At 39.8% G+C, this 288,358-nt stretch overlaps 4 protein-coding genes across 4 annotated transcripts in view; 1 reads left to right on the plus strand and 3 right to left on the minus strand.

Moving 5' to 3' along the window:
* AGPS (alkylglycerone phosphate synthase) lies at positions 5,630-135,874 on the plus strand. Its single transcript, XM_018065051.1, has 20 exons — positions 5,630-6,026; positions 40,278-40,367; positions 48,438-48,528; positions 51,068-51,188; positions 51,285-51,359; positions 54,058-54,129; positions 55,536-55,615; positions 56,895-56,975; positions 66,881-67,006; positions 69,792-69,900; positions 80,106-80,233; positions 92,940-92,991; positions 98,342-98,418; positions 100,254-100,366; positions 107,349-107,418; positions 108,255-108,316; positions 111,667-111,756; positions 115,306-115,405; positions 118,338-118,395; positions 133,853-135,874. Exons 1-20 carry the CDS (start codon positions 5,689-5,691, stop codon positions 133,972-133,974), a joined length of 2,055 nt encoding a protein of 684 aa, XP_017920540.1. The 5' UTR covers positions 5,630-5,688; the 3' UTR covers positions 133,975-135,874.
* On the minus strand, positions 148,824-151,762 carry LOC102176173 (tetratricopeptide repeat protein 30B). The gene has a single exon (XM_005675919.3). The coding sequence runs from the start codon at positions 151,428-151,430 to the stop codon at positions 149,439-149,441; it is 1,992 nt and encodes a 663-aa protein (XP_005675976.2). The 5' UTR covers positions 151,431-151,762; the 3' UTR covers positions 148,824-149,438.
* On the minus strand, positions 213,016-216,146 carry LOC102184291 (tetratricopeptide repeat protein 30A). Its single transcript, XM_013968647.2, has one exon. The coding sequence runs from the start codon at positions 215,782-215,784 to the stop codon at positions 213,790-213,792; it is 1,995 nt and encodes a 664-aa protein (XP_013824101.2). The 5' UTR covers positions 215,785-216,146; the 3' UTR covers positions 213,016-213,789.
* Positions 224,283-288,358, minus strand: part of PDE11A (phosphodiesterase 11A) — a 449,211-nt gene continuing 385,135 nt past the window's right edge. The window contains exons 16-20 of the mRNA XM_005675916.3: positions 276,074-276,151; positions 269,269-269,332; positions 262,313-262,387; positions 256,690-256,773; positions 224,283-225,523 (exon numbers count right to left, since the gene is read on the minus strand). Of these exons, the coding sequence (XP_005675973.1) occupies positions 225,365-225,523; positions 256,690-256,773; positions 262,313-262,387; positions 269,269-269,332; positions 276,074-276,151 (460 nt within the window). The 3' untranslated portion in view covers positions 224,283-225,364. The remainder of the gene's footprint in view (positions 225,524-256,689; positions 256,774-262,312; positions 262,388-269,268; positions 269,333-276,073; positions 276,152-288,358) is intronic.

The raw sequence follows: 288,358 nt of genomic DNA on the forward strand, positions 1-288,358 counted from the left end.
TGGAACTGAATAATCATGAAAATAATGTTATCAAAACTTGAAGTTAATTGCTTATAGGGAAATTTATGGCTTTAAATGTAAATATCAGAAAAGAAATACAAGAAAAGGCTGAGAAACCAATCAGCTAAGCATTCATTTAAAAAAATTAGGAAAAAAACTGGAAGATAGGAAATAATATTAGCAGAAATTAATTTAAAAACCATACATATAATTGGATCAACAAAGTCAAAATTCGGTCTTTTTAAAAAGTAATAGAATTGCTAAATGTCTGGTAAATTGATTTAAAAATAGAGAGATAGCAAAATAACCAGTATTGGGAATAAAAAAGCAGGACATTAACAAAGATTCTATAGACATTAAGTGATAATAGAAGATACTATGAAAAACTTTATGTCATTAAATTTGAAAATGTAAATAAAGCAGACAATGTGCTAAAAAAACTGTTAAAAAGCGAAACGAGCAGATACAGAAAATCTGAGTAGCATTAAACTATTTAGTCTTTTAATAAAAAGACCTTCCCATAAAGAAAAATCTAGGTTCAGATTGTTTCTTTGGTGAATTGCAGCAAACATTTAAGGAAGAAATAATGATCAGTCTTACACAAACTCTTCTTGAGCCTAGAAAACAAAGAAGTACTCACTAGCTTGTTTCATGAGACCAGCAAAATCTGACATGTTTCTATTAAAAGAAGGAAAATAACAGACCAACCTTACTTGTAAACATAACACAAAATATTAAACAAAAATTTAATATATTCAATGATGTATAAAAAGGCCAGTATGTCATGATCAGGCTGGGTTCATGCCAGCATTGCAAGGTTGGCTGAAGAGTGGAAAACCAATCCATGTAATTTACCACACGAACAGAACAAAAGAGAAAAATCCTATGATCATCTCAACAGGTACAGAAAAAAATCTGATAAAACTCATTTCCAATCATGATAAAAACTCTCAGCAAGAGAGTTAGGAGTAGAAGGGGAATTCCTTAATCTGCTCAAAGGTTTGTTAAAAAACAAAATGAAACAAAAACTCAGCAACCCTGTTGAAACACTGGTGAAGTGTTGAAAGATTTCCCTTTGAAAGCAGGAACAAGATAAACGTGCGACTACCACAACTTCTCTTGAACATTGTACTGGAGGTTCTAGCCAGTTGACTAAAACAAGAAAAAGAAGGATAGAAAGGAAAAATCAACTGTTACTATTCACAAAGTATATGATTCTATGTAGAAGGTGGAAAAAAATAAAGAGTAGCTAAGCCAGTGTGATACTGGCATAAGGTAGATAAACAGAGCAAGGGAATATAATACAGAGCCTAGAAACAGACTAATGTTATGTCAACAGTTGATTTATGACAGAGGTGGTAATGTAGAACAAGGTATTTTCAACAAGTAGTGCTGAAACAACTGAATACTCATACTGGGAAAAAAAAAAGAAACCCGATCTCCATACCATAAGTAAAAATCAATTCCAGGTAACCTGTAATTATAAATGTGAATGGAAAAACTCTAAGGCTTCTAGAAAGTAATACAGGAGATCCATCTTTATTGTTGTTCTTTAGTCACTAAGTCATGTCTGACTCTTATGACCCCATGGACTGTAGTCCATCAGACTTCTCTGTCCATGGGATTTCCCAGGCAAAAATACTGGAGTGGGTTGCCATTTCCTTCTCCAGGGGATCTTCCTGACCCAGGGATTGAACCTGCATCTTCCATGCTTGCAGGCAGATTCTGTACCACTGAGTCACCGGGGAAGCCCAACAGTATATAATTGTATACCAGAGTTTATTCTACAATTAGTAGAGTTGTTTCCAGTTTGGGACTGTTTTGGGTAAAATTGCTATAAAATGTCTCTAGGTGGACATGTAGATGAATTTCTGTAACGTACTCATCTAAGAGTGGAATTTCTAAGTCCTCAAGTATACATATATTTAATAGATAATAAAATGCCAGGTTTTTCCAAAAGTATTATGAAAAGTGAAAGGGTTCGTTGCTCATTCGTGTCCTACTGTTTGTGACAACATGGACTGCAGCCCTGCCAGACTCCTCTGTCCATGGGATTTTCCAGGCAAGAATAATGGAGTAGGTAGCCATTCCCTTCTCCAGGGGATATTTCCAACCCAGGATCAAACCTGGGTCTTCTGCATTGCAGGCAGATTCTTCACTACTGTGCCACCAGGGAAGCCAAAGGAATTGTATAAAATCTATTCTAGCAGCTTAGGAGAGTTCCCATATGAGAGTTCTGACATGTTATTGTCAGTCTAGTTTTAAATAAATAAATATGGGAAGTATCCTAGGAAGCTGGAATAGATTTTGTACAATCCTTTTGGAAAAGTCTAGTATTTCATTATCTATTAAATGTATGCATATTTGATGACCTAGAAATTCCACTCTTAGATGGGTATGTTACAGAAATTCATCTATATGTCCACCTAGAGACACATGCAAGAATATTTATAGCAGCCATATCCACAACAAAAAACAAACTGGAAACAACCCCATTAACTGTAAAAAAAACCCTGGTATACACATTCAATGGAATACTATACAGCAAGGAAAATGAATGTATTGCAACTACATGCAACAATATGAATGAATCTCATAATGTTGAGTGAATGAAAGCAGACACAAAAGATACTATATCATACTATTCATATAAATGGAAAAAAACAGGAAACATATGCATGCTTTATTGATAAACATAAAAAACCAAGGAAATGTGTATCATAAAACTCAGGACAGTGGTTACCTTTGACAGGTAGAGAGTGTGAACTGATTGGGAGAGGGCATAAGAGGGACTTCTGGGGTGCTGGCAACCCTCTATTTTTCAATCTAGACGGAAGTTACATGGGTTTTTGATCTATGATAAATTATACTTTGGTTTACTTTTTCTCATTTCCTAATAAAAATGTATACAATTCAAGAATTCCTTCACTCGAGTATCACTAATCAACTCTGAAGATAAGCAATGAAAGTCAGTGCAATAAAGAAATTTGGTGCATGTTTCAGGAGTTAATTTCACCTTTTTGTGCTTCATATTAGAAGAGATGTTGTAAACGCAAATAAAGGACACACTCCATGGGGATCTAGGTTATTAATGGCCACATGTTCCAGGACTCAAAAGGAATAAGTTTGTGGAGATGGCCCTGCTGAATGTGATTATCACTGAGGTTTCGCCTTTGGAGGGAATCTCAATGGACCATTGTTGTTCAGTCACTCAGTCGTTTCTGACTCTTTGTGACCCCGTGGACTGCAACATGCCATGCTTCCCTGTCCACTATCTCTGAGTTTGCTCAAACTCAATGGACCATGCCTCATGTGAAATATCTGTTTCTCTTAGGAAGGATGAAATAAGTAACAATGCACTCTGCCTGAGCTTTGCTCTTGTAAGGAGAGGGGTTAGGAAATCCTTCACTGATGTAACCTACATCACACTTATTTCACTTAATAGTATCACAGTTTCTTCCCCACATACATCCCAATTCCTAACTAGCTAATTTTACCATGTAGATGAAGCATAGGCTTAAACACTTTCGTATCTCATAGCACATGAATTAGTTATGTTATAGGCTCTCACCAAGTGTTTTTACTGCCTACATGTGTTTCATTACTGTGCACATATTTGAAATATATATAATCAGTTCTTCTAATGCTATAATAGTTTACACCAAAACTATAATTTTGGTTTATATCAATTTTCCATCACCAGGAGGTAAGGTTTTTTTTATTGTTTATATTGGCAAAATTTATAAATTTTGTCTCCTGAGAGTTGGCAAGAAGCATGTTCAACTTCAACATGGAAAAGACTGTGGTAGTCAGTTAACTACATTTACATTTAAGGCATGACAATTAGTATTAGATTGAGCTCTCTGGGACTCAAGCAAAAATTAATAGACCTGTGCCATTCCAAAAAGATTCTGAGGGAGTTGTTGCTTATACAGCATTCTGGCAAGAAATCTAAGACTTTTGGAGAAGGATATAGCAACCCACTCCAGTACTCTTGCCTGGAAAATCCCATGGATGGAGGAGCCTGGCGAGCTACTGTCCATAGGGTCGCAAAGAGTCGGACACAACTGAGTGACTTCACTTTCACTAAGACTTCACGTGACCGCAAGCAAACACGCTACTTGGTGTTTCAATACTGTTCTAGAAACATCTAGAAGGGTGTGAGAAGCTCAACGACTAGAGTTGCTGAATTCTCAAATATAAGGAGTCTTTTTCCTTAGATCATTCACAGCAATTTACTCCTGCTGCTCCTAGTCTATCTCAAAGAGACAGTGGTTAGAAGCAGCAGCTAAACAGGAGTGGGACTCAGTGATTCTGTAGCTAGACTGGATGTTTAATGCTGAACTCTCTCTTTAAAATTTGGTGATCAGGCATACACATTAAGTCCTCTTTACTGTTTACCTGAATTTTCTCCAAATAATTAAATGGTTCTTTCGTATTGGTCAAATAACTTCTGGAATATTTTAACTCTTTTGCAGAAGACTGTGTTAGCAAGAAGGTGGGTATTCAGAAAGGAGGTGAACTCATTGGACTCAGAAAGCTTATGGTAACGCCTTCTCTTACCATTCCCAAGACTTACTTTTAAATTGCACCTTATGCGAAAAGGAACTCTTAATTTCTGATGGTTGAGGTCTGCAAGGTGGCTTATAAAAGTCTATCTGGTTAACTGGCTGAAAACGGTTGTGGAGCACAGTCCTACTGACACAACTCCAATTTCACTAAGTGCCACTCTCCAGAAATGAAGCCAATTTGTAGATGACTGAGACGTCTTAAGAACAGTTGTTGGGTAATTTCAGCTTTGGGTTTCCCAGGTGACTCAGTGGTAAAGAATCCGCCTGCAAATGCAGGAGATGCAGGGTTGATCCCTGTGTCAGGAAGATCCTCTGGAGAAGGAAATGGCAATTCACTACCCATTTTCGCCTGGGAAATCCCATGGACAGTGGAGCCTGGAGGGCTACAGTCCACGGAGCTGCAAAAGAGTTGGACAGGAGTTTAGCGACCAAACAATAACAGTTTTATCTCTAGCACCAGAAAACTTTGGCACTATTAGGAAAATGAAGAAAAAGAAGGGCGCAACACCCAGTAACCACAGAAAGAGAACCTAGGTTGCAACTCAGCATTAGTGTTTACTAGGTGCACGCCTTTGGGCAACTTAAGTGTCTCCGAGTCTGTTTTCTCATTTCAGATTTTTCAAAGCTTACTTACCTGAGATCTAGCATTGTGCACAGTGCCAGGCTCGAAGTAGGTGATGAGAAAATGATAGGAATTCGCTTTGATGGTTATAGGCAACCAATCAGTTCTGAGTTACTTTTAGTGACCCCCGCAGCGAAGGAGAGCAGAGGTGGGCCCAGGAAATGATGGCGTTGGTTCGCTCGTCAGGTCCCCAGATGGTCCGAGGCGTCTGGTCCTGAGAGCTACTCTGGAGGCTCAGGCCTCACCCGAGAAGACCACCCAGCGCACTAGGTCACCTCGGGGAGCGTTTGCGGTTTGGCTCCAGTTATCTAGCATGATTCAGGCCGGGCCAATCCCGGGATGGCTCGAACTCACCTGCTTGACAGGTGTCAGCGGCCTGGGGCGTGACCGCGGAGGCGGGCGGCCGCGGTGGGCGGGAGCTGAGAATAAGTAGCTCCAGGCGCATGGCACCAGCCGCCCAGTCGCCGCGGTGGCTGCCGGGATGCGCCGCAGCGAATGGTCGCGCTGGGCGCCGCTCTGAGTGACCTTTCACCCGAGCCCAGCGGCCCCGGGCGGCGGCACAAGGCGGAAGCCATGGCGGAGGCGGCGGCTGCGGCGGGCGGGACGGCCGCGGGCGCGGGCGCGGGCTCCGGGTCTGCAGCGGACCGGGACCGGGATCCGGAGCGGGACCGCGCCGGGCGGAGGCTGCGGGTTCTTTCAGGCCATCTGCTGGGCCGGCCTCAGGAAGCTCTGAGTACCAATGATTGCAAAGCGCGGAGAACCGCGGCGACCGCCACGGCGGCTCCCACTGCCACTCCCGCCGCGCAGGAGTCGGGCACCATCCCCAAGAAGCGGTGAGTGATGCCTCTGTTGAGCCAGCCTCTGGTGAGGGACCAGGCCGGGCCTGTGCTGCGGGAGGGCACGGGGGAGGTGGGAAGGGAGGTGACACGGGAGGGGGGAAAGCATTCCGGTCTCTGAAAGTGCGGACCATCTCTTTTAAGAGAGCGTAGATGACAAGCAGGATGAAATGGGTTTGGGTCACTATTTGAGAGTAATAAACCTGAAGAACTCTTACTGGGGAAGGCTTTCAGGGGACCTTTTTTCTTGGATTCATAATGCCAGAAATTCATTGTCTGTCTTGAATTAATACTTAGGAAGCCAGCGTCTTCGAATACATAGAAGGGGCTTAATTATGATCCTCCAAGGAAATTTAAGTTTGTACCAAATGATCTCTCTTCAAATTCGCTCTAGCTTGGGTGTGAGTTGGCGGTTCCTGGAAGAAGGTGCTGCTGCTGGTGTCTGGGGTGGATTTCTGCCTGCTTAGGGGCATGATCTTTGAGGGAGGAGGAAATCCAGGGATGGGAAGAAGCAATAAATAGAAGACACTGCTAGTGACTTAGGGTGTAGGTGGTAGCTACTGAGCTCTGGTGTAACCAAAAGCTGAAAGATCCTTGTTTATGGGTGAGGTTGTTTGTAAGATATCTTAAGACTTTTTGGAGGACTGTTAAGCTCTGATGCAAGCCACTAGGAAAAGCTGTTATTTGAGATATGGCTTTGTCAGCGCAGATAAACTTTGAAAGTGAAAAAAAAGTTGTTACTGTTTAATGTGTCCTTTCAATGTCAGAGATTGTGCTAGATCTAATTTCTTTTACTCCTCTCCAAACTGTGAGGTAGGTGCAGTTATCTTTCATTTTATAGATGAAGGAATAAACAAGATTTAGAAGCCTGCTCTAGGCTTGGCAGGTTCACTGTGTGGCAGGTTAGTTTTCGAAATCTGGCCAAGTTGACTTTAGGGCCAAATTCTTAAACTGTACTGTTTCTGATGAATTCACCCATTAATTCAGTAGTCATTAGTCCTACTACATAGTCACTGTACTAAGAATGTAGAGATTTTAAAATGCAGTATTTACTCCCTAGGAACTGATAACCTAAGAAGATAAAGTTATAATACAGTATGATAAGAAAGTTAGCTGATAACCATAGCAAATAGTCACTTAACCCAGTTTGGGGTATTTATTTATTAGGGCAAAGGCTTTCCAGGGTAGGGATTGCCTGAGTAAATCTCGAAGGTTGTTCTGGAAGTAACCTGCTAATGGAGAAAAGCATTCTTAGTGAAAAAGCTGTATTCACAAGTAAAGCAGTGAGAGGTTGAACTGCTAAGAGTTAAGTGTTGGCAGGAAGAGGTGAGAATAGCTTGGGATGAGGAGCGGATAGGCTGGTCTTGTTTACAAGATTTTATGTACAGTAAAATATGATTACGTTTACCTTTAGAAAGGTCACACTAGGGATTGAGTTGAAGGTTTAAGCAGTTGAGCATATGGTTTTGGGGAACATAGATTAGAGTTTGAATTTGCACTCCACAGTTCCAGCTGCATGACCTTGGGCAAGTTACTTAGCCTCTCTCAGAGTTTTAGACCCCTCATCTGTGAAAATGAGGACAGTAAGTCCTGCTTTGCATTGTTGCTGTGAGAATTGAATAATGTAAAGTGATCAAGTGCTTAGTGCAGTGCTGATTTCATAACCCTTCAACAAATGGGAGATGCAGTTTTGATTGAGTCCAAGAGATTTAAAAGAATAAACCATTTATTTAGAAGACTAATATCCCAATGAGAAATGCTGTGATTCTGAACTCGGGCATAATGCTGGGAGTGGGCAATCTATTTGAAAAAGTATTAGGAGGCAAATTTTCCATAACTTGATGAGTGGTGAGTGGTGAGGGAGGAAGGAATCAAGGATCACATTCTGGCCTCTGGCTTCATTTGAAGTTATATTAGCTGTGGTTGGATTTAAAACTTTAAAGTTCTCTAATGGTTTAATGTACATTTATGTCCATTCTTTTGTGTGCATGTGTGAGATTGTACATTTATATGCAGGTTCATACTCTTGAACTAAGTAGAGAGGGCAAGTATTCCTTAAAGTTGGACTTAGGGCCTTTATTTACAGCATTCAGAGAAAAATAGTAATGTTTGGAAGGCACAATGGGGTAATGGATGAGGCTTCCCGCAGCTGAGGGAGGCCCGCAACTGGTCTGGGAGGCCTTCTGTAGCTGCTCTGTGGACTGAAGGCCCAGCTGCGTGTAATCTATGCCATTAACGGCCCTGGTGTTTCCTTCAGGATTAGATGTGGTAAAATCCAATCCTGTACAGCTATGTTAAAGTTTGAATAATAGGATGAGGGAACACAAAACTTGTATTACATGAACTATCGTATCAAAAGCTCCTTCACAAGAGTGATCTGCTTAATGTGTTTTTCATGGGGACCCAGGTGTCCCTTCTGGGTCGGAGAAGGCAAGGCACCCCACTCTGGCACTCTTGCCTGGAAAATCCCATGAACGGAGGAGCCTGGTAGGCTGAGGTCCATGGGGTTGCTAAGAGTCGACTGAGCGACTTCACTTTCCCTCTTCACTTTCATGCATTGGAGAAGGAAATGGCAAACCACTCAAGTGTTCTTGCCTGGAGAATCCCAGGGACGGGGGAGCCGGTGGGCTGCCGTCTATGGGGTCGCACAGAGTTGGACACGACTGAAGCGACTTGGCAGTAGCAGCAGGTGTCCCTTCTACTTCCTACTGCTTAGTTGGATCTCAGTTTACCAGCACCAGAGCAGAGCCAAAAGGGAAGGCAAGTGATGGAGCAGGAAGGAGCCAGTGTGTATTTCTAGTGAAGTGTAAATGTGACTGTATATCATTATTTTGGAAGGATTTGGTCATGTATGTTATTTGTATAACTCCCTTTCTTTTATTACCTGGGATGATGTCATTGGTTGAAATTCTTTTATTTCATGGCTGGTTATCATCTTGGAATTGGATGATAACTTCAACTTCTTGAAACTTCATGGTTTCGTTCCTCTTACAGGGTAGTCATGTATATGTCAATTTACTTAACATTTATAGAGTAGTTGCTTTATGATAGATGTTGTCTTAGGTACTGAAAGTAAAGAGAGAATAGTCCTTGGCCTCAAGAAATTCAGTCTAGCAAGGGAGGCGCACACTCCAGCACATTTTGAGTAGAGCCAGGGTAGATACAGATGTGGCACAGAGGAAAGAGAGTGATGTCTTCTGTCTAGGGCCTCAGAAGAAGCTTTCTGAAGATGACTTTAAAATACGGACGACAGTGTGGCAGGTTGTTTTGGTGGTGAGGAGCGCTGGTATTCCAGACAGAAGTCATAGCATATGGCAAAGCAGGAGGGTGGGAAAGTACACCTTGTATTTAGGTAATTAGACAATTCAGTATTGGTAGAGGTGGGAGTAAGTTAAAAGAGGAGGGCTTGAGCCGGTCATGGAGGCCTTTGGCCTGTAGGTCATCAGTCCTTTCATTCTTTCACTCATACATGTGTGAATGTTTGAGTGCTTACTATGCAGCCTAGAACAGTGAACAAAAACTCTACCCTTGTAGACTTACATTCTATTTGGAATGGAGATAGTGTAACAGACAAGTAATACAGTACGTCAGATCATCATGTGACGTATAATGAAAAGAAACAAAGCAGCGCAGGCGGCGTGGTGATGGAGAGCCCTTAAAGGAATTAAGCTCTCTGAGAAGGGATGTGACCAGATTGGATTTGGGCTGGAGAGCAATCACTGCAGCTGCAAGGTTAAGAATGGATTGGAGAAGGATGAGGATGGATGTGGGAAGATCCATTCAGGGAGACTGTTAAAGCAAATTCAGTTCAGTTCAGTTCAGTTCAGTCGCTCAGTCATGTCCGACTCTTTGCGACCCCATGAATCGCAGCACACCAGGCCTCCCTGTCCATCACCATCTCCCGGAGTTCACTCAGACTCACATCCATCGAGTCCGTGATGCCATCCAGCCATCTCATCCTCAGTCGTCCCCTTCTCCTCCTGCCCCCAATCCGTCCCAGCATCAGAGTCTTTTCCAATGAGTCAACTCTTCACATGAGGTGGCCAAAGTACTGGAGTTTCAGCTTTAGCAACATTCCTTCCAAAGAACACCCAGGGCTGATCTCCTTCAGAATGGACTGGTTGGATCTCCTTGCAGTCCAGGGGACTCTCAAGAGTCATCTCCAACACCACAGTTCAAAAGCATCAATTCTTCGGCACTCAGCCTTCTTCACAGTCCAACTCTCACATCCATACATGACCACTGGAAAAACCATAGCCTTGACTAGATGGACCTTAGTCGGCAAAGTAATGTCTCTACTTTTGAATATGCTATCTAGGTTGGTCATAACTTTTCTTCCAAGGAGTAAGCGTCTTTTAATTTCCTGGCTGCAATCACCATCTGCAGTGATTTTGGAGCCCCCCCAAATAAAGTCTGACATTGTTTCCACTGTTTCCCCATCTATTTGCCATGAAGTGATGAGACCGGATGCCATGATCTTCGTTTTCTGAATGTTGAGCTTTAAGCCAACTTTTTTGCTCTCCTCTTTCATGTTCATCAAGAGGCTTTTTAGCTCCTCTTCACTTTCTGCCATAAGGGTGGTGTCATCTGCATATCTGAGGTTATTGATTTTTCTCCCGGCAGTCTTGATTCCATCTTGTGTTTCTTCTAGTCCAGCGTTTCTCATGATGTACTCTGCATAGAAATTAAATAAGCAGGGTGACAATATACAGCCTTGACGTACTCCTTTTCCTGTTTGGAACCAGTCTGTTGTTCCATGTCCAGTTCTAACTGTTGCTTCCTGACCTGCATACAGATTTCTCAAGAGGCAGGTTAGGTGGTCTGGAATTCCCATCTCGCCGGGGTCCAGCCCCCGCAGGATTCAGGGAAACCTGAAGGAGAAATGGCATCGGCGATTGCGATTGATATATATATATAGAGAGAGAGATAAGAATGTTGTAGATAAGAAAATAGAGGAGAGAAAGAGGCTGATATTCCTTGGTTTACATAGAGAACCAATAAAACTTCAAAACAAGAAGTTTGCCCTGTTCACGGAGGCCACAGGTGCCCTCCCGGTCTCTTGAGGGAGTGAAGATGCAGAACGTCTTCCCTTTCAGGTCTTAGAAACCCGAGCAGATAAGTGAACGCAGGGAGCCCCCATGCTCCTAGGGATCAGCCTGAAAAAGAGAGGGAGAAGGAGAGAGAGAGAGAGAGAGAGAGAGAGAAAGAAAGAAGAAGAAACACGGGGTGACCAAGCTTCTGCGAGGCCCAAAAGCTTTATTTTTCAACAGGTACTTTTATACCTTGCCTTATACATAGAGGGAAATGAAAGATGCAAGGTCATACAGAGTCAGCCCAAACATTCCAGCAGTTTTGCCCTTATTGAAACCAGGATTTTTCTGCATACCTTTTCCACAAAAGATGTTGTCTATAGTATCTTCTGGCCTTGGAGGCCTGTGAACATTTTATGACCCTCTTTTGATAAAGGCTGTTCAACCAGAAAACTTATTTTCCCTCAAAGTGTTTTTTCTTCATATTTCTAATCTATGTTAGCCTCAGAAAATGCCAAACAGAGTTATGTTTTTCACAGAGCAATGGTGCAGTGAGTTACAAGAAAGAACCAAGTAGCTCAAAAGTGTGATATGGTTAAATTCAAGGCTACACTTGTTTTTCTAGCATTCTCACTATGTTAACTAATGCACTCCCAGGTGCACAGTGGATAAGAGATATGGGAACTTAGCAACAAGCATTGGCCCAATAATGAAATCCTACATCAGCACTAGCACTACTCTAATAACTTTTAACTCTTTCAAAGGCTCTATGTTTTAGGCTTTCCATGCTTCTCACAGTTGGGAGGCTGTAAATAATTGTATACATAGCTGCAGGAGTCAGGATAACCTGCCAAGCAAGCTAGAATGCTAATAGAGGGGGTTTGGTGTGAAATATTCCTCTCATGTCCAGGAGACTTATTAGCTATAGCCCTACGTTGATTTTCTCCAGAGAAAGATGGTCAGGGTTAGCCCCCTGTTAATGTCAGAGGAGTTGGGGAAAGTCATGAAACAGTAAAACAGACAGATTCTGGTTTTGGGGTAGATGCTCAAGAAAGCCTAGGGAGCCCCTTGAGTTCTGAAGCCTTGCTTAACAGTTCTCTTCCACATGACCCTGTCATGGCTGGGATCTCCCATGGTGGCTCCCGGCACCATCTCTTTCAGAATTTTCCACAGTTGATTGTGATCCAACAGTCAAGGGCTTTGGCATAGTCAATAAAGCAGAAATAGATGTTTTTAAAGCAAATTACGGGAGAAATAATGAAGGGTTAATTCAAGATGATTGCAATGAGAACAGAGAAGGAGATGGATTTGCATTTTGAAAGCTGGTGCATTAGTTGGTATTTAAAACGTGTTGCACTTGTCACATGGTCTCTTATAAGTAGATTTTAATTACTTCTATCCAAGAACATATATCTTCTCTATTTGAAGTTGTGGAGTAGAGTTTTGAGGATGATGGTTTACTTTTGGACTTCTGTTTTCCTGTGAGTGCCTCATTACTCCATGAACAGTTTCTTTCTGCACTTGGTTCTGAATGCAGTTTTAGGTTCCTAAAAATCATAGTAAATGTCAGCCAAATATATGACGTTTTTATGCCTTGGCTTTGATTTTTTTTTCCAATTTTTTAAAAGTTATTATAGCGCTATGAAAAAGGAGGAAAAGAACCCTTGTTCACATCTGTCCCTCCATTACCAATAACCACTTCCTCAGTTGTCATTTTGACTCCAGCCTCTTTGCGGTTTGCATTAGTCAAAACTGTTCTGTGGCAATTTTTATAGCAGTTGTAAACTCTTATAGTTCAGATCAAAAGAATATCTGATTAAGAAAGCTGTTAATTATGTAATTTACTTGCTCATAGTGTCATTTATATACACCATTCTTTAAAAAATAGTGTATTATTTAACATCTATAAGAACCTTGGTAGATATTTTCCAGAAGGAAAGATGTGAGTTAACTTCTTGTACATATTTCCCAGAAGGGCATCTTGAAGCTTGTAAGGGCTGATGCATTTCTGTAACAAGGTTATTTGCACAAGTGACCTGACTTAAAATTTACTGTCATTTGACAAACTTAGAGCTTATTTTAGTAGTTATGCTGAATGAAATATTTAGCCTACTTTGAGTTCCTAACTAGGAATTCTAGTAGTAGTAGTAATAGAAGTTTTAATTTGCTTAAGTCCTAATGTACTGGGTATCCTGCTGAGGCGTGTACATTATCTCATTTAATTTTCACAATAGCTCTGAAAAGGAGGTGATACTATCTGTACGTTACAAATGAAGAAGGAGAGACTTAGAGTAGTTGACTTGTCTAAATTCACACAACTACAAAATAAAAGAGACAGCAATTCAACTCTGCTTTGTCTTACTCCACAGGCTGCGTTTCTCACCTATGCAGTATTACTGCACTGACGTTGTGCTTTAGGGGGAAGCTACCTACTTGGTAATCATCAAGTTATTTTCTTTGTCATCTAAGTTTCAAATCTTTTGTGATTGAATAGATCGTGATCATATACAGTGTCATAATTAAGAGAGCATTAGTTTATATTGTATTATATAAATTAGTTTATATTGTATTGTTTTATATATTATAAAATATAAATTTCATTTTTATCCTATCAAAGTGAAATTCATAATTTAAGAAAATGTGATACATTGTTTAAAAACATAGACCGACCTGTTTCCTTTTGCAAGTGAATTTTGTTGTTTGACTTGGGAAAGAAGATGATGTCGAGGATAAAAGAGAAAGGAGGACTGTGGATGACCCCAGATTGGAGGAGAAAGGAGAAGAGAAGTAATAGTGGATTTACTGCCTGGGTGTAAATTAACTATCTTTGGACTATAAGCGACTGTGTGTATGTGTGTTAGTCGCTCAGTCGTGTCTGACTCTTTGCGACCCTATGACTGTAGCCCTCCAGCCTCTTCTGTTCATGGGATTCTCCAAGCAGGGATATTGGAGTGGGTTGCCATTTCCTTCTCCTCTATAAGTGAATAAGAAACCCTGAATACTTAACCTCCATGGTTATTTGGTATGATACTTCTCTTAGATTGGAAGTATCATTTTGAGATAGACCCCATCTTCTGTAAATAGACTTCCTCTTATGTCAGGAAGTTTCTACTGTAGAGCTATCACTTCCGGCCACTTAATAAACATACCTAGTAGTAAATTTGGAGAAGGCAGTGGCACCCCCTCCAGTGCTCTTGCCTGGAGACTCCCATGGACGGAGGAGCGTGGTAGGCTGAGGTCCGTGGGGTCGCGAAGAGTCGGACATGGCTGAGCGAGTTCACTCTCACTTTTCACTTTCATGCATTGGAGAAGGAAATGGCAACCCACTCCAGGTTCTTGCCTGGAGAATCCCAGGAAAGGGGGAGCCTGGTGGGCTGCTGTCTATGCGGTCGCACAGAGTCAGACACGACTGAAGCGACTTAGCAGCAGCAGCAGCAGTAGTAAATTAAGTGATCTTCTTTTAGGCTGCAGAAAAATGGAGTTCTGTCGTAGTCAGATGAGATACTTCATGGAATGCTTTAAAAGCAACTCCTTGTGCTTTTATTTTCTTACTCTTGAAATAAGATATTAATAATAAACTAATCTTTATCGGATTGGTATGTTGGTTTCAAATCCAAACCAAACCAAAGGATTCTGAGTAGAGTTTACTCTCTCTATTTGTTGAGCTTTGGAGTAATATTTAGGTATACCTCTGTCCCTCATCTGAGTTCAGAATGAATTGAGAAGTAAGATTCAGAACATAGACAGATGGCTTGAAAATGTCCGCCTTATTACCAGTAAAGCTGGCGGGAGCATATGGCTTAGGTCAGGGCTGCCTAACATTTGCCCTTCGTTAGTTGTGCTCAGTCACAGGTCACGCTGGACCACAGAAGGGCAGAGCCAGCTCTGGTAAACCTCGTACAGGGCACTGAAAGACTCGAGCATAACCTCTCCCTAGCGGATGTACTGCAGAGGCAGAGAAAGGGCTGACCCTAGGTTCCTACTGCCTCTTTTCGGAAGCAACTGACCGCAAAATTCATTCTTCCCATGAGAAAGAGTGAATATATGAGGGCTAGGGAGAGGACAGGACTGTTACCTTTCTGAAGTTCCTCCACATTGGAAGCTGGAGGCTGGAGAATAGAGATTTTGCTAGAATGTTTTTGGAGAAATTGAGAGAAAGGGCTGAAAACTTTTTGGTAAATAAAAGTCTTCCACCTGCATCATTTGCTTGTTATCCCCATTGCCTCCTGAATATGTTATCATGTCCTTGGTAGGGCAGTTTGGGTTCTCCAGAAGAATCTGTCTAAATCAGCCTTTCCAGGCTATCTTTTATTTCCTGATACCTACTGTGTATTCTAGCTGCATACCAGAATTATTGCTGTTCCCAAAATGTGGTCTTCCCTTTCCCTTTTGTTTCTTTGATATGTTAGTGTGTCTCCAAGTATAGTATAAATAGCACTGATGGTTCTGAGATAATTTGGGGGTGGTATAAACTTATTTTATTACCTGTACCCCAGAAGCCTTCTTCATGTTCGTTTCCAGTGCTACCTACCCCCCAGGATAACCACTGCCTTGACTTTTAACACAGTGGCTTGGATTTGCTTGTTTTGGACTTAATGAAGTATTAATAATATAATGGAATCACATATGTACTGCTTTCTGTCTGGCTTTTTCCTTTAATATATTCATACACGTTGATGCTTCTGCTTGTATTTTGTTCATCTTCATTACTGAATAGTATTTCACTGAGTGGATATTTGCTCTGTTATTGATGGAGTGCTTGCTACTTTTAGGTTTGAGTGGTTATTTATTTATAATACTTTACAATATGAAGTACAAGTCAAACTAGTGTTTTTATTCCTGTTACTGTATAAAAGTAGGCTAAAGTAATTAAAATAGTATTTAATATATTCAATTTTCTTAAGTACATCAATTGTCTGTGGTAATAAACAAAATGAGCCTAGGTACTAAATCATGCTTAAGGTGAGGTAAGGTAAGGTGAAGTCGCTCAGTTGTGTCCGACTCTTTGCGACCCCGTGAACTGTAACCTACTAGGCTTCTCCGTCCATGGGATTCTCCAGGCAAGAATACTGGACTGGATTGCCATTTCCTTCTCCAGGGGATCTTCCTGACCCAGGGATTGAACCCGGGTCTCCCGCATTGGAGGCAGATGCTTTAACCTCTGAGCCACCAGGGAAACAAATTGAATTTGTAACCACAGTGACCTTAAAGTCTTTGCAGTGTTCAAATAAACTTAATTATGAACTTAAAAGATTTCCACTTAAAACTGTAAGTCTAAGTCTGTGACTCAGTTACAGATTTTAAATTTGTTACAAGTCAGTCATTCTTACAGGCTCAGTTCAGTTCAGTTCAGTCGCTCAGTCGTGTCCGACTCTTTGCGACCCATGAATCGCAGCACGCCAGGCCTCCCTGTCCATCACCAACTCCCGGAGTTCACTCAGACTCAACGTCCATCGAGTCCGTGATGCCATCCAGCCATCTCATCCTCTGTCGTCCCCTTCTCCTCCTGCCCCCAATCCCTCCAGCATCAGAGTCTTTTCCAATGAGTCAACTCTTTGCATGAGGTGGCCAAAGTACTGGAGTTTCAGCTTTAGCATCATTCCTTCCAAAGAAATCCCAAGGCTGATCTTCAGAATGGACCGGTTGGATCTCCTTGCAGGCTAGATGCTGTTAAATTTTGTAAGTATGTAAAAGATTGGTTTTTGTTCAGCTTTCTTACAATTATTAACATCTGACTTTGATTCTCTTAAGCATCCCTGTATTAATTCTAGGTCTCTCTGTAGTTGAAGTATGCTTACTGGTTTCAAGTAGGAAAAGGTGTACGTCAAGGCTGTATATTGTCACCCTGCTTATTTAACTTGGATGCAGAGTATATCATGAGAAACGCTGGACTAGAAGAAACACAAGCTGGAATCAAGATTGCCGGGAGAAATACCAATAACCTCAGATATGCAGATGACACCACCCTTATGGCAGAAAGTGAAGAGGAGCTAAAAAGCCTCTTGATGAACGTGAAAGAGGAGAGTGAAAAAGTTGGCTTAAAGCTCAACATTCAGAAAACGAAGATCATGGCATCTGGTCCCATCACTTCATGGGAAATAGATGGGGAAACAGTGGAAACAATGTCAGACTTTATTTTTGGGGCTCCAAAATCACTGCAGATGGTGACTGCAGCCATGAAATTAAAAGACGCTTACTCCTTGGAAGAAAAGTTATGACCAACCTAGGGATAACCAATCCTTTCTGAAGGAGATCAGCCCTGGGATTTCTCTGGAAGGACTGATGCTAAAGCTGAAACTCCAGTACTTTGGCCACCTCATGCGAAGAGTTGACTCATTGGAAAAGACTTTGATGCTGGGAGGGATTGGGGGCAGGAGGAGAAGGGGACGACTGAGGATGAGATGGCTGGATGGCATCATGGACTCGATGGACGTGAGTCTGAGTGAACTCCAGGAGTTGGTGATGGACAGGGAGGCCTGGCGTGCTGCAGTTCACGTGGTCACAAAGAGTCGGACATGACTGAGCAACTGAACTGAACTGAACTACTCATTAAGGAAAGCTGTTGCAGTTCTAAGTACCTGCAGTCACTTTTGAGAAGGGAGTGTTGCTTCTTGAGTGAGATCATCTTGATGCTGACTAAGAAACATACTGTATTGTATATAATATTTGGCCTTGCCAGCCTATCTCAAGTTACTAACCAGATATTTGGGCCAGGATGGTGACCAGGTTCTTGGTAATAACTGTACTGGGACTCTCCAAACTATTTATACTTGCCATGTCAGCCACCTCATGCCATCAAGTGGGGAGTATTCGTATATCTCAGGATCTTGTAACCAAGTAATAGAAATTATTTAATTTTTATATTCACAGTTTGCGACTCCCACTCAGATTGATTATGCGGTTGCATTTTGAATTTCTTCTGAAGATGTTTGAACTTTCTAGCATCAGGGATATTAAAATGACACCCACTTGAATTCTATTCTGTTGTCAACTGGAATTTTGTAAATTACTCTCCACCAGAGCTTTCTGTGACGGTGTGGATGCTCTGTGGTCTGCACCCTTCAGTGTGGTAGCCACTCAGCACACGTGGCCATTGAGCACTTGAGATGCAGCTAACGTGACTGAGGAGCCAAGTTTTAAATTTCTTATACTTTTAATTCATTTAAATTTAAATAGGCACATATAGCTAGTGATACATTAGCACAGCTATATTTTGAAACTTAGCTCATTACCTGTCCTTTCTTGTTCCCAGATGAAGTTACTGTTCTGAGTTCTCCTATTTCTCTAAGCATTAGCCTTAGTCTTGAACTTCTTCCCGTTTCCCCCCCCCCCCCCCACCCTCCGACTTTTAAAAATTGAAGGATGATTGATTGAACAATGTTACGTTAGCTTCAGGTGTACAACATAGTGATTTGGTCTTTTCATACGTTGCAAAACGTTCCACCTCGGTGCGCCTGCTTCCTTGTTGCCGTCGTTGTTGGCTGGCCACTAAGTCGTGTCCGACTCTTTGGGACCCCATGGACTGTAGCCCGCGAGGCTCCTCTGACCATGAGATTTCCCAGGCAAGAATACTGGTGTGGGTGGTCATTTCCTTCTCCAGGGGATCTTCCAGACCCAGGGATCGAACTACTGTCTCCTGCATAGGCAGGCGGATTCTTTACTACTGAGCCACCAGGGAAGCCCTCTGTTACCATGGAAAGTTATTACAATATCATTGACTTAGAATCGTTAACTATACCTGACATCTCTATAACTTATTTCTTTTTATAACTGGAAGTTTGCACTTCTTAATCTCCCTCACCTGCTTCGCTTATCTCCCCAACCCCCTTCCCCTTGGCAGCCATTACCAGTTGGTTCTCTGTATGAATGAGTCTCATTTTTTTCTGTTTTATGTTTGTTCATTTTTTTTATTTTTAGATCCCACAAATAAGTCAAATCATACAGTATTTGTCTTTCTCAGTCTGACTTATTTCACATAGCATAATTCCCTCTAGGGTCATCCATGTTGTCACAAATGGCAAGACTTCATTCCTTTTTTAATGGCCAAGTATGCCAGTAATAGTCCATTGCACGTATGCCATGCATTTTCCTTTCTTCTTCTTCTTATTTTATTTCCTTATTGGTTGTATCGTGTCTTGATTGGTTTCAGCACACTGGCTCTTTGTTGTGGCACCTGGACTCCCTGTTTGTGGTGCGCGGGCCCAGTGGTTGTGGCACTCGGACCCTGGAGCGCTCTGGAGCGCGCAGGCTCAGTAGTTGCAGGGCGTGGTCTTAGTTGCTCAGGGGCGTGTGGGATCTTAGTTCCCCAACCAGCGATTGAACCCACCCACATCCCCAGCATCACAAGGCGGCTTCTTAACCAGTGGACCACCAGGGAAGTCCTCGTATATTTTATCACCTCTTAACCTACTGATGGACACTTCCATACCTTGGGTTTTGTAGATAATGCTACAGGGAGACCCGCTGGAGAAGGACACGCAGTCTGCTCCAGTATTCTTGCCTGGAGAATCCCATGGACAGAGGAGTATGGTGGCTACAGTCTAGGGTGTCACAAAGGAGTCAAAGACAACTTAGTGACCAAACAACAGCAGCAATGTACTTATTACCATTTTGTCAATTGTTTTGGGGGTGTTTTTGGTAGTTTGTTTTCCCTTTCTTCTTTTTGCCCTCCTCCCTTGTGATTTGATGATTGTCTTTAGTGTTACTTCAGATTCCTTTCTCTTGTGTGTGTGTATCTATTACAGGTTTTTGGTGTGAGGTTCCTGTGAGATCCATTTATGTTTTTGGTTGTACTGGGTCTTTATTGCAGCGCGGGCTCCTCACTGTGGTGTGCAGGCTTCCCTAGTCGCTGCACACAGGCTTTTCTAGTCGGTGCACTCAGCCTCTCCACTTAGGGCACAGGGCCTCAGTAGTTGTGGCACGTGGGCTCTGAAGTGTGCATGGTCAGCAGTTACCGTGGGCTTCTCTGGGTGTGGTGCATGGGCCTAGGTACCCTGGGGCATGTGGAATCTTAGTTCCCCAACAGGTGATTGAACCTACGCCCTCTTCTTAGAAGGCAGATTCTTAATCACTGGACCACCAGGGAAATCCGGCATGAGACACATATATAGCAATCATTTATACTTGGTGATTTTTAAGTTGTTGGTCTCTGAATTTCAAATGTATTTTAACAGTTCTGCGATTTTACCGCTTCCCCCATTGTTAATTTTGACATCATATGTTAACATTCTTTTTGTGGATGCACACTTAATGTAGATACAGATGATTTTTGCTACTTTTGTCTTTTAACCTTCTGGTTAGCTTTATAAGTGGTTACTCTACTATCTTTTATATACATTTGTATAATTGCCTTTACCAATGAGGTTTTTCCTTTTACATTGAATACTTTTCTTTTTTTTTTCCTGGCCATGCCGCATGGCATGCAGGATCTTAGTTCCCCAGCCAGGAGTTGAGCCTACTACCTTGCAGTGGAAACACAGAATCTTAACTGCTGGACTGCCAGGCCCAGTGCTTTTCATATTTCTAGTTGTGGCCTTTAATTTTCTGCGTAGAGAAGTTCCTTTAACATTTCTTACAAAGATGGGTTCATGGTGCTAAACTTGTACCTTTTCGCTTGTTTGTAAAATTATTAGTCTCTCTTTCAAATCTGAATGAAAGGTTTTTCAGGGAGAGTATTCTTGGTCTAGATTTTCTCCTTTTATCACTTTAAATATGTGTCATACCACTGCCTTCTAGCCTGTAGAGTTTCTACTGAAAAGTCAGCTGATAGGTTTATGGGAGTTCCTGTGTCCGTAACTTATTGCTTTCCTCTTGCTGTTTTTTTTTTTTTAAATATTCTCTCTTCTTTAGTTTTAATTTTTGCCATTTTAATTACAGTGTGTCTTGGCATAGTCGTTTTTGGTTTGATCATGTTTGGGACTGTCTGCGTTTCCTAAACCTGAATGTTTGTTTCCTGTCCCAGGTTAGGGAAGTTTTGAATATATTCTGTGCCCCTTTCTGTCTTCAGAGACAGCTGTAATGAGATGTTAGTACCCTTTATATTGTTCTAGAGAGCTCTTAAATAAACTGCACCTTTTTTAAAAAAAAATTCTTTTCTCTTCTTTCTGTTCAGCTTGGGTGATTTCCACTGGTCTGTCTTCTAGTTTGTTGATCTCTTCCTCTGTATTGATTCTAGTGTGCTTTAAAATTTTAGTTATTGTGTGTTTTTATTTCTGGTTGTTTGTTTTCTCTTTGTTAAACTTCTCACTGTGCTCATTCTTCTAAGTTTGTTGAGCATTTATATGATCATTACCTTGAACCTTATTGAGTAGATTGCTTATCTCCACTTATTTTAGTTCTTCTGGGATTTCGACTTGTTACTTTGTTTGAACATAGTCTCCGTTTCCTTTTTCTGCCTCATTCCTGTGTGGCCGGCTGTGTATTGGCTTGGGAAGTCCTGGAGCTGGTGCCTGTCTACTGGTTGATAAGTAAGCCCCAATGCCAGTATGCTAGAGGGAGGAATCCAGAAGGGTGCTTTGAAGCGCTGTTGTTTTCATGGTAGAATGAGCTTGTCGAAGTACTTCACCAGTGTCTGTCCCCAGGGCGAGTCCCAGTTGGCTCCTGCCTCTCCCAGGAAGCTTGCCAAGATTAGCAAGCAGGTCTAACCCAAGTCTCCTTTCAAATTTCTGCCTGTGTGCTGGCACTAAGAGTGTGTGAGATTTTGCATGCACCCCTCGAGAGTGGAGTCTCTGTTCCTACAGCCCTCCAGCTGTCCTATGTGCAAGTCCCACTGGCTTTCAAACCCAGCCATCCTGGGGACTCATTTTCCCGGTGCTGGACCCCAGGCTGGGAAGTCCAATGTGGGCCTCAGACCCCTCAGTCCTTGAGGAGAACCTCTCCGTGGATTCCATTATCCTTCTGATTATGGATTGCCTGTCTGGGCTTGTGGCCCTTGAGTATAAAATGCCTCTGCCCCGCTTACCTATCTTATGGTTCCTTCTTTATATCCAAAGTTATAGGAAACCGGTTCTGCATCATAGATAGTTGCTCTGTAGATAGTTGTACTTTTGGTATTCCTGTGGGAGAAGATTAGCTCAGGGTCTTCCTACTCTGCCGTCTTGGCCATGCCCCTCTTTTCACTCTTTTAAGATTAAACTCTTTTGAATTAATTTATTCAAATTAATAATTCTATGGTTCCTCTGCTGCTTTTGTACACGTTTATCTCATCTGATCCTCACAATCACACATTTTATAGATTAGTAACTGAAGCTCATAGACACTTGCCAGAAAACAGTCACTTGTTAGCTAGTAAGAGCAGAGCTTAGATTTGAGTCCAGATCTTTTCTCTCGAATCGAGAGCTTTTTTCGTGATTCTGTACTGATATTACCAAGTTGTGCTCATTTTTTCTTCACCGTCTTCCTCACACTCATTTTGCACATTAAGCAAGTATTTATCAGTCACTTGTGTTCTAGGTCCTTGGGCTGCATCAGTCAACAAAATGGACAAAAATTTTTGCCCTCATGAAGTTTACACTTTAATGAGTGAAATGGGTAATCATTATGTTTAGTTAAACTATGAAGTCTTGTAGAAGATAAGTGCTGTGGAAAAAAGAAAAAAGTGGAGCAGAGTTAGGAGGTAGGGTTCAGATTTTAATAGGATGTTATTGGAGGACATGGCATTTGAACGGATATTTGAAGATGACAGAATTTAACTGTGTTCATATCTAGTCAGATGAGCATCCCAGGCTGAAGAGTAGTGTGTGCAGACACCCTAAGGGGAGGTGCGCACGTGCCATACTGGGAGAGTACGCTGAGACTAGTGTAGCTACAGTCATGTCACGAGCAACATCCTACCGCCAACCGCTGCTTAAAGTCTGTACCTTTAAAATCTCGACTTCTCGTTTTCCCGTCTCTTTTGTTTTAGGCAAGGTCTCTTCCTCCCAGTATATTTTCTGACTTCCACATCTCGTACCATTCTCTGGAAAACCTTTGTGTATTTGACACTAGGCTTCAGGATCATTGTTTTGGGGATCTTTTCTTTTTGTTTTTGAGAATTGAAGAAAAGGCACACTGGGTTTGTTACCTCTTTCCCATGATTTCTCATATGAACAGTAACTCTAAAAAAATACTGTTAAGTATCACGCAATGTAACATGTAGTCCTGGAATGCCAGGGTCCAGCCCCGGTGGATCCAGGGTAATTCGAAGCGGGGACCAGCGTGGCGAGGAGAAACCTATTTATTTAGAAATAGAAAAAGAAGTTAGGAAGAAATAGTGTAGTAGGAAAATTTAGTGGAGAAAAGATGCTGAATAACTTGGTTTACAGGGAAAGCCAATAAAACTTCAGGACAAGAAGTTTGCACCATCTACGTTGGGCCACCGGCGCCTGTTTGAATAGTGGAGGGTGCCCCGCCTTGGGCTCCCTCTCTCACGGATCTTAGAAGCCAGGGCAAGTAAGTAGACATGGCGAGCCTCCACGCCCCAGATGGGAATTCAGCCAGAAAATAGAGTAAGAAAAGAAGACATGGGGGAAACCAGTCTTTCCAGTGACTGGCCCCGCCTCTATTGTCCAGAAAGGCCTTTTATACCTTTTTTTGTACATAGAGATTAATGGATAATATAAAATTAAGCAGCATCAGCGGCCCTGACTCTTATTGAGACCAGGCTTTCTCTCTGCATACCTAGTTGTATACACAAGTCTTAGGTGATTTACATCATCTTCTGGCCAGAAGGCCAGTTAACATTTTACAGCCCTCTTCTGATAAGGGTTTGTCAACCAGAAGACTTATTTGCCTTAACAGTGTTGTTCTTCCCAAAGTCTGGTGCCACTCCCAGAAAGCACTAAGTAAAGTTACATTCTTACATAGCAAAGATGCAACAATTTATAACAATGAAAGAAGTACAGTGATTTATAACAAAGAGAAAGTTAATTAACTCAAAAGTCTAGTGTTGCTAACATCAAAACTACTATATTCCTATTTCTGCATCCCAATTACATTGATTAATATCCTCCAGGTGCCTAAAAGATAAAGAATATGGAGGCCTGGCAGCAGTCATTGACTCAGCAGTGAAACTCGTTGCCAATATGATTTTTAGCTTTTTAGAAAAGGCTACGTATCTTTAAGATGCTTTAAGCTTCGTGCCTCTTGCGGTTGGGGGCCTGTAAGCAATTCACAAGTTTGTAAAAGTCCCCAGCTGTTAGGCAAGTTAGAGAGCCATCAAAGGGGTTTGAGCTGAAACATTCTTTTCATATGCAGGAGACTAATTGAACCTCTAAGTTAACGTTTTCCAGAGAAAGGTGGTGGTGTGTGGAAAGCACAGTACAATAAGGCAGGCAGACTCTGGTTTTTGGGGGTAGATGTTCAGAAAAACCCAGGGGGAACCCCTGAAGCCTGACTCGCCTTGCCCGTCAGGCCTCTCCGCATGACCTTGTCATGGGTGGGATCTCCCATGCTGGCTCCCGGCACTGGAGCTTTTACTTTGACCAAAAATGAAGAATTGGACATTATTTGAATCCTAGGAGAATGACTGCTGTCATGTTTGAGCTGTTTCAGTCTTATAATTTAAGAAAGCAACTTTCTAGAAATTCAGATAAAAAGAAATTATATGTTTTGTCCTGGGTTGCTAAGGAGAAACCACAACATGACCCTAGCAAGCCTAGGAACCTTTTCTTAACTCTGGTTCTCTGAGGTCATGAGGAGGGAGAGAGATGTGAGGCAACTGGCTTAGATGTGCAAATTTAAACTGCCTGTTGTTATCAGTAGATACTGTATGAAAAAAAGTGAAAGTGTTAGTCGCTCAGTCCATACTTACTCAGTTGGCTCATACTTACTGTTTGGGCAAATCCCTCTATATGGGGAGATACACTTTAAGGATTATACTGTCAGCAGTTTCCTTTTTCTCCCAACATATTATTTTGAAAAAATTTAAACATACTGCAAAGTTGAAATCATAGCTTGATAGTTAAGGAGTGTTGGAGTCAGAAGACCAAGATTTAAGTCCTCATTGTGAAGTGTCCTGTTTATGTGTTCGTGGAAAACTTACTGACTCTCAGCCTGTTTTCTCATGACTTAAGTAGAGATAATAACACCTACATCATTGGGTTGAGGTGAGAGGGAAATGAAATAATCATTGGGAAAGTTTAGCTTTACAGCATTATGCAATACTGTTACTACTGAAGTGAACTGTACAGAAAGGAGTCATAGGACCTTGTGCTGAAGTAGTTTCTGAAGGTGGAAGCACAGCAAGCAGTAGGAAGGCCTCAGTGGAGATCATGGCATTTTAATAGCAAGAACAGAATTCTAATAAATGTCACTTTATGCATTAGAGGTGGAAACAGTGACACTTTATTTTCTGGGCTCCAAAATCACTGCAGATTGTGACTGCAGCCATGAAATTAAAAGACGCCTGCTCCTTGGAAGAAAAGCTATGACCAGCCTAGACAGCATATAAAAAGCAGAGACATTACTTTGCCGACAAAGGTCCATCTAGTCAAAGCTATGGTTTTTCCGGTGGTCATGTATGGATGAGAGAGTTGGAGTATAAAGAAAGCTGAGCATCAGAGAATTGATGCTTTTGAACTGTGGTGTTGGAGAAGACTCTTGAGAGTCCCCTGAACTGCAAGGAGATCCAGCCAGTCAATCCTAAAGGAAATTAGTTCTGAACATTCATTGGAAGGACTGATGCTGAAGCTGAAACTCCAATCCTTTGGCCACCTGATGTGAAGAGCTGACTCATTTGAAAAGACCCTGATGCTGGGAAAGTTTGAAGGCAGGAGGAGAAGGGGAGGAGAGAGAATGAGATGGTTGGATGGCATTACCAACACAAAAGGACGTGAGTTTGAGTGAACTCTGGGAATTGGTGATGGAAAGGGAAGCCTGGCGTGCTGCAAGTCCATGGGGTCACAAAGAGTAGGACACAACTGAGCGATGGAACTGACTGATGCATTAGAGAGGAAAGGAAGAAGCCGAAGAGTAGAGAGCATCAGCAGTTTCTCATGCTACACGGGAAGCTGCTGGTCAGTGGCCTGCTCATGTTGGTCACCCTTGTGCTCTTTCTCACTGTGCAGCTCTTTTCCATTGCTCTTAGGAGTCATGGCCCACTGCTGCTTCTACTTGGTATGTGGCCTTGGAATATATTGGAATGTAAACGAAGGTATTATTATCCTGAAGACAAATTATCTGATAAATCATTGTCTTAATTTTTATGCTTTGTAACCGTTTTAATATGTATTAACTAGGAAAATTTCCATAAGAGATCAACTTTGCAGAATTTGGATCAGTAAATATTGTCTCTGTATAGCTTTCATTCCCCCTTCCAGCATAACCCATTATAAAACTTGGATATAAATCTGTCCACCTCCTCTGTCCTGTAACCAAATCTCCGTTTCCTGTTCTCCCTTCTCCTGTCTTCCACAGAGGGAGTGCCCCCACTTTGTCCTCTTGCTGCCTTCAGTTCAGTTCAGTTCAGTCACTCGGTCGTGTCCGACTCTTTGTGACCCCATGAATCGCAGCACGCCAGGCCTCCCTGTCCATCACCAACTCCCGGAGTTCACTCAGACTCACGTCCATCGAGTCCGTGATGCCATCCAGCCATCTCATCCTCTGTCGTCCCCTTCTCCTGCCCCCAATCCCTCCCAGCATCAGAGTCTTTTCCAATGAGTCAACTCTTCACATGAGGTGGCCAAAGTACTGGAGTTTCAGCTTTAGCATCGTTCCTTCCAAAGAAATCCCAGGGCTGATCTCCTTCAGAATGGACTGGTTGGATCTCCTTGCAGTCCAAGGGACTCTCAAGAGTCTTCTCCAACACCACAGTTCAAAAGCATCAATTCTTTGGCGCTCTGCCTTCTTCACAGTCCAACTCTCACATCCATACATGACTACTGGAAAAACCATAGCCTTGACTAGACGGACCTTAGTTGGCAAAGTAATGTCTCTGCTTTTGAATATGCTGTCTAGGTTGGTCATAACTTTTCTTCCAAGGAGTAAGCGTCTTTTAATTTCATGGCTGCAGTCACCATCTGCAGTGATTTTGGAGCACCCCAAAATAAAGTCTGACACTGTTTCCACTATTTCCCCATCTATTTCTCATGAAGTGATGGGACCAGATGCCATGATCTTCGTTTTCTGAATGTTGAGCTTTAAGCCAACTTTTTCACTCTCCTCTTTCACTTTCATCAAGAGGCTTTTTAGCTCCTCTTCACTTTCTGCCATAAGGGTGGTGTCATCTGCATATCTGAGGTTATTGATATTTCTCCCAGCAGTCTTGATTCCAGCTTGTGTTTCTTCCAGTCCAGAGTTTCTCATGATGTACTCTGCATATAAGTTAAATAAGCAGAGTGACAATATACAACCCCTATTTTGTTACAAAACTCTTCTCAGGTCAGTCCTCTCCTATAATGCAGTGAGTTAAAGGTTTTTCTCTTTTGTTCCTTTCCTTCAATTCCAGTCTCTTCTGATTTTGATAGTTTGGGTGAGAGCAACTTGGTTTTTAAATCATTTGTATTATTACTGGCTATATTCCCCACACTGTACTTTTCACCTGTGACTCATTTATTTTGTAGCTAGAAGTCTGTACCTCTTAATCTCCCTCACTTGTTTCTCATCCCTCCATCCATCTCCCCTCTGACAACCACCTGTTTGTTCTCTGTATCCATGACTCTGTTGCTGTGACTTTGTTCATTTGTTTAGTCTTTTAGATTCCCACATATAAGTGAAATCATACAGTATTTGTCTTTCTCTGACTTATTTCACTTAAGATAATACCCTCTAGGTCTGTACATGTTGTTGCAGATAGCAAGATTACGTTCTATTTTGTGGCTGAATTATATTCCATTATGTGTATGTCAGACATGTCTCTTTAGGTGTTGGCTATAATTTTGGCTATTGTAAATAATAATGCAGTGAACATACATTATTGTAAACAATAATGCATTGAAACATATCTTTTTTCAAAATAGTGTTTTTATTTCTTTGGGTGAATACTTAGGAGTAGAATTCCAGGAGCATATGGTAGTTCTGTTTTTATTTTTTTGAGGAACTTCCACACTGTTTTCCATAATGGCCACACCATTTATATTCCTACCAACAGTGTATGCTGCTGCTGCTAAGTCACGTCAGTAGTGTCCGACTCTGTGTGACCCCATAGACGGCAGCCCACCAGGCTACCCCGTCCCTGGATTCTCCAGGCAAGAACACTGCATGAGGGTTCCCTTTTCTCCGCGTCAGGACTCTGATTTTAAAATGAACACCCAAGGTAATATTTATATTCCCAAGAAGTTTGAGAACCTCTGTGGTTGTGATTGGGTCCAGATTTTAGTATTTCTTTTTCTCTCCCATAAACTTTGTCGTGTTCATTTTTTTTTTTTTTCCCTGTGGGTTTGCCAGAAGCAAAGATAACAATCCCAACTACTTGTCATTTAAAGTAGAAGGGGCTGCCGCTTATTATTGTTACTATTTTAAGTTAAAAAATAAAACAACGTGTTACAGCTAGAATACCACGTATATCAAGCAGATGTGGACTCCGGTCTTGGCCTTTTTAGGGTCTTGTCAAGGTATTGAGTTGTCCCCTGGAGGACAGCTAAGAAAGGAAACTCAGAGGCTTGGTTTTCATGGTAAAATGACATACAGATTTTTAGAGACATTCATACTGTCTTGTTTGGTTCTATAGTTTTTGCAAAAATGAAAGGCTGTAGCGTAAATGGCCGTTGGGTCCCTTGCAGGTTGGTCAGTATAAAAAGCTTGTGATAAAGTTCCTCTTCTATTTTCTGCCAAACTGGAGAGAGCAATGAAAGTTAAGTGACATTTTCCTAGCTCAGTGTAGAGAAATTCCGGAATTGATTACCTAAATTGCCACATTGATTAGATCACAAGTGGACAGTGGATAAACCAAATTTGAAGTATAGTTCAGGGAGCACACATAGTCAAGGGAAGTATATCTTTGTTCTTTGTCTTTTGCTGAGACAATTTCCTGATACAGATTTGGGCTATTTTCCTCAGTTACATAGACCGATACATGGAGAGTGAACAGTGAAATGATTGTGCCTTTCCAGGTCTTCAGATAGCAAGTTTGAATGTGTGTGTGTGTACTGCTGCTGCTGCTAATAAGTCGCTTCAATCGTGTCCTGACTCTGTGGCCCTACGGACTGTAGCCCACCAGGCTCCTCTGTCAATGGGATTCTCTAGGCAAGAGTACTGGAGTGGGTTGCCAGGCCCTCCTCCACCCTAGCACAAAATACTTGGAATATATACTACCATAGGTATGAATGACTGATACTCTGTGTTTCCATTTTCAGTGTGGAAATTGAAACAATTCAAACAGCATTGAAACAATCCAATTCAAACAATATTGAATTTCCAGTTGGTAGAATATGGTAGGGTACAAGTGTGGGGGTAAGGAAACATACCCAAGGAGACTGCAATGAGTAATGAGTCCAGGTTGTCCTCTCAAGGGGTGACGCTGGCCTTACTTTATTTACCCCAGGCATCTTTGTGCCTCTAAAGATTTCCCCCACACCTGTATATTCCTTTTTCCTCCATTCATTAATTTATATCAAGTATAATAGGAATTGGACATTAGGGACATAACTTTTAGCCTTTGAATTCAGGTCTTAAAAAGTTTCTTTACAGTACCAGAGTCTTGCAAACTATTAAGAGTTGACTGTAGGAAATTAAATATGTATTTGATTTGCTGTGTATTTGATGCTGACTCATTGGTAATGGAATTCTTTCATTTAAAAAGAAACCAGCAATTTGCAGAGATTGCTAAGTAAACCAGCAGTGGGCTTTATAATGAACCATGATGGAATTTCTGTATGTATGTCAAAGAAAGGATTGTTTTCTTGGAACATAGAGAACTGCACTGAGACTCAAAGGGTTGAGCTGTGTATTTGCGTCAGGTTCAGAGTTGTGCTAATCACACTTTTTAGTTCATGGCATTTGCCTATGAACAAATGTGAGGACGCTTATTTTTATTTCCTCAGTCTCTGATTTCTAATCCCATCTCCCCTTTCCACATGTACCCTTGAATATTCTTAATTATGTGTATATGTGTTGTATAAAATATGTAGCATTATTTAGTGTGTGTATTTTTAATTTGCCTAAATGGTGTTATGCTATAGATCATATTGTTTCCCCTTTTGCATTCACTACTGTTAAAAAAAACCTTCATATTTCTGTATCTATTGAGTGTATCTGTCTACCTCCCTGCTTCTGATTGCTGCCTAGTATCGGGTTGGCCAAAAGGTTCGTTCAGGTTTTTCTGTTAGTGTCTTACAGGAAAAACAAACAGACTTGCTGGCCTACTCAGTATCTCGGGGCATTTCCTTCCTACTCACTCATTTTGCCAGTGGTTGCCTCCAGCTATTCTTACGAGTAATGCTCTGGAGACTATATCACACATGTTTCCTGATGGAACTGTGTGTGACTTCCTGCCCAAAGTATACCTGGGAGTTGTATAGCTGAGCCATGGAAATGACACTACGTACGAAAAGTTAGCTCCCCATTGCTCTGTGGAGCGGTTTGCCAGGAATGCTTACTGGTCCCTCTTGTCCATGTTCCTGCTGACAGCTTCCTGTGTCCAAAATCTTATGTGTAATCCCATTTACACAGTCACACAGGCTAAAGTTAGGAAACTGATTTATTACATGGAAGGGCCAGATTTTTATTAGGGCAGGTAGTTTTAATTTAGGGGATATTGTAGGAAGACTGAAATTCATATTGAAGTTCAAAGGGGGTTGCATGGTAATATCCAGGCTTTGCAAGGAGAAGGCACTGTAATCTTACTGACCTGTTCAGAAACCTGATCTTCTTAGGGTCCCAGAATTAACTGGACTTAGGTAGTTTGACTTGTGTTAACTTCCTTCACTAGTGACCAAAAGTTGAAGTGCCAGTAGATAACTCGCGATGAAAAAATTGTCAAGCCTCCTGGCCACTTCAGTAGGCCAGTTTTTCTCTGTAGGATATAAAAGTATAGTTAGAAGAGTTAATGAGTTTTATATGAGGGCAAGAGGAAATATTCTGTGATTCAGATATTTGACAGTGTTAGGCTTTCAAAGCCTGATGGCCTTTATCTTCTTTTTTTTTTTTAAGTTAAATTTTTTTAACAGTCTTAGAACTGGGAGATTTGTAGCAGTGTAAATTAAGTGGTGGTTATGTATGTCTTCTATTTGATTTTTTCTGTTCTTTTTTGTGGGGACTTTCCTGGTGGCTCAGCGGTAAAGAATCCTCCTGCCAATGCAGCAGCTCTGGGTTCGATCCCTGGGTGAGGTAGGTCCCCTGGAGAAAGAAATGGCAACCCACTCCAGTGTTCTTGCCTGGGAAATCCCATGGACAGAGGAGCTGGGGGTCTACAGTCCATGAGGTCACAAAGAATCGATATGACTTAGCGAATTAACAATCCTTTTTTGTAAAGGGGCTTTCTTTTTGTAGTACATAAATTGTTACACTTATAGCTAAGCTACTGCTGCTGCTAAGTCGCGTCAGTCGTGTCCGACTCTTGCGACCTCATAGATGGCAGCCCACCAGGCTCCTCTGTCCCTGGGATTCTCCAGGCTAGAATACTGGAGTGGGTTGCCATTTCCTTCTCCATATAGCTAAGCTACTTAGATTAATAACTATTTGAAAGGGCGGAGAAGGAAATGGCAACCCATCCAGTATTCTAGCCTGGAGAATCCCAGGGTCAGAGGAGCCTGGTGGGCTGCCATCTGCGGGGTTGCACAGAGTCGGACACAATTGATGCGACTTAGCAGCAGCAGCAGCATTTGAAAGGGGATTAGATGCACTCTTAGATCGAGACAGTAAGCATTGTAAATAGTTGTATGGGCGTTTTGCTATTGAGTTTTTAGAAATAATTTTGTAGGACTTGTAGACTAAATATTAACATGATTTTAAATGTGTTTTAAATCATAAACATTTTAAATTAAATTTACAAGTAAATGGTGTCCTGCAGATTTCTCCTCTCTTTAGGCCTTTATATTTTTAATGGGACCTCAGCTTCAAATTTTTTTAAATAAAAGCTACTAGGAATAAAAAATAAAGGTTACAGATAATCATTACCTACACCGAATATAGATCTGTGTAAAGTAGGAATATTCACCAACCAATTGTATCATGTACTGAACTTGCATGAATGAAATAACTTCAGATTTTTATTAAAAAAAGAGAAACTAGTAGGAATATGTTTCACTTATAGGTTTTTTGGGTAGCATATCTTTTCAGGGAAATATTTATTAAATCTTGGTATCTTTCTCAACACTTACTTTTTACTTCACTTTCATCATTTTCTTTAGATTATTTGGGTTTTAAAATAATAAAACACATTACCAGATAAGGATTTTAACTAGTACTAAAAAAACCCTTGAAAGATTAAAATTTTTTTTTAAACTTCTTAATATTATAATATATGTGGAATTAATTTGAATTTAACTGATCCTGAGCTTGGTTAGTTAGAAATTCAGCATTGGGGCTTAAGTTTCATACTTTAGTTTTTATTTTCCAAAAACTGAGATCATATGATCTTTTTCAATCACTAATAGGGAAATAGTAATTTGACTGTTACTATTAATCTAGGTTTATATAGAGACTTAAAAATGAAAACTTCCCATTTTGAGAATGAAGAAGGAATTGTATGGTTTTGACAAAGATAATGCTAACCCTAAATTTCAGTTTAAAATTTTGCAAAAACAGCACTAGGAAATGCAGGCCACTGAGTAAGTATAGCATGGGCGAATACTGCCACCTTGTGTATATGTGGTGGTATTTTAATGTCTCTTTTTCTTTTGTTATGCCAGCTAATACGAGCAGCTTTTTCACTGTTCGATACCGTGGTCAGATGTGTGTGTTTGTGCTCAGTCATCTTCGACTGTGTGCGACCCCGTGAACTGTAGCCCCCCAGCCTTATCTGTCCATGCAGTTTTCCAGGCAAGAATTTTGAAGTGGGTTGCCATTTCCTCCTCCAGGGGATCTTCTCAACCCAGGGATCAAACCCTCATTTCTGACATCTTTTGCATTGGCAGGCAGATTTTTACCACTGCGCCCCCTGGGAAGCACTATGGTCCAATATATCAACATGTAAAACATTGGCTTTGTGTGGGTGGGTGTGTGTGTGTAGTAAAATCGATCCGGCTTTTCTTTGCAGAAGAGGGAGGTCTTATATTTTGAAGACATTAAATTTGTAGTTAGCTCTAAAAATTGGCAAGTCTGAGAGATCAGTCTGATTAATTGATCTCTGTGGTTAGTTGAGAATTGAATTCTTTTATTTGAATCTTATGGAAAATTGAAGATTCTTTGATCATTCTCCATTTCAGTTTTTTAGTGCTTTGGAGTCATTATTCTGAATGGCAGAATTCATTATCCAGTAGATAAAGAGAGTATAAGTCATTGGGTGTACTAATACAACCAGATTCCTTGATTTTTTAAAAATGTTTTCCTTTAGATCAAATGCAGAAGAATGACTATAATAATAACATGTAATAGTATTTAGAAAAATGTTAATGTGACGAAGAAGAGGTTCCTTTAAACCATTTTGGTTACCTGAGAGCATGACTTAGTAGTTTTCAAATATTACATGCCTGAAGAGGAAGAATGGCAAGACTGAGAGTTCACTTTCTGGTGCTCACAGTTAACTTAGCTGTGTAATCATGAGCTATTCTCTGGGCATGCATTATTTTTAAATTTATTTTCTTATTGAAGGATAATTGCTTTACAGAATTTTGCTGTTTTCTGTCAAACCTCAACATGAATCATCCATAGGCATGCATTTATCCCCTCCCTTTTGAACCCCCCTCCCATCTCCCGCCCCATCCCACCCCTCATTAATACAGAGCCCCTGTTTGAGTTTCCCAAGCCATAAAGCAAATTCCCGTTGGCTATTTAACATATGGTAATGTAAGTTTCTAGGTTACTCTTTCCATGTATCTCACCCTCTCCCCATATCCATAAATCTGTTTCTCCATTGCTGCCCGGTAAATAAATTCTTCAGTACCATTTTTCTAGATTCCATAATTTGCATTAGAATATGATATTTATCTTTTCTTTCTGACTCTCTTCACTCTGTATAATAGGTTCTAGGTTCATCAACCTCATCATAACAGAATGAAACGCAGTCCTTTTTATGGCTGAGTAATATTCCATTGTGTTTCTATACCACAGCTTCTTTATCCATTCATCTGTCAGTGGACATCTAGGTTGCCTCCATGTTCTAGCTATTGGATATAGTGCTGCAATGAACAATGGGATACATGTGTCTTTTTCAGTTTTGGTTTCCTCAGGGTACATGCCTAGGAGTGGGATTGCTGGGTCATGTGGTGGTTTTATTCCTAATTTTTAAAGGAATCTCCATACTGTCTTCCATAGTGGCTTTACCAGTTTACATTCCCACCGACAGTGCAAGAGCGTTCCCTTTCCTCCACACCCTCTCCAGCATTTATTGTTTATAGATTTTTTAATGAGGGCCATTCTGACCATTGTGAGGTGATATCCCATTGTACTTTTGATTTGCATTTCTCTAATAATGAGCGATCTTGAGCATCTTTTCATGTGTTAGGCAGCCATCTGTATGTCTTTGAAAAAAGGTCTAAGTCTTTTTCCCACTTTTTGATTGGGTTGTTTGTTTTCCTGGCATTGAGTTGTATGAGCTGCTTGTATACTTTGGAAATTAATCCTTTGTCGGTTATTCATTTGCTTTTATTTTCTCCCATTCTGAGGGCTGTCTTTTCAGGTTGCTTATAGTTTCCTTTGCTGTGCAAAAGCTTTTCAGTTTAATCAGGTCCCATTTGTTTACTTTTGATTTTATTTCTGTTACTCTAGGAGGTGGGTCATTCAGGATCTTGCTTTGATTTATGTCATCAAGTATTCTGCCTGTGTTCTTCTGAAGAGTTTTATAGTTTCTGGTCTCACATTTAGATCTTTAATCCATTTTCAGTTTATCTTTGTGTTTGGTGTTAGAACATGTTCTAATTTCATTCCTTTACATGTAGCTGTCCAGTTTTCCCAGCATCATTTATTGAAGAGGCTGTCTTTGCCTCATTGTATATTCTTGCCTCCTTTGTCAAAGATAAGGTACCCAGAGGTGCATGGGTTCATTTCTGGGCTTTCTATCTTGTTCCATTGGTCTATATTTCTGTTTTTGTGCCAGTACCATACTGTCTTGATGACTGTAGCTTAGTAGTATAATCTGAAGTCAGGCAGCTTGATTCCTCTAGCTCCATTCTTCTTTCTCAAGACTGCTTTGGCTATTCGGGGTTTTTTGTGTTTCCATATGAATTGTGAAAATTTTTGTTCTAGTTCTGTGAAATATGCCATTGGTAATTTGATAGGGATCACCTTGATTCTGTAGATTGCTTTTGGTAGTATAGTCATTTTCACAACATTGATTCTTCCTACCCAAGAACATGGCATATCTCTCCATCTGTTTATGTCATCTTTTATTTCTTTCATTAGTGTCTTATAATTTTCTGTGTATGGTTCTTTTGTCTCCTTAGGTAAGTTTATTCCTAGATATTTCTTTTTGCTGCAGTGGTGAATGGGATTGATTCCTTAATTTCTTTTTCTGATTTTTCATTGTTACTATATAGAAATGCAAGTGATTTCTGTGTATTGATTTTGTATCCCACAACTTCGCTAAATTCACTGATTAGCTCTAGTAATTTTCTGATACTATCTTTAGGGTTTTCTATGTACAGTATCATGTCATCTACAAACAGTGAGAATTTTACTTCTTTTCCGATATGGATTCCTTTTATTTGTTTTTCTTCTCTGATTTCTGTAGCTAGGACTTCCAGAACTATGTTGAATAATGGTGGTAAAAGTGGACGCCGTTGTCTTGTTCCTGATCTTAGGGGGAATGCTTTCAGTTTTTCACCATTGAGAATAATGTTTGCTGTAGGCTTATCATATGGAGCCTTTACTAAGTTGAGGTAGGTTCCTTCTATGCCCATTTTTTTTAAGAATTTTAATGATAAATGGGTGCTAAATTTTGTCAAAGGCTTTTTCTAAATCTAGTGAGATGATCATATAGTTTTTATCTTTCAATTTGTTAATATAGTGTATCATATTGCTTGATTTGCATATATTGAGAATCCTTGCATTCCTGGAGTAAACCCAGCTTGATCATGGTGTATGAGCTTTCTGATGAGTTGCTGAATTCTGTTTGGTAAAATTTTGTTGAGGATTTTTCCATGTATGTTCATCAGTGATGTTGGCCTATAGCTTTCTTTTTTTGTGTTGTCTTTGTCTGATTTTGATATCAGGGTGATGGCGGCCTCGTAGAATGAGTTTGGAAGTGTTCCTTTCTCTGCAATTTTTTGAAAGAGTTTTAGAAGGATAGGCATTCAGTTCAGTTCGCTAGCTCAGTTGTGTCTGACTCTCTGTGACCCCATGAATCGCAGCATGCCAGGCCTCCTTGTCCATCACCAACTCCTGGAGTTTACCAGAACGCATGTCCATCGACTTGGTGATGCCATCCAGCCATCTCATCCTCTATTGTCCCCTTCTCCTCCTGCCCCCAGCCCCTCCCAGCATCAGGGTCTTTTCCATTGAGTCAGCTCTTTGCATGAGGTGGCCAACGTATTGGAGTTTCAGCCTCAGCATCAGTCCTTTGAATGAACACCCAGGACTGCTCTCCTTTAGGATGGACTGGTTGGATCTCCTTGCATTCCAAGGGACTCTCAAGAGTCTTCTCCAACACCACAGTTCAAAAGCATCAATGCTTTGGTGCTCAGCTTTCTTCACAGTAGAACTCTCACAACCATGCATGACCACTGGAAAAACCATAGCCTTGACTAGATGGATCTTTGTTGGCAAAGGAATGTCTCTGCTTTTAAATATGCTGTCTAGGTTGGTCATAACTATTCTTCCAAGGAGTAAGCATCTTTTAATTTCATGGCTGCAATCACCATCTGCAGTGATTTTGGAGCCCCCAGAAAAGAAGTCTGACACTGTTTCCACTGTTTCCCCATCTATTTCCCATGAAGTGATGTGACCAGATGCCATGATCTTAGTTTACTGAAAGTTGAGCATTAACCCAACTTTTTCACTCTCCTCTTTCACTTTCATCAAGAGGCTCTTTAGTTCCTCTTCACTTTCTGCCATAAGGGTGATGTCATCTGCATATCTGAGGTTATTGATATTTCTCCTGGAAATCTTGATTCCAGCTTGTGCTTCTTCCAGCCTAGCATTTCTCATGATGTACTCTGCATATAAGTTAAATAAGCAGGGTGACAATATACAGCCCTGACGTACTCCTTTTCCTATTTGGAACCAGTCTGTTGTTCCATGTCCAGTTCTAACTGTTGCTTCCTTCCTGACCTGCGTACAGGTTTCTCAAGAGGCAGGTCAGGTGGTCTGATATTCCCATCTCTTTCAGAATTTTACACAGTTTATTGTGATCCACAATAGGATCCAGTAGGCTTTGGCATAGTCAATAAAGCAGAAAAAGATGTTTTTTAGCTCTCTCTAAATGTTTGATTTGATTTAGGTTATACCTCAATGGTCTAGCGGTTTTCCCTACTTTCTTCAATTAAGTCTGAATTTGGTAATAAGTAGTTCATGATCTGAGCCACAGTCAGCTCCTGGTCTTGTTTTTGTTGACTGTATAGAGCTTCTCCATCTTTGGCTGCAAAGAATATAATCAGTCTGATTTTGATGTTGACCATCTGGTGATATCCATGTGTAGAGTCTTCTCTTGTGTTGTTGGAAGAGGGTGTTTGCTATGGCCAGTGCATTTTCTTGGCAAAACTCTATTAGTCTTTGACCTGCTTCATTCTGTATTCCAAGGCCAAATTTGCCTGATATTCCAGGTGTTTCTTGACTTCTTACTTTTGCCTTCCAGTCTCCTATATTTATTGACTATGCCAAAGCCTTTGACTGTGTGGATCACAATAAACTGTGGAAAATTCTGAAAGAGATGGGAATACCAGACCACCTGACCTGCCTCTTGAGAAACCTGTATGCAGTTCAGGAAGCAACAGTTAGAACTGAACATGGAACAACAGACTGGTTCCAAATAGGAAAAGGAGTACATCAGGGCTGTATATTGTCACCCTGCTTATTTAACTTATATGCAGAGTACATCATGAGAAATGCTGGACTTGAAGAAGCACAAGCTGGAATCAAGATTTCCGGGAGAAATATCAATAACCTCAGATATGCAGATGATACCACCCTTATGGCAGAAAGTGAAGAGGAACTAAAGAGCCTCTTGATGAAAGTGAAAGAGGAGAGTGAAAAAGTTGGCTTAAAGCTCAACATTCAGAAAATGAAGATCATGGCATCTGGTCCCATCACTTCATGGCAAATAGATGGGGAAACAGTGTCAGACTTTTTTACCTCAGCAGATATTTCCTGCTTACCTCAATTCGTTTTTCTTGTGAAATGTTAAGAGTGAACACATGTAATCACATTTAGCTTTCTACTTTGAGGCCATCTGGGGATAATTTTTTTAAAATCTAAGTATAATTTTTAAGGAAAATGATGTTCTTTGTTAAGCTGTGTAAACATGCCAAATCCATCATCTGTAGTGAAATAATTTCCCATGGCTAGTGATTGTAATATCAAGGCAAAATGATTATTTTGCTCTTTTTGCATTTATTTTGTGTAATAGCAAACTACTATTTTATAGCGTGCAGATTTCCTGGCAAATGTTTAAATTCACTAATAAAATAATCATTTCATATATAAAAATTTATGCACACATTATAAAATATTAAGTAAAGATATTAGCTAAAATCTCCATATTATTCTCTTATGGAAATATAAAAATACTGGCTAAGTTATATTCATAAAAGTGAAGAGAATGCAATCATTAGAAAAGGCAAAGTGGATGATTACCTAGTCTGTTTTTACGTTGTATAAATTTAAGGAAACGAGTGTGTGTTAGTCATATGACAGTAGTCATGAGATCTTTCTGTAGAGATTTTTTTCCAGAAGCTCTCTTGCAAAATCTCTCTCTACAGTGGGGTAGAGTTGTGAAATAAGAAGAAAATACTGAGTGGTAGTTTATAACAGGCATATCTGCAAATCTAATATCTGGATTTGATACTGTTTAAGATGTTTTTGAAAAACAAAACATACATTTTTGAACAGTTTGTTTTTGTATAGTGACTATAGTTTTTATTGATAGCAGTTATAATTTTAAAGATAGCATTCCTAGCTTTTCTTAATTTTGTGTTTAGATAGGAATTTCATTACACTATTAATGACTGTATTTGGTTCAGTTGTATTGTGTTATCATTCTACTTGTTTGAAAAGCCTTTGAATCAGGAAAAGAATTATGATTATAATAAAAGATTTGCTTGTCAGCTATCATTTTCTTCCTTGAGAATTATGGAAAATTAGGATACTCTTTCATAGTACATCTTTATTTTGAAATTTAAAAAAAATTGAAGTAAAACTGACATGTTAACATTATACTGGTTTTAGGTGTATACCTTAGTGTTTCAGTATTTGTGTATATTGTGAATTTATCGCCATAATAAATCTAGTTAACATTCATCACCACACAGATTTTTTTCCTGTGATATATTTTGAAATTTTAATGAAGCAAGTAACTTTTTTCATAGAGAAGAGTTTTCTTCAGCTATTTTTATCATAGACTGCATCACTGAATTTGCAATAAGAAGATTCACCATTAGTTTATTTCAGTGACCCAAGTATACTACAGTACCATGGTAAAATATATATTAAATGCTGATACAGTACTTCATTTTGGTTGCTTATTGTGTTCTACATGGGTCCAGGCCTGTCTAATTCTTTTGTAATGTGCAAAGTTGGATGGGTGAGTCATTGATTTTGATGAAAATGACTTTGTAAATTGGTATTTTTTATTGTAACATTAATAATTGTGATTTTTCTAATTTATGCAGAAATTTGTTTCCTGTTCAGTTGAAATTTGAATGGGAAATTACATATAGGCCATTATATAATGCAAACTCAATAACATGTACAAAATGAAGTGTATGTGTACTCTTAAAAATTTTTTTCCATTGTTCTTCTTTCTTCCTTTTTCCTTATTATGCATTAAATTTAGTGGCTGTAGCTCTTTAGGAAGCAGGTGCTGCCCATCAGTGATTCTATATTTAGAAATATTAATGCACTGACATTTTTAATATATTTGTTTTATTTAAGGCAACATAATATTAGTAGAATAAGGTCTTCTATTAAATGATTGTGAAAGTCAGTAGTCAATGATGCACTGTTCAGTTTTGAGATGTTTAGCATAGATCTCATATATTTTTCTGCTTATTAGGCAAGAAGTTATGAAATGGAATGGATGGGGATATAATGATTCCAAGTTCATCTTCAATAAGAAAGGACAAATTGAGTTGACTGGGAAAAGGTAACTTTGGTTTATTCTCTGTTTTGTTCCTTTTATTTATCTTTGTATGAAAAATTGTAAACATAAATAACAAATATAACATTAAATAATAGACATATATAAGAGTAGAGAAGATAATATAATGGTTTCTCCCTAGATTTAAAAGTGACTAATATTTTGTAATAAATGCTTTTCTTTTTCTTTTGTGTATCAAATTCTGACATTGTCATGTCCCTTCTAAATATTTGTATATATATCCCTTAAAAGGACCTGGTAAAACCAATTATCAACATAGCTCAGTCAGTAAAGAATCTGCCTGCAATGCAGGAGACCTGACTGAGTTCGATTCCTGGGTTGGGAAGATCCTCTGGAGAAGAAAATGGCAATCCACTCCAGTATTCTTGCCTGGAAAATCCCATGGACAGAGGCACCTGCTGGGCTAAAGTCCATGGGTTTGCAAAGAGTCAGATACGACTTAGCATTTAAACCACCACCATTATCATACTCCTCAGTGTAACAGAAATTTTATAATATCTGGTTATCCATTTCACATTCCTTTTCTCTAATTGTCTCAAAAGTGTCATTTTATAGGTATTTTGAATCAGGATCTAAAGATCGAGAGTTTATATTTTCAGTAGAATAATGTCTAATACAGTAGAAACTTGTCATGTAGGTAGAGATGGCTTTACAAAATCTTCAGCGGGTAAAAAGTGAATCTTGTCAACTTAGAAAAACCAACTTCCTCTCTTCTCAGATATTACCTTCATTTCTCTGTCTCTGAGTGTTGAAGGCATAGCATCTTTGCTCTGTGTGAGGGGCAGATAGGCACTTTGTGCCCAGCACCACTGAAAGCATAAACCTACTGTCTTCTGTGGAGTAGTGTGGCTTTGTAGTGGTTTATGTTAGCAGTGTATGTATGTTAAGTGAATGATTAATCACAGAAAGTGTCGCAACTATTTATACCTTACTGTATGAACCCTTATACCCATGGTTTAGAATCTGGCTTTTATTTTGGGTATTCTGACACTTGACTTGCTGGTTTTTCCAGAAAGGATCAGATTGTAGATGGCCAACATATGTGTAACACTCATCATTTATGATTAGATTATTTCTTTTTTGGGGTGTAGAACACTTGTTATTGCCCTTTCTGATATTAAGATATGTAGAAAGCAAAATTTATAATTTATATATTGTTTGGAGAGCATAAATTCAAAACAGAGGGAATTCAATCGTCATGAGAGAAATTTTTGGCCAGTTTGTAGTAGAATTAGAGAATTCTTCTGTTGACTTTGGATTTTGGTAGAGTGCTGCTGCCCTTCCAACCAGAATGCATTCCATAAAGGCTTCATTTCTTTTGCACTCTTGACTCCTGAGTCCAAGTCCAGTGAGGGAGAAGGGAGGAAAATAAGAGTACATCTGACTGACAGAGCCTGCACAGGTAACCTTTGCTTCTCACTGAGTTACCCACTATCCAAAGGGTAATTCTGTGAACATGAAGATGGGATTTAAATGCGGTAGGGTTAAATATGTGCTACATAAATTATTTAATACCTAAAACCAAATAACTGAATAATACTCAATTCCCATTTTAGTGCACCATTACTTTAGCACAGACAGGATTGAACTGAATCATAGCTTTCTCTAGTCTAGTCTCCTAGGGATAATGGTTAATTTTTTTTTAAATTAGAAAACACTTACAAATGTTCTTTAAGATAACAATAGCTATTTATTGAGTTCTTACTGAGTTATCCTAAAATAACCCTAAGTGGGTAGTGATGTATTCTTAGAAATAATTAGGAGATTGAGGATGAGGGAGGTTAAACACCTTACTTGAGGTCACCTGTGCAGTGGGAAATTGTGATTAAAACTCAAGTGCTTTTAAGGTTCATTCTTGTGCTATTTCTTGTGCTAATAAGATATCATACTATCCATTGTATTGATTTTATTCTCTTTCCAGTCTCTGGAATCACTTTACAGGAGCCTTCTACACTCTATACACTGCTACAGTCGAGTTAGTCATATTGTAAAAAGATATTCTATGACTAAAGTTCCTGTTGTTCCAGAGGAGGGTAAAGGGCAGAAGCATAAGAAGGTTTTGATATACTTAAAAGAGAAAATGAAATTTCTGACTGGAAAGGTTGAGTATCAACAGTATCAATTCACCATTTTGTATTAATAATATTACATTGTAAGGCCAGTTTTTAAAATTCTTTATGAAGACTTTTTTATTCTGGCATTGTAGTGGACTGACCCTTTGCCTTCTACAAGTAAGTGAAGTCGCTAAGTCGTATCCAACTCTTTGCGACCCCATGGACTGTAGCCTACCAGGCTCTCCGTCCATGGAATTTTCCAGGCAAGAGTACTGGAGTGGGTTGCCTTCTATAACCAGATAGAGAACATGGATAAAATACCACAAGAAAGAAAGAAAACAGAGCTGGAAAGGGAGAAAGGGAAATCCATAGGTGCCAGAAACTGAGTGACTCCCAGTGAAAATTTATAGGGATTCCCCTATTTCTGATCCAAAGAACATTAAAAAGGTAGAAAAATTTTATGAGTAAATGTGGTTGGTTGTCTGTATATATTTTGGGGAGGTTAACTTTGGTATTTCAAACCCAGCCATTAATTTAGAGGCAATTATAAGCTTTCATAGATGTCAGGGGAAAATAAGATTTTCCCTGAACACAATCTATTTTCTGAACAGATTTGTAATTTGGCATTTTATAATCCTGTAGATTTATAATCTTGCCATTCTTATTCTTTCCAGAAATAGATGAATTAAGTCCTCCTAAGTTTAAGCAGCAGAAGGCAATACTTGAGAGCTAATGCTATAGATTTCTATAAACTAAAAATTTTGAAAGATGTCATTATTCTTTGACTTTAAAGGTGGTTATACATTAATTGGAACTTTCAAAGCATAAGTTAATGATTAAATAGAGAGAATTTGTTTGGGTTTCCTGCACTTTGTATTTTCAGTAGCATAATTTTTAAAGTTTTATTTCATTATAAAAAGCTTTAAAATTGGTTAGCAGTTACGAAACTCTAGGTCTCAGGATAGATGGTTGCGTCTGCTAATATTCTGCTGCTTCTGTGCACTGCCCCAGAGTGAGAGTTACTTTGTCTTTAGTCACATTAAATCTTTTTTTTCCCTAAAGCATGAACATTTATATTTAATTTACATTTTGACAATTTGCACATAAATAGCAATTTAAACCAGTATGTAAACATAAGGATAGTTTGTTCTAGCAAAGTAAAAAGCCAATAACTTTGATCAGTTTTAACTTTGAGTAGAAGAAAAAAGAAAACAAAACACCGTTGATTGTGGGCTCAATATTCACATGTGAGAGGCCTCAGAGGGAAAGTCAAATGGTAGAGAGAATTATGAAGTCTCAAACCACTGTAGTCACATTAAATCTTGATGTGCACTTCCTTCTTGGATATTTATGTCCACAGAGTTTTCTTTCCATTATAGAATGATTTCATTGGTCTTGAAAGTTTGCTCTGGTTCTGTATCTTCTATAATATAGTCTACTTGGATCTTAAGAAAAGGTGGTAAATTGATCTCACCTTATGTTTTACAACAAAAACCATTTCTTAAAGTTTTCAAACCAATTTTCAGTCATGGTAAAGATCTATTCTGAATGCAGAGTTTCAAAGAATAGCAAAGAGAGATAAGAAAGCCTTCCCAAGTGATCAATGCAAAGAAATAGAGAAAATAATAGAATGGGGAAGACTAGAGATCTCTTCAAGAGAATTAGAGATACCACGGGAATATTTCGTGCAAAGATGGGTACAATAAAGGACAGGAATGGTATGGACCTAACAGAAGCAGAAGATATTAAGAAGAGGTGGCAAGAATACACAGAAGAACTATACCAAAAAGATAATGACCCAGATAACCATGTTGGTGTGATCGCTCACCTAGAGCCAGATATCCTAGAGTGCGAAATCAAGTGGACCTTAGGAAACATGACTACGAATAAAGCTAGTGGAGGTAATGGAGTTTCAGCTGAACTATTTCAGATCCTAAAAGATGATGCTTTTGAAGTGCTGCACTCAATATGCCAGCAAATTTGGAAAACTCAGCAGTGGCCACAGAACTGGAAAAGGTCAGTTTTCATTCCAATCCCAAAGAAAGGCAATACCAAAGAATGCTCAAACTACCACATAATTGCACTGATCTTACATGCTAGCAAAGTAATGCTCAAAATTCTCCAAGCTAGGCTTCAACAATATGTGAACTGAGAACTTCCAGATGTTCAAGCTGTATTTAGAAAAGGCAGAGGAACCAGAGATCAAGTTGCCAACATCTGTTGGATCATAGAAAAAGCAAGAGAGTTAGAAAAACATCTACTTCTGCTTCATTGACTACACTAAAGCCTTTGTGTGGATCATAACAAACTGTGGAAAATTCTTAAAGAGATGGGAATACCAGATCACCTTGCCCGCTTCCTGAGAAGCCTGTATGAAGGTCAAGAATCAACAGTTAGAACCAGACATGGAACAACGGACTGGTTCCAAATTGAGAAAGGAGTCTGTCAAGGCTGTATATTGTCACCTTGCGTATTTAACTTATATGCAGAGTGCATCATGTGAAATGCCAATCTGGATGAAGCACAAGCTGGAATCAAGATTGCCAGGAGAAATATTAATAACTTCAGATATGCAGATGACACCACCTTTATGGCAGAAAGTGAAGAGGTACTGAATAAAGAGCTTCTTGATGAAGGTGAGAGAGGAGAGTGAAAAAGCTGGCTTAAAACTAAACATCCAAAAGACGAAGATCATGGCATCCGGTCCCATTACTTCATGGTAGATAGATGGGGAAACAATGGAAACAGTGACAGGCTTTATTCTCTTGGGCTCTAAAATCACTGCAGATGGTGACTGCAGCCATGAAATTATAAGATGCCTGCTCCTTGGAAGAAAAGCTATAACCAACCTAGATAGCATATTAAAAAGCAGAGACATTACTTTGCTGAAAAAGATCTGTCTAGTTAAAGCTATGGATTTTCCAGTAGTCATGTATGGATGTGAGAGTTGGACTATAAAGAAAGCTGAACACTGAAGAATTGATGCTTTTGAACTGTGGTGTTGGAGAAGACTCTTGAGAGTCCCTTGGATTGCAAGGAGGTCCAACCAGTCCATCCTAAAGGGAATTAATCCTGAATATTCATTGGAAGGACTGACACTGAAGGTGAGACTCCAATACTTAAGCCACGTGATGCAAAGAACTGACTCATTTAAAGACCCTGATGCTGGGAAAGATTAAAGGCAGGAGGATAAGGAGAAAACAGAGGATGAGAAGGTTGGATGGCATCACCAACTGGATGGACATGAGTTTTAGCAAGATCCAGGAGTTGGTGATTGACAGGGGAGTCTGGCGTGCTGCAGTCCATGGGGTCACAAAAAGTTGGACATGACTGAGCGACTGAACTGAACTGAACCTCTTAAGTTATGTAATGTCTGTCTTTTTTTTACAAAATGGAATAATATCAACTTCATAACATTATCATAAGTTAATATACATAACAAACTTAGAACAATATCTGGCACATGATAATACTTGTTTACTAAAATGAAAATTTGACCATTTTAAAATAAACATTTTGAAATTTGGTTTGTTCTGAGGGTTATTTATTACCTCTTTATAACACATTGGAATATTTTTTGCATATCAACCTTCTTTACTACCCTAATCCTAACCGCAACCACTAACACCTAAACCTAAACCTAACCCTGAGATTGGATGGTGGATATTTATCTCTTTATTTCTAGCACTTAATATTTTGCCATCTCTGATGAATATTTCTAAAACTGAAAAGGTCCCCCTCTAAGCACTTGAGTTTTCTGCATCAGTCTCATGTATATACAGTTTAGGACTTCTTGTGTATATGAAATAATGTTCGTGATTCACATAAACTTATTTAAATAGAATTTGGGTTAGAAGATAAGAGGAAACAAAACTTGAGTAGCAGACCTACTTTTTTTCATATTGTTCCTGCTTTGTAGAGTTCTTTTGTGTGTTTTAAATGTTTTGTAGCACTTTTTATGAAATACAAGCACCTTGCAAATCCGGTTTATTTACTAATGCCTGTTCTTTTTATGCTTGTCACATCATGATATGATTTATAGTTCTATCACTTCATCATATAGTATTATAATTTTTTAAAGTGATACACATTTTAAAGAAACCAAGAATAGTTATATTTGCTCAGATGTTTACTCTTTGAGTCATTGCTTATTCCATTGTGAAGACCGTGCATTTAGTGTGAACTCCCCTTCAGCCTGTACAGGTTCCTCTGGCATTGCTTATAGTGTAGGTGTGCTGGCTCTTCCTTCTCTTAGTTTTCATCTGAAGAGCTCTTTGTTTTACTTTTGTTCTTGAAGGATACCTTTTACCAGATATGCAATTCTAAGTTGGCATTCTTTTCCTTTCAGCACTTGAAAAGTGTTGTTCAGTAGTTTTCTGGACTTTCTAATGAGAAGTCAGTCATAACTTTGTTATTACATTATGTGTAGTATGTCATTTTTCTCTAGATGGTTTTAAAATGTCTCTTTTTCGCTTCGTTTTTTAAGTTCCAATTTGACTGTGACATGCCTCTGCATTTATCTTCTAGAGTTCTCTGGCTTTCTTTAATTTCTAAACTTACATCTTTCATCAGATTTGGAATCTTTCTGTTATTATTTCTTCAAATACTTTTTTTTTAATTCCTTTTCCTCTTGTTCTTGGGTCTGCATTTATATGTATGTTAGTGTTTTTCTGTTGTTCCACAGGTCCTTGCAGCTCTGTTTATTTTTTTCTATTTTCTTTGTTGTTTAGATTATATATGTTTTATTGCTCTGACTGTAAGTTCACTGACATCTCTGGTCTGTTTTTGAGTTCCTCCAATGAATTTTTATTTCAATTTTAATTATAGAATTTCTGTTTTTAAAAATAATATCTATTTCTCTGCTGAGATTTATTTTCTCTTATTCGCTGGTAACATATTTTCCCTTTTGTCCTTTAGTGTGGTTATAGCTGTTTTCAAGGGAGAAGGGAATGGCATCCCACAAGAGTACTCTTGCCTGGAAAATCCCAGGGATGGAGGAGCCTGGTGGGCTGCAGTCCATGGGGTCGCTCAGAGTCGGCACGACTGAGCAGCTTCACTTTCACTTTTCACTTTCATGCATTGGAGAAGGAAATGGCAGCCCACTCCAGTGTTCTTGCCTGGAGAATCCCAGGGACAGGGGAGCCTGGTAGGCTGCCGTCTGGGGTCGCCCAGAGTTGGACACGACTGAGCGTCTTAGCAGCAGCAGCTGTTTTCAAATCCTTGTGTGCTATTTCCAATATTTTGGATCATCTTGGGGTTTCTTATTGATTGCCTTTTCTCTTAATTATGGATAACAATTTGTTGGTTGTTTATGTCTAATAATTTTGAAGTGTATCTTGGACATTGATACTGATGTGTTGAGGAAAGTCTGTATTCTGTTACATTTGTCTGAAAAGGCTATTTTGTTGTTTTTAAACCAAGCAATTAACTTGACTTACCTCAGGTTTACTTCTGTGATGGTGAGCAGCTGAATTTTATATTCAGTTCTTTTACGCTTAACTGGGCTGCTTCGAGTCTGCTCCATACACTTGTTATTCGAGGTCAGCCAGACATTTGGACAGAGTTTATATACAAGTCTCTCTCTAACTACTCCTGGATTTGCGTGATTTTTCTGTGCTCTTCCCAGATGCTGTGTTCACTGCAAACACCATCCAATGGCTCTTTAAGCCAGGGATACTATAGGGTTTTTGCATTCTCAAATTCTTTATTCTTTCTGTGGTACTCTGTGTGCTGGAGCTTTCCCTTTTAGCTGAAACCTGCTGAAACTGGAAACTTATGTGGTGCTGTTTTTCTTCTTACCCCCTATTTTTGCCTATCATTGGACTATCTATACTGTACTCAAATAATTAGTTTTTTTTTTTTTTTTTTTGTCCAGAGCTTATCATTATATGTGGGAGGGTTGGTTTGATAGCAACTACTTGACCTCTGCTAGAAACAGAATCTAAGGTTTGAATTTACATGAAGATACTTTGCTCTAATGTTTTACTTCTTTTTACCTTAGGTACCCTCTGAGTGGCATGTCATTGCCAACTTTTAGAGAGTGGATCCAGAATACCCTTGGAGTAAATGTGGAGCATAAAACTACCTCTAAAGTAAGCAAATAAAAACAATAATATTCTTAATTGAGTGTGTATGTATGTGTGGTTAATCCCACATTAATTAAACTTATCTTTATAATTTGTTACAGTTGCTTTAATATATTTGTCCTTTTTGTTAGTTTGATTGGCCTTGTTAGACTTTCTAGGGGTGTTTTTCGTTTGTTTGTTTTTTAGCATCACAGATGTAGAGCCTAATCTCAACATTTATCTTAAGATTTATCTCAAACTTTTAAACTCTGTGAACCTCAGTTACCTTAATAGGAGAAATGAGAGTCATAAGTGTCAGTTCTGTGTGTCACAAGTAGTAGTGAAGTTGAAATGAATTAATTTTGTGAGAGCACTTTATTCCCAAAATATAAGTTGCTGTTATTTTTACATTTTGTAATGAACTGACAGTAATCTAGGATTTATATAGAATAATTTAAAATAAAAATGTAATATTATATTATTATCAAAACATTTAAAATATTTAAAGATTAAAAATATAATTTTGATTTTAAGATATGAGTGATAGAAAATTTTAGTTTGCTCTTGTATCACTTTTCTGAAAGGGGGGTTAAAAACCTTTAAACTGTATTAAGCTAATGAAATAGCATTCCTTTATATAATTATAATGTTTATTATTTATTACTTACTATGGTATAGTATTCTGTATATCCCTTTGTGTATAACTTCCATAAGTGCAGAGACTATGATTTATACTATATTATCCACTATATTCAACATATTTTTAAGGACTGTAGATATTCAGTGAGTGCTTATTTTATTTATAAGTCCACAGTTACATTTTATTCTTGTACTTAATTAGACTAAACATCTAATTCCTACCTCTCCCAAACCAAATTCTTTTAACCTTTCTTAAGAAATCTCTTCTACTTCCTTAATTTTTTCTGTTTTTTTTTTTTTTTTTTTTTTTTTTGAGGCAAGGAATGCGACTTTATTAAGAGAGGTGGCTGGCTGAGAAGATGGCAGACTAATGTCTCAAAATAACCATCTTCTCTTTCTGTGTTTTGACTATTTGTTTTACTTTTTTTTTTGACACTGATACCATCTATGTATCATATTCAGAAATTTTACCAGTTTTACATGCACTTCTTTTTTTCTGTTTTAAGCCATTTCAGGTTTCAGGAACGTAACAAAATTAGTAATCTGTATGTTTTATCAAGATTCTTTTGGTCATTTCTTTCCACTATAGGTTAATTCCATGAGGTCAGTTTTTTGGGTTTAACTCATTGCTGTATCACCAGGGCCCTATAGCACATGTGCAAGAAATATTTATTATATAACTGAATATTAAATATAGAACATTAATAAGATATTTAAAGGCTATGTAAGTATTTTTCTTTACATATTCTTATATTTTAGTTTTTCCAAATACTATACCATAGCTTTTTTAACATAACAGATTTGATTTGGTTAGCCAACTTTTCCTATATGCTGCTGCTGCTGCTAAGTCGCTTCAGTCGTGTCTGACTCTGTGCAACCCCAGAGATGGCAGCCTACCAGGCTCCCTGTCCCTGGGATTCTCCAGGCAAGAACACTGGAGTGGGTTGCCATTTCCTTCTCCAATGCATGAAACTGAAAAGTGAAAGTGAAGTTGCCCAGTTGTGTCCGATTCTTAGCAATCCCATGGACTGCAGCCCACCAGGCTCCTCCATCCCTGGGATTTTCCAGGCAAGAGTACTGGAGTGGGGTGCCATTGCCTTCTCCGTCCTATATGGTAGGCATGATAATAGGTGCTTTTCACAAAAATTACCACATTTAACTCTCCTTCCTTATGGCAGTTGTATAAATTTGATGGTGATAATCTCATTTAATAGTTGAAGAAACCAAGGCTCAAAGAAGTTGGGTGAGCCAATGTCACATAGCTTTAAAGTTGAATACTTGTTAGTTGAAATTAAGTATCAAGTTTACGTTGTGAGTTTTAAAGCAGGCCTATAAAAATGGGTTTACTTCTTATTGGGAGGGTTTTTGCTGCTCATTCTGAAATGGTAAATTTTATCTACAGATGAGATGTAGATAATGCAGAAGTTAACTATCTAATATCCCAGTCTCTCTAGTTTAAAACTGAAGATTTCAGACTTCTCTATCTTCTTAATTGTAATCTGTATTTTTATTATATTTATTTGTTTTTGACCACACCATGTGGCATAGGGGATCTTACTTATTAGTCCTCTGATCAAGGATTGAACCTATGCCCCCTGCAGTGAAAGCATGGAGTCTTAACCACTGGACTGCCGGGGAAGTCTCCTTAATTGTAGACTTTAGAAATAATGAAAAGATGGGATATAGAAGCAAAAGAGAAAACATAAGACTCTTATAACTTATGTTACAGAATGTGGTTTTTAAGACCCGTTTGTAATTGGTTACTATCACAGAGTTGGTTTCCATATGTATTATTTATTATTTTTCTATGCTTCTGTCCTAGTTCAGATGTTTTAAAAAAATTCATGTTTTATAGTCACTTCTCTGTAACATTTAAAATTTTTATGTTTTAGAAATAAGTAAAAAAAAAAACAACTTTATTTTCTAGGCATCCTTAAATCCTAGTGATACACCTCCTTCTATTGTAAGTGAAGATTTTCTTCATGACCTTAAAGAAACTAATATTTCATATTCACAAGAAGCAGATGATCGAGTATTTAGAGCTCATGGTAAGCAACTTCATATAAATCCTATTTAGTTTTAAGTTTAAAATTTCCTTTAATTTTAACATATTTTTACATTTTCTTTTTTAAATCACAAAACAGGTCATTGTCTTCATGAGATATTTTTGCTCAGGGAAGGAATGTTTCAGAGAATTCCTGACATAGTTTTATGGCCAAGTAAGTGCCTGTTTTACTTTGTATTATTAATTTAGTATTGTTAAGTAAATTTAGTATTGGAAATAGGTACTTTTAAACATATGAGCTGTAAAAAATATAGATAGCTATATTTTTAGAGTTTCAGTTCAGTTCAGTTCAACTGACTCTTTGCCACCCCATGAATTGCAGCGTGCCAGGCCTCACTGTCCATCACCAACTCCCAGAGTTTACCCAAACTCATGTGCATGGAGTCGGTGATGCCATCCAGCCATCTCATCCTCTGTCATCCCGTTCTCCTCCTGCCCGCAGTCCCTCCCAGCATCAGGGTCTTTTCCAGTGAGTCAACTCTTCACATGAGGTGGCGAAAGTATTGGAGTTTCAGCCTCAGCATCAGTCCTTCCAATGAACACCTAGAACTGATCTCCTTTAGGATGGACTGGTTGGATCTCCTTGCAGTCCAACGGACTCTCAAGAGTCTTCTCCAACACCACAGTTCAAAGGCATCAATTCTTCAGCGCTCAGCTTTCTTCACAGTCCAACTCTCACATCCATACATGACCACTGGAAAAACCGTAGCCTTGACTAGATGGACCTTAGTCGGCGAAGTAATGTATCTGCTTTTGAATATGCTGTCTAGGTTGGTCATAACTTTTCTTCCAAGGAGTGAGAGTCTTTTAATTTCATGGCTGCAGTCACCATCTGCAGTGATTTGGGAGCCCCCCAAAATTAAGTCTGACACTGTTTCCACTATTTCCCATGAAGTGATGGGACCAGATGCCATGATCTTCATTTTCTGAATGTTGAGCTTTAAGCCAACTTTTTCACTCTCCTCTTTCACTTTCATCAAGAGGCTTTTTAGTTCTTCTTCACTTTCTGCCATAAGGGTGGTGTCATCTGCATATCTGAGGTTATTGATATTTCTCCCAGCAATCTTGATTCCAGCTTGTGCTTCATCCAGCCCAGCGTTTCTCATGATGTACTCTGCGTATAAGTTAAATAAGCAGGGTGACAATATACAGCCTTGACATATTCCTTTTCCTATTTGGAACCAGTCTGGTGTTCCATGTCCAGTTCTAACTGTTGCTTCCTGAACTGCATAAAGGTTTCTCAAGAGGCAGGTCAGGTGGTCTGGTATTCCCATCTCTTTCAGAATTTTCCACAGTTTATTGTGATCCACACAGTCAAAGGCTTTGGCATAGTCAATAGAGCAGAAATAGATGTTTTTCTGGAACTCTCTTGCTTTTTCCATGATCCAGCAGATGTTGGCAATTTGATCTCTGGTTCCTCTGCCTTTTCTAAATACAGCTTGAACATCAGGAAGTTCACGGTTCATGTATTGCTGAAGCCTGACTTGGAGAATTTTGAGCATTAGTTTACTAGCATGTGAGATGAGTACAATTGTGCGGTAGTTGAGCATTCTTTGGCATTGCCTTTCTTTGGGATTGGAATGAAAACTGACCTTTTCTAGTCCTGTGGCCACTGCTGAGTTTTAGAGTTCACTGCAGGTCATATAATTCTCAATATGATCGTCCTGAATGGTTTTAATGATTAATTTTGTTGTTGATGACTAAATCTTCATTTAATATGTATATATCCTTTTAAGAAGTCAGTAGAAAAATATATTTTTGGCTAATTTGAAAGCTTAATAAAATTATTATCAATCAATGATATATTCAGATGCATAGAAACTTTTAGTTAAGATAATTGATTACTGCAAACTAATGAGTATTTTATTGATATCAACTTGTGGGCTAAAAATTAATGGTGTTCAAATAATGAAGCAAGTTGTTTAATATAGGTATTGTCTTTGATATAAATAATTAAATTTTGAGAAAATAATTTTATTTAGGGATATGACTTGAGATGGAAGGTGGATGAGCTTTCTGCTGTTATTTAGCTCTTACTGATGACTAGGCCCTGTATTTATATGTATAATCTTTATATCCATCTCTTGTAGAAGAAATTTTAAAGCAGAGTAAGTATATTGCGTCTTACTGTCCATAATCACCTTGTAAGAAGTTCTGCTAATCTTCTCTTCCATTTTTCTCTTCAGATTCAATAAAAGGAATATATAGAGTATTTTATTTTTTGAAAAATTGCCTCATATATGAACTTTTAGTTCTTAGATGTAATCTTTTTTCTTTTCAGGGAGTATCTGAGGGAAAAGTCCTGCTTTAATTCTGTGATAGGAAGGAGGTTGACATACACAGGAAGAAAATGATCTGTTTGAGTAGTGTATTGGTGCCTAAATCAAAGTTTTGTTCTGTTGACTCTTTCAGTATAAGAACTTCTTGGGAAGTTTCCAAGAAGTTTGTTTCCCAACATGTTGTCATTTCACTGAGGTCTTTGTTAAACTTTAATGTAAATTTCCATTGGGTAATAAGGTTCAAATTTTTCTTTGCATGAAGGCAAGTTTTGAGACAGTAAGGCAATTTGAGACAATGTGGTATTCCCTACAGTGGAGGTGAGTTTCTCATCTTGCAGTTTGAATATCTATGTACTAGGTATATGTGTATGCTGTGTAGATATTTAAACTGCAAAATGTATAAAATTATTTAAAAATAAAAAGTTAAAGATAAAAAATAGTTGTAGAATAGTGATTTAATGTGTTCATGAGTGAATAAATGAAGAAGTTTATTGCACTTTAGACCCTTGTATTGCAATATTACCCAGAGTTTTTTCATGTTTGGGATTAATTTATTTTCCCTTTTTTCAACAGCATGTCATGATGATGTAGTTAAGATTGTGAATCTAGCGTGCAAATATAACCTTTGTATCATACCAATTGGTGGTAGGTATTGTGCCTTTTGAATTTTATTGTGATGTAAAGTTGTTCTATTGTAAATATTTGTGCATTCCCACTGAAAATAAGTATTCTTATAGTTACGATATGGTTATCCTGAAAAATTGGCTTATGCTGCTCATATCTGTTCTCAGTAGATCTACCTAAACCGTTTGAGATATGATTTACCCTAGTTTGTGGCTTCTTTCCCATATGGATTCTAACTGAAGCTCTGACTTACTGCCTAAGTAAGAAAATGTGCCTTCTTTAGTAATTACTTTCTAACCTTTATCTTAATGGAGAGAATATTATTTTTTCAAAGACTAGCTATACCCAACATAAATCTTTGAGGAGGGATATGCATATGTAAAAGATCAACCAGGACAGTGATGACCAAATGAATAGTATCTTTTAATACTGAAAATTAACATTATTTTACATTTTAAAGCAAATTTAATCTCTTTTGATCATCCATCAACCATATTGTTTTAACAACTTCCACAAGCCAAAGGAGGTTGCCTTCACTGACTGAATTGGCATTAATGGAATGGAAATGGGACCCCTACACATCATAAGTTCCAGACACCTTCTTCAGCTGGTACTTCCTGTTGAATTCCTGTACAAAAGCATTACAGTGCCACTTTTAATGAAATAGTTTTCTGGTTTCAAATGACTTTGACAAGAAATAGTGGTCACTGGTCATAGCCATATTCTTAATATTATCATACCTTGAAAAATTAAGTTGAACCTTGTAGGTAAACACCCCCTATAATTCTTACCTGTGTCAAGGTGACTTCCATGTGTATTCTGTCCAAAACATATGAAAGTACCTATTAAAAATTTATTCTGATATATGATTATACAGATTTGGTTAAGAATTGAGAATACTATATTGTTCTATACTGTTATCAAGAAAGCATTTTTCCTTTGACAACAAATGTTAAGGAATATATTCTAATTTGTTGAGGTCTTTTTGTATGGAAATATAAGACAGTATTTTAAATGATAATTGAATCTCATAAATATGATAGAAAGGAGATAATGGTGTCTCCAGTTGTATAGAATGGGTATTTTTTTCTTTTATGCTGTCTCTCCACAGTAATCATTAGCTTAGAACTTCTCTAATTATGTTTTTGGAGTTCCACAAATTGTTAGGGGCTTCACTTGAGTGTGCCCAAGGGATGGAGCCATGTCCCATTGCTTTCAGCTCCATAATATTTCTTCATTTTGGCACGCACCATAAAATAAAGGTGAGTTTACTTTTAGTGTGTTAGTATTTGCCAATTACATTTTGCAAAGTAGAAATAGGTATTTTTCCTAGTGGGCCTATTTGTATACTTTGTATTAGGGATTTGCCCTAGATATGTAGCTAAAAAATAATATTTAAGCATAGTTATTGTCTTCTATTTTGGCAGGAGGAACAAGTGTTTCATATGGCCTGATGTGTCCTGCAGATGAGACAAGAACAATTATTTCTTTAGACACTTCACAAATGGTATATGATAACATAAGATGTGTTTGAAGATAGTGTTTGGGTTTAAAAGTTTTCTTTATGGCTCAATCTTAGTTGTTTTTTTAAAAGTGTATTGTCCATTTTGTTTAAAATTCTTTTCATCATTTTATCTTTGTTTTCAGATCTCTAAAAGCTAAGTTCACTCTTAGTCGTATACCTTGATGAATTCTACCAAATTAACATATGAAATTGATAATTTGAAAAGCATGAATTGAAATTGTGATACAATAGATGACCTGATTTGTATTATTAAAAAACAAATAATATTAGTCAATGTTAATTCGAGTCATCAAAACTTAATTGTTTCCCAAATTTTTACTAATGCTATTGCACTTTGTTTTTGGAAGAACAGAGGGGCTAATTAAGATTAAAATTAGGAAAGTGAAGTGAAGTCACTCAGTCGTGTCCGACTCTTTGCGACCCCATGGACTGTAGCCTACCAGGCTCTTCCGTCCATGGGATTTTCCAGGCAAGAATACTGGAGTGGATTGCCATTTAAAGGAACTATTAATTTTTGGATTATTTTTTGAAATTTTGGTTCATTATGGTCTAAGAGTTGGCCCTTGTGCTACTTTAAAGTTTTAGTTTGGGTATGAACTTGATCTTCATATAGTCAACAGTATTCCTGCTTCTATAATCCTTTATTATAATAAAAACTTTAATATTTATGATTTTATTGAAATTTTTAAGCATCAAAGTTGAGAGAATAATATTTCTAGTCCCTAAATAATTATTTACATTTGCCATGTTGACTTTATCCTTTTTCCTCTACTATTTTTAAAGCAAATCGTGATGGCATACTACTTTACACCAAGTATTTCTGTGTATTTCTTTTAAAAAGGACATTTTCTTACTATGTTATCACTTCTGACAAAATTAAAAGTAAATCCTTATGTCATTTAGTATCCAGTCCATGTTCGTTTTCCAGTTATCTCAAAACTGTCTTTATTTTATAATTCATTGTATGAATAGGGATTCAGACAAGGCCCACGTTAGCTTTTGGTGGTTTCTTTTAGTCTCATTTAATCTGAGACCTTCTTCCTCCTTTTATGAGTGTCTATGTTTTAAACCAACTCCTGTGCAATATACTGCCTGTGTTACTGACTCGGTGATGTTGTATAGTCAGGGACAAGTGGCGCTTTCTGGTGTGGGTACTGCTACTTAATTTCTGTCTTGTCACTTGATGCTTAGAGTTAGGAAGTTGTATTTCCTGAGAAAGTGTCTGTTCATGGAGATGAGACTTTTTCTTCTTTTGCAACAGAATCGTATCCTCTGGGTTGATGAAAACAATCTGACAGCTCATGTAGAGGCTGGCATAACAGGACAAGAATTGGAAAGACAGGTATGTTACTTAAGATTTTCAAAACTGCTGTGTGTCTCCTCTATGAAAAAAGTACCTTTCGCTGTATTTCGCTGACTCAGATTTTTCAGTTTTTGTTGTGGATCAGGTATTGATCTGGATGCTGTGAACTCCATAGTGAATAAGACACCCGTCTCTTAACCTTGGAAAGCTTATGTTATGACAGAAAATTAGGTAAAAAGACAATATAACTCAATGAGAATTGCTAGAAGGCAGCTAAATATGGGATGTTCAGTTCAGTTCAGTTCAGTCACTCATTCATGTCTGACTCTTTGCAACCCCGTGAATCGCAGCACACCAGGCCTCCCTGTCCATCACCATCTCCTGGAGTTCACCCAAACTCACGTCCATCGAGTTGGTGATGCCATCTAGCCATCTCATCCTCTGTCGTCTCCTTTTCCTCCTGCCCTCAATCCCTCCCAGCATCAGGGTCTTTTCCAGTGAGTCAATTCTTCGCATGAGGTGGCCAGAGTACTGGAGTTTCAGCTTTAGCATCAATCCTTCCAATGAACACCAAGGATGATCTCCTTTAGGATGGACTGGTTGGATCTCCTTGCAGTCCAAGGGACTCTCAAGAGTCTTCTCCAACACCACAGTTCAAAAGCATCAATTCTTTGGTGCTCAGCTTTCTTCACAGTCCGGCGCTCAGCTTTCTTCACAGTACAACTCTCACATCCATACATGACCGCTGGAAAAACCATAGCCTTGACTAGACTGACCTTTGTTGGCAAAGTAATGTCTCTGCTTTTCAATATGCTATCTAGGTTGGTCATAACTTTCCTTCCAAGGAGTAAGCATCCTTTAATTTCATGGCTACAGTCACCATCTGCAGTGATTTTGGAGCCCCCCAGAATAAAGTCTGACACTGTTTCCACTGTTTCCCCATCTATTTGCCATGAAGTGATGGGACCAGATGCCATGATCTTCGTTGGCTTTAAGCCAACTTTTTCACTCCTCTTTCACTTTCATTAAGAGGCTTTTTAGTTCCTCTTCACTTTCTGCCATAAAGATGTTGTCATCTGCATATCTGAGGTTATTGATATTTCTCCCAGCAATCTTGATTCCAGCTTGTGCTTCTTCCAGCCCAGCGTTTCTCATGATGTACTCTGTGTATAAGTTAAATAAGCAGTGTGACAATATACAGCCTTGATGTACTCCTTTTCCTATTTGGAACCAGTCTGTTGTTCCATGTCCAGTTCTGACTGTTAAGGCTCATCAAATGAGGTTCAAAGGGGAGTTGAAGACAGTATCATAGAGAGCTTGGCATTTAAAATGAAACCTCAGGGTAAATCAGAGTGAGAAGGAAATATGGGGGTGGAGAGAACAATCCAGTCAGAGGAAGCATGTGTGGAAGCTTTATAAGCAGCTGTTTCTTGAGGGGATCTGCAGGTAGCTGAGTATGGCTGAGATCTAGGATGTGTGTAACGGAGAATACACATCCTTTGTGCTTGTATTCGGGATGAGTATACATATAGTTGGGCTTCCCTTGTGGTTCTGCTGGTAAAGAATCTCCCTACAATGCAGGAGACCTGGGTTTGATCCTTGGGTTGGGAAGATCCCCTGGAGAAGGGAAAGTCCAGAACCAGTATTCTGGACTGGAGAATTCCATAGACTATACAGTCCATGGGGTCGCAAAGAGTCGGACACGACTGAGTGACTTTCACTTTCTTTCATACATTTAGTAGTGATAGAGGATGAAGCCAGGTCAATACGAAGAGGTCAGATCATAAAGTTTGAACTTTGCCTTTGCACTTAGATAGTTCTTGTATGCTACTGTGTGGAGGGTGGATGGAGACATAAAGGCAGATAAAGTGGCTGCTGCAGTAATTTGGGCAAGGGCTGATAGTGACTTGAAATAAAGTAGTAAATATGGAGCAAAATAGAGTAAATTGGACATAGAATTTTCAGAAATTAATAAATTTGATCAGTTGGTTGGTATTTGCTATTCATTTAAATTTTCAGTGAATAATTTTACTGAAAACAGCTTATGCCATGAATAAGTGGAACTGTTAGAGTCCTTATATACTTTTGGGATCCTAATGAATTTTAGGAAACTTGAGGTTCTCTTCATGGAGTCTAGGCAGGTCATTATTAAAATGTATTGATTCCTTCAGCCCTTTAAAATATGGTCAAGATAATTGTAACTCAGCTTTTGCAAACAAAATTTAAAAAGTCCAATTTGCTGACTGTGAACTGAATGTTTTGTTCAGTTTGGATTACAGAGACCCCCTCCTTCCTGTCTTTTAACAGAACATAACGATGTGACATGCTTGTTGATCTCTTTATTGTCTTTTCCCTCATTTCATGGTAAAGAGTTGAAGGCAGTTGGTGGGTGTATGTGTGCGCGCGCTGTCTTTCAGTCATGTTTGACTCTTTGCGACCCTATCGACTGTAGCCTGCCAGGCTCCTCTCTCCATGGGATTATCCCAGTAAGAATACTGGAGTGGGTTGTCCAGTGATCAATTATGGATGAAAGGCTTTGAAAAAAAGTATTAAACTTTTATCTTTCTTTTTTTTAATTTAATGCACTAAGGTACAGAGAACTAGATAAAATTGAACGTATTCATTGAGGCATTAAAGATCTTCAGTAAGTCAAGGTTTTATAAATTCAAGGTAATTAGATTTGTTAATTATTATACTTTATAATTAACTTCATGGGTTGAATAATAGCATTTAATGAAAAATGTAAAAAGACCTGTTTAGTCTTCTGTTGCTCTGACAGGCATTGTCAACACAGCAGGTTTTTTTTTTTTTTATAACAAAGGATGGCCTTTCATGTCTATAATTTTATATCCTTTATTTCAGCATTTGATATAGTATTTTAACCTTTCCAAGATTTTTTGTAAAGGTTAGAATTAAAATTCAAGGAACATATTTCCTTGAAATTTAAATGACATTTTACTAGACTAGGAACTTTTAATATTTTACTTACTAGTTCATTTCCTTAAATGCCAACACAGAACATTTCTTTTTGCCTCTGGTAGACTTTAAAATAGTTTCTACAGCTGTATTGATCCTCGTTCCGGTTCTTCCTCACTTATGCTTCTGTATCCTTCAGTTTCTTCTTCAGCTGAGGTAACTGACTGAAAACTTGCTGCTTTTTCATTCTAAAAGTTTTTAAATGACACAAATATAGTAGTTGGGTAGCACAGATTTTCATCTTTTTAACTTGTAAATGACATTGATTTTAATATGTGTGAAATTTAAGGGAGGTCACTAAATGTCAGTTATGGATTTTGGGAATTTGTTTCTATGTTTATTAACTCTTTGGCTACTTGATTTTACTAGTTAGTAGTCTGGGGATATATGACTTATGATTTCCCCCACCTCTGGATGCATTTCTCTATGCCTCAATTTCTTTATAAAATGGAAATAATGATTCCTGTTTCATAAAGTTTTTGTTGAGATGAAATAAGTTAATAATGTAAAGTGCTTAGAACTTTTATTTATTTCACTAATTTTTACTGAGTACTGTTTGCTTCATTCAAGGATAGCTGATTTTAAATATTCCTTCTGTATGCCAGACTCCAATATTTATATCACCTCAGACTTCTTTCTTGAATTCTAGACTTGCATATCCACTTGCTTAGTTGATATCTCTACTTGTATATGTAATAGACATTTTAAACTCAAAATTTTAAAAATTGAATTTAAGTTTTCCCTCCTCAATTTGCTTATTCTATAGCCTTCTCAATCCCAGTTGGTGATAGTTCAATTCTTTGGGCAGCTTGAGCTAAAATCTGGAGTCGTTTTTTTTTTATTTTGTTTTATAACAGTTTCATTGAGATATACTTGTCACACAGTAAATTGCAGTGGTTTAAAATGTGCAACTTGATGAGATCTGGTATATGACTACAAGCATGAAACCATTACTGCAGTCAAGATATAGAACACATGCGCCAGCCAACCCCAAAAGTTTCCTTTTGGCCTCTTTATATTTCTCTCCATCTCATCTTTACTATATCCCTGTCAGTCTCTGATATGCTTTTTGTCACTGTAGGTTTGTTTAAATATCCTATAATTTTATTAAAATCAAAGCACATATCCTATTTTTTTTCCAGGGGTGGGGTGTAAAAATCTCAATAGAACTGTTTAAATTTTTTAAAGTAAGAAATAAAGGCATACAGATTGGAAAGGAAGAAGAAAAAGTGTCTTCATTCACAAAGGACATGATTATCTGTGTAGTAAATCTAATGGGAGCTAAAACTTTTAGAACTAGTTAGTAAATTTAGTAAGATTGCTAGATTTAAAAGCTATATACACAAGTCAATTTTATTTCTGTATACTAATAAAAAATCAGAAATTGGAAAATTTTAAAATACCACTTATATTATAAAATATATATATAATACTTAAGGAAAAATCTATTAAAAATATGAAATACTGGGACTTCTCTGGTGGTCCAGTGATTTAAACTCCATGCTCGCAATACAGGGAGCTGGGATTCGATCCCTGGTCGTGGAAGTAGATTCCACATGCTGCAGTGAAGATCTGAAGACCTGGCATGATGCAGCTAAGACCCAGAGTGGTCAAATAAATACATTAAACATTTTTAAAAAGATATGAAATACTTGAATACTAAAAACTGCAAGACCCAGCTGAGAGAAATAAACAGACCTAAAATAAACCTAAAGCTATACCATGTTCATGGGTCAGAAGATTCAGTATTATTATTGGTTCTCCCCAAATTGATGTATAGAATTGATGCAATCCCAATCAAAATCCCAAGAGACTTTTTTTTTTAAAGAAATTGATAAGGTGATTATAAATTCCATATGAAAATACAAAGAACCTAGAACAGAAAATAGAGTGTTTTATATTAGGAGTGGATTTTGGATTTTGTCAAATGCTTTTTTTATTTCTTGAAGTGGAAGATGAGGTGATTTCAGGCCTTTCTTTTAATATATAATTTAAAATTTTTATTTTATTTGTTTATTTTTGACTGTGTTGGGTCTTTGTTGCTTTGCATGAGCTTTCTCTGGTTAGTGGCAAGCAGGGGATACTGTTTGTTGGGGTGTGCCAGCTTCTCATCGTGGTGACTTTTCCTGTTGCGGAGCAAAGGCTCCAGGCGTGTGGGCTTCAGTAGTTTCAGCACACAGGCTCAGTAGTTGCAGCTCGCGGGCCCTAGAGCATAGCGAACTTAAGTAGTTGCAGCACGTGGGTTTTGTAGTTGTGACTCAGTTCCAAAGCATGGGCTCAGTAGTTGTGGCGCTTGGGCTTAATTGCCTCATGGCATATAGAATCTTCCCAGACCAGAGATGGAACCTGTGTCCCCTGCATTGGCAGGCAGCTGCTTATCTACTGTGCCACCAGAGAAGCCTGAGGCCTTTCTTCTTAATATAGGTTTTGAGTACTATAAATTTCTCCCAACTACTGCTTTAGTGGTGTTCCACAAATTTTGATATGTCTTCTCATTTTCATTCATTTCAAAATATTGTCTACTTCCCTTTTGATTTTTTTTCTTTGACCCATAGGTACTTACATGTTGTTGTTTAGTTTGCAATTTTGGGGGGATTTTTTTTCAAACATCTTTCTGTTACTGATTTCTCTGTTAATTCTCTTGTGTTCAGAAAACATTCTTTATATGACCTAAAGCATATCAAATTAATTGATATTTGTTTTATGGCCTACAACATGGTCTACCTTGTAAGTATACCATGGATGCTTGAAAAGAATTTGTCTTCTGCTGTTGTTGGTTGGAGTAGTCTATAAAGTCAAATTGATTTATAGTGTTGTTTAGGTCTTCTGTATTAAAACCTTTTTCTTTTGTTTACTTGTTATATCAATTATTGACAGAAGGAAATTATAACTTCCAGTTATTACTGTAGATCTATTTTTTCTTGCAGTTCTATCAGTTTCACTTCATATATTTTAAAGCTTTGTTATTGGGAGAATAAATGCTTGGGATTGTTATAGCTTCTTGACTAGTGAACAGTGTTGTTATTATGAAATTGCTTTCCTTCTTTCTGATGGTATTTTTTGCTCTAAAGTCTACTTTATCTGATGTTAAAACAGCCATTCCTGTTTTCACTGTTGTTGGCATGGTATATATTTTTCCTTTTTCCATTTTTAAACTTTTTACTAATTTATATTTTTATATTTACAGTGCTTTTCTTGTAAGTAGCTACCAGTTGGTTTTTCCTTTTTATCTAACCTGACAGTCTCTGTCTTTTAATTGCAGTGGTTAGACCATTTACTGTCATTGTGGTTTATTGATATGGTTCAATTGAAGTCTGTCATCTTGCCATTTGTTTTTTATCTTACCTGTTTTTTCTCCTTTTCCACTTTTTACTGCCTTTTTTTGGATTGAGTTTTGTATAATGATACCATTTTATCTTTTTTGTTATTTTAAGGATTGTTTCAGGTTTTATCGTATATATCTTTAACTTAAAACAGTCTACTTTAAGGTGGTAATATAATATTTAGCGTTTAGCATAAAACACATAAAATATTATGTTTCTTATCTCTATGCCATTGTCACGTGTTCTACTTTGATAATTTTATAATTTTTACCGAAATAGTAAGTCATCACCTAAAGATATTTAAACAATAAGAAATCATCTTTTATATTTACCCATCTAGTTGTTTTGTTTTTTGTCGCTTAGTCATGTCCAACTCTTGCAACCCCGTGGACTGTCAGGCTGCTCTGTCCATGGGTTTTCCCAGGCAACTCATTGGAGTTAGTTGCCATTTCCTTTTCCAGGGGATCTTCTCAATCCAGGGATCAAACCCACATCTCCTTCATTAGCAGGAGGGTTCTTTACCACTGAGCCACCAGGGAAGTCCCTAGTTACCCTTTATGATGCCTTTAATGTAATCTGGTGATATGTTCTTTCTGCTTGAAGAGCTTGTTTTAAATATTTATATCTTTAGTGTGGGTCTGCTGTTGATGAATTTTTCTACATTTGTCTGAAAATATCTTTGTTTCATTTTTTTTAAATACTCTATTTTTTTAGAGCAATTTTAGGTTTAAAACAAAATTGAGAGCTAGGTACAGAGATTTCCTATATGCCTGTGCATGCTGCCTAGTCTCCCCCAGTATCAACATCACTCACAAGAATGGTAGATTGCTTTTTCTTGAATTCTCAGAATTTATTCATGTTGTAACTGGAAGTTTGTACCTTTTGACCAGTATTGTCACATTTCCCCCACCCTTTCATCCCATGATAACCACCAGTCCATGCTCTGTTTCTTTGAGTTCAGCTTTTTTAGATTCCCCATACAAATGATACAGTGACATCCTACATTGGCACATCATCATTACGGAAAGTCCTTAGTTTATTTTAGGGTTCTCTCATGGTGCTGTCCATTTGTGGGTTTGGACAAATTTTAAATAATTGTTGCTGCTGCTGCTAAGTCGCTTGAGTCGTGTCCTACTCTATGCGACCCCATAGACGGCAGCCTACCAGGCTCCTCCGTCCTTGGGATTCTCCAGGCAAGAACGCTGGAGTGGGTTGCCATTTCCTTCTCAAGTGCATGAAAGTGAAAAGTGAAAGTGAAGTCGCTCAGTTGAGTACCCATCATTATAATATCACTCAGAGTATTTTCACTTCCCTACATTCTCTGTACTCTCCCTATTTATTTTCCACCCCCAACCCCTCGCCTCTGGCAACCATTGGTCTTTTTTTAAAAAAAAAAAATTTATTTACTTAATTCTTTGGCTGTGCCAGGGCTTAGTTGTAGCACGTGGGATGTTCAGTATTCATTTGTTACAGCCTTGTGGCTTCTTTAGTTGCGGCATGTGAACTCTTGGATGCAGCATGTGGAATTAGTTCCCTGACCAGGAATCGAACCCACCCGCCCTGCGTTGGGAGCCCAGAGTCTTAGCCACCTGGGAAGTCGTCCACTGATTTTCTTGTTTCTGTAGTTTTGCCTTTTCCAGAATGTCATACAGTTGGAATCATAGAATATGTGGCCTTTTCAGATTGGCTTCTTTCACTTAGTAATATACATTTCCTCCATGTCTTTTCATGGCTTGATAGCTTTTTTCTTCTCAGCACTAAATAATATTCAGTTATTTGAATGTTCCATAGTTTATCCATTCACCTACTGAAAGAGATCTCATTGCTTCCAAGTTTTGGCACTTATAAATAAAGCTGCTTTAAACATTGTGTGCAGGTTTTTATGAGGACATAAGTTTTCAACTCCTTGACTAAATAGATGGAGTATGATTGCTAGAGTATATTTAGTTTTGTAAGAAATTGTCAGTCTTCCAAAGTAGCTGTACCATTTTGCAGTCCCACCAGCACGGAGAGTTTCTGCTGCCACATATCCTCTCCAGCATCTGGTATTGTCAGTATTCTGGTTTTGGGCCATTCATTTGGAGGTGTAGTAGTATCTTGTTGTTTTAATTGTTATTTCTCTGATGACATATGATCTGGAACATCTTTTCATATGATTATTTGCTATTTTCAGTGAAATGTCTGTTAAGATCTTTGGTCTATTGTTTAATTGGATTTTTTCTTGTTTAGTTTCAAGAGTTCTATGTGTGTGTTTGTGTATTTTTTACCTTCAGAAAAGTTGAAAGACAGTAGTCTTTTGAGAGTAAATAATATGGAGTAGGAACTGGTATCCCACTCCAGTGTTCTTACATAAAATATTCCATGGGTAGAGGAGACTGGCAGGCTACAGTCTGTGGAGTCACATAGAGTCAAGACGTGACTGAGCACAGCACAGTATGAATATAGATTGTTGGGATATGAATAAAGATTGTTGGGGAGTTAGGGAAGTATATTGGTCTGATAATCTCGATTTTAACGTTCAGTTTTGTATTTAAGCTACTTATTTATGAGTGGTTATTTACCTCTTAAAATTAAATAAACATATTGAATGTTTAGTGAAAAATTCCATTATTTAGTAATGTCTTTTTAAATCTTGTTTTCCAGCAACAGAATTAGACATGATAAATAATTTGCATTGCTTATCTGCAGAAGCTAACAAATTATATTTAGTCTACTCGACTTTCAAATTTTGGATTATAACTTGCATATGATACTTAAATACACAGTTGTAAACACAACTGACATATTCTACATCTCTGCATGGCTTACTTGAAAAACAGAAACAGTTGCTTAATTGGATGACTATCAAAATGGTCAACACAGATTGATGGGCTTGAGTGCAGTAGACAGTGGGTATGCAGATGGTGGTGTCTGTACCGTTCGACATGAGATGGCTGAGCCTTTAAAATGATTTTAGTGGAATGGCTTTGGTGTTGTTGCAGTAAAGGGCATCCATTCAACCTCAGGTGCTGTGCAGATGGCAAAGCCAAGCTAATATAGAAAAATGAGAAACAAGTGACTATTTAATGTACAGGAATGCATGATCTGCATCACAAATAAATGATGGTATTACATGCAGGAAACCTAGCCAGATGGCTGTACATTAAAACACATGACTCCTTAAGAGATTTAAGTACAGGCAATTTGCTCAGATTTTCTGCAGGCCTGTTGCAGATTATATTACGATAGGGAAAATAAGAGATTAAGTGCTTTATTTATTGAAAGTGTTCAGGTGAAGCTGGCACTTATTTAAGTATAATCTGATGTCTATAAGTGTTTAAATTGTCTCTTTGTTGGAACAAGAAGTAAGAAGGGTAGTTGTCTTTTAAATGAAAGAATGTAAGGAGTGTGATTGCCTGGTGAGCCTGTGGAAAATACAACGGCCTCTTGGTTCATAGTTTTCAGTTTTGCAAAGTTTTCCACTAGGAAAAAGCTAAAAATATTTTTGGACAAGTATGATAAAAGTATTTCTTTATCTATTTAGGTTTTAATGAGTCCAGATAGCAAAGACACGTGGAAATTCTAATGTGGAAAGAGTAAATGTGTTGAGTGCTGTGGAAAATGGGGCCGTTTTCACTGGTAAAATATTACATTTTTGTTTTTCAGCTTAAAGAAAGTGGTTATTGTACAGGTCATGAACCAGATTCCCTGGAATTCAGCACTGTGGGAGGATGGGTATCTACTCGAGCATCAGGCATGAAGAAGAATATTTATGGCAATATTGAGGACTTGGTAAATTTTTTCTAGTTACTATATAATAATTGATTGGTCGATAGATTTTATTATAAAGTTGTTAAGCCATTAAAAATTGAGTTGAAGAGTCCCCTCAAAAGTATACCTCTTTTGATTATAATAACATTGACTATGCATTATAATCCAAACAGTTAAAAGACACAACTGTGGTCATTTAAGAGTGCTTCTTTTTGAGTGAATAATACCTAAGCTTTGTAGATGTTTTATCTGACTTATAAATACATATAAATTTTATTTTGCAAGACTTAGAGCCTTAGTCTTCAACTCTACCAAGATTTTAGTCTATTTAATTAGGTGGTCTGTCATTACTATTCTTTGGCCTTATGAGACATTATATTTATTTTTCTGAAAGAAAGTTTCTGTGTAGAATTAAAGAGCCCAGTGGAAAATGTTCTAGTTAGTGTAATGTTTTATGTACACATCACTTTGTTTTCACTGACCTGGTGTTATTGCTCTTGAAAGTTAGTGTGATAGGCATCCTGGCTAGGAATTCCGTATCATTTGTTCCATTTGTGGTTTTTACAGTGATTACTTTTGTGTCCTTGTGCAAATTGTTTCACCTTTCTAAACTTCAATTTCCTGCAGTATAAAATAGAATGATGTTATTTGTTGTGTAGAATTGCTATGAGAAATAAAGGACATAAGATGAAAACTCATAGTGGAATCCCTGGCATGTAATAGGTACTTCATTCATGTTAGTTCCCTTTATCATCAATATTTTGAAAACAATTTGAAAGATAATTTTTGAGACTATTAATGTGGTGTTCCTAACATTATTCTTAGAGCTGTTTAGCTTTGTTTTTCAACTCTAGCATTACAATTGGAGAAGGCAATGGCACCCCGCTCCAGTACTCTTGCCTGGAAAATCCCATGGACGGAGGAGCCTGGAAGGCTGAAGTCCATGGGGTCGCTAGGAGTCGGATATGACTGAGCGACTTCACTTTCACTTTCACGCATTGGAGAAGGAAATGGCAACCCACTCCAGTGTTCTTGCCTGGAGAATCCCAGGGACGGGGGAGCCTGGTGGGCTGCCACCTCTGGGGTCACACAGAGTCGGACGCTACTGAAGGGACTTAGCAGCAGCAGCAGCAGCAGCATTACAATATTTTTATCATGCCTGTGTTGATAGAAATATCAAATTATTGATAAAATATATTAGTTCTTTGTAGTTAACACCCAACAATTTAAGACTTTGTCTCTATAATGAACACTTTAAAAATATTTACATTATCTTTTTTTAATTGAAGATATTTTAGAAATCACATTTTTCATTTTGCAATTAAGATAACAAATTCAGTTTCAGAGGAGAGAATTTGATCCTTTTGCTATTAAATTATTAAAAGCTTTATCAAAGTTAAGCGTATTTGATAGACTGCTACCTTTAGTACTGCTAAAGCATGTAATTTATTTTAATCCTTTTTACAGTTACTTAAGGGCCACAGATTATAAGTACACATCTTAATATACTTATTTACATGTTTATATCTAGTTTTAATTATAAAAAAGCATCATACTGTGTTTAATCTGCTCTTTAAACTATATTATCAATACATTACCATGTATATGAGCATAGATTTGTATCACTAGTTTTAAAAAGTGCATATAATTCTTTCATTGATAATTTGTGATTTAGTAAAGTAATTCCCTATAAAAATATTTTAAGTTATTTTTTATTTAAAAATTATGGTAATAAATAAAGGGAAAAATATCCTTTGTAGTAATTTCTTTAGCATACATCTTTGATCATTTTCTTTGGGAAAGTTCCTAGAGTTTGAATTGTTGGATTAAGCATGTTTTTATGTCTTTGGACCCTTATAGCCAAGTTGCTCTTTAGAAATCTTGTGCCATTTGACATTCTTACTAGCGCTATGAGAATGTTTATTTTACTAGACCTTTTATTTATGTTTTGTCATATAATTTTATATTTCTTTGTTAGTAAATGTAAACTTTTAAAATTTAAAAGTTGTCCTATTGGCAGTTTTTCTTTTTATTTTGTAAATTGTTTATTTATATCCTTTGTTCATTTCCTTCAATAATACATACTCTATTTTTATTTATCCATCAAAAAACCATCCTAAGAATGTGTTGGGTTTTACCTAACCATTTCTGAGTCAGATCTGAGGAGCATTATTTGATTGACCCTCTCCCGACAATGATTTTCTCACATGTGTGAGAGACATGTCTCACACATCTCTCTCCTCCTCTTTTTAGCTTAGTCACAGCTCCCTCTTCATCCCAGTTTTGATATGATCAGAATGAATACTTCATTCTTTTCTACTGTGTGGGTAAAGTAGATAAGTTGAAGGTGGGAATAAGATAAGAATAAATCTTTTCTTAGAATTCTGAGCATGTAAATAATGCTTGACATGCATAATGGTGCTTCGTAAATGTTAAATGAGTGAAAGAATGAACCCATTAAAATATGATCATTGCATATTTTTCCTGTTCTTTAGTTCTTTACCACATGGATAACCCTAGAGTAACTTTGGTTTAAAGAAATTGTTTTTCAGTTTTTAAGACTGTTATTGGTTTAGGAATATTCACAATCTTAGAATATTTTTTCCCTCTTTTAAAGTTATGTAAAATTTATTTTTAGTCTGAAAATTACTAAAAGGTATTAGAATTCTGAAGGGAATCACCATTTGTCACTTAAACCAATATTTTAAAAATAGTGTTTTATATAAATATATAGGGTGTGTGTACCCACACAAACAACATTCACTGACAGACATCTAGAATTTACATCATGCATTGTATTAAACAGGTGGTTCATATAAAAATGGTAACACCTAGAGGTATAATAGAAAAAAGCTGTCAAGGACCTCGAATGTCAACAGGCCCTGATATCCATCACTTCATCATGGGATCTGAAGGTAAATATAACTGCAAATTTATTATGAAAAAATACAGGTTAGTGATTCAACTTTGTAAAAATTTGTGATATTGTGATATCAGATTTTTGAAAGAAAGACATGTTTTGCATGTTAAAAGAATGGTGTTTTTTTAAGTTTTATTACTTTAATTTAGTACTTCATAAATTTTTATTATGAGAACATCTTATTAAACTTTCTCCTGCATTTTGCTTTTTTATGGTTTTAGAGCCAGCTTAGTTCTTTTGGTGTTATTTTATTTTTCTTTTAGAAATACATTTTTCTTTTTGAATCAATTTTAGCAGGAGTAGTTGTTAGGGTTTAAAATGGTTTGCTTTAATATTTTACGGTGTGATATTTTCTAATCTCTGAATTATCAAGAAGCGTTTAATAGAGTATTATCTTATTGTCTTTTGTCTTTCTATAATTTTATCTTTTGTTATTTGCTACTTGGTGTTTTAAGAAGTGGAATTTAAAATTCGCATCTTTTCAAACTTCTTGGTCTTTTATTTTTTTTTTTTTTGCTTAAGTCATGTCCTTTGCTTGGTTACTTAATACTAGGTAGGTTAGAATATAGTTTTTCATTTTATGCAAAACAGTTAATTTCTGTATCTATCAGAAAAAGAACCAAAAACTAATCTTCCTTCTGGTTTGCAAACTGTTACGTAGGCACTATGAATTTTATGGGTAAGGTGAAGCTAGGCATATTCTTCAGTTTTAGGATGGTAGAAGGGGATAGTTATCCTTTAAGTTTAGAGAAATAAAGTGTTTCTACATTACCAGAGGAACTCATTAGTAATGTCAGAAGGTAGTACAAGTTGTCAAAAAGATTTTCAAAACATATAGCTATATATGGATAAAAGAGCACTTATAATAAGCAGTTTTAGGGCATAATTCTAACTTTTGATGGTAACATCAAGGAAAAAATTACAAATTATGTGTCTTAGTAATGTACTGAAATCACCTATTAAGTTATGATGACCAGTGGTAATAGCCTAGGTATTTTTCATGATAATTAGTGACAAACTTTTGTCAAGGTATTTCACCAATTTACTCTCTTACTCTTTTTCTAGCGAATAGGTCAGTGTACTGTTTGATGGAAAAACAGAACTGCAGTTTTGATGAGAAAAACAAAATGTTAAGTTCCTTTAAAATAACAGAGTTCTCTAAAAGTATAATCTTGGGACTTCTCATATTAAGGTATTATCTAAGAGTTAACTGAGAAAAATATAACTTTCTCCCATTGAATATCAAATTGGATAATAGGTATTAAAACTGATAATTATTAGTTTTACTGTTGGTATATAGATAGTTGGAGTCAACCCTATAAATTATCTTTTCAAGTAACCACATCAGACATTTTTTTCTCCCATCAATTAGCATTTAAAAAATTCTGATTGCTAGGTACTGTGCTGGAACACTCAAGGATACAAGTAATAATTGACCATTATTAATAGAATAAGATAAATTCTATGATAGACATAAACAGAAGAGAAATACAGACAAAGGTCATGTAGGTGCATGCTTAGGCAGATTTCCTTTGAGGGGTCATGCCTAAAATGGTCCTTCAAGGGTGATAAGGAGGAAATAATTTTAGACAGTTGCAGGAATGGTGGGGAGGGAATTGCCCTGCAGAGAGAACTGCATGTGAGTAGATTTACAAGTGAGAAAATGGAACATAAGATTTAATTGTAGGGTGAAGTGGACTGTAGATTGGGGTGGAGTGGTAGGGATTACAGGGTGGCTGAAGAGATAATCTAGTCTTTTATCCCTTTTAAAATAGTTTGAACTTTATCTAAAACACTGGGCTGCCTCATACCTCAATAGTAAATTATTGTATGAATTTAAGGAGAGCAAACTTATTATAATAAACTGTATATCTTTGCTTACTTTTTAAAAAGCATATGTTCTAGGGTACATTACTGTGTTTAAGTGAGATTTTATTATAAAGATCCATGCAGAATGCCATACTGATTTAAGAGCATGAACCGTGAAATCTTTCAGACTTGGATTTTAGTCCTGGTTTCACCACTTATATTTCTGTGACTGTGTAAATTAGGTGATTCTCTATGCCCAATGTCCTTAGCTCTATGGGATAATAAAAGTACTCATAAGCCTTTTGGGAGGGTCAGATGAGATTATGCCACACAGTTTATAAGCAGATAGTAAGTACTCAGAAAATGTTAAATTTATTACTGTTGTGGCTGTTCATTATTTTTGCATCAGTGATCTTTGTAAGTATATTTGTGGTTCCTGGTCACCATTTCTGTATATATGTGAATATAGAGTCATCTTACTCTAGGCCAGGAGACAGCTTGATTGAGAAGGTAAACTTCTGTGAAATCATATTCTTTAACAATACTGTTTTTTCTGCTATTTTGAACTATCTAATAACCTCCTGCCTTAAATTTTCCTTGAGCTTTAGAAAGCACTTTTCCTTGAGCTTTAGAAAGCATTTTCTTTTGCTGTAGTTAAATCCTTTGATGACAGCCTTGAAAGCATTATGTTTGTGTTAGTTGCTCAGTTGTATCCGACTCTTTGCGACCCCATGGACTGTGGCCTGCCAGGCTCCTCTGTCCATGGAACTCTCCAAGCAGGAATTCTGGTTTGGATTGTCATTCCCTTCTCCAGATCTTCCCAACCCAGGGATCAAAACCGGTCTCCTACATTGCAGGCAGATTCCTTGCAGTCTGAGCCGTGAGGGAAGTCATTTGATGACAACCTTGAATGCATTACTATTATAAACAACCTATTTCCCCCCATCCTACTAAGTTCCACATGGGACTAACCAAGTTAAGATTAATGTTTTTGTCTTGTTTTGTGTTATGAATTTTTCATAATGATTTTTTGGATAAGCAGCTTCCTCCCATTTTATATATTACATAATTGATCAATATAATTAAAAATATAATAAAGCATTTGAAATGTTTTTTATTCTTTTCCTATATATGGAATTTACTAGTAATTTATAATGACTTGCTCTTTTATTTGAAAAATGGCTTAAAAGCACATTTTTATTTTTTAACTCATTGCCCACCCTTATTTTAGTCTTTGCTCTAAAATGAAATGGATGAAATGCTTTCTGTTGGTCCTCTGTGTCACTTTACTTCATCTTTTGTTAAATAAAGCTCATCTTTCAGTAGATTTCCTCAGGAAAGGCACATTTGTATATCCCATGAGTTCTGGAATGTTCTGAACTATTTTGTATGGCCTTGATACTTGCATGACAGCTTGAGTGACTTTCATGGGTCACGCATTCTTTCCTTGTTTAAATACTATACCACAGTTGCTTTGGTTTTCTGCTCTGTTTTGAGGAATCTGATGCCAGTTCTCTTGCCTTTTTGCCTGGAGGCACTGAGAATGGTTTTCTTTTTTTCCCATTACAGTTTATTTTGCTTTTGCTCTGGTATCCAGGGGACCCTTTCTGTGTGCATATGCTGGTCTTCTTTTATTTCTGTAAGGGTTTTGGGGACTGTGGTGTTGAGTAGTAGGGTTTTGGAGCACATTTCCCCCTTCCCTGCACTGTTTTGATTTTTCCTTTTGCAGGGATACCAATTATATGTTTGTCTGACTTTATTTGCTTGTTTGCCATTTCAGCCATGATTTCTCAAACTTTTTCCCTCAACTTCTTTCTTAATATCATTTGCATTCACTTGATTATTTTCTTGCGTTTCTTCAATGCCCTCTGTTAAGTTTTCATTTGAATCTATTGTTTCTCCTCCTTGTAACCAAGTCTTCATTTTTGTTGTTGTTCTGTTTCTTCCCTGAGTTTGGTCATCTTTTATTTCATTTCTTCTTGTTTTCTGTCCATTCATGTTTTTAGTGTTTATATTTCTAATTCAAGTTTTTTTTTTTCATATCCTCAAATGCTTGTTTGACAATATTGAATTGAGTTTGAAAAGTTGTGTTATGGTTTTCTCCAGGATCATTGTTTGTTTTGTCGGGCGCGTTGGGGGGGTGCTTTTCATCAGTGGAAAAGCTTTTATTTGCATTTTCTGACCTTCTGTAGTAGTTTTATTTGGATTTGGTTTCCTTTTTTTCTGTTTCTGTTTACTGCTTGGAAAGGGTTCCTAGTTTGAGAGTGTTCTGTCCTGTCACTCATACTCTCTTTTGTGCTGTTTGCTTCATGAATGGTGGCGTTTTTGGTGGGGGAAGCCATGATATAGCTTGTGTTTTTTATTTCTTTCAGATCTTTAATTTTTCTCCTAATTTTAGTCTTTCCCTTCACTACCTTGTCTCCAAGGAGTACTACACTACTCTAGGTTGATGCTTCTGTGAAAATACTTCCCCTGCTTCTCCAAGGGTATCAGTTCTGGTTCCATCTTCAAACCCCTCCAGGGTTATGGAGAGCCAGGGTTATGGATTAGATTACCAAGATATATATAGTATTTTGGGTTTATTGTTGCACTTTTTCTTCCTGGGGTTGATTTTGTGTCTGCCACCTTTAAGTCCTCTGCTGCTTTTATTGTTTCTCAAGGAGTCTTAAAGACTCTTTCTTTTTTTTTTTCTCTTTTTTTTTTTTAATTTTAATTTTTTATTTTTTTTAAATTTTAAAATCTTTAATTCTTACATGCGTTCCCAAACATGAACCCCCCTCCCACCTCCCTCCCCACAACATCTCTCTGGGTCATCCCCATGCACCAGCCCCAAGCAAGCTGCACCCTATGTCAGACATGGACTGGCGATTCAATTCTTACATGACAGTATACATGTTATAATTCCCATTCTCCCAAATCATCCCACCCTCTCCCTCTCCCTCTGAGTCCAAAAGTCTGGTATACACATCTGTGTCTTTTTTCCTGTCTTGCATAGAGGGTCGTCATTGCCATCTTCCTAAATTCCATATATATGTGTTAGTATACTGTATTGGTGTTTTTCTTTCTGGCTTACTTCACTCTGTATAATTGGCTCCAGTTTCACCCATCTCATCAGAACTGATTCAAATGAATTCTTTTTAACGGCTGAGTAATACTCCATTGTGTATATGTACCACAGCTTTCTTATCCATTCATCTGCTGATGGACATCTAGGTTGTTTCCATGTCCTGGCTATTGTAAACAGTGCTGCGATGAACATTGGGGTACATGTGTCTCTTTCAATTCTGGTTTCCTCGGTGTGTATGCCCAGAAGTGGGATTGCTGGGTCATAAGGTAGTTCTATTTGCAATTTTTTAAGGAATCTCCACACTGTTCTCCATAGTGGCTGTACTAGTTTGCATTCCCACCAACAGTGTAGGAGGGTTCCCTTTTCTCCACACCCTCTCCAGCATTTATTGCTTGCAGATTTTTGGATCGCAGCCATTCTGACTGGTGTGAAGTGGTACCTCATTGTGGTTTTGATTTGCATTTCTCTAATAATGAGTGATGTTGAACATCTTTTCATGTGTTTGTTAGCCATCCGTATGTCTTCTTTGGAGAAATGTCTACTTAGTTCTTTGGCCCATTTTTTGATTGGGTCGTTTATTTTTCTGGAATTGAGCTGCAGAAGTTGCTTGTATATTTTTGAGATTAGTTGTTTGTCAGTTGTTTCAGTTGCTATTATTTTCTCCCATTCCAAAGGCTGTCTTTTCACCTTGCTTATATTTTCCTTTGTTGTACAGAAGCTTTTAATTTTAATTAGATCCCATTTGTTTATTTTTGCTTTTATTTCCAGAATTCTGGGAGGTGGATCATAGAGGATCCTGCTGTGATTTATGTCTAAGAGTGTTTTGCCTATGTTCTCCTCTAGGAGTTTTATAGTTTCTGATCTTACATTTAGATCTTTAATCCATTTTGAGTTTATTTTTGTGTACGGTGATAGAAAGTGATCTAGTTTCATTCTTTTACAAGTGGTTGACCAGTTTTCCCAGCACCACTTGTTAAAGAGATTGTCTTTACTCCATTGTATATTCTTGCCTCCTTTGTCAAAGATAAGGTGTCCATATGTGTGTGGATTTATCTCTGGGCTTTCTATTTTGTTCCATTGATCTATATGTCTGTCTTTGTGCCAGTACCATACTGTCTTGATGACTGTGGCTTTGTAGTAGAGCTTGAAGTCAGGCAAGTTGATTCCTCCAGTTCCATTCTTCTTTCTCAAGATTGCTTTGGCTATTCGAGGTTTTTTGTATTTCCATACAAATCTTGAAATTATTTGTTCTAGTTCTGTGAAAAATGTGGCTGGTAGCTTGATAGGGATTGCATTGAATTTGTAAATTGCTTTGGGTAGTATACTCATTTTCACTATATTGATTCTTCCGATCCATGAACATGGTATATTTCTCCATCTATTAGTGTCCTCTTTGATTTCTTTCATCAGTGTTTTATAGTTTTCTATATATAGGTCTTTAGTTTCTTTAGGTAGATATATTCCTAAGTATTTTATTCTTTTCGTTGCAATGGTGAATGGAATTGTTTCCTTAATTTCTTTTTCTACTTTCTCATTATTCGTGTATAGGAATGCAAGGGATTTCTGTGTGTTGATTTTATATCCTGCAACTTTGCTATATTCATTGATTAGGTCTAGTAATTTTCTGGTGGAGTCTTTAGGGTTTTCCATGTAGAGGATCATGTCATCTGCAAACAGTGAGAGTTTTACTTCTTCTTTTCCAATTTGGATTCCTTTGATTTCTTTTTCTGCTCTGATTGCTGTGGCCAAAACTTCCAGAACTATGTTGAATAGTAGCGGTGAAAGTGGACACCCTTGTCTTGTTCCTGACTTTAGGGGAAATGCTTTCAATTTTTCACCATTGAGGATAATGTTTGCTGTGGGTTTGTCATATATAGATTTTATTATGTTGAGGTATGTTCCTTCTATTCCTGCTTTCTGGAGAGTTTTTATCATAAATGGATGTTGAATTTTGTCAAAGGCCTTCTCTGCATCTATTGAGATAATCATATGGTTTTTATTTTTCAATTTGTTAATGTGGTGAATTACATTGATTGATTTGCGGATATTGAAGAATCCTTGCATCCCTGGGATAAAGCCCACTTGGTCATGGTGTATGATCTTTTTAATGTGTTGTTGGATTCTGATTGCTAGAATTTTGTTGAGGATTTTTGCATCTATGTTCATCAGTGATATTGGCCTGTAGTTTTCCTTTTTTGTGACATCTTTGTCAGGTTTTGGTATTAGGGTGATGGTGGCCTCATAGAATGAGTTTGGAAGTTTACCTTCCTCTGCAATTTTCTGGAAGAGTTTGAGGAGGATAGGTGTTAGCTCTTCTCGAAATTTTTGGTAGAATTCAGCTGTGAAGCCGTCTGGACCTGGGCTTTTGTTTGCTGGAAGATTTCTGATTACCATTTCAATTTCTGTGCTTGTAAAGACTCTTTCTTAAGGAGTCTTTCTTGAGTCTTCTAACCCTCCTCAACTACCACTCCTCACCCCTTACTTACTTTCTACTTGTAGCAGCTGGAAGATTGTAAAAGGTCTATTGGAATTTTTACTTTTTATCTATAGTTATGAATAATTTGAAGGTCATAGTATATTTTGTCTCCTTTTAATCCTAAAGTGTCTGTCCTCTGTGGTTTTCTTTGTTTTCCTTATTGATTTTCATGTTGAGGGTGGGGAGGAGTAGATTCAGAATCAAATGACGACCATTTTTCTCAGTCCTGAAGTCATCTGAAGGTATATTTTCAAATTATGAAAGATTTTATTTACTTCAAGCAAATACTTGCATTTTTATTAGATAGTAGTTGAAGCTTTCAGTTTTCTTAAGAACATTATATTTGAAACAGTAAAACAGGAAATTCTTAAAATTTACAATAGCATATTTTTATTGAAAAAGAAAAGTGAATGACGTCTATGATGTCACTTTGCTATGGAGTTGTTTACAATCATATAAAGTGGGTATAAAATATTAGTATAGTGTGCAAATAATCAAGTGATAGATAATCTTAAGTAGTTTTATATCACTCCACTGACATAAAATTCCCAGAGCAAAAGAATCAATAAATAATAAAGCTCAATAAAATAATCAATAAGCCTAACAGAAATGAGCCTTTTGATGAAGTGAATTTATATATAAACTTTTGTGATTGGATTAATTTGAATATAGATTTGTGTGGAAGAACTGCCCTGAGTCAGAGTGCATTTGGGACTTGGATGGAGTTTCCTTTTAAAGTGGGGACCCCCTCAACCCCCACCTCCTGCTGCAGAACTCATAGCTCAATAGTTGCACAGACGTGCCTTGGTCATTTCATTAATGTTGCAACAGTGCAAAGTCTCATTTTACTAATTTTTATTTTTTAACCTTACTTAGTGTTACAGTGGGTTTTACTGCTTTAGAGTACCTACTATACATACGAGGCAATACGGCTGTACAGAAATTTAGGGCATGGTCACTCCTTACCTAATACCTTAGAATTTTGATGTAAAATTAGAATTTTAAAGAAAGTTTGCTAATGTTTTATATGTGTGTGTGTAAACTTTTTGAGTAAGAAATTACATGTACATAGCTCCTTGATTAAAAGGGTAACTCTGAAGTTTCCTTTGTTTTATTGAGATAGAATTTACACACTTTACCCGTTTAAATTTTACAAAATTTACCCATTTAAAATGTATCCCTTAGAAGGGATAGTTCCTAGGGTTAGTGTTTGAGATTTTCTCTGAGCTTAGGAGAGGTTCTTCCCGCTGTTCCCCCTGGTTTCACTGAACAGTAATTGACATATATCACTGTATAAGTTTAAAGTGTGCAGCATGATGGTTTGATTTACATGTACTGTGAAATGATTACCATAGTAGGTTTAGTTAACATCCATCATCCCATATAGATACAATAAAAAGAAAAGGGGGAAAAAAACCTTGTCCTGGAGATAACTCTGAGGATCTACTTTCTTAACAACTTTACAGCAGTGTTAGCTGTGGTCCTTATGTTGTACATTACATCCCTGATACTTATTTATCTTATAACTGGAATTTTGTGCCTTTTGACCACTTCAATTCTTCCTTCCCCTGCCCTCAGTAACCATAAATCTGATGTCTTTTTCTATAAGTTTGCTGTATGTTTGTTGTTTATTTTTATTAGATTCCATGTAAAAGTGAGATCATATCTGTTTTTAATTCAGGTATTAAACAGGCCAATCTTGCAGAGCTGTTGTGATTTACAAATCAAAATAGGTTTGTATTTGCTGTCTGAGTAGGAAATCATTTGTATGTGTGACAAGCATAATATGGTATAATATAGTTTACTTTTTGTGGATTCATAGTAGTTTTTAATCTTGTATTATATATTGATATTTTAGGTATATTATAAATTTATTGGAATCATTGTTTTTGTGATATTTTTAACATTTCTAGTATTATAATTAAATTCTACAATTTCAGATTTCCCTTTTGTTTGTTTAATGATTCTCAGAGAATTTACTTAATATTAGTAGGAATAATTTATATCATTTGTACATTAGAAAGCACTGATTTGAAAAGCTTGGCTTTTTGAATACATTATTTTTAACTATGGTTCTTCAAATATTTTAGCATAGATGTTTAAGTCATATAGTTCCATTTAACTTGTTTTTTTCCTCTCTGATTTGACCTCCACTCCTCTGTGTGATAGAGAAAAGGACATCTGTTTCATTAATGGTCCTCTTGTGCTGTCTATTTATGATAACTGATAACTGTTTTGTCTCTGAACTATTTCGGTTTTTGTTTGTTTCTTCTTAGGACATCTGAATACTGTGTTTGTCTTTTTATGAATTCTTAGGAAAAAAAGGCAAAGTGTGATAGTCTAATTTCTTCTGTTATCTTAAATGACATAGAAAATGTCATCTTAAATTCTCATAGAAAATTAGGTTCTTTTTGCCCCAGTAAATTGTCATAATAAAAATAGGCTCAAATATCAAAATATACCTTCGTTTGAATGCATATGAGGTATGCAGACCTGTTGCTTTTAACATTTTTTTAAAAAATTTTAACAGGTTATTATACTTTAAAAACTATTTAAAATTAACCTTCTTGGAGAAAGGGTGCCTTAAAATGTTTTAAAATATTTATATATAACTAAGAAAAATGTATTCCAAGACCTCTTTTAAGAAATTATAAAGTTTGCTTAGTTGTTTTTCTAGGAAGACTTGAGTAGCCATTATTCCCCACATAGAATAGATTAATAATATAAGTAATAGAGTAATGAGTAATGAGTAATAGAATAAATTATTAGAATAAATAGATAAAATAATTTTAAATATGATTTAGAAAATTGGCATGTGATATATTGGATATTCCCCCTTCTTTTTCAGGAACTCTTGGTGTGATAACAGAAGCTACAATAAAAATCAGACCAATTCCTGAATACCAAAAGTATGGCTCAGTAGCTTTCCCTAATTTTGAACAAGGAGTAGCCTGTTTAAGAGAAATTGCAAAACAGGTAAAAACAAAAACAAAACCCCACTCATATACATTTATATTTTATAAATTCTATTGCATAATTGACTTTGATATGTCACATATAATCTTCATATTTAGTTGTGCTATATTTGTGGTTTTTTACCCAGTTCTGTATGGAAAGGTGATGTTGTAAAATCATTCCTTTCAGTTCAGTTGCTATTTCTTTCAGTAATTATACACCTATTTCTTTATGTAAAGAATGCTATTTGATTTTAAGCCAAGGTAAGGTATGTACCTGGGTTGACAGCTTCAAATGATTCTGCCTTTTATTGAATATTTTCTCAGGTTATTTTTGGGTAAGATATTTTGTGACTAATTGAAGTAATGTTACATTTTTCTTAAATTAAGATATTTATTGAAATTAAAATAAATGGCTGAATATCAATGGCCCCAAAATATAGTAATTAAATATAAGTAATTAAACTGCATCAGTTCTTAGAATGTACTGCTGCTAGGCCTTACTTCTTTATAATATTACCTAAGCTGTATCTTAAATTAAGTAACATAGTATAGTATATAGGAATATAACATATTTAGATATAAGCTAAGAATAATTCCCACTTTCTCCTTTTTTGAAAAAAGGAATATATTGTCAAGGAATATATTGTTTTAAAAAGAGTAAATGATGCCAAGTAATTTTATTTCTGTGTTTAGTTGTGTGTATTATTTTGGAAATTCTTGCATTTCTTTAGATATTTGGTTAATGGTTTGAGCTATAATGATTTGTGAAAAAAATTTATTTCAACATTTCCTAGCAGGGAGAAGGTCCAGCCTCTTCTTGCTTTCTCTGAACTCATAGAATTCTTTAATACTTCCCATCAGCTATACCCACTTGAATTTTGAGTACAAGGGAGCTCTCATGTGAGAGAGAGAGAGAGAGAGAGAGATATAGGTCAGCTTCCTGGTATCCAGCATAGGTTGGAGGGAGGATCTGATGAGGAAAAGGGGTGGTATCTGGCAAGTGCTCCATATTCATTGTGGACTTCATACGGTACTGGGCCTTACCTTCCTATCATCCCAAGAGAACCAAACCACTATTAATGTTTAAAAGAAGTAAAATAAGCTAAGAAATGTTATATTTCCCCACATATTTGCCATTGCCACTGTTCTTTTTCCATTCACTCAATCTTGCCTTCTAAGACAGTCATTCTTGGAATTTCCCACTTTAAAAAGTCCAACTGTGTGATCACCTAATCTAACAGTTGACATGGGTAATTTTTATAATCCCAGGTAGCTTCAGTTGCTTGTCGTTGGATTTCTTCTTCTCTCATCAAAATTTAGCCATAGGCCGCTTGATGTTGGTTGTCTTACCCTTAGGTGAAAGGAGAGTTTTAAAAGTGTGTAGTTTTGGGGTGAACATTCTTGAACTTGTAGTGGGTTACTTTGGTGATGTTAACGCAGAGGTGAATGTTGTTGAAATGCTTACATAAGAGCTCCTAATTCATTCAGACTTCAAGGATATTGTGTTGTGGTCAGAGAGTTAAAATATGTAACTATTATGCTATGTTTACTAAAATAATGAGACAGCAATAATATTTATTATAAGTGAAATTATCGAGTAGAGGAGTGGAAATAAGTTTAAGAATAAATATTTGAGCACTGAGCAGTAAAGTTCTATGTTGTGATAACTTGTCGCTAAAACCTTCCATCACTTAAAGGCCAAGGCCATCTTTAAATTTAAGATACCCCAGGTATTAAGATGGAGAAGGCAATGGCACCCCCCTCCAGTACTCTTGCCTGGAAAATCCCATGGACAGAGGAGCCTGGTAGGCTGCAGTCCATGGGGTCGCTAGGAGTCGGACATGACTGAGCGACTTCACTTTCACTTTTCACTTTCATGCATTGGAGAAGGAAATGGCAACCCACTCCAGTGTTCTTGCCTGGAGAATCCCAGGGACGGGGGAGCCTGGTGGGCTGCCGTCTGTGGGGTCGCACAGAGTCGGACACGACTGAAGAGACTCAGCAGCAGCAGGTATTAAGAAGCAAAAGAAGTACTTGAAGAGCCTTATGGTTTTTTTGCTTGTGAATTCATACCTAGAAGAATAGGAAACTAGGAGGTTTTTTTTTTTTTCTTTATTTTTAAGAAAAGAACCATAAATTCACCATTTAAAATCAAAATAAAATAAAATGTTTTCCATAAATAGATTATATTTTCTGATTAATTTCAAATCTTCCTTAGTGAGATTTTTTTGATTCTCATTTTTTACTTTGTACTGTAGTTTATTCTTTGTGTTAAGTACTTTTATTTATATTTACTTTTCATCTTAGTCAAGCTTGACTATATCCTCTCCAAGAAGAGCTTTATTATTAAAGATACAGTTTATATTGTCTCTCTCATTCAGATTTTCAGTGATACGTTTTTCACTGACCATTGTTGCCTGTTGCCTCCATTTTTTTTTAGTAAAGTAACTATAAATGCCAAATTAGGTTTTTTAAAATAATTATAGAATTTATGAAATTAGTCGAATTTGTTTGTGTTTTCAATAAAAGATTTTAATGAGGTTACACTCCATCTATGTTGGCCAGCTCCACCCCTCACAATGTCTCCACTCTGCAGAACACAGATTTAATAGACTTGAAGTGTTCTTGTATGATCTTTGGAATACAAGTAGATATATTTTATGCTTGAATGCTCTATTGCTTTTCCATATTACAAATACTCAAATGTAATTCTGTTTTAGGTTTCATTAATGAGAAATGGTGTACAAATTTGTCAAATTCCTGAACTTTTAATTTCACTAAAATTGGAAGTTAATTAAACATAAATAGTTGGTGCCACTTGATACAGTTTTTGTTACAATTTAATATGCTCCTGATAGAAAGTAACAGATAAGAGCCACTTGGGCTAATAAAAGGCAGGTGGTGAGGTTTTTCTTCATCAAAAGCAGAGACACTACTTTGCCGACTAAGGTCCATCTAGTCAAGGCTATGGTTTATCCTGTGGTCATGTATGGATGTGAGAGTTGGACTGTGAAGAAGGCTGAATGCCAAAGAATTGACGCTTTTGAACTGTGGTGTTGGAGAAGACTCTTGAGAGTCCCTTGGACTGCAAGGAGATCCAACCAGTCCATTCTGAAGGAGATCAGCCCTGGGATTTCTTTGGAAGAAATGATGCTAAAGCTGAAACTCCAATATTTCGGCCACCTCATGCAAAGAGTTGACTTATTGGAAAAGACTCTGATGCTGGGAGGGATTAGGGGCAGGAGGTGAAGGGGACGACAAAGGATGAGATGGCTGGATGACATCACTGACTCGATGGACGTGAGTCTGAGTGAACTCCGGGAGTTGATGATGGACAGGGAGGCCTGGCGTGCTGCGATTTTTGGGGTCGCAAAGAGTAGGACATGACTGAGCGACTGAACTGAACTGAGTAAGTCAATAAAAATTGCTCTTAAAAAAAAATTGCTTGGATATTCACAATATGACCATAATCTAAATTCACTACAGAAAACTATATTGGATATATGTATATATATCTATCTCGGGATAAATAAAGGTGATGGTTGATTGAAATGTTCTTTCTACTCTAAAGTTTTAATAATTTTGTTCTGTATAATTAGTAATAGCAATTTTTAGAGACAAAAATACTATGTACCTGGAAAGCTTGCCTTACTTGAAACTGATTGAAAAGCCTAGATAGATATTTCATTCTCAAATATTGCGCTTATGAATGAAACATTGGCTGAAAGTAGTCAATGGGATTTGGAGATATTCCACTATTTGGGGAACCTGCATTTTTACTCTTGTTATACTGCACATATAAAGGGACATTGATATCTATCTGCCTTTCCTGGAAATAAGTAAATATATTATGGTTTCCACACATTTTATATTAGTTTATAGAGTATGCGAACTGCATGTGTCAAGAATAGTACTGTATGCTGTCCTGCCTTGTAGCAGTATTTTCACACTGAAAAAGTGAGAAAATTATCAGCTTTTGGCACTAGTCGTTGTTCAGTTTGTGATTGGAAAGTTCAGTTGATAGCAAGAGAACTAAGATCCATTAAAATAGATGGTACATGGTTTACGATTGTGCCAAATTCTTGATTGAATAATGACTTGGCTGCTTGTAATTCCTCACTGTCATTTCATAGCATTTCCATTTCTGCAGTGTTTGCAGACGCAAGTTGCATTTGAAATGGGAAACTATTTTGGATGAGATTCTTTTGGGAAGGAGTGGACATGATTGTTCACAAATAGCAAAGTGGGCTCTGTGTATATTTTTTATCACATGAATTAAGCAACTTTATACAGGCAGCAGAAGGATTCTATTAAGGTCGGCTCATCTGGTCTTTGTCCATGGGAGGAATTGCCCTCTTGCCGTATTTGAGTGCCTTGTGAGGAGCTAGAAAGGAAGAGTTAGTGTAAGATTAATGTGATTCTGCGTCATAAGTGGCAGCCCAGTAGAATCTCCAGCTGTACTCAGTAGATGGGTAAGTGGCTTTTACGATTTTCTCAGAGAGTAGATTTCTACAGTAGCCTCTCAAGGGGGGAAAGTTGTGTTTTTTAATCAGAATATTATTGTCATGTAATATTGTTTTAAAATGACAGGTATCTTTTTTACAAGATGTGAAGGGAACACTGAGTATCGAAACAAGTTCAAAAGCAGTTTTTAAAGTTTGGGGTCTTCGCCCCCATCCCCTGCCAGTAAAATCTTAAGCATACCTCATGATATTGAGAGAGGACCAATTTGTTTCATTATGAGGAAACATTGTGTATGTGTGCATTGATTAGTACGAATTCGTCCGAAAACTGTATTTCTCAGTATCAGAACTAGGTTTGTAGAATTACAGATTAAAAGGCAGCTTTTTTTTTTTCCCCTTTTGAGGATGAGTGGCATTTTCTACCTACCATCACTTTTATTTTAAACAATTTTAAACTGATAGTATTTTTTATAATGAATTTATACTGTAATTTCATAAGATATGCATCATTCTTTTCTAACACTTCAGACTGTTAAATTCTGAATTGTTCTGTTTTCAACTTGATTTATCCTGTAGGAGTTCAAATAAATTGAAAGGTGTTAGGTTCAGCACTTAACACTGTAAAACATTTAAAGCTTATTTATATTCAGTGATAATTCTTGAAGATAGTTACATATAGAAAATGAGATTGTTATTCTAAATCGTTTTTTTGATGTCATGTTTTTGTCCTTCTGAAGCAGAGCGAATAACCTAGCAAAATGCTTGGTTAACTGGAGTCTTTGCTGTGTGATCCAGCAAAATGTATCAAACTTGAGGATAGTTATGAGACATGCTATAATCACTACACTGTTGCTAAACTGCAAATGTAAAGTTACCAAAATCTGTATGCAGGTCAGGAAGCAACAGTTAGAACTGGACATGGAACAACAGACTGGTTCCAAATAGGAAAAGGAGTGCGTCAGGGCTGTATATTGTCACCCTGCTTATTTAACTTAGATGCAGAGTACATCATGAGAAACGCTGGACTGGAAGAAACACAAGTTAGAATCAGGATTGCTGGGAGAAATATCAATAACCTCAGATATGCAGATGACACCACCCTTATGGCAGAAAGTAAAGAGGAACTGAAAAGCCTCTTGATGAAAGTGAAAGAGGAGAGTGAAAAAGTTGGCTTAAAGCTCAACATTCAGAAAACGAAGTCCAGTCCCATCACTTCATGGGAAATAGATGGGGAAACAGTGGAAACAGTGTCAGACTTTATTTTTTGGGGCTCCAAAATCACTGCAGATGGTGACTGCAGCCATGAAATTAAAAGACGCTTACTCCTTGGAAGAAAAGTTATGACCAACCTAGATAGCATATTCAAAAGCAGACATTACTTTGCCGACTAAGGTCCATCTAGTCAAGGCTATGGTTTTTCCAGTAGTCATGTATGGATGTGAGAGTTGGACTGTGAAGAAGGCTGAGCACCAAAGAATTGATGTTTTTGAACTGTGGTGTTGGAGAAGACTCTTGAGAGTCCCTTCGACTGCAAGGAGAACCAACCAGTCCAATGCTAAAGCTGAAACTCCAGTACTTTGGCCACCTCATGCAAAGAGTTGACTCATTGGAAAAGACTCTGATGCTGGGAGGGATTGGGGGCAGTAGGAGAAGGGGACGACAGAGGATGAGATGGCGGGATGGCATCACTGACTCGATGGACGTGAGTCTGAGTGAACTCCGGGAGTTGGTGATGGACAGGGAGGCCTGGCGTGCTGCGATTCATGGGGTCTCAAAGAGTCGGACATGACTGAGCGACTGAACTGAACTGAACTGAGGAGACTGTTTGGCATTAACTTTTGGCCTTGCCCTTAATTAAGTGGAAGGAAATATCTATCTTGCAGAAATATCTATCTATCTATTATGTATTTGTTTCATTCTTTAAAACCAGGAGATAATTCTCTTGTTAAAAGAGTTCTTGTTTACAATGTAGACTCCTATCTGTAAGCCTGTATATCATTTCTGACAGGACTAACCAGTTTACCAGTAGCCTTAAATATTGTTTGGTTTTATCTGTGGTGTCAATTCTGATATATTAGTCAGAGGAAGAAATAATTTTGTCTACATTTTAAGCTTTTATGCCTAGGAATTTGTATTTAAGAGCATTCTCTTCTTTATATATCCTTGTTTGAACTTACAAAAATTACTGTATTGATTATGTTGATGTGAAGTCAGTTCAGTCATATCTGACTTTGTGACCCATGGACTGTAGCCCGCCAGGTTCCTCTGTCCATGGGATTCTTCAGGCAAGAATACTGGAGTGGATTGCCATTTCCTTTTCCAGGGAATCTTCCCAATATATTATTTAAGTTAATATTAATTATTTTATTGTGAGTTTTTCTTTGAGAGAGTATGCTTTTATTTCTGACACAGTACAGTTGACATTATGTAAATTAAACACACATAGTTCCTGTCTTGTAATAGTCACCAAAGGTAAAATTTTCTGTATTTGATAAAATTTTCTGTGCTTTAATTTTTCTATAGCTGTGTTCAAGGGGTTTGGTATTGAAGCATTAACTTCTGATATAGTGTGGATTAGTAGACTATCTCCAGAATAGTTTTAAGGCTCAGGAACTTGGGCCATTCTAGAGTCTATACTGGGCTTCCCTGGTGTCTCAGAGGTTAAAGCGTCTGCCTGCAATGCAGGAGACCTGGGTTCAGTCCCTGGGTTGGGAAGATCCCCTGGAGAAAGAAACGGCAACCCACTCCCTTATTCTTGCCTGGAGAATCCCATGGACGGAGGAGCCTGGAGGGCTACAGTCCACGGGGTCACAAAGAGTCAGACGTGACTGAGCGACTTTACTTTCACTTTCAGAGCCTATACTGAACGTTTGATTTACTCCTTGGAGGAAAAAACCTTTTCAGTTCAAAGGATTCATTTTTTAACCTAGATACCAGTGCTTTATTTTATAGTTTATGAAGTTAGAAGAAATCATGTAGACAAATGAAACTTGTTAATACTGAATATCTTTAGCTGGTAACTAGTAAACTAAGATACCTCTTCTAACAGAAAGTCTCATCTGAACTGCAAGTTCTGTTTTTCCCTGTGACAAGGAAGAAATGTGACTTAGTTCCTTGAAAATAAAATCTGCAGAAAACTTTTGATGTATTTCTTATAGGGACTATTTTTCAGAAAAAATGGTTAGATTGAGAAGAAAGAAAGTGTAGTCGCTCAGTCGTGTCTGACTCTTCATGACCCCATGGGTTGTAGCCTACCAGGCTCCTCAGTCCACGAAATTTTCCAGGCAAAAGTACTGGAGTGCATTGCCATTTCCTTCTCCTAAGACTGAGAAAGAGTTTGCTTTTTAAGTTGTCGGGAATTCTGTTAAATAAGATGAGAGTGGTTGTTTTTTTTTTATTTTTCAAGTTATATATTTAAGTAAATTCCTGGTTGTAGCATCATTAAAGGGAAGAAGTTGCCAGCACCTGGACTTAGTCAGTCTTATACCCATGCTTTGAAGTCAGGTAATTTATTTCTTCTTTGCTTATATACAACAAAGATACTGATGTTTCTTTGTTAGTCCATACTGGGTTTCCTGTATCTTTTTAGACTATTTACTAAGTATAAAATACAGATCAGGTGTCACAGACGTGAGTTTGAGCAAACTCCAGGAGATAGTGAAGGACAGGGAAGCCTGGCATGCTGCATGCAGTCTGTGGGGTCACAAAGAGCTGGACGCAACTTAGCGACTGAACGAAACAACAGCAGGTGTCATGAGAGATTTTAGTCAGAGCGCATTTATCATAATGAAAACGAAATCAGCTATTTCATTAACTCCACTCAAAGTAATCAGTTTTTGTTTGAGTGTTCCTTAAATGCCCTGAATGTATCATTCAGTTCAGTTCAGTCGCTCAGTCGTGTCCGACTTTGCGACCCCATGAATCGCAGCATGCCAAGCCTCCCTGTCCATCACCAACTCCCGGCGTTCACTCAGACTCACGTCCATCAAGTCAGTGATGCCATCCAGCCATCTCACCCTCTGTCGTCCCCTTCTCCTCCTGCCCCCAGTCCCTCCCAGCATCAGAATCTTTTCCAATGAGTCAACTCTTTGCATGAGGTGGCCAAAGTACTGGAGTTTCAGCTTTAGCATCATTCCTTCCAAAGAAATCCCAGGGCTGCCCATCATTAAAGTTACTTGGTGAAAATATTCCCTCTCAGGTTAGTTCTGATCATCTACCACCAGGGGTCACTTTAACTCAAGGACCCCTTTTCTTCTTTCCTGTCCATGGAATATTCTAGCAGAGTGTAATTGAACAGCATGAGTATGAACTTAGAGCTCAAATTCTCAGAATTTATGATGTCTTTAACTTTTAAAGGAGATATTTTGAGTTTTTCTTAACTTACCAAAGTAGCTGTATAGCGATTGAAACAAACCAGTCTTAACTACAGATACAGTAACTCAACTTGCATGTTGTTCTTTAAGAATAGTAATACTGTTTTGCTCTTTTGATTACAGGGACTCCTATTTAATTAGGATGTCATGGTTTAAAATGTTTTAATTTAAAATTCTATGAAACTTTTCTTCCTTTGTAGTTTTAGAATAGTGATTTACAAATTATCAATTGCCAGAGAATCTAAAGTAGTCTTGCTGTTTTAATCTGAGTGTCTCTGCTTATGAGAATTTACTTGTGACAATAACTGAAAAACTCTATTTACTGACTTTTAAAAAATTTACCACTGTTAAAACATGAGATTTAATAAAGCTATTGGTTTGATTTTTGATAATTAAAAAAAAACTTGAATTTAGTATTTATTATCTATATTCAAAAAGCTTTCTTTAGCTTTTTATTCTTTTGGATAGTATTAGTCTGCATTGGAGAAGGAAATGGCAGCCCACTCCAGTGTTCTTGCCTGGAGAATCCCAGGGACGGGGGAGCCTGGTGGGCTGCCGTCTATGGGCTCGCACAGAGTCGGACACAACTGAAGCGATGCAGCAGCAGCAGCAGCAGTCTGTAACCATTCACTTTGCTTCAGTGTGAATAGAAACAGTGGATTACTGACTAGTTTATATGACTCAGCTGTCAAGTGAAAATCATGTTTAGTATAATTGAATACAGTTGCTGTATGTAGCGAGTACCCTGAAGCAAGTTTCGTACTATTTTTTCCAACTTTTTAATTTGAAAATTTTAAGCATACAGAAGCTTTGAAAGAGTAGTGCAGTGATCGCTTGTATATTCATCTAATATATGCAAAAATTACTAACTTTTTGCTCTGTTTTATATACTTGTGTATTTTTCCCTGACCATTTGAAATTAAGTTGCATTATGACATTTGGCTTCTAAATACTTCAGCATGTCTTCTGAAAATAAAGGTGTTCTTTTGTCATGTCTAAGAAAATCAGCAGTAATTTTTTCCTTGTATTTTTTATTAATTTTTAAATTTCTATATAATTTTTAAACTATAGCTATTACAAAGCATTGGCTATATTTCCCATGTTGTACAATGCAGCCTTGAACGTATCTTACCCAGTAGCTTGTGCCTCCCACTTCTCCACCTCTGTTTCACCTCCTCCCAGCTGATAACCACTAATTTGTTCTCTATTATGAATCCAGCAGTAATTTCTTAATCCCATCTAGTATTAATTCAATAGTCAATTATTCCAGTTGTCCCCAAAATGTATTTTGTGGTTAGTCTTTTCAAACTAAGATTTCATCAAGGCCTACATATCATAGTTTAGTTGTTTGAGATTGAATTCCACTAGAAGTTTACTATAAATGTAATATATCCTTTTTTCATTTTCTGATACATGTGTGCCTGTGTGGGGTGTTTTCATTAATAATACCTGCTATAGATACAGGTGGAATAGAATCTGGGTGGCAGTAAGAGGTAGAACTTAACAGGTCATTGGTAGGAATTCAAAAGTTTTTTTTTTTTTTTTTTCTAATAAAACTGAGTTCTTTTTTACATTTTACTGGTGTGCTTAAGCCCAAACATACAAATATGTATGTTAAATAATATTGTTTCTTTTATGAAGAAAAGAAATTTTGTCTCTCAGGCTTTGTATGTTTTATTCAAAGTTGATGTGCCTGTTTTAATAAAAACATTTCAGGAAAATTGATTTTCCTTCAGTAGTTAAACTGGTAATGTTTTTAGAAGTGTTAACTCAACTACAAAGATACCTTTATACCAAGATTTGAAAGTACTCAGATTGTAGATTTTTATTTTATAAATATTATACTTTTAACAACACTACAAAATAGCAAATAAATGGGTTTTCATGTAATTTTTGTTTCAAATATGACTTTAAAGCTCTGTGTGTGAAAGTGTGTGTACCCGTGATTTTTTATTTTTTGAGGCTGTGTGCTTTATTTGAAATATTATTCATCTAGCAGTCAGAATATCTTGGTCCTAGTTCTGCCTTACTCTTTTACAATCATCTAACCTCAGGCAAGTCTTTAATCCCTGTGGTTCTTGTGTTCTCATCTGTAAAATGGGGGTAATACAAGTTCTGCTACTTTGACAAGGTTATTTCTTGTTTCTTATGTCAAATAAAGACATGAAAGTGGCTTGTACACAATAGGATTCTGTAAAATGTAAGGCAATAGGTTATTGTTCTGCTAAGTATATAAAAGTACCTGGTATTGTTCATTAGATTTGGCAGTGACTTTTTAAAAATATAAATTGTATTATCCTTTTATTACCAAGGGTGAGTAAATAAATTATGTGTGTGTGCATTCTCAGTCGTGTCCAACTCTTTGCGACCCATGGACTGTAGATTACCAGGCTCCTCAGTCCATTGGATTTTCCAGGCAAGAATACTGGAGTTGGTTGCCATTTCCTCCTCCAGGAGATCTTCCCAACCCAGGGATCAAACCTGCATCTCCTGTTTCTCCTGCATTGCTGGCAAATTCTTTACTGCTTGAGCCATAGGGGAAGTCTCATGCGTTGGTAGGCGGATTCTTCACCTTCTGAGCCACGAGGGAAGTCCAAATAAATTATACAGTGTCCAGAATAAGAATCTAACCATTTTGTTGGGTAAAATAAAATATATATTATGAATGGTTTTATAACATTAAGTATTCGTTCAGGTAAAAGCACATAATAGCAAAAATGTTATAGCACAGTTAATGTATAAATATCTTGTTCTTTCGAGTGATTCTCATAAATTTTAACATTGTGTTAATACAAATTTAATGATAAATGTTATTCAGGAGATAAATGTTTAAAAACTCTGTCAGTCAAAATTCTGTGGTCTGAGAGCAGCTTCATTTAAATAATTTTTTAAAACATGTATCTATTTGTTTGTCTGCACTGGGTCTTAGATGTGGCATGCAGGACCTAGTTCCCTGACCAGGGATCGAACCCAGGCCCCAGGCATTGGGAGCATGGAGTCTTAGCCAGTGGGCTACCCGGGAAGTCCCTGAAAGCAGCTTCTTGGTGGAAGTTTAACCATATTAAAAAGCTGCATAGAATATAAAAATCAAGTTTAGAGTGAAGCTCACTTGAATTCTGTGGGAAAACTGTAGCTAATTTAAACCTTGTTAGTGTTTGTATGGTAACGTAGCATCACAGAATTTATATGAATATTTCCTTTTGTCATTTCTCTTTCCTGCAGCCTTCACTGTGTGTCTAGATTAAGATAACACTGGTGTAGATATTTTAGATACATAATATTATGCTTCAGATTTTGTTGCTGTTTTCATCCAGGTAACCTTGTAAGAATTCTGGACATTGATAGTTTTTCTATTTAAAATGAATAGGAACAAGTCCTAGAGTTATCTATGAAGACATCACAGTTAAATTTTTAAAGTAGTTTGCCTCACATAAACACCGCCATCTTCCTCATTTTAACAGAGTATACGAGTCTAATGACACATTATAGTTCATAAATGGCATAATACTCTAGGCTTGATTTTAGTCTTATAAATTTTCTACTTTGTTTTAAAATAATCTACTCTGAAGCCTAATTCTTCTGTTAGGTATAGCTGTTTCCGCAGGTCTTTGCTCAGCATTTAGCAGATGTTGTTGCAAATAAAGGTCTGGCAACGTATGTATGTATGTATGCACTATATACATAGATTTCTCCTCTCCACATGTTTTATAGAAGCATTTAATGTTTTATTTGTTGTCATAAAATTATAGAAAAAGTTGATTTTTTCCCCATATGTATCCTTAGGAATTAAGCTCTTGATCTCAAATACAAAAAGGTGACTTTCATTTTCTAACTGTTTAGGTTCTTTACCATATTAACTTCGTATCACATATTTTTCTTTTTAAAACAGAGATGTGCTCCTGCATCTATTCGCCTGATGGACAACCAGCAGTTTCAGTTTGGTGAGTAAGAAGTGGTGCTTTTAAAATCTGCTCACTAAGCCACAAAAATTTATGAAACACCAGTTATGTGCCAGAAGGAAGACTGAGTGCGGAGCTGGAAAAATAAATGTCATAGCTCCTAGTCTTCAGGAAGCTCTCAGTCTAATGAGGACAGATAATTATACAAATGAATTAGTGCAGGAGTATTAGATGATATGAAAGAAGGCTGCACTGAATACCTTGGGGTGCAGATGAAGTAGGTTGATGCTACTTGATTTTGCATAAGATTGGGGCAGAGAGTGGGGAAAATCTTCTTGAAGGAGTCATGCTTAAAGTAAATCTTAAAAGGTGAATAGAAGTTTGCCTGAGACCGTCTCTTCTTTCTTACCAAATATTTGTTCACTTGTCAGCTAAAAATATGTTATCATAAACCTCAGTGCTGTGTTTGAACTTCAGATCATTCTGTGTGACTCACAAAGAGGCTAATGTGAGCGTGGCTACAGGAGATAAAGCTGAATGGGTAGACCAGGGCTTTGCAGGATAGATTTGGGTTTTCTTTTGTCCACAGAGGGAAATCTTTGTAGAGGGAATAGAATAAATCAGCTTTACATCTTAGAAAGCTCATTCTGTTAGCATTATGCAGAATGGATTAGAATGGTGCAAGCGTGGAGGAGGAGTTTAAAGGTTTAAAGAGGCAAATATTGAGGGCTGAGCCTTGTTTAAGGCAGTAGCAATGGAGATGGAAAGTAAGGAACAGATTTTCCAAAGAACAGTTTGCCAACTGGATGTGGAACGTTAAATAAAGGGAAGCATTTAGGGCAACTCCTGATATCTGACTGATTGATTAATTGGATGCATTGAATAATAGTCTAGAAGAAGAAATGATGATTTTGGGGGAAAGACATTACAATGGGTTGTGTTTAAGGTGCCCATGGGATATTTGGGTGGAGAATTCAGTAACAGTTAACCATGTTTCTCTTTCTTCCTATTTTGCTTGAAGTCTTAAACTTTCTAACACAATTTATTATCTTACCAATTTTAGTTTTATTGCTTTTGAGTTTTTCTGTATGCTGAAATTTATTTTTTAATCTAATGTAGTTTATTTATACAATTTATTTATTTATGAAATTTAGTTTGGGATTTAAGTGTATAGAATTTAACTATCCTCAAAATAGTCCCAGAATGATTGCTCAATAATAATTACTAGAGGCTGTTAGGCAGGCTTTTGTTTGGTCTAAGAGTAGCTTAAAGTTTTATTTAGGGAAGAATGATTATTGTAATTATATAGAAATTGAACTAAGGAATTCAGATTGATAACATAAAATGTTTTAAAATCATAAGTCACAGCTTTCATTTTTTTCTTTTTTCTTTAAATTGGAGGATAATTGCTTTACAATATTGTATTGGTTCTGCCATGTAGCAGCATGAGTCAGCCATAGGTATACGTATATCCCCTTTCCTAAGTCACAACTTTCAATTCTTTAAGTAAATTTCTTTCAGACTAACTGTACTACTGATAAAAGTTTAAGATAAATGTGTCCTATAAATGATGAAATTTAATATAATAATTAAATGAAAACTAAGCCACCTGTGTGTCTGGCTTGCATTCAGAGACCTAGGTATTAAGAGAACCATGTGTCTGTCTGATTGATAAGACTATATTATCCATTTATATGCTAGTATTGTAGTAAACTGTTTTGAACATTGACCGTAGTAAAATTAATTATGTGGCCAGATTTTATTTATAACTGAGACCTATCAGTTCCGTTCAGTTCAGTCGCTCAGCCGTGTCCGACTCTTTGCAACCCCATGAATCGCAGCACGCCAGGCCTCCCTGTCCATCACCATCTCCCGGAGTTTACTCAAACTCGCGTCCATCGAGTCAGTGATGCCATCCAGCCATCTCATATTCTGTCGTCCCATTTTCCTCCTGTCCCCAATCCCTCCCAGCATCAGAGTCTTTTCCAATGAGTCAGCTCTTCGCATGAGGTAGCCAAAGTACTGGAGTTTCAGCTTTAGCATCATTCCTTCCAAAGAACACCCAAGGCTGATCTCCTTTAGAATAGACTGGTTGGATCTCCTTGCAGTCCAAGGGACTCTCAAGAGTCTTTTCCAACACCACAGTTCAAAAGCATCAATTCTTTGGCGCTCAGCTTTCTTCACAGTCCAACTCTCACAACCATACATGACCACTGGAAAAATCATAGCCTTGACTAGACGGCCCTTTGTTGACAAAGTAATGTCTCTGCTTTTAAATATGCTATCTAGGTTGGTCGTAGCTTTCCTTCCAAGGAGTAAGTGTCTTTTAATTTCATGGCTGCAGTCACCATCTGCAGTGATTTTGGAGCCCCAAAAAACAAAGTCTGACACTGTTTCCCCATCTATTTGCCATGAAGTGATGGGACCAGATGCCATGATCTTCGTTTTCTGAATGTTGAGCTTTAAGCCAACCTTTTCACTCTCCCTTTCATCAAGAGGCTCTTTAGTTCCTCTTCACTTTCTGCCATAAGGGTGGTGTCATCTGCATATCTGAGGTTGTTAACAGAGCACAAACCTTACTATTAATTGTTAATATTTTTATTATCACCCCTTCTCCTGACATGACTCTTAATATATTGAAATGACATGTTTTCAGTATATCGAAATGATACATATCGAGTACACTGAAATTATCTACAAATTTTCCCTGTGAACTAACATTTGTCACATTTAGGAGCTATTTCTTGTTCATTTATATGTGTCCTGTATCTATCACATAACAGGCACTTACACGTTGATTGACTTAATCATCAAATTAGCCAAAGAAGGTAAACAAATCTTGACTAGCATATAGTGTAGTGCTAAGCGCATTATTGGGGCTTCCCTGGTGGCTCGCTGGTAAAGAACCTGCCAGCCATTGTAGGAAACGTAAGAGACGCAGGTTCCATCCCTGGTTTAGGAAGATTCCCTGGAGGAGGAAATGGCAACCCCCTCCAGTATTCTTGCCTGGAGAATCTCATGGACAGGAGCCTGGCAGGCTGCAGTCTACAGGGTCACACAGAGTCAGACATGGTTGAAGTGTCTTCGCGCACACACACACACACACAGACACACACACGCGCAAGCACATTATCAAGGACTTCTCTGGTGGCTCAGATGGTAAAGAATCAGCCCTCAATGCAGGAGACCCCTGGTTCTATCCCTGGGTCAGTCTTGAGTCAGGAAGATCCCTAGAGAAGGGAATGGCAACCCACTCCAGTATTCTTGCCTGGAGAATTCCATGGACAGAGGAGCCTGGTGGGCTACAGTCCGTGGGGTCATAAAGAGTTAGACATGACTGGGTGACTTAACACTTTCACTTTCACTAATCACGTTATCCGTAGCACACAACCATCCCTCAAAGCTGTATTTCCAATTTATACATAATTCAAAAGCTAAATATTTTGAGTATAGTCCACAAGTTACATGTGGTAGAGCTAGGGTTGAACCCAAATCTGTCTGACTCCAAAGCTCGTGACTTTTTCTGATGCTTCAGAGCACTTCTTTGAAACAGGGATTTATTGAATCCTTTAAAACTATTTAACACTGTAACAATAACAAAATTCACTAATCAAAACTGTCCAGCTAGTAAATTTAGCAACTAGTTCATTTATTTACATAAAATAGCTGGAATATATTTAGGATATAATTAATTTGATAGGCAAAATTAATTTAAGTAAAAGATAATATCCTCTTAATTAATAGTAATACTTGGCCCACTTAAAAGTTAGTATCACTTTTATAATAATAATGCTTCAAAGCTATCATGTCAATTCATTGTTAGAGATATATGGGACTAATTCATATTAGTGTTAACGAATAGAAGTTACGCATTTAAGTTGCAGTGTGATAAGATGAGCATATACCCTTAAGGATTATTCTATACCAGAGTAGTAATGTTTGGAATCTTCATACATTATGTAAAGGTATGTGGACCAGAAGTCTTGTATTAGGAGGAGATACACATGCTCACACATTTATATATTCATTTCCAGTTGCTGTTAAAGTAGGATAAATTTCACTTGGGGCACATTTTGTTGATATCATTTAACTTTATACATGCTAGAAATGGTATCTTTTAAAAGTGCTGATTATACTAGAGAATATCTCTGGTAGGTTACAATAAAAGAAAAATCCCCAAACAAACCTCTTGTGATCCAGTATCTCAATAAGATTGCTAGGTTGATCTGTATCTAATCTGCCCTTTATTTTTTGTTTTTTGCTTTGTTCAATTACAGCATTAATATATAATTCTTAGCTTCTGGTTAAGACTTATGTTACTTGGTCTTTTATGTAATATAAATTCTTATTATAACATATAAGAATGTAAGAAGTATTACAGGTTCAGACTCTCACTTTAAAAAAATTAGATGAATGGGAAAACAAAGATAGCAAGTGATAGCTTTTCCTTCAGAAATCTCTCTCCACCTCTCCCTCTTTTTTCCTTCAGAAAAGATAGTTTGTTGTTTACACTTATTTTAAAAGAAGGTATCCACATTTTAAAAATAAACAAAATCCCAGAATCTTAAAGCCTTTTTTTAAAAGTAAACTTTTAAATTGGAAATAATTTTAGATTTACTAGAGGCTTTAAAATTCTTTATAAAAATTTTATGTGAATGGTATGCCAAATTTTTCTGAATTGAGCTCATAGTGCCAAGGCCAGATGCGTGACTCTTAAATGTAACTGTCACGGGAGTTAAGAAGTTGCTACTTTGAAAACAATGAGAAAACAGTAAAAGACTTTCACTCGATTAAGCTTATTCCGGAGGCAACGATGTTCATTTAACAGACTCTGAGACACCATTTATGTTTTTTGGGGAATTTTAGCTCTCTGGGTGTAATTAAGGAAACAATTACTAGTTATATGCAAGAGTTCTGGATGAATTAAGAATTAATTAGGAAACAACCTTAAACTTGGCACCGACTCCATATTTGGTTATAGTTCTGAATGGTTTCTGCATGATTGAAAAAAAACAAAAGTAGCACTAGCCACTAATGGGTGTTCCTAATGAAATAAAAATTAATGAAGTGATTTTACTATGTATAAACTATACCATTGAAAGATAAACTATGTGTAGTATTAAGTACATGTAGTTTTTGAGTTCTAAAAAACCCAAGAAGGAGTTTGGTAAACAAAAAGTTCTTTGTGACTTCTGAAGGAAATGACACAGATAAAAGATGTAGATCTCAATATCAATGTTGTATATATATCATAGGGAAATTTTAAAACCTCAAGTCATGAAAACGTTCACTTTCTTTTAGGATGCTAAGTTAAAGTAGCCTCTTGCTGTTATGAAAAACATAGATAAATTAATTTGCTATTAATTTAAAATATGAACTTTTTTCTTATTAGGTCATGCACTTAAACCTCAGGTTTCCTCTATTTTTACATCATTTTTGGATGGATTAAAAAAGTTTTATATTACAAAGGTAAGGGGTTTTTTTAATGCTTAGGATATTGATTAATTTTGTTTCCTGCATTCTCTTCCTTGCACACACCTGTTACGCTTTTCCATGTTGCTGTGTGCATTTCATAATTGTTATTTTTTATGTTGTAATAAATATTTAATCAAGCAACTCAATTACACGTTCAATTTCAGGAAATATAAAATCTTTCTCAGATTTGAACTTCCTGAAAATAACCTTGCATTGAATATTTTATGCATACAGTGCTTTTTACAGTTTGAATTTTTTTCCTTCACAGTCGATGTCTAGAAGTGAAATAAAAGGAGCAGTTCTTTTAAACTTCTGACCAGTGGCAGCGCACATGTGCCATTTTTTGGTTGCATCTGTGCACATGTGAAATTTTTTTCTTTTGTTTTAAATTTAGTAAATCCAGGGGGAAGATAGTACTTTATTTTAGTTGCTGTTTCTTGAAACTCCACTGAAACTGACCATATCCCTGTATTTCCTAGACATAATTTCTTTTGTGAATTAGTTGAATGTGGTTATTTTGCTAGGGGTAGCAGATTTGTGGAGTTTTTGTTTGTTTAAGGGGGAGATGGCTTAATGCTTTGCTGTGTGTTTGGAATAATGAAATTATTAGATGCCTTTTTCATAAATGTTATAATTAGTTTTTCCAGTCAGATGACTTCTTTTTAATAAGGTTTCTTTTTATTTTTTGGTGCAAAATTTTCTAATTTTTATCTTTCTTGTGATTGTTTAATGACTCTTAAGCTTAGAAAAAGCCTGCCTTCCTTCAGAATTATGATAAAGGCCATTTCCTTCTCTCTCTCACATTTTTATATTAGGAATTTTAAGAAATATTATCTTTATTAGTGTTCAATTTATTTCAATTTTATGGTGTGAGATAACTAAATTAACCGTCATCTCCTGCTCCCCTGATTGTTAACTAGTTGTTATAACACCATTAACTAACCTATCCCTGGTTTTCTTATGTTGGTTTGCCATGTCTAAGACATTTTATTACATACTTATCTAAGAAAATGACATTCTAATGTATTAGATTCTTTTTAATGAGTTTTTGTTCTTGAAAAATTAAGGGAATTTAATTTTGTAGATCTAATTTTCCCTCTTATTTTTCAGAATTTTCCTTGTTATCACCATTATCTACCTGTTCATAATCCTAGAAAAATTTTAGAAACTCTTCATAATTTTAGAAAGCTTATTGATATTTTTTATTAAAATTGCAGCAGCAGCAGTTTATATATTAATTTACACAAGAACTGACTGATTTATAATACTTAGTTTATGTGCTTGAGAATATATGTTTCTCTCACCTTTTTAGACGTGTTTTCCTAACAAAGTTATGTGTTTCCTGTTAAGATTATTCTTAGATATTTTGTATTTTTAATTGAAGATATAAGATCTCCTTCGAAAATATTACTTAGAAAGAAGTTATTGGTGGTATTTAAGGATGCTGTTGGTTTTTTACTTCCCTGCCACCAAATGTCCTCAATATAATAATACTTTATTATGTCCTATCATTTTGGTAGTTTTAGTTGATTCTTTGGGACAGTTATAATTCTTGCAAGTTATTTCTTGTATTTCCTTACCAAAATATCATTGTAATTGACACCTCGGCATACTTTGAAATGAAGCGGTTTTCCATAGTAGTATTCTATTGTGATAACCTAAATAGGTACATTAAGCATTCTTTTTGATTGACGTATAAACTTCCAAAGCTCAAATTTTGAAGAGCTGGTATGTTTGAGATGAGATCAGAAGAAAAAAAGAGCAAAGTGTATTTTGATTTATTGTTTTGTAGGCTGAAACTTATCAGTAATAATAACATTCTTTTGTAGTTTAAAGGATTTGATCCAAATCAGCTAAGTGTCGCTACATTACTGTTTGAGGGGGACCGTGAGAAGGTTCTTCAGCATGAAAAACAAGTGTATGACATCGCTGCAAAATTTGGGTATGGCTTTAAGTTCATAATGCCAAGAGAAAGTTAAACTGAAATTCTGGTATCTCCAAGCAGTTGTTAATGTACTCTTTTAAATATTAAATTTGGGTTCATAAATGACAGTCAACTGAAAATATTGTGTTGGTTTGTAGGAAGCTAAATTGGTATGTTGCTCTGACCATTCTAATCTTATACATGACATAGTGAATCTTTTATTGTATTTTCTCAGTAATGATAATTTTATAACTGTTTGTTGTGCTAAGTGAAGTAGAAAAAAGCTCAGTCATTTGCTATTTGGTGGTAATAGTATATGTATAAAACATGCTATGTTTTTAAAAGGAAATTGTGTTTAATCAAAACTGTTTGATAAATTATCTGTACTCCACCCCCTGTCACTTACTGTTTTGTGCTAGTATAAAGAAATAGAAAACATTTCACATTTATAACCAACTGAATAATGATTGGGTGGTTTCTGTCTGTCTGTTTGATGGATTATAAGATTGATGGATGAGAACTATAGTGAAAACGCCATTTATCAGGATTACATTTCCTTCCTTTCATTTTTAAGTACATAATAAACTGACAGTTTTCTGGAAACCAGTCTTTTTTTTTGTTCTTCCTAATTTCAGAGGTTGAAATATATCATATACATTGTCTTTAATCTGGGTTCTATGTAAATACTTTTATCCCCCCCCCCCTTTTTTTTGCTGTTCTTTATGAGAACAAATGAACACTTAATTTGGAGCCATGTATCTTAGAATGCTCCGCTTTAATGTGCTTTCCTTATATATAATATTCATTCCTTTGTCTTTAAGGTTTTCTGAACTTAGTATTAAAGTGTAGCGTTCTTAAGAGAAAAAGATCTCGGGCTTAATTTTTAGTGTACCTTTGAATTGTGCTTGATTATTGAAAAATTATCTTTTAGTTTTATTTTTGCCCTCTTCTAAAATTGGCTATTGGAATTATACTTTTTTTAGTAAAAGCTGAAATTCATTAATCTTTCACTTTTTCTTCTCCTTAGTACTCTTTGGGAACTATTGATGTTTTAACCAAATTAGTTAGGAGTACTATAAAGACTCATTTAATGATTGGGTGACTTGGATATCAGGCTAATTCTGAAATTTTTTTGAAATGTACATGTACATATTTTTTAGTTTTCAAGTTATGTTGAGTACGTATGCAATTTGATTTGAAAACTTTTTTTCTGAAAACTCATATTAGTGAGAAACAATTAAGAGTCAAATGAAAACCTTTTATATCTAAATCAAATATTATATATCTACTTAACCTTAAATATTAGACATTGAAACTTTAAAAAAATTATTTCTTTATATATTTATATATTTATTTGGGATTTCAAAAAATTTCCAGAGTCATTTGTAGGGAAATGGATGCTTTAATGTTTTACTCACTGTTTATAAGGTTAAATTTGCTTCCGTTCACCTTGCTACTTCCCACCCCCACCTCTGTGCACACACACACAAACTGCACTTTGTAGAATCTATAATTCTAGTCTCAGTTCAGAGTAGCCAGCAAATCCTTACTAGTCACATGGCACATTTCCTGTTAGACTAGGTATAGGATGGTGACAAAAGACCTTTTTGTCCTCATGCACACATAATTTTTATAGGGCATGACCTGCCTCTTGGGGCATCACCATTGATGTCTGGTATATACTAAATGCTTGATTAAATATTTGCTGGAAGGATTAATGAAACCAGAATACTTTATTTTCCCCTGCCATCTTTTATGCTGCTTTATTTATGCCTGATTACTATGTTGCCCTTAAAACAGTGTGTTTTAATCGTTAAGTATTTATCTAAACCGTTTTGTCAGTTTTATTTAATTTGAACTACCAGCTGTGGTGAACTGGCTTTCCATATAATGCCAGTTTTGTTTTTCTCATATAACATCAGCCATTTACAAGTTAAAAGTAAGAGTGACTCTTAAGATGATTCAGCTCTCTTTAGATACTGATAGTGAGACCCAGAACTACTGATTTAATTCCAGCAATTTGTTTATACTGAAAAAAAATTTGTATCAAATTCATCCATTAAGAATAGATTATAGTAAATGAGATATCTATTTAAAGCAATGGTAAAGGGAGTGTAGTTTTTTTGTTACTATCATTTGTGACTTCTTAATTATCTTTTATAATTAGTTTTGTAGTATCCTTTCATCTGGTGCCCTTTATGTAGATGAAGAAGTCTGTATTGAACAACTCTCTGCTATCTCTAGGCAGATGACTTAGGGCTCTTCTGATTTTTTGATACTTTTATCTTCATGTGGTTTTCTAGAAGAAGTCCTGGTTTTTCCCTAGTTTTCTCTAGGCACTAGTTCTTTGTTTCAGCCAGTGAAGATTCAAGGATATTTTTATTTAAGATGCTACCCTGCCAACTCCTGTTTCTCAATCATTTCTCCTACATGATTAGCTGAAGGAAAGCATCACTAAGTTTCTCTCTAATGAAGTTTTCATAAGTTAGTTTAGCTTATATATTTTATTTTGAATTCAGTTCAGTCGCTCAGTCGTGTCTGACTCTTAGCGACCCCATGAATCGCAGCACGCCAGGCCTCCCTGTCCATCACCAACTCCCGGAGTTCACTCAGACTCACGTCCATCAAGTCGGTGATGTCATCCAGCCGTCTCATCCTCTGTCGTCCCCTTCTCCTCCTGCCCCCAATCCCTCCCAGCATCAGAGTCTTTTCCAATGAGTCAGCTCTTCGCATGAGGTGGCCAAAATATTGGAGTTTCACCTTTAGCATCAGTCCTTCCAAAGAACACCCAGGACTGATCTCCTTTAGAATGGACTGGTTGGATCTCCTTGCAGTCCATGGGACTCTCAAGAGTCTTCTCCAATACCATAGTTCAAAAGCATCAATTCTTTGGCACTCAGCTTTCTTCACAGTCCAACTCTCACATCCATACATGACCACTGGAAAAACCATAGCCTTGACTAGACGGACCTTTGTTGGCAAAGTAATGTCTCTACTTTTGAATATGCTATCTAGGTTGGTCATAACTTTCCTTCCAAGGAGGAAGCGTCTTTTAATTTCATGGCTGCAGTCACCATCTGCAGTGATTTTGGAGACCAAAAAAACAAAGTCTGCCACTGTTTGAAATCGGGCATTGTTAATCTGTACTTTGTTTTCTGTTCTTTTGTTTTATCCTGTTTCCACCACAGTTGAGAACGTTTTGTATGTTATCTTAGTTTACCTTTTTGCCTTCCACTCCCATCCAAACACTGTTAAATACCTTTGAACACATATGATCCAACAGAATATAATAACAAATGTTGAATAATCTTACTCTTGGTTGTTTATCCATGTTTGCTGGTAACATATTTTAAATTCTCTAAGAACTAAGCAGAATAAACATTGCCTGTCACCAACTGTGGCAGATGTGTTGACATTTAGCATAGGTCTTAAGGTAATATATTACCATTTTTAAAGGGTTATACTTAAAGTGTTACTTTTAAAGTGCTTAAGTTGTTTGATGTAATTTAACGTGAGTGATTAGGTTCACCGGATGGCTCTTTTATGTAAAAAAATTGTCTCACTCCTATTTCAATAGTCTTCCTAGTCCTTCTTCATGAAACAGCTTTAAATTTAAGAACCTTGTTAATTGATATTTAAAATTTGTGGTAGAGGGGTAAGAAGTAGGGGATGGATAACATAAGGCAGTTGAAATGAAGTATAGTTTTTTGAAATGGCTGCAAAAGTGGCAAGTTACAAACATTTAATCTAAGCCCTCCTATGGTTTACATATTGTATCTTAAAGTAATTCTGGCTGGTAAGATACTCTATCTTATAGTAATTCTGAAAGCCTTTAAAAAAAAAATAGAGCTTCCAAAAAGCTAAATTTGTAGGGAAACCTGTGATTCAGAAAAGCAAAGCCAGAGGAGCTTTTCTTTGCAAGGGTTTATGAATTTAGAATGGACATCTAGTTTTATCCTGTTTTAGATTTTTTTTTTAAAGCATATTTCTGTAGTTTGTTGTACTAGATTCCAAGTGAAACAGATTCTTTTTTCCCTTTGTCAGATTTAGAAGAGGATCTAAAGAAAAATAGCTTTGACCTGGGGCTGCAAAGTTGAACTCTTTCTCATCTTGATATATATGGATGCTATATTTTATATCAGTAGGCCGGATATTAAAATGATAGACAGGCCTGCTAAATGTTTATACCTGTTACTTCTCACCAAGTACTCAGAATGCAGCTTCTCAAAGATTCCGAGCAGTAGTCTCTTGCACCCTTTCCTAGTCTTCACTCTCCTTTGCATGAACTGTGTCTGTTTCTTCTATCAATAGGGTTTTTCCTCTCTTGGAGTCAGTGTCTGACTCCAGTTCATATCTACCTGAGGTATGGGTTCGTCTGTTGTTGTTTTTTTTTTAATTTGTCATGATTTTATTAAATGTGTATACATTTTGAATATTGTTTATCCTGTTATTTTTCCCACAATTTTGATAACTTCATGATATTTTAAATATGCTTATTGTTTAAAAAATGAACAGAGAAAATTGCAGAGAAAAAGTAATAATCACTTAAAAATCTGCTCTTTAACGGTCACCATCATCATTTCAATGAGTGAATTTCCAAGGAGCATTTAATCTTTCTCTTTGCCAGTGATTTTTGTTGTTGAAACTTATCATGTAGTAAGTTTACAGATGTATTGGTATCTACTTCTGTATTTCTTTTGATCCTGGTTACATAGGCTGCACTGTTCAAGTGTTAGTTGCTCAGTCATGTCCAACTCTTTGCAACGCCATGGACTGTAGCCTGCCAGGCTCCCATCCGTGGGGTTTTCCAGCCAAGAGTACTGGAGTTGGTTGCCATTTCCTTCTTTGGGTTCATCTGTTTTTTTCCAAGCACTTGCCACAGCAATTTTCTGACTAGTTTCCTTTTTGTTTTGGAACTTTATTTGACTCCCTACCCCAACCTCGTATCCATACGCATCTAAACCAGAACTGTCTTCTGTTTCTCCTTACTTTTCAGTCTCAGCTGCTTGATGTAAATTGTTTTCCTTGCTCCTTAACATTCTATTAACAAACACCTCCCCTTCATTTCATTATACCCTGTTCCCATGTAGTTCTAGACTAGAGGTGTTCCTATTAAGTCTTTACTACTCTTTCTGGATGATACTAATTTACGTGTATTCAGCTATAATACTGGCATATCTGATCTAGCCAATATGTCCTAGCTTAAAATTGCCTTACAGTATTTCCTCAGGAGAAGTGGGTTTGATCCCTAGGTTGGGAAGATCTCCTGGAGGCATATGTGCTTAATTGCTCAGTCATATCAGACTCTTAATGAACCCATGGACTGTAGCCCTCCAGGTTCCTCTGTCCATGGGATTCTCCAGGCAAGAATGCTGGAGTGGGTTGCCATTTCCTTCTCGAGGGGATCTTCCTGACCCAGGGGTCGAACCCAGGTCTCCTACATTGCAGGCAGATTCTTTACCATCTGAGCTACTACATAGGCCCTCTTGCCTGGAGAATCCCATAGACAGATGAGCCAGGCAGGCTACAATCCATAGGGTCACAAACAGTCAGACTTGACTGAAGCGACTTAGCATGCATGCACGCATGCACATTTGTATAGAACAAAGGTACATATATGCACTGTATTATTTACTTACTGCCTACTGCCGACGTCAGGCAAAACATTGAAGGGGAGAAAGGATTTAACTGTAAGGCGTGAATTGAATTCATAAGAGAAATGAGAAGAGGCTCAACACCTGAGTCTTAAGCAATACTCGGTTAAGGGCTTAGCATCCTGAGACCAAGAAGGTGCAGTTAGTGTATTGAGAGTGGAAGTCGCTTCAGTCGCATCTGACTCTTGGCGACCCCATGGACTGTGTAGCCCGCCAGGCTCCTCTGTCCATGGAATTCTCCAGGCAAGAATACTGGAATGGGTAGCCATTCCTTCTCCAGGGGATCTTCCCGACCCAGGGATCGAACCCAGGTCTCCTGCATTGCAGGTGGATTCTTGATCATCTGAGTCATCAGGGAATCTCCTAGTGTACTGAGAAGAGAGACATGAAAGTTAACCCTCAGTCATGGCCCAAGAAGGCCACAAGAAAAGATATTTTTCCATTCATTTTTATTGAGGGATTTTTAGTGGGTGCTTTGAGAATTTGGGGTAAGTTTTATTTAATTGACTAAAACTACTTAAATTTTAATTTCTGCCTAGTGGTGGAAAAAAGCAAAATCAAAGACTCTGTATTGAAGGTAGTGGAAATCAGTCATTCCTAGTCTTTTAAAATTAGAATGACTTTTAAAAAATAGAATACTTGGACCGAAATATACATTATATGGGATTAATTCTAACTAGATCACCAAATACATCCTCTATGTATAAAATTACTTTCCAGTTGAAATGGATATGTTCATACATTTGCTCTTGTACCTATCTGTATGATGCTTCATAAATTTTAATATATCTGTATAAGTATGTTTTGTCTGTCTTTTAAATGATAAGTCCCATAAAGTAAATACCATGTCTAATATTCCAGATGGTATATGCTCAAGTATTCAAGAAACTTCTTGGTGTTAGAAGATAGTAGTCGTTCATCGCGAATCTTTATATATGAATAAGACTAGAATACATGAATATACAGATTAGAATATGAGTAAAATAGGAGTATTTTAAGTATCTTGTCCTTGTGAAGATTATTTAAGCTTATTTCTCATGGCTGAGTCTCTGTTCTTTTTACAGTCGGAATAGAATTGGTTGAGTTTGTATCACTCAGGTTTACTAGTTTGGTGGCTATAAAAGTTTAAAATTAATTACCAAACTAAATATTAAAAATTCTTTTGTCCAAGTCTGTTCTCTTGATAGCACATTTATACCTTTATGATAAATGAGATTGAAATTAAAATGAGATGTAATCTGTGTTAATCTTATAGGCAGTTATCTTGAGGTATTGATCACTTTGGTTAGTATTATTTATTTTTAATAGTTCATCTGAAATATATTCAGTTTGTTCTTTAATTACAGGGGATTGGCAGCTGGGGAAGATAATGGACAGAGAGGTTATTTGTTGACCTATGTCATTGCATACATTCGAGTAAGTTATCTCATATTTCCCTTGTCATTTTATGTTGCAAACAATACATTTTCTTATTTTAAGTGAATAAAATTTTCTTTATTGTCTTAAATTTTAACCTATTGTAATTTAACATGAGTCTATGATTTTTCTACTTAATAAAGTTTTCTTTCATACCTTTGCCCTTCTGCGGTAGCTTAGACTCTTTCCAGTTTTGATATTAGAACAGAATTGTATTCTGGGTAAAAAATTTAGTATTATAAGTTACTTATTATATAAGCAATATATTTTATATGCTATAAAACATATTTTCCTAGCTGAGATGGGTCCAGATGTTTTATCAGTTTAGTCACTACAAAGAGAAACAGTCTATTCTTGAGTTTATTTTTAAAGAAAAGTTGATTTGAAGAAGGTATCTTTTCCTTTCTCTAATCCCCTCTGCCTGTGACTTCCCTATCTCCCTGCTCCTTTGTTCCTAATGATCACTTTTTGGTATTGGTCAATTCGCTATTTATTTAGGCCACTAAAATCTATCCTGCTAGTGTTCTCTGCATGCACACAGGCAGTTCCTGGGTAGAGACTGCATTCATTAGAGAAATATTTGAGTGCCTACCATGTTGCAGGCACTCCACCTGGTGCCAAGGGCACAGAGGAAAACAAGACAAAGTTTCTGTCCTCCTGGAGGTTGTATCCCGGACTTGGGACCACTTTCCCATACTTTTTTGAGGTAGATTGTAAAGAGTCCAGAAGGTTAAATTAGAAACACGAAGTACTAACAGTGAACAAGAAATACTACTAATATTATGGACTTCTGCATCTGTTATAATTCCTTGATTTTTGTGTATATGTCTTAACAGGATTTGGGTTTGGAATACTATGTATTAGGAGAATCTTTTGAGACTTCTGCTCCTTGGGACAGGTAAAATGAAACAAAATGCCTGATATTATTAAAATATGCTATGTAAGTTGCTAAACTAATTTATCTTTGTGTGTGAATATGTAAACTTCTAAAATTTTGTAAAGAAGCATTGAAAGAAGGTAATCACTTTTATTTAAATTAGTGTCTTCATCAGAATGTCATATTTGCAAGCCATTTAAAAAATTTTAGATTTGCCCATGCCCCATAGAAGGATGGTATTACTGAAACTTACATTTTAAAGAATTTTCTTGAACACTAAATGTCATTGTGTGGTTTGACTTAGCTAGGATTTAAATTCTTAAATGGTTAATGTGCTTAAATGTTCTCTAGAAAGTCTCCCCAAAATACAACCTCCTATTGTACTATATCATTTAGCTTTTGATATTTGTATGTGTACTATTAAGCAAGATCTTAGCTTAAATTTAAGTGATTTCTGAAAGAAATCCAATTTTAAGAAACTGTATAATTTCTTTTTTAAAATTACATACATGTATACATACAAATATTGGTTAGGGAAATATAGTAAAAGCTGATTAGGAAATGTGAAATGGTTTTATTAAAAATAGACCTGTGAGTTAACTCATTCAGTAATAGGAAATTCTTGAAATTGTTAGTACATTTTTATTCTAGGTACATTTTACTTTTTCTTTATAAAATTTACTATTTTAAATCTGTAATAAAGCATATGAGATCCAACAGATCCCATTGAACACGCCGTTAGGTGTTACCTACCTTAACATCTTTGTTCGACCTTAACCTCATTTTTTTCCCTCCCCCAGAAAACTTTTTACTTTTCCACATTGTCTTCATCTACTATGAGTTTTGACTTCAGTGTATTGATGCTAATACTCCATGCACCATAAGATAGTAATCAAATTTAGAGTATCAGTCTGTTATATTCATAGCATTCAGTTTTGGATGCTAAATTTTAATGGGGGAATAAATCTTATAAATAAAAAGAATTATCACCTCATCCACATCTGACACTTTTGAACAGCAGATACAGTTTGGGAGCTGTTCATAGTTGTCTCAGAGACTACTTTAGTCTTTAATAGTTTTCCTTACTGGGGAAAATGGGTTAGTGTAGTATTACTTCTTCAGTATTATGAATTTCCCTGTCGTCAATTCCTGCTAACTGATGATTTCCGTTTTGTCTTTAAACTCTTCCAACTGTGGAAACTGATCATGCGCTCTCTCTTCATTTTTCTTTATCCTTTCCTTGTATATTCTGACATATTCTTTTCAACTCACTGACTATTACCTGTTTTATACAGGGCTACATACTTGATTAGTTTTCATTTAAAACAATATCTCCAGCTAAAGTATTAATAAATAAAACTAAGTGAAAGCAGCTATATTCCTGACTTAAAATTTACTTGTTACCATTTAGTAACTTGCTTTCTCTTAAACCTTTAACTAGGTAAAGACCATGTTTAGCAGCAAACCATGGGATCGGAGTCTGCAACCCTCACACATTATTAGATTGCTTGGCCTTTTCGTTCATAAATCTCTTAAGAGATTATTGGTCTTACTAGTTTTTATGTGTTCCTCGTGGCCTTAGCACAGTGACTGCACCTGTTAGGTGCTCAGTGTATATTCTGTATAAAGTCCTGTGAATGAACTCTGGAATAGTGTAAGAATGTAGTCTATAAAAATAGCTGCTTAAGAGATCCCAGTTGGAGATTAGAAGATTTTAGAGATACCAGCTTGAGATTTGCGATTAAAACCAAAGGAGCAGATAGACTTTCAGGTAAATGAATGAAGGAAGAAAGAAGGCCTGAGAAAGAACTCCAGGGAACCCCAACATTGAAGGGATACAAACAAAGGATTCATTTAGTCATCCAAATAAGAGTTAACAAAGGAAATTAAGGAATACAGTCTAGAAGATGTGGAGGAAAATCAGTGCTGTGAGAGGAGCCAAGGGAAATTTTTTTCAATGAAGAAATGGTCAGTAGTGTTAAATTAGCTAATAAGGTCGGTAAGAATTTAAAAGTATACACAGTTATGTTTACCTCATATATAGTGATTGGTCCAAATGGACTGTATTGACCTTTGCATGAGCTTTGTGAGAATTATACCAATGATTTCTAGAAAGTATTTTATTCAAGTAGTACATAAATTCCATTTTCTAGAGTCATAATAAAGAATTTATTACCTTTATAAATTTGTAATGCACATTGACTCCTATAGATACTAAGATTAAGCAGATTTTATTCATCTGCCTTAAGCAGAATAAAGCAGAATTTAACTTCAATGTTGTTTTGTAAAGTCAGAATTTATAGAATTTTTAGACACTATATTTATAAAACTGACATGCTAATAAAACACGACAACCTTTTTCATATTTATTTTATTTGTTCTTCATTCTTATTGGAAGTATAGGTAACGTTTGGTCATCTTTTCTATTCTAAGGACCAAGGTTTAAAACACAGAACCATCATCAATATGTAGCCACAGTATTTATTGGAGAGTAAATGCCTTATGTATGCTTTGAGTCTTATTTTCCAGACGAAACAAAATATATGGTTATAAAAATATGTTACAACTCACATTAAAAAATAGAGTAATATTGTTAAATATTGCCAGTCTTCCCTCCCAGCACATAGTTTGTATCCAGTAAGTCTTTGTTGAGCTGGATTTTAGCCTAGTGCTTGAAAATAATCTGTTGAACATTTGGTATAGTTGTGTGATTACTAATGAAATTCTTTTTAAACTAAGGAAGACTTCGTAGACATGGGTATAGATTGTGTGTGTGTGAGGGGGGTGTGTGCATGTGCGTGTGCATGCACATGGTCAGTCATGTTAGACCCCTTGTGACCTCACGTACTGTAGCCCATCAGGCTCCTATGTCCATGGAATTTTCCAGGCAAGAATACTGGAGTGGGTTGCCATTTCCTCCTCTAGGGGATTTTCCCAGCCCAGGGATCGAACCCGTGTCTCTTGCATTGGCAGGCGGATTCTTTACCACTAGCACCAATTGGGGTATTCCTATAACCCAGAATTGAATTATCATTAATATTTTCTTAGAACTTTTAAAAAAGTTTTTAAAATCTTACAGTTAAATTTATTTCAAAATTGGACTTTCCTTAGCGTAGGAAAGTTATCTTCAGGAGACGAGTATACTCCTCTGACTTCTGTCTTTCCTGTGACAAAAAGGGCAAGGGCTTTGCTCCCTTAAATTTTTGAATGGAAGGCTCAGTTTGAATAATCATGACTCTTGTTCATTCTTGAAGGAATAAACGTAAAAGTTTAAGAGAATTTCTGACTTGAAGTATGCTGATAAACCAGTAATTATTAGAATTTTTGAAACATGTGAAAACTTAATATTGAACTCCATTCTTGTTTTCTAGGGTTGTAGATCTCTGTAGAAATGTAAAAGAAAGAATAACAAGGGAATGCAAAGAGAAAGGTGTTCAGTTTGCTCCTCTTTCTACATGCAGGTGAGTTTTTTTGTTGTTCTTGTACTTCTTATTCTGAAAAAACTTATTAAAATTAATGGAAAAGTGTAATTTGTGAGCGAGGAAAAGCTTCGGTCTGTTCCACTTAGCAGGCTTTCCTAAACTTCACTTGTCATGTTAGTGACTTATTAGGACTTTGCAACTAAACTAGGATTTTTACAGTGGTTCTAAGCCAACAAAAAGAACACCCTTCCACAAGTGAGCTTTCTGCCCTGTCTGGACAGCACCATGATAGAGAGTCAAATGTCTGAACTCCTGGACCTCTTCATTCACTGAAACTATAAATTTCATAGGTAGTCAAGAAACTGTAAATTACAAACATATTCAGTATAGCTCTTTCTTTAGTAGAGAAAAAGCATTTTAACCACTTTGTCAGTTGTTGATTAAATCACTGGGTATGGAATATAGGAATGAGTGGAGCCAGAAGATCCAAATGAAGATTAACTCGTTGCTCTCTCTAATGGATCTTTCTGTGATAAGGGAAATGTTCTGTATCTGTCCTATCCAGTATGGTAGCCACAAGCCACATGTGGGCTGTTGAGCTGTTGCAGTGTGGCTGGTGTGACTGTGGACCTGAATTTTAAACTTCATTAATTCAAATAATTTAAATTTACAGTACCACATATGGCTAATGTCTTCCACATGGGACAGTTATGATCCATATTGGATCACAGTTAACTAATAATCTTGTCCTCTTAGTTAAATAGCAGCAGACCCAAAGGATGTTTTCTTGAGAAGGGGCACTTTGTGTCCAGTCTTTTGATACTAATTTTCTCTGTGAACTCACAGAATAAGAGGCCTGACTGTCTAGTCTGTCAAGCCACATATTTATAAAACTGAGAACAAATCGGACCCACTAATCCAAAAGTCATTTATTAATAGTAAAGCTTAAAGCATTTAAAATAATAGGGTGTATTCTTGTCAAGTTGAGGATTTTTTATTCTTTTGTTATGTCAAGCCTCAGCTCAACAGATATCCTTTCTTCCTTCTTCTGCCCTTCTTCCCTGTTCAGCATCTCTTGAGATCTCCCCTTCCATTAGGAGACTACCATTGTGATAAACTACTGCTTACACAAAGTGACTGGGAAGTAACATATTCTGCCTTTAGGACACCTTCTGTAACAACACTTAAATCTAGGTTCTTTAAATGGTATTCATAAGGCCTAAGGATCTTCATTATGTGTTGTACTGCAGATGGATAGAATTGTTATATATATTCTGAATTGATCATATGTCATTTATTATGTGGAGAAGGCAGTGGCTCCCCACTCCGGTACTCTTGCCTGGAAAATCCCATGGACAGAGGAGCCTGGTGGGCTGCAGTCCATAGGGTCGCTAAGAGTCGGACACGACTGAGCAACTTCACTTTCACTTTTCACTTTCATGCATTGGAGAAGGAAATGGCAACCCACTCCAGTGTTCTTGCCTAGAGAATCCCAGGGATGGTGGGAGCCTGGTGGGGTGCCGTCTGTGGGGTCACACAGAGTCAGACATGACTGAAGCGACTTAGCAGCAGCAGCAGCATTTATTATGTGGCTGTTTTTTTAAGGATTTTCAGATAAAAGCCTAATGCTTTAGCTTCTATGATTATCTTATAAAACCAAAGTTTAGAATGTGCGAAGTCTAAGTTAATTGAGTATTTTGCTAAATAGGAGTTTTAGATATAGTTTTAATAGCACATACTTGATTAAACTAACATTTAAGTAGAGTTTAATTTTACTTGAGTTTGATTTGGGCTGATTAACAGTGGCTAAGGAGATTATTCTGTGTTGAGTGTAAATGCTTAAATGTGTGAGATGAACTTTTTAAATAATTTTTTAAAAAGCTATTCTGAAATTAATTTAAAATAGTTGTAGATTTCATTGAAATCAAAGATTCTGAGGAAAAGAATTCAGCTGTAGCATGCATTTACTGATTTTACTTCATTTATGTCTTTTAAAAATTATTTTGTGTATTGGAATTCTAACCCTAAATTTTCTGAACAAATTTTGTGGGAAGAAATTACTAGCCAGTGAGTCTAACATAAGTATAGTACTTCGAAAAGTACATAGCGCACATTTTTTTTAGAAATTAAAGAATAATATAACAACTTTGGCAACAACACTATCTTTGTTCAGATGATTTTGGAAGACATTAGTATTTAAGTGTCTTAAGTGATAGAAATGAGCTGTTAATAGGTTTTAGTTCTAAGTCATTTTCCCAAATTAAGGTTTTTCAAAAAATGTTGTCATTTCTACTTTGTTTGAGATACTGATCAATCAAGCTTTACTATAATTTTAGAAGCCTACCTCTCTATTGAAAACTGAATTATGTAATATAGATGTTGGGTTTGTGGGAAGGTGGCAGTGTTCTACTAATATTAATTATATTTTCTGTTTATTGATGTTGATGATTCTCATGTGAGTGATACATATTTTCTAATTGCTGCAAACTCATTTCATTCTATATTCTTTAAAAATGGTCATCTGTAGTGATAGTGCCCTTGTAGTTAACATAGTTCTCCAGTTTGTCTTAAACTTTGTAAGTCTGGTACTTAAAATGTAAACATTCAAAAGATCTTTTTTATGGGTGTGAATTAACACTAGAAGAAAAACACAGCTGGCAAATTGACAGTAGCATTGTTAAACAGTACATTTCTTCTGTTCTCAGGCACCTAACATTTGGCCTAAAAGGCCATTAAAATTTTAGATTAGATTCTATTTGTATTGTGTAGTAAAAAAGAGTATTTCCTCTATATTTGCTCCTTCTGTTGAATTAAGTTCTTTGTGGGAACCTCTGTAAATTGCTTTCAGAGATCTGACTATGATTACCTTAGCTCCCTTTTAAATGCTTCACCTAATTGCATTTTCAAAGCCCAAATGTATATCATGTATATGATTTATTAATCTAACATTCTTGATATCTTTTGCAAACACACATACAGCATCCTTACATATGGGACCTAGAGTATAAACCCTTCAGAGACACTGTCTTAAGGCTTTGTGCCATTCAGTTTGTTTTCAAAGTCAATACTAATTTATTAATGTGAACTTGGTGAAGATGCTGTATTTTACCCAATCATTTTTGGTATTTGAACATTTTCCTTGTTTTCTAGTTTTATGTTCTCATATTTATTTCTCTTAACTTTGAGGAAATTCAGAAGGCTTTTAAGGGATCACCAAGTTCCATGATGTCTGTTTTGGAGCTGTCTTTAACTGCAATATACTTTGTAAAAAAAATAAAAATCCTTTCAAGGAAGTGGAATTTTTGTTTATTTCAGGCCAATTGGAGAAATATTTACATCATCTTAAAATTTTAAAACTTTTTGGGATAATAGTACAGACTTACCAAAAAGTTATGAAAATAGTACAGATAGTTCATCGGTATCCTTTATCGAGCAAATCTGTTTTCCTTCCATGGAGTAGGAGGGTAGGTTGAGAATGAGGTTGTGAATTAAGCAAATCATTCAGACGATACTGCCTTTAAGTTTCTAGATACTGAATCTGATTTCACTCAAAGCCTTGTGGGGGATTTCTGTCTGTTTGTTTTTTAGGGTGACACAGACTTATGATGCAGGTGCATGTATCTATTTCTACTTTGCCTTTAACTACAGGGGAATCAGTGACCCACTGACTGTGTTTGAACAAACCGAGGTAATTTTGTATACATGAATATAGCTCTTATATTCTTTGATTAATTTAAATAAACTTTACTGTCAGCTTATGGATTTTAGTTTGACTCTCTTTAATAACTTGTGGTTTACCTTGGTGATAGCCCATAGAAATGAAAAACATAATATTTGCACTGAATTGAATGCTGAATTAGAAATCTAAAATGTATATTCCCTACACATACTGTAATCAATATTCTAAAATTAACATCCTGTGGTCTGTGATTCTTTCATTATTACTTATATAATACCTGATTTAAATGATAAAGACTGTGAAAGTGAAGTCACTCAGTCGTGTCCGACTCTCTGCGACTCCATGGACTGCAGCTTACCAGGCTTCTCTGTCTGGGATTTTCCAGGCAAGAATACTGGAGTGGGTTGCCATTTCCTTCTCCAGGAGATCTTCCCAGTCCAGGGATTGAACCCAGATTTCCTGCATTGTACTGTCTGAGCTACCAGGGAAGTCCAATGAAGACTATAGGGATCATTGATATCACTCTGACAGCCCACCCAGCTCTAGATGGTGACTGCTCTAAAACTGAGCAGTTTTAGAGGTCAGCAGCTCTAAAACTCTTGGTCGATGTTGCTATAATTTCAGTTTATATTTTAATTGATTTTAATTTAAAAATTAAAGTTATATGTCGGGCTTTGAGGTTCATTTGCTAGCAGTTTCTATTACATTTCTTAAATGTAGAAACCTCAAGCTTCTAATTGTTGTCAAGCCTTCTGTTTGAAAATCAAGGTTTCTCATGACAAGAAGGCCTAGAGTGGAAGAAACAGACTAGAGTATGGAGGAAGTGGGAGGAGACTGGGCTTGTTAAACCTCAGGTGTCGTCACGTTAACTGTATCCTGCCTGCCAAAGACAGTACCACAAGATGATTTTCAGTGGCACACTTTTAGACCCAAACCACAGACAGGGTTTGGTTGGCTCCCTCTGAGGCCTCATTTTTAAAAAATGAAACAAAAAACAGCTTTTCTGAGGTATAATTGAAATATAGTAAACAGCCTGTGAAGTGTACAATTTCACGGGTTTTGACATATGTATGCACCTATGAAATCACCCCAATCAAAATAATGAGCATATCCAGCATCCTCAAAAGTTCGAATCCTCTCCTGTCCCTTTAGCCTTTTCGTGTCTTCGTGTTGCCCTCTGGCTACTCAGAGTCCACTTCCCCATAGTATTAATACTATAGAAGTGAAAGTATTCCTTCTTTCCCAAGCCAAACAGTCATTCTCTAAGTGCTCCTGGTTTCAAGTAATTATTGCTTTACTTAAAATAATTTGTTAGAAGATACAGTCTCTTAGAGTAGGGCGAGCGTAGGTATGATTCATTTGAAAACCCCTAAATCCTAAGTGATGAGGGTTCTTATATGTTGCTTCGCAATGAGATGTCCATCCTGAAGGGAGGGCCGCCTCTACTGTGGCCTGACTCTGATGGCTTATACACATTCAGGTGATTCTGAGAGGTACAAGGCACTCACTGTAGGGATTTTAACCTCATATCTGCTACACATTCATGAGTAATTGAGTGTAATTCCAGTTACTGTAACCCTTTTTTCACCCTGTACTTCAGCCATTCTGTATTTTGCTTTAAGTCTTTATCTTTCTAACCTTCTTGCTTTATAAGGAGACTAGTTAAGAGCCTAACATGTTAGGAGGATAAAACAAGGGCCCGTGCGCTGCTGCCCCCCACCCTCCCACCTCCCCACACACACATTTAGATACCCAGAAGCCTGACAAGTTATTTGTCCCAAAGCAAGGACTTCCCAGGTGGTGCTAGTGGTAAAAAATCCACCTACCAGTGCAGGAGACACGGAGGTATGAGTTCCATCCCTGGGTCGGGAAGATCCCCTGGGAGGACATGGCAGCCCACTCCAGTGTTCTTGCGTAGAGAAGCCCATGGACAGAGGAGCCTGGTGGCTACAGTCCATGGGTCTCAAAGAGTCGGAGGCAGCTGAGCCAGAGCACACACTGACCTAACAGATGTTCTCCATCAGAGTTTATCATTAATCCCTGATAGTTTTGTAAGTAATCTTGAGTCTGTGTACACTGTATGATATTAGGTGAGTAATTTAACCACCTAAGCTTTGTTTTCTTTATCTGTAAAATAGGAATAAAAGTAATTATTCCATATGACTTTAGTGAAAATAAATGAATTATTGCAGGTAAATTGCTTTTTACTTTTCTGGACATACCATAAGCAGTCAATAAATGTTTGTTGGTATCATGAGATGTTTACTTCAGAGTAGGACCCGACTCCTTACAAAACTTCTTAAAATTGTTTTTAATCATTTAGTGCTGCTGAATTCATCATTTTGCCCCTTTTTCTTTTCTAGAATCTTAAAGTAACAATTGTAGAATTTGTGACTGTTCACTAGAAAAAAACTTATAAAGCTAGGCTGCATATTTTAGTTGCTTTTTAAAATACAGTTAGCCTAATAGAAAAGACTCTTGAGAGCCCCTTGGACTGCAAGGAGATCCAACCAGTCCATTCTAAAGGAGATCAGTCCTGGGTGTTCATTGGAAGGACTGATGCTAAAGCTGAAACTCCAATACTTTGGCCACCTGTTGTGAAGAGCTGACTCATTGGAAAAGACCCTGATGCTGGGAGGGATTGGGGGCAGGAGGAAAAGGGGACGACAGAGGATGAGATGGCTGGATGGCATCACCGACTCGATCCACATGAGTTTGGGTGAACTCAGGAAGTTGGTGACGGACAGGGAGGCCTGGCGTGCTGCAATTCATGGGGTCACAAACAGTCAGACACGACTGAGCGACTGAACTGAACTGAATAGAAAAGAAAATTAGACTTCCCATTTATTACCATTCCCAGAACGTTTGTGCTTCCTTTGAGAGTTGAGTCTTACTCTTTCACTTCAAAACGATCTATTTGTTGTTTTGTTTCAAAATACAGGCAGCTGCTAGAGAAGAAATCCTCGCTAATGGAGGGAGCCTGTCACATCACCATGGAGGTATTCTTTTTTGGGGGTAGAATTTCTAATATTCCTACTGCTTAAAATATTTGGTTTGATAAAATGCTGGGACTATGAGGAATTTGCTAGCACTAGGGATCTCATCTTGGAAGTTTTTGTGTCTGTCACTGAGGTCACCTGTGTTATGGTAGTAACCAGCTGAAGCTTGATTTGACAAGCCTGTCTGTGTAACAGGACCTGGTCATTCTTCTGAGTTCTTAGGAACTTCATGTTGCCCAAGATAGCCCAGCCAGCCTGGAATGTATTTGACCATTATAGCCAAAGTTCTTAAAGGGGGAAGAAACCTACATAACTGTTTCTCAGCCACTATTGGAATGTAGCTGAAAGTCAGTTGTACCATATATTGAAGAGCTGTTCTGCCACTCAAAATTCAGCAGATTAATCAAGACAGGATATGAAAAAAATCTTTTTTTGATATTTTAATGCTGTTATAGTATTCCTCTTTGATCATTATAATATGAAGTTACTGGAGAGTTGATCATATCACCAATAAAAATTATGATATGTCTATGTTACTAGCAGTGTTTTTAATATATAAATTGGTACCTAGAAAAATAGATATGTGTAGTTTTTTTAGGGAAGTGCATGAAGGTAAATGACCACTGATTTGAAAAATTCAACTCCTACTCTGGGTTCTCCGTATCCCTCTCTTCCTGTTTGATTTTTCCATCATGCATTTAGCATTATCTAACATTATAGTTAGCTATCTCCTTCTGCTGGAAAGTAGGATCCTCAGTAGGGGCTTCTGTTTCATTCCTCCCAGCACCAGAATAGTATTGGCCCCAGCCAGCTCTCCATACATGTGTGTTAAGAAGATTGAAAGAATTTTGGTAGAAAACATAGTGAGCCGTGGAAAATCTGTATTCAGCCAGGCCTGCAGAAGATTGCTACTGTGGATGAATGAAGTAGAAAAATAGTTCCCAGCATCACTGTATCGATTTACTCTATTATATTCCCCCTACTTTTTCTTACTCTTCACAAATAAATTTCTAACTTAGCTGACTGATAAGCATTAAAGTGAATGAATTGTTCTTTCCCTTCTCTTCCTATTTATTACCTTTTGATGGAGATTCTAATGAATGTTAGAATGATGAAAATGAAGAAGGGAAGAAACTGGATATTAGAAACCTCTTAAATGGAATTAAAAGCTTTTGACTAATCTAAAGGTCTAAACCTAATTTTGGAAATGTAAACATGAGGTATTTCATAAAGGTGCTTATATTTTTTTTGTACCTTTTTTCAAAATGTTCAGAAAGTATATACAGTGCCTAAATTTTTAAAATATTTTATTTTAGGATGCCACTATATTACTACTATGTAAGGAAATTACATAGTAATTTTACATAGTATCATGAAGTAATATGTTCTTAATTCTAAATTGATTGGATAGAGAGAGGAAGTAAAATAATTTAACTATAATTACTTATTTAAAGAAAAACATTTTTTTCCTTTCCAGAGCCAATTTTGCCTTTTGGTAGATGTCAGCAGTCAACAAGTGTGCTTTTTCCTTTGAGATAAGAAACTGTAGGATCCTTGTTTGTGATAGTAAATATGAGAGAGGTGTAATTCTACAAGAGGGTAAAAATAGCCAAATCTTATACTGAATAGAAAGAAATAGAGGCTTAATTGTTAGATAATCAAGTTAGATGAACTAATTTCCTTCATTGTGAGAGGATGGTCTCTGTCTACTCAAGTTTTACAGTGTGATAAATTCTACAGAAGTTAGAAGTGACCAAATGAGCTGCAACATTGTAGAGGAAAACCAAACCAATGGTTTTTCTCTCTCGCAGTGACACTTTATGCCTTTAGGATCTGTGAGGATATTCAGGTCCAGCCAGTGGTGTCTCTGTCTGAAATGCTGAAAGCCTAATATGGTGGAATGGCTGTCAGTACTTACCCAGATACCCCCTAGACGCTGAGAGTTTCTTAGTAGGCTTTAACAGAACCTATGTAAACATACTTGAAATAATGTATGTGCAAAGGTGTCATTACAGAAAAAGAAAATACACACAAATTTAAAATAGTAAAGAGTTAAATAATTCTAGTACAAATTTATTTGAGACAGACTTTATTATTTGTCTAAAGCTATGGTTAATAATTGTTTTATTATTTATTATATTTATTGTTAATTTATTATTGATAATCTATTATTTAGTCAATGAACACAAATAGAAATTAATTTAAAAATAGTTGGAAAGATGTAAATGTTAACTAACCAAAAGATCATGATCATTCAATTCTTGATTCCAGAGCAAAAAATATAAATAGCTCCTGGGATATTTTTGATACCAGATATGCCTAATGCTTTTTAACATTGTTGTATAATATGTTTTCCACATTATAAATATTACTTGTCCACGAGACAGTAGGATTTCAAAGAATGGTAGTCCTTCTCTTGAAGGATCTTACAGTTCCATAAAGTAAAATATGATAGCATTTCAAAAGGCCACTGATCAAAACTAGTAGGATTATGATATCATCATATTTTAACCAAGATAAGAGTCCCCCTCTTCTTTGAAAAGCACTTAGAAGGTGACTTTAACAAACATGTGAATGCTGTAGATGTTAAAACGTCAAAGAGGAGGGAGACAAAATAGGGAAAGGAATTAACGTTTATAAAGCATTTGCTAGGCGCTCTGCTTGACAGTCTCCTTTAATCCTGATCAGAATGCTGTGGAATAGATACTGTTCTAGTCTTTCAGATGAAGAAATATTAAGGCTATGAATGTACAGTAGCTTACACCAAAGTATGAGCAATAGTTGTTAGAATGTGGATTTGAACTCAGGGCCTCCTATGTCAGTGTCCTTGTCCTCTGACTTAAGAACCCAAAATAGTGAAAATAGATCAAAAGCTAAAAAAATTTAAATTGAACGCCTTTGAAAAGAGGCACATGATTTTAAAAGTATGTGAGAAGAAATACGAAACATCACTGTTTCTCTTTTAAAATAAAATAATAGCTCTGTTTAATTTTGACCCTAAGTTTAGTTGCTTGTCCTGCATTAGATGTTAAAACAGAAATGAATTAATATTTTAATTTCCTTATCATAAATATTTCATTGTTTTCTAAGTTCTTGCACATAAGTCAGTTTGACTTTCTGGTTGTTTTTGTAATTCCTGACTATAGGTTTCTAGCGTTGTCAGTAGCAGGTAATAAAACAAATGCAGGTCAGATCATGTTACAATAAAGCTCCCGTATAATTTATGTGCATTTTCAGGTTCTAGGTTTATAAGCCTTTATTTGTTGAAGACTCCAAGGTCAATGAAATAGTTTAATTATAGAAAGTATCTTGAACTTGAATGTAGCAAGGTTTGATTGCATATTAATTTATCGAGAGGTTCTGCTTCATTTAAATAAGGAATCTCTTATTTCTATCTCATTTCTCATTTTTTTTTTCCATACTGTCAGAAATATGACTGTGTGGAAACAAATGCTAAACCACTTTGATTCCTCTATGGCTTAGAAAAAGAAGCTAAGTAAGCCTGAACACAGAATATCTTTCACGTGTCCAGGTGAAAAGATGCTTTTCCTTTGCTAGCTTGCCTTTTTCTATACTAAACACAGGCGTGCTCCAGAGTTCAGCCCAGAGCCAGTTTCTTCCTCCGTGTGCCCCTCACTCCCTCAGTGATTACTTTAGTCCCAGGACTGAAAACACTGTCCTTATGCTGATGACTCCCAATACCGGAAAGGCGTCACCAAAACCACCCTCATTAAATCACTATTTTTTTCCTTCTGGGACAACTGCAGTAGGCTCTTTACTGGTCTGTCTACCTCTATGCCTATTGCTCTGCTGATATTTCTCTTGCTGTCCGGCTAATCTTTTTAAAACTCAGTGTTTCTTCTCATATTCAAAATAAAACCCAGTGTCTGTATTGGGTTCTTCAAGGGTATACATTATGTGTTTATCTCTGTCTCTTCATCTCTTCCTTTTCCCCTATAGCAGTAGTGGCTTTCTTGCTGTTTCTCAGACCTGTCAACCCCCTTCCTCTCCAAAGTCTTTTGCTATTTGTTCCGTCTCTTTCTGATGGTCTTTCTCTTGTGCCCCCTCCCCCAGATATTTGCATGGTTCACTTTCCCCATCATTTAGATCTCTGATAAAAATGTCACTTTCTTAGAGGCATCTTCCTTATTCTCTTGTATAGTTTATGCATTTCCCATTTGAGTAAGTTCAATGGGGTTACTGACTGTATCTTGTGTGTCACTGTGTTCCCCAGCCCCTAGAAAAGTGACTGACTATTCTACGTAGGAGTAGGTAATCAATGAATATGTTATGTGACCAGTAAAGTGTCTAAGCACTCACAGAATTTTGGGCAGTTTTGCAGATTCTCAAACATCTGAATTTTTCATTAACATGAATGGCATTAATCTCCTTGCTAATTTAGCTTCAAATGCTTAATAAGCAGGCCTTATTTGAATATAGGGTCATGCTTAATCATGGAAAGGCTCAGTTTATTCTGTAACATTATTTCTGAGAATGTATATTAGCAGAGTCAGTTATTTAGTGGAAAAGTAGGGTAAAATAATATGCATTGCTGTATAACTGCCCAACCAGCCATTTTAGTTTCCTTTCTTAGATGCATTATGTATGTAAGATTCCATTTAAACTTTGTCTTAAAGCAAATATAAGTTTGAAAGGCTTACAGACAGAGGAGAAAGAACATAGACTTCAGAATCAAATCTGTATTTGACTTTTGGCTCTGTACTTAGCTAGCTGTATCACCTTAGAGAAATAAATTTTCTGAACTGCAGTTTTCTCATCTGCAAAATCGGATAGTACCTACGTCAGATTATTATAAGACTTAAGTGTGATAATGTATGTAAACATCAAAGTGTCTTGCATATATAGTAGGTGCTTAAAAAACAATAAGCCTTTTAAAAACATAAAAGAAGTAGACAGCACCAAGTGAAACTCTGGTTTGTATACTTAAACCTCTACTGTAACCATTGAAAAAAGGATCACAGTTTGAAAAAGACCCTTATCAAGGAATAAGATTGAACAGTTATTTTAACATTTTCATCTATAACCTGTGATTAGTCTTACTCTATAGGAGGTTCTGTTACCATCTGTATGAAAGCAATAAATTTTCTTCACACTGTTGACTGCAAAATTTGCTATAAAAATGTCTATTTTCATAAATGCTTCTGTGCTTAAAGTTAATCATCTAATTTGTACATTTCAAATATCCCATGCTATTCAGTGTAGTTTCCTAGTTTCATTTCAAGCAGAAATCTTTCCATATAAATTTTAGAGTGGGTTTAATTATCCTTCTAAAGTTAATCAGTAATAGGGTTCTTAAAAGATCGCCTTTTATATGTGTGGAAAAGGTTTTCCTTAATATGTATCTTGAACTTAAAACTCAAGGCAGCCTCATAGTAGCATCTTTAGTTACTGACCTTCAGGCAGTGTCATGACATTCTTAGTAGCATTTTTGAGTTCAAGAGTAGAAGGGCCGGGGGTTGGGAGAATATTGATGCAATTTCTCTTAGAGAGTTTGGCCTGTAATTGTGATTAATAACAGTCGCTTTCACTATCTGGAAACAGACAGGCTGGTTTGTCTGCCTACAATCATGCTGTGATAAATGGAGCTATTTTAACTCTGGTTTTGTGTATCAAAGAAAACAGATGTAGTCTGGAACTGGAGGCTATAGGAAATACAAAGCCTGCTTAACTTAATCTTCATAGTGCTTGTTTTTGTAACTGACGAGCTGGTCAGTTTAAACAACAGCGTTTATGTCAGCCATATATTTAATTTCAATTTATGACTTAAGTTTTTAAGTTGTTCATTTGCTAAAATTATACCTAAGTCCTTATCAGGAAACAAAAAAAAATCTTGATTAAATATAACCAGTCTTAGTTTAAATATTGATGTCTTTACCTAACCAAACTTATTTCCTATTATTCAGAGAGTAATTATGGGGTAGCTGCTCATAGCAGTTTTTGTGGTCTTGACATAATCCAGTAGTGTCAGAAACTTTAAAAGTAAGGAGACTACTCAAAGTAATGAGCAAAAGATCAGCTTTGTTAAAAACCTATACTGTGAAATAAAAGACATGCAGATTAACAAGGTGATTATCACTATTTATAGATGACATGATTGTCTTTGTAGAAAATGCAAAAAAATATATACAGAAACAAGATCAGCAAGATTGCAGAATATAAGAGCCCACACCAAGATCAGTTCCATTTTTGTATATTAACGACAGGCATATAGAAACTGTGATTTAGAACGTAGCATCATTTACATTTGCTCCAAAGAAGGCATTTAAGTCTAATAAAATATGTACATGTTTATGCATAAATCTAACAATATATATACTGGATCTATGTTCTGAAAATTACAGAATGCTGATGAAAAAATTAAAGGCCTAAACAAATGGAGAGAGATGTTCATGGACTGGTACAACACTGGACATGGCATAAGCATGTCAGTTCTCCCTAGAGTGATCTACCTACTCAATACAGTTCCTGGCAGAAGTTTGGAAATATCTTTAGTAAATATGGAAGAGATTATTCTAAAATTTATATGTTAAGATAAAGGAAATAAGTAGCTGAAAAAAGAACAGCAAGGTCATGGAAATCAATTTATCAGATTTCAAGACTTATAATAATATAGTCATCAAGACTGTGGTATTGGAGGAGTATTGATCCGTAGAACAAAATAGAGAACTGAGAAATAGACCCACATGAATGTGTCCAACCAGTTTTGACAAAGATATAAAGCAACCAGTGAAGGAACTATATAGCTTTTTCAACAAATAGTGCTGGAACAATTGGATGGAAATTCATAGGTTAAAAGAAAAAACCTTGACCTGAACCTCACACTTTATACTAAAATTGACTCGACATAGATAATAGACTTAAATGTAAAACATAAAATAACAAAACTTCTAGAAAAAACAAAAAGCAAGAGAAAATATTCAAGATCTAAAGTTCGGCAGAGAGTTCTTAGACTGTTCACGAAAAGTACAGTCCATTAAAGGAAAATTTGATAAATTGGATATTGTCAAAATTAAAAATGATTTCTCTGTGAAGGACTCTGTTAAGTGGATGAAAAGTTAGGCTTTTCATATGTGCAAACCATATAGCCAACAAAAGATCTATGTCTAAAATATAAAGAACTCTCAAAACTCAATAGTAAAATGCAAACAGTTCAGTTAGAAAATGGGCAGAAGACATGAAGAATCATTTCCCTGAAGAGGATGCACAGATGACAGATAATTACATGAATCGATGTTCAACATCAGTAACCATTGTTGTTGTTTAGTTGCTAAATCATGTCCAACTCTTTGCAACCCCATGGAATAGAGCCTGACAGGCTCCTCCTGTCTGTGGAATTTTCCAGGCAAGAATATTAGAATGGGTTGCCATTTCCTTCTTCAGGGAATCTTCTGACCCAAGGACCAAACCCATCTCCTGCATTGGCAGACGAATTCTTTACCACTGAGCCACCAGGGAAACAATAACTATTATGGAAATGCAAATTAAAACCACAAGAGAAACCACTATACACTGATCAGAAAGCTAAAATTAGAAAATAGTGGCAATGTCAAATGCTGGCAAGGATGTAAAGAAACTAGGTAAATCATGCATTACTGTTTGGAATATAGGGTAGTAACATCATTACATAAAAACAGTTTGCAGTTTCTTATAAAAATCAAACTTGTAACTACCATTCAACCCAACAGTTATGCTCTTGGATGCTTATACCACAGAATTGAAAACTTACGTTCATGCATAAACCTGTACATGTACATTTACAGCAGATTTACTCATGGTAGTCCCAAACTCGAATCAGCTCAGATGTCCTTCACGATTAAATGGCTAATCAAACTATGGTACGTGTGTACCATGGAATACTACTCAGCAGTAAGAGAAAATGAACCATAAACACATGCAGCAACTTGGATGACTCTCCAGGAACTTACCCTAACTGAAAAAAAGCCAGTCCCCCCAAATTGGATACTGTGTGATAGTATTTCTAAAACATTTTTGAAATAGTGAAATGAGAGAAATACAGAACACATCAGTGGTTTCCATGAGTTGCTGTAGGACAGGGGTGACTATAAGTAGGCAACACAGGGCTCCTTGTGGGGATGGAAATGTTCTGGATCTCGACTATATCAGTGTCAATATGCTGGTTGTGATTTTGGTCTTTTGATAGCTATCGGATGAGTATAGCCTTTCAGCTATACTCAGATTTCAGTATCAAATCTTTATCAGATTACCATAAGATAGCATAAGTTTGTTTTGCTCTTTCTTTCTTGTGATTTTCTTTTTCTCACAAAACTTGAAAGTTGAATATAATATTTTTCCACTGAAGCAGTGTTGTAAATAGTGAGATTCTAAGACCAGACTTAGATTAAAAGCCAATTTAATTCATGATGTAGTTGAACATTTAACTACTTAACTATTTCAACTATGTCACAGTACAGACAGATTTGAGAGCTGACAAAGTCTATTGTAAGAATGTATTGATCCTTACATCTTCCTCCCCATGCAAGTTACAGAGGCTCAGTCGCAGATAGAGGGCAGGGACAACATCATGTTTGCCACCTCTTACCTTGTGCTATATATATACCTGTAGTAGCTTCCAGCTTCAGCCACTAGGAAGGAATAGGTAGCTTGGATAATAACCAATTCTCTTTGGACCTCTAAAGAGAACACTCTGTCCCTCGCAATTTTATGACCAAGATTCTCTTAAGTGGGCTTCCCTGGTGGTTCAGAAGGTAAAGAATCTGCCTGCAATGCAGGAGACCTGGGTTCAATCCCTGGGTTGGGAAGATCCCCTGGAGGAGGCCGTGGCAACCCAGTCCAGTATTCTTGCCTGGAGAATTCCCATGGACAGAGGAACCTGGCGGGCTACAGTCCGTGGGATCGCTAAGAGTTGGACACGACTGAGCGACTAAATACAGCACACAGCATAGTACTCTTTTAAGTACTAGATGTTTGCTAATCTCAGAATACCTCTACTATATTATTATATTGTTATAGACTCATTAGCTTTTCGTAGCTATTTTTTCAGGTGATTAGCAATGAATCCTAATAGGTATTTTCAAATGTAAGATCTGTTAAAAGTGACTTTGCTGCTGCTGCTAAGTCGCTTCAGTTGTGTCCGACTCTGTGCGACCCCAAAGATGGCAGCCCACTAGGCTCCCCCATCCCTGGGATTCTCTAGGCAAGAACACTGGAGAGGGTTGCCATTTCCCTCTCCAATGCATGAAAGTGCAAAGTGAAAGAGAAGTCGCTCAGTCGTGTCCGACTCTTAGTGACCCCATGGACTGCAGCCCACTAGGCTCCTCCGTCCATGGGATTTTCCAGGCAAAAGTGCTGGAGTGGGGTGCCATTGCCTTCTCCGAAAAATGTCTATAGACATTGCTAAATGTCCCTTGGGTTGCAAAATTGTTTCTGTTGAGAACTGTTGATATAGTCCAAAGGCTGCTAGAGATTTGAAGGAAGAGAGTGAGGTTCTGTGACATTCCTTCTCCTGTCTTAGCTAATACAGAAGAACTCCTGAGTATATCTAAGAAATAATGTCAGAATGTAGAGAATGCAAGGCAGATAAAACCAAAGGAAAGCAAAGAAATCCAGATTGGATATTTGCATCCCTACTCTTTATCTAAAATGGCTTATAGGTAACTGTGGTTCAATATAGTTTAACTGACATTTTTTTTTTAATTCTTACTGTGTGGATACATTGTATTATGGAAAGTGAAAGTGTTAGTCCTTCAGTTGTGTCTGACTCTTTGCCACCCCATGGACTGTAGCCCACCAGGCTCCTCTATCCATGGAATTCTCCAGGTAAAAGTACTGGAGTCCCTTCTCCAGGGGATCTTTCTGACCCAGGGATCGAAGCTGGGCCTTCCACATTGCAAGAAGATTCTTCACTGTCTCAGCCACCAGAGAAGCCCTGTATTATGGAACAGGACTACAAAAATGAATAAAACATGACCCTTCAAGGAACATGTGATGTTTTCTGTCCTTTTCTGCCCTTATCATGTTATTTGGTCTGCTTACTTGCTTTCAGCTCGGTTGTATAGGCATTAATTGCCACTTGGTTTAAATTTTGAGCTTGTCAATCCATCTTCTGGGGACGCAGCAGAATTAACACTTGATTGTGTTCTGAAGACAGATTGAATCCAGCTCTTGTGTTCTGCTATCATCTTGGTCATTCAGATTTTCTTCCTGTTTCATAATCTCTAAAGACCTATTCAAGGATCTGTAAGATCTTAGAGCTGCTCTATAAACTGCACAGGTAAAACCTTAGCATAGAGAAAAATGACATTTAAAAATATTTAATAAGAAAAGAATCTTATACCAGATTTTTTAATTGCTTTGTTAAAAGTCCATGGTATCTATGAATTTTTCATCTTGATATTAGAAGTGTCATTAGTAGTAGAAAATAAATCAGATGACTTTAATAAAGAAACCAAACATGACTTTTAAGTATCCACTAAACATTAAATCAGAGACATTAGTTTGCCAACAAAGGTCCGTCTAGTCAAGGCTGTGGTTTTTCCAGTGGTCATGTATGGATGTGAGAGCTGGACTGTGACGAAAGCTGAGAGCCAAAGAATCAATGCTTTTGAACTGTGGTGTTGGAGAAGACTCTTGAGAGTCCTGCAAGGACTGCAAGGAGTTCCAACCAGTCCATTCTGAAGAAGATCAGCCCTGGGATTTCTTTGGAAGGAATGATGCTAAAGCTGAAACTCCAGTACTCTGGCCACCTCATGTGAAGAGTTGACTCATTGGAAAAGACTCATGCTGGGAGGGATTGGGGGTAGGAGGAGAAGGGGATGACAGAGGATGAGATGGCTGGATGGCATCACTGACTCAATGGACGTGAGTTTGGGTAAACTCCGGGAGTTGGTGATAGACAGGGAGGCCTGGCGTGCTGCGATTCATGGGGTCGCAAAGAGTCGGACACGACTGAGCAACTGAACTGAAACATTAAATGAGGCTTCCCAGGTGCCTCAGTGGTAGAGAATCCGCCTGCCATTGCAGGAGATGCAGGTTCTGTCTTTGGGTTGGGAAGCTCTCTGGAGGAGGAAATGGTAACCCATTTCTAACCGAAGAGCCCATTTCGTCATTTTTCTTGCCTGAAAAATCCCATGGACAGGGGATCCTGGTGGGCTACAGTCCAGAGGAACTTGGTAAGGCTACAGTCCATGGGGTTACAAAGAGTCAGACATGACTGAGCATAGCATTAAATTAGAATTGTGGATAGTCATAGTCTTATCTCATGTGTCTTTAAAAGCTGGATGTTAGTATCCCTCAGTTGGAGATCTGTTACTTACTTTCAACATGTACCAAAATCCAACACACACACACACACACACACACACACACGAATGCCTTATAGTACAAGCAAATGGACAGCTAAGTCCTCTTTTCTACCCCACATCACTGCCTCCCAAAGAAATATCCTCATCATCAAATCACCAGATTCTCCAAAGAGCCGGAAGTTTCTTGGAGCCAGAACCTCATCTGACAAGGGGTCGGTGTCCCTTTAGCACTAATTTCTTACATAATCCACTAGTAGATTGGTTGAATTAATGAAATCTTATACAAAGTCAGTGGTTAGATCACTCATACAAGCAGCTAAATCTAGAGTTTCTTTTTTAAATGACCTATAGAATAGTGTTAAAAAGATGCTTAAACTAGAGCTTTCAAAATACAGTTGTTAAAATAATGGTTAGGTACTTTTAACTTTGGCTAAATTCTGATTCTAGGCTTTGGCTTCAGTAATCTTCTAAAAGTCCAGCCCATTTCATAATTTAAAACATAAGTGTATAATAGATCTTTTCAACCTTATAATCAACTCCATAATTCAAAAGTTTTTAATTTGGCTGAAAAGAATTCTGGCTAGCAGACACTAGATGTGTCCCTTTTAAGATGAGATTATTTGGTAGTTTCTGCTAATTCTTTTGTCCCTTCCAAATAATTTTTGGTGGCTAGACTGGCCACCGTGTCCACATATTCCACACAGGACTCCCATTACCTGTCCCCCTTGTATACAGGTCAGTTCATTCTTTTCTGTTGATTTCCACATAAAGTGTATTCCTTCTTGAAGCTATTAACATCCAGAGGGGACTGTTGAGCCTATGATTTCAAAGATTATCCCCCAAAGCTTCTATTTTCTCTGTTCCAAAAGTATAATTTTTAATATGTACTGTATATTGTGGAAAAAACACAAAATATTTATTTTATTCTGTCTGTATGAGAAATTCTAAAAAAGTGAACCCCACTCTTAAGCAAATTTCCTCCCATTATTTTTCTGTAATGTTTATTATTTGGCTGGCTTATGATTTTTGTATCTTTAAAAATATATTTAAGACTCTTCAATACCTGACTTGAGCATTCTGAACGTTGAAAAAATGTGAATTGTGGCATGCAGGGTCTTTTTCTTATGTTGAGAAATGGTGGGCTTGGCTTTTTCTAGCTCTGCTGTTGGCTCTCAAGCTAGGTTTATACTTCTAGAGGATCAGAAGTCAAAGGGATGTATTTGAGTCAGTAGTCATGAATACCCCCACACATCAGATAATCTCGGTCTAGAAAGAGGAATAAACTTCACAAGCCTTTTCATGGATAGCTATTCATACAGGAAATGTTGAAATAGTCTTGACCATTTGTTATTTGCTGTTTTCATTCATCCATTCTCCCCTTTAGATATGGCATGTTGCATAAAGGACAGAGTGTTGTTTCTACCTTTTCTGAAAATGAGTCTGTAAATGTTTAAGCAGCTACTGTATAGTTATGCACACACATGTGTTACATATGTCCAGATCAGTCTAACTAGCTTATTTCTAAAATTCCTAGCAATGAAAATAAAATGGCATTATTATTGCTGTTGTTTAGCTCTAAAAAAATAAAAGTCTTCTACTTTCAAGTGTGATCTCCCCTTCGGGATTAGGGCCTTTGATGTTTCATTGTTGTGTTTTAATTTATTAATTCATCTGAGGCAGCCAGAGAAGAAGGTTCTCTAGAATTTTATGAAGACTGTTTCCAATAATCTCTTTACTATAAATGCTCATTAAGCATTTCTGCTTAAGCTCTATTTTCCATTTGTACATTTATCCTGTAGTGTAGTTGACTTAAATTGTTAAGCAAAACCAAAAAGATTTCTCATCCCTTTAATTGCATAAATTGTGATTTCTGACTTCAGTATAAATTTTCTTATCACCAGCAGAAGAAGCTCACAGACCTCTGCCATCAGATCATCAGGGGGTTAAATTCTTTTATCAGATATGTTTATGAGGGGCCACAGCCATGCCGCCTGTACTGCCTTTCTTTCTTTTTTTTTTACTTTCTAGTTCACTAATCAAATGTATGTTAGATTGATTATTGTAAAAGTATAAACCATAGAAAATTTGACAAGATAGATGTGTAAATTATCCTTCTGACAGAACTAATGATGCACTCCAAGCACCTTCTGTTTTCCAGCGCTTGGTGAGTGACTTCATTAAATATGCAATGGCTGTTGGGTGGCTTCTCAGACGATGGTTCAGTTCCTTGTGGAATTGCATTATTACTAGAGGTGTAAAGCCAGGCAGACAAGCTAGCTGTTGGGCATCCTGCTGAGGTTCTAATGTGCTCCATCTTGTTGGAGCAGTTGTTTGCAGTCTTTTCAGGACAATTACATCCATAACCACAGGACATATTCAGTGAAACTATATTACAGATAACAGTGGAGACTGGCATTGACTGCTTTTCACCCCACTCTCCTGAGTTGCTTCAGTGTCGGTGGCTTAAAATAATGACACTTTTACCACTCACAGAGTAGGTTTATTTTCTTTTTAATACCCTGGAGCAAATCTAGAAATAACTGATTTGTAACTTTAAGTGTTAAAATCATCGGATATTTGAGGTGAAAAGATCTTGTAGATTCTAATCCCTTTGCAGATGAGCAAACTCAGGCTGAGGCATTATGATGAGTTCTCAGGGAGACAGTAGGGGGACCTGGTAGGACATCTTTCAGGTGGCAGAGACTGCATGAGTAGAAATTTGTATGTTCAGCCTATGGTTTTAAAACTCTTTTAAACAGAATTTTTCTTTTGAATTTAAGATTTTTTTTCTCCTGCTGTAGAGCATTTTCCCTCGTCTTAATACCAGCAGTACTTTTTTATTTCCAGAAGCCAAGCAGAATATTTTGCTTTCTGAGAATGTCATGGTATTTATTATTTTAATGACAATTGATTGTTTCCTGGGAAACTAGACAGAAAAGATGGTTTGATTTGAGCTTAAAATGGTATTTAAGATTTCCAAAAGGCAGATACTATGTTGTATCACTGCAGCCTGATAAATGGGAGTGCATTTTAGAATGACAGGCTGAATGTTTTAATGAAAGAAGCTTTCCCATTTTAGTTTGCCAATTAAATCATTGTTGATGACTTAGATCATTAATGAACATTTGTGGAAAATGACCATTTGAATTCAATTATTGCAGTAATACATTTGACAAGTACTGACCACAAATAATTCTAGCCATAAATAAGGTTTATCCATTTTTCCACGGATAAGTCAACATCTTGCTTTGCGTTTTAATGCCACAGCAAGTTGATGTTTCAGAATTCTTTTATAGATTAAGTACATATCCTTTCTTACGAAAGTTCTACTTAGAAAAGATTATGTTTTTCATTGAATGCCTTCTAAAGTATAATTTATGCTGCTGTTATATTCGTTAGTCTCAGAATAAATTAGCAGGACTTAGAAAACAAGAAGGGAAACATATAGTATGTAAAATCTGATAATTATATTTAAGATGGTTTTTTATTTATTCAGTGTATTTGATTTATTCAGTGACTAAAAAAACTCTAATTCTGGAAAAACAACAGGAAGAAAAATAACCATTATTTGAACATGCAAATTTATTATAAAGTCACATGGAAAGAAAATGCAAATGGAAAGCTTCATAACCAGATTTTTTTTCTTAAGCCCAAAGTTCAGATTTTTTCAATTTTTTAAATGATTTTGTTCTTCTCAGAATATTTTATGGATATATATATCTTGTCATTTTTGCTCTAGTATACCGCCCCCCCCCCCCCAAAAATCATCTGGATGTGTTTTCTTTAGTTAATTTTATTTTTTCTGAAACTTTGGCATGTTTTGGTAAAGACCAGAGGTGGGTTCTTTTGAAACGCATGTTTTTCTCATTTTGTTATTTGTAAAATGGGCCATAATCTCAGTCCAAGCTTCCTCCATCTCCATTTTATAGTCTGCAGAGAAAGGAGATACTGTGGAGCACAGGCTTCCCCTGGGAATACATTGGGCTTAATGAGCTTGATAGTCTGGTGGGCTCAATAAATCAAATAAAGCAAAACATTTCTCATTTTTGAATAAAAGCATTTATCACACAGTGTTTGTTCATTCATGGTCGCAAGATTGATTGGTTTCCAGCATCATAGTGTATATTGAAGCATTTTTGATTTTGTTTTTTCAGTGGGCAAGTTACGGAAGCAGTGGCTAAAGGAAAGTATCTCTGATGTCGGCTTTGGGATGCTGAAGTCTGTCAAGGAATATGTGGACCCCAATAACATCTTTGGAAACAGAAACCTTTTATAAATCCATTACTATTGCTAAGAAAAATGTCACTTTTATTTTAAGTCTTTAACTATGGTTATACCAGTAATCAAATATATCATGGACTTTATTTCAGCTGCATTTGTTTGTTGGTTTAAAATAAGTTTGTTTCATTCTGTGGTTTGTTTTGTTTCTGCATCTATGGATTGACAGATGGTATTCCTAAATCTCTCTCATTGTAGGTGCATTAGTTTACAGCCAACTGGTTGTCATTTCAAATTTCAGTCAGGCAGCACAAGGCTGGCTCCCAGTTGTTATTTCAGAGGAGGATGCTGCCAGCTGTTTTGTATTGATGTTTCTTCTTGGGGAACAAAGGCAGATTTTGGTGTCATCTATTGTTTCTCTAGCCCCCTTTTTAAAAGAATTTTTCTGGGAAGCAGCTATGTAGGGAAGGATTCCACTGAGCAGATATATACATGTATGTTTTTTTAAGAGAGCGTTACTAGTGTGAGTAGGCCATTAAGGGAGAATACCCATGGAAGGGTATAGGCACCCTCTTACTTAGGATGCCTCTAGTTCTGTAACATGCTTGGCCTACATTTTTATTTGAAATTAGTATCCAGTTATGAAACCTTAAATCATTAGGATAATTTATTCTGTCAGGGGACATCTTTTGTTCTCCATATTTCTGTTTCTGCTGAGGTATGAGTTGAATTTGTATCACTGAGAAAACGCATGGTTATATCCTAATCCATTCTTTATATGTTTTATAAGGAAGGCTGATGTCTCATTCGTTGTATGTGAAGAAAAGGTTTGCCATGAAAGAAATGCCTCTATTCAATTTAGAGTACTGATGTTTCTCATTTCACATTCTTGTTGCTGAGACGCAGAAGAAGCTGCAACAGGAGCAGAAGAGGAGGACTCCTTACACTGAATGTCTCCAGTTCAAAGACTTGTTTGGCTAAAGAAACGCAGTCATCATTCAGCTACTGAAATACGAAAACCTCAATAGTTTCAATGAGAAAAAACTTTTTGTAAAAAAATTAGCCCAAACAACATGAAAAATTTCCATATAAAAGTAAAGTTTCAATTTAGTTTTTAATAATGGTTTAATGCCTTTTTTGAATTACTGGTTTAACCTAAATTTTTAAAACAGTAGTTATTAATACACATGCCATAATAAAATGTTTGAAATATCATATTTCTTAAATAATAGAACATTAACCACATATAGCAAACATTTTTACATTCAAACCTACATATTAAAATAAATAGTTACTTTGAATCACTGTTAAGGTTCATGATTCACATTTTGGGATGGATTCTTTTATTAATGCGATACCTAACTTTTGATAATTTTTTTAAAATTAATATTTGATCAGCTAATGTAAGTCAAAATGCAGACAATCCTTTAAAAGGACACACTGTCTGTTTATGTAGCAACAGCTCCAAAGTATTTTTGGGCAGTTTGATACCTTTTATATCTGAAGTAGCCTTAACCAGAAAAGTGAAAATCTAAAATTGACAAAGTGATATTTTTGAGACTTCAAAATGATAAATAATTTTTAACAAAATTGGCCTCAAACTAATAAACTTAAAATATGTAAGCAAATAAAATTGAACTATTAGTTTAACAAAAACAAAATATTTATTTATTAAATGCTGCCTCTCTTCATTGGTGATTTATTTTTAATTATAAAATTTCCAGCAGATCTTTACTTCAAGCCCTTGATGTTTGAAATAGTTGGATACCTGATGAGGAAATTAACACTTGCTTCTAGGGTTATAAGAATCTCAGCTTTATAAAATGCATCTATTCATGAAACTAATTTCTCTAATTGATGATCAAAATGTAAAATTTAATACAGTACTAATATCTCACTGACGTGTATACATGTTTCTGAGTAATATTTTTACAATAAAACATAGATTCATAAGCAGATCCATTCCTTTGCACGTGGTTGTTATAACATTCTTTCCCAGGGAGTTCAGGTTTCAGCAACCTCAGAATTAGGAAATGTAACACCTGAAATTGTTGGTTCACTATTCTCCATGAACCTTATAGAAATTAGTGATTTATGCTTTTGTTTTTCTTCTCCCATGCATGCTTGACTCCCCAACCTTGATTTTGTAGTGATGACTGCATTTACAAAATTTTGAATCATTTCTACAGGGATGAGTTTGAAACACATGAACACTTATCAGTACTGTTTCATTCTGATTTAGTAAATCAGAAAGCCTTTCCCTGCTTCCACACTCCTGCTGCTGAGAGGTGCCTGAGCATATACTTAGTGTCTGCAGAGAGTTGAGTTCTTGTATACACACAGAAGCACTTAAAACCTTGCCTCCTGTTTCTGGAATATCTGAAAATGGCTTCATAAAAGTTAAAGCCAGGGGATGTTGCTTATGTGAGGCTTGAATAAGTTTATTTATGTAGCCTGTTCGGTTTTCAGGACTGTATAACATTGATTTGTCTTTCTAAAATTAGTCTTATTTCTAATATTTTATTTGATGATGTCACATTTGAGTTGGCGTTTTAGTGGGAATAGGAATTGCTGCTAGTGAGAAATGGCATTGAATACTAAGGACTCAGTATGAACAAGCTTTATTGACCCTTAGAGAAATGGTTGCCTTAATGTTTGGTGCACTTTACCATGTATAAGTGAGTTTATTATACTAAGTAACATGAGCTTTTTTAGTTTTAGTTAGAATTGCAAAAGCCACATGTTTATTGTGCCCAGCATTTTACCACAAAGAAAGAGGATTAACTTCTTTCTTGTGTTGAGGAATTGGGAGTTTTCTTCTTAAATAGTACTCTTACCTAAAAGCGAATTATGAAGCTGGAAGCCTTCTGGTATACATAGCTATGTTGATGTATTTTGGAAAACAAAAATACAGTGAAGGATGAGCTTCTGTCAGTGTGTGTATTAAACCAGATACAGATGGTTACAAGAAAACCTCTTTCAGGATATCCCTTTAGTAACTGCTAAGTAAGTCCTAGCTTGCATTTTTTAAAATGACTTTTGCATGTTGGCTCCAGTGATTTTCTGCTGTCATATTCTTTTATATTTTCTACTTCCTAACTATAGTTGATCAGAAAAGCCCTGTGGTCCCAGGCTGAAGCCTGTAACCTCAGCTGCTCCAATGGGCTGAGTTTGGTTGAGCATTTATTCTATGTAAACATAGGACACAAATATTTATTATGCATCGATGCATAAACTACATATGTGGGTGCTTGAAGCAACCAAGGTGGAATTCTGTGGAAAGCATATCTACATTTTCAGAAGCACTAAGACAGGAGTTAAAGACAGCTTTAATAACTTTTTGTTACCACTTAATCTTTAGCAACTTTAGTTTTAATTATGGTTTAGCTCATGGTGTGTGAAAAGCCACAAATAAGAAGTGCCAGGTGAGCTCTGAAGAATCCAGAACCACCTTTGGCTTAACGAGTTCTGGAAGCTTAAAGTCTTCACATTCCCAAATGAGCCACCTGTCAATATATGTGTTTAATCCTGACTAATTTCATATACATTGATGCTGAAATCCAGGAAGTATAAAAGATTGTTTTAAACTATTGAAATACAGTGTGTGACATAAAGTATGTAAGTTACTCAGCTTTCTTCTCCCTAAGCCAACTGTTTGTCTTTAGTATGAAATATAACTGTAAAAGCTACCTGTAATGTCACCAGATTATAGAAACTTATATTATTAATAAAATGGACCTGGGTCTAAGAGATTTTTTTCTTCAAGGGGAGTATGAAGGTGTTTGTTCTGTTTGCAACTGGGTTTGTCTTTCAATTTTAGTTCTTCATCTTCATATTTCCACTAATTTGGAAAGAAAATTTTTATAATTTTATTAATGAAGCATAATCAAGTACAACCTAAATATAACTAAATCCTTTTGGATTTATAGCTGAGTATATTGTTAGCTAGGTTTTATTACTCTCTAATTATTTAAAATCAATGTTATATTCCTAGGAGGTGTTTAGTTTCCTGTGAATCTGAAGCATTCCCATTTGAACTTTGGAAGATCCTCAAAGAATGAGCACTTTTGTGCTCTTCTAACCACAACAATTCCTTAAGAAACGTGAGTAAGGACCACTGAAGCCAAAGAACCATCATAGAATTAAGTAACTTTAATTCTGTGAGCATGAAAAGATTTCTTTTTGCTTCCCTAAGGAGTTTACTTTATACTCTTTTTTCCCCACAAGGAACAAGATAATACATTAGGTATCATTAAAAACATTTTTCAAATACTCTGAACTTCCAAATGAGAGAGAGAGAGAGAAAGGAAACAAATGTTTTAGTGTGGGTTTCTAAGTAGCATATGTACATGTTTTTAAGGCATCTTATTGTTGATAGTGTTTTTTGTGAGCACCCTATGGTGAAAGCTGTTGTTTAACCACTAAAGCAGTCTTGTTCACGTATCCAAAAAAGACATGAAGCACGTGTGCTGGTATACAGTTTCTATAAATAATTATTTTTTGAGCTATTTAAAGAATATTCCCCCAAAGCGTACAGTGCCTTGTTGGGATTTTTTTTTCCCCTCTCATGAAATAGCCATTATTTAAAATGAGGATTAGTCTTTAAAGACAGAGCTTGTGTAGCAGTTCAAAGCTATTCCTCTTCGAAAACACATCAGGAATTAAGTAGTTGTGTGTAGAGACATGGAAGACCCCTTCCACAGTGTTGGTTTCAATCACCTATTCTTGCATATTTAGCTAATTGTGTGGTAGACCTGTACTCTTAAGTACACCTAGTCAGTCAGTGGGATTTACATGTACTTTCTTGCATTTTCATTCCTACTGTCCCAACTTAGTCGCCCTAAGATGTGGCTCAGTGGACGTGGCATACTCACTGTGTCGTGGAGACGCCCGCTACACATTTTAGCTGTTTGCTCGCACAGCTCCCTGAGGAGCAGAGCCTGGAGTGGGGGAGGGGGGTTGGGGTTCCCATTCCTTCCGTTGTGTGTCAGTCCTTTTTTGTGTGATGGTGCCTTCAGAGTAATGAATATTTCTGTTTCTGAACAATGATAAATCTTATGAGAAATATGTGTAGGTTATGTTTCCTAATTTTTGTCCTTTTCTTGCTAAGCCTGTGAAATACTTTGGCTCTGATACAACTTGACTTGAATAATGTCTTATCCCGAGTCTTCCTCCAAGGCAGTGCATCTTTCCTGCCAGTACTGTAGTCACCTTTTGGGAACTACACGTGGGTAAGCACTTGTATGTAAGCCATTATACTGCTGTAACTAACGCGTACAAACATTTCTTCTCTTTGCACTAATAGTCTGCAAAGTGGATATGTAGTGGGAAGGAAAATTGCTAAGGGACTCCAGCGTAGCTTTGTCAGTTCATACTGAGCCATACTGTTTTCCAAAGGGCTCAACACAGTCTGTTTACTGTGCTTTCAGTGTATGTTTGGGTTCTCCTTTTACTGCTTTTCCTAGACTGTACTGTTCTATAAGTAAATGCCCATGTGTGATTTTTAAGATGTGCTGGGGAAAAAATAATAAAACAATACCCAAACTACTCATTGTTGCAGAAATTGTTGCTTTGTTCTTGTTGATTTCATTTAATCTTTGTTGACAGCTTCATGCTATCCTCTGAGAATAACGACACAGTCTGTTCCTGTAAGTAGTCTCTCCAATAGTGAATGACCAGTGAACAGATGCTGATTTGTCCCTGCCTGTGGTTCCCACACTGGAGGGAAGGTTGGAGCTGTGTAGACTCTGAAATAACTAGGGATTGAACCTGTTAAACCCGGTCTTGATACATTTCAAGATTATAGCCCTTATAAGTTAGTTATAGTTAGTTAAAGCAGTTTTCTACTTGGCTCATATAAGGCTCAGTCTGAATGAACCTTAGAAATCATCTCGTCTTACTTTTGGTCAAACATAATTGCTACCAAACCTTTCCATCCCCCCAGGCCACAAACAGATAACCTTGTCCTCCTGAACATTTGCTGTGACCACATGGGAATTTATTGCCTTTCTAGCAAGCCTTTTCCCCATTTCTGAAATCTTCCAGAATTCATAGGTTTTTGCCTATTAGACCAAAATCTGTGTCCTTCGGTCCATTAATGTGACTTCTGTCTTATCTACTCCTGAAGATTGTGCTGTTGCTCTGTTGCAGGGCAGCTCTTCAGATATTTAAAGACTGCTCATGTTCCCCTAGATTTTTCCAGTCAGCTGTTGCTCCTGTCACTTCTAGACCCCTATCTGTCTCCATATATGCCTACTTGATGTTCTTAAAATGAGGTGTCAAGGCCTACATGTTCCAGAATAGTTCCAGTGATTTCCTTACTCCTTGTTCCGATATTTTTTAGTCACTCATGCATCTGTGCTGGACCTTGCCCTGGCACCTCACACTGACCTTGAATTTAACAGTTTGTCTTTTCTGCATGTTCCATTTTGGCCACATCTCCATGGAGGCTGATTATTTTAATATATATATAAAGCCTCATTACTTATATCTATTCTTACTAAAATTTGTGTCTTGCTCTATTTAGTTGCAGATTTTCAAAATTTTAGATTCTTGGCTCTTACAAGGAATATTGTTTGCCCCATCCAGCTTTGGGACAGCAGTAGAATTGAGACATGTGCTGTCCTGGATTCCCATCCAAGTAATGGCAGGTCTGTGGAACTCATAGCCAGGGCCTGCCCAATAACACATCCAGGAAAAAGCATTCAAGAGTCAGGGCGCTAGCATTTCCACTTAGCATGCTGTTGTGCACCTCTTTTTTGCATTTTGTCAACAAATAGGCTTTCTTTCAATGAATCAACGTTTATGCCAGACAGACACTAAACATGCAGTTACATCTACTTGATTTAAATCTCCAGGTGCCCGACTGAAATCCTTTGATAAACCTTACTGTTTCAGTTTTCCTGTGCTACCCTACCAGAAAAACAAATGGGGTCTTACTGCTATCACATTTACTTTTGCCTGTGTTTGCCCTCAGGGGCCTCTTTCTTTTTCAGTATACTTGTAAACTCAACTTGTGCTGCATTTTCTGATGTCTGTTGATTGGGTGTAGTATTGGCTGATGGAAACCTCTAAATCCATTCTAAAGTTCTGCTACACCCTTTGTACCTTATTGTGCCCACAGTAGAGCTGGAAAGGTAATTTTTTTTAAATGACTGAATTGTGTCGCGCTATAAACTATAAAATAATTTAGGAGAAATTAGAGTTCTAAGTCTAAGAACACACCAGAAAGTATTCTAGTCTGGAAATTGTGTAGATGCTCAATTTTTATCTGCCAACTACAAGTCACTTTTCCTAATTGGGCCTAATATCTTTTGTAAAATAAAAATCTCTGATGTCCCTTCTGACTGAGTCTGAGTAATTCTAATTGCTGCTGTTGCTGCTGCTAAGTCGCTTCAGTCGTGTCCGATTCTGTGCGACTCCATAGATGGCAGCCCACCAGGCTCCCCCATCCCTGGGAGTCTCCAGGCAAGAACACTGGAGTGGGTTGCCATTTCCTTCTCCAATGCATGAAAGTGAAAGTGAAAGTGAAGTCGCTCGGTCATGTCCCACTCTTTGTGACCCCATGGATTGCAGCCTACCAGGCTTCTCCATCCATGGGATTTACCAGGCAAGAGTACTGGAGTGGGGTGCCATTGCCTTCTCCAGATTCTAATTGAGTCTCTCTATTTTTGCTTAACACTAGATGTCTTTAGTGGTGAGGAACCCACCTATCAGTGCAGGGGACATAAAAGACATGAGTTCAATCCCTGGGTCAGGAAGATCCCCTGACGGAGGGCATGGCAACCCACTCCAATATTCTTGCCTGGAGAATCTCATGGACAGAAGAGCCTGATGGGCTATGGTCCATAGAGTCACAGAGTCAGACATGACTAAAGCGACTTAGGATGTACTACCCTAGAATTGATTATTGCATTAATAACTTTTTAAGTTACCCCTTATTAGCCAGACACTGCTGGGCACTTAACCCTAGACAAGAAGTTCTGATTGTAGTCACGACAGCCCTGTAAAGTGGCTGGTATTGTCCTTCTTTTGCCAGTGAAATAATTGAGGTTTGCTCAGTCACGCAGTCATGTCTGACTCTTTGCGACCCCATGGACTGTGGCCCGCCAGGCTCCTCTGTCCATGGAATTTTTCAGGCAAGAATAATGTAGTGTTTTGCCATCTGCTTCTCCAAGGGATCAAACCTGCATTTCCTACATTGGCAGGAAGATACTTCACCACTGCGCCACCTGGGAAGCCCAACTGAGGTTTAGTGAGGATGAATGACACCCACTGTTAGTAGCCGGGAAGTGGCGTTCCCAGAAGATGGAGCCAGGTCGGACAAAATCAAGTGCCTCGGAGCTGCCTTCTTCACTGCTCTAGGCGGTTTGTGCTGTGTAGTCGGTCAGAAGTTAGATGTATACAGAATTTCTGCCTTTTTAAGTAGATTATTAGTCATTGCCTTCCGCTGAAGACCACAAGTAAGGAAACAGAGTCTCCTAAGTACAGAGGAAAGACTGCTATCTTCGTGACTACATGCTATAGAAATACCAGGAAGCCTTTTGTCCCAGATGCTGTCAAGCTCTGTAAATGTTTAATCCACAGGGTCCTGTGATGATGCCTTTATAGGTTTAATATGAAACTCATAAAAGGAAGTGCTGTGTTTGATTAATTTAATAAATTTGCATTTTTATAATTTTTATACTGTATTCCTTTGAGCTGTACTTAAAAATGTAAGAATAACCTGTTACCATAAGTTATACATCTTCCTATAGGGAGACTAGAAATTGAAAACTGTTTAAAGAAATGTTTTTTTATGATCTAAAACCAATCTAAGTTCTTAGGAAATTCACAGTTCCTTAAAACTACTAATTTAAGAATTAAGGTTGCTGCTGAAGGATTTGAGTGACATTAAGGTACTCAAAAAGTTGCATATATTTTACAGTTAGAAGGAAGGTATACATTTAGAATCTGGTGGCTATAGTCATGGTGATTATGTGATTGGACAACCAAGAACCCAGAGTTACAGGCTCATCGCAAAATGTGTGGTTTGACTAATACTAAGGGTATAGCCCAGTAAATGAAAACAAAAGCTCCAAATGTCACATTAGTCCTGGCTGTAGATCAACATGGAATAAGAGGCAGTTAGTGAATGGTGGGTAGTGAGCTCCAAGTTACACCATTGCTAGGAAGCTGCTCAATGTGGCAGAAGGCACCTTCAGGAAAGCACAATCTCCCAGATGTTTCCCCGAACGCTGGTAGTCATTAAAAAAAAAAAAAAAGACTGAGGAACATAAGACAAAGGTTGTATTTAAAAATGCTGCTATTCACTAGAAATGAAAGATTTGTCTTTGGTGATATTATCTTTTTAAAATCAGGTAGTGCAGACAGCCACACGCCGCCGTCTACCTGGGTTAGACTTCCAGCACTGTTAACCCTCCAAGTGCCAGTGTGGAAATGAGTGCGAGCAATGGTTATATATGGCAGAGGGCTCAAAAAGTTACTCCTATAAAGCTTCTCCTCCAAGCCATTTGCCCTCTCTTTAATTTTTTTTTTTCTTTTGCCCTTTCTTATCTCACTTTTCCTTGTAAGTATTTGGGCATCTACCCCATAGCCTTCTACACACAAATTGTTCTAATAACCTCAGGCCAAACCTATCACCGTTCAGTTAGGATTCCACCTGAGGTGCTCTTCTGAGGTCTGAGAGGCCATGCCCGTGCGTTCCTGTCTCACCCCTCTGGGATGAGGTGTCATCTGTGATTACAGCCGTCTCATTGCTCGATGCTCTCTGCCAGACATCCCGGCCGTTTCCCCAGTTCCCAGTCGTCTGCTTCTCACAGATGGGTCAGAGTTAGCCAATGTTCAGTACCTAACCTTCACAAATAACATTGCTGTGAATATCTTGGCCACAGTTAAGGCCAAATTCAAAGAGGGGCTGTCGTGAGGAATATGAATACTTTTGTAGGTGTGTCATGTCACTGATGAAATGAATCTACTTGGTCATTCTGCACAGAGCAAGTTTTTGTTCATGTCTGAGAAAATGGAAATGACTACTTGTGTACAGCATGCTTATATTCTGAACGTGTGTGGAGGTGGGTTGACTAAGACTGAAATAATGGATGTAGTCCTTTAAAATATACTGTGCAGGTATTATGGAGAAATCTTAAAGGAGTAAAAGCTGAAGAAATAGAGGGATTTTTGTTTTTTTGTTTTTTTGTTTGTTTTTTGGTCGAGAAAAGTGCTTTTAGCACTGAGTCCATGAGTTCTAGGAGCATAGAAAAAAGCTTTAGGGATGAAAGCCTTTGTTCACATGGCAATATGGAGTCATCATAGAGTTATTTGTCTACTGAAATCAATAAGCAGAGGTGAGTACTTTGAAGGCGAGTTTAAAAGAAATACATCCTAAAACCAGAGGACAGTAAGTGCCTGGGGAGCTGGATCCTCCCAGTCTCGTCCAGGGCTCTGACGGCTGGCCCGTTTTGGAGGCTTGGCTGTTGCCAGGCAGCAACAGGATCTATCAATCCTAGTGGGTACCTCTCTGGAGAGCTCGTGTAAGGAAGGGGACAAATGCCATAATTGACCTTTATTCCTTCACTCAGTGGTAGGAGCAGTCAGCATTTCCTGATGCATTGCTAACCAGGAAATCCCAACTGCCTAGCGGCAAGGGGTTAAAAACTGTTCTGAAAAGCTTTTTATGTTCTGAAAGGCTAAATTACATATACATGCAAACCACAAACACACAGCACCTGGGTAAATAAAGTGTGGCTGAATAAAGACTGCTATTTGCAAAAGGGAATCTGGAAAACATTTACTTTTGGGTGGTTAACATTACTTACACTTTCTGCTTTTTTTCTTTTAAAGAAAAAAAGTTGAGAAAATATGCAAAAATATGTATTTTTAAAACATGGCTGTTAAAAATAAGATTTCAACTGATTTACTTTCCAAATCTGAAGGGGCTTTGGAGATTGAGAGGGCACAGAGCTACTGCACAATGAGGCAACACCACTTTTGTTAAAGTTGTTAAAGAAGATTTCCCAGTGATGGAATTGCACTAAGGGATGCACTAAAGGGTCATTAAACACTGATTGTCCTCCCAGTGTGGGTTCAAATATCATTGGTAAATGGTATCAGTTTATGTAATTAAGAATAAAATTGCTCTAAATTCAAAATGGTTGGACTTCATAATAAGCCAGTTTCTCATAGACCTAGTAGAATTTGAGCACCCAGAAGGCCATGCTACAGAGGATATATGCTGAGGACTTATGTGGGTCCCTGTGCGGGTACCTATCTGGGTAAGTGATTACTCCTTGAAGGAAAACAAAAATAGTCAACTTAGCATTCAAAAAACTTGAGATCGTGGCATCCAGTCCCATCAGATCAGTTCAGTCGCTCAGTCATGTCCGACTTTGTGACCCCATAAACCAAAGCCTGCCAGGCCTCCCTATCCATCACCAATTCCCGGAGTTCACTCAAACTCACGTCCATTGAGTCAGTGATGCCATTCAGCCATCTCATCCTGTTTCCCCTTCTCCTCCTGCCCCCAATCCCTCCCAGCATCAGACTCTTTTCCAATGAGTCAACTCTTCTCATGAGGTGGCCAAAGTACTGGAGTGTCAGCTTTAGCGTCATTCCTTCCAAAAAAATCCCAGGGCTGATCTCCTTCAGAATGGACTGGTTGGATCTTGCAGTCCAAGGGACTCTCAAGAGTCTTCTCCAACACCACAGTTCAAAAGCATCAATTCTTCGGCGCTCAGCTTTCTTCACAGTCCAACTCTCACATCCATGCATGACTACTGGAAAAACCAGAGCTTTGACTAGACAGACCTTTGTTGGCAAAGTAATGTCTGCTTTTTAATACGCTATCTAGGTTGGTCATAATTCTCCTTCCAAGGAGTAAGCGTCTTTTCATTTCATGGCTGCAGTCACCATCTGCAGTGATTTTGGAGCCCAAAAAAATAAAGTCCAATACTATTTCCATTGTATTTCCCATGAAGTGATGGGACCAGATGCCATGATCTTCCTTTTCTGAATGTTGAGCTTTAAGCCAACTTTTTCACTCTCCTCTTTCACTTTCATCAAGAGGCTTTTTAGTTCCTCTTCACTTTCTGCCATAAGGGTGGTGTCATCTGCATATCTGAGGTTATTGATATTTCTCCTGACAATCTTGATTCCAGCTTGTGCTTCTTCCAGTCCAGCATTTCTCATGATGCACTCTGCATAGAAGTTAAATAAGCAGGGTGACAATATACAGCCTTGACATATTCCTTTTCCTATTTGGAACCAGTCTGTTGTTCCATGTCCAGTTCTAACTGTTGCTTCCTGACCTGCATACAGGTTTCTCAAGAGGCAGGTTAGGTGTTCTGGTATTCCCATCTCTTTCAGAATTTTCCAGTTTATTGTGATCCACACAGTCAAAGGCTTTGGCATAGTCAATAAAGCAGAAATAGATGTTTTTTCTGGAACTCTTGCTTTTTCAATGATCCAGCAGATGTTGACAATTTGATCTCTGGTTCCTCTGCCTTTTCTAAAACCAGCTTGAACATTTGGAAGTTTGCAGTTCACGTATTGCTGAAGCCTGGCTTGGAGAATTTTGAGCATTACTTTACTAGCGTGTGAGATGAGTGTAATTGTGCAGTCGTTTGAGCTTTCTTTGGGATTGGAATGAACAGTGACCTTTTCCAGTTTCCACTGGCCACAACAAATTTGCTGGCATATTGAGTGCAGCACTTTCACAGCATCATCTTTCAGGATTTGAATTAGCTCAAGTGGAATTCCATCACCTCCACTAGCTTTACTCATAGTGATGCTTCCTAAGGCCCAATTGACTTCACATTCCAAGATGTCTGGCTCTAGGTGAGTGATCACACCATCGTGATTATCTTGGTCGTGAAGATCTTTTTTGTACATTTCTTTTGTGTATTCTTGCCACCTCTTCTTAATATCTTCTGCTTCTGTTAGGTCCATACCATTTCTGTCCTTAATCGAGCCCATCTTTGCATCGAGCCCATCTTTGCATGAAATATTCCCTTGGTATCTCTAATTTTCTTCAACAGATCTCTAGTCTTGCCCATTCTGTTGTTTTCTTCTATTTCTTTGCATTGATTGCTAAGGAAGGCTTTCTTATTTCTTCTTGCTATTCTTTGGAACTCTGCATTCAGATGCTTATATCTTTCCTTTTCTCCTTTGCTTTTCACTTCTCTTCACAGCCATTTGTAAGGCCTCCCCAGACAGCCATTTTTGCTTTTTTGCATTTCTTTTCCATGGGGATGGTCTTGATCCCTGTCTCCTGTACAGTGTCACGAACCTCCGTCCATAGTTCATCAGGCACTCTGTCTATCAGATCTAGTCCCTTAAATCTATTTCTCACTTCCACTGTATAATCATAAGGGATTTGATTTAGGTCATACTTGAATGGTCGAGTGGTTTTCCCTACTTTCTTCAATTTAAGTCTGAATTTGGCAATAAGGAGTTCATGATCTGAGCCACAGTCAGCTCCCGGTCTTGTTTTGGCTGACTATATAGAGCTTCTCCATCTTTAGCTATAAAGAATATAATCAATCTGATTTCGGTGTTGACCATCTGGTGATGTTCATGTGTAGAGTCTTCTCTTGTGTTGTTGGGAGAGGGTGTTTGCTATGACCAGTGTGTTCTCTTGGCAGAACTCTTTTAGCCTTTGCCCTGCTTCATTCCGTATTCCAAGGCCAAATTTGCCTGTTACTCCAGGTGTTAATCCAGTCCCATCACTTCATGGCAAATAGATGTTGAAACAATGGAAACAGTGAGAGACTTTATTTTGGGGGGCTCCAAAATCACTGCAGATGGTGACTGCAGCCATGAAATTAAAAGACACTTGCTCCTTGAAAGAAAAGCTATGACCAATCTAGACAGCATATTAAAAAGCAGAGACTACTTTGCTGACAGAAGTCTGTCTCACTATGGTTTTTCCAGTATGGATGTGAGCATAAAGAAAGCTGAGCCCCAAAGAACTGATGCTTTTGAACTGTGTTGGAGAAGACTCTCGAGAGTCTTTTGGACTGCAAGGAGATCAAACCAGTCAATCCTAAAGGAAGTGAGTCCTGAATATTCATTGGAAGGACTGATGCTGAAGCTGAAACTCCAATACTTTGGCCACCAGATGGGAAGAAATGACTCATTGGGAAAGATCCTGATGCTGGGAAAGATTGAAGGCAGGAGGAAAAGGGGACGACAGAGGATGAGATGGTTGGATGGCATCACCGACTCAATGGACATGAGTTTGAGCAAGCTCTGGGAGATAGTGAAGGACAGAGAAGCCTAGTATGCTGCAGTCCATGGGGTCACAAACAGTCAGACATGACTGAGCAACTGAACTGAACACCACGACAGGGTTCACTGTCTTTCAGTAGAACACTATTAGGTTGGACCATAAAAAATTGCTAGTTTTATAGTTTAAAAACTTCCAAAATCAGCAATTTCATGTAATTCAAGGTACTTTGTTTTTCTCTAAGCCAGGTCAAGAGTTGGGGTTGACAGATTTATGGAAAGAAAAGGGGTGGGGAAACAAAGCTCTTGTATGGTTCAGAAAATAAAAATGCCTAAGCAGAATGAGTGGGGTTTTCATTGGAAGGGTTGTGGCCATAACAGCCTTATCAATCTATCAGACGAGTTTTCAGAACTGACCTTTTCATCTGTGATAGAAGTGGAAGAGAAGTTTGGTGGGGTCATGGAAATAGCTTAGATTTTTCTTTTCCTGAGAGGTTGCCACCCAGAAACAACGCCAGCATTAACATATCCTAAGTTACAAATACAAACATAGGAAGTAAGCAGAGTTCTCACGGTACCGCTGCTATTCCTCACTGTTAAATGAGAACAGAGTTATAAAAAACACTATATGTTGCTTATATATTCAAATTACTAACCAGTGGAACAAAAGAAAACTATGTAAAATTCTTTGACAATGTTTATTGTCTCTAAACCACAGCACCATAATTTTGTTAAGGGCACAAGGTCTCCGACTGACTTGCACATTAAAAAACCAGCAGCAACAAAGAATATTTATAGTGTAAGGTAGTTTGTTTATATAAAGCATTGTATCTTATATTGAAAACTCTGAAAAAATCCTAATGCTATATAATATGTACTCATTACAAACTATGAATTAGAACACACAATCCCTGAGATTATTAAAAGCCTAGAAATCCTAGACATTAACTACAGAGTTCTGGGCCTGATAGGACTAGTACCAAGTCCCTGGATAATATAACCATTATGCAGGTCACTCTCAAAATACAAAGCACAAATGGTAACAGGGAACATGGGTGCTAACAAGTTCTAATAGAAATAGTGTCCCCATGCAGTTCTGAATTTTCATATATCTTTCTAGACGTTCTTATATTTCACTTTGTGAAGATTTTTAAAAAATACTAATTATTTTTATTATAATTTTAAACTGTACAAAGTCCAACGTGTAACAAATGTAAAGATGCTACTAGCTAACTGGAGATAAAAAACCAGTGAAAAACAGATATAAAACCATTATGATAAGGCCACTACCAGACATTACTACATATTCCATCCTATAATCTCATAAATCAAAGCTTTTAGCTCTCTGGATTCATATGTGACTGTATTCTTTCCAGTATGCACTCTTTCTTCTTCCAAGGTTTCTTCAATAACAGCAGGTATGTCCCTTCCATAAAATTCACAGTGTTCTAAAAACTGAACACATTCTTGAATGACACTGTCACTAAGCATGATGGTGTGTTTTGACATGTTTTCTAATAATGACAGGAAGCATCTTTTGGCATAATACCACGTATCAGTTCCTAGTTTTTTATTACAAGGTTCCAAGCTTTTGATAACCCGGGAAATACCAAAGTCATAATTTCCTTTGGCACAATAAAGTGTCCCTATCACCAAATTCACAATGCAGAGATGGTAGATTTTCTTATCTGGATCATCATAGGAGAGCTGCTCTTCCTCCTTTCCAATCTTCCTCATCAACTCCTCAGCTTCTTCATTCTGACTTAACATAATATATGAAACACACAGGTTGGCCAGCACAATAGCACTGACATTCAGGATGTTGTCATAATGCTTCTTGACTATCGGCTCATAAAAACCTATGGCTTCTTTGTATTTGTTTTCCTGCATGAACAGAACATGAGCCACATTCAGCTTCCACACATGGTGGTCGTTACAGAATTCCACAGATTTGCGGAAGAGTTTTTCCACCATTGGGTAATTTTCAAGGTTCCAGTAGATTTTGGCCTGGGCCATCAACACAGGAATGTACTTCTCAAGGGTGTCGTCATATTCATTCACTGCCTTTTTGACAGCTTCATCATCTTTATTGTGTCTTGCTTCCTGCACTTGTATGGTGAGTTTCCGGAGCTGTTCAGTCAGCATCCCTGCTAGACCATCAAGCTTAAGGAAAGCCTCTTCAGGAGCTGTCTGGCAAGTGACCATGGCATCCAAGAAGTCATAGAGATAAGGTGTGAGGAACTTGTAAGTCAAATGGGCATTCTCTGCCAGGACATCTGCTGCCAGGTCAAAATACTCATATTCACAATAGAGCAGCAACAGGTTGCCAAAGGTCTCTGGGGGAAAGGGGTTCTGCTGGAGCAAAAACTGTAGTTTTTCAAACCCTTCTGTGGGCCTGGCACCCATGTTCATTAGCGCCTGATTGTGCAGGGTCACGGGGTCTAACTCCTCCTCTGCCCTTGGTGGCATGTCAGTGAGGGCTTCCTGGGCCGCCTCATAGTTTCTCAGTTGGTATTCTATGGCGGCCCTAAGGTTGAAGGCTTCCACCAGAGCAGTCTGGTGAAGGACTAAGGTGTTGCCAACACTTCGAACATCAATGCCCCCAGTGGTGATGCCCATGCCCAGCTCTGGGTGCTGGCGGATGCCATGCTCAATAATGTCCGCGATATGTTTCAGAGCTGGGGCATAGTGCCGGCTGCTATAATAGGCCAAAGCCAGGTTATAGGAAAGATCGGGCCGGTAACCTGAAGCCTGCAGGGCCGCAGAGAACTTGGAACAAGCGGCTTCATAATGTCCCTCCTTGTAGAGCAAACAACCCAGATTGACCTGGCCATCCAGCTCGTTCTCGCCCCCGCTGTCTTCTCCTTCCCTAAGTAGCTGCTCCACCAGGCTCCTGGCCCCAGGCAGGTCTGCCTCGCTGTACTTGATCGCGGCTTGGAGACGGAGGACCCGGTTGTGGTAGGCGGGGTTGTCCAGGAGGAGCAAGGACACGCGGGTGGCCTCTGGGTAGAGGCAGGCCTTGTACAGGGCCTGGGCCTGGTACAGGCGGTACTGCTCCAGCTCCGGGTGCAGCTGGCCCAGCTGCTCATAGCACTCGGCAGCCAGCGCGAACTCCTGTAGGCGGTAGTAGCAGTAGCCCAGCAGCGACAGCCCGGCGCGGCTTCTCGGGCTCCGCTGGAGCTCTCCGCCCAGCAGCTGCACGGCCTCGGCGTACCGGGCATCCCGGATAAGTCGGTAGACAACCGCAGTGAACTCCCCGTCGGGGATCTGCGAACCTCCCAGGCCCGCCATAACAGCCTCCGAGGTTGCTTACGCTCGTTACCAGGGCAACAAGACAACCGAAAACAGAAGGCTGCGAAAAAGGTTGGTGTTTTTAATGGGCTTTTTTTGGGTGGGGAGGTGCTGCTAAAGTACCTTGCAGCGGAACGATCAACCTGAGATTGAAAAGAGTTACTAATATGTGTATCCCAATTATTGGCCTGGTCCCTGAAGACTCCAGAGTGTTAGCGGCGTTAGACGCGAGAGGAAAGACCTCCTGGCCGTTCGAAGACGGAAACTCTACTTCCCGGCATGCACCGTTTCGCGCCGCCAGCGGACGTAGCCGCGCTGCATGCTGGGAGACGTAGTCCTCGGGGCGGACCCTGGGCTGAGGGGAGATGAGGTCGCGGTCACCTTCCGTTCTAGGGTAAATGAGGATTGTTGACTGCCTGTTGTGTCTCTGGCGCGGAGGTGGAAAGTTTACGGTTCGAAGTCCCTTCCGTTTTTGAGCCTTTAGACACTGTGCAGTGCGTATACATAGTGTTGTTTCACATTGTTTTCGTGAATGAAACGGGAATGGAAAAAAAGGAAAGTCAGTTTGGTATTCTGCCCGAATTACAGTAGACTTTCTGTCTTTGGGCCGTCCCGTGGGCGCACTTTCTAAGAACAAAATAGTGCAGCGATCAGGCGTTCTCATTTTGTCGTTTAAAGTGCTTGGAGTTTATGTGATACTTAGGTTTGGCTTTAGTTTCAAGCGCCTCCGCTCCGGCTCCCACTACCCCTCCCGCTCCCCCCGTTTTTCCGTAACTACAAATATTACTGAGTTCATATTAGCGTTTAAACTTAGCCCTGTGGTCTGTCTTGACTCTCCAGATTTCACTACGAAGTGGCAAAACCTTGTAGAAATCTACGACCTCGTGTTTTCCAAGAAGGGTAGAGGAGAGGAGGAAGAACATTCCAAAGTTTTCCCTTTTCTGTGCACCGTTACTCTTTTAACTTTCCAGCCAACTTAATCTGTGGCTGGATTTTCTTTTGTTCCTTTGTTATGTGTTTGGAATAGATGCCCTAGATTCTGTGTTACTACCTTAAGATCTCTTTGTGTATAAATTATTTGGAATTTAATAGTGCTCAGTATGGGGCTTCCCAAGTGGAGCTAATGGTAAAGAACTCAGCTGCCAGTGCAGGCAGTATGAGAGATGCAGGTTCAATCCCTGGGTTGGGAAGATCTCTTGGAGAAGGAAGTGGTAACCCACTCCAGTATTCTTGCCTGGAGAATCCCGTGGACAGAGGAGCCTGGCGGGCTACAGTCCATAGGATCGCAATGAGTCGGACAGAACTGAAGCAACTGAGCACACACACATGTATCACATAAGGGCCCAGCTTTGAGGCAATATAGTGTCTTCCTTTCTTGGTTGTTACTTTTTTCTATTAAAACAAGCAAGCAACTTTAGCTGGTAGAATTTGAACTTCCTTCCCTGAGTTGCAGCTGTGAGCAGATGTTAAGGAGGTGATAAGTGGGAGGTGGTGAATTTCCTAATCATCCATTATAGCTAAAAAGAGCCTTCAGTAGGACATCTGAATGCTACGCTATCAAGAAACTGACTTCATATTCTCATCCATTCTCCCTTGCTGCGAAGTTTGCCCGAGTTGTGTTCTGCTGAAGCATGAAACTGGACAAGGAACTGTCCACTGCATGAATACCAAGTAAAAGTCAAACTGCACTCCTTCCAGTGGGTTTGAGTGGGCCACCCAGGATGCCCAGAGAAAGCAGCTGAGAAAGACTTTCTTTGGTCATAACTCAGTAACCTGACTCCGAGGCTTCTTCCAACCCAGTCTCTGCTGAAGTCCTTTCCGGTCTTCAGCCCAAAGAGGTACATGATTTGAGGGATGCTGTCTAGCGCTGCTCAGTAGTAAAGGAATAGGGTGCCTTCTCCTTCATGCCTGCTTGATTGATACTTAGCTCTCGGGGAAAAAAGTTATCCAAAAGGCTCAGTCTTTTAAAATACTTATGTATGACCTGATACTTTGGTTCAGTTCAGTTCAGTTCAGTCGCTCAGTCGTGTCCGACTCTTTGCGACCCCATGAATTGCAGCACGCCAGGCCTCCCTGTCCATCACCATCTCCCGGAGTTCACTCAAACTCATGTCCATTGAGTCGGTGATGCCATCCAGCCATCTCATCCTCGGTAGTCCCCTTCTCCTCCTGCCCCCAATCCTTGGTTAAGATGCTATGATAAATCAAGGTAACAAGACAGAACATGGAAATGGGAAATTGTGTTTTGTATCTTTAGTCTATCAGTCCGATTTTCAGGGTTGTATTTGCATCATGAAAGCATTCACCTTCAAATGCCTCTTGGGAATGGAAGCAAAATAGAAGGCCTCTACTCTCCTCTAAATTTCTCCCCTCCCTACGGGCATCAGTTGAGGACCCCTCTTTGTGCTGGTACCTGTCTGTGAGCATGGCTGCTGAAGTGGGCAGGAGGGAAGCTATTCTTCCTCCTTATTTCATGTGCTGCTGCTCCTGAGGCCTGGCTTGGAAAAAGCAGGACATTCGGCTTAGACAGATGGAGGGCAGGGTCATTTTCAAAATGAAATGAGTGCACAAATCACACTGTGAAATTGGCATGACCATGCCTGCTGCTGTGATAGACCGACTTTTATTTAGTCTATGACAGGCAGTTGGAGAATAGATTAGGGTTTTGTGGGGGGAGGGGCAGGGGATGGTGAAAGAAGGCCCTTTAATTAATGATAGAAATTCTGGAAAGCAATAAATGGGGTGGGATATTATAAAATGTCATAAAGGATCATTTTCTTTCCAACAGAATCTTGCAAAGCTGAAGCATGTATCAAAAAGTTAGTGTATTGTACCATTTCTAGCAATAAGATAGCATTTGGTGGTTGCAATAAAAAGATTTAGTGCCTTGTTGAAAGGATTAGACTTTAGGAAAATGGTGTTGGACTCAGGGTGGATTTTGCTGCATAAAGGGAGGCATATTTACCACACAGGAATTTCATTTGGGCAAAATGGATAGGAGCTAAAAGCATGATGTTTGGTTCCTAACATGCTTATCTTTCTGCTTGTCAAAATTGAGATGATCAAATCCCATGTATATTCTATTTGGCATTTCTTTTAAAAAAAATTGGAAATGATTGTTTCTTAATTACCTTGTAAAAATAACCACATCTTTTGGGCAAATATTGTTCATCTATGAGTATTTCAAGCATAGCTGTGGTCAGACATCTTGAGAAAGGAAGACATTCAGCAAAATCATTTTCCAAGTTGTTATTTCTGTCTTCCATTTATTTTAGACCATTTTTATGCTGGGTGGAAGATGAAGAGGCTCAATTTCCTTGCTTCCTCTAGAGACCAGCTTGATTTTTTTTGTCCTGTGTGTCCATTGATAATGATAGAACTGATCCTCCTTTCATCACCTCTTGCCTCAGACCCCTCCATCCTGAAAACAGGGAAGGAAAGAATGAATTAGTGTCAACTTTGTAATGAAGTTCACTGACCTTTAGGAGCATCTGTTCAATCTTTTAAGACTTTTGGAAAAGACTGTATGCTGAATCAGCACTTGAGAACATTTATGCTCAGATGGTGAGAAATTTAAGCTGACTGAGAGCTTAATCTTTTTTTTCCCCAATAGTTCTAGCTCTGTTAATATTTTAGATGGTAATGTATTTCCTTGGTATATTTTGCTTTTGATCAAATGATTTCTGTTTTGAGGTTTATGATGTTATTATCCAGACTAATTTATTAGGCAGAACACAATAACTTTATGGTTTATAAAAAGGAATTAGCAGAGAACACACAACTTTGTGTACTGCCATTGAAATATTCATTCCCTGCAGTTAAGAGTGTGCTATGGGATGCACTGCTGAGGCTGCTACCTATATCAGTTCATTTGAGCATTTTTTCACTGCTCTTAGTTCTAATAGGCAATGATTCATGGTATCATTTCTTTCTTCCAAGACTGGTACCCTTCATATTCACATATATCCTGTCTATGCTTGTTTTCATTTCTCCAGTACAGCCATGAAAATAATAAATTGGATGGGAAAGGTCTTTGAATATATGGTTAAAAGATGATATTGCTAAAAGAAAAATATCATCAGCCTCTGAACACGTTTTCTGACATGCGAAGCCTCCAAAATGTTTTTCCTTCAGAGAGCCATCCATGATGGTGTTGATAACCAGCTATCCTGTTGAAAAGTAGTATACTCCTTTTTAAGACTTTCTCTGTGGAGAGTTATGGAATACACATCCAGGGCCTGTGTTGGTGGACTAAGAGACCAATTCAGACGTCAAGCCTATCCTTCAAGCCTCCTCCCCCCACATTCCTCACGTCCAGAGACTCAAGTTCTGACAATTCTGCCTCTGAAATATGTCAACTCGATACTTCTCTCCAGTTTCTACTGCCATTGCTCTGGTTTCTGCCACCACCATCTCTCTTCTAGATTTGCAGCATACCTATATGGCTTTCCCTCATGTCTTACTGGAACTCTTACAAAGATTTTAAGGCATTTTATCTCCCTTCTTACTTAAGAGTTTTCCTGTGGGAACCTCATGAAACCTTTAACTTTTGTCCTTCTCTGGCCTTGGCAAATGGAACCCTGGAGACTTTCCCTTCTATATGTAAAAGACTTATAATAACCAAAAAGCAAAGAAATAAACCAAAAATTGATTAAGATGTGAAGATGTCCATAGGTGGCATAACATATTTGAAAGAGGCTAATTTGGTATAAAACCACCTGAAGTCCAGTCACTGTTCTGCCATACCAACAATGTAGACATGGAAAAGTTCTTAGCCTCACTGAATCATGGCTTCCTTATTGGTAAAAGAGACCAAAATCATTTCTTAGTTCAAGACAATACAAAGCATCTGGCCCATAGTGGGCTTCCCAGGAACTAGTGGTAAAGAACCCGCCTGCCAAAGCAGGAGACGTAAGAGACACAGGTTTGATCCCTGGTTCGGGAAGATCCCCTGGAGGAGGGCATGGCAACTCACTCCAGTATTCTTGTTTGGAGAATCCCATGGACAGGGGAGTCTGGCAGGCTACAGTCTATAGGGTCACAGAGTCGAACAAGACTGAAGCGAATTAGCACACACACACACACTGGCCTGTAGTAAATACATATATGGAGCTATTGAGATTTCTTTGGAATCAGAGTATTTTTGGCTTAAACAAATGGGACAAATTTACTGAGTTAAACATCTGCCATCCAGGAGTAGATGTTCTCCTGATACTTCAGATGTTGTATTCCTGAGTTCTGATAAACTCCAGACTGTGAAGGGCTGTTATCTGACATAAATTAAAGCACCAAATTAATTATATTTTATTTATTCAACAAGTTAATGAGTGCTTACTCTACCCAAGGCACTGCATATTGTAGAGAGTCCAGAATCTTCAAAGAGCATACATACAGTCCAGGGGAGATACTATGAATACATTTTTTAAAAAATCATAAGCCAGGCAGCATATGCAGTGCTTTAAGAATGATATGGGGCTACCCAGATGGTACTAGTGGTAAAGAACCCGCCTGCCAATGCAGAATCCGCCCAACAGATGCAGAATCTGCCAGACAGATGTGGGTTCAATCCCTGGGTTGGGAAGATCCCCTGGAGGAGGGCATGGCAACCCACTCCAGGATTCTTGCCTGGAGAACCACATGGACAGGGGAGCTTGGCAGGCTACAATCCATAGGGTCAGAAAGAGTTGGACATGGCTGAAGTGACTTAGCACGGATGCATGCAAGAATGATATAACGTGACAAGGAGGTTCAGAGTTTATAGTAACAATGAACCTCATTTGGCTGGAGCAGTGTTTTGCAACCCTATCAGATACCTTGCTCCTCCCTTTTATAACAAATATTGTCCAAGGCCCTCTTTACTGTTTTGAAGTGAAGTTTATATATAATAAGTAACATCCTACATGCATAATTTATTTTCTCTCTTGTCTCATTTTTCTTTCCTTATTTCTCTTAAGTTGTAGGTGTATGAAATAACTAATCATAATCCTTGGTCATTGACACACTCTCCATTATTGGTCTGTGTATGGTCCTCTTCTAGTCTTCTGTTTGTTTAGCTAGGTATTTTAAATAATGTGATAATCACCATTGAAACCACCACCCACCAGAAAAGACAGGACCTTTACTGTAACCTCCATCTGACCCTGGAGATACAGATCCCTCCCTGTCATCTTCTTGTCTCCTTGTTTTAGGTGACCGTTACCCTGAATTCCATATTGGTTGTGTCTTGCTTCCTTTTTTATATAACTTCACTGAATCTGTATGAGTTTCTTAAACATTCTCATTTTAATTGTTTCAGCCTTAAGAAGAAAAGCTTACATAGCACGTTCTATTTTCAGTTAATATTGTAATTCTAACATTCATCCATATTGTTGCATGTGGCAGTGTGGTTCAGTGGTTTCAGCTGCTCCACTGTATAACATCGTGTGAATATTCCATGATTTACTCACTCTTCTGTCAATGGGCATTCCAGTTTTTCTAAATACAATAGTTATTATTTGGAAAGTGCTGCTGTGGACATTTTTGTACACAGCTCTTGGCGTGTATGTCTAGGAGTTTTCCTGTATATAAACCTAGAAGTGGAATTATTGTGTCGTTAGAGTACTGATACGTTTTAACTTTAGTAGATAAAATCAACTGTTTTCCACAATAGCTGCTCTAATTTAATTTCCATTAGCAGTATATATTAGGTTGGTATAGAAGTAATTGCTGTTTTGGACCGGAAATTTTAAATCATTACAACTAGGCTCAAATACAGCTTTATTAATCCAAATAGGAGCCATTACAGTCAACACATTTTTGCCAACAAAATAAGCTTGTTTATTCTCACGGCATTGAAGTCCATACTTCGGGATTCAGCATTCTTGGAAAGCATTTTCTGCCTCCTGCTGGTTGTGGAAGTGTTTTCCCTGCAAAAGGTTGCCGGGATGTTTGAAGAAGTGATAGTAAGAGATCAGGCAAATATGGAGGATAAGACAACACTTCGTAGGCCAATTTGTTCAACTTTTGAAGTGTTGGTTGTGCAGAGTGGGGTTGGGTATTGTCATGGAGAAAAAGTGGGCTCTTTCTGTTGACCAGTGCCAGCTGCAGGCGTTGCAGATTTTGCTGCATCTTATCAATCTGCCGAGCATACTTCTCAGCTGTGATGGTTTCACCTGGGATTCAGAAAGTTGTAGTGGATCAGACCAGCAGCAGACCAACAAACAGTGACCGTAACCTCTTTTGGTGCAAGTTTGGCTTTGGAATGTGCTTTGGAACTTCTTCTTGGTCCAACTACTCAGCTGGTCATCTCTGGTTATTGTATAAAATCCACCTTTTTGTCACATATCAGAGTCCTATTGAGAAATGGTTTGTCATTGTTGTGTAGAATAAGAGAAGTCAACATTTCAGAATGATGATTTTTTTCATGTTCGGTCAGCTCGTGAGGCATGAGTTTTTTCACCTTTCCTCTTTGCTTCAAATACCAATCAACCACAGAATGACCGACGTTGAGTTCTTGGGCAACTTCTTGTGTAGTTGTAAGAGGATCAGCATAGATGACGCTCTCAGTTGATGGTTGTCAACTTCCAATTGCTGGCTACTATATACTTCATCTTCAAGGCTCTCATCTCCTTTGCAAAACTTCTTGAACCACTGCTGCACTGCATGGTCATTAGCAGTTCCTGGGCCAAATGCATTGTTGATGTTGCAAGTTGTGTCCACTGCTTTATGACCCATTTTGAACTCAAATAAGAAAATCGGTTGAATTTGCTTCTTGTCTAACATCATTTCTATAGTCTAAATAAATATAAAATAAACAACAAGTAATAAATCATTGGCAGAAAAACATAAAGGGAGAAATGCACATTAAAATGGTGTATAACATAATCACATTTATCTAAGAATGTATTCCAATATCAAATTGCAAAGTTCAACAGTTCAGTTCAGTCACTCGGTTGTGTCCAAATCTTTGGGACCCCATAGACTGCAGCTCGCCAGGCTTCCCTGTCTGTCACCAACTCCCGGAGCTTGCTCAAACTCATGTCCATTGAGTCGGTGATGCCGTCCAGCTGTCTCATCCTCTGTCGTCCCCTTCTTCTCTTGCCTTCAATCTTTCCCAGCATCAGGCTCTTTTCCAATGAGTCAGCTCTTCGCATCAGGTGGGCAAAGTATTGGAGTTTCAGCTTCAGCATCAGTCCTTCCAATGAATATTCAGGTCTGATTTCCTTTAGGGTTGACTGGTTTGATCTCCTTGCAGTCCAAGAGACTCTCAAGAGTCTTCTCCAACACCACAGTTCAAAAGCATCAATTCTTCAGCGACATATTTGTGTTTTCTTAGTTGATATTTAGGAGTTCTTTATGTACTTTGATACTAATCCTTTATCAGTTGTGTGAATTGCAAACATCTTGTGCTAGTTTGTAATGTTTTCACTCTCTTTAAGATAAAGTACTTGAGTTTAATGTAGTCAGATTTATCCCTTTTCCTTTTATAGTCAGTGCTTTTTATGTTTTGTTTAAGAATTTTTTCCCTACTCTATGGCTAAATTATATTCCCACATATATTTTTAAAGTTTTGTTCCTGCACTTAAATGTTTAATCCATCTGGAGTTGATTTTTTTTTAATTTTTTATTTTTTTAAAATTTTAAAATCTTTAATTCTTACATGCGTTCCCAAACATGAACCCCCCTCCCACCTCCCTCCCCACAACATCTCTCTGGGTCATCCCCATGCACCAGCCCCAAGCAAGCTGCACCCTACGTCAGACATGGACTGGCGATTCAATTCTTACATGACAGTATACATGTTAGAGAAATTCAGCTTGGTTCTTTTCCCAAATAGATAACCCTGTTTTCTCAGTTCCATTTATTGAAGTCTCTCAGTCCACGTCAATTTGGGATACTTCTTGTATAACAGACAAAGTTCTATAGGCCTGTTTCTGGGCTCTTTATTCTTTTCCACTGTCAGTTTATCAAGTTTTCAACCAACATAACATGGTCTTAATTTCTGTAGCTTCATTAGAAATCTATAGGTGGTTGGGGAAAAAACCTCTCTGTACTTTCCTTTTTCAGAAATGAAGTGTTATGATTCTTCTTAGTCTTTTACTTTTCCTTCCATACTTAATTTTTAAAAATCAAAATATTATCCCTGCTGTAATATAAAGAGGAAATAGATGAAAAATGGCTTACAGTAACATAGCATGTAGTGTAATATATATAAGTGCTTAATCACACTAACACCAGAAGAGCATCCCCACAAATATTTGAAGTGCCGCCTTGGAGTAGTGCAGCACCCACTGAGAACTGACAGGCTGGAGAAGTGGGCTGATCCTGTGGACAAGCCTTAAAGATTCAGTAGGAGTCAAGCTAGCAGATCTGAGAGAGAGGTAGAATTGCAGTGCAAAAATAAAAAGAAAAAACCCTCACCTGGCATATTTGTAGAAAGTTCATCCTGCTGAAACCTGGTGTAAGTGGAAAGATTTCTTTGAATGGGTTTTGTATGTTTAGGACATGTGGTACAGCCCTGATTACTTAGTACCTCCATCACAACCACTTGGCTGGGATAGGCCAACACACAGCTGACCCATCTATTTTCCTTTGAGCAAATCATCTAGAGTCTAAATTAAGTTCTGAGACTGCAAACCAATAAACCAAAGCAGTAAATCCAGCTTTAATAAAAATGAAAGAGGTTTCCTGCATTTCACTTGAAGCTGTAACTTTATTAAGTACATTTACTTTGTGTTTTATTAAGCACATTTGTGATAACCTTTTTCTTTAATTGAAAAGTATTTCCTATTGTTTCACATTGCACTGAGGATGGCTTGGATCTTTTGGAAATTTGAACATTTTAAGAGCACAATTGTTATTGCCTGATAAAATCAGGTAGTAGGAGAGTGGACAGGGCCCTGCTTGACTATATGGTAACTAAGCTGGCCTAGTTTTGTTAGGTAAGGGTCCCTGGGCTACATTTCATTCTGTTTACCCTATAGGGAAGGAGCTGAGGGGGGAACTATTCACTTGCCTCTCTAGTAATTATTTTCACTATAAGTTTAAGGGTTTAAATAGTAATTGCCTTTAGAGATAGAATAGCCAGTGGGGTTTTTTTGACAGTTAGTAAGAGAGTGGTGTTAGGACCTCCTTGACGTTTTCATGGTTAGTGTTGATGTTGAGAGTGAATATTAACATTATGTGTTTCATAGTCTGAAAAACCATGTAACATACAAATTTGTGAAGGACTTTGAGCTTGATTCTAAACACAGCACTTCTGAAAATGTACAATGTTATTTGACCGAGACGTTCACTGTATCCAAGCCATACTCTTCTATGACATTTAAAATGTTTTTTACTTCTGACAGAGTCCAGAATTCTCCTACTCTAGGTCTTCCAACTTCCTCAAATACAACTAAAGGCATCTAGTATAAGGAGAAGTATATTTGGGACATAAAAAGTAATTTATCTGAAATTCAGATTTAATTGGGCATTCCTTATTTTATCTGGAGACCCTACTCCACCCCAATGTTTTGTACTCAGATTTTTCACTTCCCCTGAATTCTTGGTTTCTCTTGTATATTACTCCTTGTTGCATATCCCCTCTTTAGGTTTATGTGGTTTAGTCACTAAGTGGTGTCCAACTCTTGCAACCCCATGGACCATAGCCTGCCAGGCTCCTCTGTCCATGGGATTCTCCAGGCAAGAATACTGGAGTGGGTTGCCATTTACTTCTCCAGGGTATCTTCCCAACCTTGGTCTCCTGCACTGAAGGCAGATTCTTTACCAGCTGAGCTACAAGGGAAGCCTTTAGGTTTATGGTCTTATGCAAATATGGAATACGCTCATTTTCCTTACTCTCTCCCAGATTCTATTCCCAGCAGGTACTGAGTAGGAGAAACACTGAAGAGGGGGCTATACGTGAGAATAACTGTGTTAAAGAGAAGCTGTAAAACTCTGTCTCTTATCCGAGATACAATGTATAGGTGTGTGTGGAAAAGAAATTGAGTTTGTTTGGGTGCCTGTATGTATGGCGTGGGCTTGTCTGATGGCTCAGTGGTAAAGGCCGCCTGCCAATACAGGAAACACGGGTTTGATTCCAGGGTCGGGGAGATCCCCTGGAGAAGGAAATGGCAACCCACTCTAGTGTTCTTGCCTGGGAAACTCCATGGACGGAAAGGCCTGGTGGGCTACACTCCAGGAGGGTGCAAAGAGTTGGACAAGACTTAGTGATTAAACAACAACAATATGTGCAACATATTTTGCTGTATGGAACTAATTTGGATGATCTTCATTTATTAATAATGATCATTATTTTTAAACCTGTAGCTTGTTTCACTGAACAGATTTAATCCTGCTTCTTTAATAGGAGACTGATGTCCAGAACAGAATAAACAACTTTATATTGAAAACATTAACCATTACTATTCTAAAAAACCCATCTGTCATATCCTTCACTGTGAGTTTCTCACTCACTTTCTCTTTTCCTTGAATCATCGATTCCCTTCTATTGCTGGGCCATCCCTTCTCATCTCTCCTAGCTTATCCTCTTTCCTGGGCACCCCATTCCTCCAACACTGCTCCTAGAAACTAAAAAATTCGCACTTTATAAACTTCTTGTCTCCATCCCACCTATGTCCTGAGGACCATCTTGCTTCAACCAAAATGGTGTATTGAAATGTTTTGATAAACAAAAGACAAATCACCTGGTGAGCTCTGCTACTAATTTCTAAAAGAATGTTTCCCTCCCCCTTGCTGTTATTAAAGGGGAGAGAGATGGGAATCATAAATCCCAGTTGAGCCAAGAGGATGAAAAATGGAAGAACCATCGATGGTCCTTTGGATTAATTTAAAGCCACTGTAGAATGAGGGCTGAAGATCAGAAGCTGATGAAGCTGCCCAAGTGAAACTTCATTGGTCCTCAATGGAGATGCCCAAGCCAAGTGACAAGGCGAGGCTCTGAGGGGACAGGAGGAGGCCTTCCTTGACCTCCAGCTTCCTTCTGGTGCCTGGAATATATATCTGGCTGGCACCCACGGACAGATAAAAGTGTTCTTCTGACGAGTAGTGTCCTCTTCAGGCTGGATCGTAGGCAGACAGAGGGAAACCAGTGCTGAAGAAAGACAGGAGACCACTGTTAACGGGCTGGTTCTCAGACCCTTATGAGGCTTCCTTTTAGGTCCCTAGGGAAATCTAGGGGACACTATGATGAGTGCCAAAAAAGAGGTCGAGACAGAAATCATACTCGATCATTGGATCTACGAAGAAGGCATTAATTAACTAGACCTTGAAGGAATTCTCAGCAGGCAGTCTTGCTTTGAGAAGTCACATCTGTTATGAAAAGAGAAGTACATCCATGTATGTAATTTTTTTTTAGTATTGTTGTTGCTAGCTAATGGATATAAAGACAATGATGTCCTGCTAAGGAAAAAAACTGCGTTGCTCCTAGTAAATCACGATAAATTCTCTCCCTGTGTTTTTTAACAGTTAGGTTAGTAATGTTGGTAGCTTACAAATGAGAACACTTGGGAGAGCATGAGATTTGAAATAGCCCACTGAGACAGTGGCTGTGGGCCAAGTTAATTCATTCTACCTTCATGGAATCTGGGAGTACAGATTTTTCGTGACCCACAGAGAAATGTTTTTAAAAACCCACTTCCCAAAAAAGAAAAGCAAGCAGACAAATAAAACTCCCACCAGTATCGAGGGGAAAAAAAAAAAAAAAGCCAACCAAGATGTGTCTCTGAGGGTCAGAGAGGCAGAAAGTCTGTCACCTCTACCTTGGGAGCCACATTCGTTACAGCTCATCAGAGTGACTCTGCCCTCCCACTTAGAACCTTCTCTAGGTGTGTGGAGGAAACGCTGCCAGCTCCGGGTGGCCGCATGAGAAGCAAATCCATTTGGCGGATGGACATTTTTAAAACCTGCCACATATGTTAGCCATTTTTATGGCATTTAAATTGTTGGGGGGTCTGTGAGGTGAATGCGCAATAAAACCGTTCACAACAAACCATGTGGAAAATCATCTAATCCAACCCCTGGAGGTCAAAAGTCACAGTAACATGTTGCTTTATACCATGAAAAAGAATTAAGAGTCCTTAATTCTTTAAGGGACAGCTTGCTTTTCCCTTTGTTCTTTATAGACTGGTGCTCCAGATTTGGGGTGGAAGGTAAATTGTGTGAAATGGTGGTGTTGGGCTGAGGTAGGGCAGGGAGGCCTCCCCTGGCTGGTGAACCTAGGGAGTGCTTTGCCAGTCATTTGCAAAGTAGCATCATTTCTCTGCCACCCTTTTGCCATCCTCAGGATGAAGACTTTCTTCCCAAGGGATACAGAGGGGAAAAAAAGAGAACTAGGACAAGGAAGTAAGACACATAAGTCAGAACAGGATGTCACAGTGAGGTATATAAGAGATACTCCCACAGTCTGGGGGGTATATAAGAGATACTTTTGTTTATTTGGTTATGTTTATTGAGACGTATGCATGGGAAAGAAAGTACAGCCTTCAGAACACTAGGGATTCCTTTTTTTTTCTCTTGAGGAAATATAATGATCTAATTGAAAATAAAAACTTCAGAGTTTTAGGACACATTCTTACTGATTTGTACTTTGACAACTAAGTGAAAAGTGAAAGTGTTAGTCGCTCAGTCATGCCCAACTGTTTGCAACACTACGGACTGTAGCCTGCCAGGCTTCTCTGTCCATGGGATTCTCTAGGCAAGAATACTGGAGTGCGTAGCCATTCCCTTCTCCAGGGAATCTTCCCAAGCTGGGGATCTTCCCAACCCAGGGATCGAACCCAGGTCTCCCACATTGCAGGTGGATTCTTTACTAGCTGAGATTTGCTATATGAGATTCTAAAAATAAAGTCTTAGGGCCAAAAAACACTTGCTGTTTCTCAGTAACTTCTGAAAAATGACTAGTAAGTTTTGTTCCCATTTGAAAACTTCTATCACAGAAGTTTTTTTTTTTTTATATATAATTTCCTAAAACAGGCTTCTAATGAAGTCAGCATGCTCTTCAGCCCTTTTTTATCTTTTCTACCCAGTTGTTTTAAAATTTGAGACTTCAAGTACATCTGAATAGCATGAAATGCTTGGTTAGAATTGTTTAAAGAGAAAGAACAGAGTTGGTATTAACAATCAGAAAACCATCAGCTGTCAAATTCTTATCTCCAATAACTGAGAAACAGTCATTCTCATTCTCACTGTGTGATGGTCTAAGATCTGCCCGAGGAATGACACAGGCGTTCAGGCCATGCTCATTGACCTCAGAGCAAACCCAGACTACTTTTGAATGAATAAAGATATATACACAGTGTTCTGTCTGCCTGATTCTAAACACTTTCACACGTAGTTCATTTCATTGAACGGCTTCCCTGGTGGCTCAGATGGTAAAGAATCTGTCTGCAATGTGGGAGATGTGGGTTCAAGCCCTGGGTTGGGAAGATTCCCTGGAGGAGGGCATGGCAACCCGCTCCAATATTCTTGCCTGGAGAATCCCCATGGACAGAGGAACCTGGTGGGCTACAATCATGGGGTCACAAAGAGTCAGACACAACTGAGTGACTAAGCACAGTACAGCACAGAGGATGTGCAGATAAAGCAGCTGGTCCATGGGTTGCATTTTCTCTTCTAAACTGGTTGTCAATGTGATTCCAGGGATTTGAACTGTACCATTTTCAGAATGGGCTTCCCTTGTGCCTCAGTTGGTAAAGAATCTGCCTGCAGTGCAGGAGACCTGGGTTCCGTCCCTGGGCTGGGAAGATTCCCTGGAGAAGGGAAAGGCTACCTGCTCCAGTATTCTGGTCTGGAGAATGCCATGGACTATAGTCCATGGGATCGCAAAGAATTGGACATGACTGAGTGACTTTCACTTTCTTTCATTTTCAGAATAAGCCTTTAAGTTCTTGGTTTTGTGGTCCCTTTACTGGGCTGAATCGTAGGAAACTTTGGCACAAAACTCTCATTTTACAGATGATGATACAGATTCATAGAGATGTGGAGAGGAGTGACTTTTCCATTCAACAAACTAGGATAAGAACCAAAGTCACGAGTTTAATCGCCATGCGTCGAATGTATTAGTGGCTCAGCTGTGTTCGACTCTTTGCGACCCTGTGGACTGTAGCCTGCCCTGCTCTTCCATCCATGGGACCATGCCTTTCACTAAATAGTTGTGTAACTGAGGGTCAGATAATTTAATTAGGATTTAAGTTATCTAGTTTGGACCTCTTGCTTTTATAAAATCAAAGTGTTTGGGGATTTAATATGCTTTCCCCCTTGGTCACCACATTCCTGCATTCTTACCACTATACCATATCTTTGATTTCATTCATTCATTCATTCATTCATCCCATAGTAAAGGGTGATTGTTTGGAAGCAGCTGCCCATGCGGTTCGTATTTCTCAGCCTGCTCTCCACCGCCCTTCACCCCTTTCATCTAGCTGGGGCCATTTCATACCAATGTGATATGCTTGAACAAGAAGCATGTCACTTCCAGGCAGAAATAATCATGAAGCAGGTATATCATTTTCATCTTTTCTTCCCATCTGCTGAATGAAATAGTACCCTAAAGGTCTAGGGGATGCCAGAGCCACCCGGTGGAAGGAATCTGAGTTTTCAACCATCCTGTGGAAGGCTGCCTGCTGAAAAACTGCACTGGATTGTTACATGCATGAGAAACAAATTTGTGTCTTTTTTTTTTTTTTTTTTTGCCTTGCCACTCGGCATGTGAGATCTTAGTTTCCTGACCAGTGATCAAACCCACGCCCCCTTCGATGGAAGCTTGGAGTCTTAAATAACCACAAGACTGCCAGGAAAGTCCAAACTTCTCTGCCTTAAATTTTGTTCAAACAACTAACATTACCCTGACTAATGCAGTTAGGCAATAGGCATTTAAATACTGACTATATGCATGGTTTTATGTTGGGTAGAAGGGACCCATCTTTGAATAACACACACTTTCTGCCATCAAAGAGTTCAGTCCAGTAGGAGAAGATGTAATAGGTGTACCAACAGTTGCAATACAGTGTGGTCAGTACCATGATAAACATGGGATAGTCTTGGGCATTTTAGGAAACTCTCCTGACAGAAGTATCAGGTGCTAAAGCAAAGCATATTCGATGGTTATGAACCAGATGTTTTCTATCGCCCCCCAAATTCATAAGTTGAAGCCTTAACCTTCAATGTGGTATTCGGAGATAGGGCTTTTGGAAGGTGGAGTTGGATGAGGTCGTGAGAGTGGGACCTTCATGGTGGGATTAGTGTCTTCATAAGAAGAGGAAGAGAGATTTCTCTCTTTTTCACCCTGTGAGGACAGAGCAGGAAGGCAGCCATCTGCAAGTCAAGAAGAGAGTCCTCAGTAGAATCCAACCATGCTGGCACCCTGACCTTGGACTTCCAGCCTCCAGAACTGTGGGGAATGAATTTCTGTTGTTTAAGCCACCCAGTCTGTGGTATTTTGTTATGAGAGCTCCTACTGATTGAGACAGATGGGTTTTTCTTTCCAAGGGACCCAGCCTTTATTTCTGACCTAGGAGTAAGATAGAGCATGACATATTCAAGAAGCTTGGTGGCTGCCGCAGAGGATGGAGAGGGAGGCTGGAACTTCAGGAAGAACCTCTCATTGCACTAACGCCCCCGAATAAGGCTCCTGGGACGTTGGGATGTCGGCTTCGGTTGGGCCTGCCTTGAAGAGGCACCAGAGGATAATGGGATGCACATAAAGGAACCTGTGGGCACGGTCTAAAGGTTAGGCAGGTAGGAGGTTGGCCAAAAATGGTACTAGTGGTATCCATAGCTTCCTTGACAAAGATATCCAAAAACTATCAGCTTGCAGACCAATTGGATTTGATAAAATTTAGAAATGATAAGCACCTCCAAAAAATAGAGTTCACTTACTAATAACGTTGTTAGGCAGACCTGGGGCTCAACTCAGATGCATGAAAACAGAATAGTATGTGGGCCTTAAGCTTGGCGGTGAAAGCTGTGCTTCAGGGCCACAGCAGGACTTTGGGTCAAATACTAATGAATTCCTCACTCTAGAGAGAGGAGTCATTATTTGCATCGTGATTTCTTACTTGGCAGTTAACCAGAGGAAATAAATCAGAAATCTCCCAACCCATTTTCCAAAGACCATCATCTGGTGGACTTTCTAAATTGTCTTTATACTAGGCTTTTCCTCACCCTCGAATCTTTACAAAAGGGAAGAAAAACAACAGAGGCTCCCTTCTCTCAAATCTTGTCTAATCCTTTCATAATTCAAGATCACAGAGCTGCTGTAAAAACCCAGCCTCACTGCTGTGCTTATTCCCCATGTGCTTGGCAGAGCAAGCAATTCCATTTACCAGCACTCCAGCAAGCGGGCAGTGATAAATAAAGCTGCCACCCACCGCTTGCCCACCGTGTTGAAAATGACACATTGGACAAGTGGGTCTTTATTGCCTCCACTTTTTTCATAAAAAGGCTAAAAATGGTCTGCAAATGTAGTAAATCTTAATTTCTAATATAAACTCCAAACACAGAAAAAAAAAAAATCATAGGCCAGTTTAGACTGGAGTGAATTTGACGATCAGTTAGTGAGAGTTTGAATACTAAAGAGATAGACAATCTGAAAACTAATTCCAGGAGCCACCTGGATGTGTGGGGCTTTTCCTTCTTGAAGCAAGTTTGTCTTCTCCCCATGTGACTTTATTGGAAACTAAAATCACAAAGCAAGCATAGTAAAGTCAACATGAAAAAGGTTAAGTTTCTCAGTTCCGAATCCCAGAATTTAAAAATTACCTCTTGTTTTGAGACTGAGTTAGCTTTTCTTAAACACTTACCTGTGTGACAAGTGCATGTCAAGTTCTTTCACGCATATCTCACTGAACTTTTGGGTCTGAATTTTCTTTTAAATCTTCCAGTCTGGAATCAAGGGCATTCTTTTTCCATTGTGATTATTAACAGGAGAATTGACTTTGAATTACCTATAAGATGGTGAACGTGACCTTGTTGGTCTAGAGTAATAAATCCCTTTGCAGGATGGTTCAAGTCCTCCTCACTTCTGTCCAAACATACTCGGGAATCCGATTTCCAGGCCCTCTGCTTCATTCACTGTGTGCTCCAATCTCATCGCACGATGTTCTCTGTCTCTGTGGGCACCTCATGCTTTCCTGCCTCCGTCTCCTTGCTCTCAGTTCAGTTGCTCAGTCATGTCCGACTCTTTGCAACCCCATGAACTGCAGCACGCCAGGCCTCCCTGTCCATCACCAGCTCCTGGAGTCCATCCAAAGCCCTTGCTCGAGATCAGCCGGTTGCTTGGATTGCCTGTTTCTCATCGTCACCTCACAGTCTCTGTACCTAACCAGCAGGTCCAGCTCACACTTCTTGTGTGCCACGAAGCCTGCCCCAGTGCTCCTCTTCAAGCTGAAAGTCACCTTTCCTCTTCTGATTATCCAGTCCTTTTTATTAAGTTTGAAAACTGTGTTTGAAGGGATGTTCACAGTAGCATGGCTATAATAGAGAACAAAAGAGGAAGCAATATAAGGGTGACACCTCAAAAGGGTGTCAGATAAATAAATTATTGTGTTCTTATATATTGTGAAGAACAATATAGATATTTACCATGGTGATGGAGGTGTATATTTTTACTGGTTAGGAAAGATGCCCATTATAGGTTGTTAAGTTCAGCTATGATCCTGTCTTTAAACACAAAAGTAATTTAAACATCACCTGCTTCAGTCTTCAGTGGCTCCAGTCTCCCTCCTGCCTCTCTACTTGCCCCAGCCCTGACCTCTGAGGTGGCCCAAGGTTGTTTCTGAAAGTCCTCAAAGGGTAAGGAGGGTAGATAGCATATGCCCGCAGCTTCAGCCACGGTGCTGCAGCTGCTGTAGAAAGTTTCATTGCTTTCCTCCTAATGGAGCCCCCGGTGGGAACGATGCTGATTCACCAAAACTCATTAGTTTGAGCTGGCACTGAGTCCCACTGGGTACCTCAGGTGTTCCTGACCCATTTTCCACCTTCACCCGCCATTCATGACGAGTCTTCCATATATCAGCCCCTGAAACGGAGGAAAACAGGGCAGGATCCCTGCCCTGAAAGAGACTCCCAGACCGTCCAGGCTCCCGTTGCAAGCCCTGTTCGCGAGTTCCTGCTTGGAAGTAACTTGAGACTCTTAGTGCTCTGACAGCTGCCCTAGGGCAGGCCGTGTGGACAGAATTCTGCGTGAGAAGGTCTGGGTTCATATCCCAGCTCTGTCACTTAACTAGCTCACCAACTTGAGGAAATCATTTTCCCCAAGGCTTAGTTTCTTCACATAAAATGGAAGTGACACTGTTACTTCCCATACAACTTCGTTGTGGAGGATACAGGATATGTGACTATCAACGTTCTTCATACATCATAAAAATCTAGAAGACCATTATTAAACACAGAGTTAACCCTACTTCTCCAACCCCTAATATCTTGTCAGTTCATGTGACTTCTGAGAACTCCTAAGCTCTAGTTATTTTTAAAAATGTGTTTGTTTATTTGGCTGCACTGGGTCTTAGTTGCGGCAGACAGGATCTTTAGCTGTGGCATGCGAACTCTCAGTTGCAGCAGTGTGGGATCTAGTTCCCTGACCCGGGATCGAACCTGGGCCCTTGCATTGGGAACACAGAGTCTTAGCCACTGGAGCGCCAGAGAAATCCCTCTAGTTTTTTTTTTTTTTTAAGTAGGCCCAAGATAGAATGATACCTGCTTGGCTTCACAGATCTGGCCTTCAACTGAGCGCTCCAACCTCAGCAGTGACTTTGACTCAGAATGTTTCTCACCATGTTAGGACTAGGGTTGGCAGCACCTCTTTGTGGACCTGGCAACTCTTGGTTGGAATTCACAGCCCATCCTCAACTTCTCATCCAGCCCCCTAGACAGAATCTGGAAACCCACTACCTCACACATCAAACATGAGCCCTTCACTAAAATACAAAAATGTGCGTTCCCAGGAAATAGGATTTGAAAGGACAAACCACACTCAGAAATATTGAGGGACATTTAAGAAATATCCCCTTTTTCTCTTACTTCTTCACTGCTGAGACTTTCTGAAAGAATTCTCTGTCCTGCTCCAGGGGCTGTGATCACTTTTGGGTGTGTGGATTATTATGTGTTTCCCTTGTGGGTGTCAGTTAAGTTACAAGGTGTTAACAGTCTCCTGGAAGAGACATCACATCAAGGAGAAGGTATTAGGTTTTGATCCCTGGCTGTGGTTCAGATTTATTTGATTTCTCTCCCCTCCCCTCACCTCCCTACTCTCAATCTATTAAGATTTAAATCCTCAGACCCATAATTGCAGCTGTCTAATCTGTATCTATTTGGGGGCTATAGACACCACCGTTCTCGCCCTTTGCTTTAGAGAGAGACTTTTCCTGCCACACACAAAGAGGCTGGGCATTGGTGGGGAAACCTGCCACGTTCAGATACTTTGTGCTCTTTTGATTCTCTTCTTCTGCATGTGGACAAGAGCTGGGCAGATCCTTACTGCTGTGGCCCAAGTAACTGGCTTAAAAACAATACATATGAGTTTATATTCTCATGTGTACCATTTTCCTTTTAACACAAGTGTATCCTAGCCCTCAGAACCTAGCTCTAAGCTGGATGTATGAGGGGTTTTTTGCTGGTCATTTTTCATCTTGATAAACCCAAACCCTCAGTGGACTCTGTTGATGGATGGCCTTTCTCGCTCATATTTTCTCTTTCTTGCCCTTGATTAAAAAATAACACGTCTGTTGTAAAAAATTTAGAATGTAGGGGTGCACAAAAGCAGAGCATAAAAGTCACATTAGGTTGTCATCCTGAGACAGCTAGTGATAACAATCGGTATGTCTTTTGTCTAAGATCCAATGGAATTGGGACCATCCCATTTAGGCTCTTTTGCAAAGTACTTGTTTTCGCTTAGTCTATCACAGCCCATGTTACTGTGCCTGGTCAAGGATTCTTACTCTTCAGTACAGTTCTTTCTGGCCACGGGACACTAAGAGCTCCTGTCTGCACCAGCTCCTTTGGGTAGACCTTATCTGCTTTCTGGGTTGGAAGCAATGACCTAATTCCTGGGGCTGGGTACAGACTCATTGGAGTCACTATCCCAGTTCCGAACATGGCTCTCAGAAGGAATCGTTTCCAGTGTAAAAATGTAAAGTATTTTCATGTCAAAAAGAACCCAAGAAATCTGCTGAGCGCCCCAGATGAGAAACTTACCTATCATATCCACTCTACAAGTGTTCACAGCTTGAAATGCCTTATTTATTTACTTATGACTATATTTAGAACAATTTTAGAAAGTGAAAGTGAAGTCACTCAGTCGTAGCTGACTCTTTGTGACCCCATGAACTGTGGCTTAACAGATTCCTCTGTCCATGTCATTTTCCAGGCAAGAGTACCGGAGTGGTTGCCATTTCCTTCTCCAGGGGATCTTCCCAACCCAGGGATCAAACCCAGGTCTTCTGCATTGCCGGCAGACGCTTCACTCTCTGAGCCACCAGGGAAGCCCAGAGCAGTGTTAGTTTCACAAAAATTGATCAGAAAGTATAGAGAGTTCTCATAAACCACCTACCCCTTCACCAACCTCCCAATGTGCCAAATGAATATACCAAATAAATGGTACATTTGTTACAGCTGATGACCTAGCACTGACATGTCACTCAAAGCCCATAGTTAAAAATTGAATTCAATATTGTATCTTCTATGAGTTTCAACAAATGTATGAGTATCCATCACTATAGTGCCATACAGAATAGTTTCACTGCTCTAAATATCTCGTGCTCCGCATGTTCATCCCTCCTTCCCCCTAAACCCATGGAAACCATCAATCTTTTTACTGTCTCCATAGTTTTGCCTTTTCTAAAATGTCATATAATTGGAACATATAATATGTACCTTTTAAAATTGGTTTCTTTCACTTAGCAATATGAATTTAAGGTTCTTCCATGTCTATTTAAGACTTGATAGCTCAATTCTTTTTAATGCTGAATAATATCATATTGTCTGGATATTCCACAGTTTATTTTATTTTTTTTAATTAATTTATTTTTTACTGAAGGATAATTGCTTTATGGAATTTTGCTGTTTTATGTCAAACCTTAACCATAGGTTGAATCAGCCATAGGTATACATATATCCCCTCCCTTTTGAAGCTTCCTTCCATCTCCCTCCCATCTCCCTCCCTCTAGGTTGATACAGAGCCCCTGTTTGAGTTTCCTGAACCATACAGCAAATTCCCATTGGCTATCTGTTTTATATTTAGTAATGTAAGTTTCCATGTTACTCTTTCCATACATCTCACCCTCTCCTCCCCTCTCCCCATGTCCATAAGTCTACTCTCTGTGTCTGTTTCTCCATTGCTGCCCTGTAAATTCTTCAGTACCATTTTCTAGATTCTGTATATATGTGTTAGAATACGGGATTTATCTTTCTCTTTCTGACTCACTTCACTCTGTATAATAGGTTCTAGGTTCATCCACCTTGTTAGCACGGACTCATATGTGTTCCTATCTATGGCTGAGTAGTATTCCATTGTGTATATATACCAAAACTGCTTTATCCATTCATCTGTCAGTGGACATCTAGGTTGCTTCCATGTTCTAGCTATTGTAAATAGTGTTGCAGTGAACAGTGGGATACATGTGTCTCTTTCAATTTTGGTTTCCTAGGGTATGTGCCTAGGAGTGGGATTGCTGGGTCATATGGTGGTTTTATTCCTAATTTTTAAAGGAATCTCCATACCGTCTTCCATAGTGGCTTTATCAATTTACATTCCCATCAACAGTGGAAGAGTGTTCCCTTTTCTCCAGATCCTTTCCAGCATTTATTGTTTGTAGACTTTTTGATGAGAGCCATTCTGACTGGTGTGAGGTGATATCTCATCATAGTTTTGATTTGCATTTCTCTAATAATGAGCGATGTTGAGCATCTTTTCAGGTGTTAGCCATCTGTATGTCTTCTTTGGAGAAATGTCTGTTTAGGTCTTTATCCCACTTTTTGATTGGGTTGTTTATTTTTCTGGTATTGAGTTGTATGAGCTGCTTGTATATTTTGGAAATTAATCCTTTGTCAGTTGTTTCAGTTGCTATTATTTTCTCCCATTCTGAGGGTTGTCTTTTCACCTTGCTTATAGTTTCCTTTGCTGTGCAAAAGCTTTTGAGTTTAATCAGGTCCCACTTGTTTACTTTTGTTTTTGTTTCTGTTACTCTAGGAGGTAGGTCATTCAGGATCTTGCTTTGATTTATGTCATCAAGTGTTCTGCCTGTGTTTTCCTCTAGAGTTTTATACTTTCTGGTCTTACATTTAGGTCGTTAGTCCATTTTAAGTTTATCTTTGTGTATGGTGTTAGGAAGTGTTCTGCTGCTGCTGCTGCTGCTAAGTCACTTCAGTCGTGTCCACCTCTGTGCGACCCCATAGACGGCAGCCCACCAGGCTCCCCTGTCCCTGGGATTCTCCAGGCAAGAACACTGGAGTGGGTTGCCATTTCCTCCTCCAATGCATGAAAGTGAAAAGTGAAAGTGAAGTCACTCAGTCGTGTCTGACTCTTAGCGACCCCATGGGCTGCAGCCTACCAGGCTCCTCCGTCCATGGAATTTTCCAGGCAAGCATACTAGAGTAGGGTGCCAGTGCCTTCTCCGAGTAAGTGTTTTAATTTCATTCCTTTAAATGTAGCTGTCCAGTTTTCTCAGCACCATTTAGTGAAGAGGCTGTCTTTGTCCAATTGTATATTCTTGCCTCCTTGTCAAAAATAAGGTACCCAGAGGTGCATGGTTTATTTCTGGGCTTTCTATGTTGTTCCATTGGTCTATATTTCTGGTTTTGTGGCACTACCATACTGTCTTGATGACTGTAGCTTTGTAGTATAACCTGAAGTCAGGCAGCTTGATTCCTCCAGCTCCATTCTTCTTTCTCAAGACTGCTTTGGCTATTTGGGGTGTTTTGTGTTTCCATATGAATTGTGAAATGTTTTGTTGTAGTTCTGTGAAATATGCCATTGGTAATTTGATAGGGATCACATTGAATCTGTAGATTGCATTTGGTAGTATAGTCATTTTCACAACATTGATTCTTCCTACCAAGGAACATGGCATATCTCTCCATCTGTTTATGTCACCTTTGATTTCTTTCATTAGTGTCTTATAATTTTCTGTGTACAGATCTTTTGCCTCCTTAAGTAAGTTTATTCCTAGATATTTAGTTCTTTTTTTTTGCAATGGTGAATGGGATTGATTCCTTAATTGCTCTTTCTGATTTTTCATTGTTAGTATATAGAAATGCAAGTGATTTCTGTGTATTGATTTTGTATCCTGCAACTTTGCTAAATTCACTGATTAGTTATAGTAATTTTCTGATACTCTCTTTAGGGTTTTCTACATACAATATCATATCATCTGCAAACAGTGAGAGCTTTACTTCTTTTCCAATCTGGATTCCTTTTATTTGTTTTTCTTCTCTGATTTCTGTAGCTAGGACTTCCAGAACTATGTTGAATAATGGTGGTGAAAGTGGACACACTTGTCTTGTTCCTGATCTTAGGGGGAAGGCTTTCAGTGTTTCACCATTGAGAATAATGTTTGCTATAGGCTTATCATATATAGCCTTGACTATGTTGACGTAGGTTCCTTCTATGCCCATTCTTTGAAGAGTTTTTATCATAAATACGTGCTGAATTTTGTCAAACAAAGGCTTTTTCTGCATCTGTTGAGATGATCATATGGTTTTTATCTTTCAATTTGTTAATATGGTGTATCACATTGATTGATTTCTGTATATTGAAGAACCTTTGTATCCCTGGAATAAACCCCACTTGATCATGGTGTATGAGCTTTTTGATGTGTTGCTGAATTCTGTTTGCTACAATTTTGTTGAGGGTCTTTGCATGTATGTTCATCAGTGATATTGGCCTGTAGTTTCCTGTTTTGTGTTGTCTTTGTCTGGTTTTGGTATCAGGGTGATGATGGCCTCATAGAAAGAGTTTGGAAATGTTCCTTCCTCTGCAATTTTTTGAAAGAGTTTTAAAAAGATAGGCATTAGCTCGTCTCTAAATGTTTGATAGAATCAGTTTATGTTTACTTTCGAGTTTTAGCAGTTACTCATAAAGCTGCCTTAAACATTGATGTGCAGGTTTTCTGGGGGTGGGGAATAAGCTTACAACTCCTTTGGGTAAATACCAAGGAGCATGATTGCCGAAACTTATGGTAAGAGTATGTTTAGTTTTGTAAGAAACTGCCAACCTGTCTTTCAAAGTGGCTGTTCCATTTTATTCCTACCAGCAATGTATGAGAGTTCCTGCTGCTCCATGTCTTGTCCGCACTTGGTGTTGTCATTGTTTTGAATTTTAGCCATTCTAGTTGGCAGAGATAACCATTTCCCCCCACCACCCTCCCTTTTCTCTTTTGGTAAAGATAAAAAGCCTTTCCTGGTTGGAACTGCCTGAAAATGAGTGTGTGAATCTGAATCTAATTATGTTATATTCTCTCTGTTCTTAAGCAGATGAATGCTAACTTCTGGGGGTCACACCGTTGCCCTTTGGCCTCTCTGTGGTGGCAGCATGCTTGGCACCTTGGAGGTATTTAGCAAGTATTTACTGGCTGCATGGCTGTCAATGATCTGGCTACCTCTGCTTTTGAAAACCATAAGGGATCTGTTCGGAGAGGTTTAGAGCAGCAAGTAGGCCTGTGCATACACATGTACGTGTATATGCACACACACAAAAAACAGCAGGCACCATTCTGCACAGTCGAGAGTCATACTGTCAGGACTTTGAACCCCAGACTCTCAGTACCTCCAAATGCTGGTCTCGCTCTATAAGTGATAATTAATGAGGAATATTTTCGGTGATGTTTTATTTTGGTCAATAATCAGGCCCAGTATTATCTTTGGGTCTCAGACAATGAAAAGTCACTCTTCCTATTGCCACCCACACAAAGAAGTCCCACACCTGTGAATGTGGACACTCACATCTTGAGGTGATAGAACCAAAGGCTGATGTGGCTGTGATTGCCACCCCTCTCCTTTGTTTTTATTTTCCTTACATCATTGTCCTTCCAGGAGTGTCCTTGGAAGCAATGAACCCTAACATCTACTGAGTCTCCTGGAGGTAAACTTATCCCCCATGGCTTGTGCTCCCATGGTGCCAATTCTGCACTATGTGCCTGGAGTGTGACAGGTGGTAATCAATGTTTACTGTTGAATAATGTGCCTTTGGTCTGATGTAGAAGTCTAGAGTTTGCTAGGAAAGAAGCATATATCATTCTAGGGTTCATTGTTTGGAACTACTATTGCAGTTGTCTTGCCATAGGAGAAATCACTACAATTTTGCCCTCAGAAGCCCAAGTCGATGACCAAATGTGGAGCCAATACTTCCCAACACCCACCTCCTGATTCTTGTCAAAAAACACACCACACATTGTAGCAATCATATTGCCAAAGCTTTACAGCAACTATAAATTGAAATCTGCTGCCTTTGACAGTTATGGGCCTGTGTCAACACCAGATCATGTTGACCCTTCTGGAATGTGTTTGCAAATACACCATGCCAGCCTTGGAAGTTGTTGACATCAGAGGCTGTAAGCTAATTAGATGTGGCCCCAGAGCATTGTGGGTCTTACTGTCTAGGAGGATTCTTTTTTTTTTCTTAAATCCTTCTCTCCTTTGGTTTTGTCCCAGGGCAAGAGCTGTCTTGGTTGCCACGTTTGGCAGACAAGAAAGTCAGTTTCGGGGAGTCCACATTGCTGCACGAGTGGTAATGGTATCTGTGAATCGCTTCCCTTTCTTCCCTGTTGGCAGATTGCAGTAGGGATGGGTGGAAGCACTGGGACGTGCTGGTGGTTGTGGACTGTGCTGGGGAGGAGAGTCTAAGCACACCCTGCGTGGTCTGAGCAGGGTCTGTCCCACTCTGCCAGAGCAACCATCTGGACATGGGTATGGACATGGGTATGGACATGGTGTCAACCACGGTGTCACCGAGACCTGCTCTGTTGTAGCAGCAGGGCCCACTGTGGGCTCCCTGGCCTATGTGTCTCTGTGCGTGTGTGTAATGGGCTTCCTGAGACGACTGTATATGCTTGTGCATGTGTATGTATGCATGCTCACAGTTCTAGAGGCTGGAAGTCCCAGATAAAGGTCTGATTTCTGGTGGGAGCTCCTGACTTGCAGATGGCTGCCCCCTCACTGCCCTCATATGACACACAGAGAGAGTTCTGGTCTCTCTTACTCACCTTATAAGGATACCAGTCTTACTGTGCAAGGGTCTTTCCCTTGTGACCTCACTTAAGCTTTACTATGGCCTTAAAGGTCCTTTCTCCAAATACAGTCCCATGGGAGATTAGGGCTTCCACATTGAATTTTCAGAGACATAATCCAGGACACAGCATCTTGTATTCAGACAGTGGGAGAAGACTGTTCTTTCACCGACTTCTTCAAAGCAGACAGATAACAGGCATTAATTTCATGTGAAATTTTGAGTGGTGAAAGAGGTGATGAAAGGAGACTAGTTAGGAGGCTCTGCCCCTGGGCAGGTGAAAAATTGGAGGTCTGAAGGGTTGTGTAGAGATGAGAAATGTTCAGGGGATAAAGTGAAAGAAATTGGTACCCAATTCGACTTGGGGGGAAAGAGGAAATAAAAGGGAGGCATCTAGGTGACTCAGATGAATACTATTCCTCTATTCAGGTTTTCAAGGAAGTGGAAGCAGCTCCAGGACTCCCCTTCAAGGCCTGTTGTCAGATAGTTGGCAACAGTGACCGAGTTCCCTCCTTTTCTTGATTGCCTTCACTTTTCCACCACTTATCTCATAGTAAAATCTGGTTGATAGCAAGTTGGAGCAAACGCACGAGTGAAGAGAAAGGGGTTCTGTGATTTGAGCTGGTGGACACCTATTCATTTTGGCCACCCAGCTGTTGTCCAACTGTCTCTTGGTAGAACCCGGATTTCCCTTTGGGAACAAGCCTTCCCCTGTGTTCTGTGAAGTCGTGGTTGGTCTGTCAATCAAATAAAGCCAATCTCATTTGCCAGGAATCTTGAACAGCTGGATAGTGGGACCAAAAAATGGTTCAAAGAGATTATTAGTGTGTTTTTGCTGTTACCTGGGTCTCAAGACCTTCCCTCCTTCCTGCCCTTTCTACGACTAAGCTATTCAGCCTTTCTTTTGATTTTGTGATCTAGCCGGTATCCTTTCAGCACCTTCTTTTCTTAATTTACTTGGTTTCTGTTGCTTGCAACAAGGGAACCCTAGCTAATGCTTAGAGGGTAGCAGGAAAGGCCCTGTATCCCACAGCTGGCTCTGTTTGGGCTGCCATGGGCTATAGAAGGAGACCCGAGCCCACTCACACTGCCTCGTGATGGCCACTGCTCTCTCTGCTCGAGCCCCTGTGCCCATCTGCAGTGAGGAGCTAGGTGTGTCTGCTGCATGTCTGAACCATTTTCACCCACCCCAGTCTTTGCTGACAATCCGTATGGGACTTGCTTCAGCTGTCTTGCCCAGCTATCAAACCGTGAGGAAGAGACAGTCATAAACCAGTAGACAGTGAAAGGCCATCCACAGGCCTCCCCCCAGCAAGGGCCTGGAAAGGACAACTTAGGCACTGGGAACTAAGAGGAGACATGGAGAGCCGCAAAGAAAGGGGGCGACAGATGAAGGTGGCCCCAGGTGAGCTTTGCCAACACGACGTGGCTTTCTCCACCTTTTTTTAAAGGTACTGTTTCTCAGGTTCTGCTGCCAGAATTTTCTGAAATGCTAGGTTTCAGTGCCAGGGCAAACTGCAAAACCAGCCAGCCTGGGCTGCAAGTGCCGGAAGACCACAGACACAGTCACTGATAGCAGCTTGCCCAGTATCTCAGTGCCTTTTCGCTTCTGCCAAATTGCTGAGGCCATCAAGGTAATCCTCCTGGCCTCAGGGCCCAGGTAGTGTGCCTGGAGAGGCAGACCCAGCCCAGAACCCTGAATCTGGCCTCTGGCAATGGTGTGGGGGCTTTAACAAATGGGCCTCTCTGTCACATTCTTGCAGGTCTGCAGCCACCTGGGAGCTGCAACTCTCTGTGTCTCTGAAGCCAGGAGTGACTGCAGGACGTCTGTCACTAGTTGGATCAGGACTTAGTCCTGTCTCTCTCTCTCTACCCCCTTGAGCTTCCTTTAAACAAAGAGGCTTCCTGCTTCCTTTCCCCTGCCCACCGTCCTCCAAAAGTCAGCTGTCAAAGAGCCTTCATACACAGATGTTTGTGTCCATATATGTCTACAAGGATATATCAGGAATGCAATAACAATAACCTTAGAATTTCCCTGAGTCAGCAGCTGCTATCTATCCCATGTGTGCTCTGGCTGAGTATCGAATAGCAGGCCACTGATAGCCTTGAGTGTGAATTTACTTTTTCATTTACTGAGCACCTACTATGTTCCAAGCACTATGCTAGGGGCCGTTGGGGAAGCCCTTGAGGAACTTGATTGCCCTTCTAGTGGAGGAGCAAGGCCGCATCATAAGTAACTGACCTCAAGGTCTAAAACTCGACTCAAATTCAGCTCAGAATTACAGTTGTCCTCAGTTAGAGTCCAGGCAATGCATTCCCCCTTCCTCAATAAATGTACATGATAAGAGTGATTATTATCACTCTTAATGGTGAGAGATTTGTTAACCTAGGGGCTGCTACTGCTAAGTCGCTTCAGTCGTGTCCGACTCTGTGTGACCCCATAGATGGCAGCCCACCAAGCTCCGCCATCCCTGGGATTCTCCAGGCAAGAACACTGGAGTGGGTTGCCATTTCCTTCTCCAATGCGTGAAAGTGAAAAGTGAAAGTGAAGTCACTCAGTCATGTCGGACTCTTCCCAATTTAAAGATGAAAGTCATAATATGGAAACTAATATCAGTATTGCCACCTGCCATGGGGAGCTACCATGCTGTTTAGTTTCATTGTCACAACAGTCCTGTAAAGGAGGTGTTGTTCTTCCCATTTTGTTGATTGTGAATGTAAGGTTCAGAGAAGTCCAGTAACCTCATCAGCTGTGAGTCTACTGCGTGAAGGAGTTGGGATATAAATTCCCGTGTGTCTGATTCCTTCCTGGAGGAAAGGTGAGCTGCTCTGTAATCACTGTTCCCATGGATCTCAGCTGAAGTGAGGTGAGCCTTCCAGGTACCAGGTCCCCTGTCCCCTCAGAGCCTTTGGATTGGTTCAGATCTTCTTCATTGTGCGGCATGGGATGGTGGAGGTGGGCATCTTAGGGGAGTCTCCGGAATGGGCAGTAGAGAGGCCCACTGCTGCTGGGAACAAATCTGCATGCCCGGCTGCCTGGCTAGCCAGATGTAATCATAGGGGCTGTGGAGGGAGCCAGCCAGGAGTCAGGAGCTCGCCTGTGGGAAGAGCGAGGGTGTGGGACCATGAAGTCAGCCATGCTTGGGCTTCTCACTCCAAGGTCCCAGAAGCATGTTTGAGAGTCTAGAATTTTCCTTGGCTGTCTGCACCCTGTAAGGGACCAGCTGCAGGTCAGCACCTCAGTAGTGCTGGTTAGGTTAGGGCAGCCTTCAGTGCCCCCTCCCACCCTAGCCCCAGGGAACCCGTGTGGAAGGATGGGAATGCAACAGCCACCTGTGGGTTCGAGCCTGGGAGCTCCTGAGCTCGGCCAGGAATGTGGTCAAATTTCACTCCTTCACACTGACTGATTTGGAACGAAGTTGTTCTTGGTTCCAGCAGCCCAGAAGGTGTTTGCTAAGGTAATTAATAGGAATCTGATGTAAGGGTTTTAGAATATCTGTAGTTGTTGAGCAAAGGACGAACAAATAGTATATGAATCTTGCTCTTTCTTGAATTAAGGCAGGCTTGGCCTGAATGTTATTTGAAAAAAAAAGTGTTTTTAGTGTTAGTGAGAATCTATGTACAGAATTATCCTATTACTCAGGCTCATTTCAAATTAGTGAGATTTTAGAGGTGGGTGTTTATGTTATCAAAGAAAAACCCAGCCTGCTTCTCCTGTCTTTCCCAAGTGCTTTTGTTTGTGAGAAAGTAAGCTGGAGGTCAGTGCTCACAAATATTCTTATTTGACTGAGGAGGGGAGGGTGCCTTTCAGAAACTAGAAAGTGGGACCTACTGGGAGGTAAGTACGGGGTCTGTGGATAGTTTACTGCTAAATGATCATTTGAGGGCCATTTCAAGGCACGTGTGTGTGTGTGTGTGTGTGTGTGTGTGTGTGTGTGTTAGTTGCTTAGCCTTGTCCAACTCCTTGCAGCCCATAGACTGTAGCCCCACCAGGCTCCTCTGTTCATGGGATTCTCCAGGCAAGAACACTGGAGTGGGTTGCCATTTCCTTCTCCAAAAGGAACTATAGAAAGAAAGTGATGTCACTCAATCGTGTCCGACTCTTTATGACCCCATGGACTGTAGCCTACCAGGCTCCCCCATCCATGGAATTTTCCAGGCAAGAGTACTGGAGTGGGTTGCCATTTCCTTCTCCAGGAAGGCAGATGGTATATCTCATTCATTTACTGATTCATAATTCATTTATGATTTCTTTCAAAACCATTTAATAATAAGTTCTTTTATTATTTATAGTATGTTGTTTATGGATATGCCAAAGTACAAAAGGGTATCTGTATTGCGAACTCCTTATTGTTTTTCTGCTAAAGGATATACATGTCTTATATATGTTTATATAGACATGGAGACATTTCTGGAAGGATACGTAAGCAACTGTCAACAGTGGTTCTCTCTGGGAAGGAGTAAGATGAGTGGTGGCTGAGGAAGAAGACACTTTTTATACATTTTGTACCATTTTGTACATTCATATTTTATACCTTTCCCTACTCTCCGAGTTTAGTTAAATACCATTAAATCTCTAGTGCCTGGTACCTTGTCTTTTAAGAAGGTTGTCACGTGTTTGCATAGTGAAGTTTAATGTAGCAGTTTCTAATGGTGTTCTACAAAGAGCGCAGTGAATTCTGGCTCCTCTTTTAGAGGGACATGTTTGAGCACCAGTGTGTTAGCTGGACCAGGCCGGTCGGATGTGCTCATGAGTGTGAAAAAACAGTAACACAATACAAGGACGTAGCAAGCATAGAATAGCAGTTTGGTTGTCCTCATCAATGACACACAGCCTTAAAAAACCCACACATTCTGGACTGCTAGGGGTGCTAGAAGCCCCCTTTCCTACCTGGACAATTGATGCTGGCTGCCTTCCTAGCTAGAAAGATGTAGAGTCCTTTTCTCCCCTTTTCATGCTGTCCTTGTCTTGAAATGATAAAAAATCCATAGGACAAGGAGGGATATGGCAGGTTTCCTCAAGTTCAGGGCAGTGGACAATTCCTTTAGTTTTGTTTAAAAGTCTTTTTCTTGCATTATCCCAGAGTACTGGCCCAGAAAAAGCTGGTCATTCTCAGAAGAGAGCGGTCTTGCATATTCAATCCTCCCTGTGGTCTTCACAGTATTGCTTTACTCCCAGAGGCTCTTTGACTTCTTCCTAAAGTGAAATGTGTGTCCAACCAGAACAAGCCCCAGATTGGATATGAGTTCAACAAATTTTTTACACGAGCCCTGGCATAGCCCTCCAGGGCTATTACTAGTAGCCGGGCCCTGAGGAAACGGGCACAGGCACTGTGGACTCCGGGACAGCCTGCTTGAATCCAGACTCTCCCAGCTTTAGGACCTTAGGTAACATTTTCTTAACCTCCTTGGGTCTTAGTTCTTCACCTTTAAAATGGGAATTAAAATACCTGCCTTTCAAGCTTATTGTGAAGATTTGCAGTAATAAATAAATCCATAGTGATATGACTAATTATTCATACATGCATCACACATTACTTGTTATTATGCATTAAGCGGTATACCAGGAGCGATTTCAGTATTAATAAAACATGGCCCTTGCCCTGCAGGGATTTGAGTCTAGAAGAGGAGATGAAAAATTTAACAAATACATTAAATTGAGATGATAAATGCAATAATAAAATACATGTCAAGTTCACTGCTGTTACAAAAATAGTCAAATTCAGAATTTCAGAAATTACTGTAACAGGTAATGTTTTGAAAAGATGATTTCTTTATAATGAATCGAGATATTTCATTCATTTATTTAAAAACTTAGATGCCTCATATGGGCCAGAAAATTGAGAGGGTCCCTGCCGCTTTCTTCCATTCCCGCTGCTTCTGCGCTTCTGCCTGGGTTCAAGTTAGCATTGCCTGTAGCTGGTGACTTGCAGCAGCATCTTAACTTACCTTTTTCCCTGAGGATTTTGCCACCACCGATCCATTTACTTGTTAATTGTGTGCTCATGCTAGTAAAATCTCTCACATCTGTACAGCATTTCACCCATTTGCAAATGCTTTTCACAAATATTGTCTAAATTATTCTTCACTATAACCAATGAGGTGTGGGGAGAATAGATGTAATTACCCTTCTTTCCGAGGAAAGCGAGCACCTTAGAGATCAAGTGACTTGTTCAAAGTCAAACTCAAACTCAACTTCACCCTTTTTGGAGTCCAAACCCAATGCTTTCCCTTCCATGTCTCTAACAAGGGTACCGGACTCAGGTCGTATTATGGTTTCTTGTTCCTTAACACAGTTGACAACTTTGTGAGTTGTGAGAGCTCATGAGAAGCATCTGTTTGCCTAGAGATTTTTGACACTCCTGGTCACTCTTGCCAAACCTGAGATTGATTAGGGAGTGCAGATAAAGTCCTCTTTCCAGATGCCTCTTGGGTCAAACTCCTGTTGTTGGCAGGGGGCAATTTGCAGGGCCAGAGGGGGGTTCTGGGTGAGACACCTGGCAGACAGGGTTTTTCCTGGCTCACCCTCTGAGAGGGCAGCCTGTGAAGGGGGTAAGTCTGGAGCTAGGGAACATAAGAGCATGCCAGAACAGCTCCAGTTCAGGAGGGGTGCTGTGCGGTGTCCCGATTCCTTCTCGTCCTGGTGTTAGAGTAATTGTCTTCTGAGCAGCGCTTGTTCTGCTTCATTAGTTTCATTTATTCTCTCATGTGTTCTTTCATTCATTCATTGAATGCATATGAAAGCACTGAATGGCCATTAGGGATGCTGGTAAGAATCAAATGGGGCCCTTACTTCTTTCTTTCTCTTTTCAGACCTGTACAGGGTGTATCAGTCCTGTGCCTGCTTCACTGACTCACCATGCCCCTTCCCCCGCCAGCCCATCCCCTAAGAAAATACCATGATCACTGTCCTCCTGCCAGGATAGCCCAACATGATATCACGTGACCTGCCTCTGCAGCCCGGGTGATTGGATCTGGGCTGGGCACCTCACCCAGAGCAGCCATTCAGTTAGCTGGTGGTTAATTATGGGTCATGTCAATCTGATCTGTGCTCCTGGAAATTTGATATGGAAACTTGGAGAGATGGAGGCAGTCCAGGAGCATAAAGCTGGTCTAAATTTGAATTGGAACCATGGTTGGCTGAAACCTGTGTACGCTAACATGGTTGGACATGAAAGCTGACACTGTGGGGAAGAAATGATTAAACAGCAAGGAATACAGTGGTGACAAATAGACAAAGTCTCTCTCCTCATAGAGTGAAACTCCTTTAATTAGCCTCCTCTAGTGGAGACCTAGATTAGTTCACTGATCTAAGGAGCAAGCTATTTAAAAATCTCGGAGAAAGATTCTGTTTAGTCACAGCTGGACTAGAAACAAGCGTATGAAGTACTATGATTAGACCAAACTGTGTTACATCTTCCCACTCCCGTGGCCTTTCAGAAGACTGTGTGTGTGTCGGAAGAAGGGTCCTGAGCAGAAAAGCATTTAAAAAATAACAGTAGTAGATCCCTATGATTTCCCACTGCATGAGCGTGGCTGGCATTGCTGCATATCTGTCACTGAACTTAGAGGCATTTTCACCTTAGAACCTGGTCTGGTGTGTGATCCAGTTATTCCCCACTCATCCATCTCAGTGCGCTTCATCTTTTCTTGGGGCAGTTCTAGACCTCCTCCTCAAAAACCAGTTATCTCAGTTACATGAAGGACCTGGGATACACAGAGGTGGGATTAATGCATGCAAAGGAATAGCCAGGCACTGCCCGATGGTGAGTTTCTAACAAGAATGTTTGCAATTAATCATCTTCACGTCTCAGATGGGGAGAGGGCAAAGAGCCAGTGAGGGCCTGTCAGCACAGGCCTGCTACACGACTTCTGGTTAACAGTAGGTGCTGTTCTGTGAGCAGCTGCAACCAGATCCCATCCCCTTCAACCAGATCCCATCCCCTTCAACCAGATTCCAGCCCCTTGTGAGCGAGCATGCAGCTAAGTGTTCCTGGGCATGAGAGTCCAAAGGGTCATAACTGAGAGCCACTGTGCCCTTTGCCACTCACTCAGGTTGCCTTCCAGGACCCAGGGGAAGCCTGCAGTTGGGTCTCAGTAGGGTTGTACCAGAGTGCAGAGTCACATCCAGGAAAGGACAAAACCTTAGAGGAAGACACAAATAATTCAGGCTGGTTCCTGGGCTGAACAGCTATAATCCAGGCAGAGATGGAAGCAGAGATGGAAACACCTGTCTTATGATCTGCCAGAGGGGCAGGGGTGGTGGACAGAGGAGATGCAGCCTGCTCAGAGCTGTTAGCTGGCCGAGTGAGGCTCAAGCAAATGGGAAGGGAGCTTTCAGCCCTTTCTGTGGAATCTCGGAAGGGGATTCCTATTCCAGGCCACCAGCTGAGTGGATGTGGAGGTCAATAATGCATGTTAGTAACCAACAGAAGGTGGGGGTCAAAGATATCCTAGCTCATAGAGCTTCCACCCCTTGGCCCCATTACAACTGTAATGTTTCTTCCTCATTCCAGGTGGCATGCTCCTTTCTGGGCCGTATTATCAGTTCAGTTCAGTCGCTCAGTTGTGTCCAACTCTTTGCAACCCCATGGACCACAGCATGCCAGGCCTCCCTGTCCATCACCAACTCCCAGAGCTCACTCAAACTCATGTCCACTGAGTTGGTGATGCCATCCAACCATCTCATCTTCTGTTGTCCCTTTCTCCTCCTGCCCTCAATCTTTACCAGCATCAGGGTCTTTTCCAATGAGTCAGCTCTCTACATCAGGTAGCCAAAGTATTGGAGTTTCAGCTTCAACATCAGTCCTTCCAAAACACTCAGAACTGATCTCCTTTAGGATGGACTGGTTGGATCTCCTTGCAGTCTAAGGGACTCTCAAGAGTCTTCTCCAACACCACACTTCAAAAGCATCAATTCTTGTGTGCTCAGCTTTCTTTATAGTCTGACTCTCACATCCATACATGACTACTGGAAAAACCATAACATTGACTAGATGGTTTTGTTTAGTTGGCCTGTGATAGATAGCAATATTTTAAAAAATATTTACTGCTCCATTCTGGGGCAGAATTATACTCTTCCCCTTATTGATGTCAGAATTGGTCATACGACTTTCTTTGACCAATGAAATGTAACCAGAAGTCACATGTGCTACTTCTGAGCAGAAGCTTTCGGAGGCATTGTGTGGCTTCCCAATGTTCACTCTCCTTTTCTCAGGGGCCTGTCAATATTCTGTACAAGGGCTGTCCCGTCAGTCTGGCTCCTAGAATAGAGACAAAGTATGGCATTGCCACAGCTGACCCAGCCTGAGCAAGAAATAAACTTCAGTTGTCATAAGCTACTGAAGTGCAGGGAATTTTTTTCCTGCTAAAAAACTTAACCTATCCTGGTTAATAATGGGCCCATCTATTTCCAGGTAGATTTTGGAAACATTTCATTTCTTTTTGAAGCAAAATCCTCAACACTCTATGTGCCTTGGCTGAGGGTTCAGTGATTCTAAGACTTGTATATGAAACTATGATAATTTCCTTGGTACTGTGGGCTATCATCCTAGTTCAGGTAGAATTTGCTGGGTCAATAATAACAAAAGCTATCATTTACTTGGGGAATGAATGCCACACATTGAGATCCGGGATTTACACAGTCCTCACAAATGAGCCCTGAAAAATGTATAACATCATCACCATTTTCTAGGTGAGATGATTGTTATCCAAAGAGATCAAATAACTTACTCAGGGTCATGGAGGTGGTAAATGGCAAACCAGATCCAGACTCAAATCTGCCTGGATCTTTTCACCGTGCCACCTTGGAGGAGGAAGAGGAAATGACTCTCCAAATGGCCAAGATCAGTGTGCTGATGCTTAGTCTCTCGGTTGTGTTCAATTCTTTGCAACCCATTGGACTGTAGCCTGCCAGGCTCCTCTGTCCAGGAAATTCTTCAGACAAGAATCCTGGAGTGGGTTGCCATTTCCTTCCCCAGGGGATCTTTCCAACCTAGGGATTGAACCTGTGTATCCTATGTCACCTGCACGGCAGGCAGATTCTTTACCTGCTGAGCCCCTGGGGAAGCCAAGATCCAAAGATATCAAGACACCAAGATTAGGTATTTTTGGATAAATCAGCAATGTAGTTCCTTATTTCAGGGAATCCAAGATTCTCAATTTTCTTTCTGAGCATTGTCAGTTGAAATGGGACCTTTAGAAAGAGAAATTGATAAAAAGAAGAGAAATGGCTCTAAAGTACCCTGTTGGACTCTGTGGTTTAATTATAATAATACAGATCAGTTATGTGAGCACTGTCTCTGATGTGATAGTCTTGGGTCCCAGGGCAAGGGGAAGTCTCCCTAAAACAATCACAATTCTGAAGCAAAACACCACCACCAAGGATTGGGGATGGAGTATTTATTTTGTGTAAATAGCTTCCTGGAAAGTATTTTATTAAAAAATGTTCAGAATTAATTTTTTAAATGTTTAAATTTGGTGAAAGCAGTCACTATATTTCATGTATAATTTTTTTAACTTACTGAAAAATATCAAGTAAAAATGTTAATTCATGCAAATATAAATGACAAGTATATGCTGCCATTCTAATTTAAATGCTGTCTGCTCCTGGCTTAGCTGTTTCCTTTCAGTACCCGTCCCCACTACACCCTGCATTCCCCATGGAGCTGCCACCTTTGGGGTCACTGGCTCAGCAGGACATCATCCTTCCACCATGTTTGCCTTTCTTGAGTTGGAGTTCTCAGGATCCCCATCTCTGCATTTGTTTCAATGTGGCCAGTAATTTCTGTTGTAGAAGTATGATTTTTCTCCTACTGACCAGGATGCATGAGCCCCCTTGGGATTTACCCTGTCCTGTCCCTAGTAGGGAAATCTGGCTCCTCCCACCAAGTCCAGTTAAGCCACTGGCAATTTGGATGGGAAGATGTGCACAGTAGAGTTAAAAAAGCTGCGTGGTCCCGGGGGGGCTAGGAGGGCATGTGGTGAGGGTATCGGTGATGGAGTGAGAGGGGTAGGGGGCAAGTGGTGTGGACTGGCGAGAGAGCCCAGTTAATTGATGACCAAAGTAACGTTATTACAACAAGAAAAATGTCAGTGTTTCTGAACATAAAATAGCATCTTACATGAAACATCAGAAAACTGAAAGCTGGTATTGCAGTGACTGGATAGATTCCTCATGATTATTATTTTAAAATGGCCTATACAGTATTTTACACAGAGCATTGTTCTTAAGACCTCTTCTAGTCATGGCTCCCATTTTCTCTGCTTTCAGTCCTGATCCAGACTCCAGCATATTCTGGGATGGGGAGGGAGACAGGCTAGGAGAGAGGTGAGCGGGGAGGTGTTGCTAAAGATGTGGCTCCAGAGAGCCAAGCCAGAAGTGAGAGCAGCTGAGCTGGCCGTTATAATATGCAGGTTTTTCTAAGTGCTATGTCTGGCAGCCGTCTTGTGCCAGCACAGAAGTAAAATCCTGTTGAAGAAGGGAGCAGGGAGCTTTTATGATGCCCAAGGATTTCCTCAAAGCAGATGTTTTTGTTTCATGGCAGCCTATTCCTGAAGGAGACAGCAGAGAGATAGACTTGCTATCATTTAGCATGACACTGTCCCCATGGTGAAATTGGCCAGCCAGAACTGGTAATGTGTTGAGGTGGTCCCCTAGTTTGGTTAACTTCCTGGAAATGGAAAGCAGGTTTCCCTTTAATTAGTGTGCTTTCCAGGGCCCCAGGCTTCAGCCTTACCCAGCACAAAATAATTTGGGTCCAGGCTCCAAAGAGGACTCCAACAGAGAGTGTAAAGACTCCAGTGCCTGAAATTGATACGTTTCTTTTCCCAGCACCTCTATTCCCACACATGCCCATGACATGAATTTGAAATGCCCTGTTCATATGAAGACTGCATGCTGTTTCAAGCCACCCCAACAAGGGGTGAGGCACATTTAAGTCATCCCTTTGAGTGCAAAAGACAGAGCGACGCTAAGCCATGCTGCAATTAGCTTTGTGTGTTTTTTGTCACAACCACAGTCTGCCACACGTGGAACCAAGATAAAATGCCATTCCAGCTGACTTTGACTCTGTGTGAGAATGTGAGTTTAGGCACTTATTTAAAACATAACCACAGGCCAGCGTGCCTTTATTGAAGCACATGGATATCATTACTGCTTTTGTGTTTGGGTTGGAAGGAAATATAGCAGTTAACCACCTGAAATCTCAGTAGACAAAAGGAGAACACCATAAAGTTTCACAACTGCGAGACAAAAGATTGCAAAATATAAGTTCCATTAAAAAAGTTAGGAAATTATGTTACATACTTGAGTAGTTTCTTTTTTTTTTTTTTTACAGAGATTAGTAGAGCTTGGTTATTACCTGTGATTAAAAGATTTCATTCCAGAAATGGAATAAGAACTGGGAAAAAAAAGTCCATTGTTTCATCTTTGATCCCAGTCCCATTGTATTCAGACAATGCAAACAGAATTTCTTATAAGCTTTCAGTATGCAAAAACAATGAATTCATGTTACTATGGTGAATTTGTGTTGCTAGTCTTTTGCTTCCAGGGATGATGACCACCATTAAGATCTCTGTCCAACAGTTTCCTTTTTGATGAGGTGCTCCACCAGACTCATTTTTATGGAGCAAATCCCAGTTCAAGTCCTGAAAGATGAAAACATCCTAACCTTTAGTTCTAAATGTAGTTTTTCTGGGAAGCGAGTTGAGATCCAGAAGTCTTGAATGAAAGGGAATGCTTTGGGAGGGACAGCTTGGGTTGGCTTAAATTAAAACTTGTCTCCTGAGGGCTGTAGACACCACAAATAAAGCTTTCTCTACTGTGTTCTGCTACTGTATTCAATGCACTGAGTAACTCTTAATGTTCCTAGGGTTTCCTAAATGGCCTGGAAATAAAGCTAACAGAAGAGAGCAATACATTTCACTTAACTAACTTTAGCAAAGTTATTTCTTTTCAAATAGCTCATGAAAGACCTCAGTCAGAATTTTGGTGGCAATAGAAATACTTGAATCTATCAACTGCCTTGTAAGTCTCCAGACTTTAAGTACATTAAGAATGAAACACCTCCCTAGATGCTATAACCTTTATAGGTCTTTATGTCTTATATTAAAAAAGAAAACCCAAACAAAAAACCATGAAGTCACCACTCTCACAGCAACTGGAGGAAAACTCAGTAGAAAGTCAACATTTTGTCAATGAGAAATACCTGATGTGTCATATATTTTGCTTAATAAAGACTGAGTTGTCCATACACTAAGCCAATTTAAGAATGTGATCTGTAACTCACAGTGTTAATTACATGGAGAAAAAGTGAATGGGTTCATTAATGCTGTGAAAAGGAACAATGACCTACCTGCCAAGTGGCAAGGTGGAAATAATTAATCTGGTCAATTAAAAAGAAACAGATAATTTAAAATGCAAAGGCTTCCAGGTGAGGCACTGCATTCTGCTATCTGGAATTGCAAATTCTTCCTGCATATTCTGATCTTCTCAATAAATGTTCTTCATCTTTTTCTTTTCTTTTCTTTCTTTTTGCTATGTCTCAAATCTAATAGAAAAGAAGATCTTTCTGAGCTATTAATCACCACCTGTTTCTTTATGCCTCGTGTTCTAAACTAGTTATTTATTCTAGCATGTAGTCTAGAATTCCTTTTCTTTCTTTGTTGGGAGTCTGTTATATTTTACTTTCCCTTCAATTTTTTTTGCCCGCCCCGCCCCCCTCCCTGGAGTTTTAATAATATTTTTTAAAGTTCTGGAGTCTGAGCCACGCTCTGGGTTATCTAATTCCATTTACGAGTCTATAATGTTGAAGCTTGCCACGGTCTGGCTGTCAGCAACAGGTTCTAAATATTGAATACATAGGGTAGTGTATTTGCTCCACGGGACCGGAAATTAGTCAAACAGTTGCTTTTCTACAAATGTTCATAATTCCTCTTGACATTTACAAGCAAGTAGTAGTTCTTCGTCAAACAGTGATCTCAAAACAACGCAGGTTGCAGCAGGGATGCAGGATGCTGAGGCCACTCAGCACCGTCGCGGAAAACCTGAGCTTTGTCATCGGCGCGCCCTGCCTATCTGTGAGCTGCTGAGACGCGGAAAAAGGAACCTGTTCGTAGCTTAATCCTTTCCAGCTGGTCCAGACTTAGTCCCAGGACAAATATTACTATCATGTTCATTTTAACTACGGCAAAGCTTTATAAAAGCAGCATTCCGAGTTGTTGTTGTTGTTGTTGTTTTTTAAATCTGCTCCAGGGAAGGCTGTTTTTATGGGGGTGTCTGGCTGTAAATTTCTGGTTGCTAAGGAGGAGGGGAAAAAAATCTCATCTGAAAAAACAAATGCTGCCATGGTGAAGTGCGACTTGAAAGTCTCTATGCCTAGGTGTTAGACTTGGCAAATTAGAAATAGCTGGGGAGGCGAAAGACGCTTTTTCTTGATGTGCTCCAACAAAGTAGTACATATTGTCAGCTCCGCGGGAGGCGCGTGGCGGCCATATGTGCGTCGCCCAGCGAAATGGAATAAACAGCTGCTGCCAGGAATCCAGTTCCTGGCAAAGAGGCAAACCCACGTCCTCCTGTTTGCAAAATAAAAATCACCAGAGGGATTCCCCTTCCTGCAGTTCCAGCCAGTAATTTTATAAAAGCATAAAACATCGCTGTATTGTGGTTTATAATAATCCCTTACATTTGTAGAGCATTTTACAGTTTACAAAGCGCTTTACATACATTATCTCATTTGAGCCTCATAACGGCCTTGGAGAGAACAAAGCACAGATTCTGTGATTCGCTGTTCACAGTTGAAGAAGGGAGAGTTCAAAGAATGCTGGTGAGTCGTGCCTCACCGCGAACTGGCTGCGCAGACTTCCTGGGGCTATGCAGGGGGACCCAGTGAAGGGATGCGTTTTTTGTGTAGTCCAAGTACCAGTTGTACTGTTTCCCTTTGTGCAAACATCAGCTCCTGCCAGAGGTCTTCTCCTGAACGTTTTGAAGCAGGAAGGGAGCCACGTAGGTTGGAAGGGAGCAAGAGGAGAGGAAAAAAGGTCCTCTGTGTTTGCGCTGGATGTGGACTCTGGTTTGCCCTTGAAGGCAGCCAGAGCTGCTGTTTCATTTTCAGCATGTGCTACAGAGATTAGCAAGAGTCACTCTGAGCTTCAGAACTGCAGGGAAGAAAGAACTTGGATACCGTTCAATGAATCTCAGACTCTGCCTCCTCTGTGCAACCCTTTGCAGGACAACAGGCCTTTCCCAGGAGTGGCCCTGCCTGTGCCTATTGCAAAAGCAGATTTACAGACAGGATCTACTAGAGCCTTTATCCAGGAATCCCCTCTGACCTTAGGAAATGGGGGGACACTGATGCAGAAGAGCCCTGCCCTGTGGGAGAGCAGACATCATGGGGATGTAGGGTGGCCCATCATAGGTTGCTTTAGTTCTGAAATAGGGACTCACTTTCTGGCAGACACTTGGACACTTCACGGAATGTGCCTAGTTTCTTGGTCAAGTCTCACTGGGCCTGGGATTTTGTGCTCTTTGGTTCTAGCTGTAGAATTTGCCAATAGAATTCAGTGGTTAAAACACAGGTGCTAGGACCAAAATGCCAGGGCTGTATGCTTCCCAACAACGTAAGCTTGAGCAAATTCACTTAAGCTTTCTCTGGTGTCAGAGGTATGCCTTACTGAACAGGTGAGGGTGTTCTGTTAATAAAACCTGCTTCATGGATTATTGTAAGAATTAAGTGATTATTCGTAAAGTGCTTAGGGCAGTGCCTGGTACAAAATGAGGGCTCTATCAGGCTTTGTCAAATCCAGTGAGGCTGTACATTGGGCAGCAGAAAGCCAACCCCAGCAAGCCCTTTCTTGTTCCCTGATGGTGTCCCAGTTTTGGAGAGAGGTGACATCCCTCCTTCCTTCTCAGCTTTGACCCACATGTAGCTTCTCAGGATCCCCGATGGAGATGCACAAACCAGGAGACACTTTGCTTCACAGTTTGGCCCCTGATCTTTTCAGTCTGTAAAACAATTGCAGTCTATGGGAAGATGATACATTTTGTTTGATTGTATTTACATTGTTGGCGTCAAAGCAAAAATTGCCCTGGATAAAGTTAAACATTCGAGGAAGACTATTCAAGGATATTGCGATGCCATGCCAGAACTCAGGCTGAAATTAGCTCCACTGAAACAAAAAACGTTGAGGGTGAAAGGGAGATCCTGGGCCATGATCATATCTTTACAATGAGAGGTAGTCTTGTGTCTTGAGGTGAGGTGCCCACAGACATTGGGCTCTTACTCTCCCATCGGAACTAAAAGATGGTGGTGCTGTGTGCTTTAATGATTAGATTTTAAGCTCCCAGGTCCTTGAGAAGTATATTCCTGGGTTATCAAACTGTCAGGGGACTTTTTAAAAAAGATTTACATATACCTTGAAGGGGTAGAAAAAGAACTTATAAGTTTTATAAAGAAAATGCACTAGGAAAAGGGAAGTCAGGGACCAGAATCAGGAAGAAACCTATCCAGAGTTTAATCAAGCTGAGGGAAATGTTAAGGCTGTCTTGGTCATCTGTGTTTTAGAAACTGGATGACAATTTGGTGCAAAATGTTGCTTCCACAGACTTTCTTTGGATGGTTAACAAAAACAGTGTGGTTTCTCTATTAGACCATGATAATGGCCCAGTATCTTTTGGTAGTGCTAGTGGTAAAGAATCTTCCTGCCAATGCAGGGACATGGGTTCGATCCCTGGATGGGGAAGATCCCCTGGAGTAGGCAGTGGCACCCCACTCTGAGATTCTTGCCTGAAAAATCCCATGGACAGAGGAGCCTGATGGGCTACAGTTCATGGGGCCACAAAGAGTTGGACACGACTGAGTGACTGAGCACATCTTTGGGTTACTGGAGTGTCCAATCTTAGCCCTTTCCTCTTTCAGAGGGCAGCTAACTCTAAGAAGGAGAAAGCCCCATTTTCCTTTCTGTGTTGAGCCCTCTGAGACCTGGTCCAATTGGTAAGGTAAAAATCTCTCCCCTGGACCAGAGATCGACAGTTTGTCCTTGAGTTCATCAAGGCTCCATGGTTTTGGAAAGAACAACTTAACAGAGGAAAAGTCAGGGCTAGCTAATTTGGAAGTTGCCATGAACCTCAAAGGAGGTCCACTTTAAAGTGGAAGGTGGGCCCCCTCAAAGGAACAAGACCTTTTATGGATTACTGCTCCCAACCTGAGCCCTGTTAGCTCATCAGCCCTCAAGTGCACAACCATTTCCTTTGGGAAATCTCCACTTCCATCCACTCCCAGTCATTCAGTCTGCAAAAACCATCTAGAACTTCAGCAAAATGGTTAGTGATGCCTCTTGGTCTTTAAACCCCACAAAGCAGCCAGGGAGGAGGGCTTCTTGTTGCATGGAGATGGGTAATAGGCCTGGAGTCTGCTGGTCAGATTCATTTTTCATGTTCTCAATCAAGGTGAGCTGCAAGCATGCTCATTCCTTTACCCCATATGTTGTGTCTGACAGTCCCACCCAATGGCCACATTCATTTTCAGGGATGACACAGTCTAAATTGATCTTGAGAAGTATTTCTCAAATTTGCAAGGTCCCTTTCTCTCCTCACCCACTTTTCCCTCTCTCTTCCTCTTCCCCTGAGACAGTGAGCCCCATTTTTGTGCAGAACAGTGTTTGTTTTTCTGCTCTACCCTGGGGTGAGCTCAGGGTGGAAAGGAGAAGTTGACTAGAATATTAAAGGAGCTGCATTGCCCAAGGGCCCTTCCCAGCCTCCTGGGGACCTTTGGTGAATGATTAAGGGGTGGGAAGGGCTCCTCTGATGGCTCAGACTGTAAAGAATCCACCTGCAATGCGGGAGACCTGGGTTCAATCCCTGGATTGGGAAGATCCCCTGGAGGAGGGCATGGCAACCCACTCCAGTATTCTTGCCTAGAGAATGCCCATGGACAGAGGAGCCTGGCGGGCTACAGTTCATGGGGTCTCAAAGAGTTGGACGCAACTAAGTGACTAAGCACAGCAAAGGGTGGGAAAGTTGCTGGTTCTTGCCTTAGCCCATGGGATTTGGCTGTAGAAATAAACAGTTATAGTTAAATTGTTATATTTTAGCCTTTCAGAAAGGAACCACTTTCAGCCTTAAAGCAGACCTTGATCAGTAGAAGACAAGGTTAAAGGTCAACAGAGTTTTAAGCAAGACACAGGAAGACACTGGATCCTCTGTTGTTCGCCACATGCAGGCCTGATGCAGGTCAAGGTGGAGCCCCCAGCAGCAGGAGTGCACACTAACCTTTGTTCCAGGCAGTGCTTTAAAAGGACCCACCTGCTTTTCATGTTGGTTCTAAGAGGGTAGAGCATCCTTAGTGTGGCCACAGTACAAAGAGAAGCCAGGGCAGAAACAAAAAGCATTCTGGATGGTATGTAAACAGACATGGGCTCTGATCTGGAGTTTAGAAGGTGAGAAATGACTCATCTTCACAGAAAAGGCCCATAGGCTGCTGTCTGGAGCTCTAGGAAGACAGCCTTTTGAACTCACCATAAGGCACAGCTGAGTGTGTTCAAAAGGCTAACTAAACACAGAACGACCAGGTAAGAAATACATGCCATAATATGAACAGCCTCAAAAATGCCCAGCCCAAAGCAGCTACCTCATTTTCGAAGCCCACTGCAACATGAAGACGTGAAGTCCCTTGTTGATAAATTATTAAGAATTTCAAAACAGTGACAGCAGAGGATTAAAGCAAGCACAGGGACTCTTCTCTGCATACAGCCTTATGTGATTGTACAGCCATCCATAGCATTGGCCCTGTGTCTCCAGCAGAAATAATCCAAATGTGTAGGATGGGCCATCAAAACTCGTTGCTGCCTAAATCTTACCTAGCAGTCAGAGAAAGAACTTTGTCCTCTTGACAGAGCAGTGATATCAGAGGGGTAAGAGGATGGGCGGTGGACCTCCCCAGAATCCATTCTGAACAAAGGTGTCTTTACTCTGCAGTGGAGACTGAGTCCCTGTTCTTCTTCCTTCCTTTCCTTCAGAGAACTTTCCTTTTTTTGAGGGGGTGGGTGTTCCCATTTTTCATGATCTACTGGTATCTGTGCCTGGTCTGGAGGTCCCCTGGTTCTGTGAAAAGGCTTTCTTCACACATGATTTCTTTCCCACCTTCCTCCTTCTTAGCAAACACACAGCTCTTTAAAAGACTCTGACTTTTTTTTTTTTTTGCAAGTTCTGTGGCTTTTATTAAAAATACACTGTAATACCAAACTGTGATTACATGATGTCTGGCTTTCCCTGAACTCAAATTTAATATCCTGAAAAATGGGAAGCTTTATTGCAAGGCTGAAGTATACCAGGAGTGGGGGACTTGCGGGTGCGCGCATGTGGGTCTGTTGATTGCTTTTATTCCCCCTTCTAAGATCTCTACCTGGTCATGGTTTGGTACTTGTTAACCTCCACTTTACCTTTTAGATTGACTTTTTTATCCTCTTGAATTATGTTCATTACATAGTGATTCTAGACATTATTTTAGAAGACAAATAATTTATAATTCTACAGCCTTAATAATATTTTCAGCCTTAATACTATTTCCACATTCTGTTATTGTCCTGGATTGTATTTTTGATTGGTGCATTCTTAATGGAGTTATAAGTTTTTGTCCTGGTATAGTTGAATTGCAATCCCTTCTATACTCATAAAGGTGAAACACATTTATAAACTTAAAGGAGATGAATGAACAATAAACAAGAAGTCTTAGAACTGCCTGCAAATGGAAGCAATAATCATTTAGAGACCAAGAGTCTAATAAAATGGAGCTGAAGTGATCTTAGTGGTTACTGGTCCTGTGCCTTTATTTTGCAGGAAAGGAAACTGAGGCCCTGACATTAAAGAACCTGCCACACAGCTCCTAGGGGACAGTCAGGATTCAACAGGCTGTAAGTGCCTGTTTAAAACTACAAGCTGAGCAGTACTGTTTCCACACTAGTGTCTTTTGGTGGGACATCAGATCTTCGAGTGTCTATCCTTCATTTGTGATGTGAGGGTGTTGGAACAGATTTGAATCCAACTTGAAATGGACACAACCTGACCCCTGCCTAGTCAGCCCAGAACACACATAATGAAAAGTATGGTAGCAATTAGAACATTCAGTGTTGAACACTGGCTCACCAGATCCTTAGAAAGCTGAAGGCTGGATCTCAAACTGGATTTGTGACAGCACATTCACTGCCAGACTGATCCGTAGGCTAGTGGGCTTCTTTTAAAATTACTAACTCAGAGAAAAGTGAGAGAGTGTTAAGCACTGCAAGTGGATGGGCCGCCGGTCCGCTTTCAAGACAGCAAACCATGCCTTTAACTTTTCAGAATGCTTCTCAAGTAGAATAAGGCGCCCTCTACTGGTAGGATCTATCGTCCACGAAAAAATCAAAACTTGTTAGGTTTGTGAGAAATGGGAGGGAAAAAAAATCATAGGATCAGAACAGATTAGAATTGCAAAGAAACATGAAGAAATGGCTAGTTTAAGAATCTCAACTTTTCAGACAAGGAAATATCGATCTAGAAAGTTTAAAACTTTTATCATAAAATTGTTAGCAACATTCTCCTGAGGAATATGTTCATATAAGTGGCAAAAATCTCTTTGTTAAAATGTGAAGTTAGCTTTCTGAAAATAAAAGCCTCTTGACAAGTACTCACTGAGTCAAAAATGAATGTTGTGTGTTCAGTCGTGTCTGACTTTTTGTGACTGTTTGTACTGTGGCCCGCCAGGCTCCTCTGTCCATGGGATTTTTTTCCGGAGAGAATACTGGAGTGGGTAGCCATTTCTTCCTCCAGGGGAATCTTCCCGACCTAGGGATCAAACCCGCATCTCCTACATTGCAGGTGGATTCTTTACTGCTGAGCCATCAGGGAAGCCCCTCAAAAATGGATACAAACCCCATTTTTGCTCAGGGAAGAGTATGGTTCTCTCACCTTCACGTGAAATTCTGTACTCCATTTGCTAAACCAAGGCTTTCTAAACTGTAATTCAAGTCACTGAGCTGCTTTTTGCCATAGCCAAGTACTCAGTCTTAATATTTAATATTTTAATATCTTAATATTTAATATTTCAATCACGTCCTGTGCAATAGAATCCATGAAATTTCAAGTTTATTGTGTTGTGTACGTGTGTGTGTGTGTAGATTTTTTGATGTAAACCACTTTTTATAAACAATTTTCTATTGTTAACTTTAGTTTCGGCTGTGTGGGTCTTTGTTGCTGTGCGGGCTGCTGTCTCGTCGCTGTGAGCTGGGGCTGCTCTCCAGCTGTGCGTGCAGGCTTCTCGGCGCAGTGCTTCTTTGTTGCAGGGCACAGGCTCAAGGGCGCGCAGGCGTCAGTCATTGGGGCACGTGGGCTCACTAGTTGCGGCTCCGCTCCGCAGCTCTAAAACATAGGCTCAATCGCTGTGGCACATGGGATTAATTGCTCCAAGGCATGTGGAATCTTCCTGGATCAGGGATCGAACTCAGGTCTCCTGCTTTGGCAGGCAGGTTTTTTACCGCTGAGCCACCAGGGAAACCCAACAATGTTCTTTTTGTGTGCCAATTAAATTCATCTCATTGAATTATCTCATATATAAAGTGCTTTACAAAACACTGAGGTAGATATATTTCATTTAAATGGTGTAAATATAGTGGCCATAATTTCGTTTCTCCGTTAATGGCAAGTTGTTTATTGCTCTTCTTCACCTGGCCTCTCCCTCCTGCCCTACCCCCTGTCTTGAAGTCTTCCTTCATCCCCTTTCCATTCTTTCAGTCTTTGGGTTCAGCATTCACATTCCCTTTTCCCCCGTGAGGTGAGGAAAGCTTTCCCTCTCTATGGCCCACTGGGGACTGTGCCTCATTTGATATCAAACTCCGAGAAAGCATATTGAAACAAACTGGGATTTGACAGAATGAATAAAAAGACCTTTGTATTCTTGCCTTTTTCTAGGAATTGAGGCTTGAGGAATATTGAAAAGTGATGTTATTTCTATTTCATCCTTATAGTCAGCCTCCTCTGAGGAAATGGCACATAAACACAGCAAGTCCAATGTATAAAAACACATTTTATAAATGATTCCTTGAAGAATATACTGGAGAGTGTGTTTTTGTTCAGGCACTGTGAAAGCGGTAATACCTATAGGGGAGAATGGAGATGAGAAAAAGTTTGATCTTCCTGAAATCTTTTCCTTTATTAAACATTCCTGTGGAATTAATCCAAGCTTTGTTTCTTCCAGAATAAAGGGCTTGATTATGCATTTATTGCTGGATGAATATGCTCAGTTGCCAGTTAGTCATAACTTGGTGCCAGGATGAACCCCCGTTATTTACAGTGGATTATCTGTATTGAAGCTGATCTGAAAAACATCAGTTTTGAAATCTCTTGTCATTATCATCTATTTTCTTTGTTTAACCTATTGTATCATCTCTGTTGACCCTTAATGAAAAGTGAATAAATAACCTTTTGACAGAAATATTTATATTTTTAAGCTCAGAGTTGTTCCCAATTCAAGCTGTTTTATAATAAGTGCAGAGAAAACTCTTCTCCCAAAGGAAAGCGTGTCAGTGACTGAATTTTCCTTTTGGTAATACTTACATAGTAGTTTCAGAATAGTATGGAAAATTTTTACAAAATAGCCTATGATAAGCCCAAACATAAATTGAAGCTAAAGTTACAGCAATATGATTCTATATAGTTTCTTATTCAAGGGGAAATTTAAGCATCTTCAATCCTAACAACAATTGATTTTAAAAACACTAGTGCAAGACTCCAGGACCCCTGCAAGGAGTGGGCGCTCTGCATGTACCCTGGCTCCCTGAAGAGATGCTTTCTGATGGCAAACAGATGGAGACCCCATAGAGAGGCAGGTTTCCGCTGTAGCCATCACAGGGATATACTGTGCCTTTGAAATGACATCAGCCAGGAAATCAGGGACTGGAGTTTCAGATTTCATAGAAGGATTTTACTTCGCTTTTTGTAGGCCCAAAGATGGCAGAAGGAGGCAATAAATTCTGTCTTAGAACCTTTCCCAGTAGATGTTTAAAGAGATTGTATTAGTAAATCAACTGTCCCAATCCCCCTATGTGATATGGACCATCCGGTTTGGATTTGAATTTTCTCTTTCTTGTAGAGAACTGATATAAGCCAACAATTCAGAATAAGTTGGACAGATAGGTGGAATACAGTACTGGAGGATTATCAAGAACTAAAGTAATTATTTTTTATGACGTTTTCCCTGTAACTAGATTTATAACTGGAAAGGGCCAAAGCTGAAACTGTGCAGTATGTAGATTAGCATTTCTTACTGGAGAAAAGATTAGATTGCTTCACTTTAACGCATAGGTTTACTGTTCATGAGTAAATACTACTGTTGTTTTCATTTTCATCTTTACTCTTCTATTATAACTGTGCTTTTACTGAAACACTCTTACATAAATGTGGAGGAAATTCTAAAATTGAGGAATATATTTTCCACATGAGTCACTATACACATTGATGTTTATCTTGTGGTTCTGCCAAGAAACAGTGAGCAAGGCTTTAGACTTATAGCAGTTCATTTGGGCAGGGCAAAACAATTCTCATGTACTTCTATATAAGTGAACACTCACCCAAGAATATGAAGGCACACCAAATCTGATGAGTAGCCACTGCAATTTCAAATGACTGGATGAGCAGTTAACACTAATGAAGTCAAGGTTGCAGGCGATGTCTTTACAAAGGCCAACTGAATCGCTGGTGCCTACAGAATGCTGCTGGATCTCAAGGACGACTGGATGACTAATGTATTGGGAATATGGATAAAAATTCATCACCTCCTGGACAACGCTCAAAATGTATGACCTAAATATGGTGAATGTGGTCTGGATGCTTTTAGACACAAGTAACAGAGAAATCTGGCTCAAATAAATTTAATCAGTTATATTTTCCATTGTATAGGAGAACCAGAAGTAAGTCAGGCTCTAGAACAACCATTTCCGTGGCTCAAAGATATCATCAAAGACTTGAGTTCTTTCTTTCCCTTTGACATCTTCAAAGTCACCTTCACCCTTTAGATTGGTTTCTGTGATGGTCATACAATGGTGGCAGCAGATTCACATCTATAACATACAGAGAAAGAAAAAATCCTTCTTACATCCTTTTTTTTTTTTTTTCTGTTAAGGAGATGAAGAAAACTTTCTCAGCAGCCCTTCCCATGCCTTGGAAAATATTGGTTCACATGGGTTTCTCTAAATCAGTCACGAAAAGGGGGATTTCAACAGTGGGCTATGAGTGGTTCTCAGCTGCGTTTTGAAAGTTGAGAAAAATACATATACCTGGGTTCTATCCTCAGAGATCCTAGGATGCAGTGTAGGGTACTGAGAGTTTTAAAAGCTCTGTGGGTGATTCTAATTTGTAGCTAAGCATTTGAGAATCATACATTTAGACCAAACTTGCAGAAGTGGGGGCAGAATAGGAGTAGGGAATGGATACTGAATTATAAACCACTATAGTCATTAAATATTGTTGCATTTACAATGTAAATTTTAAAAGGTGAATGTTAATATATAACTGCACACATGAGATTCGAGTCAAGTTTGGAGGAATTCATATTTATAACAAGACCAGATGAATGTGGTCCATACTAAGAGAACAAATTAGATGCATCCAAAGCCAACAGGCGCAGAAGATATTAAGAAGAGGTGGCAAGAATACACAGAAGAACTATACAAAAAAGATCTTCATGACCCAGATAATCATGATGGTATAATCACTCACCTAGAGCCAGACATCCTGGAATGTGAAGTCAAGTGGGCCTTAGGAAGCATCACTACAAACAAAGCTAGTGGAGATGATGGAATTCCAGTTGAGCTATTTCAAATCCTAAAAGATGATGCTGTGAAAGTGTTGCACTCAATATGCCAGCAAATTTGGAAAACTCAGCAGTGGCCACAGGACTGGAAAAGGTCAGTTTTCATCCCAATCCCAAAGAAAGGCAATGCCAAAGAATGCTCAAACTACTGTACAATTGCACTCATCTCACACGCTAGTAAAGTAATGTTCAAAATTCTCCAAGCCAGGCTTCAGCAATACATGCACTGTGAACTTCCAGATGTTCAAGTTGTTTTAGAAAAGGCAGAGGAACCAGAGATCAAATTGCCAACATCTGCTGGATCATGGAAAAAGCAAGAGAGTTCCATAAAAACATCTATTACTGCTTTATTGACTACACCAAAGCCTTTGACTGTGTGGATCACAAGAAACACTGTGGAAAATTCTGAAAGAGATGGGAATCCCAGACCACCTGACCTGCCTCTTGAGAAACCTGTATGCAGGTCAGGAAGCAACAGTTAGAACTGGACATGGAACAACAGACTGGTTCCAACAGGAAAAGGAGTACGTCAAGGCTGTATATTGTCACCCTGATTATTTAACTTATATGCAGAGTACATCATGAGAAATGGTGGGCTGGAAGAAGCACAAGCTGGAATCAAGATTGCTGGGAGAAATATCAATAACCTCAGATATGCAGATGACACCACCCTTATGGCAGAAAGTGAAGAAGAACTAAAGAACCTCTTGATGAAAGTGAAAGAGGAGAGTGAAAAAGTTGGCTTAAAGCTCAACATTCAGAAAATGAAGATCATGACATCTGGTCCCGTCACTTCATGGGAAATAGAAGAGGAAACAGTGGAAACAGTGTCAGACTTTATTTTTTGGGCTCCAAAATCACTGCAGATGGTGATTGCAGTCATGAAATTAAAAGATGCTTACTCCTTGGAAGGAAAGTTATGACCAACCTAGATAGTATATTCAAAAGCAGAGACGTTACTTACAATGGTCCATCTAGTCAAGGCTATGGTTTTTCCAGTAGTCACGTATGGATGTGAGAGTTGGACTGTAAAGAAAGCTGAGCGCCGAAGAATTGATGCTTTTGAAATGTGGTGTTGGAGAAGACTCTTGAGAGTCCCTTGGACTGCAAGGAGATCCAACCAGTCCATTCTGAAGGAGATCAGTCCTGGGATCTCATTGGAAGGAATGATGCTAAAGCTGAAACTCCAGTACTTTGGTTACCTCATGTGAAGAGTTGACTCATTGGAAAAGACTCTGATGCTGGGAGGGATTGTGGGCAGGAGGAGAAGGGGACAACAGAGGGTGAGATGGTTGGATGGCAACACCAACTCAATGGACATGAGTTTGAGTAAACTCCGGGTTTGGTGATGGACAGGGAGGCCTGGTGTGCTGTGGTTCATGGCATTGCAAAGAGTCGAAATCGACTGAGCGACTGAACTGAACTCAACTAAAACCAGTTAAAACCATTTATAAGATATTATAAATATTAAATATCATATTAAATAATCAGCAACAATGGAAGTAGTAAAAGTCATGGCTCTGGAAAAAGAAATGCTTAACATTGATAGAGTCAGAATAATTTGCGGGAAAAAAAGTACCTAAGAAGTGGAGTGAGGTCGACTGGAAAGAGCACAAGAGTTGAGCCAGAAGCTCTGTATTCTCATCCTGGTATGGCCTCTATTTGTTCTTGGACAAGTCTAGTAATATCTGTGAGCCTCAGATATTTTAGTTTTGATCTGCATTTCCATAATAATTAGTGATGGTGAGCATTTTTTCATGTGCCTCCTGGCCATCCATATGTTGTCTTCTTTGGAGAAATGTCTACTTATTTCTTCTGCCCATGTTTTGATTGGGTTGTTTGTTTTTTTGTTGTTGAGTTGTATGAGCTGTTTGCATATTTTGGAAATTAAGCCCTTATAGGTCACATCATTTGCAAATATTTTCTCCTGTTTCATTGGTTGTCTTTTCATTTGTTTATGGTTTCCTTTCCTATAGAAATACATCTAACTCTGATTAGTTCCCATTTGTTCCTGTTATGATTCGATTCTTGAAACTTAAAAAAAAAATTACCTGTCTGCAACAGGTCTTAGTTGCAGCATGTGGGTATTTTTTAATTGCAGCATGCAGAATCCTGAGTTGCAGCATGCAGACTCATAGGTGTGATATGTGGGATCTAGCTCCCTGATCAGGGATCAAACCTGGGCCCCCTGCGTTGGGAGCTCGGTGTCTTAGCCACTGGACCACCAGGAAGTCCCAACTCCTGAAGCTTTTACTTTATAATATTAGGATGTAACCATCTCTTGTGATACATATGTTGCATTTCCTGACTTAAAGATGAATTTAAATGTCTTCTAGTCTCCAAAGTATATAGTCTCCTTTCTGGTATATGAACTACATAAATTATAGGAGATGACTTTGGCAAATTTGGAATAACTGAGACCAAGAGGTTGAGTCTTCACAGAATAGGTTCACACCATGTATAGCAGAGACAGAAATACTAACCAGCCAGTAATTTCCTGGAAAGTCTTGACAAGATCTTTAAGAGTCTTTGGATACTCTGTGGACAAACTTTTTAGAGCAGTTGCCATGAGTGCTGGTAAACCTTTCGTCATATGTCATTTATCTGAGGCATTTTCCTCTTGTACTAAAATAATTGGAAATAAAATAATAACAACAAATGCTTGCTCACACAGCTTACTTGGGTCCTGATAGTACAGTGCAGTTTTAGCCGTTTTCCAGTTTTTGAACTGGGGTACCCAGTCATTGATAAATGATGTTTAATTTCACAAATATGTGCAAATTGCACTTTTGAGCAAGGACTTGGACTTAGTGTACATGTTCACCTAATAATATTCACAGTCAAGTTATTGATTGACCCTACTTTAACAAATGCTCATTTTTCTTACTAGAAATATGCATAGAACTCTATTTTCTAATAGTTTTTCCCTATGAAGGCAATTCATTTTCTAATATGTACATATTTTGCTGTAGACAAGAGTTCAGTATGTGATAGATCAAACCTGGCCCAAATCCAAGGGAGTTGATTTAAGCACCCAAAAGAACCTCGACTAAAAGGGGGATTCAAGTACAAAGTAATCACCTCAAACTGCCCCCATACAGTCTCCAGCCAAGATAGTATTTAAAAAAAGACATTGTACCTAATATAAAGCAAAATGTTTAAAAAGACCACACTGTACCTATAACTAATGAATTAATTACCTTATGGCTAATCCCCAGCTCTGTTTTTCAATATAAAATGATTATGATACAGAAACACAAGTATGCTCTAGACTTAAGGGTAAAATTAATCCCAATGTCACGGAACATTTTAAGTAATAACAGTATTGTACATCTTCATAAGTCACTGTTATTCTATTGAGATCAAAGAAAGTTTTTTAAGAAAAAGTATAGGAGTTCCTGCAAGTATACAAACAAAGCTCACCGTATTCTACAAATTATACAGAGCCAGTGCTTTTAGTGATTCCTTTTAAAATTTTCCTCTGGCTTTACTAATTTAAGAATCACTTTTTATTGATGTGTTATTTCAATTTGCAAAAATGCATGATTAAACTGTTCTAAAGTCATCTTGATAATCGTAGTGCTAGCTTACCTGATACATTGCTAAAACATTGGTATGCAAGTTTAATACCTGCTTATGGTTTCAACCACCAGCCATCAGAAAATTACTCCCTTTTATAATTGACAAAAGGCAGAAAATAAAGGATAAAGAAGAAAAAGAAAAGGGGGTGTGTGGTAAGGGAGAGATATTTTTCATTTCTTGTCTTGTGATACATTTTATAGCAATAAACACTACTACCTCCTAAATAAACCGTTTGAAGGCAAAAAAAGAAACCGCTCCAAAAGAAAGCGTCATAAACTGGAATTCTCTTCCTGTTCATTGTGGCTTTGTCCTTTTGAAAGTCTGCATGACCTCTCCTCCTTGTATTAAAACAAGGGTGTGAGGACTGATGACTCGACCGAGTGAGTGAGTTACAGAAGTAGCTCTGGCATCTGTTACTTCCACTCTGTTATCCATTACTGCTGTTCTGTTAATGGCAGCAGACATTTGATTAACTACCGAGATTTGGACATGAAGGGGATTCAAGGTGGGCTGTAAAGTAAATCACATAGCTAGAGCTCTGTTTCATCTTCACCTCAATGTTCCTTTCTTTCCACATTTCTGGCAGACTGGCAGCTGGAGGCCTCCCTTCAGGGGCATGAGCGACTCTAATTATTTCAAGAATAACTGATTTTAAAAATACATACTATAATAACTTGTTAATAAAACTCCAGAAATATATATCATTTTTGGTATATCATCTTAGGGAATAATTAAAACCACATATCCCCTTCTCCAATAAATAGACATCAGTAGATAAATTGAAAGAGAGAAATTGAGAAGTAATTTATAAATATTTACAAAATTCTTAATTTATGCACAACCATAGCAGAGAGTGAGGATTGCCTTATAATACATTTTCATAGCTAGAGCTATAAGCAAATCTCCAAGTGAAAAAAAAGACAAAAATCCAGATTTCTTAGTAGTTGTCAAAATGTTGATGCATCCAATGAGATAACAACAACATTTACCTGAGGGGTTAATGTTTACTGTCATAAATAAAAACACCAGAAAACATTTGTTAATACAAATATATATTGTGTTTCCTGAGTGACTTATTCATATATATTCATGTCATAAAAGGAGGCAGCTTTCTTCGTATGACTTACATAGAAGCAGATGTTGTAGCTAGAAGTAACTGTGAAGAGCATCTAGGAGGTCAAATGACTGGGACCTCAAGGGGTTAGTGAATTTCTTAAGGCCTAAAGCTTGACTGGGGAAAGTCTGAAACTCAATACCTTAGTCTTTTCATTAGCAGTTCAGTGCTCATTTCCTCCTACCTTGAGCTCATTATAGTCTCCACTCTTGATATTTGTTAGTATTCACAAGGAGGCACAATCGATTATAAAAAAATTAAAAATGGAATGTGAAGGGAAATTTTGATTATAAAACTTAAGACCAATCAAGCAACAAAATTATGGAAGAAAAATGAAGTCATGAACCAAACTTCATACCTGAAAAGAACAGTCCTTATTCATTTAGTACTTGTACTTCTTAAAGAACTTAGCCCAGGGTCCAAACTCAGCATTGCTGAGATCCACAAAGTTGAAGGACTGAAAAAATAGGGTGAAGGCATTAAGTTTTAATAAGAATTGGTCTTACTGGACAGCGCAGTCTATCCTGAGATAGCACAATGAACCCATATTTATTTGCTGTTTAAGAAATGGTCCCTGGTGGTCTAGTGGTTAAGATTTTGCACTTCCACTGCGAGGGGCTTGGGTTTGATCCCTGGGGTGGGGGGAACTAAGGTCCTGCATGCCACATTGCACTGCCGAAAGAACTGGTCCAGCCATGGACCATTATATCCAGGTCACCAGAGTAATGCCAGCACACCCACTCTTAACAGTTCTTTGGCTCATGCCACAGCCTTTTCTATAGCCTAAAGTAGCAAAGAAATTGCTCTTTATGGTTGCTTGCTTATATAAAGATGTCACTCTAGCAACTGTTGCTTGAGGCCAATATCTGGTGACTATTACTGGCAGAGAGAATGCAACAGTGATTTAGCTTATACTGTATGTTCCCTTTTTAAAGCACGTTGATTCTGTTGCTCTGGGTCTTCACTGTTGCATGCAGGCCTTTCCTAGCTGTAGTGAGCAGGGGCTACTCTCCAGTTGTGGTGTGCGGCCTTCTCATTGTGGTGGCTTCTCTTGTTGCAGAGGATGGCTCTAGGCACATGGGCTGCAATAGGTGTGGCGCACGGGCTCAGCAGTTGTGAACCGAGGGCCCTGGGGTGCTCTGGCTCCAGTGCTTGTGGCGTTTGGGCTCAGTAGTTGCAGCGTGTGGGCTCTAGAGCACAGGTTCAGTAGATGTGGTACACAGGTTTCGTTGCTCCCCAGCATGTGGAAGCTTCCTGAACCAGGGATTGAACCCATATCCACTGTATTGGCAGGTGGATTCTTATCCACTGTAACACCAGGGAAGTTCTCCCTACCCTGAATAAGATGGAGAAGTCCATCAAATAATATTTGTTATTATAATTCTAAGTGTACAAAGTTCAAATATAACAACTACAAAGTTGTTGGGAAAGATTGAAGGCAGGAGAAGAAGGGAACAACAAAGGAAGAGATGGTTGATGGCATCACTGACTCAATGCACTTGAGTCTGAGCAAGCTCTGGGAGTTGGTGAAGGACAGGGAAGTTTGGCCTGCTGCAGTCCATGGGGTTGCAAAGAGTTGGACATGACTGAGTGAACAACAAAAAAGTTTTCAAGGATAAATATAGATTTAAAAAATTTGTGAAATGGGGCTGGCTAAAGAAGAATTAAATAGAAGCCATTATCAGGCATTACTACATAGTCCAACCTATAGTCTCATGGTGTTGTTGTTCAGTTGCTCAGTCGTGTCCTACTCTTTCTGACCCCATGGACTGCAGCACGCCAGGTTTCCCGGTCCCTCACCAGCTCCCTGAGCTTGCTCAAACTCATGTCCATGGAGTTGGTGATGCCATCCAACCATCTTGTCCTGTCATTCCTTCTCCTGCCTTCAGTTTTTCCCAACAACTTTCAGTTCAGTTCAGTTCAGTTCAGTTGCTCAGTCGTGTCTGACTCTTTGCGACCCCATGAATTGCAGCATGCCAGGCCTCCCTGTCCATCACCATCTCCCGGAGTTCACTCAGACTCACGTCCATCAAGTCAGTGATGCCATCCAGCCATCTCAACCTCTGTCGTCCCCTTCTCCTCCTGCCCACAATCCCTCCCAGCATCAGAGTCTTTTCCAGTGAGTCAACTCTTCGCATGAGGTGGCCAAAGTACTGGAGTTTCAGCTTTAGCATCATTCCTTCCAAAGAAATCCCAGGGCTGATCTCCTTCAGAATGGACTGGTTGGATCTCCTTGCAGTCCGAGGAACTCTCAAGAGTCTTCTCCAACACCACAGTTCAAAAGCATCAATTCTTCAGCGCTCAGCCTTCTTCACCGTCCAACTCTCACACCCATACATGACCACTGGAAAAACTATAGCCTTGACTAGATGGACCTTAGTCAGCAAAGTAACGTCTCTGCTTTTGAATATGCTACCTAGGTTGGTCATAACTTTCCTTCCAAGGAGTAAGCGTCTTTTAATTTCATGGCTGCAACCACCATCTGCAGTGATTTTGGAGCCCAAAAAATAACAACTTTGCAGTTGTTATATTTGAACTTTGTACACTTAGAATTACAGATGTTGATGATTCTTACTATTACGTTCAGTTCAGTTCAGTTCAGTTCAGTCACTCGGTCGTATCCGACTCTTTGCAACTCCATGGACTGCAGCACATCAGGCTTTCCTGTCCTTCACCAGCTCCCTGAGCTTGCTCAAACTCATGTCCATTGGGTTCACGATTGCCATCCAACCAATCTCATCCTCTGTCATCCCCTTCTCCACCTGCCTTCAATCATTTCCAGCATCAGGGTCTTTTCCAATGAGTCAGGTGGCCAAAGTATTGGAGTTTCAGCTTCAGCATCAGTCCTTCCACTGAATATTTAGGAGTTATTTCCTTTAGGATTGACTGGTTTGATCTCCTTAAAGTTCAAGGGACTCTTAAGAGGCTTCTCCAACACCACAGTTCAACAGCATCAATTCTTCAGCACTCAGCCTTCTTTATGGTCCAATTCTCACATCCATACATGACTACTAGAAAAACCATAGTTTTGACTGTATGGACCTTTGTTGACAAAGTCTCTGCTGTTTAATATGATGTTCATGTTTGTTATAGCTTTTCTTCCAAGGAGCAAGCATCTTTTAATTTCATGGCTGCAGTCACCACCTGCAGTGATTTTTGGAGCCCAAGAAAATATAGTCTGTCATTGTTTCCATTGTTTCCCCATCTATTTGCCATGAAGTGATGGGGCCAGATGCCATGATCTTAGTATTTGAATGTTGAGTTTTAAGCCAGCTTTTTCACTCTCCTCTTTCACCTTTATCAAGAGGCTCTTTAGTTCCTCTTCACTTTCTGCCATAAGTGTGGTAGCATCTGCATATCTGAGGTTATTGATATTTCTCCCAGCAATCTTGATTCCAGCTTGTGCTTCATCCAGTCCATCATTTCACATGGTGTACTCTGCATATAAGTTAAAAAGGCAGGGTGACAATATACAGCCTTGACGTACTCCTTTCCCAATTTTGAACCAGTCCATTGTCCCACGTCCGGTTCTAACTGTTGCTTCTTGACCTGCATACAGGTTTCTCAGGAGGCAGGTCAGGTGGTCTGGTATTCCCATCTCTTAAAGCATTTTCCACCGGGGAGCCGTAATCTCTTGAATCACAGCTTCTAACTGTCTGGATTCATATGTGACTGTATTCTTTCCAATATTCACATTCTTCTTTCAGCAGTAGTTCAGTAACAGCAGGTATGCACATCGTTTGTCCAAGTTAACATGCCAACAGGAAAACTGAAACTGCAAAACGTGTTCTTAACATGCTCCAGAAATTTATTTGGAACTAGTAGGTTTGGAAAGGAGTCACTTCCTTGAGCAAGGAGACTGCATGTTATCTATACTTCATAAGGAAATGGAAAATTTTCTACAGTGTACAACATATAAACTCATTTAATAATCCCTTCAGAATTTCATTCCAAATATGGGGCCATAACCATCAGCTGGATAAATGGTACTAGCTCAGATAACAGACTGCTGCTAAGTTGCTTCAGTCGTGTCCGACTCTGTGTGACCCCAGAGATGGCAGCCCACCAGGCTCCCCTGTCCCTGGGAATCTCCGGACAAGAACACTGGAGTGGGTTGCCATTTCCTTCTCCAGTGCATGAAAGTGAAAAGTGAAAGGGAAGTTGCTCAGTAGTGTCCAACTCTTCACAACCCCATGGACTGCAGCCTACCAGGCTCCTCCATCCATGGGATTTTCCAGGCAAGAGTACTGGAGTGGGGTGCCATCGCCTTCTCCGATAACAGACTAAATATGACATTATTTCAAGCCCATGCAGAATTCACAATGAGCCAAATTCTCAGACAGATATAGAATTTCAGTACCCAAAGTTGTCATGCTACACAATTATTCTCAGCATGCTTCATCTGGGTACCATTAGTTTTTTCCTCCCTAAAGATTAAAAAAAAAATTATTATAGTAGGAATTCCTACTGTTCATTGAAAGCTATTAGGTTGAACCATGGGAACTGCTGTTTTTGTAGGCTGAAAACTTTTAAAATCAGCAATTTCATATGGTTCAACCTAATGTTGTTGACTTTTTCTAAACCAGGTTAAGTGGCCATGCCAGTCACTTTTATGAAGAACAAAGGTATAAGGGGTGGAGGAAACAAATAATAAAGCTCTTGTAGCTTGTATTAAATGGCATAAGGTTTCAGAATCATTGATAACATTTTATGGTATGAGTAGAAGACTTTGATGGGGTGACTGGAATAGAATATTTTTTTTGTAGAATATTTTTCTTTTTCCAAGAGGTTACAACATAAAAACAAAGTCCAGTATTAATGTGTCCTAAGTAGAAACAAGAATTAAGAACCAAGTTTTAAGGGTATCTTAGAACTTTATTAATAAGTGTTATTAATCAGTTAAAGAAAAGAGTAACATCATATATTCAAATTATTAACAAATAGACAAAAGAAAACCATGAAAATTTATCAGTTGTTTATTGTCTCCACACCACAGCACCATAGTTTTGTTATGGTATAATTTCCTACTAAATCTTGCAGGTTAAAAAAAAAAATTGGGATATAAAGAATTTTTGTTAAAGAAAGCATTACAAAAAAAAAAAAGAAAGCATTACAATTGTATTGGAAAATTCTGCCAAGACATACTAAAATCTATGCAAAACATATGCATTACAAATTAATGTTACTCAAAGATAAATTGTTGGGAGTATAACATGAAATCTTTGAGATTATTATTAATCTCCAGATGTCCTACACATTAACTGAGTTCTGGACTTGACAGTGCTTGGTCCCTGGAGGATATAATCTTCTCGTGCAGGATATTTTCAGAGCAGAGCAAAACACAAAAGATACAAAGGAGAGGAGATGTAGGCATTACAAATACTATTAGACACATTTCCCCATTCACTTTTGAATTTTTCATAAATCTTTCTAAGGTTCAAGTTCTTTTTATTATAATCCTTTTGTGATGTTTCTCAAAAGATACATCTAAATTATTTTCATTATAATTTTCAAGTGTACAAATTTCAATGTACAACAAATGTGAAAACACCAAAGAACAAAGATAAAAGAGTTGCAAATATATAAAGTTAACAGAGCCATTTTGATAAAAGCCATCATTAGACATTACTACATATTCCAGTCTATAATCTCATAAATCAAAGCTTTTAGCTCTCTGGATTCATATGTGACTGTATTCTTTCCAGTATGCATTCTTTCGTCTTCCAGGGGTTGCTCAATAACAGCAGGTATGTTCCTCCCATAAAGTTCGCAGTGTTCTAGAAACTGAACACATTCTTGAATGACACTGTCACGAAGTACAATCATATGTTTTGACATGTTTTCTAATAATGACAGGAAGCATCTTTTGGCATAATACCACGTATCAGTTCCTAGTTTTTTATTATAAGGTTCCAAGCTTTTGATAACCCGGGAAATACCAAAGTCATAATTTCCTTTGGCACAATAAAGTGTCCCTATCACCAAATTCACAATGCAGAAATGGTAGATTTTCTTATCTGGGTCATCATAGGAGAGCTGCTCTTCCTCTTTTTCAATCTTCCTCATCAACTCCTCAGCTTCTTCATTTTGACTTGTCATAATATATGAAACACACAGGTTGGCCAGCACAATAGCACTGACTTTCAGGATGTTGTCATAATGCTTCTTGACTATGGGTTCATAAAAACCTATGGCTTCTTTGTATTTGTTTTCCTGCATGAACAGAACATGAGCCACATTCAGCTTCCACACATCGTGGTCATTACAGAATTCCACAGATTTGCGGAAGATCTTTTCTACCATTGGGTAATTTTCAAGGTTCCAATAGATTTTGGCCTGGGCCATCAACACAGGAATGTACTTCTCAAGGGTTTCATCATATTCATTCTCTGCCTTTTTGATAGCTTCATCATCTTTATTGTGTCTTGCTTCCTGCACTTGTTTGGTGAGTCTCCTGAGCTGTTCAGTCAGCATCCCTGCTAGGCCATCAAGCTTAACGAAAGCCTCCTCAGGAGCTGTCTGGCAAGTGATCATGGCATCCAAGAAGTCATAGAGATAAGGTGTGAGGAACTTGTAAGTCAAATGGGCATTCTCTGCCAGGACATCTGCTGCCAGGTCAAAATACTCATATTTACAGTAGAGCAGCAACAGGTTGCCAAAGGTCTCTGGAGGAAAGGGGATCTGCTGGAGCAAAAACTGTAGTTTTTCAAACCCTTCTGTGGGCCTGGCATCCATGTTCATTAGCGCCTGATTGTGCAGGGTCACGGGGTCTAACTCCTCCTCTGCCCTTGGTGGCATGTCAGTGAGGGTTTCCTGGGCCGCCTCATAGTTTCTCAGTTGGTATTCTATGGCAGCCTTGAGGTTGAAGGCTTCCACCAGAGCAGTCTGGTGAAGGACTAAGGTGTTGCCAACACTTCGAACATCAATGCCTTCAGTGGTCATGCCCACACCCAGCTCTGGGTGCTGGCGGATACCATGTTCAATAATTTCCACGATATGCTTTAGGGCGGATGCATACTGTCGGCTGCTGAAATAGGCCAAAGCCAGATTGTAGGAAAGATCAGGCCGGTAGCCTGAAGCCTGCAGGGCCGCAGAGAACTTGGAACAAGCGGCTTCATAATGTCCCTCCTTGTAGAGCAAACAACCCAGATTGACCTGGCCATCCAGCTCGTTCTCGCCCCCGCTGTCTTCTCCTCCTTCACTCAGTAGCTGCTCCACCAGGCTCCTTGCCCCAGGCAGGTCGCCCTCGCTGTATTTGATCGCGGCTTGGAGACGGAGGACCCGGTTGTGGTAGGCGGGGTTGTCCAGGAGGAGAAAGGACACGCGGGTGGCCTCTGGGTAGAGGCAGGCCTTGTACAGGGCCTGCGCCTGGTACAGGCGGTACTGCTCCAGCTCCGGGTGCAGTTGGCGCAGTTGCTCATAGCACTCGGCAGCCAGCGCGAACTCCTGTAGGCGGTAGTAGCAGTAGCCCAGCAGCGACAGCCCAGCGCGGCTTCTCGGGCTCCGCTGGAGCTCTCCGCCCAGCAGCTGCACGGCCTCGGAGTACCGGGCATCCCGGATGAGCCGGTACACAACCGCGGTGAACTCCCCGTCGGGGATGGGCTCACCGCCCAGCCCCGCCATAACTGCCTCCGCGGCTGTGCATCCCAGTTACCAAGGCAACATGCCAACCGGAAACGGAAAACTGTTTTGTCCGGATATTACTTGGCAACGGGAAAACTGCGTAAGGAATATAAAAGAATCACTGAAGTGAATTTTTAAACTACTGTATTAGTCCCCGAGAACTCCGGGCTGCGGAGGTGGTGAGTCACGCACGATACATCAAAGGCCTCGAGGCAGTTCCGAAACGGAAACTCTACTTCCCGGCAGGCACTGGTCCGATCGCGCTGGCGTCGGGACGTGCAGCGCTGCATGCTGGGAGGCGTAGTCTCTGCAGGACGGACCCTCTTGCCTTCCATTAGTGTTGTTGATTAAAGTTGCTGGCCGGCTTTTGTGTCACCTGTCTCTGGCTGGGGGAAGAAAGGTTTGCGATCTGAAGCCCCTTACGTTTTTAGCCTTATACACTTTGCAATATATACTCATCGTGTCGTTTCACGGTTAGTTTTTATAATTTAATGAGAAGAAAAGGTGGACTATCTCTTCGGAATTCTTTTGGAATTAGAGTAGCTTCTCTTTTTAAGCTGCCTTGGCACACTTTCTAAGTAATATGCAGTAGATAATAATTCTTATTTTTGTCGTTTCCGCAAGTTAACGATGGGCAATGGTTTTTTGAATATTATCTGGTATTGGAAGACGTTCAATTTTAGATCCAGGTGTTCCCTCCGCCCTCCACAAAGAACAGTTATTACTGAGTAGATGTTAGTGTTTAATCTTGGTCATATCTATTGGTCTGGCTCCCCAACTTTCACTACATGTAAGAAACCAATCTTCCTCAATCCCCCTACGTCTCCATTGATCATGATCTACGTTGGTCTATCCAGTACCAAAGTAAACAGTGTACAAATAAAATCATGTCTTTCCTGTATACTTAAAGAGTCAATCAAGTCCTTTTGCTGCCCATAACATCTTTTCTGTGTATAAATTCCAGTGCCACCACTAACCATACTGTATTGCCCTCAGACAATTGATGTACCTTATTTCTAATCTTAATCACCACATGTCTTCTCTTTATTACATGGTACAGAATCTGTGTACTAGAAAGTTGTAAAGAATTTTCTCAAGACCACACAGCAAAAAAAAAATTTTTTTTGAGCAAAGAATTTGGTTAAGAGCACACAGCAGTGTTGCCATGATATTCAGCAGCTAGTTTCAGTAGGAAATAGTGACTATTTGTAACTTATTCCATATATTTCCTATAGATGAGTTTATAAAGGCCCTGTGTTTGGTGCCACATTGTGTGCTGGAAAAGTAGTGTCTTTTTTCCTTCCATTAAAACAACCAATCAAGTTGGTGTGTGCAATAGACATTTGAACTTCCATATCTGAATTGTAGCTGTGAGCAGGTGTTAGAAAGAAACTAATGGGGGTGGTATAGTTCCTAGTCACCTAGTACAGCTGGCAGGAGACATTGCTTATATCCTAAAGCAATTGAATTTCTGTGCTCTTTCGGCTTTCCTTGCTGAGAAATTGACAAGATTTCTGTTCTTCTGGGTGGGACCAGGCAAGAAACCTTCCACTTAATGATACTGAGAAAAGGACAAACTGTACCCATTTCAGATGGGTTGAATAGCATTCTGGCCCACCTAAGATCCCCAGAGAAAGCAATGGATAAGGTCCACTATAACTGTACTCTGAGTCTTCTTTAAACTCAATTTCTGGTTACAGCCTTTTCGGGCCTTCAAGCCAGGGAGGTGCTTGGGCTGAGAGATGCTTGCTAGTGCTGCTCAGTAATCCAGGAGTGGGCTGGGTGGCTGGGGGAGGGTCTTCACCTTTATGACTACCTGACTATACTTGTCCCTTGGAAACTCAAGCTCAGTATTAACATTTTAAAATCCTTTTGTGTAATCTGATACTTTGGGTGAGGTGCTATTGAATATGGAAATAAGAAATTATCATTTGTATCTTTAATCAAGCAGTCTGATTTTCAGGGTTGTATTTGCATCATGAAAGCATTCACCTTCAAATGCCTCTTGGGAATGGAAGCAAAATAGAAGGCCTCTGCTCTCCCCTAGACTTCTCCCATCCCTACAGGCAGGGACCCCTTTTTGTGCTGGTACCTGTCTGTGAGCATGGCTGCTGAAGTGGGCAGGAGGGAAGCCGTTCTTCCTCCTTATTTCATGTGCTGCTGCTCCTGAGGCCTGGCTTGAAAAAAGCAGGACATTCGGCTTAGACAGATGGAGGGCAGGGTCATTTTCAAAATGAAATGAGTGCACAAATCACACTGTGAAATTGGCATGACCATGCCTGCTGCTGTGATAGACCGACTTTTATTTAGTCTATGACAGGCAGTTGGGGAATAGATTAGGTTTTGGGGGGGTGGGGGATGGTGAAAGAAGGCCCTTTAATTAATGATAGAAATTCTGGAAAGCAATAAATGGGGCGGGATATTATAAAATGTCATAAAGGATCATTTTGTTTCCAAGACAATCTTGGAAAGCTGGAGCATGTATCAAAAAGTTAGTGTATTGTACCATTTCTAGCAATAAGAAAGCATTTGGTGGTTGCAGTAAAAAGAGTTAGTGCTTTGTTGAAAGGAATTAGACTTTAGGAAAATGGTGTTGGACTTAGGGTGGATTTTGCTGCATGAAGAGAGGCATATTTACCACACAGAAGAATTTCATTTGGGCAAAATGGATAGGAGCTAAAAGCATGATGTCTGGTTCTTAACATGCTTATATTTCTGCCTGTCAAATGTGACCAAATTCCATATCCTATTTTATGTATAATCTATTTGACATTCTCTTTTAAAACTAGTTGGAAAGTATGTTTTTTTAATTTATCCTCTAAATGTAATCACTTCCTGTTGATAAACATTGGTAATTTATGAACATCTCAACAACCGTAGCTGGGGTCAGACAATTTCTTTGACAAAGGAAGTCTTCCTACAAAACCATTTTCCAGTTGTTAGGTCTGAGCCCTCTCATCTCAAGCCATTTTCTTCAGGATGTGGCCAGCCCCCTTATTGGTTCAGTCCCCTTGCACCTTCCTTCCCACCCCCCAAAATCTTCCACCACAAAGGGGGCAGAAATAATAAATTTTTGTCAAATTGGAAATGTAATTGATTGACTTTTTGGTGCATCTATTCAATCTAAGAGTTTTGGAAAAATTGTGTACCAGATCAACACTTGGGAACATTTATGCTCAGATGGTAAGACATTTAACCTCATGAATTCTCCTTTCACTGGTGGTTCCAGCTTTATTAATATTTTAATTAGATTTCCTTCTTGGATATACCTTTTTTTTTTAAGTCAAGTACCTTATATTTGGGGGGTTATGGTGTCATTATTGAAATTAACTTATTAGGAAGAGCACAATAACATTGCTGTGTATAAATGCAGTTACCAGAGAAGGCACAACTGTGGATACTTGCATTTAATGAAATCAATCAACCATCCAAACAAAGAGCTAGTCTAAGCCCCTGTGTTTACGCAGTACTTTCTGTACCAGGACCAGGTCCTGCTTTGCCTAACTTCCCTCATTAATCCTCACAGCCCTGCTGTGAATTAGGTAATTCTTACCGTTGGCTCCACCTGAAAAGTATGGACTACAAAGCACAAAGAAACGTGTGGTTGCCTCAGTCAGCGTGTGGGGACTGGTGATTGCTTAAGCTGGCCAGTAGGGGCCAGACTGCACCTCTTCCTCTCCCCCTGAGCACCTCCTCTCCAGTCACTGGAATCCGCTTTGGATCATTTGCTGCAGTTTGTTCTAATAGAACAGGCACAATGGTGTAAGAATTTTAAAGTTTAAGCACCGAAGCCACTGTGTAATTGTATGGCGTCAGTGGCTGGCGGCCCTGCATTGATGCCATCCCCCTGTTTAATTGCCCATGCAAATCTGAGCAGTCTGTAACAGGCACAGGGAACTCGTCTGCACTGGGCTGCAGACTCATCCCTCCAGAAAAACTTCAGTAATTCTAAGAACCTTTTGTCATCTTTAAGATGCTCCGTGGACAGGGCTGTCCCACTATCTTCTTACACAAGCAAACATCACAGCTGAAGACTAGGTTAATGGGCTAAATGGACAGTCAGAATTTAAATCCTACGTCTTCAGATGCCTGCCTGTCTCTTTCAGCCCTTAAATCATCCTTCTCAAGGGAAATAAAAGAGTATTTTAGAGGTTTAGTTAAGCTTTAAGCATTTTGTTAAAAACAAAGATCTTTAGTTCCCTTAAAGCAGTTTCAAAATCATGGATTAGATGCTTGTGAAATGGTCAAGCAGTCTTATAATGTAGTATTCCTATAATGACACATCAGCCTGGGAAATCTACACAAAGGGAATGATGTCCGATAAGTCAATTGAAGACATATTTTGCTTCTTTTGTGTAAAACAATAATAATTAAGAAGCAAATCAGTAGGGGGTCCTTTTTAGATTATTGTACATCAAAATAAAATGGCAAAAATATTTTTCCCCACGAGGATGAGATTCGCCAAGACCTAAACTCTTGTTTCCATACAGTGCTATTTGTGTTTTTTAAAAATTCATCTAAATGTGATTTCATCTAAAGAAAAAATAATAGAGATTCTAATACACATACACAGAAAATGAACACAAAGATAAATGGTGGCCTGAAATAACACATTTTTTTTTATAGGAAATACTTTATTCACTCAGTAAAACAAACATATTTTTGTACCAGTGTATATGTTCAACAATATTAGTAGGGATGTGCTACACAGGTGACTGACTTATCTTTAGTGCTATTGAGAGATGGACTAAATATGTAAGAACATTCAAAATTAAATTAGAAAAGATTACCAGCTGAGGAAAAGGGGCACAAGCAACGGAAGCGTGGCCTCCGGCATTGTTTAGCGCTCAATGTGAAACGCCCCAGACACGTCACTCCTGCCGTCTATATGTTTGATTCTATTATGGGTCACTTATGGAACTTATGAAATTTTGGCTTCTTATAGTCAGACTCAACCTTTGCATTTCCTGATACATGTGAGGTTCGGGAGTTCTTTACAGCACGTGACAACTGTTTCCGAGACTGTTATTCCGAAGCAGACAGTGAAGCTTCACTGCAGGGCACTGCCATAGTTTTTAGGCTCCCAAATTAGGTTTTGCTCTTTTGCTTTAATGAACCCCTTTTGAATATTGTTTTTCCAGCCCAGACATTTTTCTTTATATGTAAATCTCCCCTTAATCTGTTAGATTTCTGTCCCACTTGGCAGTTTTTCATACTATTAATGGAGATGAAACTGTATTTTATCTTTCTGTAATTCACTGAGTCAGCAGGAGGAATGGATTTTAAAATAATTCTACCACAAAGTAAATTGAGCAGATTCTGTTTAATGACCTAAGGTAAGTGGATCAAATATGATACATTTTGATACATGAAAAAAGCAACTGAATTCCTGTAGCATTAGCATTAGATGGATATTTCACTAACAAAATTTTAATGATTATTTCTAACCCCACCCATTGGGTATTTAAATATAAAATACCTGGAAATATGTGGACACTGCAGATTTCAGAAACAGAAAACATGCAATTTTAACTTCTTTTGACTCACTTTATAAATTCGAAATTAACTGACTACCATTTATGGGATATCTATGCTATGAGATAATCTAAGGCTGTCCTTTATGGAATAAAACAATATATTTAAAAAAATTATACTGATGACCATGTCTTTTATGATCATTAGAGACAGGCTCAGACATATCTGTGCTAAGGTTGTTTTTGTATCTACTCCATATATGTAACTTTTTATTTTGTCTTTAGGGAGGAGATGACCTCTTTATCCCTATCTTGTTTGAGAAGAGTGAATAAGACAATTACATGGAATAATTTTTTAAAGTTAAACACAGCTTGGTCCTTTGGTATAGGACTGAACTGAATAAAAGTCAGGGCTTTTATTTTACAGGTGGAAAATCCGAGACCTGAGGGTCCCAAGATAACAAGCCAGGCCAGGGGGAGCCCCATCCACTGTGCGCTGGGGCGGTGCCCTTTACAGTCTGCCAAGCTGTCCCTCCTGGCCGGGATTGCCAGCTATATTGTAGGTTGTGCATGTATTATCCATGTACTGACTAATAAAATGATAAATAGCCTGCCTGAGAAAAATACACCTCGTGGACAAAGTAGGATGAAGTCATTTCAACCATAAATGCCAAGAGAACCGAACATTTGATCAGTTGGAGGTTTTATAAGAAGGTTCACATTTAAATTCCTTCCTCCAGTAGGAAATAAACATTAATAATAACAATTGGAAATTTTCTCTTTTTCTGTTTTGGGAAAGCAGATTATATGGGTAACCACACATACCTCAAATTCTTCTAAAGTTATACATTACTTAGATTTAAAATACCCCAAACTCCCAAGTTCAACCTCTCACCTTCTGGGTTGTTGGCTTCTGGGAGCCTGCTACCCTCCTTTTCTACTGTTTCATGGTCCTGGAGGAACAGACCTGGGCATTAGTCAGCAGTTTCTGAATTTTGACCCACAATAGGAAAGATACCTTGAGACAGGAGAAATAGATGGAGGCAATTACAAACAGCCACTTGATTGATGGTTGACATTGTCAGGGCTCCACTGTATGGCAGATTGCAATGGTGTTGAACTCCCCTTGCTACCAGTGGATGTTGCTATTGGCAACCGTGCAGTGAAGCCAATAAAAAGGCAAGAAAATGAGAGGAAAACTCAACCTTAGTGGAAGCCGTAGGGTTTCTGCTATAAATTACATTCCCCTTAGCAATATGCAGCATCAACATTCAGGGTAGCCACAGTGCGTGTAGCTGCCTGCAGTCTCCATCGGACCCTGGGTCTAGTTTTATCATAAAGCACATGCTTTGAAATTTTGCTCTAGATACACTGGCATCCATCTTTCCGGGCTATTTACTTGTTTATCGTTGGGGAGGATGACAGATGTGGGTTCATCTCTGCCTCACATGGACTGATTTTCAATTCCCGCTTGTCATACGAACATGGTGTGACGCGACAGCTGGAAACACCTGCAGTGCTTCTAGCTGCAGACACACACCAGGGTCTATCCCTGCTTCCACCCACCCTTTTCTCCTCACCTGAAGGAGGGAGACAGCCCAGCAGAAGCTATTTTCCTTTATAGCTGAGTGACTCGGAAAACTGGCTTAATAAAATCCATAAATCTGAACAGCCTCCTCTTACCTGCTCTGCAGAGGCAATTTTCCCTGCACTTATTTTCTCCTTGAGTTTCTCCAGTCTTCCCCACAGAGACAGTGGTAGAGGGTAGCTGGGAACATTATTTTTTTAGGGTTCCCACGCCTTCCTTCTCTCTTTTGTCAATCCCGTCCCTACTCAAGTATCTCTCTTTTCTAGGCAATTGATGACAGGACATACCTTCATTTTTTTGATAGCAAGTGCCATTTTCCCTTGTTTGGATTAATGCTCACCCTCCCCTTGGCCATCTCTTACCACCTGCACTGGGCCCTGTATTTTCCTTGTTAGTCGTTTTCTTTTGGTTCCCCTCCTTTTCCTCCTCCTCGTCCCCCATTTGCCTGGTTAATGATTTTCTTTTCCTCCGTTTCTGCTCATGTAGTCTTTCTTCTTCCTCATGGTTACCTTGCTCTTCCCTTACTTCTATCTTGGTTCCTTAATTTACTCATTCTTTAAACATTTCCCCGATGTCTACTATGTGCCAGGAAGACAACGTCCTTGGTGGAACTTGGCCCCTCTTGCTCTGAGTAAAGTTAATAACTGACACTGACCAGCAACAACAAGAACAGAAGTGGTTTTAAATTTTAGATTTTTTTGGAACTGGGATGGGCTTCAAGGTTCATCTGGCCCAGAGATTTTCAAATTCCTCAGAGGCCCTTTATGGGCCGCTAGGTATGTAATCAAAGAGGCTCCCCCAACCCAGCTTCAAACAGACGACTTGGACTTTTAGATGTTTTAGGTCTTGGGGATTCTTTGTAAGATTTATTTGAACAAAGAGTTCTAAGGCTAAGTTATGTTGGAAAATAATTTCTTAGTGTAATCTCATTTGACAAATGAGGAAAAAGGGAAAAGTTAAGTGATTTGTCTAAAGCCATCCAGTGAATAGTGCCAGAGCTAGGGTACAAGCCTAGCTTCTAGCCCAGCATTGTTTTGTTTTGTTTGGTTGCATCTCATGGCATGCAGGGTCTTAGTTCCTTTGTGGTGGAAGATTCTTAACTACTGGACCACCAGGAAAGCCCCGCAGCGGGGACTTTGGATAGGGCGTACAATGTCCTCAGTCTCTCAGCGTCCTAATCTCTGCATCTGTTTAATAGAGCTTATTCTTATCTATGGGCTTCCCAACTGGTGCTAGTAGTAAATAACCCGCCTGCCAATGCAGGAGACATAAGAGACCTGAGTTCGATCCCTGGGTTGGGAAGATCCCCTAGAGGAGGGCATGACAACCACTCCACTGCTCTTGCCTGGAGACTCCCATGGACAGAGGAGCCTGGCAGGCTATGGTCCATAGGGTTGCAAAGAGTCAGTTATGACTGAAGCAACTTAGCACGCATGCATTCTTCCCTTTTATAAACCTGGATTTCTGTAGGATATTTGTTCACTGCCCAGACTGTTATTTCTTAATCTTTCAAGCATTATATTTTATCCTTAAGGAAAAATCCAAAACTGGGGAGCCCTCCATTTGGCTTTCATTTGGCACCAGCAGTAACTTTAAACTTTGTGCTGAAACTCATCACTAGAACTCAAGGTTTATTAATTGTCATGATTATTCTCTGTGGCTCTGCTGTGTCCTGTGAAATGTTTCACTGTTGGAAATAGTTTTGAATGTTCTTATGTCACTCATAGTAAATCCACCTATAGATTTTCTTTCATCCTGACTTTAATTAAAGTCTATCAATCCATTCCTTCTAGGAGAAGCCTTGATCTACATTGAAGGTTGAATCTAAAAACTGAAAAAGGGGACCTCAATCCCAATGCAGTGTTACGAATCTTGTGTAAACACCAATCAGACAAACACATTTGCTGTTTTCCTACTATGGACATTTTTAGGGGAAACTGGGAATGGCTGGTTTTTGTAAGGATAATATAGGTGTCTCTTTTAGGTAGGCAATTCTGAAGGCTCTGATCTATCATTAAGAAGCTTTAGGATTAAAAATAAGATATCTCCACAGAATACAAATTGGGATTCTAAGGACAGTCTGGCACAAAAGGGAGCTTGGGAGAGGAAGCAAGGCAGGCATTGTTTGGCTTGTAACAAACAGAATAGCCATATGCAAAATGAAGCAGCGCTAATGATGCCTTCACTGTTCAGCGTTCCCTTAGCTCCGAGTGAGCAGGGCCAACCACCCTCAGGTCCTGGACCCACAGCTGCCCTCTGCCCAGGTTCTTCGTCTCAGCACAGAATCTTCTTGCTCATCAGGGAAAGGTGAGGGTCCTGGGGTGTGCTTGTTGCCCCCACTTCCTCCTCTGTCCTTTTTGCTGACACCACACTTCAAGGTGAAAGTCCAGGCATGCTTCTCAGCACATCCCTGAGGTTTTATGTCTGTTTGAGCTTAAAGGAACAAAAGAATGGTGTGCGGGACCGAAGCCGGCTCTCCAGGGCTCAGTCATCCTGCAGCAGCAGCTGGCCTGAAGGGTTAGTTTCTGTCATCCCTGGTCTCCATGACGTTGGCAGAGGGGGCGGAGGCAGCCGTGGAGACAAGCAGCCTTTTCCGGTGCAACTCTTCCCACTTACTTCTGTTGGTGGCCACGGAATCCAGCATTGGCTTCAGTTTCACATTGACCTTCACCAGTGCCTACAATAAAACACAAGCAGGTGGGGGAGAGATGAACCAATCATGGCCATGATTTTCTAGCTTTCACTTGTGAGGAGAATGGAAATGGGCTGTAAGAAATGAAAATGATGATTATTTTGGTAAACATGAGCTATTTACAAGAAGCAAATACGCACTTAACATCACTGTGTTGTATTAATAGAACTTACAGAGAAAATGAGAAAATAAGACAGATGTCTGTGTACAGCTCCAGGGGGTGCCAGCCAATTTGATTATGATCCTGTTTTAAATTTACATCAAATAGGAAACAAAATATTCAGCTCACACATGTCTACCAATATGTGTATCTTTGCCTGCTAAGGAGGGCTCCAGATCTCAATAGACCAGGAACTGAAATTTTTACAAAAATAAACCTACCATTTGCTCCACCACAGATGATTCTGGGTGGATTCACCTGAATGAGAAAGGCCAGGTAAAGTCCTGAAATGAGAGGAGCTCATTTTTTAAAGCATGGGATCAGGGAACTGTGCTTAATGTACAGATCAACATGAGAACATGCACGGAAATAGACCTGAGAGAAAAGAAAAGGCGGTGTGGAAGAGAGGGACAGATGGAGGGGTGGGGAAGAAATGAGGGAGAGAAAATGCAGGGTGTGGCCAGAGGCTGACTGACCCCAAGGCTAAGACAGGTCAGGATCCAGCCTCCTCATTTGCAGGAGACCCTTCTAAATATCTGTTTTGCACTTAATTTTGTATCATTAAAAAACAACAACAACAACAGTCCCCTATTCCCAAACAGTACAAACGTCCAGCCTCACAAATCTTGGATCACCGCTTTACTGGGACACAGCAATGAATAAAGCAAGGATCATGGAGCTGTGAGGGCTTAGCCCCTGGAAATGCCTTGATCAGCGTTGTGTGGCCACAGATTATACCTCTAGTCCCATGGAGACACCCTGCAGGCGCGTCCCGTTCATCACCAGGGAGGCAAAATGTGACCATGTGACTAAACCGCCGCCACTGTGGGACACCTCCTGGAAAGCCTTCAAGCCTGACCGGTGGTTGGCAGGCGCCCCAGAGCGAAGTCCTCCAACAGGAAGAAGAGCTGTTTCTGTTGAGGATGGAATGGCCTGATCATGACTGCAGTGTGTTAGGAAGACCTGAAGCATTCCCTAAATACCATTCCGCTCTGGGGAGTTTCAGAGATACAAGTGTGATGTGACTAGATGGAAGTTAAGTGGGGGCTGGAAATCCAGAAATAATCAGAGAGCCTGCTGAGCAGTGAGCACTCCACCCTGGCCTAGGTGAGCCCCTTCACATTCGCGTCCCCCAAACAGAGCATATTATTGTGATATTTATCACACCAAGCAATGACGTCTAATTTGAAACTGGATGTATTCGTTATTCCATATGATAATAAATCACAGCAACATAATAATTCAGGCAGTGATCAAAATCCCCTTTACATCATGAGAAAAATGCAGGTGCCTGCTTTCTGCTCAGTGCAGCGATTTTATTTAGACAATAGTGTGAGAGGGGCCGACGAATGCCATGGTTTTTAGTATAGTCTGGCACTAGCTCCTCTTCGCTCTGATCAAGCCTTTTAATTAAACCGACCACTATAATTCCTATGGAAATTAGTGTTTATGTTATTTTCCTGCTACAAAAGCATTTCTCTAAACTTTTTTTTTAATCCCAGGAGCACAAATTGGAATTTTTTTCTGCATGAAATGTAATTAAAAACTCATTTGATTACTATAGTTCTGGCTCTGTTTTACTTGTTAAATTCCTGTAATCAGTTTTCTTTTATGAAGCTGCTGGGAAATGATCTCAAAAGCAACACATTTTTCTCTTCCTTGGCAGTTTCCCGAGCATTTACTAAATTACGTTCATAGCACCTGCCTATGATTTGAATTACTCCACCAATTTATTTCTAAAACTATTTAAATTTATTTGGCTTAGCCCCAAACAGATTGCTTTCTTTTATCTAGCTCTTTGTTCTCTGTCTTGCTTTCTTTGTGTTGAATATAAAATTTTTTGAGGGGGTGGTACATATTTCTCAGTATTCCTTTTTCTCTTTATTTCATACACTCCTTAAATACAAAATTGCCATACTGGAATATCATTTTCTTCTAGTCAGGTGCTGGTTCTAGGCAAAGGGAGCAAGAACTTCATCTTAAAGAACAATTCTTACACTATGAATTTGTTACACATAAATGCAGTTAGCTGGGAGAATATGGAACTATTAGAATATTAGGAAGGCAAGGCATGACCCACAAATTTAAATTCCGAGGTTTACAGTGATTACGTGCAACGTACCATCAGCAAGAGAATTGCTCCTAGTATTTAGAAAGATACAGGTGTTCCTACGAACTTCTTATCAGCGAGTGATACCCGATAAATTCTGTGCAAATGCTACTGGTATCTGTCTTGTTTGACTAACTCTTCTCTTAGCGGACATGTCACCCTTCTGCTTACTCTCCATATACATGCAGAGGGATACTAAGCATTATGTGCGTGGTGTCATCCACTGTGGGATGTTGAGTCCCTTCTGTGACATCCCCTCGGTGTGACCTTTCAGTGTTTAGACATGTCCAGAGGCAGTAAACTCATGACCTCCCTGGGTGGGTGTGTCCAATTTCCTCTTCATCTTGATTTTAGAACGTTGTTCTTTCTACTGAGTTATGTATCCCTGTAACCAACCTAACAGTTCTAGTCCTTGGGGTGCTCTCCCTTTAAACCCAAATCTACTGAGCAAGGAGATCCAACCAGTCCATCCTAAAGGAAATCAGTCCTGAGTGTTCATTGGAAGGACTGATGCTGGAGCTGAAACTCCAGTACTTTGGCCACCTGATGCGAAGAGCTGACTCATTGGAAAAGACCCTGATGCTGGGAAAGATTGAGGGCAGGAGGAGAAGGGGAGGACAGAGGATGAGATGGTTGGATGGCATCACTGACTGAATGGACATGGGTTTGGGTGGACTCCAGGAGTTGGTGATAGACAGGGAGGCCTGGTGTGCTGCGGTTCATGGGGTCGCAAAGAGTCGGACATGACTGAGCGACTGAACTGAACTGAAAGAGCTGGGCAGTAAACCAGTGACTCCTGTGCACCTCCACGTGTAGGTTAGGGTTGATTTACCTCAAAACCCAACTTGGGCTACATATGAGCCCCCAACTGGGGGCTCCCACGCCCACTGCAGCTCCCCCACCCTGTCAGTGGCCCATCACTGACAGGACCCTCTACACCCTGGGTACACAGCCCAAGGCATCTGGCCATCCGGGTGGCTGAGGGGCCTTCCTGACTCCAGTCAGGCTCCACTCGTGAGCCCACTTGTGACCAGCACATACCTATTCCATATTTTATGAATAAATCATACATTCACTAGACGTGTAGTCTAGTGAATACAAAGGGTCCAATATGTACAGTGTTAAATATCTCCCTTCACTCCCTGCCCCAGAGATTTAGTTTCTGTCCCTAGAGGCAACTGATGTTACCAGTTTCTTGGGTATCCTTCAAGAAACATTTTATGCCTATGTCGGTATAAGTATGTATATTATGTATATATATGAAAAAAAGCGAAAGTGTTAGTCGCTCAGTCATGTCTAACTCTTTGTGACCCCATGGACTGTACTCCGCCAGGTTCCTCTGTCTATGGAATTCTCCAGGCAAGAATCCTGGAATGGGTAGCCATTCTGTTCTTCAGGGGATGTGTGCTTTCATTACTTTAAACATTCCTCAGTTTTATTGCAGAGAAGGCAACGGCACCCCAGGACGGAGGAGCCTGGTGAGTTGCAGTCCATGGGGTTGCTGAGTCAGACACAATTGAGCGACTCCACTTTCTCTTTTTACTTCCATGCACTGGAGAAGGAAATGGCAACCCACTCCAGTGTTCTTGCCTGGAGAATCCCAGGGACGGGGGAGCCTGGTGGGCTGCCATCTATGGGGTTGTGCAGAGTCGGACATGACTGAAGCGACTTAGCAGCAGCAGCAGCAACAGAAACAACATGATCCTTTGAGGCTTGTCTTTAAGCTTCCCTTGGTGGGTCCAGAGCAAACTTTAGTCTAGGGCTAATTTGGCCCCACTACTAAGACAGTAATCTTCTGAGAACTGTGCCCAGAACATCATATATTTCAAGGTTTTTCTCTAAAATTCTGGGTGGCGGAAGCATGGACTACTTCCCTGCCCGTGTGAACTCTGAGGATTACTCTGCTTGCTCCTTTTTGCTGGATCTTTCCAGCCTCCGTGGTTTCCTCATAGGCAGGGAGCGAACGGCACGAAGACTCAAGGGGCCACTGCAGACCTCTGGAGCTGTCTCACGCAGCCGTCTCTTCTCTGCCACTCTTCCCAGAACGCTCACCTCCTCGGCCTCCCTCGGCTCCTGCTTCTGCCTCCTTATCTCAGTGAGACCCCTGACTCTGCCTGGGTGCCCCTCTCTGTGCTGTGGCCTGGTCACTGCCCCCAGGGAGTAAGCTGGGACACCTGGCCGGCCCATTTCATTTGTTCCCCTTTCTCACAAATCTGTGTTATGTTGCTGTTGTCCACTGTCTGAAAACTCGTTTTATGTATTTTTCTGTTTGTTTTTGGTTCTTTGGTGTTTTATCCCCTCTATGACTATGGTCCAGCAGTGGAAGTTGCTATCATTGGTTTTAAACAACTCTGTCTTGGGTCCCAGCCCATGAGCTCCAAGGGAGAGTGGAAACAAGGCCTATATCTCTGGATCTCTAGCTCTGGGAACAGCAGCCCTCCTCCACCCTGCCCACAAAGCAGTGGAAGGAAGACAGTAAAGGTCAGGATGAGTAGGGTCAGGACGTTCTGACCTGCTACAAAATCCTGCTGTAAAAACAACCCCAGCATGACCCCCTTGGGAAATGAATACAGCATTCTGTCTTACTGCCATAATTCCTGAGACCGTGTTTATACCAGCTCGCTAAGCTGCTGGGAGGCAGAGTTTGGCCTTCTTTCCCTCTGCCACCAGGACCCACGTCTGCCATCATCTGGCCCGTGTGCGCTTCTCAGTCGACCACAGTCACTTCTTGGAACTCAGCTGGAAGCAGATGCACTACAGGGGAGGAAGCCAACAGAAGCTGTGCTCTTAGAAGTCCCCACTCCTACATTCTTGCTGGAAAGGGGCAGAGAGGAACCCCACCAAATGACAGGCAGTTCAAAGACTTCCTTTGAACCTGAAAATGTCCAACTACATCATTAATACCTTTTAAAAAAAACTTTGAGGCAATTATCTGAGCTGGCTGTTTATTTTTTTAAAGGCCAAAGAGAGAAGATGGTTTTTACTTCCTGTTGTTGACTCATATATTCCCAGGGTGTTGGCAATAAGAACTGTATTTTCTGATTTCCTCCATTCCCCACCCTACTCAAGAGAAATAATCAGAAACTAACAGATATGATGGCATGGTTGAGAAAAGAGAAATTAAAATATTTTAAAAATACCAATTTGGGGGGGTAAAATTTAAAAATAGACTTGGAGCCCCTCTTAAATGTCTTGTTTGAGGCAATATCCTTGTAATGAAGATGTGATTACTTACAACCATGATCATTTAACTTCCTCAATGAAAATGTCCAAAAGCCCACTTGGGGGTTGGCATTTTGAAATGGAAAGTCATTGGTGGCAAGACCAGCTAGTGTCATCTCTGCTCAACCCTTCAACAGGAGAAGCAAGAATGCGTGCACGTGGTGGCAGGACCTGAAATTATTTAGAATTCTCAAGACTGGCCAGTCACGTGCGTAAAGAGCGTCTCCGAGAAACAAGAAGGCTTCGACTGAAGGTTTGTGACTTCAGAGAGAAGTGGCCAATTGTGCAGCGAATCCCAACTTTTCAATCTGTGAGCTGTTGAACTGCTCATCTTTCCTGGTTCTCAAAGGTAAGGATTAGTCCTGATTGCGTCTGCCATATTCCTGAGTTTCACATGCCATGTTGCAATGATGTAGTTGCTAAGAATCCCATTTGGCTTGTCCTTCTACTCCTCCATCGTGTTGTAAAGGCCAGACGGTGAATTGTCCTGAACTCAACTCATTGCCTTCCTGTGAACCCACCTCTGCTGTCAGGGTTACTCGCTCAGGGAATTAAGTATCACCATCTCCACCCAGCTGCCCAGCCTGGCAATCTACAGGTCATCATGACATCTTTGTCTTCCCCCGCATCCAAACCATCACCAAGTCCTCTCATTCCTACTTCCAAAGTGTCCCCCTGTGTTAGCCTAGTGCCATTTCAATCACCCAAGCTCAGGCTACCCTCCCTTTCTCCACTGCCTTAACCGCCCCAGCTCCTACCTGGGCTCCCTGCGTCCCTTGAGTCCTGTCCAATGAACTCTCATTGCAGCTATCCTGGTCAATCAAAACCATACATCTGAGCTTGCTGCTCTCTACCCTGAACCTTTTGGTGGCTCCTATATGATATGAATGTGTTGCAAGACCCTACTAGAAAAGGAGAATTGTGGCATTAAAAGATAATGAAACCCAGAAATAAAACAGAAAAAGAACCATAAAGCTGAATGGAAAATTTGCATTGCAGTACAAAACCAAATTTCGAAACACTAAAATAATCCCGTTGAGTCTTCTAGAAAACCTGAAATGCACATTTTACCATTTTTCTGAGTAAAAAATAAGCTAACTTCCACATGGTGTGTTTGGCAAGGGAGTAGCCGAAGTGTTAGTTACTACATGTGAGACCAGATGGAGCTGGCTGTGGGGTCCAGATGGGAGGCAGCAAACAGATTCCTCCTAAACCTCACTCCTTCCCTCCCCAGTTCAATGGCCTCTGAAACTCAAGGTTGTGTAAAAATTAATTTGCATTAAATTGCTTAAGATAATATATTAACTACCACAGGAGGCTTCCAGCAGATTTTAAAACTTGCTTCGAAAAACAAATAATCAAACAATAATGGTGAACACAGAAGTGAACCAAGACTTTCTTGGATAAATGTTTGTAGACATTCACGTTAAATACACTACCTTTAAAACAAACCTTTAGTGTGTAATTGGCTCAGGCTGGAAAATTAATAATAATCGTTTATATATGTCACACATGTACCTGCTCCAGGCACCATGTACTGCTGGGTTTTCCCCAGGCTAGAACACAATGGAGTTTAAAAGGTTTATGACTTCTTTCCCATTTGGGGAGGGAGTCATTTATTCCACCAGGGCTGTGGTATCTCTATCAGAGATTGCTGATTGCATTTCCAGTAAGTATTTTAGCCTCCCTTAAGTGCAGAGACATTACTTTGCCGACTAAGGTCCGTCTAGTCAAGGCTATGGTTTTTCCTGTGGTCATGTATGGATGTGAGAGTTGGACTGTGAAGAAGGCTGAGTGCCAAAGAATTGATGCTTTTGAACTGTGGTGTTGGAGAAGACTCTTGAGAGTCCCTTGGACTGCAAGGAGATCCAACCAGTCCATTCTGAAGGAGATCAGCCCTGGGATTTCTTTGGAAGGAATGATGCTAAAGCTGAAACTCCAGTACTTTGGCCACCTCATGAGAAGAGTTGACTCATTGGAAAAGACTCTGATGCTGGGAGGGATTGGGGGTAGGAGGAAAAGGGGACAACAGAGGATGAGATGGCTGGATGGCATCATGGACTCAATGGACATGAGTCTGAGTGAACTCCGGGAGTTGGTGATGGACAGGGAGGCCTGGCATGCTGTGATTCATGGGGTCATAAAGAGTCGGACACGACTGAGCAAGTGAACTGAACTGAACTGAAGCTTAGGTACTTCCCTGGTTGGTCAGTGGTAAAGAATCTGCTGCCAATATAGGAGACTTGAGTTTGATTCTGGGTCTGGTAGCTTCCTTGAAGAAGGAAAGGGCAACTCATTCCAGTAGTCCTGCTTGGAAAATCTCAGGGACAGAGGAGCGTGGCAGCTACAGTCCATGGGGTCATAAAAGAGTCAGACATGACTTAGCGACTAAAAAGTAACAACAGCAAAGCTTAGGAATGGCCAGGGAGGAGCAAGAAGAATTTAGAAAAAAAGCTTCTGAGAAGACTCTTAAATGAGAGTATATTCATTTGGGAGGTGCATCCGTTTGTCTTTGGCCCTCTCTCCTTCTTGCTGCTGGAATATTAACATGATGGTTAGAGCTACAGTGACCATCTTGTGACCATGAGGCAATCTTGAGTATGGCAGCCACGTCCTAAGGGAAGATAAACAGAGTGTGGGTCTCTGACTGTTATGGAACTGCCATATCACAGAAACCTAGAAGTGACTTATTTGCATTATTATTATCAGAGAGAAAAGTAAATTTCCATTTTGTTGAAGCTATTGTGATTTCAGATGGTGACTGCAGCCATGAAATTAAAAGACGCTCCTTGGAAGAAAAGCTATGACCAACCTAGACAGCATATTAAAAAGCAGAAACATTACTTTGCCCACAAAGGTCCATCTAGTCAAAGGTATGGTTTTTCCAGTAGTCATGTATGGATGTGAGAGACGGACTATAAAGAAAGCTGAGCACTGAAGAATTGATGCTTTTGAACTGTGGTGTTGGAGAAGACTCTTGAGAGTCCCTTGGACTGCAAGGAGATCCAACCAGTCCATTCTAAAGGAGATCAGTCCTGAATGTTCATTGGAAGGACTGATGCTGAAGCTGAAACTCCAATACTTTGGCCACCTGATGCGAAGAACTGACTCATTGGAAAAGACCCTGATGCTGGGAAAGATTGAGGGCAGGAGGAGAGGGGGACGGCAGAGGATGAGATGGTTGGATGGCATCACCGACTTAATGGACATGAGTTTAAGCAAGCTCTGGGAGTTGGAGATGGGCGGGAAGCCTGGCGTAATGCAGTCCATGGGGTCGCAAAGAGTCAGACACGACTGAGTGACTGAACTGAACTGAATTGTGATTGCAGATCTCTGTTACTAGTACCACATGCAATTCCTGATTGAGAGAATTGATGTCAGGATGTAGGTCTCTATTTTATGGCTACCTGTGTATGTATCAAAAGGTTCTAACTGTCTTGATACTTGGACACATTGCTCTTTGCATCGAGGAGTTGTGAGACAAGTTTCTTTGGCAGTGGGTTATAAGTGAACTATAGTGGGCAGCAGAGGCTAGATACTGTCCCCTTACCCTCCCTCAAGGAACAGTTCACTCCATGTGCTCTGAGTGGGCGCATCATTCAGGCCTGACCAACACCAGTGACTGACGTAGAGATGGGGATCGGATGTGACCCAAGCTAAGGAAATCAAAGGTCTTGCAAGGTTTCCCCTGGAACTACTGGAAATGAGCTTTTCTGTTCCTTCTTCCTTTCAGTGTTATAATACCTAGAATGAACATGTGACCTTATTGCTGCCAGGATGTGTAAGGAAAGCTTGGCTGAGAATGAAGGCAAAACATACCTAGCTAGAGGCAGAGAAATGGGGGCATCTGTCTTATGATGGCCTTTGAATCCTCTGGATCTGTCCACACGCCCCCAGTGAGCTGTACCTCCAAGCTTCCCAGCTGCTTAAACCAGCAAATTCCCATTCTGCTCAAACTCATCTGAGGGAGTTCCTGAGCTCCAAACACCGGGTCTTTGTTGTCTCTTATTGTTCTCTGTCACCTGCAGGAACTATTTGAGGTTGAAATCCCCTACGAGACTTTAAACTGGTGGCTGCCATAAGGGAGTCTCAATTTTTCCAACATAAAAAGTTGCTGCTGGGCTTCCCTGGAGGTTCAGGTGGTTAAGAATCTGCTTTGCAATGCAAGAGACACTGGTTCGATCCCTCCTGGTCAGGGAAGATCCCATATGCTGCAGGGCAACTAAGCCCGTGAGCCACAACTACTGAGCCTGCGCTCTGGAGTTGGTGAGCTGCAACTGCTGAGCCCACGTGCGGCAACTACTGAAGCCCGTGTGTCTAGAGTCCCTGATGCACAACCAGAGAAACCACAGCAGTGAGAAGCCTGCACATGGCAACTAGAGAGTAGACACCACTCTCTGCAACCAGAAAAGGCCTGCACACAGCAATGAAGACCCAGCACAGCCAAAAATAAACAAACATTTTTTTAAAGTTACTGCTAATACTCAAGGGTCAGCCTTCTCCACACAAGTTCATTAGAGTCAGGGGCCAGCTAGCGCTTATCTCCCATATCCTTGAACCACTAGAGTCTGTCAAATAGACACTTTGAAAGGTTTTAAAGGCTGCTGAGTCTTAGTCTCCCATGCTGTGGGACTCAAGACACCAGCAGAGACTGCCAACTCCCCTAGTGGCAAGTCAGCAGAGCTATGGGATTTCACCTTGCCAGGAAGGAGCGCTCAAAGGTCTGGGGTGACTTGGCATTCATTTAGCCTGGAGTGTTCCTAATAATCAAGTGAATTCAGACAGGAAAAATAGCAACTAGCTGTTACTTTCTCCGTAGTGGTAGTTCAGTATTACTCCACGTTTATCACATCAGGTGAGATTCTCTTTCCAGCTGAGAAAACTCTTTCTCTATATGTGATCTTAACTTGGCAGATTCCTTACAGCAGTAACAGCTGTAGGATCTATTCAGCAATAGCGGATTGTCTGTGTCTGATTTTTGCAAGTGCCAAAAATTACTGTCAGAGCTTTCTGTTTTGTTAGTGATATTTGAGAACTTGAAATCTAAATAATGTGAGAGAGTTACCCAGATAGGAATCGTAAGTAAAGACGATAAAGCCACAGAGGTGATACTTGGTTTGAGGAGGGCAAGCAAGTTCATTGGAATCCAGTGTAAGAATGAGGCAGATCTATACTTGGAATCCTAAGGGCACAGTCTAGCTCAGTTATAACACTGATGTTTGTAGCATCAATGTCTAATCTCCTGAAAGCTAATCACAGTACTAGTAATAACTTAGAATGAGATCATTTTCTTTCCAAGGTTTGAAGCAGATCGGTAGTGCCTGTAAAAGAGAAAATACTCTATTGCAATTTTCTCTCCCTCTTTTCTTTCTCTTTCCATTTTCTTCTTAATCTCTCAGAGGTTACTTGTTTCACTTTTATTTTATTTATATGCTCAAGGGATTCCTTTGTGGAAAATTGATATTTATAAATTACATTAACACTAGGAATTAATGAGGCAGGAATTTAGTCTCCTTGGATTAATAGCATTGTTATTTCCACAATATAGGGCAAGCATCTTAAACTCAAATGTCCACCCAGCCAGGTCAGTAAAGTTAATGAATGAAATAGGCTGGGAGATACAGCTGGGAGAGGTGGGGCCTGTGGCAAATGGAACACGTTACACTTTTATAAACAGTGTTCAACTGAATGAAACGGGGCTGGGTCTGTTCTGAGGCCACCCACTTGCTCTCAGTGACAGACAGTAAAACACATTTTGCCAAAGTGAACTAATAACTTCTGAGTGCTGAGTGTGTCCTGTGTTCCGCTGCCATCCTAGGGCCCCTCCAGATGTGAGCTCACTAAACCTCGCAACAATGCAGAGATGGGTGATGTTGGCCCTGTTTTGACAGATAAGGAACCTGAGATTGGGGGAAATCGGCTTAAAAGGGTCAGCATTTCCGTGGGTAAGTGCACAGCGGGGCTGGAATGGCATGCAGGCTGAGGACAGAGCTTCTGGAGCCTCCCCTGAGGGATCTCCACTAGGATGCTGGTGACGCCTTGTGTCTCATGCGTGGCCGCAGCGTCTGGGCCGTGTGTCCTCAGCACTGTTTGGGGACAAAGTCACAGGAGGGAGGTGGCCTCACTAAGGAATGGGAAAGCACCACTTCCCAAGCATTAGGTGTAGACAGTGAGTCTTTTATCTGCGACTCGTCTACTCGAGCTTACCCTGGGAAAATAAAATGAGGGCTTTAAGTAGTAAATCACAGGCACGCCTAAAGAGGCTCCTGCGCACAGGAGCAAGGAGAACCGCTGCTTCTGTTATAATGAGCCCCTCTAGGAGACTGTCCTAGGTTACCCTGTTGGTCGGGTTTTCAGAGCACATTGGTAGCTAATCAATCATGTTCATTGTGCAGGCAACATCTGGTCTTGGAAGGAATAAGCTGCTGACCCAGAAGCCATAGGCTTTGATGAATGGGGCCTCATGTAAGAGATGGTTGGAACATGTAAGTAAAACACAGCCACATGGTAATAATCTAACTCTCCATTCACCAAAATATTTCCCAGTAAAACTATGCCACTTGAGATGCCATAGACATATATATATCATTTATTGTTTTTGCAAATTTCAATGTGTAAAAAGAACCATTTAAAAATTTTAGTTTGTTGAGCTGCAAGCATTTGTTTCCTATGTACTTTTTGTATACTCCAGTGTTCTTGCCTTGAGAATCCCAGGGACAGGGGAGCCTGGTGGGCTGCCGTCTATGGGGTCGCACAGAGTCGGACACTACTGAAACGACTTAGCAGCAGCAGCAGCACGAGCCTTGGGCTCAAGGTTCTCCAAACATAATGGCTAGGGTGCCTGTGTGGGAGAGGGTTGTTGTTGATCAGTTGCTCAGTGGTGTCCAGCTCTTTGTGACCCCATGGACTGCAGCACACCAGGCTTCCCTGTCTTCCACTATCTCCTGGAGTTTGCTCAAATTTATGTCCATTGAGTCAGAGAGGGTTGCAAAAATGTGGAGTTCCTTGCTCTTAGTGTAAGTGGTGTTCTGAGTAAACTATCAAGGTACCTCCACGAATGGATTGTATAATACCCTATTAACACTCGCTCTTCTGTTTTTTACCTGATATTCGTACTAACAAACTGCTTGGTGAGTGCCAGGCAAATATCATGCTGCCTGAGCATCTCTTGTGAGTTTAAAGGTGGTCTTCATGTCAGTACCAACCAGGGCTCAGATCTGAGACAGGGAGGGCGCCATCAAAGCCTCTGCATCCCACTGCCCTAGATCAATAGAGAATCAGAACCAAAGCATCCATGAGGGATGCTGTCTTCAGATCAACTTCCTTGGAGGCAAAAATCCTCCATTATTTTAGTGGTCTCTTTCCATATGGCAAGAGAAACTACTTTTTCTTAATTTTACAGTATAATAAATAAAGATTTGGGGGAGAACGAATAAGAAGACAAAGGATATTTTACACATTCCACTGGGTGTATCATTAGCTGGCATTTTGTCCATAGAAAGGGTCAGCTTTAAGATCTGAGGGAAGAGACGCTATTGCGGCTCCTTTATTATATTGCTGCTGCTGCTGCTGCTAAGTCGCTTCAGTCGTGTCCGACTCGGTGCGACCCCATAGATGGCAGCCCACCAGGCTCCCCTGTCCCTGGGATTCTCCAGGCAAGAACACCAGAGTGGGTTGCCATTTCCTTCTCCAATGCATGAAAGCGAAAAGTGAAAGTGAAGTCGCTCAGTTGTGTCTGACTCTTTAGTGACCCCATGGACTGCAGCCTACCAGGCTCCTCCGTCCCTAGGATTTTCCAGGCAAGAGTACTGGAGTGGAGTGCCATTGCCTTCTCTGTATTATATTGCTAACTCTCCCCAAAACTAAGATATGGGGAAAGTTTTAATGTGTGGGAACAGCAGGACGAATACTCTGAATATTTTTAAATTAAATTTTAAAGTTCAGTTTAAAGAAGAGAACATTAGAATATTATGAACAAAAACTTCCTAATAGGCACCATTTTTCATCTTCTCAATGTTGGGAAGTTTTGCATTCATTTAACCTTCAGCTGTTGATCATTTATCCCAATAAAGAGACAAACTAGATTTGTTTTTGAATTAAATTACAGAGCTTATATGGAAAAATAAGTAAGAATACTTAGAAACTATTGAAAGAGTAACGTGGAAGGTGAAACTAGGCTTATCATTAAAATATATTCTAGGGACTTCCTCAGTGACTCAGTGATGGAGAATCTGTCTGCCAGTGCGAGAAATATGGGTTTGATCCCCGGTCCAGGAGGATCCCACATGCCAAAGAACAACTAAGCTGATAAGCTACAGCTACTGACTCTGTGCTCTAGAGCCTGGGAACTGCAACTACTGAGCCCACTTGCCACAACCCTGAAGCCCTCATTCCCTAGAGCCCATGCTTCACGGCAAGAGAAGCCAATTCAGTAAGAAACCCTCACACCACAGCTAGAGAGTAGCCCGCAGCAGTGAAGAGCCAGCACAGCCAAAATAAATACAGAAAATATCATATATATACATATTATCTAAAGCAATATTAATTAAAACAGCATGACTAGGCAGAGAGAGTAATAGAGCAGAATAGAAAGAGTTAAACTGGAATTGTTTAACGGAATTTGGTATATGATGAAGGTGACCTTTTAAATCATAAGGAGAAAGATTAGTGAAAAAACTGATGGGAAAACTGGGTAGCCATCTAAAAACTTTATATCCAACACAATAAAGTAAAACCAGATGAGTCACAGATATAACACATGAAACCATAAAGTCCTGAAAGAAGTTCTGAGAATTTAAAGAATTTCTGATTTTGGAATGGGAAAGCCACGATCTGTATGACAAAATCCAGAAATCACAGGAGACGAGTTTGACTGCATAAAATCAATGTATTTCTATATAGCATAAGCAGAGTGAAAAGTGAAAAGATAAATGACAATCTGGGGTGGGGGTGGAATTGCCACTTTTGCTACAGATAAAAGTCTATTTCTTTAATATACAGTGAGCTCCTACAAATAAGAAAAGACCACCAGTCTAATAAAAAAGGGCAAAATGTGGAGAGTTTATAGAAAAAAATACAATTACTCCTAAGTAAATAAATCTATACCAAAAATATGATCAAACTCATTTATGGTATGGAAAATACACATTAAAACTATAAGGAGATAGATTTTGCACCATCATATTGGCAACATTCAAGAAGTTTGATAATAGCTTGTCTTGGTAAGAGTATAGGGGAAGAGGCACCTCAGCCATTGCTGGTGGAAATATAAATTGGTTCCAACTCCACAGAGAGAAAGTTGGCAATATCTATCAAAATTCCAAATGCCCATATGCTAAGTGCCCAGTTATTCCACGTCTAGGTGTTTATTTTACAAATAAAGTATGAAGTATGCATTTACAAGGATATTTTCTAGCGCTCTGTTTATAATAGCAAATTATTAGAAACAACATCAGTGTTCAAAAATAATAGTTATTGATTAAATAATTCATTTTACATCTTTAAAATCTGATATTCTGCAGCCATCAAAACTAATGAGATAGCTGCTGTCTGGACATGAAAAAGGAATAATCTCAAAAATATATTAAGTGTAAAAAAATAATGTATGGAGCAGGATAGACATTCATATATGTGTATATATAGATATACACATATACATGTGTGTTTGTATATCCATATGTGTATTATATACCAACTATATCTCAATAAAAGAAAAAGCTAAAAAAAACCACTGTATTTCTGCTTCTACATAGATTGTCTTTGGATGAAATTGGGTAACAGTGGTTGCCCTGAGGGAGAAGAGCTGGGTGACCCGGGGACAGAAGTATGAGGAAGTACCTCTTCTCTCTAATACTTTTGTGCCTTTTGTGAATTTTGTTCCCTGGGCATGTATCAACTATTTGACACGAAAATATTTTATTTAAAAGTTTAACATGCACTGATAATTAGAAACTTTTGATCATGTATTAGAATTACTCAATAGCAAGTCATTTCATCGTTCATGAAGCTCACGAGTATAGGATAAAAGAGAGAAATACTTATTTCATAAAGATCAAAATAATTTAGTGCTTTGCTACCATAATTCAACAATTATCTCAGTACCTTAATGCACAGCATGCTAACGTTGTGTGTAAGCCTCCGTCCCTCTCCCCCATCCACATTCCGATAAGGGCTGACTACTCATTGATTCTAAACATTTCCTCTGAAAAGCGATCAATGTCCCCTGCCTGGCCGTTAAATGGATTTTGAAAAACTCTTCAATCCGTATCAGTCTCATATCCTTATTTAGTTCCTCAAATTTGCCCTCAGCTGGGAATTGTGCAGGCGACTGTGATTCTGTTGTGTTCACCACTCATTTGAAGGGCCCCATCCATCATCATTTCTAGGCCTTTTCTGATGCAATGTAGCTTGTTCTTTGTCTTTCTTAAAAACTGAACGGCTGTTAAATTATCCATTTATCTTCCTTCAGATTTTGTGTTCCGTTTCTCAGGGCCTCTCAGGGCTGTCTTTTCTACCTTGCTTGCTGACTTTTCATTCCATTTCCCCTGTTCTTAGAGACATCTTGGTTCACCATGCTGTCCTTCAAAACAAACTCCCTGCTTCCGTCTGCTTGCTGTGTGTTTGAAATCTGCGTCACTACTCAGACAGATATGCTTTTTAAACTTTGTTCCTTCAGGACAGCTTTGAAAACTTGGTGATAATATGTTTCAAATTTTATATGTAGGTAGCAGAGTGTATCAGGACAAACCCTACACCGAGGGTCAAAGGTTGGTTTCTAAACGTAGCTTGGCCACCATCAAGTCAGGTCACAAGGGAACTTTCAGGGTTTCACTCCCCTACAGGTGATTTGCAAATTTGCTTCTAGGCAAGCATTTCAGTATGACAATAGTGTTGCTTCCATTTCAGGTGATTCAGTAAGGACCTGAGGTCTGTACATTGATGCCTGCATACACAGCCTCTCAGGTGGCAACAAGGTTCTATCAACCTTAAGCCCATATTTGAAGGCTGAAAAAAAAAAATCTAAGCTCTGTTACTTAGTATCTGTGTACTCTTGGGCATGTTATAGGAACTCTCTAGCTTCAGTTTTCACATCTGAAAAGGGGGGTGGTAGCAGAATCTATCTTGATATGGCTAAGAAAGTTAAATCAATCTTGATCAGAAATGCTGAAGTTTCCCACAGGGCAGCTCAGGAGTGGTGGGTTATATCAGGCATGCAAAATCTTCATAGCAGCTTTGTGATAATGCATTCCTTCCCCATCCTTGATTTTGTTAAGAAAATTTAATCAGACTTGGAAAGTCAGCCTAGTGCCTGGCACACAAGAAGTGTCCAGGAAATGTTATTGTTATAGATTCACTACATCTTGGTGAGACCTGCAGTTCGCTATTTTTTTATCCAAAGTTCCAACTGAGGCTACTGAGGCTTAGAGATGCTATTAATGCTAATAACAGGAATAACGGCTCATATGTATGGAGGGCCTCAGCATGTAAAGTTTACTTTTCCAAAAGCATTTCCACAAATCCCGTCTCCCTTGGTTCAGACTCTTGCAAAGGTTGATATTAACTGTCATCAATTCCATTTACTCCAAAAGAGAAAGTCACGTTGTAAGGCCAAATGCCTTAGAAATGTAGCACAGTGGAGTTATTAATACTTTCACAGTTAAGCCTGAAGGCCTGGGGTGATCACCATGAAAATCGTGAGGAGGATAAGGAGCTGTAGGTTTCACTACAAGTAAGGAGGGGGGATTTATAAAAATGTTCAGCCTTTGTTGTTCATCTTTTCTCTTTTCCCCCTGCCTCCTCCACCTCTGTATGTCTCTGTTGCTCTCTCTCTCGTGTCTTGTTAGATTTTCAGCTGTTCAGACCATCTGTAGCATGATCACAGGTGACATGTGAAGTCAGGGACTTGGAGAATCTTTCTCCCTCTTCTGTTATTTTCTGGTTCTGCGGCTTAGGCCTTCCTTTGCTGGTGGGAGGTGTTCATTCGCTGAAGCTCGTAATTCATTGGGGCGATTCTGAGCAGCAAGTATAACCTCCCTAGCTTCTCAGCTGTGAAATAAAGACAGAAATGCTAAAGCCCGCCACCGGGCAGCTCAGGAATGGTGGGTTATGTCAGGCAACATGGAAGGCACGCAACGCTGGGGAAATGCAAGATCTTCCTAACAGCTTTGCAATAACCCATTCCTTCCCCATCCTGTCGCTATGTGGGCTGTGTTGCTGATGGAGGCAGCCCCCAGGGGTCTCACGGCAGGCAGCTGAGTCACAGCCTAGAGACCCCTGCTCTAGCCGGGGGAAGGCGGAGGCTGGGGGCATGCAGTGTGTGAAGGCATTACAGCTGAGTAACAGACACAGGGAATGCAAATGAGAAAAATGTGCTAATAACTGAAAATGCAGTGGGCCCTGGAGACTAGGATATCTACCTCCTGGGGGCAGCTTGTCACCTGAGCAGATTCCTGCAGTCAGAGAAGGACTTGCTAGAGAGAAGAGGGAAGGGTGGGCCTGGCAGAGGCAGCTGTGTGGGCAAAGACACGGGCATGGACTATGAATAGGGGAGTGAAAAAGCAAAGACATCACTTTGCCAACAAAGGTCCATACAGTCAAGGTTATGGTTTTTCCAGTAGTCACGTATGGATGTGACAGCTGGACAAGAGGGAAGGCAGAGCGCCGGAGAATTGATGCTTTCGAACTGAGGTGCTGGAGAAAACTCTTGAGAGTCCCCTGGACAGCAAGGAGATCAAGCCAGTTGATTACAGGAAATCAACCCTGAATACTCTTTGGAGGGACTGATGCTGAAGCTGAAGCTCCGATACTTTGACCACCTGATGCAAAGGGCCAACTCATTGGAAAAGACCCTGATGCTGGGAAAGATTGAAGGCAGAAGGAGAAGAGGGTGACAGAGTTGGGTGGCATCCCCGACTGAATGAGCACGAACTTGGACAAACTCCAGGAGATGGCGAGGGACAGGGAAACCTGGCGAGCTGCAGGCCATGGGGTCGAGAAGAGTCGGACACGACTTGGTGACTGATCAACAGCAGTGGTGGGTGTGTCAAGAGCAGACGGCTCAGGGTGGAGGGCGAGGAGGTGAGCATGGGCAGGCCAGTGTGCCAGCTTAGGTGTTTTCTTCTCTGACGGGAAGGGAGGATCTGAAGGGCCCACAGTCAGATTTCCCCTAGGAAGATAAGGGTGGTGTTCCGATGATGGAATCTAGGGGGGGAGAGTGGGGAGGGGCTGTGAGCCTGACAAGGTCTGAGTGGAGGCCACTGGCAGTGGGGCGGAGTCAGGAGAGCCCAGGATAGGAGGTCCCAGAGGAGGAGAAAATCATGACAGCAACTAGAAAGTACTGGAGAAGGAAAACATCAGGCATTAGGCCTTAATTTATAACATATTTGTCTTTTTGATGATAGTAGAGGCTTTCTGAAGTTGTCTTTTGTTTTTCGCATCTCCTGTATGCTCTGAAATTCTCTTTCACTCAGTGTTTTGATTCACTTCCATTCCTTCACATTGGAAGCTCTTTTCAAACATGCTGTGGCCCTAATCTGTTAGCATATATTTAAGCACGCAGCACTGAAAGACGTGTTCTGGGCAGTGAGTAAAGTGGGGCGGGGGAGCAGGAGAGGCTGCGGTTGTTGCTGGCGGGGGTGGTGGTGGTGGGGCTGCATCTTAAGGGCGTTCTGCAGGGAGCCAGAACTCTCACCGAGGGAACCCCAAGTGCAAGCACACACAGGTCTTCTCTCTGCAGCTGTTCTTCCCTGAAGAGGAATCCCACTTTTCTGCCTGCCTCTGGGGCTATCTGGCCTCTGGCATCTTGAGTGCAAAGTAGGGCGGGGCGGCAGGGTTGGGGGAGGTATGGGGAGGCCTCCTGGGGTCTAGTCAGTCATTCCACAGACTTCTAATTTCAGTTACAGGTTCTCCCAGTTAGTGCTGTGAGAGAAGAGCCCTTTGGTCTCCTGAGTTGGCAGTGGCTGCAAAGCCTATTTACCTGGCTGTGTGGGGAGTAGGGGACTCCAGGAACCCCATTCCCAACCTCTCTTTGTTTCCAGGCTCAAGCCTCAGTCTCCTTACCATGGATGGAATTGTGACACACACCTTCCCCTCAAAAAAAAAGAGCGAGATGCTGAATTCCTAACCCTGGTACTTGGGAATGTGACCATATTTGAAAACAGAGTCATTGCAGATGTTATCAGGGGCTTCCCAGGCTCAGTGGCAAAGAATCCACCTGCCAATGCAGGAGACACAGAAGACGGGGGTTCAACCCCTGGGTGGAGAAGATCCCCTGGAGTAGGAAATGGCAACTCACTCCCAGTATTCTTGCCTGGAGAATCCTACGGACAGAGGAGCCTGGCGAGCTATAGTTCACAAGGTCGTAAAGAGTCAGATACGATTGAGCAGCTGGGCATGACACACAGATGTTGACAAGTTAAGACAAAGACATCCTGTATTAGGGGGGGGCCGGTGATCCAGGGGCTGGTGTCCTTATAAGGAGGTCATACGAAGACACAGGGACACAGAGACGTGGGAGAATGTCACATGAAGACAGAGGTGGATACGGAAGTGACGCAGCCACATGCAAGGAATGCCAAGGCTCCAGAAGCCAGGAGAGAGGTAGGGAATGGATTCTCTTGCAGAGCTGCCAGGAAGAGCTGGCCCTGCTGGCCCTGCTGACCCCTGGATTTCTGACTTCTAGTCTCCAGAGCTGTGAGAGATTTCTGGTGTGTTAAGCCACCCAGTTTCTTGTATTTTGCTAGGCAGCAGTAGGAAATTAATAGACTCCCTCTCGGCTGAACTGGACCCTTGCCATCCTGAGCCTACTCCTTCTAAAAGACAGATCAGTTCTCTTCCTATTGATGTCCCCTTCTGCAGCCACCCTGGGACATAACTTCCTTTCCAGCCTCCAATTTTGAGGATATTTTATGCCCTCTTACATTCTATTGTCTTTGAGAATTTATATATATATATATTTTTTTTTTTTTAAGAAATGCAACATTACTATTTCTAACCACACTTAATAGCATTAAATAAGTCAATAAAATATTAAACAAAAGTGCTCATTTTATAATTATCTCAATTAGCAAAAACAGCAAAACAACCAAAAAAAGTAGGAAATGATTAAATAAATTGTGACAAGTCACTCTGGAATTCTAGGCTGCCATTTCAAAGGATAATATGCAAATTATGTTAGGCATTTGGAAACACATTTTGAAGTTTATGTTAAGTGGCTAGAGCAGAATACACTGGTGTTCCTGGATGAAAATGTGTTTGCATGCGGACAACAGCTTGAGGGGGCATCACAGGGAGAAGAGAACGTGAGTCCTGACTTATCCCCAATCTGCTCTTGAGGATTTAGGTATTCTCTGAGGCCATATATATTTTCTCTCCTGACACCCTCGATTTCCTTCTGGGTCCTCAACAGCAGGTTAACATCCTTACTTACAGACTGTTCAAGGAACGGTAGGCTTTTTCTATCATGTTCCTTAAAATTCTTCCAGCCTCTTTCCATTTCCCAAGAATGTTTAAATCTTTAAAAATTTCCAAAAAATTTTTTTTCCTTTGTTATTTTATTAATGGAATTCCCAGAAGGATGTGGAATAAACTAGGGAGGTCAATCTGCCATTGTTAATTGGCAAGATCAACTCCATTGCAGATCAAAGTGTTTGGTCAAGGACAACTTGACATAAAATCTTTCTGAGAAAGTATGTCTCTGGTAACCAGCTAAACAGAACCTATTAGCTCATTCAGCGCTCCAGGAACTGCTTTCTCTAGAATCTCTACTCAGCTCCTTGTATCCTCCTCTCTGAAGAACTCAAGAGTTTTATTTTGTAAATGGGAGGTTTCTGAGGTACAGTACTGCTGGACAAAAATGGAATCGCCTTTCACTTCCTTGGGGCAGTGTGGTGGGAAAGAGCCCCCAAATAAGGCCGAGAGGACTTGGCTTTCAAATTTTGGCTCTGCTGTGTACTAACCACTTCACTCCGGTTAAGTCCGTTAGTTTCTGTAGGTTTTCATTTCCTCATATATAAAACTAAGACCATAGATATTATAGGATCCAGAATGAAGTATTTTCTTCCTTCACAGAGTTGGGGTCAACTTACAATGCTTGTAAACTTTAAAATTTAAGCAAGCCCTTACCCAGGGCCCACTAGAGCCAGCATTCAGCAGGTGTCTGCTTGCTGAGACAGTGTATACAGGGACAGCTTTGTATCTTTCTGGGCTGTAATACTGAAATTCTTTTCCTAAAGCTCAGTCTGATAGACGTCTTTGACTTTGTTTAGACACTGCCTAACAGACTCAACACTTTAAATCATCATCTACAGTGAAAAGCAGTGAGCACAGTGGTTGGGCTGCCGTGTTCACTGTGCGTGAGGTTGAGAGCCTGGCTCCCTCTGGCCACACTGTCATTTAGCATCTGCTTGCTAAGGTGAGGCAATGTGCCTTGAGTGATTTATTTCATATTTTCCAGCTGCACCTCTGATAACTAAATATAAGAGTAGTGATAGCTGAGGATCCAGATATTGCCTCCTTGAATTCTCTTAGGAAACATTTCAAATAATATAGAGGATTCTGTCTGGCAACAGCATAATGAGAATGCTTTATGTTTCTTTCATGCCTCACTTCCCAGGAGCAAAAACAATGCTGACCCTTCAAATGAACATTAAATTGCAGAAATTTTGGAGAGGCACCCTTAGAATGCAAAGAGGACTTGATTCATTTCCTAGTAAAAAATGAAAGTTTTCTTCTCTTTCTCCCTCTTTCCCACCCCACCCTTTTTTCTTTCCCTCCTCCCTCCTTCACTCCCTCCCTCTCTCCTTTCCTCCCTTTCTTCCTTCTTTCCATTTTCTTCTTAAGAGAAGAGAGGCCATGAAGAGGTAAATCAGCATTTAAAACATGCTTTCTAGAGGAACTGGAAAGTAACTTAAGACAACATTCCAAGCCTTGTATGGACTTGGGGGTCAAGTGATTTTTAGCTTCATAAGTTCAAAGCAGAAACACTTTTAAAAAGAGTTATTTATGCTGGTCAGCTGGATAGGGAGAATTAGATCTTATCTTAAATTCTACCCTCCAAAAGCCTTATTAGGGAGTGTATTAGAACTGGTTTTTTTTTTTAAACCAGATTCCAGCATTTTAATATAGATTCATGATGGCAGTTTGGGGCTCATAAAATACATATGAATAGAAATTGAGTCCTACTGTATAAATAAAAGGTTTTTAAAAGCTACTTGAAATAAATCAAAGTTCATTTTGTTTACAAAAAAAAATATACACAGAGCTGGTTGCTTTATCAACTCATAGTCATTTTTTGGAGGTGGGAGACTTTCTCCAAAATCAAATAGTCTGGCATGTCAGGTATTCAGGAAGAACTGTGAGATGTAGCCAAAGGTGTGTGATGCCTTCACTGGCCACATACCATGTCCGATGCAGGGAGTGACATGAACTTGAATGTTCTTCTAAGAATGAGCCCTCTCGGCTATTCAGCACTTCGTCCTGCAGAGCACATTGCTATTTCACGTTTGTTTTGATAACTGTCAGGCACTGGAGGATCTGAAAAGTCTTCTAAGTCAATGGAAAGTTGTATTTTAATCACGATAATTTAGTGTTTTATTGTATTGTAATTTCATGAAATTGCATGTATATCTATAAAACTTCTTGAAATCTGTGTAATGTGTTAGCTCTCCTTATTAACTTGGATATTAAAATAACTATATTTTCAGCCAATGCTGGAAGAAAAGAAAATTTTATGTATTTCCTAGTTGGAAAAGTTAAAGCTGTGAAAAATTCATGGCTATAAACTGGTCTTTTTACACTAGAATTAAGGGCCAATTCAACCATGATGAGAACCAAACCACTCTGTAAAAAGATAGCATAGGCCATATACTTCAGATTATGGGCAGGAATATAGCAGTGCACACTCTGATGAAAGGTTTTATGTATTTATAGATGATAATTTAAAATGGCACTATAACCCTACTTCGTACATTCCACTGTTCATTAATTCTGTGGTCCCGCGTTGCATTATTTACCCTTCTGTTTCTTCACTCATTTACTCAACTGATAGCAGCGACTTCACTTTCACTTTTCACTTTCATGCGCTGGAGAAGGCAATGGCAACCCACTCCAGTGTTCTTGCCTGGAGAATCCAGGGACGGGGGAGCCTGGTGGGCTGCCGTCTATGGGGTCGCACAGAGTCGGACACGAGTGAAGCGACTTAGCAGCAGCAGCAGCAGCAGTTTGAATATAGTGGGCACTGTTCTGGGAATCAGGACTATGATGGTTCCAGGAGCCTAACCTAATGTGGAAGGAAAACAGAAAAGACGGACAGAAAGAGGACCACAACACAGAGTGTTACATGTAGTTATGCAGAGGTCGGCAGAGTGCTGTAGTCGTGCTGAGGGGAGTGAAGCTTTCTCAGAGGAGGGGACAGTTTGGCATGACTTCTTCCAGACAAAAAGAAGAGGGAGGGAAGGATAAGCAAAGGCAAAGGAGGACAGCTGAGAGGGTTTGTGAGCCCTGTGCTTTGGGGCAGAAAGTGCCTGGGTGACATGACATGAGGTCAAGAGGCAGGGGCCTCAGAATGAGAGGGCTAACCCAGGAGTCTGGGAGGTATCTTATAGATGGTGGTAGTAACCTGAGGTTTTTAAGCAGGAGAATACCATGATATAGTGTTTTTTTTTTTTAAATGAAGATTATTTTGGCAAAAGTTTGGAAGACAGGGTATAAACTACGTAAAACTGATACATTTGAATGTGTATATTTTCTCTTCCATTTTTATTTGACTAATAATACATAGAAAATTTTGAACAGGTTTTGCTGTGCTCAGACTGGGTTATAGCATCAGATAGCACTCTCCTGTATGTAACAAGGAGGAGAATTTGAAAATATCAAACCAATATATTTTTGTTCTACTTGAACCATGATGCCCATAGCTCCCCGCCCATCAGCTCAACAGACTTTCCTCCTCTCAGCAAGTGGTGGCTCCCTGCTAAAAACAGCAAGCTCTGATCACCCAGCTTTCAGAGAGTAAGTCTCAGTGCTGGTTTTGTGTGGAGAGAAAAGTGAAAGTGTTTGTGACCCCTGCCAGGCTCCTCTGTCTATGGGATCCTCCAGGCAAGAATACTCGAGTGGGTGGCTAGTCCCTTCTCCAGGGGATCTTCCCACCCCAGGGATCGAACCCTGGTCTTCTGCATTGCACACAGATTCTTTACCATCTGAGCCACAAAGGGGGTTTCTAAATTCCAGAACTCTTACCTCTTAAGAACCAAGCCTGGCTAAAGCAGGTCATCAAGAGTGACTACAAAGCTCAGGCGTGGGGAGCACAGAGGAGACCATCCAAGGAGAGCTCCCATCAGACTAGGAAAAGGAAATTCATAAACTTCCCACTCCTGCCTTAGAGAAAGGAGAGGAGGAGAGAGGGAGGAGAGGAGAGAGAGGGGGGCCGAGGCGGGGCATGAGATCAGATGTGAGTGTCCTGGCTCCATGCTCCTTGGGGGTCAAACCCTGAAGATGAGGCGAAGGCTCGTCTCTCGAATCTCAGAGCCCAGTGCAGGAAAATGACAGAACTTTCTTAGAATGAGCTGGCACTACCCAGTCGGCATATTGGAAAGGACTGAGGAAGCTGCTGTGTGGGCGGCAGGGTGAAGAGAAAGTGGCTGGGGTGTCTGCAGGGGTTGAGTGATGACAGAGAACCAGCCGATGAGCGCTGACCAGGAAGCAGGCGGCAGCTCGCCATGGTCTGCAGGGACCAGAGCTGCGGCAGCCAGAGCCAGCGGCCAGACCCTGCACCAAGTGCTTGTGGCAGCCACCCCACACACCCAGAGGCCAACCCCGCATCACACCCAGAGCCCTGACCCCGCAGGCAGCCGGGGCACTCGGTCCCTCTCACCCCCCAGTCACAGAACCGTGACAAGGACAGGGAAGCTCCCCTAGCACCTGGATGTCAGCTGGGGAGAAGGAATGGTTCTGACTGAGGACAATTCACAGTTTAGTCTTGCAAGGACTTGTTTTAACCAGAAAGAACTGAGATGCTTTAAAATCAGTCCCTGAACACCCCCAACCCATCACCAGGAGAAGGTGGGGCCAGATAAATTATAGAGAATATAGGAAGTTATTTTCTTCCCTCCCTCATCTTCTTTCCTTCCTCCCTCCCTCCCACCTTTTCTTTCTTCCTGAGTTTTTGGACTCCTGTCATTCCACATATGTCCCCCACTTTGTAGAGACAAATAAGAAGTTAGCCTTAACTAGTCCTTTCTCTCATTCACAGGAATACTAAATGTCGTAGAGAAAAACATTTATAAGAAACTGATTTGGGCGGTGTCCTACTTTTATTAAGTATGTGATAAGATTGTTCCCCTCTTTAACCCCATTCCATTCCTTGTAGGCTTTTAAGAGGAAAGTTCTAACTAGTTACTAGTGCAGCTCACTACTTTTACTTTCTTTTTTTTCTAAATTGAACACAAGGCATGGACCGTCTGGGGAATGCTGAGTTGTTTCTGAAGTGCATTTCTTGGTATCCAGAAAAGTTGTCTTGGTGTCACACCTTATTTCCTCTTTTCCAGTTTATCAATTCTAACTCCCAGGTTCTACAACTTGAACTGTATTTTAAAGAGTTTTTTCCTCCCTTCTTTTCAGAGAGCATGTTAGTAATTGCATCAGGTGGAATGCATTTTCCAAAACAACCGTGACAAATGAAGGTAGAAAAAAAGTCAGAAGTTACTATAACCATAATTTCAGAAGCCCTGCCTGTTGCAGAAATGCCTTGACATTCTCATAAAGATACAACACTCTAGCCAAAATCTTTTATAGGAGATCATTATTTCAGCTAGAACCTGGCCAGGTCAAGCTCTTTTTTTAAAGTGTTGTTGTTGTTGATCAAATACTCCAAAATCAAGAGCCAGTTTGGGATGAGCTGAAAATCTGATTATGTTCATAACAAAAATTAACTCTCTCAACCCTTAATACACAGAAGATTTATAATGATTTATAGCACCTCATTGAAATTCTAGGTGCACTGAAGTTTGATTGAGTCGAGAGTGAAAATGAAGGGCAGCAGCTTTGCCTGCTATTGCAAAGACAGGCTCAGTGTGATGCTGCTCTATCAGGTTTTCTGTTTATCCCTAAGGCTGGTGCAGCAGTGACTTCAAAGTTTGATGGTGTCTGGGGTTTTTTCCCTCGTTCTTTTTTTTCCTGTTTTTTCTTTCTCTAAAGAAGTTTAGCAGCAGGCTAATGGATCCCCAGCAGGGTGCAAAGACAGCGGAAAGCGCAGGAATCAGATGTCAATGTGTTCCTCCGAGATACCCTGCTAGGACAGCTAACTAACCAGGGCTTCAGTCTTCTCTTGGGGAACGCGCTTTGATGGTTCCCTGCCCACTCTTGGCTTCCTATATGCTTCCTGAATAAAATGCTGTCACAGATAAATCATGGCTTCTGGGACCATTTTCTATTTTTTTTTTAAGGAGAAGTTTGGAAACATAAGATTAAAACGATGAGCAAGTTCTAGAGAATTTTATGTGCACATATAAACATGTGTATATAAGCACATCACATCTCCCTACTGTAGAACCATCCATGGGTCTGGGACTATTCTCTGCATGTTCCTTCCCGACCCATTACTTTATGAGGTATGTTTTTATATTTTCTGTCAGTCACTTTCAGTCAATCACTAGATTACTCTGGAAAGTTCCTGTTGAACAGATTTTGAGGGGTTGGGGGTTTTCATTGTTTTCCTTCAGCATAAACACAAGTTGGGAATTGAAGTTGTCTCAGAGGTAAGAATTTCTATTTTACGTGCAATGGACATTCAAAATCTACCAGTGTACTTTTGTGGGTTCCCACCGAGGCACACAGATAATTAGCCCTTCAGGTACTGCTGCTGCTGCTGCTGCTGCTAGGTCGCTTCAGTTGTGTCTGACTCTGTGCGACCCCACAGATGGCAGGCCACCAGGCTCCCCGGTCCCTGGGATTCTCCAGGCAAGAACACTGGAGTGGGTTGCCATTTCCTTCTCCAATGCATGGAAGTGAAAAGTGAAAGTGAAGTCGCTCAGTCGTGTCCGACTCTTAGCGACCCCATGGACTGCAGCCCACCAGGCTCCTCCGTCCATGGGATTTTCCAGGCAAGAGGACTGGAGCGGGGCGCCATCGCCTTCTCCGTCAGGTACTGCAGAGTATTAATAATCTATCCTTTGTTTGGAGAAGAGACAAAGCTCAGCACACTGGAAACGGGAAGTGCTTCATCTGTTTTGACCAAGCACAACCCTCTTAAGCGGACTTTACCCAGTAGAAGTCAATGAAGTAAAAAAGTTGCCCTAGAGCCATATCTGTATCTACTGCCAGGCTCCATCTCCACCTTCGCCTCCACAAGCCCCTGCGTGTCTTGGGCTGCACCCAGCAGCCTCAGCCAGACAGTGCATTTGGCTGGCTTCTCTCTTCACTGGCCCTCATCTTTCTACATTGCTCTGACTGCAAGAAGGTCTCTGATCATGATGTATGTATCTGTTTGCTTCAGGCTCCATGTGAGGTTTCTTGCCCCTCAAACCTGCTCTGCCTTGGGGTCAGGGCTCTGGCCACTGAAAGGTCCCATAGCTACTCTTCCATGTCATTTTGCCTCTGCCCAGACTAACTCAGCAAGGCCACACTGCATTCTTATGCTCCATAAGGAGGAAGGTGATGTCATCTCTCACAGTTTGGGGTTCCTGCCAGCTTCATGCTTTCCCATTTGCTTTTATCCTCTCAGACTCTTTAGTAGTGCACTTCCCCATTAAAAAACCCAGACTGACCTTCCAGCAACAACCTGAATTCCTGCAGACGTTGTGACATTTGACTAGCCTCACATTAGGGACCGTCCATGCTTGGTGAGTCATTTCCTCAAGATTTTGTGTCTTCATACTCATGGTGAGTCCTCCCCACTGACTGATTCCATTTCCATTGCAGAGCATCAACAGTTAATGTGAGATTATCCAGTTAAATAGCGAAAAACATCCAGGTGCTCAAGATGGGACAAAATAGGGATTCTCAAGGAGGGTAAATAAAGTCACTCTACAAGGTTTCAGTTTGAGGGCTTTCTGAAATGTTGATTTCAAAGTTAGATTAATTTATATATTCATATAAATATGTAGTCATATGACTATACAAACATATAGTAATTGTCTATAAATTAATATTAATATGCAAATTCTCTCTATATAATTTATAAATATTATAAAGAATTTATATGAAATCCACGAGGTTTTTAAAAAATAAGATGAAAAAGGAGCCTGACTTTCATGCTTTGTTCACTGGGAAGATACAGCAGCAGGTATGAATACGAACTTTTATAAACAGTTTGTTGCATGTTCCTCTTTAGAGGCTGGGACTGTCCCCATTTGGTTTAGTAAGAAAAGATCGTGGGTGAATATCCAACAGAGGTGAAATGAGGCAGGAGACAGGCGACTACAGCAAAACCAAGGCCACGGATGAGTGGGACACAATCTAGTCTGGTGGAAGCGTCACTTGAACTTTCTATATGTCTGTTTCCTGTGAATAAAACTAGCAAGTGTATCTAATATCACAGCTAGGCGGTAAAGTAAAATGTGAAAAGTCAGGAATGATAGATAATATGATGGGGTAGTATTGCCCCCTACATTCTGGAAACGGCTATTTTCATTTTAAATTCAAAATAACTTACTTTTTAACCTGAAGATTTTTAAGTGTTTAATGGGAAGTATAAAAATAAGCCCAAGTGATTGTGAACCAGCAATGAAACATTTAAATTAACATGGAAAAACACACGAGAGTCCTTTCCAGCACTTACGGTAACTAATCACGTAGGAAGGGTGTGTAGAGTTGAGTTCATTCCAAAGTAGCTTTCTAGACTAACACCAAAAATTTATCAGCCATACAAATACATCCTCAGCTTTACCCACAGTAAAAGGAATTTATTAATTGCAAGAAATTCATCTCATTTATTGCCTAAGAATGCACAGGAAAGTGAGTAAAATTAAAAAATAATTTGACATGGGTAGTCGAGGTCAATTTCACAAAGCAAGATATACCTAACCCAACAGCTATGGGCCTTACACCTGGCAACCCAGCTTATTCAGAGATACCAGAGGAGTGAGGATGGCAGAAGTGGATGGGAGAAAAGAGAGTTGAGGATCTTCTTATAATAATGTAGACATTATTCTTGATATTTCACCCACTCTTTCATTTTTAAATGAAAGAGCATTATGTCTGATGTATAACTAAAATAATTCATTTTAGATTCTTTTAAAGCTTTACTTCTCTGATTTTATGCTATCATGTACTTAATGGATAATATAAAACAAAAAAATTACTTTTGTTGTTTATAGTCATTAAAAATTACACTTCCAAAAAAAAAACTTCTATGGTTTTTTTTTGTTTTGTTTTGTTTTGTTTTTTTTAGGATAATGTGACAGGGCTCAGCAGTTCCTAAAAGTGCTGGAAATGAAGTGGTAGATAAGCCTGAAATTTAATGGTTGTGAAGTCCTTAAAAAACAATACTGTGTTTTTAATGGAGTTAGAGTGAGAAATGAAGCCGTTTTGTTTTCCCTGCATGTGTTTCTCACTCTGAAGTCAAAAAAGCAGCTCAATCTGATTGACGTAGGTAGGGGGTAAAGAACTTACCAGGTTTTTCACATGAAAGCCAATGCTTAGAAGTAGGATTAAAAGCCGGTGTACACTAAACTGTGAGTGTTAACTGATGTCAGCCCTGCTCCTACTCAGAAAGTGGAGTGTGACCATCCAGAGCTGATAACACTGTCTCCTTGCCAGAAGCAGGGTCTCGAACCCACACAGCAGAGCTGGAAACCACCTCACTCAGGGTTCAGTGGATGCCATTTGTCACGCATCTCAGACAGAGGCAGATATTTAAGATGGAAGAGGCTTTACAAAACCCTGTGGCCCAGGCCATAGGGTCAAAGCAGAAAACGATGTTTCATGGAACTCTCAAGTCTCACATGATATTAATAAAAGTAAAAGAAAAATGGTAAAACTGAAAGAGATGTCCATGGTCAAATGTTTAAGAAATGCAAAATTAATCAAGGTTAAATGTGTTTAACCTTTCCTGGAGTACTTTTCTGAGCCTTCAGTATTTTAATGTGCAGGAAAAGAAAGTGAAAGTGATAGTCAGTCCGTTGTGTCTGACTCTTTGCCACCCTATCCATGGACTGTAGCCCGCCAGACTCCTGTGTCCATGGGATTCTCCAGACAAGAATACTGGAGTGGGTTGCCAGTCCCTTCTCCAGGGGATCTTCCTGATCCAGGGATTGAACCCACGTCTCCTGCATTGCAGGCAGATTCTTTACTGTCTGAGCCACAGGGAAGCCCCAGTTATTGAGCCTGAGTCCTCTTTCTAATAAGATATTCACTAGGCGATGGATGGACACTTCTGTTCCTTAGGGGCACAGTTTGAGAAATACTGAGAGATAATATTACTATACCTGGTTTATAGACGAGGGAGCTGAGGCCCAAGGAGAACTCGGGTCTTTGGGTTCTGGGTACCCACTCTTCTCAGTGGACTGATCAGAAATCCAAGAAGAGATAAGCTGCAACCACCATTCCTGGCAATACACATACCCTGGGAGGGTGTCCTAAAACCAATACTTCTGAAAATGCGGTGCATACACTTTCCCTTCCTGGCTTGGGGAAGACACGCAGACCCTCTCGAATCGTGATTACCTGGTACAGAGGCATACAGATGCTATCAATCCACTCGAGTTGCAACCGAGGCAGCTCATCCTTCCGGTTCCGATCAAAAATAGCCTGTAATGTGGGAGGAGAGCCTTGCTTTATTACACCACAGACGTTACGGGTGCTTCGTCAACCACTTTGCCACAATGATCCGATTTTTACCAGCTGAACACTTCACAAATCACAATCAACATTTACACATACTTTCTTTTCCTTTATCTGTGATGAGAAATAAAGTATTTTCACCTCTTTTTATGAGATTTGTAAGCGGATTTATTTGGACTTTATAGCATGCAACTCCTTGGGGCCAAAATCTGTCTTCAGATATAGGTAACTGCTACTAAATCAAGTCATCAGGTCACTGGGAACTGGGTACAAGTCAAAGGAAGGGGGAATGTTTTATTGCCAGAAAATAGTGCAGGCTTTTATTTTTATAGTGAGAGAGTATGGGATAGATTGGAAAAGATCCTTAAAAGCAATGTCATTTTGAATAGGAATTATTTGTGTTAATTTTTCAGAGTGGGGACAATTTTGTGTGTTTTTCAATAAGGTCCTGTCATTAACAAATTCCTAAATTTTTATCTATCCTTGGATGGATAATGGGAGAACAGATGGCAACCCACTCCAGTATTCCTGCCTGGAAAACCCCATGGTCGGAGGAAACTGGTAGGGATGAACAGTGAGGGGAAGTAGCCATTCTCTCCTCGTTCCCAACTTTTAAACTTTATGATATTATGATGTTTAGAAAATTTCTGAGAGAAAGAAGTGACATATTTCTGTTGGGCAGACATAAAAGGAGAGACACTCAGTTGTCACTGGACGGCTACCCTGGATTCCTTGGACAAACACTGCCCCGTGTCCTCCCGTGAGAATGCCCCTCCCTTTGTTCTTTTTTTATGCATATAAGCTTTATAGCCAGAGGGTCTATTTTCAGATTCAACTTATAGATTCAACTTTTTATAGATTTAACTTATCAATAAATTTTAAATACATACACATGAAATATGTTTTGCCCAGATACAAATGAGATTGTCTTTACCTTAGATGACGCCCACACAATGGCTATTACTGTAAAGCATTAAGCAGGAGTCGTACATTATTCGGAGAAGGCAATGGCACCCCACTCCAGTACTCTTGCCTGGAAAATCCCATGGACGGAGGAGCCTGGTGTGCTACAGTCCATGGGGTCGCTAAGAATCAGACACGACTGAGCGACTTCACTTTCACTTTTCACTTTCATGCATTGGAGAAGGAAATGGCAACCCACTCCAGTGTTCTTGCCTGGAGAATCCCAGGGACGGGGGAGCCTGGTGGGCTGCCGTCTATGGGGTCACACAGAGTCGGACACGACTGAAGCGACTTAGCAGCAGCAGCAGCAGAACGTTATTAAGTATGCTGCAGATTCCAGGTGCTATATCCAGTGTGTCACGGACATGACCAGCTCAGGGACAGGTGAAGGCTAATTCCTTTATTCTTAAAGAGTAAGGCCAGGGTCTAAGAAGCAACCCCGCTCCGCCTTGCTGTCTTATGGTAGGTTTTGTCTTTCTTCTAAATAAAATGTGGCATCCACATCATTTTGGTGTTCACACAGGTCATGAGGGCAGACTCATGACACGTCCTTGGTCCATATATGTTGAAAAATCCTGTATCCTTTAGACTTAGGAACAAAGGTGAGACTGGGTGGGGCTCAAATCATTTGCTGCTGAGGCTCACAAGAAGATAGAAGGGTGCTGCTGAGGAAAGTATCTCCAAATTAGGGAGACGGTCACTGCCTCCCACTGGCCTGCTCATCCTTGACTGCCATGTGGAGTGTAAATATCAGGAAGGAGGACTAGGCACTCCAAGACACTGTGAAACGTGCTGGAGGAAGGGCTGGTTTCTGTGAACTACATGGATCTTGGTTCAATACGTCCAAGATTTAAAAACATTTAAATGTTTTAAAGCCATTTAAAAAACATTATTCTGTTTTACCCTGTCTATAGTTCTCAATGTTATCTGAAATTTTCTTATTTGTTTAATGACTCTTTCTGGTGCATAGGATACACTTAAAAAAAAATTCACTTAAAAATATTCACAATTAGCCGTGAAACCATTACAACAGTCAATTTTAGAACATTTTTATCACTCCAAGGGAAAAAAAAAAATGACATACCAATTAGCGATCTCTCTTCATTCTTCCCCAAATCCCCTAATACTTAAGCAGTTCACAGAATCACTTTCTGCCTTTATAGATTTGTCTGTTCTGCAGACAAATGTCTGTTCACCTTTTATGTTCATGGAATCAAATGATATGTGGTCTTTTGTGTTAGGCTTCTTTAGCTTGGCATAATGTTTTCAAGGTTTACTGTGTAAGCCCACATCAGCACTTCATTTTTATTGCCAAATGATATTCGCTCATATAGATATACAATATTGTATTTATCCATTTATCAGTAGATGGACATTTGGCTTGTTTCGACCTTTTATTGTGTATAATGCTACTACATTCAAGTTTTATTGTGTGGATGCACCCTTTTGTTTCTCTTGGGGTTATAATTAGAGGTAGAACTGCTTGCCACATGGTAACCCTAGTGTTTAATGTTTTGAGGAACTGCCAAACTGTTTCCAAAGCAGCTGAATCATTTAAATTCCCACCAGCAATGTACAAAGTTCCAATTTCTCCACGTTCTTGCCAACTCTTGTTACTGTCTGTCTTTTTTATTATAGTCATCTTAGTGGGTGTGAAGTGGTACCTCACTGTGGTTTTGATTTGTATTTCCTTGATGACTAATGATTTAGGACACTTTTCTTCATGTGCTTATTGGCCACTTATATATATTCTTTAGAGAAATGTTTATTCAGATCCTTTACCCATTAAAAAATGCGTTGTCTTTCTGTTGTTGAGTTGCAATAGTTTTTATATAGTATGTATTTTATAAGGCATTTTATACATTTATATAATAGCTTACATATATTGCAATATTTTATATATATCCTAGACATTAGGCAGGCTTCCCTGGTGGCTCAGACGGTAAAGTGTCTGCCTGCAAAGTGGGAGACCTGGGTTCGATCCCTGGATCGGGAAGATCCCCTGGAAAAGGAAATGGCAACCCACTGCAGTACTCTTGCCTGGAAAATTCCATGGATGGAGGAGCCTGGTAGGCTACAGTCCATGGGATCACAGAGTCAGACACAACTGAGCAACTTCACTGGTTAGACGTTAGGCCCATATCAAATATCTGCTTTATAAACATTCTTTCCCATTCTGTGGGTTGTCTTTTCACTCTTTTGATAGAGTCCTTTGATACACAAAGTTTTTAATTTTGATGAAGTCCAATTTCTCTATTTTATCTTTTGTTTCTTATGCTTTTGGAATCATATGTAATGATATGTAAATGCAACTGTAAAAAATGGTAATGATATGTAAAATATCATTGCTGAATCCAATCCAGAAGATTTATATCTTGTTTTTTCCCTGAGAGTTTATAGTTTTAGCTCTAACATTTAGGTCTATGATACATTTTGAGTTTATTTTAGAGTCTGGTGAAAGAGAAGGTCCATTTTCATTAGCATGTGATAGTCCATTGTCCCAGCACCATTTGATGTAGAGATGATTTTTTCTTGATTGCATTATCTTGGCACCTTGCCCAAAATCAGTGGGCCACATCTGTAAGGGGTCATTTCTGGACTAATCACTTCTCAACAAATGTTTGATGAGTGGAAGTGTGAGATACTACTTTGTGCTATTTCCCTTTACAAAATTTTGCATCTTGTAATTGATTCTAAGCGAAAATTTATTTAATGTCCATATTTCCTGCCAGTTGACAAGCTTCTTGAGGGCAGGGAAGATGGTGCTGCCTCCCGTCTTGATGCACTGCGTCCAGCTTCATGCTTAATACTCGAAGGTGGTCAAGCATGTTCTGTTAACTGACTCACTGCTTCCAGTATTAATCTGGACAAAGTTACTCTGTTGACCTTTAGGACTATGATACCTGAAAGGGCTCTTGGACAATTTTATCCCTAAATATCAAGGAATAATGGATACAGAAGGCGTCAGATCTGGTTGTGCTCATTTCTAGACATTTCTGGAAAAGCACTAATGTGGGATACTCCTGTTACAGCAGCCAGGCCCCTCCCGAGGAGATGGTCATCAGTCGTATTAAGTAGGCCCCTATGGGGAGACAGCAGCACGTACAGCTATGTTTCCACCACAGAATTAATTTCATTTATGTCTCCAGGAAAACCCTTACCTGACTCTACAAAAGTTCCTTAGTGCTGCGCCACTACACCTGCCAGCCTGTCAATGCTGGCAATTAACTCATATTTTTTCCATTTAATTAAATGACCTGTAGTATTGCTGCCGTGTAAGGCCTTCAGAGCAGGCCTTGGAAACAGTTTTTTAAAAGAGGAAACAAGCTTTTACTTGAAAACAGATATACTAAATAATAGCTGGCAGAAATTTGGGTTGTACTATGTTTTACACATTAACTATGTATCCCAATTTAGCATCTTTATTTTACAACCAAATTTGATGACACCACCAAAAAAGAACAAAGGAATGTTTTGAAACCAGTATAAACAGATATTGCTTTGGAAATTAAAATAATTGATGGGTGTGTTAACCTACGTAGTCTCCTGATCTATTATGGGTCAACAATAAATAAAGAATAGTCAAAATTAGTAAGTCTGAGTTCTGACTTCAAACAGGTGAAACTCTTCAAGCTAGGAGCTCTTCTGCCGCTTTTCCTTGTTTTTAAATGTCAGTAAATAAAAATGTTTTAAAACTTGAAGATCTTATAAGTAACTCCAAATATTCAAAACCTAGTTGATCTGAATCTTCATAAACAGACACTCTTGATAGCTGACACATTCCTTGAGCTGCACTGAATCTTCTGTGCTCTGGCAGACTTTAGAATACTCTGGACCATTCTTGGATCATTGGGTGATATGTTTTGAGCTACTCTTTCATTAAGAATAAAGAGACTGCCGCCTCCTTGAGGCTGGCGACTGGGGCATTTATGTCTTTGTTTTCTGATGGGTAAAAACAGAATCATCCTTAGCTTACAGTAAGCATTCTCAAATAGTAACTGAATGGTTGAATCCAACAAAAGCAGCATTTCAATCAGCAGAACCTAGTTTCCCGGGTGCAACTTTTCATCTTGCAAAAAAAGAAACAGACTTGAAATAGTTTGCTTTCAGAATTTGGAAAAGTTCAAAATTGCAAAGTAAAATCCAGACTATCCATTATTTACTGCACCTGCTTGTTCTAACCCCTCAAGGCTGGACAGCTTGCCTTTAGGTTTTTGTTTTTTCCTGTATGTCTGTTTCAACGTAGCCACTGACTGCCTATGAAGCACCAGCCCTGGGCTTTGAGTTATTCAAGTACTACTCTGCAATCCTCCCTTGTGCCTGCTTCTCCCAGTGTGGGAACACAGGAAATGCTTGTTAAGTAATCAGCCCTCTTAATCAGAAACCTGGGAATTACAGTGTTTAGCATCTAAGTTTAATTAAAGTTTGAAACTTTCAAGAGTCCTTCCTTAAATTCATTCTCAGCCTTTCAAGGTGCACTCTGAAGTTATTTTGAAATGTCATTCGAAAGGGTAAATACATCATAAGAAAAGGACGATCTTACTGAAGGGGTAAGTTTCAGTTCTGCTCTCTCCCGATCGCCTTGTTCAAAGAACTCGCTGGTTACAAGTTCAGCCACCTGAAACACAAAAATATTTTAATTAATGGGCATATATAATTCATCATGAGATGTAGAAGTTATTTCTGGCTTATGTCTATGGCAGTTACCCTCAAGACAGACTATCATTTGAAAAGCTTATGAGGAAGTTCATTAACTTTTTGTGTTTGAAAGTATGATAGAATTTAATCAATGAACCTGATTTCCTTTTAATTTGATCTTGTGCTTTGTATTTTTATTTATTTTTCTTGAAATAGAGTGAAGTACATTTACAATCCTTAGACACATGCCAATAGACAATCTCTGAGAGTAGAGCTCACATATTCAGATGAGGCATGGATATGTAACTTTCAAGGGAGGGAATGTTCTTATCCAGAAAAATGAAGCAAATACTAACCTAATAATAATTGACATTATAACAGATCATCATACTATATTTGTAGTAATAATTCAGCCAACTTTTGGTTATTTCTGTGCAGATTTTTTTACTTTGTTGCACACATATTTTAGCCTGGCTACATTCTGCCATCATAGAAACTTTTTAACCATGTCCCCCTACCAGTTATTTGTGTGCACTCTGGAAGGGTTAACCCCAGGGCCCACCCTTTGCTTCCTACTGTAGCAATCAGTCAAGGGGCAAGACTAATGCCAGATTTGTAGTTCATACCAGACTTTTCTGGTATTTTTTGGGGAAAATAATGATTTATGTGGTTTTGGCTGCACTGGGTCTTGGCTGCTGCTGGGGGGCTCCTAGCTGTGGTGAGCAGGGGCTCCTCTTCATTGCAGAGTGTGGACTTCTCGCTGCAGCGGCTTCTCCTGTTGTGGAGCACAGGCTCTAGGTGAAAGGTCTTCAGAAGCTGCGCAGGCTTAGTTGCTCAGCAGCATGTGGAATCTTCCCGGACCAAGGATCAAACCCATGTCCCCTGCATTGGCAGGTAGATTCTTATCCACTGTACCACCAGGAAAGTCCTATAGTATGTTATGATATGACTTGAAGAATGTGATTTGGTTTTAGGCTGTCTCCATCCACATAGTAAATAACTGTTTATTTAGGGTGGGTTCTAGTTGTTAACAAGCACAATGGAATGGCTGTTCTACTGTAAACCACACAGATATTTCCAAAGTAAGGACATATATTTTTCTACTTTTCATCTATTAGCATGGATGATCAGAAGCTGCTGATCACGGTCAGGCTTACAGAGATTTTTTTTTCCCCCCAAGTCCTGTGCTTCTATCAATAGGTTTATGGGAAGAAAACTGATATAACAGCTAAGAGCTGACCAGATATTTTCAACAACACCATGGTGAACATCTGGGAAATCTCTGAGATGAACTAGCTGGATTTACAAAATGTTGAAAGAACAGAAAACAAATTTCAGACAACTTGATGGCAAGAAGACCTGATTTCCAGGCTAATTCCAGGCTCTTATAAAGATGAGGTTCTTAGGTCTGGCAAAGGTTAGAGTGGCTTAATTTTGGTCAAGTGCAGAGAATCAAGATTATTTACCTAAGTATATCTCTCCAGAGATTTTATCAACCATAAATGGTAGCCATTGATAAAACAAAAAGAATATGTATCACACACACACATCTGAGAGTGGCAAGTATAGAGTCATTGATTAACAAATAAAATGGCCAGCGCAGATTTTAAACATTTAAAAAATTCAGTAGCATAAAACTAGGTGGGACTGACTGAATCTTCCTAGGATTCCGGCTCACTTCTCGCCAGCCTCTGCCACTGCCTTTCACATTAGCACGCCAAGCCTCTCCTGTTGCTCTCTGGCCTTCTTTTAGAGAAGAAGTGGCCCTCTAAGGACCTGGCCTCTCCAGAACTCTCCCTTGCACTCCTCTGAGGTGGATCTTTTGCACTAAAGAATGTGCGTGTGTATAGCAGGTCACCCCGAGGTGGAGTCCCGAAGAGGTCAGTAGTCCCTGGAAAGCAAAGAAATTAAAACAAAATCCTTGTATTGAGCTTTCTAAAGTGGTCTTGGGTATTTCCCCTGAGCTTCTTTCACAGCTCAACTTGTACCACTGTTTCATTTGTACTTAAAAACCCAAGCAGGCCTATTAAGTGGCTCCTGATTGAATTTTTTATTAAAGAAGGAAATTGAGATGCTAATCAGTCCTTGGGGGATGACTGGGGAAACCCGCATGCTTAGAGTCCTGTGTGCAAGGAAGGCCAAGTGAAAGAGACTCCAGTGAGAAAACATCTTCAAAGGGAATTAAAAAACAATCAGCATCCAGGAAATTGGAAAGATATTTCTATTTTTAAAAGAAGTTTCTATTGTTTCTGTCCAACTGTTTCCTAACATCCTACTAGAAGTGAGTAAGTTTTTGAAAACATTTAACTCATTCAATTTGGAGACAAAAATGAGATCTTTAGAGTTGTGACAAGATTTCTGATGGAAACATTTAGAAAAACAGGGTTTTATGTTTTATTTTCCTGACCTCATGAGTTTCTGCATCAGTGAGCAGACGTTCAAATCTTGAAAATAAAATAATATTTACATCAGGGACAAAGAAGACCACCTACAAGTGGCCATTGGGCCTCTTCATTCTATAATCTCAATGCAGTAGCTTTTTTCCTTGCAAGTACTTTGTCACTTTCTGACTCCCAGGTGGGCTGCTGCTCTTCTGTCTGTGACATGCACTTCACTGGGGTCCTGATGGCCCTGGCACAGCGTCCCTCATCCATCCCCTTTCTAATCTTCTCTATTATCCTCGGTCCTCCTAACTGTTTCCTACTCTCCACCGCCTTCCACCCCTATCATAGAGGCCACTCCCCATATAGTATCTGGAAAAGTTACCTACATCTTCTCTGCACTATATTCCCAAACTTTATTTTAAGGGAGGCCATCCCACATGAGGGAGGGAAAGGTGGGCATAGATGAAGAAATAAGCTACGCGACCAGCAAATTCTCCACCATAACCTGCTTTTTAGCTTCAAGCGTGTGTGCATGCTTAGTCGCGCAGTCGTGTCTGACTCTTTGCGACCCCATGGACTGTAGCCCACCAGGCTCCTCTGTTCATGGGATTCTCCAGGCAAGAATACTGGAGTGGGTAGCCATTCTCTTCTCCAGGGGCTCTTCCTGTTCCAGCGATTGAATCCAGGTCTCCAGCATTGTCAGTTCAGTTCAGTTTGTTTGCTCAGTCATGTCCGACTCTTTGCAACCCCATGGACTGCAGCACTCCAGGCTTCCCTGTCCATCACCAACTCCCAGAGCTTACTCATCGAGTCGGTGATGACATCCAATCATCTCATCCTCTGTTGTCCCCTTCTCCTCCTGTCCCCAGTCCCTTCCAGGATCAGGGTCTTTTCCAATGAATCAGCTCTTCGCATCAGGTGGCCAAAGTATTAGAGTTTCAGCTTCAGCATCGGTCCTTCCAATGAATATTCTGGACTGATTTCCTTTAGGATGGACTGGTTGGATCTCCTTGCAGTCCAAGGGACTCTCAAGAGTCTTCTCCAACACCACAGTTCAAAAGCATCAATTCTTTAGTGCTCAGCTTTCTTTATAGTTCAACTGTCACATCCAAACATGACTACTGGAGAAACCATAGCTTTGACGAGATGGACCTTTATTGGCATTGTTGGCGGATTCTTAACTGTCTGAGCCACTTCAATCATGTCACACTAAAGTGAAAACCAAGACTCAGTTGGAAGAGAGTCTATTTATTAGAGCAGAGTCTGTAGCAAAACAGCACGACCTGCACCAAGCTGTCATGTGAGCAAGATAAAAACGTTCATTTGTGTTCAGCAACTGAATTTGAGAATATATTTGTTACTGCAGTCAAGCCTAGCTTAGCCCTTACTAACACAAAAATTGGTATGGAAGTGAGGTACTGCTACTCACAGAAAGGAAGGAAGGAAAAGAAAGAAAGGGAACAACCCTAAAATATGTGGCTTGAGAGTCAAGTATAAAAAAGTGAGGAAATGATTGTTAGAAGCTATAGGGATGAGGATCCATCTTACATGGTGGCAAAATAGTTTGTGTAAAGCAAATACTGTAATAAAGCAAATACTGTATCTAAGGAACTTAGGGGAAGAGATTGAAAAAGAAAGCTAATAGCACATGATGGCTGCTATTGACTGTTTTGCTCAGTATTATAAGAAGTGAGCTCAGAAAAGGGTTGGCAGGTGTATAATCAGAAATGAAAGGGAACAGAGAAAGTCATAAATTCTGGATCTTTTATAGGGATAGAATATGAAGCTGCTTCTTAACCCCAAACTGTGAAAGTAAAAATTGAGATACATTTTGAATGACAAAGATCTCAAGACTTACTTAGCCTCACAACAAGAATGAAATAGAGAGTGTGGCCAGTGACACACAGTTAAAAACTCTGAATGAAAAGTAATTAGCCTCCAATTAAAAAAAAACAAAACTCTGAATGAATTAGGGAACACACACAACATCCATTCAATTAGACAAAATGGCCCAGAGAAATAATTTTTGACCACAGTTTTCTCACTGGTGCCAAATACTGGGCACCAAATACTAGAGATTAACGGTCAAAAGAGAAATAAAGATGTACGTGTGCTCTATTTCCTTCTTCCTGAATGTAAGGAAGCAAAGAAATACAGATCTAAGAAGTTTGTATAGTATCTAACTGTGGAAATGCTTATTAGCAAATGGAAATGACTAGGATCAAAGACCTAAGAAGGAGGCTCAATGTTTAAGAGGCTTTTGGTGCTAAAACCCCCTCACAAGCCTGTGAGTATCTAAAACTTAAACCTGGGGCACTCAACCTTCTTTAGAGGGGAAATAGGCTGAGAGAGTTTGACCTCTGAGTCTCACCAAGGAGGACGGTGGAAAAGGAACGATCTCCCAGGATGGATCTAAAAACCATAGAAAATATCAAATTGGGGAGCATGTCCCTGAGAATCAGGGCCCTCGCAGAGGACGCCCATGGAGCTGGGAGTGTCATCTGAGTGTCTGTGGCATGGGCGTGTGCTGTGTGCTGTATTTTGGGTGTGTCTGGGCCTCTGGTTTACATCCAGACGTGCTGTAGGGGTGCGCACGTATCACCCAGAGATCCTGGACTTTGAGCTTAACCCCTTGACCCATGGGCTGTTTGGGTCATCTCCCTTGGAGGGGAGGATGAGTATATTTTGCTTGCAGGAAGGAGAGTGAACCACATTTTTGGTGATTAGAAGGGCAAACTGTGGGAGTTATGTTTTCACCAACTATTCCTGGCTTTCTACTTTCTGGGCACAGGGAAGGATAGCATTTCCTAGCTGGACGGGGTCTTGTGGTAAGTTCTGGCCAATGAATTGCTGGGGGCATGACATTTAACTTCCAGTGAGTGAAAAACCCACCCGGGCCTCTGCTGGAATGATCCAGACAGTGGCTGCTCCTTCAGCCCCAGTCCAGCGTGAGGACAGAGGCGCCAGCCAACCCCGGAGGCACGCGCCTCCAGGTGATTTGTTGGTTTTAGCCACCGAGATCTTGAGCTTAGTGGTAACACAGCCCATTCTGCCAGCACACTTGCCTTATTTAAAAAGGTTAACGGGTGCCTCCTATGTAAGAAAGCATCAAACACTGTTAAGAAGGAAAGACTTTGGAACTTAATCTGCTAGAACTTGAATTCCTAGCTATGCAACTTACACTTGTGTGACCTCAGACTATGTATCCTTTCTAAGCCTCACTTTTCCCATTGGTGAAATAGGAATAATCACTGTATTAGTTTCCTAGGGCTGCCAGAAACTACCGCAGACATGGTGGTTTAAAGCAACAGAAATGACGTCTCTCATAGTTCTGGAGGGCAGGAGTTCAATATCAGTTCACTGGGCAGAAATTGAGGTGCTGGAAGGGTCATGGCCCCCCGGAGTCTCGAGGAGAGGATCTGTCCTTCGCCTCTTCTAGTGTCTGGTGGCTGCCAGCATCCTCCTTCCCGGGGCCATACTGCTCCAGTCTCCACCTTGTCTTTGCCTTGCCTTCTCCTCTTGTGAAGGTGCCATCCCCGTGCCTCTCTCTTCTAAGGACACCTGTGACTGAATTGAGGGCCTTCTTGAATAATCCAGATGATAATAATGATGGTCCTTAACGTAATCACGTCTGCAAAGACCCTTTTTCCTTCTAAGGTAACAATTACAGGTTCCAGGGATTAGGACCTGATGGCCTTGGGTTGCCATTATTCAGCCCCTACAGTAACAACACCCACCTCAGAGGATTTAATGATATAACACTTACAAAGCAGACATTTAACAGTTACTCAGTCAATAAATATTAGTTTTTATTGTTATGTGAATGTATCTTATTTTCCCTCAAATGTCAAGTCTTAAGATAACAAGTTACTGCTTTAGACCCCACAGCCCACCCAGGAGCTGCCTCATAAACTGGAAAGAGCTACTAAATTAATCAAATCTTAAATTGGGTAGTTATGAGATTAAAAACTATTCTTGCTCTAGAACTAACACTTTTGACCAGTGAAACCAGTAAATGCATTAAAGTTTTGGTACAAATTAAATTAGATACCTCATATTTTGGCCAAAGAGCCCTCTGATTTCTAAATAGGCTTAAAAAAAAAAATCAAATTTCCTTTTTACCTCCTTTTTTTTTTTCACCAGATGTGAAAAATGGACCTTGTACTAAAACATGGTTACCTATTCAAAAACACTACATTTGAAACTCCTGCCTTAAGAAATGGCCAAAGTGTTATTTGGATTTAGTGTGTTAAAAGAAAAAAATCTTACAGAGTCAGAAATATTAGTTCTCAGTGGAAGCATGATAAAGAAAGGCTGGGCAATAAACTATGTCGCCCCTCGGCCTCCTGCTATTTTTTACACCGCGTTAATACTGATGCAAATTGACTTGGGTTTCAGTGCCTGGCAGACAGGGCTCTGGGAATACTGTCCCCCCCAGTCCCCCCTCGGTTGAGCCCTGCCATTAATCACCACTCGCCTGTCTCGAGATCTCCCACGGTTTGGTCACGGCTCCAAGGTCACAGGCTGTCATTAACATTGATCTGAAAAACAGAACCAAACAAAACAGCCTGAATAATCTTTTGTTGCATTCCTAAACAAACCCGTCCTAGATACGTAAATAAATAAAATGGGACCAAGGCCAGCTCACATCTTCTTTACCTCCACAAGGGAAGCATTGTTTACGGTCCCAGGTTTCAATCTCCATCGTGCAACCACACTGCTTCGGAGGACAAAGCTCGCGCTCCCTCTCGGTGGCCCTTTTGTTTTGCCTGCAGTAGATCAAGGAAAGCCAAGTCCTGCTTTCTCCGTACCTGAACCACGCAAGTTCTGCTGAAAATAATTTGTAATGGACGATGCTTTTTATTTTTAACACTCAGCAAGGGAATCCGTATATAATACTACCATAGCTGGTGAACCTATTTACCAAAGTATCACTGATGGATGGGGATGGAAGAAAACCCACAGCAAAAGGCAAATAGCCTGCCCTGTTAGGGGCTCCGGCATTTTTATCGGCTCCACAGAGCTAATATTTACGAGGGAGAGACACACGGTTTCACTCCAGTTTACTACCTGGCTACAACCCTGTTTTACAAGCGTTACGAAGAAGAAACATATTCAGCCACAGCTTTTATTAATTTGAGCACATAAGAAAATACAGGCAAGATCCGGATCAGATCTTTGAGGGGCAGATTTCTACTGGTTTATCTAGAATCCACACTGAACCCTGGATATAAAAAATATGGGGAACGCCAGTTTCAAAACTTAAAATGTACATGAGTATATTAACATAAGTTATCATGCAAACCATGAAAACCAGTGTACAATTCAGCCCTAAACAGACTACCTTTAAGGAAGAATAAAGAATCGGCAGACAAGGGTCTGCAAGAAACCAAGACAAGGGTTAAAAGGGGAAAGAAGCAAACAGACACCATCACCTGGAGAATTCTAGAGAGGGAGGCTATGACAACACCAGTTGCAGCTCTGGTGCTCCTAACTGGGTGTGGTGGGAAGGGAAAAAAATCAGGCATACTCTTTGTCCCAAATCTCTCTTTGTATTGAAGCTAGCTGCATGTGATGAGGAGTAGTGAAGGATCTGAGCTGGGGAGCCACATCTTGGGCTCACTCCTTTTGGAAGAAAGGGGTGTGTTGTTAAAGATCAGAGGGCTGTCCTGATGTCAGGTGTTAACATTTCATACCCTGCTGGGTTTGAACGCCTTAGAAACACGTCTGCTTCCCAGATGGCAGAGCATGCCTGGACGGTGGTGAGAGGTTTGTGTCACTTCCCCAGGAAACTACTCCAGGGAGCAAGGCAGACTGGCAGATAACAATAGGTCTTTCAAAGTGCCCTCAGGCAGCACCGGTTAGGAGCAGCGCTCTCGGAGTCAGGCAGCATCTAACTCCAAACACTGCCAAGCCAAGACCTGTGCAGAGAGACACATCAGCCTACTGTTCATCTTTGGTCTGTGACGCGCTTCCGCAGTCCTCACCATGTGCCTGCCTCTCTACTAAGCGCTGTACACACTACCTACTAACGAACCTCACACTAAACGACTCCTCATCACAGGGTGCTATTATGTCTAGTTTCCAGAGAGGTCACGGAGAAGGCAATGGCACCCCACTCCAGTACTCTTGCCTGGAAAATCCCATGGACGGAGGAGCCTGGTGGGCTGCAGTCCATGGGGTCGCTAAGAGTCGGACGCAATTGAGCGACTTCACTTTCACTTTCACGCATTGGAGAAGGAAACGGCAACCCACTCCAGTGTTCTTGCCTGGAGAATCCCAGGGACGGGGGAGCCTGGTGGGCTGCCGTCTCTGGGGTCGCACAGAGTCGCACATGACTGAAGCGACTTAGCAGCAGCAGCAGCAGAGAGGTCAATGGAAGTGTGGAGGGATTAAGTAACTTTCCCAAAGGAAGGAAAGGATTCAGGATTCCGTGCTTATCACAAAGCTGCTGTACCCCTCTTGTTCCACTCCAGTGCTTTTCATTTTAGGACCGTTTTAGGACCCTCTGCTGGGACCAGAGAGGGACAAAACTGTAGGTAATGCGTTGGACTTTGTAGTCTCTCTCCCAGACAGGAAATAAAATCTCTGTGAGCTTGCCTACTTGTACCATAGTTGATCATTACTTAAGTCTCATCTACTCAATAATTTGAACCTTACTTCTCAAATTCATGTCAACATTAATCAGTCAATCAACAAATATTACTGAGTATCTGCAAGGTGCTCTGATGATGAGAATTCTAATAGCTACCATTTATTGAATGGGGCTTCCCCAGTGGTTCAGTGGTAAAGACTCCATCTGTAGTGCAGGAGCTGCAGGAGACCCAGGTTCAATCCCTGGGTCAGGAAGACCCCTGGAGGAGGGCCTGGTAACCACTCCAGTATTCTTGCCTGGAGGATCCCATGGACAGAGGAGCCTGGTGGGCTTCAGTCCATAAGGTTGCCAAGAGTTGGACACAACTGAGCGACTTAGCATACACACGTTGAACAGGCATTAGAGAGTGATTTATATCGTCTCTATATGAGGTAGAGATACCATTATTATCTCCATTTTACAAAGCAGAGAATGTTTCGCCTTCCTGGATGGGAAGGGCGGGAGGAGGTGGTTAGGTACCTTGCCTGAGGTTATTATCACTAGGCGGTATCAAAACTAGGTCTGGGATCCAAACAGTCTGACAGAACATCTCTACTTTCAGTGAATACAGTGGAGCCAGAAAGTCTGTATGGAGAAAGGAGACAGAATAAAGGCTGGGGAGGAGGATGGTGGATGTCTAAAACCTTTATCCAATTGGTGTAGGGAGTCAATTAAGGTTGGGGGCTCAATTAAGGAGGCACCTGGCCAAAGCTTCAAGGAGAGGACTTTAATACTCTTATTAATTAAGAGGTATTAATAGATGTGGGAATAGTTTAAAGAAGGAGAGAGTGGGAGCAGGGAGACTGGTAGGAAAGTATAACTAAAAAGGGCATAAAACCAAGAAATGCGGGGGTGGAGAGGCAAGGATAAGCATGAGCACTTACAAGGAAAGAACGGAAGGAGGTGAATGGGCAGTTTTAGCTTATTTTTTAGAGTCAGTCTCTGTACTTAAAAGGCCATCTCTGGAGTAAGCGAGGAGGGAGGGAGCTTGCAGCAACTGTTTGTGTCTTGACGTCTGCATAACTCTAGCCTGATTTACAGTTAGATGGTGCAATCTGCTTAGTGCAACTGCAGGAATGAAGGTCAGGAATGTCCGCCATGGGGTCAGAAGAGGTCATGTGACCCTAGAGGGTCTGAGACTCCCAGTGGCTCACTGCTGCCACGACTCTCTTCTAGTTGCCAAAATTGCTTCAATACTTATCTTGAGATAATCGTAACTTTCTTGATTTGTTCTCTAGTTTTAAAAGCATTTGCAACTAAAAAGAGAACTATTTGCGGGGGGATAAATTGGGAGACTGGGATTGACATACACACAGTACTATATATAAAATAGATAACTAATATGGACCTACCTGTATAGCATAGGTAATCTGCTCAATACTCTGTAATGATGTATATGGGAAAAGAGTCTAAAAAAGAGTGCATGTATGTATATGTGTGTGTATATATATATATTTATACAAAAAACACTGATTCACTTTGCTGTTATACCTGAAACTAACACAACATTGTCAATCAGTAAGTTTAAAGATTAGTATACTTCAATAATTTTTTTAAAAAGGAATACATTTTAATTTAAAAGATATTTTCAATTCAGTGAAAGATTACAGGTATGAACTGCATTTTATGTTTACCAAACAAAAAGATGACACCTTGCAGTTGACAATCTGTCTCACTGCTTTAAATTTTACACACAAATACAGATTCCAAACGGCCAACATAAAATGACAGTACGGAAGTAACTCAGGTTCTGTTTAGCTTTACCATCACCGCGCTACCATTGTTTATCCCGAGCATACTGCTTAAAAGCAGAAAGGTGACGTCCCCAAAGGCTGGGGAATTGCATGTGGAGTGAGGCCAACAGGTTCTGAGCCGTTAGGAACTTGCTCTTGAAAGTGCATCCCGAGTCCACCTGTGTTAGGGCTGACGGGAAAACTGGGTGTTTTGGGAATTAACTTACATGTGTACAATCCATAGACAATGGAAGGATGAGTAATACTGTGTTAATTTGAAGCTTTCAGAGCAATTATTTTGATACTCAGCAGTAACCTCAGCAATTGTTTAGAATTTATACCAACAAAAGAATTTTCTCTGGGATGTGTGTCTCATCGTTGACATTGTTTAGATTGCAGGCACATGGTGATGATGAAAAGCAGGCTAACTTTTAGTTGGTTTTATTACTATTTTAAAATTCTCTGGGATGGTGTTTCCCAGACCGCCCCCTCCTTGACATGCACATGGTCAGAGGCCAGCTGTGAAATGGGGTGGGGGGTGCGGAGCTGCAGGGAAAGGAGAGTTCCTGCAGACTTCATCTCCGCTCTGTGTACTTCGCCTCCAAATAAGATTTTTCTTACCTATAGGGTTCCCTGCAGAAAAGTTTGGAAACCTCTGTGGGAAAATACTCATGTGGAAACACACAATAAGCACTGGCATTTTAGGAGCTGTGTTCCGGAGAGAGGCCAGACCCCAGTGGTTCTGGTAGGACAATTTGTGAGGATGCTGAGGAACAGAAGAATTCCTTGAGGGGAGATTACATTTAGGGGGTAGTGAGGAGGAGGGCTTCCCTGTGGTTCAAACAGTAAAGAATCTGCCTGCAATGCAGGAGATCAGGAAGATCCCCCGGAGAAGGAAATGGAAATCCACTCCAGTACTCTTGCCTAGGAAATCCCACGGACAGAGAAGGCTGCAGGGCTACAGTCCACAGGGTCACAAAGAGTCAGACATACTGAGTGACTAACACACACACACACACACACACACACACACACACACACACACACACACACATACACACACACACACACAGGGAGAAGGAAGGGTTGGAGAAAGACAAATAGGAGAAAGGAGAGTCAGAAGATAGCAAAAAATTCAGAAGAGCATGGGCTTTGCAGAAGCCAAGGCAGGAAAGAGTTTTAAGAAAGGAAAGGCCAACACAATTCAGACTGTGAAGAGATCTAGGAAGCTGGAGAGAACAAAGGTCGTAGGATATGATCCCTCGGAGGTGACTGGTGACTTTCAAAAAGTGCAGAAATCACATTTTAGCAACTAAATTCCTCAGTCGAAGAATTTACTCTAAATACTAGATACACTTTGGAATGCTATGCAGCAATCAAAGATGATGCTGGTATGGACATGGAAAGAATTCCAAGGCATGCAGTTGAGTGAAGAAGCTAGTATATATGTAAATATATAATTTATGTTGAAGAAACAGATGGACACTAAATAGTATGTTTCCCATGGGTACACATGTGTGGAAATGCTCTGATAGTAGTCTGAAAATAAACAAGGAATTAAAAACAGAGCAACGCTGTGCACAGTATGGGAACTGGGAGTAATACCCCAGGAACATTATAGAATGTTCTGATTTGTTACAGAAAAATGTATTCCAATTATTACTTGTGGAATTGAGTGATCTAAAAAGAAAGAAATTGCCTTGTACGAAGTTAGAGGAGTATGGCTGAGCTGTGGGATTGAAGGAGAGGAGAAAACTATGTTTGGACCTTAAGAAGAAGGCAGACTTTAGGGATGATGTTTTTTTTTTTAAACTGAGGAGATGGAAGCATGTTTTTTAGCCTAGAAAGGTCATGTTGGGGAAAAAACTAAAAGCCAGATTTTGAAAATGCCAAAAGGAGTAAAATTGACACAGCTAGGTCAGAGGTCAGGGGTGGGGAGTGGGGGAGGAGGGCCCGGAATAGGAACCTAGAATAGGAAGCTGAGATGGAGGTGTTGACAAGAGGAGGCCCCCGATACCACCTTGGGAAGGACAATGAGAATGTCATCTGTAACGATAACAGAGCGAAGCATGGATGCAGAGGAGGGGGGTAGAGGGCCCTTTGGTGAGACAGTGAGCAGGGGGTCAGCTGTGGAGGCAAGGGGCAGGCAGGCTCTGCGTTCTGAGACGGGGGCAGAGGCTGCGGGCTGGGCCAGGGTCCCCGGGGTGTTTTCAGTGGTTGCCCAGCTATGGGGCAGATGCACTGAGCCCAGAATCCTGGCCTCACAGGCTTTCCCAGGAATACTAAACAGCTGTGGAACAGGACTAAGGCACTAAGTCTGCGGATGGGTGAGGTGAGGACGGTGGAAGGCCGGGGCAGAGGGAAAGAGGAAGAGTGCCTACCCAGCTGGAGTGGCTGCAGTGGGGAAAAGTGGTTAAAACGCGCCGAGGAAAAATGAGGTTTTGCTGCCGTCTTCCCTAAACTACTGAGAAGAAGTCCCATGAAAATCTAGAACAGATTCCTTATTCCAAACACAAAAATCTTTTGGTTGGTTTTCCATCTAAAATGCCTACTATCTCTAAAAACAAAACAACCCAAACTTAACTCTCCACTTTCCTTTGTTCTGTGAAACTGTTTTCCAAGGTCCAAAAATCCCATCTCCAATGCAATTTGCATGCCTGCTGAAACACGACTAGTTCAAACATCTCCTAATTTTGAAGGCAAATGTATGGAGAGGAGGCAATATAAAATAAAGCAGAAGATGAAAAGACATATTCTCTATCTTTTTTGTAATTATTCAACTAGTTTCTGAATGGTTTGAATGCAAGCTAAGGTTTGGTACTTTAAACATCAGTTGTGCACTCTTAGCATTGTCAAAAAGGCATCAGTAAATCTTCAAATACTGAATAAACACACAAACAAGAGCTTTTTCTTACCGAAATATATCACGATGGTTTTTGATGTTCCAATCATATTCTCCTTTACTGACAAGTTCAAAGAATTCTGTTCTCCTCCTGCATGAAATCAAGTGAAAATTCTCAGTCTGTGTGGTGATATAAACACATTTATGGGAAAATATAAGACCACCTCAACCAAGTAATTTAATATTTGAAATCATGAGGCTAAAGTGCTATCAAAATAAACCACTTTTTAAAAAAATGTTGAGGCTTTGACAAAAAGCCACAATCATTTCCAAATGTATTTACAACAGAAGAGATTATCGGGCCATAAAACAGAAATCAGTGTGGTCCCGCATTTGGGATTACTTGCTGTGAAGCCCTGTGACTCTTAATGAAAAAGTCAGAGAAGGGAGGCAAGGACACATAAAAAGCGGGAACAGTTCCAGAATGTTCTTTTATCATTCAACATAGAACTGAGCTGTATGATCATCCAAGATAATATAAACTCCCTGGTAGTAAATTCAGGACAAATACTTTAGTAGAAGTTAAAAAGTAACCGTTTCATCATTTCAGGGCTTTAGGCACATCGGCTATGGAGTCAGAAATAACTGTTTAAACCATAGCTCAGTCACTTCTTGCTGTGCAACTTTGGAAAGTCACTTAAACCCTCTGAACCTCAATTTCCTAATCTCTAACTTGAGGGTCCTATTTGCTGACTCAGAGTTATTGTGAGGATTAAGTGAGATGACACGCAATGTGTTTAGCATTAGTATCAGCACATTTTAAGTGTGGATGCACAAGCCTGTGGAAATGCATGTAGAGATGTGTGGATATGCAAAAGAAAAGAAGGGAAGCTTCTCAAGTTGTGAAAATAGGATGCCATTCCTATTTTCAAAACTTTTGTTTAATCTAGTTTTATGATTTTTCATTTTTATAATGAGAAAGGAAAAAAAGACATCACCACTTTGGTTCTTTAAGAATCATTTCCCAAGGTCTCACATTTTTGGCACTTCCTAATGAGAGGCTCTTTAAAGGATCCTGACACACTGCTTCCCAATGTGCACCCCACAAAATCCTAGTCTGAGGAGGTGCTTCAGGTAAAGGGGATGCTCTGGCCAAGTGGTTTTGAGAAATGCTTCCTGTGATCCTTGAAGTTTCACCACCCACATTCGCCTTTTGAAGGCTCTACAAAACGCTGACATTGAAAAGCCTACTCGACTTGACCATGGACTCCCATAGCACTGATGTTGTAAAGAACACACTTTGGAAAACGCTACCATGGCATTTATGGTGGAAGTCAGAGTAGGATCTTGGACACTTAGTGCTGACTCATTGCAGTTTGGGGGACAAAGGACAAGAGGCCGAGTGCTACTGGCTCCCGTTTCTTGTCTGGAGTCCCCATCATCACCTGGGTCCTTACTGTTCCAGGCAGACTTCTGTCATTTACTAAGCACACGACTGACTTTGGGTAGGTTAGGGTTGGTGGGAGGATTTATGTAAAACACTTAGCAGAGTGCCTGACACACAGTAGCTGTTCAGTAAGGATTGCTGCTGCTGCTGCTGCTAAGTCGCTTCAGTCGTGTGCGACTCTGTGCGACCCCAGAGACGGCAGCCCACCAGGCTCCCCCATCCCTGGGATTCTCCAGGCAAGAACACTGGAGTGGGTTGCCATTTCCTTATTAAGCTCAGAAGCATTAGGTGTACTGGCCCCAGCTGATAAGTGGCAGAGCTCGGATACAATACAAGCTTTTGGAATAACAGTTGCCCCGAGCAGCAAAGGGCTTTCCCTGGTGGCTCAGATAGTAAAGAATCTGCCTGCAATGCAGGGGACCTGGGTTTGATCCCCCAGTTGGGAAGATCCCCTAGAGAAAGAAATGGCAACCCAGTCTGGTATTCTTGCCTGGACAGATGAGCCTGGCAGGCTACCCCATGGGGTTGCAGAGAGTCAGACATGACTGAATGACTAACACTTTTCCTTCACTTCATACACTAATGTATAGCAAAATTGCTGGGTCATAGAATGATTCCTATGTTTAATTTGAGTTTTCTTTATAAATATAGATTGTTAGGGGCATATGTAACCTTTGAAAAAGGCTGCTGTAATTCTCTGATTTATAGGTCAGAAAACTCAAGGTGAAGGAAGGTGAAGTGATTTCCCCAGGATCCCAGGGCAGTTATGAATAAGTCTAGGTAGATTCCAGGCCCCCAGCTTCCCAGCTGTGGCCTATGTGATCATCTTTATAAACTGTGTGTAGCATGAGCTTTGGGGGCAGAATAGCCTTGGCTGCTGTGAGCGTCTGGACACAGATGTGGCAGCATCACAGGCTGCTGTACTGAGCCACGGTGAGTACCAGACAGAGGTGTCCATCAACAAGGAGATGCTCCCAAGAGCGGCGCATGGCCCAGACCAGGTTCGTGGTCCTCGGCTTTGGTGGTATTTCTGACCTCCTCCTTAGTGATAACCATTACAAAGCAACAATGTGAAATTCACTGTACTTTTGAGAAAGGAACTGGCCCACACAGCGGCTCCTTTTAGCATCTATATGTGTATATAGAGTATACGGAGTCAAAATCAACATGTATGAAACTGTTAGGAGCACTTTTAAAAACATGGGACTGCTAAAATGAACATTTGAAAATCCACAGAATTATAACACTCCCTGGATCCAGATGCCTCTGTCATGAGGAACTATATCATTAACTTTTCAGGCATATCATTGGCAACCTTGCTTTTCAAGGACAATGGCAAATACCTCGGCTAGTGAAAAGCAACTTACTGGAAAATCTCATTTATAATCAGATATGTTTTTATTAGGCTTTTATCCTGCTCTCCTGACATATGTTCCACTCAGAAAAATAGCAGTCTTTAAAAATGCATCATTTGAACAGAACTGGTAAAATTACTCTTAGAAATAATTCTAAAGATTGGTTACCAGTCACCCATCACTACATTGAAAGTCTTTCTTGTTTCTAATTTATCTGCAACGCACCTTTTGTTTGTAAAGTGAGAAATCACCCATCCTGTGTATATTTTAATTGGGAATATTTTTTATAACGTTATATAACTCTCTATATAAGCATGTAATATAAGTATGTACACATATTCTTTATCCATTTATCTAACTGTTCTGAATCTACTAAAAGTCTTTGACTGTTAGGAAGAATTTTACTGTCAAGGTGGCAATTTCAGCTCCAGAATTACCAGATGGGGTGGCAGGGGACAGGGTGAAATGGGTACAGGGGAGTAGGATTCCCTTCTCTCAGTGTTCTTACAGCTCATTCAACAGGCAAACCATACATCTGCAATTGGTTCCTAAAGGCAGATTCTGGAGAGATTTCCGGACTTTGGGCATAAAAGCACCTCAGAGGAATAATAAATCAGCAGGCAGATGTTAATTCCAGTAATTATGACTAAAGGGAAAAAAAAGGTATATGTTTCACTTTGAAAGTAAATTGTGTCCCTGTGTTGGATTAGCACTGATAACACAAGGACCAGCTAAGCATTAATACCTGAATAAAAGTATCTGTGAAAGGCTGCGCTGTTGTTGACAGCACAGATAAAACTGGCAAATGCAAGAAATGGAGAGAGCAGAACAACTCAGTATTGATGATGGCAGAGAAGTAAGACAATACAGGACTCTGCACATGAGTTCCGTTGATCTATAACCTCCAGGCCAAGATGAGATTCAAGGGGTTGCTGGATGGGGCGTGCCCTAGTTGCCCCTGCATTTACGTGGCCCCTAGCACTCTTCGTGGGCTTCCCAGGTGCTGCAGTGGTAAAGAAACTGCCTACTAGTGCGGGAAACACAAGAGATGTGGGTTTGATCCCTGGGCTGGGAAGATCCCCTGGAGTAGGAAATGGCAACCCACTCCAGGATTCTTGCCTGAGAAACCCCACGGACAGAGGAGCCTGGCGGACTATAGTCCACAGGGTCACACAGAGTTGGGCATGACTGAGTGAGCATGCACGCGTGTAGCACTCCCCAGGGTGGGGTACTACTGTTTCTCTCACTCTCACACTGGGCTCTGAGTCCGTGAAGGTAAGCATGATACCTTCTCTCTGTGTGCGTCCCCAGCAACTAGCACAGTGTCTGGCATAAAGAAGGCATCAGTAAGTGCTACTGGATAAATCTCTCATGTTTTATTCAGTTGCTATATCATATGGATGGAGATATGAGGATGAATCCTGGAGAAGGGGATGGCTACCCACTCCAGTATTCTGGCCTGGAGAATTCCATGGACTGTATAGTTCATGGGGTTGCAAAGAGTCAGACATGACTGAGCGATTTTCACTCACTCATGAGGATGAATAGATACAAAATGCTTTGATGTTCATCAGAAAGTACCAAAATATTTCTTCCATTAACCTGTCACGGAGTCTGTCGTTCTACCATTAGAGTAATTTCCGTGGGTTAACTAATCAGCTCTGTTAAAATATGAGAATGTTTGGGAAGGAACAGTGGGTTAAGCTCTGTAATCATTACACCTCACTATGCATCCATTTATCCTCTTCCTTTCCAATAGGGGACTAGTTGAGTGCAGGCAACTGTGGAGGTTGAAAACATTGACCACAGTGGACCTTTAACATTTGTTGAATGATGAATGAATGAATATCCCCATCTGCATAGCAGTAGAAATATTCGTTGGGTTCTTATTGTGTTTTATAAAATAAAATGTTCTAGATATTAGTCTAATTTCTTAGAAAGATGGTCAAACTATAACTCCTAACAATCTACGCTAATTTGGTACCTTTTGTTGTCATCATCAGATGCTTTGAGAAATGCTCCTTTTTGCATCCTTTTGGAAAGACAGAGACCAAGAAACAATTAGACTGGGCGTTTTCTGTAATTGTTGATGAGTGTTTGCAGAGCACAAAGGGAAGTGAAAAATTTTCAACTTGAAGATTAGTCTGATTAATTTAGAAAGCCAACCGGAAAAGCATTAAGCACCAAAATGGGTATACAAAATCTGAATTCTTGGATAATTCTCTATTTAAATAATGATCTGAGGCAATGTGGCATGGAGATATGAGCACAGAAACCTTGATGACTTTGGGCAAGTCACGTACCCTCTCTAAGCCCAGGCATCCTTATCTAGAAGATGGGGATAACAATATCTACCTTGCAGGTTTATATGACAATTCAATATCAGAGAGCTAAAATTTTGAAAATTTATTATGTCAGGCAGTGGGTCAGGTGTAGGGGCTCCAAGAGGGAGCTACAGAGGAAGATGTCTGCATTCACAGAGCTCCCACTCTAAAGGTGATGCAAGAGGAGACTGTAACCCCAGAAGAGTGCAGGGCAGGAGCAGCAGGCACCTGAGATGAGGGACACAGAATTCTGGGGTCGCAACCTCCTGAGGATGAACTACACGGCTCCTGCTACCCTAGAGGAACACCTTCCGTGACGGTATTAAAGCTAAAGAAGGACCAACCTCTACTATGTCCCAGTTTAGCTCAGCTATAGACAAGGAGCCTCTGCTTGCAGTCTCAGCCCCATGGGTGAGTCTCCTGGCCACGCTCACCTGGCGACTCAGCCCATCCCAGCCTGCTGGAGGTATCTACAGCCAGCTGAGTCGCACCTGCTTGATACCTACTGAGTTTGGAACTGTGCCACTGCTGTCTTTGGTGCCCAAGTGTTCTCAGGAGTGGCCTCAGTTTCCCCTCTGGTTCTCTTAAACTAACAGTTACAGATCTACAGAGAGAATGGCAGAGTAGTTAAAGACATTTTGGAGTCCAAATACTTGGTTCCAATCTCAGCTTTACCACTCAACATGGTGAGCAATACACTGACTTTCTCGCAACCTCAGTTTCCTCATGTGTATGGTGGGGTCAGTAATAGTACCTGCTCTGACAGAACCCCTTTAAGTGCTAAACAGAATAATGTGTATATCACACTCCCAAGTGAGCACTCGGGGAATTTTCGGCATTGTTTCCACTGATTGTGGAAGATGAGAGGTCATCTTTGTTAACTTACAGGCAGACAGTCAGTCCAGGACAACTGTGACATCTCCAAGTTTTAACGCTTGTAATTTTGGATCTCTCTCCATCTGCCCCAACAAGGACTATCTTTTTTTTTTTTTTTGGCTTCCGGTTGCTTTTATTTATTTATTTATTTTTCAAGGACTATATTTTATGGTCCAAATTTCATTAACCTTTCTGGTTGAATGATTGTTTTCTTTATAAGGTACTTAAAATTGTCAATGTTATCAAATTTAAATTATTTAGGTTACTTAAATTTTCATCATCTTTCATACTTATAATCTCCTTTGGCCACCAGAACTCTAGGAGATGGGTATGGGTGAAGTACCTGTCCCTATGTTGCTGACAAGGAAACTAAGGCAAAGAGAGATTAAGTGAGTGACTCTCTCAAAGCTACATGGCTGGTTACCAACAGGGGATATCTAATTCCTGCTTGAGATGCTGAAATTATTATTTAATTATGAAAGCTGTATTCACTGCAGGGACTCAGAAATAGGCACAGAAATCAATTTCAGAAAACCACTCAGTGGTAACTGGAAAATGTTTTCAGTGAGTTGGAAAACCAGTCTGAAGAATAACCCCCAGACTTACGGTTGGGAAGCCTAGAAATTCACACTGAGGTTTTGTTTGATTTTTGTTTGTCCAACAAACAAAACCTTGTTTTAAAACCTTGTTTTAAACTTGCGAATTCTGCTTTCACCCATCATTTGTAGTATAGAATCTCGAGCATATCCAAAGCCATTAGAAATTGACTTTACAAGGGTTTGTGGTTGTTTTTAAAGGAATTCCATATTTCCAGGAATTTTACATTGTTCCCTATTGGCATGTGGGCAGGATATCCTGCCACTAGGAATGAGTCATAACCCTCAGCCCCTGCCCACAAAGGCCTGGATCTCGTCCCTGCCCACTTTGACCCCTTCTAGAGTGACTTGCCCCTTCTTAGGGGAGGAAAGCAGTGAACTTCCTTTCTGGTTGGCCTCAACTGTATCAAGGCTTTTGAGTTAAGTAGCCAGGACAGAAGAACCAAGCGTAATCCAAACTTCTAGAAAGTGTACAAGGCCATCCCACGGCCCACCTTTCTTCAGCGATTTCTGCTCCACCAACACCACGGCTCCTGTCTCCGCTGCCCTGCACCTCCCTTGCTTTCTGCCCTGGCGCTGCTTTGACTCCACGTGTGGGATGGGAATGGCTGTAGGAATCCCCAGCCCTTGGGGATGTGTGTCCTGGAAACGCATGGAAGTTTTAATATCCATGGAACAGCCTTGGTTTATGGAGGCTGGAGGCTGATGGCAATTCTGAGGTGCAGTTTATATAAGACTTTTCAGATAGTCCCTGTGGGACCAAGCTGGACTGACCACAGGGGCAGCCAACAAGTGGACGTGTCTTTACAAGAGCTTCCCTCCCCCATTTCACTTTCTTGGTCCCCGACTCCCATTTCTGATGTTACTTCCAAAACTAGACTATGTGCATGCAAGCTCTTGTCTCTGGCTCTGCTTTGGGAGAGAGGAGGGAACTCATGCTGGTTTTCATGTTAAACTTGTTCACATACACCTGGGAAGGTCAATATTTCCATGTATAATGCATCCCCAACTTAAATGACAAGTACTTGATTCTTCCTTTAGAGAAAGAATACAGTTTGTGGAAAAGCCTCGAAACCAGAGGTAGAGGTTCCAACTTATCCACAAGTTACTTATGTGAGCCAAGCTACACTATTTAACCTACAAACTTAGTACCTGATCTACAAAATAGAGGAGATGAGTTGGATGACATCATTGCTAATGGTCCTTTCAATTCCACAGCTGTAACTCTGTGAAATAAAAGTAACTGGGAGACAGTTTGTAGTAACTGCTTTCCCCCTCATTAACCCGAGGAGTTGTCTTGCCTAAAAATATGGCAATACTTTAATGCAACTTTAGACAGGCAAGTGAATCAGCCTCCTGAAGCTCTAGATTAGAGAATGAGCAGCTATTCAGAGCCTCAAAACACAATAACACTCACAGCAAGAGAACAAGCCAGCTTCTTTGGAGTCAGCAAACATTAGCAGGGCCTGTAGCATTAAGATAAGAGCACAGTAATGAGCAAACAAGGGCCACCACCTTCCCTGACTGCATCACTCAGTGACTCGTCACATCCCTAACAGGCCTTGATGAATGGACTCCTACTGTTGACAGTTTTTCTCCCTTAGAAGTTACTTGGAAACTTGGCTTGGCAAAATGCTTCTCCTTTGAGAAAAATAATGTGAAATCCTGCAAGTGTCAGACATGGGAAATAAAAACATTAAAGATATACAGGTTTCCGTAAGCGACCAATCCAGGAGTATCAATTCAGAAAAAAAAAAAAAAGAAAAGAAAAGAAAAGAAAAAGGAACATCATGATACTTAAGTCAAGATGAAGGCCACAAAACATGCAAAATAAATAGTCTATAAAGGAAATGAGGTTGTAGATGCCACCATTTATGAGACATACAAGACATTTACAAGACAGATAAAGTAGGTGCTATCATTTCCATTTTACACATGAAGAAAACAGGGTCAGAGAGGTAAGTATTTTGATGACACACAGCTATCTAGTGGCAGAGCTGGGATTTTACTTTAAAAATTATTTTAAAAATTAATTAAAATGTATATTTATAAAAGTAATACATACACATAGTTAACAAATGAAACAACACTGGAAAGCGTATAATGAAATAAAGGAGTGTTTCTCATTTTTCTGCTTTACTGTCCTTTGACTGTGTTTCTCAATGCTTTCGTGTGATTCTTAATTTGGCCATCATGCTTTTAATTTCCAAGAGCTCTTTCTTCTTCGATAGTTGCTCCTATTATTTTTTAAAGCATCCTGTTCTTATTTCATGGAGACAGTGTCTTAGGACAGTGTCTTTAAGGATGTTAACAATAGTTTTGGGTTTTTGTTTTCTTCTTCTCCCTGTTTTCTCTGAATTCTGTTTATTTTCTGTTTTGGCCTCTGCTTTTCATATGGGTGCACATGCATGCTCAGTCACTAAAGAAAGAAAGTGAAGTGGCTCAGTCGTGTCCGACTCTTTGCGACCCCATGGACTGTAGCCTATCAGGCTCCTCTGTCCATGGGATTTTCCAGGCAAGAATACTGGAGTGGATTGCCATTTCCTTCTCCAGGGGACCTTCCCGACCCAGGAATCGAACCTGGTTCTCCCGCATTGCAGGCAGACGCTGTCACTAAGTCATGTCCAATTCTTTGTGACACCATGAACTGTAGCCTGCCAGGCTCTTCTGTCCATGGAATTTTCCAGGCAAGAATACTGGAGTGGGTGGCCATTTTCTCCTTCAGGGGCTCTTCCCAACCCAAGGATCGAACCCATGTCTCCTACATTGGCAGGCCAATTCTTTACCACTGTGCCACCTCCGAACTGTGCCCTGTTTCATGTGGGAGGTTTTCATAAAATGTTCTGTCCTTGGTGTCTGTGTGTAACAGAATGACATTAAAAGGCTAAGCAGAGCTGTATATGTATGTCCCACACACACAGTGCATGGGACACACTAAAAAGTTATTCACGGTTTATCTGAAATTCAAATTTAACTTCTTGTACTTCCATTTGCTGAATCTGAGGAACCTGGGTATGTGGCTGATGGATTCTGGCCTCTGGCCTACTGGGCTGTGGGCTCGAGTTTTCAATCCATTTTACTTCATGCCCTCTTCTGACTTCTACGTCTCATTCCCACCTTGAGCTTTTCTCAGCCCAGCGCACCTTCTTTCATCTCCCCAGAGGATAAACTTCTGGCCTTCTCCAGGGATAGAGGAGAGGGAGTTCTGGCTGCATTGGTGGAGGACTTTGTGGGCTCTGAGTGTCCTGAAAACTGACTTGCTAGTAATTTACTCATTTTAAGCTGTGAGCGTCACATTCATTTTTTCATGGTGCTTTTTGTCTCTGAGCCCCAAGTGAGGCTCTGCAGGGCCTACAGCTCACTTCTCAGAGTCGTCCTGCGTTCCACTCTACTCTGCCAGAACATCTGACCCTCATCAGTGGGCCTTCATTTTCCACAAACAGACTGACACCTCTTCTCAACTGATGTGTGTCCTCTCCCTTTCTCCTTGTAGGTTTGCTTTTGCTTTTAAATTTATCTGGTGCTGTTTAAGTGGTGTTTCAGAAGGGAGAAAACATAGACGCTTGGGCTTAGTATACCAGGTTTAACTACAGTGAAACTTAAATCCAGACCAATATCACCCCAAAGCCTCCACTCTTTCGACTCTGCCATGTCATGACCCATTCAGCAGAGACCAACAACAAATACCCATGGCACAGACTGTCAGCTCTCTGCTCCAATCTCTCTCTTGCCTTCCTTTCTTAGTAATAGAACTCTTAGACGTTAGCATGGTACACAATTACCCAACACCAAGCCTTCCTATCCTAACCTAGGGATGGCCAGTGAAATGTGGGTGGAATCGTTACGTGAAGTTTCCAGAAAATGCTCTTAAGAAATAACTTGCATCACCTTTGGCTCCTTTCTTTTTTGTTCCTTTCTTCTTTCTGATAGCTGGAATGTGGACATTGTGCCTAGAACATGGGCAGCTACCTTGGGCTAAGGTGGAAACCAGGTGTTGGATGTGGACGCACAGAGAGAATGAGAAGCCTGGGTCCCTGATGACAGCGGAGCTGCTCTACCAACTGCCGGTTGCTTATCTCCAGACTCTTTAGACATGACAAAGAAGTAAGCTACTGTGATTTTGGGTTTCCTGTCCCTTGTAATTGAAGCTAATTCTCACTGACACCATGCCAAGCGCCAGATCCAAACGAAGTGACATAGGCTTCCTCGAAAAGGTGGCAAGAAATGGTTCAGCCAGATGGGCAAGTGGAGGAACAGTGATAGGACTGGAGAGCAAGGGGCACTGCATAAGCTGTTTTCAAGGGTAACATGCAGTTGACTAATAAAAAAGACTTGTTTTTTCTGAAAAACAAAACACAAAGGGTAACATTAGACCAGTCTAGTGGAAGTACAAATCGTGTAGGAGAGAAGTGAGAGATAAGAATGCAAAATGGTTGGGGGCAGATTATGGCGGGAGAACCTTGAAACATGAACGAAAGTTAGAGATTGCTTTGAAAGCAATGAGGCCACTGAAGCCTTTTGAGATGGGAGTTGGATACTCATGTCTAGCATGTGAGGGAGGGTTAGAATGAAGAGTTTGGGGGTCTTCTCTATAGGCTTCCCTTGTGGCTCAGGCAGTAAAGCATCTGCCTACAATGCGGGAGACCTGGGTTCGATCCCTGGGTTGGGAAGTTCCCCTGGAGAAGGAAATGGCAACCCACTCCAGTATTCTTGCCTGGAAAATCCCATGGATGGAGAAGCCTAGTAGGCTACAGTCCGTGGGGTTGCAAAGAGTCAGACACAACTGAGTGACTTCACTTCACTTCTATGCCTCCATAGAATTAATGTAGAGTTGAGGCCAGGAGAGTGAGAAGAGAAAGAAGAACTGGAACTCATACATAGAAGCAAGGAGAAGAGAAAACTATAAGAGATCCAGAAAAGGAGAGAGGAAGGCAGGTGCATACTGGGGAAAAAAAGAGAGTAGACACTGACAATAAGAAGTCAGTAAACCTGCGGATGTCTCAAAGAAGCTAGAAAATACCAGGAATGAGTAAAAGACGTTGAATCTGGGCACAGCAGAAGTCTCTGCTGACCTCTGAACGTACAGTGTTGGCAGTATGTGAAGGTGGATGCTGGTCTGCTAAGTGCACCTAGGTGCCAGGAAGATAAAAGCAGCCTGTGCTCCAATTATTTTAAAGGGTAGGCAGTAAAAGAAAGGTAAGGTGAAAGGCAATGAAAGACCATGGGGTCAGGTCAAAGAATTTCTTAAGGAAGAGAAGTTGCTTGGTCTTTAAGGTCAGAGAAAACTGTGCCTATCAGTGAAGGAAGAGATGACCAGGCCACCAAAAGCAGTGGTTCCTGATGAGCAGGATGGAATCACCAGCTCAGGGGGAAGCCTGAGCTTTGGGGAAAAGAAGGATGGCTTTTTCTGAGAAAGAGAGCTAGAGGAGAGGTGAAGAATGAAGGCTTGGATTTCTTGTCATCCTTCCAGCAACACAAGTTTTTCATCATTATTAGCATCTTCAATGCCATTAGAGATCTAACCACCAATAGCAGTCTACAATAGCAATCTTAGGGACTTCCCTGGTGGTCCAGTGGTTAAGACTCGACACTTCCACTGCAAGGGGCACAGGTTCCATCCCTGATTGGGGAACTGGATTCCACCTAGTTCATGCAGTGGCCAAAAATAAAATAGCAACCGTAGCCAGTCTTTAAACTAAAAATGCCCATCACTTAGTTTCAGCCAGTAGTCCCAAACAAGGCTCATAAAACAGAAGGAAA

Source organism: Capra hircus, chromosome 2, assembly GCF_001704415.2.
Source record: "Capra hircus breed San Clemente chromosome 2, ASM170441v1, whole genome shotgun sequence".
NCBI classification, from domain to species: Eukaryota; Metazoa; Chordata; class Mammalia; order Artiodactyla; family Bovidae; genus Capra; species Capra hircus.

What these genes read in the sequence shown, in the direction of transcription:
- AGPS (XM_018065051.1), top strand. Translation starts at nt 5,689, where the DNA reads ATGGTCGCGCTGGGCGCCGCTCTGAGTGACCTTTCACCCGAGCCCAGC. An exon ending in ATGGCAATATTGAGGACTTG is followed by an intron (nt 67,007 to 69,791) that starts GTAAATTTTTTC and finishes TGTATTAAACAG; the next exon opens with GTGGTTCATATAAAAATGGT. An exon ending in CTTCATCATGGGATCTGAAG is followed by an intron (nt 69,901 to 80,105) that starts GTAAATATAACT and finishes CTTCTTTTTCAG; the next exon opens with GAACTCTTGGTGTGATAACA.
- LOC102176173 (XM_005675919.3), bottom strand. Translation starts at nt 151,430, where the DNA reads ATGGCGGGCCTGGGAGGTTCGCAGATCCCCGACGGGGAGTTCACTGCG.
- LOC102184291 (XM_013968647.2), bottom strand. Translation starts at nt 215,784, where the DNA reads ATGGCGGGGCTGGGCGGTGAGCCCATCCCCGACGGGGAGTTCACCGCG.